At 38.4% G+C, this 278285-nt stretch overlaps 10 protein-coding genes, 1 long non-coding RNA gene and 1 other non-coding gene across 16 annotated transcripts; 6 read left to right on the top strand and 6 right to left on the bottom strand.

The window, feature by feature from the left end:
- Positions 1-10097: 10097 nt before the first annotated feature.
- Positions 10098-18677, bottom strand: LOC105398508. Its single transcript, XM_048622463.1, has 11 exons — positions 18478-18677; positions 18267-18378; positions 17706-17837; positions 17427-17485; positions 16867-17023; positions 16206-16374; positions 15585-15767; positions 13925-14072; positions 12922-13482; positions 12317-12413; positions 10098-11215 (listed from the first exon to the last, which is right to left on the bottom strand). Exons 1-11 carry the CDS (start codon positions 18503-18505, stop codon positions 11011-11013), a joined length of 1851 nt encoding a protein of 616 aa, XP_048478420.1. The 5' UTR covers positions 18506-18677; the 3' UTR covers positions 10098-11010.
- A 1868-nt stretch (positions 18678-20545) lies between these two features.
- On the bottom strand, positions 20546-40285 carry LOC105398507. Its single transcript, XM_048622483.1, has 13 exons — positions 39974-40285; positions 37667-37825; positions 36643-36764; positions 36108-36252; positions 35035-35259; positions 25200-25341; positions 24802-24920; positions 24121-24321; positions 22563-22749; positions 22080-22195; positions 21579-21758; positions 21023-21127; positions 20546-20784 (listed from the first exon to the last, which is right to left on the bottom strand). The coding sequence occupies exons 1-13, from the start codon at positions 40040-40042 to the stop codon at positions 20686-20688; spliced, it is 1869 nt and encodes a 622-aa protein (XP_048478440.1). The 5' UTR covers positions 40043-40285; the 3' UTR covers positions 20546-20685.
- Positions 40286-44459: 4174 nt separating this feature from the next.
- LOC105398506 (arginine-glutamic acid dipeptide repeats protein) lies at positions 44460-50249 on the bottom strand. Its single transcript, XM_038114917.2, has one exon. It carries the CDS (start codon positions 49861-49863, stop codon positions 44593-44595), a length of 5271 nt encoding a protein of 1756 aa, XP_037970845.2. The 5' UTR covers positions 49864-50249; the 3' UTR covers positions 44460-44592.
- A 2092-nt stretch (positions 50250-52341) lies between these two features.
- On the top strand, positions 52342-59622 carry LOC105398414 (zinc finger protein 761). Of its 2 annotated transcripts, none has more exons than XM_038115228.2 (10): positions 52342-52838; positions 52907-54179; positions 54347-54571; positions 54897-55075; positions 55948-56107; positions 56621-56814; positions 57035-57135; positions 57603-57710; positions 58158-58312; positions 58907-59622. In XM_038115228.2, the coding sequence occupies exons 1-10, from the start codon at positions 52504-52506 to the stop codon at positions 59390-59392; spliced, it is 3216 nt and encodes a 1071-aa protein (XP_037971156.2). In that variant the 5' UTR covers positions 52342-52503; the 3' UTR covers positions 59393-59622. The 2 variants fall into 2 exon arrangements, with proteins under 2 accessions (XP_037971156.2, XP_037971155.2); XM_038115227.2 differs by having other exon boundaries at positions 57588-57710.
- Positions 59623-60719: 1097 nt separating this feature from the next.
- On the top strand, positions 60720-95305 carry LOC105393939 (von Willebrand factor A domain-containing protein 8). The gene is made up of 22 exons (XM_048622479.1): positions 60720-61066; positions 61173-61296; positions 61684-61819; positions 62147-62314; positions 62710-62874; positions 76054-76212; positions 79370-79709; positions 80061-80307; positions 80958-81098; positions 83646-83784; positions 84025-84928; positions 85166-85371; positions 85775-85962; positions 86388-86547; positions 87052-87207; positions 87491-87599; positions 88141-88261; positions 88561-88650; positions 88827-88917; positions 89297-89442; positions 93573-93674; positions 94296-95305. The coding sequence occupies exons 1-22, from the start codon at positions 60883-60885 to the stop codon at positions 94408-94410; spliced, it is 4191 nt and encodes a 1396-aa protein (XP_048478436.1). The 5' UTR covers positions 60720-60882; the 3' UTR covers positions 94411-95305.
- Positions 64611-68115, bottom strand: LOC125488849. The gene is made up of 2 exons (XM_048622470.1): positions 67975-68115; positions 64611-65737 (listed from the first exon to the last, which is right to left on the bottom strand). Exon 2 carries the CDS (start codon positions 65617-65619, stop codon positions 64630-64632), a length of 990 nt encoding a protein of 329 aa, XP_048478427.1. The 5' UTR covers positions 65620-65737; positions 67975-68115; the 3' UTR covers positions 64611-64629.
- Positions 95306-112824: 17519 nt separating the features above from the next.
- Positions 112825-117304, top strand: LOC125488852. The gene is made up of 2 exons (XM_048622478.1): positions 112825-113780; positions 116529-117304. The coding sequence occupies exons 1-2, from the start codon at positions 112985-112987 to the stop codon at positions 116540-116542; spliced, it is 810 nt and encodes a 269-aa protein (XP_048478435.1). The 5' UTR covers positions 112825-112984; the 3' UTR covers positions 116543-117304.
- A 4892-nt stretch (positions 117305-122196) lies between these two features.
- LOC105393289 (calmodulin-A) lies at positions 122197-275901 on the top strand. 4 transcript variants are annotated; one of them, XM_048622474.1, is made up of 9 exons: positions 227703-227924; positions 233230-233271; positions 257411-257477; positions 261198-261367; positions 268236-268269; positions 269696-269797; positions 272500-272635; positions 273197-273345; positions 274277-275901. In XM_048622474.1, exons 1-9 carry the CDS (start codon positions 227835-227837, stop codon positions 274306-274308), a joined length of 822 nt encoding a protein of 273 aa, XP_048478431.1. In that variant the 5' UTR covers positions 227703-227834; the 3' UTR covers positions 274309-275901. The 4 variants fall into 4 exon arrangements, with proteins under 4 accessions (XP_048478433.1, XP_048478431.1, XP_048478432.1 ...); XM_048622476.1 differs by lacking the exons at positions 227703-227924; positions 233230-233271 and adding an exon at positions 122197-122501; XM_048622475.1 differs by lacking the exon at positions 233230-233271 and having other exon boundaries at positions 227704-227924.
- On the top strand, positions 174134-174752 carry LOC125488854. The gene is made up of 2 exons (XR_007266537.1): positions 174134-174388; positions 174621-174752. It is a non-coding gene; the product is annotated as an uncharacterized LOC125488854 (long non-coding RNA).
- LOC105393288 (troponin C) lies at positions 238215-252326 on the bottom strand. The gene is made up of 6 exons (XM_011565020.3): positions 252200-252326; positions 252078-252108; positions 250036-250179; positions 242616-242732; positions 238901-239032; positions 238215-238356 (listed from the first exon to the last, which is right to left on the bottom strand). Exons 1-6 carry the CDS (start codon positions 252200-252202, stop codon positions 238328-238330), a joined length of 456 nt encoding a protein of 151 aa, XP_011563322.1. The 5' UTR covers positions 252203-252326; the 3' UTR covers positions 238215-238327.
- On the top strand, positions 245158-247081 carry LOC119691668. The gene is made up of 2 exons (XM_048622466.1): positions 245158-246131; positions 246168-247081. The coding sequence occupies exons 1-2, from the start codon at positions 245594-245596 to the stop codon at positions 246809-246811; spliced, it is 1182 nt and encodes a 393-aa protein (XP_048478423.1). The 5' UTR covers positions 245158-245593; the 3' UTR covers positions 246812-247081.
- Positions 271030-271103, bottom strand: Trnat-agu. The gene has a single exon. It is a non-coding gene; the product is annotated as a tRNA-Thr (tRNA).
- Positions 275902-278285: the final 2384 nt, after the last annotated feature.

Raw genomic sequence — 278285 nt, 5'->3', positions numbered from 1 at the left:
ATGACTTCAATTTACTTGTTCTGCCTGTCATACCTATAAAATGTTTATAAATAAAGATGATAAAGATCTAATTTGATTGATATTTATAGCAATCATACTTGCAAGTGAGAATACTAATATCTTATTATTTATATGAATTAAGAGTACCTACCTACTACACTAATGAGCAATGAAAAAGTTCCAGTGATGATAACTCCTGAACGGAAAAGACTAGCTTAATGATGCCGTCGGCAATATTAAAGTACATTTAACAGCGCATCAAAATATTATTATAACCAACTAAAAACGTAAATTTTGATCAAATTCTAAATTAAATGTTTAAAAAAAATGGGGTCATTTGGTGTTGACTTTTTGCTCCTTGGACTTGCCCGTGAAGGTACTACAGTAGTAGTAGGTTAGGTTAGGAAGGTATTACAGACATATTTTTCATCAAGTTTTCAATTCACCGTAATTGTCTTTTATGAATTGTTCTACACCGTCATCTGAGATAATTTTTACTATTTACAACGGTTCTACAGATTAATTTACTTTTCAACTGTACGATGTAAACAAAAAACACGTTACGAAAACAATGCCAAGTGCGGAATGATGATACAATGTTTAGAAAACAATAGACTTATTACTATTTTGCATGAAAGAAAGAGAGAGCAACAATTAAAAATGGCTACCTGGTAACTAATCAAGTATAGTTTCAAGTGCTCGCATTGCCGCTTGGCACTTGAAAATATACACGATTATTACGCAGTGGTAACTGCTGCAGTATATTTTCAAGCCATAATTTTGGCCCAACTTACTTGAAAATATACGCGATTAGTGCGTAATGGCCTTGTATACTTTCAAGTTAATCATGGCACTATTTTAATTTGAAAATATACGCGAGCAGTCCCAACCTCTGCGTTCTGGCCTTGTATAGTTTCAAAACACGCCACACCGTGCGACAGTTCAACCACGCAGCCGAAAGAGTGAAGCTACATCCGCCTCTCCCTCTATCCTGTGTTGTATGGGAATGCTCCCGCTAGCGCTCATAAAGTACCGCAATAACATCCCTACTAACGCACCCAAAACAACTCCATACTTCATGCATTCACACCGTCCCATAAAGTATCGGATTCCCCGACGCCATTTCGCTAGACGGTTAATTCAAAACTTTATGCACGCAGTCTACCGTAAACGAAAGGTGAGTATTAAGTGTAGAGTTTTTTGAAGCGGTTTCCGTGTGCAGGAATTGTGGTACTTTATAGACGAGGGTGTCCTTTAATTCTCACGATGTGTGGGAATGTATGAAAGGTGTAAGGGTTCAGAGGACCGTGTAAAAGTATGTTTTTTATGAGGGGCGCTCGGAGGCGCTTTGTGTAGAACTTGTAGCGTGGATTGGCATATTTTTTTCTGGTTTGCACTTTTTTTCTTGAGGCGATTTTTGAGGTGCTACATTTAGGTCAGCGTGAAAAAAGTGTTTAAGGTGGTTTCGGTTAGTTTGAAAAGGTATGCGTAATGAAGAAAAAGAATGAAATGAAGGGTGAAATTTGGAAATTAAATTCTACGTCCGTGGGAATGGTTATTCACGTAGATAGATAAGTATTTATAGATTTTAATTTAACGTCATTAATTTCTAAGATAAAATTGTAAATAATACAGGTCTTCCTATATTATTCCAAAAGTAATAAAACTATAAATGCATTCAAAAATGGTAGGTCTGCTAGTTCTTATAGGCAACAGACAAAGGCATCCTATATTATTATTAAGTAGCACTGTATCACCCAATCTCTTATCTTGAAGCCAGCAATCCAATACTAACCATAATCCTTATCTTTAAGTTCAAAACTTTCACCCCTCTAACTAAACAGTATAAAATACCGGCACATTTCATTACACAAGCACGTCATTTATTTATCAATAACCTCCTTAGATTAACAATATAAATAAATAAATAAATAAATAAATAAATATGTGGGGACATCTCACACACGGCCATCCGACCCCAAGCTAGGCAGAACCTGTGTTATGGGTGTCGGACAGCTGATATATCTACACAAATACATAGATAGATACTATAGATAGATACTAAATATAAATATCAACACCCAAGACCCGAGTACAAATATCTGTCTTTAAACAAATATCTGCCCCAGCCGGGAATCGAACCCGGGACCTTCGGCTCAGTAGTCAGGGTCACTAACCACTACGCCATTCAGTCGTCAAGTCAAACAAGACGGAGTGTCAGTGCAAAAGAAATGTATCGACAATAACATTAAGCTCTTATTTTGTTCGGTTAGAAGATTTGTGACTTGTGACCTTATTTATTGATTCAATGGTTGTCATTAGGTTGAACTTAAAACGGTATACGACAGTAAACAAAATGCGGACCATTTCTTGCTTTGTTTTTGACTTTTTGTATGTGACACACTATCTAGTTCGTATATCGTTTATCTAAGATACCCTCCTATACGCGACCCTCCGAGTCAATGGCAGTTAGGGCCAGGTGTGCTGACCTTTCCCTGTCCCCAGTCCCCGCATACCTACAGACTGTGGTGCGTTTGATAAATATTTAATTACCCCTAGAGGGCGCTTTCCCACGGTCCACCTTTCTACGTAGGCTGGAGTGCTGGTGGTGGGTTTTTTAACTGGTGTATAAGAGAGTAGGTATAGATTCTTATTTACTTAGAATGACGTGTACCTACTTTGAAAAAAAGATAATGATGCTGTACAATTTAATACCAGTTACATAAGGGTGGGCTGGTATAACTTTCAGATGGACCTAATGGGATGCCAATGGCATCATGCCAGATTAGTTTTACCCGCGACCCTGTTCCGTCGCGGGTGTGTGTTATCATCACAGTCATGACAGCCTTAACACAGCCCACACACATCTCCTAATTCGTGAAAGAGACTAAAATACTCCTACCAGGCTTTCACTAACAAAAATTCCCATGGTAGGACCCTACCTATCTAATAATTATTAACCTAATTACCATGTCACAAAATTCACAGGCATATTACTGGACATGCAATTTGAATTAATTTTACAACTACCAACACCGAATGATTTTCTACCTTAATTCGTTTATCCTAAAGGGTCAGTTTGTCTCGGCCAGTGTTGGTTAAGTGATCCATAAAGCTTGGGGACGGAGGACATTGCGTGATGACGTGATGATGAAGCTAAATGAGTGAAGTATCGTGTGATGACATGTGGCACTGTGTGAGAACTATTCTCTTTTATGTCTGCTTAGTTCGTTAGCACCGGTAAGTACCGTATGGCTTTTGGTAAATTTTTAACTGACTTGGAAAAAGGAGGAGGAACGAGGTTTTCAATTCGTCTCTGTGCGTATGTTTTTCTATATGTACATATGTTCGCCGATATCTCCGTCAGCTATGGACCAATTTTATGGGCACGGGTCTGCTTCCAATGTAGGAAGGGTTTTAGTTTAGGCCTTAGCCCACCTCGCTGGCCTAGTGCGGGTTGGTGGACCATATCATAATTTGTTTTTTTCGTATCAAAGCCCAGGGTGTAATGTTATTTATTATTTCTAAAACTTCTTATTTAGTTAAATATTCTCCCTCACCCATTATTAAGTCCATCTGCCTGAGTATAATAAATTTCAGACTATTGATTCCTTAAAGACTTCCCAGATGTGTCTCTTATTAATGCAACAATTTCAATATTCCCACGATCCTTTTTCAAAAATCCTCTATCCAAGGAAGGACTAGGACAGAGGCGTGCGAGATTATGTGAACTTTATACTGCAACAGTTCTTCCCCAGGCGAATATGGCCTTTATTCCCATAGCCGTACAGTTGCTGTTGTCCCTCGAGTAAAGTTGTTAACGGGACAGCTTCCTTCCTTGCGGGATCGAGGATGTAATTTATTATTGTAATAAAAAGTCGAGATGTGTGTTTGTGTGCAACGGAGGGGGCCTTTGTGGGGAACCGGTCATCCTAATCGTCGGAAGGTGATAATTTGTTTTATATTATATTAGTTTCATAAGGAATACAGGAAGTTATTGAAAGAGAATCTTGGGAAAGTTATGTTTAGAAAAAACGTGTTGGTAATGAATTAAGATGATGTAGTTAGTTAGGTACTTACTTATAAGTAGGTACTTATAGGAAAATTGGTATTTTGCCTCTGAAATACTTAGATTGAATAAGTAGTTGTGAAGGTAACTAACTAAGGCCAAAAGTCATGAATTATAGTTCATTACTTTATAGCTAGTAGGTAGGTAGGTACTTCCTTTTTATGTTTAATTCCATATTTTCGTACTCCCTACCCTACACTGTAGGTATGCCTATCTGCCTACACAATAATCTACATATAAAAGAACCATAAAAGTATTAGATCGGTAGGACACTATCACAATTTATCATAGAACACTCCATATCGTCGTGTATCCTTCTAAAATCCCAATCAATCAAATCAAAAGTTCCCACAACACAGCATCCGCCTTCCGACCGCGTTTTTTTGCTCCTGAAGTTCATAAATAAAAAACCATCATTTGACTTTTTTGACCAAAACCTCTGATTTCCCATGGAGACAGGTGTCGACAAAAAACCGAGGGTCCCTTTCAGTCATATTCGAATAAGAGCAAAGAAAAAAAATACACGTATCCGGCCCAACCATTTCCGGGTCATCAAAAAAAGTTTCATTCAATAATTCCCAGAGAGTTGTTGGTAGATAAACATTTATAAACACTCGTGTCTTGAACTTCATGCGTGGTTCCGTGGTTTGGATATTTGTTTATCTTTCGGAAAAAACTTCCGAGGTAGATTGTAAGCTTTAAAATATTGGCAAGTATGTACTTATGTAGCTAGTACTAGTACCGTAGTTCTTAATATGGTTAAATAAATGAACATCCAGGATAATGCAACCTCACTATTACTTAAGTAAGTGATTTTTTCGCTGTGCTCATTTTCCATGTGCTTATGGATTATAATATAATATAAAAGTAGGTTACATACTTAAGCATATCGTAAACACAAAAACGGAGTGCAATCCCTAGATGATATAGATCTAAAAACATTACCTAAACTTACACACTACCTCTATGTATTTAACTATATATATGAGTGATAGGTAGGTACATACATAGTTACTGTTAAATATGTTTTTTTTAAATGAATCACTACATCCAGAGATATCATCTACATACTACTACATCATAAAGCTGAGCAGAATAACATTACAAACAACTGAAGTTCCTACCCTCACTATCACCTCACTAGCCAATCATATTTATCCCGATAAAATAAGAAGTCTGCTAATCGGAAGTCTGGACATGGTTGATCTTCCGTCTCATTCATACGTCATACTCAAAACTCCCAGGAAAGGACCAGCCCTACCGTATACAGGGTGTTTGTAATATTACAGTAGTGGTTTGTAATGCCTCATAGAACTGTGGGTTGACTGGTAGAAAATGCTTGTAGCATTAAGTCCACCCTTTGTACACTTATTTTTATATTTGTGCAATAAAGGATTACTTAAATAAATAAATAAACATTCCAGGGGTTTATAATACGTGTGTTTTTAGATTTTCCGGGTTTATGTGAGGAGGTTGGTTTAGTTTAAATAACCGCAGCAACCTTTGTTTGTATTGTTTGTTCTATATGTAAGAGAATATGATTGTCTCTTTATTTTGTTGTTGTTTCTTTTTCTGTCTTTATTGTTCTGTTTCAGTGTGTCAAATCTATGTTTCTTTCTTTCTAATAGTTCTTAGTTCTTTATTCTGTAAACAATTAACTTATTGTATTTGAATTTAACATTAGAAATAACATAAATATCTATCATTAATAAATAAATTATACTTACTTGATGATACTACCAACATGGTAGGCTCCTACGTGTAGATTTTCTAGACTACTTAGCTACAAATGCAACGTACTTGCAACACTTAATAATTATTTGCCCTCAAATAAAAGTTCATAGTTCCTAGTTACACAATTCCAGACACCCTGTATAGCGTCCCCGCGCCTCCTTCCGGCCTCAGCGAGATTCCCACGAGCAGGCGACAGGTGTGCGCCTGCGCAACTCTAGTTAACATCCCAATCGCAACCTTACCGCCTTAGACATAAAAACGGTTTTGTAAATAAACAGGACTTCAGGATCAATTTGCAAACTGGGTCTTTGACATTAGGGTGCTAAGGAGAAAGGTCAGTGGTTTGTGTTTAAAAGGTTGCGGTGATATTGCTTAGGAATTAAAATGGCTTTCCTTTAGGTCGCTATTAACTAATTATTAAGTCAACCATCAGATAGCTTGACTTTATGTAGAGCCTTCTAAAAACCTACATAGTTGAATCGTAATTTTACCGTCCACTGCTGGGCCTTAGATATACCTACTTAATTAAGTAGGTAGTAGGATACCTATTCAATTTTATTCTTACAATCCAATAACATATTTTATATCATGTCGTATGGGTTACTTAAAACTGCGATTAAAAATAATCCTTTTGTAAGTATCCCTTTACTTATTGTTGGCAAGTCACAAAGGGTGCGGAGGATGGCGTCAAGGTGCTTGGTTTGTGACAAAAGACTATCGATCGCTTGACAGGAATGGCTTGAGAAATTCGCGAGCGAATATTTCCCACAGGTGCCGGGATTCGAACCCGACACCTTCATTGTTCAATTGCCAAGGACAATGGCTGACTACTGTCCTATTAGCACAGTTTACGTGACGGTAGATAGGGAATTTAATGGGTTATCTGAAAGGGAAAATTTGAAGTTGTTATTTTTCTTTCCCGTTACTACACCCGAAGAGTGTGGGGCTGAAAGTTGTTAGTTTAGGTATATGATTAGGTAAGTAGTTAGGTAATAATCGACATTAGCTTCGGTTAATTTAAAATAATATTGATGAACATTTTTGTGTATTTTTACTTTTTGTTAAAACGGTTGCTAAAATGTTGAAAACGTAATAAGATGCAATAAATTGCTTTTCAACAGTAGGGTATGGTACTACACATACAATTTTCTTCAAAACCTTCCCAACTTATGCATTCTGTCTACCCTGCCGCAGATAAAATATCTTTCAATTAAAATAAAGCCACCGATGGTCAGTCTCGATGATTCGCATGAAACGTCGAATTCATTGAAACATGTTTTTTTCTCCGCTCGCCTTTCTTTGTACAAGCCCCGTAATCTCACCCACAATAGGGCTCCAAGGTGCTCCGCAGACAAAGCCCCGACGCACGACTGAGAAGTACCTTGGCCAATATTTCCCACCAGATATACTTATAGCCAGTTTTTTTATTATATTAGCTGCTTTTGTGTGGGCGGGAAGGGTGAGGTCAGGGCAAAAAGTTTGTAAGTTTGTTATTTGGTAAGTTATTAACTACTTTATATGGAAATTGTTTCACTGTTAAAGTCTGCGCGCACTGCAGTTTTTAATAGGGCGAATTTTCGTGACACGGTTTTTAAGTCTTATAATTTCCTCGCGATTTTTTATCGCGAAGTGTTCAAAAACTCATGGGTGACAAAAAATGTCGCGCTATAAAAATAAGCGCAACCTTAATATTTAGTTGAGTAAGAGAAAAAATATATATCTTATAGAGAATTACTTTATTTAAATTCAAGATAAATGCATACCATAACAATAAAATTATAATTATAATTACTAAAATAACTACAAAATAAAAATCTGTGCAAACCTTCTGCTGTGTTATTTTTTAAGTTAACGCAGAATACAGATTGTTTGGGAACAAAAATACTGAAGTATAAAAATTACATAAACTATGAACAATTAAATGCCATTAATCTAAAACATATTGGATAAATGAGTAATTAAAATTATTTTATTTAGAAATTATTTGATATATTTCTACATACATGTCAAAATGGGCGATACAATACCCTACAGTTTTATTGCACAACCATTATAGTAAATTTTGTCTTATCTTTAAAACATCTTATAGCTAACTCAATAAATGCACAGTTAAATGCTTCGAACTACATTAAAACTAAACTAGAATTTAAAAGTTTACACACGGATAGGTGCTATTGCTATGTATTGATCAATTAATTCTTGCAATCATATAAATTCATTTTATATATTAGAAATAATGTGGTTCGTTATTCATTAAAACGAAATAGGGTTGTCAACTTCTAAAATCTAAAATCACATAAAAAATATTCCCGGTTGTGAACTTCCGTGTGCAATAAACAAACTTATCCCTTATGTTAAAGTATAATTTCAGATTTCTTTCTTATTAGTAGAGGAACTCAGTTTTAATCAAAAGTAATTACATTTTACAAACCCTAGTATTTGGTAAAGTCCTATTTTGAGACACAGATTTTTTTAAACTCTTGAAAGTTTTTTCATTAATTTACATTCTAATATACTGGCACTGATTTATCACAGCATTGGTAAGATTCTTGCTTGTATAGAGAAGATGATTGGCAACTACATACAATTCGCAGCTAAAACCAAAGATAACATTAAAAGTAGTAAGCTTACAAAACAATTGAAAGGGTTAAAATTAAACTGTTTTATAATATTAAAATAAAAACGCCTAACGCCTAACTAAAAACGGCACAGACCTACAAGAGCCCACCAGCATGGATAACGACAGCATTCTTCTGGATATACCAACAGCGCCACCCTCTTTCGAAGAAGTAGTTGCGGCTGTGAAGTCACTGAAGCCGGGGAAGGCGCCAGGTATCGACAATATCCATGTAGATATGCTGAGGGCTGATGCTCCAATGTCTGCTACTTTACTGTTCCCCCTTTTGACCCGTATTTGGGAAGCCGGACAAGTACCCGCTGAGTGGAAACAAGGACTCCTGGTGAAAGTTCCAAAAAAGGGGGACCCATCGCGATGCGACAACTGGCGCGGCATCACGCTACTGCCCGCTGCCGCCAAAGTCTTAGCTAAGATCCTGCTAAACCGCATCGCGCCGAAAGTAGCAGTGACCCTCAGAGATGAGCAGGCTGGCTTTCGCCCTGGACGCTCCTGCACTGACCACACCAACACCCTACGGGTCCTTATTGAGCAATGTGTCGAATGGCAGTCGGAGCTATTTCTGGCCTTTGTAGACTTCGAAAAAGCCTTCGACACCGTGAAGTGGACCGCGTTGTGGTCAAGTCTACAACGCAGAGGCATACCAGCCTGCATCATCCAAGTGATACGCTCGCTATACGAGGGCAGTACATGTAGGGTCGTACACGAAAAAGAGCTTGGGGCCCCAATACGCATTTCAGCTGGCGTCAAGCAGGGATGTCTCCTGTCACCGCTCCTATTTGTTATTCTCCTTGACGATGTGATGAGGAACGTGGTTGCTATCCCGAGAGGTATAAACTGGGCTTCAGGTGTCCTAGAGGACCTAGACTACGCGGACGACATCGTGCTGATTTCGCCATCTCTCGACCTATTACAAGAGAAACTCGCACACCTGCAGGAGGAAGCCAGAGTAATGGGTCTGCGAATAAACCGACGCAAAACAGTCGATATGCGTATCAAGGCTAAAACCTCGGACGCCTTAACACTCGATGACCAACGCTTGGACTCGGTCGATGCATTTACTTACCTCGGAAGCACGGTCACCCGTCAGGGAGGAGCAGATGAGGATATAGAGAGCAGGATCAAGAAGGCGAAGGCTGCGTTTGCCCAGCTCAAACCTGTTTGGGACTCGAATGTGCTCACAAGGCGGATAAAAATCTCCCTCTTCGACTCCATCGTGAAGTCCGTATTGCTCTTTGGTTGCGAAACGTGGAGAGTTACGAAAGGGCTGACGAACAAACTGCAAGTGTTCGTCAATAAGTCCCTCAGGTCGATCCTACGCGTTTTCTGGCCGAAGACAATACGTAACGAAGATCTGTGGAAGCTGTGCCGACAATCTCCCATCGGCAAGGAAATTGCGAAGCGAAAGTGGAGATGGATTGGGCACACTGTACGGAGAGGAGCTACGAATGCCGCAACTATAGCCTTTGACTGGAGGCCACCAAATGGCAAGCGCTCCCGGGGACGCCCTGTCCAAACATGGCGCCGAAGCGTCGAAAACGAGCTGCGAGCCGCTGGACTAAGCTGGAGTGAGGCCAAAAGTACAGCCGAAGATAGGCGGAAGTGGCGGACGTTAGTGGAGACCCTCTGCACCTCTGGGGTGCCATAGGACTGCAAGGAGCAGTCAAAGATAAAAAGAATAAAACATGCAGATAATAATAATAAGATTCGGATAGGTACTGAAAAGCATATTAAAATTACTTTATTTCAAAAAACCAAGTTAACTGTGCTAAATTGCAACAACTGTTCTGAGTTCTGAGCAAATTATTATTTGAATTCGATAAATTATTACCAAAATATTGGTTCATCAGACCTTTAGGGATACATACAATCTACAAAGATTACTTTGTAACACAAAGTATGCAAGATTGTTCAAATTCAATTAGACTTAGCTTTTTTCAATATAACATTTTAATTTAACAACCTTGTACATAGTTAGGTATTGTTGCATGAATTTGATCTTAACTAGTCAAATAGATAGTTAGATACAATGTTTTACACATAAAGGGAGATTTTCCCATCAATACACCTTACACAATATTGAATCCAGCCTAATCCAGTACAACAATAAAATTATCTTACCAAAAAGAGTGATCAACACTTTACTTTGAGAGAAAAACCACACACTTTGTTCTGAAGATGCAGTCACAGATGTCATGTCATTTTCTTCAACTTTTTGAAGGCACATGCCTCCATAATCGTTTTTATAGTTATCTCGAGAAGCTCCGTAGTCAGTGGTTTACTAAGTGAACCTGTAAGTTACTAGCACAATGCACTGTTGCCAGTCGCACTCCTTAATAAAAACTATAGTAGAGATGAGCTGCCATGTTACTGCTACATGAAACTGAACGCTTCTGAACCCTGCTGCCGCTACACAAGTTCGTCATCGACGTAGATAAACGTCACTATTTCGTGTTTCGCCATAAATACCGTGCTCTGTTTAATGGAACGCGCATTAACGACTTAGTCGACGTCGATAACGAACCCGTCTACCAGCATCTGACTACCCCTAACCAAAACCTCCAACCTAACCTTACATAGGCACTTCGCCCACATACTCTATCCTGAAGACATAATCAAACAAGTCATGCACGTTGAGCCACCGCCATGGCACCGCCGGCGCCTCGCGGATGCAGCGCCGCGCCGCGTAGTGGTAGTTGGACACGTTGTACAGGATCATCAGGGCGGATAGGAGACAGAGGGATGCGAAGAGAGTGAAGAGCGATTTGATTGGCTCCCTGCAACAAGAGAGGATTGTTGGGGTAGGGTGTTATACAAATACAGATTAGTTTTCGTACGTACCTAGTAATAATCTTTTCAAACGTGTTCTATAGGAATTAGTAAGAGAAGATCGAGAAGATGTTCGTTGGCCTGCGACATAACCATACACCGATAGCCTATAAAGAAGTCTGATAAAGAATTGGAGTAGTAAAGGCCCGTGATGAAGGTACGCGTCAATTCACACGTACCACAACCACACCACGTCGCAGCGACATAATGTGGTCAAGCTGTGGTTACGTGTGAATAGTGTGACAGCTGCTTTTTGCAGTTGCGTTGTGGCAGCGACAAAATGTCGATGTGGTTGCGTTGTCGCTGTCATTGCGATGTGGTAACCACGTCGTCGTGTGCAGTTAATACGGAGAACAGGTTGCCGCGGTGCCGCCGCTGCGTGGCGGCGTTGCCGTTGCGATGTGGTTGCGTTGTGGTTGCGATGTGGTTGCGATGTGGTTGCGATGTGGTTGCGATGTGGTCGTATTACACAGGTGGTCGATAACAACGGCAAAATGTGGCACGTGTGAATTGGATTATTCATTGTCAATACAAAATATACGCCCGACCACACGGCGTGGTTGTGGCTGTGGTGTGGTTGTGGTACGTCTGAATTGACCCTAAGAATGATAGTAGTGAAATGGCTATAATATGTATAAAATAGAGTAAGTACATACGGAGTTAAACGCACTCTGTTTCAGAGTCGAAGCCGTCGTCAGTGGTGAGCGGCTGCCACGACCACACTACGTCAAAGCTGACGGAAAAATCATACTCAATACCGTCACTTACGGAGTATCAACTCCTAGATAGGTAGTGTTTTATTTTGTATACAAATAAAGCTAAAATATATATCCATTCCCATCTAGAAACCACTAGGGCCTGATTTTTCAATAGTCAGATAAAAGTTATCTGAGTAATAATTCTGATGCTGTCGCGACTGAATGTTCGTATGAGACTGTGACAGCAACAAAATTATTCCACAGATAACGTTTATCTGACCATTGAAAAATCAGCCCTAAGGTGTTTCATCGTTACATTAGGTAGATTAATCCAAGGTTAGTTTTTCTTACCAAATGTAGCGTCGCCAAGTGGCAGCCGGTGCTGAGTCGGTGCGCTTTTCACATGCCACGCACGGCACGTCCGCTTGCGTCGACACAGAGAACACTTCTGAAAATATAAGCACAATTTAGTTTTTGATTATACTTGCCGCTCGTCTGCGCTACCATCGATAGAATAAAGATTGATATTTATACATACTACGGTGCCACAGTATTACTTTACCAAGACATATTTAGTGACAGTGAATAAAAATTTTAATTTCATGCTCACTATCTTACTAACTACACCAATAGAAGTAACTAAATGAGGACGACTATTATACACATTTATTTCTATAAATATTTAGTAATTTGTAAGAGCAGAGTAAGAGTGGTAGCAAGGTTCATTAGTCCCAAAATCCTCCGTGGCGCTAGCTGTGCTTCTTTTGTATACAACTACTAATTATCTACTATACCCAACACCACCAAAGCACAAATCTACACACAAACACTACACATATAAAGTGCCCTTATCCCACTAGCGATTTGAGAACACAACGCACAACAAACCCCAAATAAGTCTTCCAAATCGCAAGTGAAACAAGTTAGCAATAGAAACAAGAAAGCAAAGCAATTACCACTATGCGTCTGTGACTGTGCGTGTGACTTCACACAGTCTAGACCACTGAGCTTAGCTTTCTGCTCCTTACACGCTGCTTCTAGCGCCACCAACTTGGCATTCAACTGATCTGCAGTCGCTTGCAGCAGTCTATTCGCCACATTACCATCATCCACATACTTCTGTAAAACTTGTAAGTTATCTTCGTACTTATTCAAGTCAGATTTCAACTCTGTCGCATTCATTTGGGATTTTTTCAAGTCGCTTTTTAACTGGCTTGCGTATTCTTTGTTCTTTTCACAGTCTAGGCAAGCTGTTTGACATACGCAATTGCTGCAAGGGATCCCACTGTTATTGTTCTCAATGTTACTGTCATCGGGTGGGTCAGTTTGTGTGTGGCAATTCGCTCTGTCTATCTCTTCGTTACATCGATAGCAGTAGGGCTCTTTAGGGTCTAAGTCTAGCCGTGATATGTTGCCAAAGCTCATGCGAATTTCGTCGAATAAGGACACGTTGGTGGCGCGCCCCTGGTCCTCTTTTAGTGCGTTTACGAAAGATTCTTCGTCTAACAGATGGTTCTCTAGAGACAAATGGAAGATGTTATGTGCGGTGCAGGGTTAGTTTGCAGGGAAAGGGTTAGTAACGGTAAAGCATAGATGTGAAAACAGATTGTGCAGGTAATAATATATGTATTGTTTATAATGTACCTACTAAGATCAATTTTGCATACATCACAAGAAAGGTAAAGGTTGTATGATAGCGAAAGTTGGACGATACATAATATCAATGAATATCCGCCTTCACTGACGCTGGTCTATTCCACCGTATTTTATGACCATGAAATCGTGTTTATTTAAAAGAAGGCGACGTCACACATACGATCCATTCATTCATGCGGTGGCATTCTATCTGCGATTTAGGTACACCATTCTGCCACGGCAGTAAGCGTAATCTGCCTGGCTAATCTTTTCACCATAGTCCAGCTCTAGTACCTCCGAAACAGCACAACAAAGACTACATACCAGGAGAGAAGCGACTATCAGCATTCAGACTATCAAGAGCGGTCAGCATCTGCTCCTCCGTGTAGCTCACGTCGACAGAGCGCGGCGGCGGCGGCGCGGGGACCGTCGAGCGGTTGAGGAGGTCCTTGAGCTCTGTCTCGAGGAGGACCTGTGGAGGTTGGGGTAGGTAAGGTTTGGTGGTGGGCTTTGAGTGTATTGGGGTAATGAATGTTTGGGTTGAATAGAGTGGATATGACGGGCTATGAATATAGGATGCACTCCTTTGATTAGAGAGAGTTTGTACTCGTTTATGGTTAATTTGTAACTTCCGATGAGGGATAGATGCCTCTACAACCCTATAACCGTTCAAACCGTTTCGTGTGCTAATCATAACATGCAAAAGGCACCCCGGTGGACATTTGAAAGGTACCAGTAACCAATAGCAGCTCTGATGAGAAAGGCTGAGAAAAGAAGCAGAAGTCAGCAGTAGACCATGGTTGGTGATAATGAGGATTCTACCTTCTCGCTGACCACCAGTGCCACGGCGCGGTGGTGCTGGCGGGCGCGCGCGCTCAGCTAGGCGCACGCGGCCTGCAGCGCCTCGTGCTGCTGCAGCAGAGCCGCCTGACGGGACAAGTAGAGGTCGTTGACGTTACACGCAGCAACGAATGGACCAATAGCGAGCGGGTGGTATAAAGGGGACCAATAGACGAATAGGAACCGAGCGACATACCAATGGCATCGCTCGTCAAAGCGGCATAATACACTAATGGCGTCGCCCTTCCATGCTGTATTAAATGAATAACGAGCGAGCGCTACAACGCGCACCAATAGCATCGCTCGTTCATGACGCACACCTTCAAAGGGACCTAAAAATGTCTTCTTCTTAGTTAAGCTACTATAACAGCTCGCACTAATAGCGTTGCTCGATTTTCAGCCGACCGCGCCTGTAATAGCCCAAATATCCCTTCTACATAATGATAGTCTATATCCTCCTGACACCTGGCGTGCTATGAGTAGGACATTGAAAAAAAATATAATATATAGTTTAAAAATACCTATATTAAAAGTTTTATGGAGTATCCCTGTTATTCCTTTAAAGTTTTATAAAGTACCTATCCCTTAAACAATTTGTTCTTTGACAAAGTGACAAAACAGTTCAGTAGTTAAAATTTTAATTTTTAATCTCGGGGTCAGGAGGATATAATACCTTCTCACTCATCACGAGTGCCATGGCGCGGTGGTGCTGGCGGGCGCGCGCGCTCAGCTCGGCGCACGCGGCCGCAGCGCCTCGTGCTGCTCCAGCAGCCGCCTGACGCGACGAGTAGAGGCCGCGCGTGGTACACGGTGGAATGGACCAATATCCAGCGAGCGGCATGACGCGCACCAATAGAGGAAGAGTAACCGAGCGGTATAGAGCGCGCCAATGGCGTGCGTAGTCGATGGAGCTATAGACGGATGGCTTCGTCCTTCCATGCTGCAATAAACCGACTGGCATAGTGCGCACGAATAGCGTCCCTATACTGTCTATATTGATGCGCCCGCACCTTTAATAACCCAAATATCCCTTCTACACAATAAAGTTACTAGAACATTCTATCAATAGCGTCGCTCTTTCTCGACCCATACCTCCACAAGGACCTAAAAATGCCTCCTTCTCATTTAAGTTACTATAACATACCTTTTCGCTCATTACTAGTGCCATGGCGCGGTCGTGGTGGCGGGCGCGCGCGCTCAGCTCGGCGCACGCCGCCTCTAGCGACTCGTGCTGCTCCAGCAGAGCCGCCTGACGCGACGAGTAGAGGTCGTTGATGCGGTGGCATTCTTCTTTGGAGCGGCTTAGCTGCTCTTGGAGGGTTAGCTTCTGGAATGTGGGGAAAATACATGATTTAGTGAAAAAAAAACTTAGATTAGGTTCTTCAGGTGTAAAGCTGCGTACAGACTGGCCAATCGAACGCCAACGAACGGGTCTCGTTGAACTTCGTTGCTGCAATCTGCCCTGTATTATGTATGATAAATATCCATCGTTGGGCGTTCGTTGGGCCGGTCTGTACGCAGCTTAAGTCATACAATAGATTGCTTTTTTAAACAAGCAACGTGCAGCTCATATGTAATAGAGCAGCTGGGTCTATTGCCATTTTCCTGGCACACCTATCCATAACCCAAGAGCAAATATCTGTTACGGCCAGTAATGAAACCTGGCACCATCGACACTACCTTGGCATCCGAGTTGCTTGGTTCAAATTATCTACACAATTTCATGGAGTCCTATAACAAAAACATGTCAAAATAAACAACTCACGTCATTCTCCAGCGTGCTAACTTGCTCATGCAGCACCCTGGCCCTTCTCCGCAACGCTTCATACTCTCGCTTAGTGTCGTCCAGTGCTGTCTCACTCGCACACAGGCGCTCGCACGCCTCGTCGTAGTCCTTGCGCAGGTGCGAAAGAGACAGGTTCTCTTCGCGCAGTCTGCGGGTGGGAGAGGTGGATATATGAATGGGAAGACAGTTGGTTAAAGATTGATGCTTGGTGTTTCAGGCTATGTATGTGGCTAGGCAGCAATGAAAAGGATAGATAAGTTAAAATGCTGCTGCTGCATTGGTCATTGATGGTTTCTTAACTGTTTGTGGACCCAGTAGAATGGGTTCAGTAGATAGTAATAGGTTACTATTACCGTAAACTAGGTTTTACGGTACTTACAGTTTAGTAGTAGGTTTAAGTACATAGTACAATGTCAAAGATAGAGACACAAAGTTGTGGTACAGATAACCCTATCTATCTATCTATTTACTAAGTGTATTTTTCATACGCTGAGTTGCAGAAAGGAACTTTACACTGATGTCAACCTTAAATGTGTTGCTGGCTTGCTTTGACAGGATACGGACAGAAAGGGACAGGCAAAGATTTAATGTCATTATCATTTTAAGCATCTTAAAGAACAGGAAGGCCACATATACTAACATGTTAACATGTGCCCGCAGCGAGTCCCGCTCAGCCGTCAACGCTGCCAGCGCCTCCTCGTGCTGGCGGTCGGTGAACTCCAGCTGCCCGCGCAGCTGCTGCGCCAGGTGGGACTTCTCACGCAGCTCTGTCTGTAGCTCTTCCAGGATTTGGTAGCCTGAAAATGAGGTGAGGGTGTGTTAGTAATTGGCATAACATTGTAGTAGTTAGTAGATAATAAGAATGTAAAGAGGACATCATTACAAATTAAATTGTATAAATGGTGTTCTTATTATTTATTACTAAAAGTCAGAAATTGAAGATATAAAAAAATCGTATGTAATAGATAAGGGTTTATTCTGAAATATGTGACATATGGTAGGTACGCAATATAAAAATAAGTGCTTTCTCAACAATGCAGTCTCAATATTTCATAAAAAATTACATAATGAAGTATAGTATTTTGTAATTTCCTGAAATCATAGAAGATGTAATGTAGATAAGTTAATAAAGCTAATACAGTTTGCTATGTGAGTGACTAAATTAGGTATTATTCCTAATGATTTAGTCATTAGGCTTACCATCTGTAGATATGCCAGAGTCAGAATCTTGAGGAACCAGCCCACTTCTCAAATTAAAACTGAAACAATAAATTATATTCTTTAGTAAACAGAACATAAATACACAGTTCTGAAAATACCACAAGATATCCAAGTCACACTGGCCTCTTGCAATATTTTTTTTTGGTAGTTTGTTTCTCAGTCACAGGAAAACAGCTGGACATTTCGTGTGAAATTAGCCATATAGCAAGCTGGAACCATGGATTAACAGATAGGCTACATGCATCAAGTCAGTCTCACCTCTCATCCAGGTCAATCTTAGTCTTCTGCTCCTCGCTGTATCTGCTAAGAGCCGTGGCCAGCTCTGTCACATTGATGGCCGGGTTGCTCTTGTTTGGATCTAGGAACGACTTCAAGCATTTGTATTCAGCTCTGGAACAATGAATAACACAATAATACCTATATTATATTGATTTAAACTTGGGTTAGTGGTTCAAATATTGAAAGCAGGTTAGGTTATCTTATGACTGGCAAATAGTCAGAACAGGCTTGGTGATTCTATCAGAGGCAGTATGTGGTAAAAATAATAATAATAATAATATGTGGGGACATCTCACACACGGCCATCCGACCCCAAGCTAGGTAGAACCTGTGTTATGGGTGTCGGACAGCTGATATATCTACACAAATACATAGATAGATAGATACTAAATATAAATATCAACACCCAAGACCCGAGAACAAATATCTGTGTTTAAACAAATATCTGCCCCAGCCGGGAATCGAACCCGGGACCTTCGGCTCAGTAGTCAGGGTCACTAACCACTACGCCATTCGGTCGTTAAAATAAATATAACTTACTTCTTAGTTTTCACGAATGGAGCGAATGTATCCATCATGGAATCCACACGCAGTGTGCCGGCACTATCAACACCACAGTAGTCAAATATGTGTAGAGCAGTCACGAAATACTCTGGAAAATATTTATAGTCAGCAGAAATCCTAGGACATCAAGAAACCAACGCAAAGATACAAAAATAGTTCATTATTTACATTAAAATTTATAACCCACCGTCGGTTCTTGATGAGTCCAAATCCATTGTGTCAATAGTTATATTTCCTGAAACTTAAGTTTCTAGAGTCTTTCAATATTTCTTCAGGTGTTTTATTTAATTAACACACGCCTATAACGGCCACAAATGTTTGTTTTATTCATTAACAAAATAAATACGTTAGGATTATGACAAATTACAAAAATAGTTGCTCACAGAGTAGTTGCTCATTAAAAAATAAACGATTAGATCAAACAGTGATGGTCCAAACCCGATAAAAAATATTGTCGATATCGACTTAAAGCAAGTAAACTCGCAGCGCCCATGAGTGACCGATATCACATTCACATTAAGATAAAAAGTAAATGTTAATTATTATTAAGAAATGGCATAATTGTCTCTAAAATTAATTTACCATGAAATGGTACTGTAAAAGAAATAAAAAGTTGGTAAGTTACAGTCCCTTGGGAATCTTGGGATAGTCATAGGTTTAACCCGCCAGTGGTGACGTAAATGTCTGTGAGACCGGGTGGTTCGAAAAAGTCGAATAACTTTCTCACTAGCCATCGATTTTTGTTGTGATTTCGGGTAGCTGCCTCATTTCCCATCCCCCATCGTCAGTTCACCCCGCGACGGTGACTCGTGCGCAGGTTTCGGAGTTTTGGCGCCAACCCGGTGCGTGAGACCGGGGTCACCGACTATGTAAGTCAAATTTAAAGATGTTTTTTAAATTTTTCATACATTTTTTTTATTTTTCTTGACTGTATTTTTGTTTTGTGATTGTAAATTTCATGATTGAACTATTTTTAATAGATAGTTGTAGGTATTTATACAAATATAAGTACTTAATAGATTTCAATAAGTTTTTACAGTAATATCAGCTAGTTTCAGCATGTCCTTGAAAATGACGACGGAGATAGCTGGACCTTCAAAAAATTGTCTATTTTATGAATGTGGATAGCGAAAATAACAGAAAAAATTAATATATTTGTCACAAAATGTAAGAATTATATGTGTTACGACCATGTAAGTGCCGTCTTGCAGAGACTGTTTGGCTGTGGAGAAACCATGACTTTTAGTGTATTATTATTATTATTTTTTTGGTAGAAGTATATAAATTTTTGTTTTTTCTTATGAAGTTCGTAGTGTTAAAAATTATAAAAGGTGGAGTTAGTTATAAAAAATTACATCATTTTTGTATTTTTTTAATTTTTAAGATGATAGGTGAAAAATTATGTAAATATTAAGTGTTCTAAGTACCATGGTAAAAGGACTAATAAACGAGCCGTGATTTATGATAATGCTTTGTTTTATTGTCAAACAAATACTTATCTTTAAAATTAAATTAATTTTAAGTAGCATGTGTAGTTAATTAAGTAAAAAAAATAAGTTTGAAAATCCCGGTGCGTGAGACCGGCGTCACCAACGATGTAAGTCAAATTCACGTCACCACTGGCGGGTTAAAAATATTTTAGGTAGTTCGTTTTGCTTCACGGGTGCGGCATCGGCAGAAAATACATAAATCCGTTCGACTTCAACTTATCGATAAAATATTACCTTTTTACATCACTATATCAATAGCGTTCAGAAATTTCATAAAACCACAGAACAAAGGAATCTTTAAAAAATCTCAGAATAATTATAGTTTAATGTTTTTATTTTTTAACACGAAAAATACATCATAGGCACCTTTGATCATATAGGCACTAATAGGGCATCAGCGTGCCATTAGTAGAAGTAAGTAAACTAAAACATTATTGTTACACCCGAGCATGCGTTGTTCTATGTTAGCGTTGTATAAGTTGCGAAAAAACTCAGAATAAGGTAGTCAAGTAAAACTATTATTGAGACTTGCAAAGTACCGTAGCATCATTGCATCGTAGCAACCTGCTTCGGCCGAGGCTGGCACAAGCTGTTCAACTAAACATTATATTTTCTACAGTCAGTTGTAGGTACTTGGATATGCAAGCTTGGTCGGTAGGTATGTGTTGTCCCAGCCCCGGCTAGTAGAACAATGCGGACTCGGGTAATTCTAGGCAAACTGAAGAGTTCAAATGAAACACATCTACTTAATAAGTAGCTAGGTACTTTGTTTAATATGAACAATATAAAACCCTTAGAACTATTTTTGACACCGTGTTGAGAAGATTACACCGTTAACTAACTTACTAAGGTTGGGAATATTTGAGATGTAAAAGACAAATGAACTGAAACTTGCGGATAAAAAGTTATCGTGTTCTTATTATATTTAGAACTTCAGCCAGCCCACTGTGAACTTTCAGTAGAGTCATTTTTGTCTCCAACATTGAGAAATCACTCAGTTCCATCTGCAAATAAAGAATAATATTAGGTAAGTACCACTAAATATTATGTACGAGCAAGTTAAATTCAGGATTTCTAAACGACTAACTTCCGGGTTTCATAAATATAAACATAGACAAAATGGCTGTACAGGAAATGCCAGTTATTGTAACTTTTTTTGAACTAACGAGAAGGTTTGAAAGAACATAATTTGCCAGTCTCATGTGCCTATCTACAAAAATAGTTTAAAATACTTTTGTTTACCCCTTCTGGTGGATCTTTCTCCCGTGGCGGGAAGCGGCCGTAGACCCGCTCGCACACTGCGCACAGCCCGCACCATGTTCGATACTTCAATGTTTTCACCTCTGACTGGAAAAAAATGAAATCATCATAGTTAATTTTATTATTTTAGCGAATAGGTAGGTAATTAATCGAGTAACTATACCTATATATCACCAGTAGGCAGGCCTACTTCCTATTCCTACCACGACTACACCTCTATGATGAGCAATGTTTATAGGTAAAGTTTCGTCAGATATAACATATAGAGACACGGTCTACGAATAAAAGTTACCTAAGTATAATGTATTCATTTTTATTTGGCGAAAAAGGTAAACAATCTTTGTGTGTCTTTTTAATTAAAATACTATTAAACAATAAACTACGGCCAAAATAAATGGTTTAATTACGAAATCAATCATTTTTGCTTGTAAGTATTTCATTTGTCATTATGTTTTATTTTATAACTTAGTTTTTAAATTGATTCGAATAAAAAGACACCCCAAGATTGCTCGAAACAACAACAATTTCCATCCCTCACCTCAGCCGTATCTCCAGCATCATTCAACCGCCGCGCATGGTCCAGGATGGTCAGCTTGATGTCATCAGAGAAGTGCTCCGGTTCCTCATACCGCTGCCACTCCATGGTGGCGCTGAACTGGCGAGCTTGATCCGAGGAGAGGATCCCGCCCATCATCAGGATTAGGCCTTCTTCTATGTTCTGTGGAGAAGGGGCTTGTGAAACTTTGTATTGTCATGGAGTTCAGTGATTTGTAGGTAGAACTAGGCAGATGCTCAAACAAGTAGGGTGAATGAAAAATGCCTTTCCAAGTGACAAAATATCATCTGTGCCAATATCTAATAAATACATTTTAACTTTAGCCAATTTATTCACCTCAGTGTGCGCGGTGACAAAAACCCTAGACGTGCAACATCGTTTAAAACTAGACCGTTTCACGAAATTCTGCGGCTATGTTTACGTGTAGGTAAACACTTATTCGGACTTTAATAAAGTTCAGGAATTTAATGAATTAAAACTCACCTCTACTGGCATCAAATATCCTTCAGGGCGAAACTTCCTGAGCACAGTTAAATACAGCAACTGTTTGGATTTCTTCAGTGTGACATACTTGGCCGCGTATTGCATCGGTGACATAGCTGTGAAATAAGTAATTTTATTGAATTGAATATTCATTACTTTTTACTCGGCCTTCATTATAAATTCACAGTCGAAATGTTGTAATAGTTATGTGAATTCGTTACCGCCGTAAGTTACTTAAAAAAACTTTTCATATTTTTGTCAAAAGATGGCTCCACACAACGAAATAGTTATACGTCAATTGGCTCCACAATACTTACCTACAACATTTTTACACCATTGGGCTTGAAATCGAATCCTAAACTATGTTAAAATAGCAGACTACGATGTCTTCGTTTCCTAAATAGGTACTTAACATTTTCAGTTAGGTACTAAAAAAAACAATTTAGTTTGCTAAATTAAATTTAAGTTGTTTATAACACTCACTTTCCAGCGTATTAGCATCAATCGGCAACGCAAACTGCGCGTTCTTCCTAGAGAACACCCGGGGCACGTGCAGCCAGTCGCCCAGGCTGACCGCGGGCACCTTCAGCTCCCTGACTAGTGACTGGAGCTCCGGGCCAGGGGGGCGGTCCGGCCGCGTGCGGAGCGCTTCTTGGAGGACGTAACGACGCTGGAATTGAGGTTTTGTTAAATGGTAGTTTGGGTTTACTGCAAAAGGAGCATTCTGCTGCTACTGTGTTGGTTGAGGTGGGGGTCAGCAATATGGCTACATTAGCTTCCACGATTAGCGACTGCAGCTCCGGACCCGGGCGCTCCGACCGCAACGCCTCTTCTAGGACGCATCGACGTTGGAATGTAGAGGAGGTTAGGGCTCGCACACACGATATGATACGACACTCGCCATCATAAAACAAACAGCACTCAGAAGACCCAGATGAACCGCAATAGTGTTCAATGAGAGCTAGAGAGTGGTACGACGCGACGTCGTATAGTGTTTATGCAGCCAGTCGCCCAGGCTGACCGCGGGCACCTTCAGCTCCCGGACCGGGGTCAGTAGCTCCGGGCCGAGGGGGTGGTCGGGCCGCGTGCGGAGGGCTTCTTGTAGGACGTAGCGACGCTGGAATGTAGAGAGTTAGGGGGGTTTGTTAAATGGTAAGGTAATACGCTCGCTCTACGCTCTTCTAGGACGTAGCGACGCTGAAGTTAGTGCTCCCACACTTTGCGACGCTGGAATAGACGTAAGAATAGGGCTTTGTTAAATAGTAGCTTTGAGATGAGACAGTAGCGCCTCCCAGCTACAAAGGGACCATTATACCGCGACTGTGTTGGAAGTTGTGGGGGGGTCACCAATTATATGGCATCTTTAGCTTCCAAGATTAGCGACTACAGCTCCGGCCCCGGGCGCCCCAGCCGCAGCGAGCGCCTCTTCTAGGATGTATCGACGCTAGAATGGAGAGGTTATTATAGGACTCTCGCACATTAACTAACACGACATGATACGACACTCGCAATCCTAAAACAAATAGCAAACAACGGACTCAAGTGTGTTTAGTGGGAGAGCGCTAGAGAGTGGCACAACGCGACGTCGTATAGTGTTTATGCAGCCAGTCGCCCAGGCTGACCGCGGGCACCTTTAGCTCCCGGACCAGGGTCTGGAGCTCCGGCCCGGGGGGGCGGTCCGGCCGCGTGCGGAGCGCTTCTTGGAGGACGTAGCGACGCTGGAATAGAGGCATTATATGGGCACCAGAGAAATTCTGAAGGTGTGAGTAGGAAGCTTATTTAAGTATTTTATTTAAATAATAAATAATAATCCACTCATCTCCATCTCCACTGCAAATAGAGGATTCTGCTGCTGCTGGTCCGGATTGCGATCTTCAGGTCGTGTTCGATAAGATGTTGCCACTGCACTCCATAAGTGCTCTAAACAAGCTAAACCGGTTTACTAGGTCAGAGGGTCCTCTCCAACATTAATAAATGAAAGTAAGCTCATTTACAAAATTATGCAGTTTCGAACCTACATTAATATAAAACTATAACCAACCTTAGCATCAAACTCAGTCTGTATAGCGTCCTCATCCACCTCCCTATGCAGGTACTTCAGCAACTCTTCGTCCAGGAACGAGTCGGTCTGCCGGGCGGGCGCGCGGCTGATGACGGGCAGCACCACGCTGGACGCGGCCGAGGAAGGTGCGAGCGAGCCGCGCGAGCTGGGGTTGTGGGAGTCGTCGCCTATGCCTGCCACCTGGGGACAAGGGATGTTTATTGCTAGGGTAATTTTTGTCTACCATTAGGCACAGGTTACTGGCAAGGTTTTAGCAGCTGTGTCATTTTTTTTTACTTCAGCCACCGGATGGACCAAGGGTTAAGTCCCAGGCTAGTGAATTATTATATTTATTCGCAAGAATTTGATTTAATCATCATCATCATCCCGTAATGGTCCACAGCTGGACGTAGGATCTTTCTAAGGAGCGCCACAACTCTGTACTTCATCCCGCCCCGGCCACTAATACCGTCTAGCCTCATCGGAGGGCTACCCAAGCTTCGGTTGCATTGTGGTCTCTAATCGCGTTTGCCCCACCGATAAAATATTGGCTACTGGTTCACTGCCAACTTCAGCTTGCAGCTTATTCTAGTATTTTGGAATACCTAATTTACTCCCGGTTTTAGCAATAACAGTTTGAATTAACATAATATAAATACTGTAAGATACTTCAGTGCTTACCTGAGTCTCTGGATCCTGTTGAGCCTGCGCAGTGAGCCCCGCGGAGGTGAGCCGGTCGCTGCCGCCCAGCCGCCCCTTGCGGCGCCGCTTGCCGCGCCTCTTCATCTCACCACCACCACCTGTTTCATTAGAATAAGAATATCGTCTTTCACCATAGCATACTCATTTTCTTAAAGTCTAAAGAGGAAGAATGAAGTCGCCAAAGACCTGAAAGAGCTGGAAGTGTCCGACTGGTCAGGTTTGGCACAAAATACTTAGACACATGGCACATGTCCATAAGATTGGCGCACTTTAATGTCGGTAACCAAGATCCACTTCGGGTTTCGGCTGAGCCAGAAAGGTAAGTTATTGATTCTGAAGAGGAGAATGCATATACCTACATATGTAGTTATAGCTACCTTCATCATCATCCATTTGTGTCAAGTCATTCTCAGCGCCATCGTTGAGATCTTTATCGCCTTTTGATCGATGTGTTCCTGATCCGTCACCCTTGCTCTTGCCCTTCATCGACTTGCCCAAATTCAGGGCTTTCAGCTGATTCTGAATAAACAAAAACAAATCTTAAACTCTAAGCATTAAACCTTTAACATTAAGAGGGTCTAATGATGCCATTACCTCAAGCTTCTTAAAAAACTCTTCACTATTATGAGTCAAAGACTCCTTTTTATTCACCTTCTTAGGCAAGTGGATGCTTCTTAGCCTTATCCTTTTCAGATCACCACTTGTCCCTAAGGAAGTTCTAGACATGGCTATGGTGGAAGCCAATCTCTTGCGACTCTTGGGAGCATATCTGATGATGACCCGGGTCAGATGTTTCAGATGGCAGTCACAAGGCACGGGAGGCACAAGAGGGGGTAGTTTGAAAGGTTTCCGCTTAGCTTTCGGCTTTAATGCTGGCAGGTTGTCACCGGTTACATAAAAACTCTTTTCTTTTTTCGATTTATCTTTTGTTTGGCTTTTATCCTTCTTCATTGGGAGGAGTTTCGTCTTGCAGATTAAAAATGGCAACATTTTGGAAACAACACCGCGGTTAGAGCGGCAAAGTAACTGAACGAGGATATATGAATGTAGTTTCTGCGTCATAAGCTTTATCGATTTCAATATTATCATGAACAGTAAGTAGGTGCACGATAAATGATAGTTCAGCTTTAGTAACCATTCAACAAGTTTATTTATTGACGTTTTATGGCCTTTATCGTGTAATAGGTACGTCACTATAGTTTAGCATGGTTTAGGCTTACCCACATAGAATACCACATATAATATACAAACTAAGTAATCCTATTTTCATCTAAGCCATTCAAAGCTATGTAGGTAGGTATTGACTCATGGAGCATGATCAAGGGTCCGAGAAAATTTCCCGTCACATAAGTAGTTAGTTAAGGAAAAGTCAAAAGTTATATATATAGTTAAAAGTAGGCAAATTCTAAGCTGTGAAATAAATGCAAAAACTGCGAATATAATGGTTGTAGACACAACTGTTAGGATTCGTATAGAGAGGCATTAGATACGGATAGAGGAATACAGATGGTAGGATTCATGTGTATTCGTCAGTGTTGTCATAATCCTTCACGCTTATTTGTTCCTACATTGCGATTAGGCAAATGATTCTGACATAGTTAAGTAGCTGTAAATGGTTGGAACTTAACAAAGCAGTGACTAGATAATCTAGGTATATACCTATTCTATTCTATTCTATTCTATTCTATGTGGGGGTGTAGGTACCTGCACCTGGCTCTCTCGAGTGGAACCTTTGTGCATATCCCCAAGCTCTAAACTGCCTTCCTAAGCTTGGACCATTTCCCACCACGCTGGTCCACTGCGGGTTGGTGGGTTCACATATCTAGATGTGCTAGATCTAGATATAAATAAATAAATAATAATAAAAAGAATCTTTATTGCACAAAAAACAGTTTAGGTACATACATTTTCCGTTAGGTACATTAATATTACACTATAATTTGCACATGTCTTATTTAAGTTATCTTAGTTAATAAAGTGGTCCCCAAACTAGGCTTTGCCCGTATCTTGGGGTACCATAATTTATGTAATTAAAAATAGTTTAAAATAAGAAGTTTCAAATAGAAATAGAAATGGGTGCATCTCTAAAACAATTTAAACTAAAACATTTTAACAAAAATAAAAATAAATTATCTCTCTCAAAGAACAACATAACAATATCTTAATCTAAAATACTTTCTGTGATGAAATAATCTAACTGTAGGAGACAATCTTTTAATTTAATTTTAGCCTCACGAACAGACATATCTTTCATATTGCAGTAGTGTAACATACCATTATATATATGTGATCTTATATAAGCTCCAAACCTTTGACCAAAGGAAGTGTTAACGTAAAGAGATGGCATTTTGAACACACGTTTTTTGCATAATTGATCGTAGAGATCAGAAGTTAGTAATTTTTTGTGGATGGAGAGACAGAGCCTGAGAATGAATAGTTGGCGGATGGTTAGGACTTTAGCTTCTTTGTAAAGAGTTTGGGTAGGGAATCCGATTTTTTTCTTGTGCATAACTTTTAAAACACAGATATGCAGGTTTCTTCACGATGTTTTCCTTCACCGTAAGAGCGATGGTTGAGAGGGATTAGGGATAATTCCTATTCAGTGAAAATGCTCGATTTCTTCAGTTGTTGCTGCGTGGGCGGCTGGAGTCGAAGTGAGGTGCCGCTTACGGCGTACCACCCATTTATATGCTAGCGCGGCAGCGCGCCCCCGCACCATAGTTTATTGAGTTAAAAAGCTTAACATAATATTACATAGTTCTTCTTAAAACTAAACATTCCTTTTAATAAAATATAAAACAGTAGGTAACAATCGTAACAATAACATAAAGAATTCTTTCATAACATAAACTCAAAATAATACTTCTTTATTATACATATATTTATTTTCAGTACCTAAACGTTTATTACAACAATAATGGTAGGTAAACTGAGTCAATAATCAATAAAATATAACTAACAAATCAAAACTTAATACCTAACTTATTTACCTAACTTATATACCTATCTTAAAACTAAGTATCCGTAACAGTTCTCCCCCTCGTGCGAAGATGAGTACTGAGCACCACACGTATGAGACGGTACTTCCTTTTCAGGTGATCTTCACGAGTCTTGTTATGGGTCTTCTCAGCGTTCCAGCAACTGTTCGGACATCTACGATTCTCGTCCTGCCATCTGGGCCTGGGTGTATAGTCATTATTTCGCCTCTAGGCCAGACTCCTCTTGGTAAGTTCGAGTCGACTATCAACACAATGTCACCGGGTTTCAGGTTTTCAGGATGGTTTTCAGTGTTCGGCCTCGGTGACAGTGTAGGTAAGTATTCTTTCAGCCAGCGGTTCCAGAACGTGTCAGTTAGGTATTGCACTGTTCTCCACGTGGGTGTACCTATCAAGGTGTTTTCATCGAAATCGCCGATGCGTGGACAACCGTTCGATCGGCCAATTAAAAAGTGGTTAGGCGTTAAGCTCTCTTCTTCATTTGGATCTAGGCTTGGTGGTGTTAGTGGTCGTGAGTTAACCAGATGTTCAGCCTCTAATAACAGTGTGTGTAACACTTCTTCACGTGGTTGTCTTTCTTTCAGGGTCGCGTACAGTGCGGTTTTTACTGTGCGGACCAATCGTTCCCACGTACCGCCCATATGAGGAGCTCCGGGCGGTATGAATTTCCACTTTATGCCTTTTTCGCCAGCTAGGTCTTTCAGTTTCTCGAATTCAGTTTTCAGTTCTGAGTTTGCACGTACGAAGTTTCCGCCGTTATCACTGTAGAGTACAGAGCACATGCCTCGCCTCGCCGCGAATCTTCTTAGTGTGAGTATCATGTCGTTGGCGGTCAATGAGGTGGCTATTTCCAAGTGTACAGCGCGTGTTGTCATGCACGTGTATAGAGCTACCCAGCGTTTTTCAGTCTTTCGGCCCACTGTAATGGTTAGCGGACCGAAGTAGTCGACGGCCGTGTATGTGAACGGCGGCTGGTATGGGGTTAACCTTTCAGCGGGTAAATCACCGATTGGTGCCGTTAGTGGCGCAGTTTTGTGGGTTCTGCACCATTGGCACTCTCGAGCGGTGGTCTTGACTATAGCTCTGAGCGAAGTTATGTAATACTTTTGGCGAATCTCATTCATTATGGTGTGAATGTTGCCATGATTGAACTTGCTGTGGTAATGAGCGACGAGCAACTTTGTTATTCTGTGTCTTCCGTCTAGCACTACGGGGTGTTTATATGTGTCACTTATGCAGTTGGCGGCACATATTCTCGTGTCCAGTTTCAGGATATCTTCAGCGATTTTCAGTGATAATCGCTTCAAGCGAGAGTCTTTTTCTAGTGGTTTGTTATTTGTTATGCACTTTATTTCGTTGTTGAAGCTTTCTCTTTGCACTGTTTTTATGAGCAGATTTTCAGCCGATTGTAGGTATTCAGGCTGAATAGGTAGGTAGGTACGGTGGGTTAACGCGGGCGCGGTGAGCGGTGACGGGCGTGATTGTTTCTTCTTATCGTATTTTCGCCACGTACTGTCTTTCACGGTGCGCTTGATTGCGGTGACCTTTTCACGTTTCAGGAGTTGCTTGAACACGTCGACACACTGTAATAGGCGTGCAGTGGCTCTCAGTAAGCGTGTCCATTTGGAGAATCTCTGTGGGTTAGGTATTTCTGTATGTACGACTTTTATCGCTGCGACAGTCTTTTTATTTTCTTCCGCTGGGACGGGCGAGGGCTCGCTCCGGTCCACTGGCCACTTAGTCGGTGGGTTTTTCAGGAAGGCTGGGCCGTTGAACCAACGGTGATTGGGGTCGAATTCTCGAGGCGCTCGTCGTGTGGCGTCATCGGCTACGTTTTCGTTAGTCGGCACCCATCTCCATTCGGTGGTTTTGCTTAGCTCTTCGATTTCCGCCAGTCTGTGTGCCACGAACGGTTTGAAAGTGCGCGGGTCTGATTTTATCCACGCTAACACTGTTCGTGAGTCGGACCAATAGTATTTCCTCGTGACTTTTGCTGAATTTTCGTTCTCTACGTTGGATGCTAGTCGGCAGCCCAGTAGCGCGGCTTGCAATTCTAGTCTCGGTATTGAAGTTATTTTCAGTGGCGCTACGCGTGCTTTTGCGGCGACCAGTCTCACGGTAGGTATTCCATCTTGAGTCGTCCTCCAGTAGGTAGCCGCAGCATATGTAGTTTCGCTGGCGTCTACGAATGTGTGCATCTCCCCCTCGTCACAAGAAAATGTGCAACGAGGGATGTGAAGGCTCTGCAGCTGTTCTAGGCCTTGTATCCATTCTTTCCAGTCGGCTATGTATCGTTCGGGTATCTCTTCATCCCAGCTAATTCCTTCACGCCACAAGTGTTGATTTAACTTCTTGCCTTGTATGAGGACGGGCGTGGCTATGTTTAGCGGGTCGAACACTGACATGACGGCGCTCGTAACTTGACGCTTCGTAGGCGGGCGTGTGCCATCGATGACGTCACGGGGCGTGTTTCTCAAGTTCAGTGTGTATTGAAGTGTATCTTTACCGATGTTCCATAACATTCCGAGTGTTTTCTCTGTTTGTCCGTCTTGACCGATTTTAACCTGTTCTTCGGGTTTAACCGTCTGTAATTGTTGTATAACGGTTGATCGGTTGCTTGCCCAGCCGCGTAACTCGAAACCGCCGTGTTTGTGGATCTGATCTACGTCTTGAGCGGTTTTTTGTGCCTCCGCGCCTCCGCTTCGGTTTTGAAACTCTGTAGGTAGTCATCCATATAGTGGCATCGTTCAATGGCGCGTACGGCTTCTGGGTGCGTGTTTTCGAACTCTTTCGCGTTCTTATTTTTCACATATATCGCCGAGCAGGGGGACGATGACGCGCCGAATATGAGTGCTTTCATACGGTACTCTCGTGGCTCTTCCGTCTCTTTCTCGCGCCATAAAAAGCGTAGACTATCGCGGTCCTCTTCTCGCATGGCCACTCTGAGGAACATTTCTTTTATGTCGGCTGCGACGGCTATAGGTCCCTCTCTGAAGCGTATCAAGACGCCAAATAAGGACTGTAGCAAGTCTGGCCCACTTAATAATGCGTCGTTCAGGCTCTTGCCGTGTGATCGGTCGGCTGCATCGAATACCAGTCGCATCTTGCCCTTCTGTGGGTGTACTACGGCGAAATGTGGTAAATACCAAGCTCTCGACGTAGTGGGTGCGCTTGTGACCGGTTCGGCGTATCCGCTTGCTAGTAAGTTGTCTATTTGTTTTTTGTAGCTTATTTTGAATGCTTCATCCTTTTTCATTTTACGTTCGATGCCTTTCAGTCGGCGTAGTGCGCTCTCCTTGTTGTTTGGCATGATTTCGTCATCTTTGCGCCATAGCAGCCCGCATTCGAACCTTCCCTCAGGTAGACGTTTCGTAGTTTTGTCTAACAACATAAGTGCTCGTTGCTCGGGGTCGCTGGCCGGTCGTTTAGGCGAGATGCCTAACGAATCGAGACTGAAATGCTCCTTTATCAACGTTTCGATTTTTTTCTTCGCTCTGACTGTGTATGTGGTTCACGAACTTGACCGGTTTCGCTTCATGGCTATGACACCCGTGTAGCACCCACCCTAGCTTGGTAAGTGAGGCTACAGGTTTCGTCGTTTTTCCTGCCTTTAATTCGCGAGACACGATTAAGTGCCAGTTGTCCTGTCCTATTAATAGACTAGGCCGCTCTCGGTCGTATGTCAGCTGATCCGCTATACATGCCAAGTGTGGGCAGTTTTCTAAGTCTTCTTTATAGACGGCTTGTGTGGCGAGGTTCAGTTGTCCGATCGTCAGGGTGTCCATATCGTGATATTCGCGTGTGAACTGGCCTTTTATGCGTAATTTTAAACGCATTGAATCGGTGCTTTTCATGCGGTGGCCGCCCACTCCTTCGATAGATAGCTCTTCGGTGGGTCCTTGCGCTCCGATTTTATCAGCGACTTCGTTTAATAAGAGGGTTACGGTTGATCCTTCATCCATCAGTGCGGTGACTCTCGTGGTGCCCTGTGGTCCAGATATCTCCACTGGAACTATCTTTAGGTATGCACGCGTCGCGCTTATGTGGTTCACGGATACGATCTTGTTGGCGTCATCTTTTTCGACAGGTTTCGGTTTGTCACGGTGCAGTGTCACGTGGTGTCGTCCCGGACAGTTGTCTTTGCCGCATGGCTTGGCCCGGCAGGTCGGGCTACGATGATTTTGTCTCAGGCAGCGGAAACATACTTTGATTCTCTTCACTATTTCCCATCTTTCTTGAGTGCTTGCTTTCTCATACTGAGGGCATTTAATTAACGTGTGCCCGTCTTTTCCGCATAGTTTGCACTTCAGTGTCTCGTGGGTGGCAGTAGCTACTATCTCTGTTTCGCTGTCTTCTTCTTCCTCGCTGTATGAGTAGGTAGATGATTCGTCGCCGCTGTATTCGCTTTCTTCCCGAGTTGCGTGTACCATATTACGTCGTGGTTTTCCTTTGAATGCTTCCCTCGGTTGAAATGACTTGTAGGTAGTCGGCGTGCAATCATATGCTTCGAATTGGTCCGCTATTCTATTTAAGAATGCCGATAGCGCCAATAAAATAGGTTGCTGATCATTTAATGACCAGTATTCGTACCATCGGAATTTAACCATCATATTCATTTTGTCGATTATTCTCTCGGACACGTCGTTCGAGTATAGGTAGTCCGTTCTATTCAGTTGTTTGATAGTGTTCACGCTGTTGGCCACGGTACTCGCAAACACGCCAATGCCCTTGATGTCGGCAGTCATAGGCGGTATTCTGTTGATCGCCGCTATCTCACTTTTAATAAGATGCAGTGGCTTTCCAAATCGTCGCTCTAATGACTTGAGTATCTCTTGAGGCGGTGCGTTCGTGTATAATAGTGACTTCACGGCGTCTCGTGCTTGACCGAACAGGGATTTTCTTAATCTAGCGATATTTTCTGATTCGCTGAAGTATTTTTCGGTATCTTCGTATGTGGCGCGGAACGGAATCCATTCGCCGGGGTTTCCGTCGAAACGGTGTAGTTCGTTTATGTATCGTGGCGCTGTAGTCGGCGCCGATCGAGTCACGCTTTTCATTGCGTCTGCGATAGCGCTCGCAAGGACGGCGGCGTCGCTCTGCCGCTCCTTCCTCCGTGGCTCGAAGTAGTCTTCATGATGATTCGTGCGTACTGCCTCGGAGACCGGCTTGGACTGAATGGACTTGTGCACCCACTGAGAAACTAGGTCATCGTTGCCCTCTATGTCGCTCAGGTCGCTTGAGTCTCGCTCTTCCAGTTCTATCAGCTCCATTCTCGTTCTGGCTAGTGCCGCGGCGGCCTCTGCTTTTTCTTTCTCTCGCTTCTCCAACTCGAGACGCGCCTCGAGAAAGGCACGCTTCTTGCTAGATGACGAAGATGCTCGGGAGCCCGGCTTCTTATTAACCGCACGGTTAACCACCGTACCTAATGAAGAATCTCTCTGTCTCACTTCGTGCATATTAGTGCTATTCGCTTTCTCTCTCGCACTCCTTGCTTGAGTGCTCGGTTTCGTGCTCGCTGTTCGCTCGGTGCTAGACGTGTGCTTGGTGCTCGCAGATTGCTCTGTACTTGCTGTTCGCTCTGTACTTGTTGTCTGCTCTGTACTTGTCGTCCGCTCCGTGCTTGAAGTTTGCTCGGTACTTGTCGAGCCTTTGGTCGCTTGTGACCTTGCACATTCAACGTGAGTATTGTTCTTATTCTCTCTCACTTGTGCGTTTATTATGCTTCTTTCTTCGGCCGCTTGTGGCCTTAATCTTCCTGCGCTTTCAACGTCAGTATTTTTCTCATTCTCTCTGACTTGCGCTTTTCTTCTTGTTTCACGTGTAGTACTCATCTTGCAGTCGGGGGAGTCTTCGGATTTTCGCTCTTCCAGCCCTAACGGTCCCTAACACCCTAGCAGCTCCGTTCGAGGGTTACTCTAGCGGAGAATGGATCGTGCGGGATAGGTAAAGGTAAGGTACCGACCGTGAGAGGGTGATACGCCTAGTCGGAGTGCTAATTACGGGGGGAATGTCCCGCAATGTCAGCTGTGCCTACTGAGAGGGCCTCCGCTAGGATTCGCACACCTTGACAGGCTCGGCCGAACTGTACAGTCGCCTTGAAAAAGGCAACTGGTAACGTCGTCCGTACGTCACTCCCGCCCGAAGGCGTTTACTCACGAGTCGTTTAACACCGCAAGGTGACAACGCGAGCCGCGACTAGCGCGTGTAGAAACAAAAATCGTTTGTAAGTGTTGTTGAGCTTCACTGGTCCCCCCTGGTGTCTTCAAAAGGCCGCAGCTCGCTGAAGGCTGACCCAATGGTCCGCACAGCCTCCAACAGTCGCCCTGGGACCCCCAAGGTGCCGTGCTCGTTGACCCCTCTTCGTTCGGGAACAGTAGGTAAAACCAGCCACCCACGCTTAGGCAGCAATTTTCTTTCTTCACAGGTTCCTTTTTCAACAGGATCCGACGTCGTAGGACCATTAACTGAGAGGGATTAGGGATAATTCCTATTCAGTGAAAATGCTCGATTTCTTCAGTTGTTGCTGCGTGGGCGGCTGGAGTCGAAGTGAGGTGCCGCTTACGGCGTACCACCCATTTATATGCTAGCGCGGCAGCGCGCCCCCGCACCATAGTTTATTGAGTTAAAAAGCTTAACATAATATTACATAGTTCTTCTTAAAACTAAACATTCCTTTTAATAAAATATAAAACAGTAGGTAACAATCGTAACAATAACATAAAGAATTCTTTCATAACATAAACTCAAAATAATACTTCTTTATTATACATATATTTATTTTCAGTACCTAAACGTTTATTACAACAATAATGGTAGGTAAACTGAGTCAATAATCAATAAAATATAACTAACAAATCAAAACTTAATACCTAACTTATTTACCTAACTTATATACCTATCTTAAAACTAAGTATCCGTAACAATGGTATACATTGTACTTAAGTTAAAAGAACTCATTGGTACATGTCAGCGCCGGGATTCGAACCCGCATCTCTGGCGTGAGAAGCGGGTGCTTACCCGACCGAGCTACCACCGCTCCACCAATACCTACCATCAATAAAAAAATGTACTTACTTATTTAATGATATTTTTTGTTTGAATTAGGTTATGGGTAGGTCCTTTCATAAGTACCTACTTAGTTAGGACTTAATTTTACTTGTATTTTTTGTAAGTAAGTAACTAAGAATTAATAAGTATTTGCATTCCAAATTCCCACCTTTCTAACAGCCTTCAAAGCAGCGGCTTCCTTCGGCGGCAAGTTCCTCTTGGACAGCACCAGCGGGGAGGCCAACGGGGGCAGTTGCTCGCACTGCGCCTTGCCCAGCCTATCTTTGCCCCCCTCCGAGAGGTTCAGGGAGGGCAGCGTAGACCTCTCTATGGTGGTGCTAGTGTGGCCCGCCGTCAGGTCGGAGGTCGCGTAGCCGTGGTAGTAGAGGGTTTCCTGTAGAAGGTATATGGTATGGTATAGTGATTCGATTGTGAATAAAGGCAGATAACTTTTGAGATCATCATCAGCATCGTCGTCCACTGCTGGACATAGCTAGGCGTCTTCCAAGGACTGCCACAACGATTTATCCTCGGCCTTCCTAATTTTTAGATAACTATGATCTTCCATAGTTTCACCGTATAATAGTTAAGCCCATGCAGTGGTAATTAATTTTAGGTACAATAAAATATGATTTCTTTCTAAATTTGAACAGAGTTATTAAATCCTACTGTATGAGGGTTGCTCTAACGCTAAGCGATAACCAGCATAGCACGACAGCTATCGCTTATTCTCAATCTACAACCGTCCACTAACCTGGCTATGGCTCCTCCGCAGGTCCACGACGATGGTGGGGGCTGGTGTCAGCGGCCGGGGAGTCTCTGTCTCCGCGTATCTATCGTTTATTTATTTATTTATTCTTCATTGCACAATATACAAAAAGTAATTATGTACAATTAGGTGGACTTAATGCTAAAAGCATTTTCTACCAGTCAACCTACAGGAGGTACAGGGAGTAAATCGTTCTCTATCTACCGTGTACTAACCTGGCTCCTCTCGCTTATTATCCATCTACAACAGTGTATTGGCTATGGTTCCTCTCGCTTATTCTCCATCTATGTACAACAGTGTGCTAACCTGGCTAAGGCTCCTCCGCAGGTCCACGACGATGGTGGTCCGCTGGAGCGTCTGGTCCGGGGTCAGGCAGCGCCGGGAGCCGCGCGACTTGGTCACAGTCTGCTATCCACTAACCTGGCTATGGCCCCCCTCGCTTATTCTCCATCTATGTACAACAGTGAACTAACCTGGCTGTGGCTCCTCCGCAGGTCCACGACGATGGTGGTGCGCTGCAGCGTCTGGTCAGGGGTCAGGCAGCGCCGGGAGCCGCGCGACTTGCCGCTGGCCAGGGTCGGCGCCGGCGTCAGCGGCCGGGAGTCTGTCTCCGCGTATCTAAATAGGGTTATAGTGAACAGTTTTAGCTTCTCCTTACCGTGTCGATAAGAAACAAAAGGGCTGTAAAATGTGGGTGTAATCAAAATAAATTCATGAAAAGATTGGCAAGTCAAATTAGCTTGAGTCTGACTACCTAACAGGATGCGCCGGGCATACATATGGATGGAATAGATGAACTCGAGGACACTCACTTAGTTTAGCTGAAGGTAGTTAACGTTAATGGTAATTAAGTACTTACCTACTTAATTATCTAAAAAACTTTCAAAATTTTCATAAATCGGTACAGCATGTGACTGCATGTGGCAAATAAACCTGACCCCTTTCAGAGAGATAATGCTACCTAGGGGTCAGGCCTTCCTAGACTTGTACCTTTTCTTGATGCCATACCTCCGAAACATATCTTCAGTGACGAGGTCATGTGGGGTCCTGATCTTATCCTTGTCTCCGCCATAGAGGTCGTGGAACTTCGACAGATCCTCGTTGAAGTGATGAGCTTTGACGTCGTGACCCTGAATGCGTTGAATTAGTAGGTAACTAGGTAGGTACAGTAGAATTCATGAAATTTGACCATTGCGTAGAACCGAAGAAGTCATTGGGTGGTGGAGGTGTGGGTGGAACGTGTCAAATCAAAGTGACGCGGTGAAGCCGTTATTTCTATATTTCGTTCATAAATGCAGCATCATCTAACTATGCTATGTAACTTCACCTAATCATCTCTATGAAGCCTCTAAGTAGGTATAACGGATTAAATATCACTATCATAAATATTTACCGTGTTAATTAATATCTCTATCTTAATTTTCTGATCTATCATAAAGCTATTAGGTTTGAGTGGAATATTTGAATTCTGACCTCAAATAAGCATAAACTTAATAGCTTTATTACGATGGAACATAAGTGGTCAGGCCATATTAATATCTAGAAAATTAAAATGGCCATTAGTTTTATTGGTGCCTATACTAATATAATGGTTAATTTAGTGTTATACCGTATGGATTTTAGGCGTAGGAGCATAGATATATCTAGGTAGACTGATAATCGGATAGGTAATATAAAGGGTGTTGCAAAAATGCTTAAGTTCAGATGGACCTGTAATTGTAAATTTAATCTTCTAGTCAAAATGGCTCAGTAAAGCTAGAAACTATATTGGGATCTTATTCACTTCCTTACCTACAGTTTTCGTACATAGAGTCCGACAATGCTTACTTTGCTTTAACGGATAAACGATGGGTAGCCCTAACATCAATGAAAACACGCCAGTCATATTGTTACACTTTGAGGTTGGCACTTGATTCTGTTGCAAGTAACTGTGTCGGACCCTACCTATGTAGACGAACTATTCAGGCAACTTTATATATAGACCATACTTAGGAGCCCTCTACCACTCCCTAGGCCCTAGATATTTGCTTACCCAAGTATCCTTAACCTTCTTGACAAACTCCTTGGCGTCAGTGTCAGCTGGATGGTTGCAGAGCACGGAGCATGCGTGGGAGAATGGGTTGTAGAGACCAGCATACGGGCGGAGGGTGAAGGGGGCTGGGGTCACCTCGCAGCGCAGGTCTAGGGACACCTGGTTACAAGCAATAGCAAAGAATAATAACTAAGTAGGTAAGTATGGTAGCTATAGTAGCAATAGATGGCGCTCTATGTTGCGTGTAAGTGGGTGCTCCATCGGAAAGAGGATTTATTATAGTGTTTTATCTCAAAAATATACTGTTGTAAACTATACAGGTTGTTGCAAAAAGGGTATAGCCGAAACCTACATGTGCAGCTTAGTATACCATTTCTGCAACACCCTGTAAATATGCGCATTAATTGGCATGGGTGGGAAAATGGGTTGTAGAGACCAGCATACGGGCGGAGGGTGAAGGGGGCTGGGGTCACCTCGCAGCGCAGGTCTAAGGACACCTGTTTACAGAGAATTGACGATAGATGGCGCTATATGTTGCTGATACAGTCATTATTTTAGGTATAACGGTACCTAACTAAACTACATTCGTAAGTGGATTTCCTACATAGTTTCTCCAGCACCAGCCCGTATTTGTCCACTGGTGGAAATAGACCTTCAGCTAACAGCGTCTCCCATGGAGTGCCAGCGAGAGTCTAGCCACTAACTTTTACTACTACTGTAAGTATATTGTCTTGTACATTTTTAGCAGGTGTAAACAGTGGATAAAGTCTACTCAATGGCCGAGCAGTGATAAAATTTCACCCGGACTGTAAGCATGCGTATGAAGTAGGCATAGTTTGGCGACATAAATAAAACACAGTGTAACGTAGTATCGCGGTTCTATGAAATATTAACGACATGACAAAGTGACTTCCGCAATAAAAGTGCCGGCTTCGCTTCAACTATTAACATTTTACGATGCGTCGATGTTTAGTTGAAGAGGACTGCCATCTTTTAGACGTCTTGTCCCACTTTGTGGCATGGGAATATCTCTACTACTTCTGGGATTTGAATGTTAAGACTAGGTCTATAGACTATAGCTTGAATATGGTCACTCTACTAAATTATTGTGGGAAGTCACTGGAGTCGAGATTGTATTTAAGTAGTTGAGGTTGCTCTAACTAAGTATAACTAGTTACGATGTAGGTATGTATATATGTATACTTAGATATGGACAATATGGACATAGAGGTACATATGATGAATGTAAACAAACCTTCGCTTAGCTTACATAGGTAATTTAGTAAGTAGGTACAGTGAAACTATAAAGTCCTGAAATTAAATGAGGGCACTGCTATCTTTCATGTAGCAACCCTATATAGCGAAACATAACTGACTTTGATACTTGAAATTTTGCCTGTTAACTTCCTACCTATTTATGTATTTATAAACAACTTACCATCCACAAAAAAGCTCTTATACAAGCTAGAAGGTGTTAATATGAAGGCTAATAGTGAAACCAATAAATATTTATTTAGATAACGTTATTACAACTGTATAAAAAAACTGGATCTGTTGACGAAGGGCACACATAGTAAAGACATCAATTTTTCTTTTTGGACGGCCAGTTCTGTTTCTTCCTGGAGTTAGAAATATTCCATATTTTGCCCTCTTTGGCACGCTGGTCCGATATAACTATAAAATAAAAAAATATTTTTGAGTTACACAATGCCCCCCAAATTCACACAATGGTAAGGATTTAGTAAGTAAACAAACATATATCTTCAAGTATCAAAATGTTAAGGTTTGACTCAACTGAAACCAGATGAAACATACAATCAGTGGTATGTAAACAATGTTCGACTTGGGCTCTAAACCTAGGTTTATCGATAAATGAAGCGTTGGTACTAATAAAAATGAGTTATTACAATTTGTACAATGCTACATACCCGTCATAGACGCTGTACGAGCGTAAATATCCTCCAAATTCGACAAAATGTGTCCAGCTTGATGTTCCGCTAAACATTGTATTAAAACTCGATAAATAACTTCACTAGCTTGACTACGAATATTTTTCTTCATCTTCCTAATTGCAACCAAGCGTAAATTGTTGTTTTTATCTAGATTATCCTTATAATTAATAAGAAAATTCAAAAAAACAGCCAACCGCCTATTGACATAAACAATTGTTATGACTTTTATGTTTCTTTTCTAATGGTGCCAGGCTCCTGAAAATTTTAGTTCCTCAAACATTAATTTCAGGACTTTATAGTTTCACTGTAGGTAGTTAGATAGTACATCTACCTAATATAGGTGAATGACACTTACCTTTTCTCTCACAGGTGACCTAGAAGCCTGAGGAGCCGGTAAAAGCCCAGTGTTACTAGTTAACCCCATGATTCACTTAACACACAATGAAAATAAATGGTATGAAATTACGACGTCAGTCAATTTAGTATATTGTTTCTGAATCGTTGTCCAGACAGCATGGATCAAACACGGTTGCTAACGACTGCTATTGGAAGTTTGAAGTCAATGGACTGCTGGACATAGGCCCATCTTAATGGACACTAGTTAGAATCATATGCGCTTTGGAAAGACCTAGGTAGGTATACATAGAGGGTGGAATTTTATCATTGAACTTACTTAGAGCAGGTCAATGTACAGTCAGGTGCAGAAAAACCTGACCCCCTGCATTTCAAATAGAAATTCAAACTTCGCAAAGCCAATTTGTCGGTGTGACGTATGTTGCGGTAGTGCTCGTGTCTATAGACAGATATAGAACTATTTTACTATACTCCTATTTATATCCATCATTTAGATAATATCCATCATTTACACAAACTAACGAATTCATAGAACAATAATATTATGAAATACAAAATTTAAATTCTTTTTGCTTTTCATCTGGGCTCGAACCCACGCCGCAATTATCGGCAAACCAACCATTTGCCCGCTACGCCACGAAGCTTGTTAAACTCGTTTGCAAAATAGTGATATATTGCGGTTCATTAGCAAAAGTATAGTCTATGTAGTGATAATTGTTTACAATATGAAATATTATAAGCGCAGAGGGTATTTTGAATTTATTTCTCAATTGAAATTGTAGACTTGAAGAGAATGTTTTGTTGCATTGAGATGGGTTTTGTTAATTCCATCTGATTTATATTTACCTATAATACACATTATTAATTTGTTATCAACATTATTAATTTGTAACGATGACAAACGAATTTATTAACAAGGTTATTGTTAATTGAGTTAAGTGCCAGAACAACATTGGGTTCGTATTTTCTCTTTATAATTTTATTGGTTACTTTATATAAGTATTATTGGTTTTCATTTATTTTACTTATAGATTATCATAATATACTTTTTACGCTATAGTAATAATGTCACAATTATTATATTCATTAAGGCATGATCAAATTATTGTTTTTAAAGGTTACCGAAGATGGATGTCCTATAATGGGCCCGGAAGAGCTGTTATAAAATAGCTAAACGCATGACAAGAATCAATTTGAGAATTTTAAAGATGATGTTATGGTTGCTGTTTGCATTGCGTGAGAAATATCTTCTACACGATAACAGCACAACTCGCATTGAAGAAATGGAACATTATAACTATGTTATTATACGTTTAGTAGGTATTTAACGGGTCCCCAGTTTAAGTATGAGTAAAATTTATTAAGTAACTAGTAAGATAATTGTTCATACTCTTAAAATAATTGATTACCTATTTATAAGTAATTAGTAATAAAATTGTTGCTTATTTATAATTTAATTGTAGAAAACAACAAGAGATGTAAATTGTGAAATTTAGTAACATGTTGGTTCTCTTTGTTGTAATTCTACAATTTTTGAATTTGTTTACTTTTGTTCATAATTATTCTGCATACAGACTAACAATATTTACTTGTTTAGTGAAATAAAGCTTTTTTTTCTTATATATTATGTTTTTATTTTATTTCCTGTTCATATTGATAAAGATAGTCTAAAATAACCTATCTATAATGATTAACAAAGAAAAACATAAAAATAAATGTTAAAAGTCACTCCTCCCAGGGATTTGAACTCTGAACCTCCATATTGAGAGCCGAATACCTTAACGATTAGACCACACCGTCAAGTAGTTAAATCGGTGAAAAATGCAATCACTTCGTATCACACTGAGCTGGCTTATAATAGCAATAGTTAAAAGTGAACAACACAGGTTTTAACATTCTGGCATGAACTTTATGAAGCTAGTTCCAATATTTGATTTGAGATGGCGCTAAAATTAATAAAAGTCTATATTTAGCGCCATCTTTTAACACACACACTAGGAGTCTTAGTAACGAAACAAGGTTTATGTAGTTCAAGGTTATTTTATATAGGTGGCGCCTAAGTGGGAGGGTTGTAGTTATAGCTATATAGGGGAGTCAGGAGATCTTGACCCTCACTGTACTTACCCAATGTAACGTTAATTACCTACTCAGAAACTTTCATTATGAAATAGTTACTTAACTCAAATTTTGTAAAATCGCGAAGAAAAAAATACAGCTGTAGGTAACTCTAGGTAGTTAATTATTTGTGTAGATAACTTTAGACTTTATAGTATGAAACTTGCTCAGTACTTACAAGTAAATCGGTTAGGTATGGGATAAGTATTATCTTCCATCGGGACACCGAATTGATGACTCATATAAAATTTTATCATGTAGGTACCTAGGTAAGTATATAAAACTTATACTTAAGTAAAATACCTAAACTACAACAGGTTGAGGACACACTCATATCCCTCATTAGTATATATATAAGTGAGTTAAATCATTAGTATATAGGTGAGTAATAAATATCTACTTAATGTGAAAGTTCGTTATTAATATAATTTCCTACTTCAAACAAATCCATAATAACTATACTTAGTTATTTTAATAAATTTGAGTGAAACACAAATAACTCAGATGCAGTATGGTTCGTATCTACTTATCGCTATTAATAGTGCTATAAAACGCGTTTTATGACCATTGGTAACTGCTACGTGAATACAGTACATAATTTAACTGGTATAAACTGATATAGTAGTTATAGTGCCCACATTTGCCTACTGTGACTTCGAATAGGAAAATTTAGACAGTAGTAACTACAGTGTTTAGTTAATACACTTATTAAGCGTTGAACTAAACTTATAGATATAAGTACAGTACATAATTTAACTGGTTAAAACTGATATACTTTAGTTATTATAATAGTACCCACATACCTACTGTGACTTCGAATTGGATTTTTTTTACAGTGTTTAGTTAATACACCTATTGAGCGTTGAACTAAACTTAGAGGTATTTATTTACTTACTTGTTGTAAGCTTTGCTAAAGTTCAATGAAACTGCGAAGCAAGGAATAATGATATTATTACTACCTAGTAACTATTGAAGAAAAAAACTGTATGAATTTTCTCACATATATTATTCAAAAAAATTACACAAAAGCACTAAGACATCCATTTAACCTTATTGTCTATGTAAATGAAGTTTAAACCGACACGCAACTCTTAATAATTAAGAATATATTCTTCTGCCTCTAAAAATAATACTCAATCTCTTTAAATATAAGAATGTAACTATAGCTCTTTACAAAACGAAAGATCTACTAAGCGACACGAGAAATGTAAATCTATAGAATATCCTATATAATTCTCATTTTATATCTAACATGATCTATTAACAATTTAATTTATATTACATGAATGTGCAGAACCACTGAAACGTGAAAATTACAAAAGTCCAATCATTTGGACAGATCTATATACGATATCGTCATTATCATTATGAGACCATCATTTACTTTTGCATGTGCACTATTTACTGGCAAATTATTACGGAAGCTACATTATTCAACTTTGAACACAAATATTGTTTCAGAATATAACATTAGGTGGCTATTTTAAAACATCGTCTTAATTTTTATTACAATTATATAGGTTTGTTAAAGAGTTAAGAGACAAATTATTTGTACTTTTTTAAATTCACCAGACTTGGCTAATGGAGTATGTTATCAAATGGTTTGAAATCTATGACTGTACATTGTACAATACGAATCAATGCCTCCGAAATGATTGCCGACAAACCTACCATTATCACATTTTATAACAAACAATTTCAGTATTTAAATAGAAGCATCTTGTTACAATTTTACATAGCTAACATATTAAGTCATAATTATAAAATTATTGCAAAGATCATTATCATTACGAAGGCAACATTTATAAAAACGTTAACCCCTAAGAAACTGATATGTAAACCCGAACTGGCTGGCTTATATACAAGACGGAGGTTAGATTCAAACTTACAAACGGACGACTACATTACATTGTGTAAAATATAAATATGTCAACATAATCCCTAACCTGAGAGTCCACTAGACGACCAATCAATACGTATGAATTCAGGGTTCACATATTACAGAAGGCAAGGGTGGAAGATGAAAGAAGGTCCCTACTTGTTCGTAACAAGCCTTATAACTACCGATAACTTAGAAAATCTAAGTCCTTTACGAACTTCTCTACTAACTTTACAGTTATGAACAATCTTACAAGTATTTATAAATAACTGGGCATGTCATGAACATAAAAATATGTCGAAATACGGCATCCAGTGTGCGGCGCTGCCGACGCCAGACTACTAATCTCTTAATTAAGTAAATACATAGAATTAATAATTTAAACTAAAATTTAATCATGTATAACGTGTCACTCGCTATCACCTCATAACGCACGATTTAAAATTTTAATTATGACTAGGAGTTATTAAAAAAATTTGAGCATGGAAAATAAACATACTACAACCATGCGACGATAAAAACCATTACAAAAGAACTTAAATACGTAAGTTGTAATAAATATGGTTTGGGCCCGGGCGCGCTCAGTCGCTGAGTAGCACGGGCGGGGCGGGCGCGGGCGCGGCGGCCTAGGGGCGCGAGGCGCGCGCCGCCTCCTCCAGCGCGCGCACCTTCAGCTCGCGCTCGCGCTGCTGGCGCATGAGCTCGTCGTGCGCGGGGTGCGCGGGGTGGGCGGGGTGCCCCGGGTGCGCGGGGTGGCCCGGGTGCAGGAAGCCGCGCTCGCGCTCCATGAGCAGCTGGCGCTGCAGCTGGTCGTGCGCCGCCGCCTGCTGCGCCAGCTGCTCGGCGTAGGGCCGGCCCAGCAGCTCGGGGTGCAGCGGGCGGTAGGGGCCCAGCGCCTGCAGCGCCTCCTGCTGCGCCTGCGCCGCCTGCTGGCCCGGGTGCAGGTGCAGGTGCGTGTGCGAGTGCGCGTGCGTGTGCGCGTGCGTGTGCGCGTGGTACTCGGGCGAGATGCCGGCCATCTGCAGGCGCACCATGGGGTCGGCGGCCAGGGCCAGGCGCTCGGCAGCCTCGAGCTGCGCGTGGTGGTGGTGCGGCGGCGGCGGCGCGGCGCCCGGGATGCCGAGCCGCTCCAGGCGCTCGCGCTCCAGCTGCGACAGCGCGGCGGGCGCGTGGCCGGGCGGGAACAGGCCGAACTGCACGGGCACGGCGCCGGGCGGCGGCGGCGGCACCCCGTAGCGCCGGTGCATCTCCAGCCAGTGCGGGTCCACGCGCCCGCCCGCGTTGCTCTTCATGAGCTCCTCCTTGAGGCGGTCGTTGAGCTCGCGCTCGCGCAGCTCGCGGATCTCGCGGTCGCGCTTCTCCCGCTCCAGGTGCTCGAGCTCGAGGCGCTCGCGCGCGCCGGCGCCGTACATGGAGGACAGCTGATACTGCAGCACGGGGTCCATGCAGTGGCGCGGCAGCGAGCCGGGGCTGAAGGTGGCGTGCGGGCGCGCGTACTCCGACAGCTGGCGCAGCGCCGGCGTGTCCGGGTAGCCGGGCGGGCGCGGGAAGCGCTCGTAGGGCGAGGCGGGCGGCTCGGCGCGCGGCGGCTTGCCCTCGGGCTTGTCGGGCGTGGCGGCCTTGCGCGTGGCGGCGGCCAGCTTGTCCCGCTCGTCGCGCTCGCGCTCCGCCTGCTTGCGCAGCCGCTCCTCGCGCTTGCGCGCCAGCTTGCTCTCCGGCACGGGCTTGAACACGAGGTCGGTGCGCGTGCACGAGTTGTAGTCGCCGCGGTTCCAGTGGCGCAGGAAGATGGCGGACTGCGAGCGGTGGCACTCCGTGTCCTCGATCTTGGGCTCGGGACTGGGCCCGGGCGGCGCGCGCGCGGGGCTGGGCGCCTCGTCGTCCTCGGGCGGCGGCTCCGGCTTGAGCTCGGGCTCGTCGGGCGCGCGGCGCGGCGGCACGTGCGGCGAGGGCGCGCGCGGCAGGCCGGCGGCGGCCGCGTGCATGCGCAGCGACTCCAGCGAGCTGGGCGGCGGCGGCAGGCCCAGCAGCCCGTGGCCCATGCCGCTCGGCTGGATCATGAGGTGGCTCGGGTTGGGCGGCATGAGCTTGGGGTGGTGGCGCAGCAGCATGGGGTCGGCGGGCGACAGGCGCTCGTGGTGCTGCAGGTGGTGGTGGTGCAGGTGCGCCGGGGCCGGCTTGGCGCCGCCGCCGCTCATCTTGTGGTGGATGGACTGGCTGGAGGAGCTGCTGGTGGAGTGCGAGATGGACAGCGTGTGGTTGGCGGGCCCGGCGTGGCTGGGCTTGTCGCTGGTGGCGTGCAGCTGCGAGTGGTGGCTGGTGGAGTGGTGGTGCGTGAGCGTGGTCTCGTGCAGGCGCGGCTCCTCGCCGTCCTCGCGCAGGCGCGTGGTGACGGAGGAGCTGGTGCTGTGGTGCGAGGAGCTCAGCATGGTGGTGGCCTCGAGCGGCTTGTCGTGGCGCAGCGGCGGCACGGCGTGCGGCAGGGGCCCGTAGTAGCCGTAGGGCACGGCGTAGGGCCCGTGCGGGTGCGCGTGCCCGTAGTACGGGTGCATGGCGTGCGCGGCGGCCGACAGCTGGAAGATGGAGGGGTGCAGCAGCGGGTGGTGCGCGTGGTGCAGCGGCGAGGCGAAGGGGTGCTGCGGGTGCGCGCCGGCCATGGTGGCGGGGATGGACAGCGGCGCCGAGTTCATGAGGTTGAGCGCCGAGTGCGAGACGGGCGGGTGGCCGGGCGACGCGGACACCTGGCGGTGCGAGGGGCTGGCCAGGTGGCGCGAGAAGGGCGACGTGGCGGAGTGGTTGACGGAGCCGTGGCCGGCGGGCGGCGCCTTGCCCGGCGTGGGCGTGTGCGGGCTCTTGACGGGCGCGAGCGGCTCGGGCGCGGCGGCCGGCAGGTGCGGCTGGTGCAGGAACTCGGGCTCCTTCTTGATGCTGTCGACGCGCGGGCCGAGGAAGGCGCTGGGCGGCCCCGGCGCGTCGGCGGGCTGACTCGGCGGCCGGCTGTTGTTCTCCATGCTGGAGATGGACTCGCGGTCTCGCTCGCGGTCGCGCTCGCGGTCGCGGTCCCTCTCCCGGTCTCGCTCGCGGTGGTCGCGCTCCCGCTCCCGCTCTGCGCTGTGGTGCTGCGATATTGAACTGCCGAGCGGGTATCCTGGCACCTTCACTTCCTTTAGTGATTGCAGGGGATCTGCATTACCCTGTGTGGATAAGTTGGCTGGCATATTATCTGGGATTTCTTGCTTTATCTTTAGATCCTGGGGCATTGAATCATTCTGATTTGATGGTGGTGGGATCATGCTGCCAGGGTGAACTCCGTGCGTAGGAGGCAACTGCTGAATAAGTGGTGGCATGGCCCCGGGAGGCATTGAGCCTGGCTTATCCATGCCTGGGTGTCCAGGGTGAGCACCGGGGTGCCCGTACATCGATGAAGGCATAAATCCATAGGGTCCTATGTTGGCGCCACTGCCTACAGATATGAGTGGTCCTGGCGGCATGAGGCCGCTCATTGACGGCGGCTGGCTGTGTAGAGGCGGGGGCATGCTCTGTGACGACACAGGTATAGGGGATGGCTCAGTGGACCGTACTCCTAGGTTCTCAGGTCGCACTGGAGGTGGGAACAGCGGAGGTCTCAGTGAAGGGCCAGTATTCTCCATCTTGGGCATGGGTTGGGTTTTCAGGTCAGTTGGCTGTTTGTCTTCAGCCTCAGTCTCTTTGTTTTCTTGTGCATGGGCTGGAGATATTGGTTCTGTGTTGGTGTTGGTGGGGTGTTCCATCGGTGGTGGAGACCCACGGACATTTGTAGGTGATGGGCTTATTCTTTGCAGAGTTTCCATCCTTGGAGTGTTAGTTGCATCCATTTTATTCCCTGTAGATATGGTTGCAGTGAATATTTCAGGTGCATTCTGACTCTTCAATTCTGCAGCCTCATCTCTTGGTTCCAGTTTTATGACAGTTTTCAGTGGGTTCATCAGGTTGTGTTTGTTAGGATCACTAGGTGCAAATCCCATGTTTGGTGGATATGGAAAAGATGGCAATCCTGGTGAGAAATCTTTAGCACTTCTTATAATAGAGCTTTCCTTGGGCATGTTGACAGGGTTGAATATATTGCTAGGTACACCTTCAATTTTAATATTATGGCTGATTTTGGGATTGTAAATGTGAGAGTCTTTGACAAAAAAGTTTGTATGCTGCTCTAAATTGAGTGGCTTTGGCTGATTCATTGGATGTCCAGGGAAATTGTGTGAAAGGGGATCTTTCTGGAACTCCTCTTTCTGAAGATTAAGAGAATGTTCTTCTGTGTCAATTTCTTCTTTGATTTTAATCTTCTCCATAGGTTCAACAGACATAGGTGTTACCTTAGGTATAATAAGTTCAGTTTTAGGATATACAGCACTTGGCATATTCCCTTGGTTGTGTGGTAGTGGTCTAGGTTGATTGGCTGGTTCAATAACTTCTGGCTCCTTGGGTGTGACAGGATCAGGCACAGTTTTCAGATCCAGTGCATTTCTGTCATCTTTCTCAGTTGCAGCTTTGAATGGTGGTGGAGGCACTGGATCTTTCTCAACTTTAATAAGAGGTTCTGGATTAGTTTCTACTTTAGGAGTGGGAGGCTCTGGAGGCTTAGGTGGTTCAGCTTCAGCCTCTTTGTTAGGTTGTGCAGGAGGTTCTTTTACAGTCTTTGCCATACTAAAGTCACATGCTCCAGTCTCTGGTTCTGGAGGTTCACTCTCATCCATTGCAGGGAAGCTGTCATTGGTCAGGCTCTCTGACGGGCTTTCAGGTGGATTATCTGCCCTTTTCTTCTTCATTTGTACATCACCATCCATTATCCCTTCAATTTTACCATCATCTGGCAGGCGTTTCTTAACTTTAGAAACATCTACTACCTTACCATTTGCCACCTTTGCTGGTTTCTTTACCTCTTTACTCACTGGTGAAGGTGGAGGTGCCTTTTCTGTGACATTATTATTTGTACTTGGTGCCACTTGTGGCTTTGTTTTAATTTTGGGTTTAGAGTCTGTATCACTTTCCTCTTGTGGTTTCTTGCCATTCGGTGTAGTCTGTTCCTTTGATTTGTTTCTAGTCCTCATCCTGCTTGGTGAATCCTCGGGATTTTCAGGTCTAGTCTCAGGTTTAGGCGGTTCACCAGCATCTCTGGAATCACTGTCATCCTCAGAGTTTTCATCTTCTGTGACTGAACTAGTCTCACCTGCTTCTTTAGCATTTGGAGACGGGCGTGAGCCATTTGTCTCTGGCACTGTGGGGGTAGCTTCAGGTGTTTGCTCTTTAGGGGTCCCTGCCCTTGAATTCCTGGTATTCCTCACTCTTCTTAGAGACGCTTGCCTTCTTCTCCTATGTGGCCTGTTACTACTAGCACCGGGAGTCTTTTTCCATAGATAATAGAATTCCACTAACTCTGCAGTGTCCTTATGAGGCAACAAGTCTTTCTTAATCTTAAAGAAGTTTTTACCAAACTGTCGGATACCTTTAACAAACCGTTTTGTTTCCTCCTCCGACCACTTCTTCTCAATACCCTTAGGTACTGGGCACTTCACTAGGGCTTGTAGAGCGCGTCCAGGGTCGTAGCCCGAGTCGTGGAGTACGTCTAGCGCGTTGATGGTGGTGTCGTCGCGGCTGGCGGCCACGCAGCCGTCGTCCGGGGAGCCGCCGTCGCACATGCCTGCGAAGGCTGCCATGGAGCGCGCGGCGCGCAGGTACATGACCAGGTCGCGGTCGTTGGCCTGCGCGGGCAGCCACCTCAGCTCCTCGCCTCCAGGACACGGCTCGTCAGGACCGAGAGGGCCGTTTGTGCGAATATCGGGCAATAGAGCATATATATCCTTATCCTTGACGGGTTGGTTCGGCGTGCCCACTTGAACCTCACCCTGATTCTGGGCCATGGCTCGGAGGCGACGGGCTATTTACACTGGACACAGGTTGTTCACACATAAATAACTTTTAGCACTCAGTTTACATAGCGAACAGTCAGAAATAACTTGACACAGCGGAAAGTCTCTTCTCAGTTTGGTTGTTGAGGATTCGTAAAGCAATAAGAATGCCAATATACATAATTATTGCTGCTAATGGCCACCATTACACGATGCATTGAGCTTCATTTTGAGAACTTAAACTGTACACATACATTGTAAACGATATTGTCACTTATTTAATTAATAAAAACAAGTCTTTTCGGTCAGAATTTATACATATTTTACTATTATTTTAGTAAATGCTATCTACATGCTACCCTTTTGTTTAGCTTCGCCTTTCTTTAGCTGAGACCATAGACAAATATTTTCTATAAAATGGCTGCCACGAGATATATTACAAACGTTTCGTTACTGTTTATTTTGGAAATTTACTTATTCGATTCATCACTCGTTGAATAGGTACTGAAATGGGAACACCCAAATATTCCGAAAAACTTTTTTCCGAATTTGATAACACCGAATATGTAATTTACGAAATATTGCAATACCGATTTTTAAAAATATCGAATTATAAAAATTACGATAATTATAATTTCGAATATTATAATCACGAATATTGTTATTACGATTGTTAAATATACGAACGTTAAAAAATACGAATACTTTAATATACGAAAAATAAAATACCTATTTATTAAAATCACGAAAAATTAAAATCCCGATCGGAAATATGATAATTCGTGATTTTGACAAAAAATCATCATATAATATGCCATTTATTTCCAAACTAAAGTGACTTAAGTATTAATTTTATATAGTTTTACAATTTAACATTCTATATCAAAATTTTATCAATTATCTTAAATTCATTATGATGCATTATTAATTATTAACTTTACTAAATTGATTACATTTCTATAACTAAGTATACATTATTTATTAATTTAACCAATTAATATCAGTACTTACTCTATTTTTATTACATTATTAATTTAAATTAAGATAATTTCATTATTAATTTTACTAAATTGATTACATTTGACAAAAATACATAAACGTCTTTAAAACTTCAGAACCAAAACCAAAAGATAGGTGCGACGACGAGCAAAGCGAGGAGGAGCGTGTTAGGTGCACATAGATATCGAAAATCAAAGCGGAGCGCAGCGAAGCGGAGCGGAGCGTTTCAAATATAGAGTAAATTTTTTGTTATACAGTAAAATATTTGTAGTATTTGTTGTTAAGTTACAGAACAAAGCCAACATAATATAATACAATTGCTCGGATTTTTACGGTGGTTAACCTTAAAAAGCTTAGGACCCAAACCTAAAGATAGGTGCGACGACGAGCAAAGCGAGGAGGAGCGTGTTAGGTGCACATAGATATTGAAAAACAAAGCGGAGCGCAGCGAAGCGGAGCGGAGCGCAGCGAAGCGGAGCGGAGCGTTTCATATAATACAGCTTAAAAAATATTTGTTTGTATACGGATTATGCTGTTAATAAACATACTCGTACTATTCCTAATATATGAATATTTCTTGTTCACTAAAAACATTCGGGAATTTGTATTTTCGGAATATAAAAAATTCGGAATTCGTAATTTTAACAATTCGATATAATAAATAATCGTACTTTTGAAACATCGAAATTATAATATTCGGAAATATGACTTTCGTCATTTTAATTAATCTGTGGTATGAAATTTCGTTTATTATACTATTCGTGATTTTCGCTATTCGGAAACTTAAAATTCGGGATTGTGAATTATTCGGAACTATGAAATTCGTAATTATGAAAATCGTTATTTTCATATTCGTAAAAAAGTAATTCGAAATTCTGTAGTGTACCCGTACTGAAATGCATTAGCTTATTTTTACATGTAATTAAGTGCTAATAAAATCTGTTTAGATAAACTTTTCATGTCCTGGGTTCGATATTTCATCAAGGATGGAGTGCAAACCCAGAATAATAACGGTCTCGCTTAGTGCATAGCATAGATAAGTTTTGTTATTTGTTTTGCTTCTTTGCCAAAACTCAAATGTGTAGTAGTAATATTCACTTTATTACACAGCTTTATTGAGATATTCACCTATTTTGCAAATAATATCATGGAAGTAATAAGTACTTTGGCGCATCAAATCATTACTTCGCCAGTGTAAGTCCATCAAATGCGCATAGCTGTCATTTTGTTCTGTGTACTGTGTACTGCTATAGTAATGTATAGTGCTGTTCAAAAGTCGTTCGTCTACCAATCGATATTTCGTTTATTGAAATATTGTTGGTAATGCATTATGATAAAAAGCCAAACCATTTACCTTATTCCATAAATAAGTAGGCTTTTATAATATTACTTTGATAAGGGTTAGAAATCTTTACGATTTTAATAGTTTCGCAACTATCGATAAAGTAGACTGACAGAGGAGGAGCACGGAGTACATCACTATTTCTCTATTTACCCAACAGCAACGCCCGATCTTTTGCAAAAATGTGTTTTAACTATAAACTTTAGCTAGCTATTTGTGTAAAAATTAAATTGGCGGAAAGCTGTACTATATATTTTCCATACGGAATAAAAACTTGGACGTGAACGCGCCAGAATCGACTATAATTCGTGATGTCTTCAGACGACTCCGAAGATGAGCCACTTTCAGTTCTAGCGGCTAACAAGAAACTCATCCCAGAACCACCTGAATCAGAGGAAAACAACAGCGATGAGGAAATCGACAACGATATCATTCCTCGGAAGAAAAATAAACCTGGCCCAAAACGTAAAAAACTCTTCACAACTCCATTAGCTGAGAGGCCTATGGATGTGTGGCTGTATCTCAAAGATTTTAACCTCACGGGTCCATTTAGCTGTCTCTTGTGCCCCGAGTGGTTCATTAACAGAGCCAAAGTTGTTACACATTATATTTTAAACCACAAAAAGGATTTCTGTGGAATTTGCAGGTAGTTTGACTTCTTTAAACACTTTTTTATTTCAAGGCGTTAGTTTTCAACAAGTTTTCTTTTTCCAGATATTTTGTGCCAGACAGAGAAGCCTGGAATACTCACCAGTTATTCCATGTACCGTGGCAATGTTCACAGTGCATCCAGAATTTTGACACAGAATGTGATCTCCGCCAACATTTGAGCACCGAACACCACCTGGTGTACTGTAGACTCTGCTTCTTCCGGACGCCGGACAATGACCAGTACAACTGCCACTTGTTTGAGAAGCACAATGTGTCAAATATCACCAGTAAAAATGCGGAAGTCCTCTGGGAATTGGAATATGATGGATGCACCAAGTTTCTGTGTCTCCTGTGCTCAAACTCAAACATCCAGCACACAGACTTCTTCAACCATTACATGAGTTTCCATAGACTGACTCTGAAATGTTTCACCGCATTGCTATCAGGCAAAGATCCCCCATTCACCATAGTTGGGGCTAACTTAAGTCTGGAGTTTGTGAATAATTTAAACCTGCAGACCAGATGTGGGTATGTAGACTTTGATAATAAACCACTTGAAGACCCTGAACCTGAAAACTTTGATGATAACTTCATGCAAGCTCTGATACCTGAAGTGAAACAGGAAGTCAGCAGTGATCATGAGGTGGCTGATAAAGATGCTAGCAAAGATGAAACAAAATCAGTAAAACGAAAATGCTACTCCGATGATGATGATGAAAATGCTCTTTGGAAAACATACTTTGGTGATGAAGACTTTGATGTAACATCCACTGAAGTGATTGTGCTGCAAAAATGCTACTTTGAGTATGTGAACAAAACACTGATGGATATCAATTCTAATATTGTACCAGAAATCTCAGAGATAAACTATGAAAGTACTAAAGCTGATTTCATAATGGATATTGACTGTCCTTTGTGTAAGAGTAAATTTGAAACGGCACCTGATTTTACAGCTCACATAGCAAAGATGCATAATGTGAGAGCTTTGCCGGTCTACTCTTGCCGGGTGTGTGCCACCACTTTTGACACGGAGAGTGAGTTAACAGTCCATTGCATAGGAGAGCTAGGAGACTTTGAAGACTTGTGGATTTGTCAGTTTTGTGAGAAAGAGTTTGACTCCAGAGACGCCACTCGCAAGCACTTGACTGAGCACTGGAGCAGTCTGGATGCAGACAATTGCTTTAGCCCCCATTTAGGTTTCAAGTGCAAATACTGCCCTTGCTTGTTCTGGAATGAGACTGAAAGGGAAGCACATCAGAAGAAGAACCATTTTGACACAAAACATAAAGAGGAGTTCTACAAGTGTGAATCTTGCTCTGAGCTATTCAGTGATAAGGTAAATGTTTTAAACATAATCATCAATAAAATAAAAAAGTCTCTCATGCATTACAGCCCATGTATCCTATATAAAGCTTTTTGTGTGTGTCAATGAAGCCAAATAGTGATGGACCATTGCAAATATCATGAATGTTGATTAATTATTACTTATGTACTTACTTTCAGGTATGGTTCATATACCATTACTTGGAGCATCACCACAATGAAGACACGGAGCTGCCTCAGTACCTGATCAAGTGCTGCTTCTGCTGCATAGTCCTGGGCAGTGTGGACGACATGCGGATACACTTTGGGGCGGAACACAAGGATGCTACGAAGATCTTCTGCTCAATAGAGCCGTGTAGCTATAAGCCCTTGGCTCAGAGGAAGTCTTTCAAGTTCCATTTGAGGGTGAGTTTTGTCAATTATACCAACATAATAAGAATGGACACAATATACCTACCAATTATGGAAATGAATTTACACTATACATCTTCACAATCTTGTCCGTTACATAGCCACATCCCTTATTTTTGTTTTTGATGAACTGTGACCGATAAGAAACTAACATACCACTACCACTTGTAACTTGTTAAAAACTGTGTTTCTTTTCCACATTTTATTTTATTTTATTTATTATATATGTATATCTGAAGCTTACCTATGTATTTAGATATATTACATTGTATGTTGCGCTTGTAAATTGTTTAAAAAACGCTATTTCTCCCTCCCCCAGTCCATGCACCGGCCGCCCGACTTACACCCCTCCAGGCGCATATTCTGCCCGCAATGTGCCCGTGAGTTCAGCACGCACAAGGCGCTCACTGCGCACGCGCGCCGCGTGCACGCCGGCGCCGGCGCGGGCAAGTTCAAGTGTAAGCTGTGCCCGGCCGCGCTGGCTACTAATGACGAGAGGTTCGTGTTTTTTTTATTACCGATCTATGTGTCTTGTTCCGTTTATGACAAGCGTTAGCATTTTAAAGGTTTGACAAATCAAACAGAAGGCCTTAGAACGCTAAGGCAAAGACGCTAATGCGCTAAAACGCGCGTTTTAGTAAAGCGCGCGGAGTAAAATGGATGGTAAAATACCGTCAAACAGAGCGTCGGCGCTAGCGATGCGTTGCGTACTGCTTGACAAACCCTTTAAAATTTACAATCGCTAGTCATAAATGGAACAAGATACCTACATAAAGTTAGTTAGATACATATAGTTACTAAGATACATAGATTTCTATCCGGGGACTTGTTATATGACACAAGTAGCGGTGCGTCTACTGCAGTGCGCGTGAGTTTAGCACTCACAAGGCGCTCACTGCGCACGCGCGCCGCGTCCACGCCGGCGCCGGCGCGGGCAAGTTCAAGTGCAAGCTGTGCCCGGCAGCTCTGACTACTAATGATGAGAGGTTAGAGTGTAGTTCTCATTATCAGTATACCGTCACTATACTTCAAAAAGCAATTGGCTTGATATTTTGCTCAAAACTTTGTTTTCAAGCTCTTTATTTACGAAAACTATATCTATGTGATGTTACCTAGCGGTAGCCAATAAAATCTTATAATTACATGTTATTTTATCAACATGACAAATGATGAGTGTTTAGAAAACCCAAGAATACTTAGCTCTGAGCTGCCGATATTTTCAGTTCACTAAATTTTCATTATAATCTATTTTTCATTTCACTAAATATTAATTTCTGGAAATGCCTTCCTGTATCACCTATTTAATTTAAAGGAATACATGGACTTAGCAATCACCCTGCATACACATTAACATTAGCATTTTATTCCAGAAAACTCCACTACCTTCTCCGCCACCCGGGCCGCAACCCATTCGAGTGTGATGTTTGCCACAAAACATTCAAATACAAGTCTTCAATGTACACACACAAGGCCACACACAAGACCAACCAGTGCACGTATACTTGCTCGTATTGCAACAAGACTTTCTCGGTAAGTTTAGAATTTAATTTACCATCGATAAATAGTTGTTTAGTTGTAGAAAGAGAAGGTTCTACTTTCAGAATAGATCAAGTGGCCTATTCTGGAATATAGTGTCAAATGGATTTAGCATTTAGCAGCACTAGCGCCACGGAAGTCGATAGAACTACATTAGTTAGGTAGGTAGTTTTTTTGGAATTTCAGAGTGTAGTTCAATGCATCACAAACATTTTGCACAGGCTTTTAGTAACTTTAGAATATAGAATCAGACTTAGTTATATCTGCCAATAGGCGCCAGGCAACGAATGTAAATCCCACTCGTTCAGTACTTACTTTGTACTTCATAAATCATACCAACAATGCAGGCAATTTAGTCCTTGGAGATATGCACAAAGGTTCCACTCGAGAAAGCCAGGGTACCTACCCCTGGCTTTCTCACAGAGATAGGATAGAATGCAAACAATTGAGCTTATTCACCACTAAACTTCACACAAATTACAATTAAATTCCTTCCATCACTGACAGAAGCGCGACTCCTACCGCGAGCACGTCCAGATCCACGAGGGTCCGCGCCACGCGTGCTCCTACTGCCCCATGCGCTTCGTGCAGCGCTCCAACATGCTGCGCCACGAGAGACGGCATACGGGCGAGAAGCCGTACACGTGTCATCATTGTTCTAGAACGTTCTCGGATAAGGGCGCTTGTAGTAGCCATATGAGGTGAATGTGGACTTTATATCCTAGTTGTTAAGGTACATAGTTTGACGAATAAAGAAACTGTTGTGTAGACAATAGGAGACATACGGATGAGAAGCCGTCGCATCATTGTTTTACAATGTAGTATTTGAACATTGAATTTGAACTTTATTTCATAGTTGCACCAGCTAAGTAATACTTTGACTATCTTTTTTTACTAATATTGTATTTTCTTTTGTTTCAGAACGCATGTGCGAGACAAAATATTTTCATGCATGTACTGCCCACAAACGTTCGTACAGAAATCTAAGCTCACCTACCACATCCGGAAACATACTGGAGAAAGTAAGTTGAGTCCCAAAGAGCCTGTTGCATGATTGTTTGTGATAGAGAGATTTTATGTTGTGAAAATGCAGATAAAATATATATTTATGTTTTTATTTTACTACTCTTTCATGCTGACTAATTCAGAACAAAACAATTTGTTCAAATAATTGATTATACACGGGTAAAAACAATTCCTAAGTAGTTTTATTTCATTCAGATCGCTCAATATTTTACGATAGCACTCATATGTTTGCACTGTTCATAAATAAAAATGGCTGCTAAAAGGCTAGACACCTTCACAGCTAACATTACATTCAAATGACACCCTTGTCTCTGAGGAACCAGTCCCTTGATGATAATCCAGGTCCGTTTCAGACTTGGATGCGTCCGTCTTTTGCGCCAAATATTGCAAGACTTTTACATTCAAAATAAATCTGACTATTTAAGAGCCCATCCCACAATGACAACAGGCGTGGTTGTTCCAGAGCTGGAGACGTGCGCGGTGTGCGCCAAGGTGTACACCAGCGCATGCGCACTGAGAGAGCACATGAAGTCGCACAACAAGAACGCGCAAGTGCCGTGCCCTATCTGTAGTGAGTAGCTATCATCATCTTCAGCTGGTAATACACATATGCCTCATCTATGTAACGCCTAAAGAGCATTAACTGCGAGGTTTGATGTAGATAAGGTTATGAGTGTGCTCGGGTATCATAAGAATAACAATAAATGAAAAAGAGTGTAAAAGACTACGTCATTTAAACTAAAACATAATAGGCGATGCTTTGCGTGGCACATGCCTCGGCAAGTATGGCCAAATGAGCATAGAAATCTATATCAACAACAAACAGAGGACCCGGATTTGATTCCTGAAATAGATAGTGATTTGTGTATGAAAATTGAAGAACGGTTATATTTATTTATAGTTTTATACTTTATTATTAAACGCACAAACCGTTTGTAAGCTTCGACTATGTTCACAAAATGAAATTTAAGTTTAAAAAGCCTTCTACACCCATTAAAGTCTGTCTTTTTACTTCCAGAGAAGCGCTACCGCGACCACCGCTACATGATCCGGCACCTGCGCACGACGCACCACCGCGCGCAGTACCCGTGCCCTCTCTGTCAGAAGCAACTAGCCAGTGCCGTGGCGTTGAGGAGCCATGTCGTCACACATTGCACGAGGAAGAATCTACAGGTACTTATGTCCTTCTTTCACTTCTCTGCTGTGCCAGAAGCAACTAGCCAGACACACATTGCACGAGGAAGAATCTACAGGTATCTCCTTCTCTCTCTCTCTCTCTCTCTCTCTTCTGTGTCTATCTCTCTCTCCCGTGCCACCGCTACATGATCCGGCACCTGCGCACCACGCACCACCGCGCGCAGTACCCGTGCCCTCTCTGTCAGAAGCAACTAGCTAGTGCCGTGGCGTTGAGGAGCCATGTCGTCACACATTGTACGAGGAAGAATCTGCAGGTATCTCTTCTTTCAAATGTCTATCTCTGTATCGTGTCCAAGGGTGGCAGAAGCAGCTGGCAAGCGCCGTGGCGTTGCGGAGCCATGTAACTTGACCAAATGTCAATCGGAGCGGAGTTTTCATATCATCACGTTTTACACGCAAATGTATATCATCGTCCCTACTTGACGTTTCACTATTGTTTTTATGAATTTAAACAACAATTTACTTGCGCTTCTTTCTTTATCATAAGCCTGTGATCCGACCAACCCATGCCCCATTTAAAAAACTACATTATTTACCATTATATTATTAATAATCACTTATCTTTTCCAGTGCAAACTGTGCCCGAAGTCGTTTACAATCAAGAAGTCAATCCTGAGACACATACGCCGGCGCCACACGGCCAAATTGGCAGAATTTGGCGGCAACACCAAAGTGTTCATAGATGTAGTAGACGTAAGACGAAGCGTTGCCAAACTGGGCCTTGATGAGGAAATGATCACTCGCATCTTCGGCCCTCCCAAAGAACCTCAGCCAGAGACAATCACTGACCATTTTGTAAACATTCCCCCACCTGAAATGGTGGTTACCAAAGAAGAACCACTGAGTGAAGAGGAAAATCTTTCCGGTGATGATGATGATGATGACGATGACGTAGACGTTGAAGCCAAAAGTGACTCTGAATCTGCGAAAAGTACTGATAATAAGAATGCAGAGATTAAGAGTGAGCCGCATAGTCCTAAAAGCGAATCTGAGTTGGAGCCAACAGATTTTGTTAGTGTGAAAATTGAACCAATAGATATGGATGAAAATCCATAAAATGTTAACATATCTTGCTATGATCTGAAGCACATTTTAGCTACCTAATTAGTAGTTTCTTTAGGTGTGTTTGTGTCTTGTTATTTGTATCTTTGTTATGTGCAATTTATATATGTATTGTATAGACTATAGATGTTGATAGATACGTGTATCTAACTAAACGAGTAAATCTATCTACTTAAACATAATTATACTTCTTATTCCTACTATCCTACCTTATAAATAGAAAATAAACGTTATAAATTATGTAATTAATTTGTCTTTTTATTTGAATAAGTAGTGAACCTTTTAAAACAAGACTTACGGCTAAAAGAAGTAACATAAATATTGATATCAGTTCATGGATTTGAATAATATTTATTTTTATTTTATTATTTTATCCTTCGCTAAAGAAAACGATATTGTAAAAGAATGAGGCGTTTGTTAAAAAAAAAAAAGTTCCTTTTTGGAGAAATAGATGGCGTTGTCTGGGGTTGTACCAACTTTCAAACCCTCAGAACACACTCAGATCACAATATGTTATTCTGTGAGGCTAACGAAATGTGAAAGTGACGTAGGTAGGTAGAATTGTAGTATTATTTTCTCTATGATGTCGATGTCACTGTTGCTTCAGCGTTCAGTGCGATTGTGCGTACAGCCGTTCTTTTCAAGTTTTCTCAGTTTCCTTGTGTTTCTCCTGTATTAATTGAGTTGTAGTTGAGCTATCTGCTCCTCCTCCCTTGATACTGTATTGTTAGTGCACTTGAGATAGTGACTCTTTTGAGATAGTGACTCTTGTGAGATAGTGACTCTTGTGATAGTGACTGCTATACTGTAATAATGCCTAGGGACTATGGATCATGGTCCCTTGCCAATCTGAAGATAGAGTTACGAAAACGGAATGCCAAACTAACTGCCAATTTAGGATCATACAATAAATAAAAATAGAAAATCAGTTCTCGCACGCAGCACCCGTTCAAACGGCGCGCATAGAGATAAGAACACTACGTGACGGCGCGGGTAGAACTATTCACAGAATACTTAGCACTATCCCAAGCCACATGCAGTCTGAGCCTCGGAAGGATGGCTCGCGCTACCACCCGACATTTAATCACAACTAGTGAGTTCTTATTCTGAGTTTAGTACTCTTTGCTCTCTATGTAATTTTTGACAGTTGGTACACTGCGTTTTCACGCCATCTATCGGCTTAGCCAAAAGCTCAACTGACAGCTGTCAAGGAAAACGGCTCATTGGATTTTTATTAAACTGATTTTCCAGGCTGATTACAAGTTAAACCTGTGGCATAAAAAAAATTAAAAAATTTGATCAGCTGTAAAACGTCACTTTGACAGTTGACAGATTTTAGATTGTAGTAGACTTTGGACTTGATAAATATTGCAATAAAACGCGATTTTTACGCAATAAAAAACCTTTTACCTATCATAATGATACATTTTTGAAAGAAAATAATATATTCCATTGGTAACTAGACAGTTTTTATTTATAAAACCATGTATAAGCCAGCAGTGACCGTTCGTAGGATCGATGTTTTGATACGTATTTTGAGCGGCAGAAAAACGATAGTTTCCTCAAACTGCGTCCGTGGCTACTCCAGTGAGGGGAAAGTGACCATCGGGGACGTGACCAAGGAAATAGAGACACCTTCGAATGTTGAATATGTCCCCAGAAAATACTGTGAGTAAACTTGCTGTATTATAACCTCAAAATGTTTTGTTTGTTTTGCTCAAGACAAATAATAAATTGTATTAGATTTCATAATAATTTGTCAAATTTGTTTAAGTGAAAATAAACGATGGGGAGCTTAAAAATCTGTCGCAAAGTACACTAAGAAATTTACGCTGGATGATGCAGAAAGATTCTCTCGGCCAAGATATGTTCCTTCTTGGAAGACCAGGACCACACAGGTTTGTTTTAATTCATTTCTAATTTATAAGTCTTATACATCATGTGCAAGTAAGCCCTATCCTAAATGAGTAAAAATAAGTTTTTTTTAAATTCCATAATAATAAAACTTTATATTCCTCTTCTTCAATTGTGTAAATGCACTAAGCTATCTTCCTCCAGTGTTTTGCTACTCTTATTGCGAGATCATTGGCCTTCATCAGGTCTCCTTGACTGCACTTTGGGGCATTAGGACACTATAAGATGTGACATAGTCTGGAGGCTTCCGCAACTGCATAGAGTGCTGGCATTGGCTGGGAGCATATCCCATAACCAAACTTTATATTGAAAGTACTACATTACTTACATAAATATAACATAATATATTTATACTGTACCTGTTTTTGCAGGAGACAAGTAGCAATGCAATACTTGGAGTTGACAAAGAGAGAGATAGAGTATGTGGCCCTCACCCGAGACACAACTGAATCTGACTTGAAGCAGCGGAGAGAGATCCAGGACTCCACCGCAAAATACTTTGATCAGGTGTGTATTTTGTTACATAAGTTCAATAATACCCTAAACAAAGTATATTAACTATTATTGGATGCACAGCTATTAGTAAAATATAGATAGGTACATAGTGTATTGTTTGAATATATACAATCCTAGTGTATGGACTAGAGATAAGATGCATGTGTTAACTTTACTTTAGCACCAAATAAACGATTTGTATTTGTATTCAAATTTTGAACTTATTTCAAAAACCAATAATGTTGAGAAAATATAGTTTTAAACATGAAGTCAAACCCAACTTCCACATTTCCTAAACTTCCTGAGTGTGAAGTATTCAATATTTTTACCTCATTCCAGAGTGCAGTGAGAGCAGCAGTAGAGGGCCGAGTCCTCGTTCTCGAAGGCATAGAGAAGGCAGAGCGGAATGTGTTGCCAGTGCTAAATAACTTATTAGAAAACAGGGAAATGCACCTGGAAGATGGAAGGTTCTTGGTGCCTGCTGAGAGATACGACAAGTTGTTGAAGGTATTTTTATGCATATTCCTTAAGTAACTTTTTTGTTATTGTCACAGACACACTATTAAAAGTTAGTCTGTTATAATCTTCATAAATAAAAAAGAAATATCAAGGCGCCGACACACTAGCGGACGCGGCTTACGGACGCGGCGGTCAGCCACTAGACACTATTAGTCGCGGCTCATAGCCGCGTCCGTAAGCTGCCTCCGCTAGTGTGTCGGCGCCTTAAGTCAAACTTATAATCCATATAATGCCGATAAAATAATATGGAGTCTAAAAACAGGCATATTGACTGGATGAGGAAGGCCAGAGTGTTGTGGCGCTCCTTTGTAGAAGCCATGTCAGTGGACGATTACCAGCTGCGATCGTGAACTCCTGCTAATTAATTCCTCTCACTCATCCAGGAGCACGGCGAAGAAGAGTTACAAAAATGGCGTCTCGTTCGCGTTGATGAAAACTTCCGTGTGATAGCGCTGGGGCTGCCTGTGCCTCGGTACAGCGGACAGCCGCTGGACCCGCCGCTGCGCTCACGCTTCCAGGCCAGAGATGTCACTAGCATCGCCTTCGGGGTAAGCGTTTAACACCAGATAGTTCCATATCTCGACACTACATGGCGCTGTTAGGATTTTTGGCGTTATTGCTTGTAGCACTCAGTGATGTAGCATAGTTAGTCTACATTCTACAACACTATAGTCTCTGGTATAGGTATATAGAATATAACTTCCGTGTGATAGCGCTGGGGCTGCCGGTACCTCGGTACAGCGGACAGCCGCTGGACCCGCCGCTGCGCTCGCGCTTCCAGGCCAGAGATGTCACTAGCATCGCCTTCGGGGTAAGAGTTGAATACTAGATAGTTCCATTTCTCGACACTAGGTGGCGCTGTTAGGATTTTTGGCGTTATTGCTTGTAGCAATCAGTGGTGTATCATGGTTAGTCTACCTACACTATAGTCTCTGGTGTAGGTGTCTAGAATACAACTTCCGTGTGATAGCGCTGGGGCTACCGGTGCCTCGGTACAGCGGACAGCCGCTCGACCCGCCGCTGCGCTCGCGCTTCCAGGCCAGAGATGTCACTAGCATCGCCTTCGGGGTAAGAGCTAGTTCTATTTTTCAACACTAGATGGCGCTGTTGTGATTTTATCCCATAATATAATTGTCCCATAAAAAACCGGACACCCATGAATGCCCATGATTAACACTAGGCTTTTTATAGCAGTTTTCTACCTACATGCCAAATTTTATAAAAAATCTTCCACCCGTGAAAGAATCACAGGAATCTATCCACCCATACTTACATATTTTCAGGATTATAACACTATTACACAGTAGGATTTTTTATCCCAGTAACGTTATAAAATATATCAGCATCAGTATTAGTACATATTATCTCGAATACACGCTACACATAACACAAGTACAATTTATAGCAGTGAAAAGGGAAATCCTTTTTCGATCGGAAACTACTGGGGAATAATACATGACTCGACGAATACATGACTCGTGAGTTTAACTATGTAAAGTTGTATTATTATGTGATACATATGACATACTTGACTTTATATCAGACTACATTACACGACAGCATACAGTACCTACATACGGTACAGTACATACATACCTTTGACGGTCGAATGGCGTAGTGGTTAGTGGCCCTGACTGCTATGCCGGAGGTCCCGGGTTCGATTCCCGGCTGGGGCAGATATTTGTTTAAAGACAGATATTTGTACTCGGGTCTTGGGTGGTGATATTTATATTTAGTATCTATCTATCTATGTATTTGTGTAGATATATCAGCTGTCCGACACCCATAACACAGGTTCTGCCTAGCTTGGGGTCGGATGGCCGTGTGTGAGATGTCCCCACATATTTATTTATTTATTTATTTATACATTTGTACATACACTACACATTGATCCATTCAAAACAACCTTCAGTATTTGAAAGTTTACTAGACTTTGTAAAACCTCGGAAAGTCTCTATAGCGAAAATTCCACGAGATATTTAAGGCCGCTCATGCTAATGAATTGACTGAAAATTAACTGATTCATGAAATTTTACTACTGCAGCTATAAAGTTATGCCATAGAGCTGGGTTCTACGGGAAGGAACAAACTATTTTGGTGTTATGCTCCGTTTCTGATAGAAACTGGTCAGTATTTTAAGTTTGCAGAAAATATCCTTCAGTTGTTATCTATTTCATGACTGTGAATTCGATATATTATGAAATAGATAAGAAAACTGTTCTAACTAAAATCGAAATATGTGATAGACTGAAACACAGCTAAAAATTTAAATGATACATAAATTATTATTTATTAATTAGGCATTAAGAAGTTTGAGATATCAAGCTGTCCGTTTTCTTATTGACGGCCTCCGGAATAAAAATATGCACCTGCTTCTTCGGTTTGCCGAAATCAGGTAATATTTTTCTGCTAACTAAGTCCGCGTACTGCTTCTCCACGGCGTTTCTCTCCGATGCAATCTTTTGCCGGGTCTCCTGCACGTTCCGTCTTAGGTCTCTGGTTTTTGTTTTGACGTAGTCTCTGGGCTTGCGTGCGTCGCGTGGCGTGGCCCTGTCGGCTCGTGACAGCCGCGCGTAGGTCTCGATCGTGTTGGCGGCAGCTGGCACGTAAAACTCCTGGCGATCGATATCTCCTCTCTCGTACAGGACATTCGCCATCTCTTTCGGGGACTCCTTCGCTGAATCTTTCCTGACGTCCACGGCTGTCTTAGACTTGGTCAAGTGGTTTCGTTTCTGCACGTCGGGCCAGCTGTGCCTTGGCTGGGCCATGCGTGTGGCATCGTTCTCTGGGGCTAGTAAGTCCACTTTGCCGGCTAAGTCCAGCCATTGTAGCACTCTGTCTGACAGTTCCGTGCTCTCCTTCACCTCGGTCCTGCAAGTCCGGTTGCTCTTTAACGTTTTCATGTCGATGAAGCTGTCGTACTTGGGCCGGGCGCTTTCGAACTCGTTCAACTGCGCTGTTCTCGGCCTCAGCACGAACTTGTTTTCAGTCTCCTGCTCTATATCCTTCAAGTCAAGCCTCTCTACGCTAGGCTGCGCGGTGTTGGGTCGAGGGTGAATGGACTTGTCGCTGGTGACGACCAAGTTCAGTTTCCTCAACCCTTCAAACTCTTTGCTGAGGCGGGAGTCGCAGTTTCTGTGTTGCCTGTAGCTGATGGAGGACTGTGGTCGCCTCTTCGCTTTCAGGATCTGGAAGTAGGGGTCGTCGGTGTTGAGGATGGCGTGTCGGAAGCCGTCTACCCAGACGGTCCTCACGTACATAGGCTGTTTTGAAGACTGCCAAATCACTGGCATATTACACGGCCGGCTAGGCGCTATGTGGCTCAGTCACGCGAGGGTCTAAGCTCAACTTTGAGTGTTTGATCTTCATAATTGATAGCGCGCCACTCTGGAGGCAGTTCGAGCGAGCGTTCTGAAACAAAATAAAGTGGTTTATTAATAAATATTGTTGGAGTTCCAAACTTACAAGGTTCTTGTGGTGGCGGCTTTTTTCAGCATTGGTATGGATATGTAAGGTATGTGTTACGATAAAGTTTCAGCTTTGATTTATGCTTGGTGCAAAGCATTTGTTAATAAAGTTTTGTAGTACGCATAACCGAGTACATCCCGCAATGTTTAGTTGTAAGTTGCAGTGTAATTATAATATATGTATTTGCTTGCTTATATGTACCTACCTGTTCACTTACTGCTGTGATGTTTGAAAGCTACACCATAGTCGGAATATTAATAGTATATGACTATATACACTAACCAAACGTAAGAGCCAAACACAGGAAAGAGAAAAGTCCTATGTTATATTTTACTTCAATATACCCGTAAAAATTTGCTAAAACATTGTTACAACTCCCTACAAAAGTTCGTACTATCTTTAATGAACCTGTTGCACTTATTTGGTAAATCGTTTTTTCAATCGTTAATTTATTACAAGGCGTGGCGGCTCTATTTAACAGTGATTGATTACAAGCCTTTGTTGGGAAGCTATTCTATACTGTAGTCATTAAATAACCTGGCGTGGTATACCGTGAAATCACTATCTTCAGCCCGTATTATTCTGACTTTCTTTCAAAAAGCATTGTCTTGAATGGGCAGACACGAAAATATGTATATAAATACATATAAGTATAACAACACATACCACTTTCATCTTCCACATAGATAGCCATGCCTGGGATGATACAGATGGGTGATTTAGATTGCACTTTTGAAAGCATTTAGGAATTCAGGCATTTCACAGGATAAAGCCGAATACATAACAAAAGTGGAACGTATGGTTGACCTAGACTTCAGTGACATGCCGTCGTAGGTACTCGTACCTAACCTATGTGGAGATGTAAATTCTACAATAATTTCAAGGGTATCATGGTATTTTCAAGGGTATTTGTATTACTTAGGCCTGCATCCTGGAAGATTGTTAACTGTGTTAACAATATATTAGCGCCATCTATAAATTAGAAGGTTTAACTACTTAGTTTCCTATGTAAACACAGCGTTATCTCGCAGGCTACTTGCATAGATCGATTATTAAGCATTACTACACTATTAAGTTCCTATACATCCTGCTAGATGGCGCAGTGTCGGGGGTGGTGGTAGCATATAAGCCGCTACAGGCGGAGTCTCGGCCTCTTTTCCACGGGACCTCGCTGTACAAGCAACAATAAACTAGTATCCAGTATTACCAACACGCGGTTTCCTTCACATCCACGAGTCATCCCCTTCAAAGATACACGAGTGGAAAAAACGGCGAAAAGTTTACCTGGTTTGATTTAAAAAAATATTGATTTGTAATATTGTACAATGTTATTCACTATAATTTGATGTCTCAAAAGGTATTTTCTGTGTGATTTTTGTAGCATAATAATAAAGATGAAATTATGGAACGTCAAAGAAATTGATGCCGTCCTACCTCGCAAAGTAACACTGCCGGGCAATGAAAAAGTTCCACTCACAAAATGCCGACAGCAAACAACCCCAATTTTTTGGAAGATTTAATTTGAAATTGGAACAAAATAATACCGATTCTTATTTGGTAAGATCCTGATGCTCTGTTAAATGTACTTCAATGTTGCAGAAGACGGTATTAAGCTAGCCTTTTCCGTTTAGAAGTAATTTGGTGCTTTTCTCAGTGGAACCTTTTCATTGCCCGTGAGTGTATTAAACGTTTTCCCTACATATGGTTCGACATGCAATTTTAAGAAAGATAGATAGATAGATAGAATATTCTTTATTTGTACACAAGAATAGATTATATAAAGCCTTATAAAGCAACATATTTAGCAAAATTGACGTACCTATTCTTTGTGTAGAAAGAAAAAAGCTACCGGTAAAACAATCACAAATCGCATGACGAGTTCACTTACAAATAAAAACAAAACCATTGATAGTCTGTATTGAAGTCGTTGCCCTATTTAGACATTATACACTTGTATGGTTTTTGGATACCAGGAAATATTATTAATTATCCACTCCTACGATCAACAACACCTCCCATATGTTGTATAAAAGCTTTATTTTACCTTCTTTCATTACTTGTCAACGTCCATTACTCTATACTTTACACAACCAAAACAAAATTTAATGTAGGTAATGTATATGGGTACGAGTATTTTGTTATCTGATTAATAACAATTTAAAGGTAACGTAGGTACTTACATTAATCCAATCTGTTTCTATTTATCAATAATCGTAACATTTTCGTATCTGCTACAGTGTGCTACGATTTTCGTAGTCACTGCTACGAGATTTCGTAGCCAATGCTACGAAAATTCGTAGCCAAACCCATTAACGCTTTGAAAAAAAATTATTTCTTGATCTCAATGTTTTTAAAATAAACGAATACTTCGCGCGTTATGAAATAAACAAATTATATAATATAAGGGCTGAGGTTGTCAGCAGTGCTCGCGGTAGCGCCGGTGGCGGTACACTGGTGAACTGTCCCGAAGCAGGTTTCGACAAGCATGTTAACTCGGTATTCAGACATCCGTGTTTATTGACCAGGCGAATGCGTGTCTCGGGAGTTCAATGACGCTTTTAAATCTTCGACTGCAAAAAAAGTAATTAGTAAGAAGTTATAACTTAGCATTTACGATAAGCCCATTAGAAAGTATTAAAATTATATAGGTAGGTACTGTTCGTTTCAAAAATATTAGGTATATTAAAAGTTGTGTTAATCTAGCAGAAATATTCTTGTACAGTTCCCCAAAATTGATAATGCACATAGAAATCTTCGTCATTGTTCGGCAACGGTCATATTCCCGAGCGTTAGAAAACTATTATGTATTTAGAGTGGTTAAGTGCATTTTCTTCATGAAATTTTAGTAGAATTATGTAATTGGTGCTAAAAGAGATAATTGATTTATCAGTAACGAAATTTGATTCGATAATTCATAATATTCCATAATATTAAAATTTACTTCGAAAATGTTACAGTAGGTAGGTACTTTTCAAGTGTCTTACTGAAGCTGATGTAAAGATGGATGAAAGAAGGTTTGAATAACACAAGGTTTATATTATAAGGAGAAATGGATTTCAAACACAGGTTTATATTAATTTTTTTAAATCTCAGTTGAAAAGTATTTACAGCACTGATTATTTCACATTAATAAAAATGTTTACATTAAAATCTCAGTTCAAAAGTATTTACAAACTTACAATTACAAACTTGGTCTTTTGGGTGTGGCTTTATTGGCAAAGTGAAGTCTATCAATGTGACGTATATTTTATTCTTAAATGTGCCTCATAATATGGCATCGTCAAAAATAATTAAAGTTGAAATTAAATTCACATTTGAAAAAAATAACAAGAACGATGTGTAATTGCAGCTCTTTATACTTCCACAAAAGTAATATTGATCTTGACCTTGAGAGCCTTGACTGATCGGTGACAGCCACCGACCGCCCAAATTGTTTTCGATTATGTGTCACATGATATTGACTACTATTTCTTTCGAACAAGGATCAAAATGCAAGTGCTTTGTTTAAGAAATGATTCGGGTGTTTAAGGGAATACGACAGTTTGCGAAGATTTGCATGCGCATTATTAATATGGGAGAACTGTATATCGGTTGATTTGTCTTCGGCTGTGTGTTTCTCATGAGACACCCCTAACATTACATTATGACTTTCAGCACTATAAAATTGTGGGGAGAAGGATATGCCCCTGAAATGTAGCAAGCGGTCTACAAAACTGTGCTTCAATGAAGTAGACTATTTAAGTCGGGACGGATTTTCTTTTGGTTCACTTATTCCTTCGTATTTCACGGCAGCGGTGGCGGTGATCGGAGGTATATTGGTATTGTAGGTGTTGTTGGTATGTTGATAATACACAATGCACTCGAACTTCTGGTACTCTGAAACAAATGTATAATAAACTCAATAGCAATAAAATACACTTACAAAATATCAACACCAAATGACCGCAACTTTTTAAAAATTTATTTAGAATAAAAAAAAAAAGTTTTTTTTTGGTAATATTCTAATGTTAAATGTACTTCAATATTGCAGACGGCGTCATTAAGCTAGCCATTTCCGTTTAAGAGTAATTAGGTGATATAAATTGTCACTGGAATTCATTCATTTCTTGTGAGTGTATACCTAGGTAACGTAAAAATCATAAATGCGTAAAACTTAGAACAAAACTTGATCAGTAAGTAGTTGTTTTGGCATTGTCCGAGAAAACTACAACAAATTCTAATCCTGTTATTTGAACTTGTTAGTGTAAAAATATGCATTAGTTTATTACATACGAGTATAAGCTTTTTTAATGGTATAAATGCAGATATGTTACATGTCTAAGTATGAATATAAAGAAACCGCAACCACAAGGCATATACTATACATCAACCTATGAAACCCAAATTTACCTTTTACAACCAAAAATATTCCTTATACTACTACTGTTAAGGTCACAAATTTCGTCGATGGTAGATACGTGAAGTCTGTTCTATTCCTGGTGGTTTTACAGGTAATAATTTACGGTAACGTGATCGAAGTGTATCGTAACATAGTCATTACTTTTTTTTAGAATCTGTGTAAAAATAGAACGATTTCCACGAGTCAATGAACGGTGAAATTGGTTGTAGTTCAATTTTGGTGCGCCAATTTAATTTTACCATTATAGTATGCAAATTTGTTCGTAATTTCGCAAAGTAAATTGAGTTTTTAACATAATATTGAATACAGTAACAAGTTCATAGAATAGAAATAGAGTACTTCTTTATCCAACAAAAGTATGACATACATATTGAAAGAGAAATGAGACAATTTAACTATACATCGTACGTAGTAAGTTAGAGTCCACCTATCAGTAATAAAAAGACGGATTTTCATAAATGTATGGAGAACTCACTTGTCTGAATTTATATACAAAGAAAACTGAATGCGTTTCGTTCGTTGAGTACGATGGCGAAAGGTGTACTCTTACCTTTAAGGGGATAGTTTAAACTTTAAAATATAGCATGAGTACTCTGCTGTCATTATAATTTGTAGTCTTAGTTATCATGAAATCAGACTGGAACTCCTGAAATATGAGTGCCGTTTCGCGACATCTTATGCAAATGCACGTAAATGACAGGAATTAACTACAATCCTGAAACAATTTAAATGCGAGGAAGCTCGACTTTACAACGGTTTTGCATAATTTCTGTTCCATATTTGAAATTGTCCGTTCGCACGAACTTACTAGTTTTATGGCTGAAAATTAGTAGTTTCCGAAACTTCACTATTAATTTTGAGTGATAAAATCTTTGTTGCGATTTCACTGTCTGAATGTTTTGGCAGTTTTCCTTGGGAATACAAGAAACCTGTATTATTATACAGATAGACAATGGATATTTTATGAAAGCATTAAAAGAGCGTGATCGTAATTTTGAAAAACACAGTAACTTAAAAATGAAAAGTTATTATTATTATCTGTGTATGTGAGTCGGCTATATAAATTATGTTTGTCTAATAATAACACTCAGGATGTGCAAGTATTATGTATATAACCAACCCTTATACAAAAGTGGTATATTTGGCAGAATAGGAGTGACTCAGAGGGTCTACGACCCTTGGAAGTTCATAAAAATTCCCTTAAAGGCTTAAACCAACACCCTGTACAGTACCTATCTACATTACATCCTTTTTGCATAGCCCGTCGGCCCTCGTTCTCAGAATAAGTAACAGATTGCGATGGCGTGCGGAGTCGCGCCGGTGCCGGCAGCGGTCGGAATAGTTGCCGCCGAGTCAACTGGCAACTCGTGCATACTTGGATAGTTGACAACTTGACACGCCGAGTTGTTAGTTGCTTGCACCGATTTGTCTTGGCGGGCAGGTAAAGATAGACGAGCGTTGTTACTGAATTTGACATAATCGGAATTAAGTTTAGTGCCACTGAAGCTGACATAAAGCACATACATAGTTATATCGCTTTCAGGGTTCAGTGTGCATGGGCATACCTACATTCTGCTCCTTGCACCTCGTGCAGATTGACTGGTAGAAAATGCTTTCATCAAGTCCACCCGATTGTACATAATTAATGTTGTATACAGTACAATAAAAAAAAACGCGCCATCGATGAAGGATTAGCTACGTAGGTGCGATAAACGCTGCATCGATTTTTTTAACTGGAATTTCGATATAATGGATGGATATTGCCACGCTTTGTTTGCAAGCGCAAAATTTACAAATATCTGGTTGATTCAAAATTGCTTTATAATCTGTTTCCATCTAACGTGTGAGTAAATAAAAATAATAATCTGATCTATAGAGACAAACTAACAATAAATAGTTCGATTCAGACTAACTAAAAACCTCAAGGCACGATTATACGAGAAGCTTTAGCGCTAAATATAAAAGCTGAACTCTTTATTCAGTTTCAATTAACTCCAGTCTAACTAATGAGTTGTTGGCATAAACGCGGGTGAGTAATAGGGGTGAAATTGTTTCCGTGTCCGTGTGTTCATACCGCAAATGAGTTAATGGGCCCCCGACACGCCATGTGCACGTATTTAGACGTCTTTGAGCAATTACAGTCTTGCCATGATCGCTTTGTTTGGACTTGTAATTGATACGGCTAACGTGATTTGTTAGCTGAAGAATGTAGCAATTGCTATGGACGTGTATGTATGTATATGTGGGGTAAATTAATTTAATTTACTGTTCACAAAAAACATTTAAAACTATGGTGTGAGTTTATCAGTCTGACGTTAAATAGTATGAGTGGTTAATGCCCAATTTCGCCATACTCAGTGAGATCATAACCAGGGTTTATAAATGTCGCAGGCATCTGGTTTAATCTCCTGTTTGATTGAACCGCTAGCCCGTTCATTGGATGACGCTATTCAGTTGTATGACTAGGCCGAACGTTGATTGTACAAGCGTCACAAAACGTCCAACTAGTTAGCGGACTTAAAATCAGTCAGGTGGTGAATAAAACAAATATGGCGTCTAACAGCGAACAGCTGACACAAAAATCACTTGTATTGTTATTGTTTGCAAATAAATTAGCTTTAAAGGGATTTTCCTATTGTTACACCGCCGCCGCATAGTTTCAAAGAAAAAAATGTGCTGAAACTGGATAATTATGAACAACAATATCAAGGTACGTTTATTGTTATTGTTTAGTTAATTTGTGAGATGAGAGCTTTGTAACATAGTCTTTTTGTTGACTCTTGTCTGGTCATGCATGTTCATCCTAACCAGACATTATAAAGTCGCTATACTATATCCCATTTAACGACTTCGCTGAATAACGTTCAGTCAAGACGTTGGACGTTACAGTCAACCACTTGACGAGTTGTTCTTTAGTCATTCAACTGAGTAGCGTCATCCAATGAACGGGCTAGCGGTTCAATCAAACAGGAGATTAAACCAGATGCCTGCGACATAAATATTATTAGTTCATCAAATATAGGGGAACCCGGGGTAAGACGGGGTCGCTAAGGGAAAAAAAAACAACAGGTATTTATAACTACAACGTTATCAATTTGTTATGGCTCATAAGGAACTTAATGACGAACACTTTGGCACAGCTTTTGCCAAAAAAGTATTCATTAAAATTGACTTATTTTAAAAAATGGGAAATAAACCATCTTGCCCCATGTACGGGGTAATATGGGGTAAGTATACTATGTGGGGCAAAAAACATACAAATAACACTTCTTCTGTAATTTTATCGTCAACACTAGCACCTGCAGTGTGAGCCCAACGCCTGCACCTTTGACATCCGACCCAGTTTTCCTTAGATTTAAAGTAGGACTATTGATATCCTCACAGTAGAGGTAGACACAGTCATCGTCTTTGTTATTCTTTTTCGTAGGCAGTATCTGCTTTGTCTTTTTAGCCTACTTCCCTGTAGTCCTTTTAGAGCCCTTCTACAATGTCAAATATCGGGTCAGAGAAAAATAAAACTTGACCAAGCAGGATCTATCTTGCCCCTCCAAAAATACCCCGTCTTGCCCCACGTTATATTTTTTATAAAAATAATTCATTTAAAAAATACTTTCAATGTTAAAGTGATTTTGCACATATTTAAACAAAGCGTACCAAACCTTAAATAAAAACACACAATTACCAAAAATACCACTGTTTTACTTACTGTGTTGTGACGTTGCTTCTACCGGTCAAAAATAACATGGACACTACGCAAAAACAAACCATTGAGCTTACACAAAAAACGCATGCGCTCACACCTGCTGTCACTGGCGCACTAAAGGTTAATCATTTAAGCCTTTCTATTGGCTCATTAATCAGATTCCTAAGATGTATAGTTTTATTTATTTATTTATTTTATTTAATTTTACTTTTATTGCACAATATACAGAAGTAAATATGTACAATCAGGTGGACTTAATGCTAGAAGCATTTTCTACCAGTCAACCTGCAGGAGGTACCGGTGTTTTGCATATATATGTGGGTGGTCCCATCTTACCCCGCGACCCCGTCTTACCCCGGGTTCCCCTACGTCATCTTATTAAATTCTTGACAGATGTGTCAAAAGTCAACAACTAATTCCTGGTTATGATCTAACCGAGTGTGGCTAAATTACATTTGGCGGGAAAGTACATTTCGTGTGTAAACGTAAGACTCGATATCTCAGTATTTTTGTATTTTGCGACTGCATTTCCTATCCCGCTTTGTAACTTCGATGAATGCATGCTATACCGTGATTTAGTAGCCTGGTGACAATATGTGAAACATTTATAGAAAATGTCTGCCATTTCTAGAACAAGAACACCGCCATAAATAAACATCGACATTGGTGACAATAAATTCACAGCCATAAACTGTAGCGCCAGCCAAAAATATTCCAATATCTCTTCGATATTTGGCGAAAATGGCTGACACGCAAGGAATATCTGTTTTGCTGTATTAAAATTCGGCTGTTTACGAGGTAGGCTTGTGGTGCTATGCTCCTAAACCATATTTGATCACTATCCCTTACTAATAATAAAGTAATAGTCCAGTCAATAAATGACTCAAAATGAGGTGTAGAGTGCGTGAGCAGGTAACTAAGCGATTCCTTCAGAAACTTGTTCAGGGGGCTTAGGTTGTTAACATACCAAAAGTCCTGACTCCTAGGTGATGAGCGTGGGGGAGGAGGGGGGGCGGGTAAAGGTTTTTAGCTTATATCTCGAAAACGGTGCATCGGAGAGAAATATTTTCAACTAATGAAATAGAGCTCTTAAAATTATCTAAAACTTTTATATCATATGTTTTTTTGTAATTCCTAAGCGTTTTAGCTATTACCCTCGGAAAAAGTTGAAATTTACAAGAAAAATGTATTATATGTATTATATAAAAGTTTTAGATAATTTTAAGAGCTCCATTTCATTAGTTGAAAATATTTCTCTCCGATGCACCGTTTTCGAGATATAAGCTAAAAACCAAAAAATCGTACCTTTACCCCCCCCTCCTCCCCCCCGCTCATCACCTAGGAGTCAGGACTTTTGGTATGTTAACAACCTAAGCCCCCTGAACAAGTTTCTCAAGGAACCTCTTAGTTACCTGCTCACGCACTCTACACCTCATTCCTTGACTGGACTATAATGACGTCTGAGTTTGCATGAAAAAAGAATAAATATTTCTTTGCATTTTAATTCAGTCATCAATTATTTAATACAATATATACGTAAATAAATAGTTTCCTATCAAATCAGTACATCTTTTATTTCTATTTACGGTCATTTTAAATTTAGTAACTCAGAAACAGAACAGAACCCTAAAAATTGTGACTCTTTGCGCCATAACTTAACTTTTTGTAAAACTTTTGTCAGTTTTGGTAATTTTAAAGTTTGTCCGCAAAACGTGCATGCTGTAACGGATATCAAAGACTATTCTAGTTTACGTAGCAACTTTTAATTGTTCAACTTTTGCACTGAAATTTCGTAGCATTGTAGCATTTCCGGGTGTGTCATTAAACTTTCTTACAACTTTTAGCTTTGTTAAGAATATTCGTTAAATTTTTGAACATTCAAAATTATTTAACTTCTGGAATAATAATTTAAAAAAGTCGGTCGTAAGTTGTGTCTCGTGTTGCTTGCATATGCACGTAGAACAACGCGGACTCGGGTGTACCCTTACAATCACAATATATGTATTCATTAAAACATTGGTATTGTTAGTTTTTACTACCTACTATATTTTTATGAAGCTTACCGCACCATGTCTAAATAAGAAACAAAAATAAAAACGTATGTTGTATGTAATGTAAACCGTAATCCAAACCAACCTAACCTCCCCTTTCTCCCAGGAATGCCTGTCCACCCTCTCCGCGTTGTCCCCGGGAGCGCCCCCGGCCCGCCTGGAGCAGCTGGTGGCGGTGGCGTACGCCCTGACCTCCCCCGAGCTGCAGCAGGTCAGCCTGCCCGACTTCCCCTTGGAGAATCTGCAAGCGGCTGCTGGGATACTGGTGAGTAGTTAACGTTATAAATAGATGTAGGTGTATCTTCAACGAAAAAAAATAACTTTTGGACCTTAGTGTCTAATGGTCATGGATGGAGCCAACTCTCTGAGGGAATGGCTCGAGACACAGTGTGATCAGCTCGAGGCGAATCGATTCAGCTTGATCCGCAACGACTCAAAATGGGTAAGCAGCTTCAGAGAGAAAAGATTTTTTTTCGTTCGAGCTGATCACATCGTGCCCCGAGCTTTAGTAGTTCCTATTTTCAAATCTGGAAATAAGTCAACACCCGGTGATTACCGTCCAGTGTCAGTTTTACCCATGCCATCTAAAATCTTAGAAAGGGTTTTATATAATCGTCTGGAATCACATCTTATTAAAATTAACTTCCTGTCTAACAAACAATACGGTTTCAGACCAAAATCTAATACCCTTTCTGCTACAGTAGACCTCGTCACGGAAATAAAACTTAATATAGATAATAAAAAAATTGCACTGGGTGTTTTTATCGATCTAAAAAAGGCATTCGATACGGTAAGCCACTCAATTTTACTACAAAAACTAAACAGTATTGGCATAGTTGGCAACGCCCATAAAATATTCGAATCATACCTAAATAATCGGCAACAATTAGTTAAATTTGGTTCTGTTGAGAGTGCTTCCCAGCCGGTTGATTTCGGTGTGCCACAGGGATCCATACTGGGACCCTTGTTATTCCTGATATACGTAAATAATATAAACACAATAGGATTACATGGTAAGATCGCCCTATACGCAGACGACACATGCTTATTCTACTTTGGCCACAGCATCCAACAATTAATAACTCAGGCTCAGGAAGACTTAGACAAACTTAATATGTGGTTTCAATACAACCTGCTTACTATTAACGCCTCAAAAACCTGTTACATAATCTTTTCAGCTAAAAACAAAAAAATTCAGGAACATGACGATTTAAAAATTAATGGTGAAATTATTCACAAATCCAATGAGGAAAAATACCTTGGCTTAATACTCGACTCCAAATTAACTTGGAAAACACACATCGATAAGATTAGGAAAAAACTTATTTCACTCATGGGCGCTATGCGTGGAATAGTCGGATGTCTGCCTAAACAAGTAAGGTACACAATTTACAATTCCCTAGTCAAACCGCACCTTGAATATTTGATAGAAATATGGGGCTCAGCATGCAAAACATACCTGAAACAAATACAAATAGCACAAAATAAAATCATTAAAGTCCTATTTCACTACGATTATTTAGAATCAACCTCAAAAATCTACAAGGAAACTAAGCTTATGCACATTAATCAAATATTTACATTTAAAACATGTGTATTAATATATAAAATCTTAAACAAAAGTATTCATTCAAACTTAACCTTAAAAAAACGACAACATAAGTATAACACAAGAAGTGCAAACTTGTTAACCCTAATCAAAACCCGAACCAACTACGGGACAAAAAGTCTGGTCTTTCAGGGAGCGCAGATGTACAATAAACTACCCAAAATAATTAAAGAATCCAAGTCTTTACCTATTTTCAAGAAGCTATTGAAACAACATATTATAACACAAATTAAAACAATCATTAAATAGTAATAGAAAAAAATAGTAATAACATATTAATACGATATACCTACCTACTTAATTTACAAGGAACAAACAAGGAAAATAATACTACTCATATGGGTAAATAATAATAACAAAAACAACATAAATAATAATAATAATTAAAAAAAAAAACATGAACAATACGTATTTTTAATCATCATCATTATAATCAGCCAAATAAAAATTATCTCGTATCCCAACATATACTATCCTAAAATGTGCCATAAAAAATCACTAAACGGAGCAGATCACAAATATACTTCACGAACTTAGCCAGCAGTCGGAATCTTTGCTTACTTAATAATAGCCCTTAACACCAAGTATTTAACGAGCAAAATAATTAGTTTTAAAACAAACTACCCACAACCATTGGCCTATTATAACAACTTTTAAAATTATACCTTTTTATATTATTGTATACTAACATATGTATATAAGTACTTATATACTACTAGTTTTAGCTTAACTATAAATAGTAGATAGTACCTAGGTACCTACTTACCAAAATTTGTGGCTTCATTACTTTGAATAGATTATTACGATGTTTTAATTATCTGAAGTTGCATTGTATATCGGCATGATTCCGTCAGCCTGTGGGGAATCCATTGGTCGCGTTTTTTAGTAATAAGTATAATTTACTACAGTCAAACTATAAAGTCCTGATATCAAAGAGTGCGATTTTGCTAAGACTTTTTATGATCATCAGTTATTTACTTACTTTTACATACATTTTAAAAATAAAATATGGATTGATTATGGATTTTAACAGATAGTCCTTTAATAAATACCTATAACAGATCGATTAAATACGATCTTAAACGATTAGTTAGGATCCACTTCCGTTTTCACAACTTTGTAGTTGGACTGTAAGTAACAATAAGTATTTAGAATTTTAAGTTCTCATTTTGAGTGAATGTTTTTTATAATGTTCTTATGAGAAATAAAGTACCTTAAACCTTAAACCTTAGCTTTTCCCTCAGAGAGAGCAGCCTCAGACTGAATCTGTTAGCTTCAAGTCGAATTTGCCTCTAGGCAAACTCAGATCGAGCAGCTTCTAGTGATAGTGGATACGAAGCTATACAGTGTGATGTATTTTATTCTGCTGTCACGTTGCTTTCGTCTTGTTGATTTCAGTGACAAAATACCATGACCAAGACAGATGTTTGATTTCTTACCAGAATTTTAATGGCAAAAATTTTACTCGGAGGTCACAATAATTTATTTTGTGACTTTGATATAACTTTGGCTTATTGACAATGTTTTAATGATTTTCAAGACACGCAAAACTGTCATCTGCTGTAAATTTCAGGGTCAAGGTTCGGTAGCTTTTAAATCATAATTACGCTTTTTCATGAATATGAAAAATCTTTTACTATACTAATGAGGCAAACAACATTCTATTATTGGAGAAGATGGAATAAAATGTACCTTAGGTATTCTACATTTTATAATTTTAAGTTTACACATTTAAGCAAGCCATGTAAATTTACTATAAGAAGTATAAGTATAAATAAATAAATAAGTAGTAATTTTATCTATTCTCTTTCAGGAACGCATACCCGACATCCCAACCCACAAGCTAGCCTACCTCCTCTACCCATACAACACATTCCTAACCAAAGAACTAGTGCGAAACGTGGACGCCGTTCTACACAACTTGAAAGTTAACACTAAACCGAAATGTCACATGTCCCTAGCGGGTATCAAGTACGAGGGAGAAAAAGCCCTAGTGACTATGGATGTAAATGGGCAGAAGAGTGAGTTTCCTGTCGCCACTGGGGATAGGAAGCCGGGAGGGTTTGCGCAGAAGGTGGTAAAAACGGCGTACCAGAGTGAGCTGCTGAATGAGCTGCTGATCAGTCATAGTGTTGCTGACTTTTGTGTTGTGGGTAAGTTTACATACATACGATACGTCTATAAGGTAAGAGCTATACTAGCCATTTAGCATTTTAAAGTCAATTTCCCTTGCTATTATAGTTTGCTTGTTCAAACGTATTACTGTCGTCGACGAAAAGTTCCTAAATGAAGAAAAAGGCGAGCTTAACCTGATCTTGACTGAAGGGCATACACCATAGAATATTTATTTGTTTATATGGCTAATCAAGTAACTTTAGCTTTTGTGGCATGCCACAATAACATACAGAGCCATACATAATATAACATACATACCCTATGCAATACTAACATTAAAATTGACAAATTAAACATAAAATCATATATTCCATTCCTCCCCCCACCAGGACCAAAAGGCTGCGGCAAGAGCCTGCTAATCTCGCAACTAGCCTCCCTCCTCGGCTACACAATCGAGCCAATAGTCGTGTACCAAGACATGACGGGGCGGGAGTTGACTCAGCAGAGGAGCACTTTAGACAACGGGGACACAGTCTGGAGGAACAGTGCGTTAGTGGAAGCGGCCCTGCATGGAAGGATGGCGGTGCTGGATGGGCTGCATAGACTGCACGCGTCTACTATTGCGCAGCTGCATAGGTGAGTGTGTTGATGGAACAACTGTAGGTAATTAAAAAAGTTTTAGAAAAGGCTGAGTTTCGGAATTAACTGCAAATTCCGTACTCTTCAACCCATTTAAAAGAATACATTACCAACCATCAAATACATCAATAAAGAATCACCCTGTATATTTTTTACAGATAGACTGTATTTGCTTGTGGACTGCTATCATGTCATTGTGTTTGTGACCTATTTGTTTGCGAAAGGTGGCTGGATGCGGAAAGCTATAGATCGCATCCAGTGACGTACTTTCTGAGAGGCCTACGTCTATCAGTGTACTGCTATTGGCCGATGATGATGATGATGATGATGATGTGTGTGTCACCGGCATGATAAGAAAATTAAGCTCGATTCTGCTCGGTATGGCTGATCATCATCATCATCAGCCAATAATCATCCACTGCTGGACATAGGAATCTCCCAAGGAGCGCCACAACACTCGGTCCTCGGCCTTCCTCATCCAACCACTACCCGCCACCCGCCTAAGGTCGTCAGTCCAGCGGGCAGGAGGGCGTCCCACGCTGCTTTTGCCTGTTCGTGGTCTTCACTCGAGAACTCGGTTGATGGCTGATGGTTTATGTTTAAATTCACAGATTATGATAAGAACCTTTTATATTATTATTCCCCAGACTAGTCCACGACAGGGAGCTCCAACTCCACGACGGCACCCGTCTGCTTCGTCACGACCGATACGATGAACTCGTAGCCAGCGGGATCTCAGAACAACGACTAGAAGAGAGCGGCGTCAAGAGAATACATCCCGCTTTCAGGTTAGTGTCGTGGGTTGTGGCCACTAGATGGCGTTAAAAGTAACTTCTGGCTCTCTCTAGATAGAAAACTGAACTTTTCCTGTAGTAAGGCATTCGCCTGCTGAGACACGATCGCTACGATGAGCTGGTAGCTAGTGGGATCTCAGAACAACGACTAGAAGAGAGCGGTGTGAAGAGAATACATCCCGCTTTCAGGTTAGTGTTGTGGCCACTAGATGGCGTTAAAAGTAAGTTGTGGCTCCCTCTACATGGCAAACATATTGAACTATAAGATAAGCTGTTGTAAGGCACCCGCCTGCTGCGCCACGACCGATACGATGAGCTAGTAGCCACTGGGATCTCAGAACAACGTCTAGAAGAGAGCGGCGTCAAGAGAATACATCCTGCTTTCAGGTTCGTGTTGTGGCCAAAAGATGGCGTTAAAAGTGAATTGAGGCTCTCTCTACATAGTAAACATACTTTAGATAAGTTCTAACTGTAGTAAGGCACTTGTCTACTGTGACACGACCGCTACGATGAGCTGGTAGCTAGTGGGATCTCAGAACAACGACTGGAAGAGAGCGGCGCGGCGTGAAGAGAATACATCCCGCATTTAGGTTAATGAGATGGCGTTAAAAGAGAATTGAGGCTCCCTACATAGAAAACTGAACTTTTCCCGTGGTAAGGCTCCCGTCTACTGTGACACGACCGATACGACGAGCTAGTAGCTAGCGGGATCTCGGAAGAACGTCTGGAAGAGAGCGGCGTCAAGAGAATACATTCTGCTTTCAGGTTAGTGTTGTGGCCAAAAGATGGCGCTAAAAGAGACTTCTGACTCACTCCACATAGAAAACTGAACTTTTCCTGCAGGGCGATCACGAAAAATATAGAATCGAATGCGAGTGTCAACTTGACACTTTTGAACACTTTTTACCATGGAAGTAATAATACAACAGGAATGCGCACTCACCAAAATGATGCAAACAAAAATAGACCTAACGAATTCACCTTAAGATTTATATTTGAAGTGAAAGAGGCCGCGAGCCGATAGAGAGGGTTACCACAGAGCCCTTCCTCTCTTTCTAACAATTGCCAGGATTTAGTTGTGTAAACTTTAGTAGATTTTGTACGAAGAGAGCTATGCAAAAAATATATTAAATTAACTCATAGACTACTGTATATCATATCATTTTCAAAAACAAATTTATAATAAATCATTATAAACATGTAATTTTAATGAAATATTTGGTATTTGTATGAATAATAATTTCATAAAAAATATTGGTAGTTTTTCTAAATACTTTACGACAAGACCGAAGTTGTCAAGATGACGGATGACGTTTATACTGTTGTGAGAGACGTTATGGTTAGGGTGACCATTCATTCGTACTTTTGAACTACTTTCCATTAATTAGGACCGGCTTCATTCAACTTTTTGTTTTATTTTATACCTAAGTATCATTAGGTATTATTGTGGCTGTTTTTTATCTTATAAGGCTGGTAAAGAGTTATGAGCTGTTGATTTTTGGTGATAGATACAAAAAAAAAACACGCACTCACGCCTTGTACTAATGTACTCCCTTGCGGGGTAGGCAGAGGTGCATTGCTGCACCCACTTTTCGCCAGAGTGTTATGTTAGTCCCAATGTAATAGGGGGCGGGCCTATGATTTGTGATATGTTTGGTGATAGATATGAGTATTATAAGATAATTTATCCAGCTAAAAACCGGCGGAAGCACTTAGGTTGAGATATTTTTTTGAAATCTTATGATTTTCATCAACTAGATTACTAGACTATGTAAACGGAACACCCACAGAGTAAACACGTTTTAGGTACATAGTTGCGTTTAATGTTAACATGTTTTGACACTTTCTTGTCAACACTACACCCAACTTAATTTTATTTACTTAAAATTATATTTTCCCAAATTTCAGCTTTCCTTCCAATGAAGAAACATAGCAAAGGTGGTTTCAAGTAATTCCCACAAATTTTCATCATTTTAAACCCGATGATAAATCCCGATTCATCACAAGTGTTTATTATCGTTACAGTCGAACTATAAAGTCCTGACAATAAAGAATGCGATTTTGCTAAGACTTTTTATCATTGTCAGTTATTTACTTACCTGTACATCTAATTGTTCGAATAATAGGTGACTTTGAGACCATCGACACCTTTTCGCGACATGATAGATTAGAAGTGATGTCTCATGAATTACCTAAAATTATGGTCACCAAAAATAGAAAGAGATGGAGGGCTCCGTGCTGACTATCTCTGTCGGCTCGTTTTTTTGGTGCAGTGCGCATTCCTGTTGTATTATTACTTCCATGCTTTTTACCTATAAAATTGACAGTTGTCGCACTCGCATTCGATTCTATACGTTAGCTCTGTTTTTTTGCCAAAAAATTTCGTCAAAAGTTTTATTTTAGTTCCGCCAAAGGTGAGAGGCGCCACTTTCTTTGCAAGGAAACGAAATATTTAGCATCTACAGAATCTAGCATTTAACAGTATTAGGATGGACATTTTTCGTGATCACATACACTAAACTTGTGTTTTATTTCGTACAGGATAGTGGCGCTAGCAGAGCCGCCTACATTTGGCGGTCGCGGGCTGCAGTGGCTGTCCCCTGAGATACTCAGCCTCTTCGTCTTCCACGAGATGAGGAACCTGAGCAAGGAGGAGGAGATCTTCATTATTAATGGATTGGTGAGTAAGAGGGAGGCTGTAGGTGGAGTGTGAGGTGATTTGGTGATGGTTGGGCGAATCTGACTGGCAAGTACTTACATTCACTCAGATGCATTGTTACTATGGTCAGGTTTCTCTGCCCCTAACCGTACATTAGTAATCATTGGCCATAATCCAAACTTTTATAAAATTATCTCATCACAGAGCTTGAATACAAATGATTAATTCCTTCAGGCTTATTTATTCCGCTTACCTTTCCAGTACGGAGACATATCAGCGCCTCTGCACTCCATCATCAACCTGGCAGACGAGCTACGCAGCTCTGAAGACGCCACCCTGAAGAACCTCTCATCTTCTCTCTCCACCAGACAACTACTCCGTATCGCCAGCAGAATGTCCAAGTACCCCGCAGACTCTGCCTACGAAACCGTCCAAAGGACTTTCCTGGCCAAATTCCTACCCAATTTGGCACGAAGAGCTCTTGACGGCGCCAGCAAAAGACTAAAAATCGAACCGCCCACTCGCTTCGGTATCTTCGGAGGAAAACCTACCGAAGCAAAGATCGCATGCTCCACCCAAAATGGCGTCCTAACCATAGGCAATACCAGCACCGAAGTATACAAAACCGACGCGCTAACCAAAGTACCTGACATCCTATTTTACGATGTCCCTCAACACATGAGACTGCTAGAATGGTTATTACAAGACTTCCTTCTTGGAAACCATTTGCTTCTCGTCGGCAACCAAGGGGTAGGGAAGAATAAAATCGCCGATAGATTACTACAACTGTTAAACCGACCTAGAGAGTATATTCAGTTGCACAGAGACACGACCGTCCAATCTTTGACCGTCCAACCGACAGTACAAGACGGCATTGTTGTCTATGAAGATTCGCCTTTAGTTAAAGCTGTCAAACACGGGCACGTATTAGTCGTAGACGAAGCGGATAAAGCACCAACACACGTCACGTGTATCCTCAAGACGTTGGTAGAGAATGGGGAGATGATTCTCAGTGATGGGAGGAGGATTGTTCCGAAGAATCTTCTGGAAAGTTCCGCGGGGGATGTGTCTACGTTCATTCCCGTGCACGATGACTTCAGAATGATTGTGTTGGCAAACAGACCTGGCTTCCCGTTCTTGGGGAATGACTTCTTTGCGTCTTTAGGTAAGTAGCAAGTAAATAATAAGAGTAGTTTCGTAAATTATATCAGCTGTAGCAGACAAAAATTGTTGCCACAACACTCTGTTCCGATATTTCTTATCCAACCACTACCAGCTAATGTCTAAGTTACCACGATGCGAAAATGCGTTGCACTCTTTGTATACTCAATAATAGTATGTATGCATAGGTACATATCTGCCCGGATTAAACTAATCAACATCACCCATCTCTTTCCCCCAGGCGACCTGTTCTCCTGCCACGCAGTAGACAACCCCTCAGTGCAGAGTGAGATGGCGCTAGTCCGCTCGTACGGGCCCGACGTCCCTCACAATACACTGGAGAAGCTTGTGAATACCTTCGCGACACTGAGAGACATGGCGGATGGAGGGAGACTGGCGTACCCGTATTCTACGAGGGAGCTAGTTAATATTGTCACGCATTTACAGGTGAGTAATTTAATTACAAGGTATTTGTATTTACGTAAAAACAAAATATTGGTACATTGCCAACTATAATTGAATCATGTCACGTAAGATAACATATTTTTGTTATGCCAGTGTTTTCATATTATATGGAATGACATAATAATATGCCGTGTGGATAAAGAAGCAATACGAAAATGGCGGCCATTTCATAAGTATTAAGGAAGGGGTAAAGTTAGAGCGAAATAGCCCGCAATCTGTAATATTATTTTTTACGTTTTTCGATTTTCGTTTTTCGTGCTCGTCATCATCATCATTATAATCACTCCTATGGACGGAGAAATGAATCAAAAGTGACATACATGCATTGAAAGCAAAGCGATATAGCGTTTTCTTTTCATGCTAACATAAAATTCTTGTTCCACAGAAATTCCCCCACGAAGACCTAGCGTCAGCAATAAGCAACGTGTTCGACTTCGACCGCTACAGCAAAGACGTACAAGACACACTGCTCGAGGTGCTACACACTAACGGCCTGCCCACTGAAGGGGTGTTGGAGGGACGGTCTGAGGAAGCGCTGAAGAGGCTGCAACTCACTGTTGAGAGCAAAAGTGGGTATGTATCTTTTTTATTTTACATAATATGTCTAATTGAAGGTTAATACTTCGATTGTTGGGATTGTGATGTAAATGGATTCATGAAGTTCAACCAAACCGTGTTCCAGTGGGGTAGGCTCAATTTTGGAATTATGTAAAAACAAAAAATACCCAAAATAATTGTATAAACGATGGTCTGCACGTCTGCACACTGCACAGCTTACAATGATTTTATATCAATATATTGATAGGTACTCGGTTCTATTGATTGTCATCAACAAATCCATACTTAGGAGATGTATGTAGGTATACTGTCTAATATCTGTCATATGAAGACACACAATGAAGATGTCCCATCTTCTAAACAGAACAAAGATTAGGAAACCCATTCGTTATGGCTATAATGACTCGATGATCACACTCCAAACCCCCCTTCTCCCACAGTAAAGACGTGTCATCCCCCAAACACGGCAAGGAGGACCCCAAGAACGAGCCTCACGTGGGCGGAAACACTTGGGCGGGCGGCACGGGCGGGCGGGACACGGCCGGGCTGGGCGGGAAGGGCGGCCCCTACCGACTGGACAAGGGACATGATGTGCATCAGGTAGGATTTACATTATAATGAACCAAATTGGTTAAACCAATATGATGGATGAAAGGTGTTGGAATTAGGATGAATATGGAATAAGGACAAGGACTACAGCGAGATAGCAAAAGTTTTTACAATATTACCCAAAACTCTCCAGCTGTAAGATAACAGTGTACAGTATAAAGAAGGATTTTCATACCCTTCCAAGTAGTAATATAAGTAGTTCTACATTGACTTCATGACAATTTGGAACAAGAGTTTTCACCATAATCATCCATTGCAGGACATAGGCCTGTTGTGAGAAAAAAGATAACAAAGTACGCTCGATAGGAGCCTTCCTGAATTATTATGTGTATACGTTACGTCTGGCGTATCCTGGGCAGCCAGCAACAGACTCTAACCTGACTGGCTACCTTCCTTTCACCACGGTAACAAACTGTGAGCTATAGCTGGTATTTGTCACCGAATCGCTATAAAGAAAAGAAGTATAATAAGTACATAAATCTCTTTGGCTTTCAGCTTTCAGACGCTGAGAAAGATGACATTCCAGAGCACGTGAAGAAGGCGGCTCGAGACATGAACCGGAAGGCTTTCGAGGAACGCCTGAAGGAGATCAACATGAGCGAGTACGACGCCAAACTGTACGAGCAGTTCTACAAGGCTGTGCAGCCACAGGTATTGTATTTTGCTATTTTCCTGCCGTATTATAAGATGATGTAAAGCGAAATGGGGTCACGGACGTCAATAGTAAATCCGCAAAAAAAAAAACCATAATATTTTTTTAATTACATTAACATTTCGAGACAGTTGTCAGTAACAATAAGTCACACGTGATAGTAATACATATTTTTTAAATATAATTTTTAGTAATATTTATTTTTTAGTTTGTTATCAATTCAAAAGGATTTTTGTTCTATGCACCTGTTCCATTTTTATTTTATCATATTTCACGCTACAGATCGCAGCGCTCCGCGGCGTGTTGGCGGAACTACAAGCCAAGAAGAAAGAGCGGCAATGGAGCAGGAACCAGACTAGCGGGGAACTGGACGATGGCAAGATTATTGAAGGTAACACATTATTATCATCCTACGTCTGAACAACACTACTAACTAAGGGTACTTACTACTAAATAATTTATTTAGGCCTGATAAACTGTGTCGTAGATAACCTTTTTCTTCGTGAACGTGACCTAATGCGATGAATACGAGCTTGTTAGACATGCTACAGTATAACAGTTGTGGGACATGTTGGAAAAAAAAACGTATTTTGTAACAGTGTGACAGACATAAGTGGTTGTGGTTACACTTACCGGGAACAAAGGGCTTTTAGAGTTCGCGCAGAACTAACTTTTGCCGCGTGTTCCTTTTATATTGTAGTTCTCGCTTTTGCCGTAAGACTTCAATGGTGGCAGGCACTCTAGTGCAACAGAACCCACCAACCTCCGGCATCTAGGTCTTATGGGCCGAATCATGGAGGAGAGCACCGCTGTCATGCCAAGTCGGCGGCGGTGCTCCTTCTTGACTTCCTACAATTTTCTACAACCTTAGCAACTCTAGTATGCAACAGTCGCAACGTATAACACTTCATCAATATCATTAATATCTGCAGGTCTAACAGGCGAGCACAACATCTACCGGCGGCGCACGGAGCAGGAGCCGCCGCCCGGCTCGCCGCTAGACAAGCCCAAACGACTCAGACTGGTCGTGGATGTGTCTGGGAGCATGTACAGGTAACACACACATATAGTGAAACTAGTGCAGCAATAAGTATTGGTAGGGCGTAGCCTAGTGGTTAGTGTCCCCGAAAACAATGGAAGTCTAACGGACGATGCCAGAATTCGCTTAACATGTTTCGCGACGTCACACAAGGCTATTGAAGTGTGCTTCACAGTAGACAAGAAATCAGGCGACCGCATGCGATGGCGCCCGTTGTCTTGCCCTATATACACTAGTCTTAGCTGGTTCTCGGTTATACACAACATATAAAACCCCAAATTTTCAATCATTAACTGTCATTACTTTTCACCAGGTTCAACTCGTATGACGGTCGTCTCGAGCGCTCGATGGAAGCGGCCGTGCTGCTGATGGAAGCGCTGCAGGGCTACTCTTCACGATTACGGTACGATTAGGACATACGGATATCCAACTGCATGGAAAATGTCTTAATTTTACTCTTACCACAATTTTACAATAAATTAGAAACATTCCATGGCATGGATAACTTGTTTAAAGTAGTTAGATATCTTGAATATTATTATCCAGATACTAATCTCACCATGTAACTGCATCCCCTAGATACGACATCTCCGGTCACTCGGGCGAGGAGTCGGCCCTGGAGCTGGTGCGAGTGGACCGCGAGCCGCGCGACGAGCGGGAGAGGCTGCAGGTGAGGACAACTTATTATAACGATAGCGGCCAGCGTAATCTTACGGTGGTTTTTGCCATTTTTAGGTATACCATGGCGTTTATAGCGCCAGCTAACGGTTTCGCCAGGAACTATTGTCCGAGACGTAAGAAGCGGGAGATGGCAAGGAAAGCTGGTTATAGCACCATCTAGCGGTACGAGTCGGTACCACTGGAGAGGCTGCAGGTGGTGAAAACTTACTATAGCGCCATCTAGCGGCACGGATCGAAACTCGTATAGAGAGGAAACGTACATAAAGTACAGTTTATACGTTACTCAGAGGGACTCCTTTCGTGCAACCCTTTCTTTAGCAATACCTCATATTATAATCATAATTCTATCTCTCTCTCTCTCCCACCAGGTGATCCGCACGATGCACGCGCACGCGCAGTTCTGCTGGTCGGGGGACAACACGCTGGCGGGAACCAAACACGCTATAGACGAGCTGGCGAAAGAAGATGCGGATGACTCGCTGGTGCTGGTACTGTCTGACGCTAATTTGAGAAGGTAATTGTTGGTTCTCTCTCTCTCTCTCTCTCTCTCTCCAAGTGATACGTACGACAACACGCTGGCGGGAACTAAACACGCTATAGACGAGCTGGCGAAAGAAGATGCGGATGACTCGCTGGTGCTGGTGCTGTCTGATGCTAATTTGAGACGGTAATTATTGGTTCTCTCTCTCTCTCCCTCTCTCTCTCCCTCTCTCTCTCTCCCTCTCTCTCTCTCTCCAGGTGATAAGTACTAAAGACGCCATCGTTGAGCTCGCCAAAGAAGACGCCGATGACTGGTGACTGGTGCTGGTGCTGTCTGATGCTAATTTGAGACGGTAATTGTTGGTTTTTTCTCTCTCTCTCTCTCTCACGCGCAGTTCTGCTGGTCCGGAGACAACACAATGGTGGGGACTAAACACGCCATCGACGAGCTGGCGAAAGAAGACGCCGATGACTCACTGGTGTTGGTGCTGTCTGATGCTAATTTGAGACGGTAAGATTGTTGGTTAATATGGTTGTTGGTTTATATGCCTATACGAGTAAGAAGGGGTCAAGCTTAGTTTATTGAAAAACTTTTTCGCAAATGAATAAACGTTTTTGTATTTGTATTTTTTTGTATGCCAAAGAAACGATTGGGTAAAGTAGTTCCCGAGTGGAAAACACAAAGCATATCATGGGATGGCGTCCGATTCGCTAGACTGACGACGTAAGGCAGGTGGAAGGTAGGGGGTGGATGAAGAGGATTGAAAATAGAGTGACCTTTGTACATTATTATTAGCCATTGACCAACCTTAAGCAGGGCTGCAATCTGACATAATTTTGTTGATGGTAGCAGTAACAAAAGAAAGCAAAGCTCGTCGGAAAAAGCAAGCAACACAAGAGCCGTATAAATTTTTCCCAGTCACGGCATTATAACCAGATTGGTTTCCTATAACTTTTTGATAAGATACAAGAATCCTATCCAGCTTTCAATGGAACTTTCACACTTTATAAAAACATATTATAAATCCACTGTAATTATTGTAAATATTTTGCAAAGCCAGTTTTTAAATGAAAATAAACTTAATAATATGTTACAAATTCTATGTCAAAATTCAATAAATTGCAAATATGTAAACATTAAGAAATTCTTCAAAAATAGGCACACTTATTTAAAAGATTTGAGTCATGAATTAAATATTATGATTGACACAATCGACTATAACGAAAAGTTTCTGTGCAATGAACTAGAAAAACACTTGCCAAAAGCAAATCCTCTCAAAAAGGGCACCATTCCGTATTATTTTCATAACATGGTAGCTACACGTCAAAAACGGCACGAGGAAAACCTTGAAATATCAGAAAATTTTCAAAACAGTACAGTGAACACAAATATAAATTCCTTTCGTATGTAAAAAACAAAATAAGATAAGTTTGTTCCATCAAAATATTGCCGGCTTTTTATCAAAAAAAGATGAAATAGCTGTTTGTCTTGATAATCTATATGATGATAATATATTTGTTGATGTGGTTTGCCTATCGGAGACATTCGTAGTAAAAGGAGAAGAGGCAAACCTACATTTTAACGATTATAAATTGGCAGATTTTTTTTGTAGGGAAATTAAAAATGATAAAAAGAGAGGTGGAGTATGTATCTTTGTTAAAGAAAACATTGAATACAGAACTCTTTCAGAGCTGCAAAGTTACTGCCAGGAAAAAACCTTTGAATGTTGTGGTATCGAACTTATACACCAAAATTTTACCTTGTTATGTATCTACAGAACACCAGACTCGAATGTTAATGTATTTTTTGATAATATTAATAAATTGCTTCACAATTTAGTTATAAAATCTAACAAAAGAGTTATTCTAACTGGTGACTTCAATATAGACACCATCAAGTCAAACGAAAAAAACTCAAAAATATTCAAGTCGATTCTTTTGAATTTTAACATGGTATCTCATATCACATCCGCAACCAGACAAGCAGCCTGTCTGGATCTCTTTGTAAGCAATATCACGGACAGCACAGGTACGGTAATCGAATTGGGTTTGTCAGACCACAATACAGGACAGATTCTAGATGTTCCACAAAAAATCGAAAAACCCAAAACATATAACTATATTTACAAAAGAGATTTAAATAATGATAACATTGTAAAGTTTAGAGAATGCTTAAGTAGCCTTACTTGGAGTGAATCATACCAAGCGGATAACTTAGATGAGGCTTTTGATCATTTTCATTCCTTGTTCGTATTATTTTATCAACTATGTTTTCCAAAAGTCAGAGTAAAGGTATCAAATGTAATGGATCGTAGAGTGTGGATTACCAAGGGAATAAAAAAATCATGTATAACAAAAAGACGATTGCGTTCTCAGTATTATAGATTTAATTCTTCAGACAATAAAACAAACTTTAACGCCTATTCCAAACTTTTAAAAAAATGTATTCATGTATCGCAGAGAAATATTAATAACTTACAAATAAAACAATCAAAAAATAAATGTAAAAAATCTTGGCAAATTATAAATAGATATACAAATGGAACAACATCAGTAAAACGCGACATAAAAGAAATTAAATTAAATGATAAATCAATCAAGGATCCAAAGGAGATGGCTGAATGTTTTAATGATTTTTTTATAGATGGTATAACGGAAAACGTATCACTTGATCGCAATAAGGTTAAATTAGAACAATTAAACAACAGCATGTATCTTCATCCCTGCGATCCAGCAGAGGTTTTCAAAACTATAATATCATTAAAAAATACAAACTCGGTTGGTCCAGATGAGGTATCGACCAAAATTTTAAAATTTACGGCCGATTTAGTATCGTCAATTATCAGTTACATTATTAATGTGTCGTTTGAACAAGGTATATTTCCAAACACACTAAAACTATTTATGGTAAAACCTTTACATAAGAAAGGATCTAAATCTTCCATGGATAAGTATAGACCGGTTGCACTTTTATCCGTAATGTCAAAAATATTTGAAAAAATCTTCCAAAAAAGACTAGTACGATTTCTGAACAAATTTAATATAATAAAAGATCAACAATTTGGTTTTCAAAAAAATAAATCCACTACTATGGCGGTTTATACACTGGTCAAACACGTCACCAGCCTCATTGACAACCGGCAACCTGCGGTGGTAATCTTCTTTGACATGACCAAGGCGTTCGACTTCGTTGATCACCAAACTCTATTAAATAAATGTCAAAATTATGGAATTAGAGGCCCAGCTCAGGACTGGATCAAAAGCTATTTGGATAGGAGAAAACAGTTTGTGCGACTCGAAAAAAATATTGACACAGCAATTGAGTCATTCGATTCTTCTACAAGAGAGGTTAGGTTCGGTGTACCACAAGGAAGTGTCCTGGGACCACTCTTGTTTCTGTTGTACATCAATGATTTGACACAGATAACTTCCTACCAAACAACGTTATTTGCTGATGATATATCAATAATCGTTTCAAACAATAAAGACTCCATAGAAAAGGAAGTCAATGTAACTATTAAATCAGTAGTAGACTGGCTTTCAATTAATAATCTCAATGTTAACATAGATAAAACTACATACGTACAGTTTCAAAACTATAACAATGATAGAATACATATTGAAGCAAAACATGAAGATGTAACAATTAAAGAGTCAGATAATGTAAAATTTCTAGGTATCGCTCTTGACAGACACTGTAATTGGAAATGCCAAATAGATATTATCTGTAACAAATTAAATAGGTTTGTGTATGTACTATATAAACTTAACAAGATCTCTGGCCTACAAGTAGCGCTCACAGCATACCATGGCTATGTGTCATCTATCTTAAGTTACGGTATTTTAATATGGGGAAATTGCACGGACATAAATAAAGACATTTGCAATTAAATTATATTATTATTATTATTTTATAGGTATAATGTATCAAAATGTTCTAATTATAATGTGATTTTGTAATATTGTGTAAATTTTTGCTTAATTATTATTTAATGTGAGCATGAGAATGTATGCATGCATCTGTAAATTTGCATACCGAACATTCGGTGAAACTTGCCAGACACTATTTTATTTTTTAAGATCTCATGTAACCATGTTTCTAGCAAATAAATGTATCTGAATCTGAATCTGAATAATAAACTTATTTGTATTTGTATTTTGTAGATACGGCATACCTCCTGAAGCGCTGGGCACAATCCTCACGTCCAACCCGAAGGTGCAGGCCCATGTCATCTTCATTGGAGGCCTCGGAGATGAAGCTAACGAGTAAGTCCTTCTTCTTTACCTTCTAGTGCCATAGAATAAGTAGCCTATATGCTAATACATCCAAAATGGCTCGGTTATTTGATATAACTTCCACACTCGGGAACTACTACTGGAGGGTCACTTTAGCTATAAAATGTATAATTTCCATAAAACTAACGAATGCAAGCTGTCATTCCATCGGCTCGTTTGAAATACAACCGGACAATCTCGTAGTGACCGCAGCGGAGCTCTGAAACTATTTTTTCTGATATCCTACTTGCACCTACTGAGTAGAGTGGCGATCCAGTATCCTCGGCCGATACTTGATCAATCAACGTCTAGTAATTGACCGAGTGCTCGGCATGTCTTGGCCACTATACTCGGTAAGTGTGATCAGAGTTACGCTAGAGTGACCGCCTCGCAGTTGCAGCACCTCTTCTGTGTACAATAGACCTCTTAAGCCCTTAATAACGTTCGGGAATGCTCCGCCTTGCGTCACCTCTATTCTATTCTACTATCTGTGGGGTGGGGGTGTTCTCGAATGGAACCTTTGCGCACATCCCCAAGGTCTAAACTGCCTTCCTAAGCTTTGACCACCTCTTTTCTGTCAAATGTAATTCTCATCCCACAAAAACCTTCCAGAATGCTCCGTCGCCTGCCGGTGGGCCACGCGCACGTGTGCATGGACGTGGCCGAGCTGCCGCGCATCATGCAGCAGATCTTCACCTCCTCGCTCATGGCGGAAACTGACGCGTAACAGATAGTTCCAGACATTGCCGCTAGATGGCGCTAAATAACATTTTAGAATAGTACGAAGACACTCCAACAGATAGTTCAAGTTGTTTGCGCTAGATGGCGCTGAAACCATTTTATTATAGCTCTGCGAGAATAACACAAAGACGCCCTAACATATATTTCTAGCAACCTGCGCTAAATAGCGCTAAACCATTTTGTTACAGCTCTTAAAGAATAGCTAAAAATAACAAAAAACAAATTAAGTCTTATTCTAATGATACGTAGGCGCTACCGTGACTTATTCCGCAGTTTATACTAGTAGACAGCTCCATCTATCGGTGGTAATATGCCGGTAAGAATGCTCCGTCGCCTGCCGGTGGGCCACGCGCACGTGTGCATGGACGTGGCCGAGCTGCCGCGCATCATGCAGCAGATCTTCACCTCCTCGCTCATGGCAGAGAATAACTCGTAAAGTGAACCACGATGGTTTGTGCGCCGCTTCATCAGATAGTTCAAGTCGCTTGCGCTAGATGACGCTAAAACCATTTTTCGTTGCTCTTGAAATAAAACAGAATGGAAACTAAACTTATGATGATGCGGAAACGTTTATCTGATAGCGGTAAGAATAAATGTTGATAAGAAATTAGGAAAATATACATTTCAATTTCGAGATAGATAGATAATTAAACACATTATTTTTTGAGTATTTTCAATACGGTTTTTAATAATGTGAATATAATATAATATGTATAATTTATATACGAATTATTAGCTACTGCCTCTAAACAATAGCCTGTGATTTGTATAAATGAGATTGTTACCTGTTGTATTATTATTTTTATACATTTTATACATTACAAATAGCGTTGTAAATAATTGTTATGTTGTTAATAAATGGGACCTATTAAATAAACTAATACTGTGTTTATGTATTCCATCTAGGTACTTATACATTTAATACGTCATTTTTAAATACATATAAGTAATATAGGTAGAGTAAGTATTATTTCTACACCAAGAAATAAATAACAATTTAGTCATATCATTTTGTACATACGTACTATGCTTGTGAAGTTTAATAGGCAGATCGGAAACAGTCTGATTACTGACCCTGTGCCAAACTTGCAGTTACACGGAATTCACAGCACTGAAAATATTAATTTATTCCGTCCCACGGGCACCCTTGCATACCAACAAGTAAGTTATCCGCCACAGGGGGCCTACTCTTGCTTTTACTGAAACATAAACTTTCGCAATCGATATTTCATGAGATATTTATTTGTAGTAGTGATAAGTGTTGCACCGATTCTAAACTACTTATAGAGCTTCCACTATATTATTGTATTTCTGACGTTTCCTTATGTCTGGTAAGTAAAGTTGGTTTTCCTTTGCAGTCATCGAATATGTATGAGATTTCGAATGTCAAGAAACCAATAATAAGATGGACAGAGTACAGGTACCTACTATACATACGGTCAGCTTCATTATTAGCTATAAGTACACTTTTGTATCTTGTCAATCAATCAAAACGTTAAAATTTGAATTGAATAAATCAATAGGCAGTGTGTGAGTAAGACAAAGTATAAAAGCTACTATTACTCTACTACTAATGAAGTTAACTTTACATAACTAATTGGTCAAACTGGAGTAGCCCCGCAGTCCCCATCGTGCATGACAACTGATGCATTTGCATACCGAGATAGGACCTTCATACTTCGTGTCACGGTCTAGTTCTATTTGATACTAAGCTAAATACAGGGTGTTTCAAAAAGGGTATAGTAAGCCGAAACCTACATGTGCACGGTATCTGTAAGCCCGAAAATGAAATCTGAATTTCTGCACATGTAGGTTTCGGCTTAGTATACCCTTTTTGCAACAGCCTGTATAATATTTTCTACATAGTTAGTACGCTAATAATATTATACACAGTACGGTCAGCTACTTATGAATAGGCGCAGTTATTAAGTTTGGCAAGGTATAAAAGTGTTAAGGTGCTTATTAAGCTGACTTTCCAATAATCTCTCTAATCTCTGGTAAGATGGACCCATAAAATGTGGACACAGGTACTCGGCTTTCCCTATCTTGCCACTACCGGCTACCTATCTGAGGTCGGCAGTGCACCTATGTGTCTAGTTTATGTTCCTGTTCCGAAAACGCTACGGCAACGGTTATCGGTTTCCCGGTAGATATGACCGGCCAAATGCAACACGTAAAGTTGCTGATCGACCGTCATAATATTTATGATATGGCGTTAGTTCTGATACGAATCACGCTTCCTAAAACTGGGGCCACGTTTATTTGTATCATTAAGATTTTATTATTTGTTTATTTTATGTCACTAACAACTATTTATTACTATATAGGTAGGTAGCCATTATTAAAGAAACAGCCAATCATTTATTATGTAGTCTGAGCCTATCTGAAACCTAGTTAAACATTGTGAGATATGGCGTTTCGACTTTCTCCGTGTTCGGCATCATAAGGGTCACAGTGACAGTTAAATAAAGTCCATTTTTCTCTACACCTTTAATTTGCAAGGTGCGGGTGCCTATATAAATAGAGTGAGTCGCCCGCGCGCCTCAGATGGTTTTTGATTTTTGAAGTGAACACTTCGGCAAAATGGCTTAATGTAGCCACGGTTCTCGTCGGCTTCGCTCCGACGGGGAAAAATATAATATTGAATTTGCGGAGTCCTCGCTGCCGGGAGCTGTAGCGTGATGCGGACCAGGCGGCGCGGGGCCTGCCGGCTGCTGCGCACGCAGCCATTGCTGAGGATTTCGCAACGAAGGTTTGAGTTGATAAGCCGTGAGTAAAATGCTATTATTTACTGCTTTTAAAAGCTCAGCCACTGGTCATAATGCTCCGGCGCTTGGGGTTTTTATCCCACGCAGTAGGGTCCGATTCAATAGTCGTGGTGATGATTGATCACATATTCCGGTCCTACTAGTGGCGCTTGAGCTAGATACTTACATTAATGACCGCTTTAAGTAAAGCATATGTTAATTTTATACAGGAAAAAATAATAAAAATATATTTTTCTACCCTCAATTTCTAATATTTTTAGAAAACAGTTGATAAAAATTTTGCTATTACAATAATGCACTTGATTATAGCTTATGTAAGGCTTTACAAACAGGAGCTTTCCAGGACCGTCATAGGATTTTTTACAGGAAGCACGTGGCTCCGAGTTTCAGTATGTTGGGACATTGTGGCATGTGCGGCGAGTAATGTGATCCGCCGGTACCTACCCGCTGAGGGTAGGCAGGCCGATTCGGTGAAATTGAAGTTTCGTGTAACCTGCACCCGGCCCTGTGCTCCTGCGCTGGCCGCCGTCTTGTGGCACCTGCATCGCAGCGTACACCCGGCCCTGCGCTCCTGCCCTGGCCACCGGTTCGTGCCACCTGCATCGCAGCATACACCCGGCCCTGTGCTCCTGCGCTGGCCGCCGTCTCGTGCCACCTGCATCGCAGCGTACACCCGGTCCTGGCCCTGGCCATCGGTTTGTGGTACCTGCATCGCTGCATAGACCCAGCCATGCACTCCTGCCCTGGCGGCTGTACACCCGGTCCTGGCCCTGGCCATCGGTTTGTGCTACCTGCATCGCTGCATAGACCCAGCCATGCACTCCTGCCCTGGCGGCTGTGTTGTCCCACCTGCATCGCTGCGCACACCTGGCACTCCTGTTCTGGTTGCCAGATCCAAACGCCCCCTGTCTGGTAAGAGATTTTATGCTCAGCGGAACCGCCTGCACTATTGCTAGCACGGTCATCATCATCATCAGCCATCATTATGAGTGACTTATTTAGAAGGTATCGAGTAACGTGCGCTATTCATCAGTGATTTTGGCATATGCAGACGAACGTTTACTGCCAAGGTTGGTCATGTTAGCCATACAAGGGCACACCAAGGAAGCCTGAGTAACCACCTGCAGTCGCCGTAGCCGCATCGGCATGGATGACGACAAATCGGGTAACGTGCACCGCTTCTAAAAGTGTTATAGCACTTCAATTTGATGCCTCCGCTGAGGTAGGGTATTCTATTAAAGCAGCTTTCTTCTGAACTGCCCAAAGTGACCTGTAGACTGCCCCTGGGGATAGTTGTGCAATCAAATTTTTTATTTCGATGTCTCTGCTGAAGAAACTGTCTAATGCAGCTTTTGTTCTAAACTGCCTTAAGATCATTGGACTGCTCATGGGAATGGTGAAGCACGGTAAGTACAAGAGCGTTACTCTATACTGATGAGAAACGAACGAACGAGAGCTGTCGTGCCATCGGCACGTTTAATACATACAAACAGATAGAGCGGCTCGCGCCGCTGTGCACTGAAAGTTCGTTTTTCGTCATATAAAGTGACCCCCCAGACACTATCTTAAGTGTCATGACACATCGGCAGATTCCAGCTTTGAGTCTTTTCTTTTCTCGGCTGTGAGCAAAGTGAATCCCACCGGCGAGTGTTCAACCTAAAAGCACTGAGCTAATTCCTGATTTCGTGAAAGTCGCTGTTGCTATACCATACCGCTTCACAAGTTACCGAATTTATTATGATCCTACTGTCGGGTGATCATGATCGGAGTGTCATCGCGGTTTCTGAGTGGCACCATATTAGCTGTCTTCCTTATGTCCCAGTGGATTGTGAGTGTGTATCCGAGCTCTTTGTTGAAAAATGCGTGAACCTCCTACGCAGCAGAGCTGTCTACTAGTTGTGTATCGAATAAATCGAGTAACGGTGCTCTTGCACGAGACGACTACCTTTTGGTAAAATTATAACTTCCACTATTCTGGGAACATGCATATACCTACTGTGTACTGAGTATCACATCACGTGTAGCCGCAGCCCTACTCAATGTACGGGGCTAGATAATAAACAATGGCAGTCGTCATTAAATTTCTATGAATTTCGAAGGTCATCATTTGGAGCACAATCCAAAGGGTGAAAGTACTTATTCATGCCTAAACAGCTTCTCTAATGAAAATGTATTTTTAATTCGATTCTGGCGCAAACGTTTCATAACTATTTTTCAACACTGTATCTGCTGAAACTACTTAGACTGACTGGTTAAGATGCAGACGTGCCGTTTTCACAATTCCATTTTGAGTAATCCTCAACTGTTTTATGGATCTTTCAGTTAGTTACGTAACTAGTTACCAAGTAAAAAAAAAAAAAAAATACTTGTGTCATGCTCGTACTCTCATCTCATTTAGGAGCTCTCTGGCCTCTAGCTAAAACTGGTATATATATCTACTAAGCTAGTACAGAGTTATAACCGGGCAGCGGTGACATGGTAGCTGCTTGATTTATTAGAGTTTGCTGAAAACTTTCTAAATAAGTAATAATTATTAGTCATAATATTAACTCTTCGCAGTTCTTTCAGAATGCAATACCAGGTCGCTGAAGTAGGTAACCTTCCTTAGCTGGACAACAACAAGCCTTTTTGTTTTAAAGAGTGTCACAGTTATTCGCCGTTCCACTGTCATATCGATGTCCAAGGACCTTTTCTTGGGTATAGCTAACTACCTAAGTTTACCTATAGATAGCCGCAAGCTATCTGCTGTTGGCGAACTGTCAGTTCTGATTGATAAGTCAGGCTCGAGGTGGCTCGTCCAACTGTCCATGTTCCCGCCACCATGATAGTTGCTTCCACAGATTAGAGAGTCTATGTTGGCTGGCGTTGCATCAGGTCTGATCAGGTACAACTAACATCTTTACGTACCATCTTTATTTAATCGAGCTGTTTTATTTTGTTTTATCTAGGTTGACTTAATGGTTTCATAATCGAACCTACAACAATGTAAGTAGGTACCTACCTACGTACCTTTGAAGTTGCAACAAGGCGAAGCCTTAAGGTTTTGGCCGAGACCTGCCCTTAGTGTTGACGAACATACCTAAAGGTGTCCTTGCTAATGTTTTTCATATGAAGTACTGAACATTTTACTTATCCTGGTGGCATGACTGATCATTTACTTACCCAGCTAAGACATGTTAGCCGGGTTTCATTTATGAACTATTACAATTGTTAGTGTTGTGTTAATCAATCTTTATTAATTGATGTCATCTACCAAGGAATGCTGCCAGAGCTCATAATATTCACACATGATGATACAGAATGATAGTAGCCCACAAAATCGGTGCAAAGGCTTATAAAATAACTTTCCTTCCTAGTAGGACTGCACAGGAACTCGTTAACCGCCGAGTTAGTTAGAATACAAAATTAGACTGTGTGTTACTTGTCAATCTAGAATAGGAATATAGTGACCTGCATCATGTTTTGAAAAACTGAATACTTAGTTATCCGCCAGTGTCACAGCCTTCATCTAATCTTTTCCAGTAGCTGATGAGGCTGAGATATTTAGTAAAATTATCTTCCCTTCAAGCACCACTCCTCGTTCCAAGGACTAGATGCCGCGCCAGGTGTTGCAGGCCGTGTCGTCGTACAGGGCTGACTGAGCAGGTCCACGAGGCTCCAGGGTCGGCTGCTGCATTTCTGAGGTCAGTCCAGAATTACATACCCTAGTCAGCATGTGCTGACCTGAGCCCCAGCGGCCTGGATCGATATTCTACATTTTACAGCTTTTAAATATTGTTGCAAAGTATTTCACTGGTTCCATCCATTCGGCTAGTGTATGTTAAAAATATTGCCTTGACAATAACAAGATTTTGATCAATAATTACTTATAAGTATTGCTTTCGAAGAGGCACTGTGTGTATCCATATGTATAAATACCTACCCATATGTATAGGTACATACCTTCCATAACTTTCTGACAAGTCAGGAATAATAAGGAAGTACTTAAGTCTTATGTATACTTATACCTTTCTTTTTAGTATATCTATTACCTAGAAATCTATGCATTATAAATTTATAGATTCAAATATTTATCTACTGATATACTCATCAGTAGCTTATGGGTCACAGTTGGTTTTCTCTCCACCATGCGATAATAAACACATCTCACAATGTTTAACTAGGTTTCAGATAGGCTCAGACTACATAATAGACGCATTTTTCCTGAAATAAAAATGACATATTATGTATCTAGCCTATCTGAAACCTAGTCATTTCTGCATGGTGATATTACAACTGAGGCGCGCGGGCGACTCACTCTATTTATATAGGCACCCGCACCTTGCAAATTAAAGGTGTAGAGAAAAATGGACTTTATTTAACTGTCACTGTGACCCTTATGATGCCGAACACGGAGAAAGTCGAAACGCCATATCTCACAATGTTTAACTAGGTTTCAGATAGGCTAGATACATAATATGTCATTTTTATTTCAGGAAAAATGCGTCTATAAGTAGAAATAAAAACTAAATAAATCGTAAGCTCCATCGAAAATATTACCTACTGTAGGTCAACTACCGATTATGACATCATCATACGGAGCTACGATACGACTTGATACGAGGAAATGATACAAAATACCTATGGACTCAGAAAACCAAAGTGTGTTTTTACAAGATAAACTTTCCCTAGATATTTATTGAAACACACGCGTGTCTGGGGGGTCACTCTACATATAAGGAATAGCATAATGGAGCATGCTGGAATCATTAGATAGACTATAGTTTAGGTTTAATTTCTTAATTTAAGTTATATTTTTAAGTTAACTACCAAAAGACAAGCCAAGATCTTTGTGTTTTACTACAATAACTTCAATATAAAAATCAACGAACGAACAAACAAGACTTATTACAACTTCGAGGAAGTAAATCTGCAGCGCTAACCAGAACTCTATCTCATTGTGTTAAGCTGCGTAGGGACCGGCCCAACGAACGCCCAACGATGGATACTGACAGTTAGCGTCAATTCACACGTACCACAACCACACCACGTCGCAGCGACATAATGTGGTCAAGCTGTGGTTACGTGTGAATAGTGTGACAGCGACTTTTTGCAGTTGCGTTGTGGCAGCGACAAAATGTCGATGTGGTTGTGTTGTCGCTGTCGTTGCGATGTGGTAACCTCGTGGTCGTATGCATTTAATAGGGAGAGGAGGTGGCTGCGGTGCCGCTGCCGCCGCCGCGTGGCGGCGTTGCCGACGCGATGTGGTTGCGATGTGGTCGTATTACACAGGTGGTCGATGACAACGGCAAAATGTGGCACGTGTGAATTGGATTATTCATTTTCAATACAAAATATACGCCCGACCACACGGCGTGGTTGTGGTGTGGTTGGGGCTGTGGTGTGGTTGTGGTACGTCTGAATTGACCCTTACTCTCATACTATTTTGACACATTTGAACTTACAACCTGACAAAATCGTACGAAAATAACTGTCACCTATCGATAGATAGAGTTATTGAAACTGGCAATTATAGAGCTTCCACTATGTTACTGTATTTTTGACGTTTCCTTATGTCTGGTATGTAAAGTTGGTTTTCCTTTGCAGTCGTCAAATATGTATGGGATTTCGAATGTCAAAAAACCAATAATATAATGGACAGAGTATAGAGAGTAACCCCTTCCTGTTCTGAAATAGTTCAAATGGATTATGGATAATGCCGCGGCATTACAATGTAATGCGGTGTGTTCGTGAACTCGCATATTGATGCCTGGTTGTTATTCTGAGGGAAAATCTCCCTAATGGGAACATATATGTATGTTTCAGTCGTTGTGAACCGTGAAGAATGTATGAATATATACGTATTTTACAAGTCTCTACTGAAAAGTAGCTACCTGCCTGAAAATAAAACAGTTTTTATAGGGTTCGAGGTTGGTACTTTTCTGTTATCAATTTGTCAGCTAGGTACATAGGATGATAGATTTATCATTTTTAATTATTCAAATTCGAGAGTCGACGCAGGTTTTTTTAAAGGCTTTTATTTAGTTAATTAAAGTTATGGCTAGACATAAAATTCCTATGATACTAGGTATATACTAGCTAGATCAAAAGACATAATATTAAGTTAGTCAAAGCACCGGATTAAATTAAAGTTACTTATCAAGTTTAAAAGCACTCGCCGGCTCATAAATTTAACTCCAAATCTTTACGTAAGTACCCGTTTTAAGTTAATTTCAAATATTGGACATTTCTGCGCAAATAAATCAAAGTTATAATCGTAGACTAATTCAAGCTGAAGCCTCTTGGAGCTTACCTCGGTAATTAAGATCTTAATTGACTTTGCACGTTGTTCGGCGTGTGAAGACGTAAATCTAGAATTCTGGGACATTGCGTCGAAATATCCTCCAAATTGCTGGCCAACAGTCGCTCGACATAATCTTCCCATTTAGTCAAATGCGATAGATATTTTTGCATTCGAATACAGGTTTGTTAGATTGGTAGATAGATTGCCGGAAACTATAAAAGTTTACGTTTTCTCGTATACAAAGTGGCGCCTCTAGCGGAAACTATCATGCTACTTTTGACAGATAATGTATGCAGATGACAGAAGAAAACGTAAACTTTCATAGTTTTCAAAAATTGCACAACCTGTACTAGACGTGCAGTGATCAAGATCCAAGGTACATAAATTCACGTGTTTTAATTTCAATTCCATGTTAAATTCATACAATACTTTGACAAATACCATCACAGTTAGAAAATTGTCATATGAGCTGTAAGTACCTAGACAATAGCTAAAACTAAATCTAAAAACCGGATTTCGGGTTAGAATAGCTTAATACATAAGGCCATAAGTACATATTAGCGCCACAGTCGGGAACAGAAGGAATGTTTCCAATGGAATCTTCTAGCTAGACTCGCTTCTCAGTTCTTAGCGCGACAAAAAGCGCTTCTATTTCAATGGGAAAAGATTGATTTTCCAGTGTTAACTGTAGCAGGTAGGTATAGGTCGTAATAAGTCCCTCGGTAATTCTCAAGATGGCGAAGTTGGCTGTACTTTGGTAACGTTTATTTAATTTCGGCGCCATTAACCTATTTTTGGTTCAATCCATCCACATTTTTCCGGAAAGATTAACCATTTTCATTACAGCAATGACTTGGTATGTTTCTTTAGCCATATCTATTATCCATCTTTGATAGGTCATTCATAGGTATAAGTATTAGCCAGCTAGCCAGTATGAGAATAATTAAGCCTGTTTCCCAATTTTCAGTCTCAAAGTTCGTTCGTTACAGCTATTCGGGTGTGACGTTGTCTTGAACTTGTAACATAACCATAATAATTCATAAGTAGCTTACATACATTTCTCACCGTGGAAGTCGAGTCACGAACAAGTGGGAAGTGTACGACTATAAGACCAAGAGTATGATATATCGCACCCTTAGTAGGTGATATAGGGGCACAACTCCAAAATATGAGGTTTAGAGATTCGAGGACTATATCAGCAGTAGGGCATGCAATACCGGTAATATTTTCAATACCGGTATTGAGTTTCGGTATTAGAACTCAATACCGGGATCCCGGTATTAATACTGGTATTAGACTTCATTGTTATAAATGGATATATATAATATTTTGTTTAAAGGTCGTATAGGGCAAAATACAACAAGAAAAAGCAATCAAATTCTGTATTATGTAATATTTTTTACGAGAATTGAGTATTAGAGTTAAAATTTTAGAACTCATGGACAACAAGTAGGTTTCCAAAGTCCAAAAACCGCATGTAACGGTTGAAAACAAGTGCACTTTCATAGTATGTAGGAGCAAAAGGCTAACTATATATTAATCGCTTGATTTATAGCCTTAAAAATGTCCGGTTCCGGTATTACTTCAATACCGGTATTAACTTTCAATACCGGTATTGAAAAAAGCGTGGATTTTGTCCGGGATCCCGGTATTACGCAATACCGGTATTGCGGTATTGCATGCCCTAATCAACAGTATACATATACCTACAGTTATTGTTGGTTTTGTGGGTGTTTTTAATAAAAAGTCTCAGAATTTTTGTGTTGTGCCTTTACATCTACAACTTTAGCTACTTGTGATGTGATATTCTATAGTAATGTTATCACTAAAATCAACCTATTCCAGGCAATTTTTTATTCTATTATACCTATATAATATTTATATTATAAATAAAATCTACCTAAAAACGGTCAAAACTAGACTCTTATTGGCGTAATTACAACATGCTCTCTCGCCACCTTTGAAAACAACATTACAACAAGACAACAACAATTCAAACAAAATTACAACAAGACACCCATTTGTTGACACAAACAGTTCTTACACTGAATATAACGACCCTCCAGGCCCCTGTTACTCAGTGTAAAAGTTAAACTTTGGGTTCCGCTCATCTGGCATAATCTTTATTGACCAAAATTCATTTCGCATAACTCGTATGGTCTAAACTTTTTTGGCCGAACCATCACTTTGCCAAGACTTATGTGGCATAAGGCTCGTTTCGTCTAAAACTCTTTAGGCACAATCTTTAAACACCTAAGTTTCGTTTGCTCAAATTTATGTTCGTCTATACCTATGTATAATCTTGTTTATCCTAATGTTATCTTAATAAATAATATATTAAGAATGTAGTAAATGTACAAATTGTGGTATTTTTCTCCTACATCCCGAAAATCACGATATTGTATGATCAAAAAATCGAAAGTTAACGACCAATATAATTATTACAAACCCCATGAGATCGAAACCTAAAAATAGGTACGACGACGAGCAAAGCGAGGAGGAGCGTGTTAGGTGCACATGTTCATCAAAACCATAGCGGAGCGCAGCGAAGCGGAGCGGATCGTTTTCCAAACAGCGGAAACAATACAAGGCACCAGTTTGCGCTATGTAGGGAGACGCTCCGTCAAAGTTAAAGCCAAACGAATGTTATTACTTTGTATAAACCTATGCCATAGCATTATTAGGCTATTCAAGATTTGGCCATACCATTATTAGGCTAAACAATGTTATGCGAAATAACTTTTTACTAAACGAGATTTATGCCATACGATTTTCGGCGTAACGAGACTTTGACCAAACGTTACTATGCAATACGAGATTAGGCAAAAAAATCTTATGCCAAAAAAGGTAGAACCGAGACGGGTTCCGCTCATCTGGCATAATCTTTATTGATCAAAACTCATTTCGCATAACTCGTATGGTCTAAACTTTTTTGGCCGAACCATCACTTTGCCAAGACTTATGTGGCATAAGGCTCGTTTCGTCTAAAACTCTTTAGGCACAATCTTTAAACACCTAAGTTTCGTTTGCTCAAATTTATGTTCGTCTATACCTATGTATAATCTTGTTTCCCTAATGTTATTTTAATAAATAATATATTAAGTATGTAGTAAATGTACAAATTGTGGTATTTTTCTCCTAGTTACATCCCAAAAATCACGATATTGTATGATCAAAAAATCGAAAGTTAACGACCAATATAATTATTACAAACCCCATGAGATCGAAACCTAAAAATAGGTGCGACGACGAGCAAAGCGAGGAGGAGCGTGTTAGGTGCACATGTTCATCAAAACCAAAGCGGAGCGCAGCGAAGCGGAGCGGAGCGTTTTCCAAACAGCGGAAACAATACAAGGCACCAGTTTGCGCTATGTAGGGAGACGCTCCGTCAAAGTTAAAGCCAAACGAATATTATTACTTTGTATAAACCTATGCCATAGCATTATTAGGCTATTCAAGATTTGGCCATACCATTATTAGGCTAAACAATGTTATGCGAAATAACTTTTTACTAAACGAGATTTATGCCATACGATTTTCGGCGTAACGAGACTTTGACCAAACGTTACTATGCAATACGAGATTAGGCAAAAAAATCTTATACCAAAAAAGGTAGAACCGTCAGAGACACATCCAACATATAGAGAGCTCATTACAACAATAGCCGCCGCTATTACATATAAATAGTGTTACTATAATACTTACTAAAAATAGAGGCATATTTACAAGAGGCATTCTTATTAAAAATAAAGGCATATTTACAAGGGCAAGCATTTTTTTCTGAATATTATATTAAAAATTTACTTGTGATTGATTTCAGAAAGGCACGGTCGAAATAGAAATGGATGAATCCGCCACTGTACAAAAACGTTTGTAATTTCCATGGGATTTGATGGCCCTTGAGTAATGTATACTTGTATAGGTACTTATAGATGTCTTGTGCAATGGGCCATTTGCTAGAAATTAAAACAAAACGATAATAATTATTTTATTATTTCTGAATGCCGTTATCGTCGTCTCATCATCTAGGGGACATACGAGATGATCAGAATAATCTGTGCTCAGCCTTCGTCTTAAGTAACTACATGCGTAGTTTTTATAGTCTTAATAATAACAATACTATCCTAGACAGATAGAACTAAAGATTTACTCCGCTATCACATTATTTTGCTAGTATTCCTTATGGACTTGTAGTATTATTTATTTGTTTGCAAGTTGTGATTGTGCTCGCAGCGAAGAGATAACAAATTAAAGAATGCCGTTTGTCTTCTCTAGGAATTCCTCAGAGGACAAAAATTTGTTCTAACACTAATAAATATTGCAAAGATTTTTTTTTAAATATTTAAGTAGAAAATACATATATTTTGAACGTTATTTCAAGAATAATGTATGTAGGTAGTTAAGCACTTAAACGATAGAAAGTAATATAAATAAATGTATAAGTGTGGCTAATTAATAGCACTCGGCCTTTTAACTTTAAAAGTAAGATGTTAATAATAATAATAATAAAGCGGCAGGGCAGCTTGTGGCGAGCTGTTGGGCATTAGCGACCCCACCCACCCGATGCCGGGGAGAACCCCTGTTCCTCATCTCTGGCTTGCCTTTATTGGTTGTCCAGAGTGAACACTGACGAGGAACAGGATCTCCCACCTCTTGCTTGCCTTCATTGGCTGGCTTGAGTGGTGTACCGCTAGAGCAGAAATGCTCGGAGGAAGGAAGTATATCCAATCCAGTAAGTGCTTGTAGGGGTCTTGACCGGCATCCGCGATTGCTCTGAGAGCCTTGGTATACCTCTCCACCCTCAGCACCTCATGCCATGTTGCCCCCTTGTTGCTACGTCACTGTAATGTGTTAGCGACTGTTTTGGGGGGCCCATTTAATGTGTGTGCGAGTCACCCCCTGCCTTTTTATCCGTATGTGAAACATATAGGTCCAGGCAGGGGCCATAGTCCTTCCATAGTCCCAGATACCCAGTCCATTTAGCACCCCATTCCATAACCCTATATTCGTTTTCTCCATATCCTACAATAGTCCTGCACTCACCGGGGATTTTCCTTGGGTTTACTTCTATAGTCTAAACAGGGAAAATCGTCGGTTGGTGTCACATTTCATATAGATTAATGTTGTCAAACGGGCCTCTACATGTTGGCTTCGGCCCCATGCACGCCTTCCAAATGGCCGGGACCCCATGGTCCCGAGATGGTAAAGACACAACATAATAATAATAAATATTTATTTTCAGACCACATAGTCCATAGTAAGTGTTAGTAATAATGAATCTTAATACTAGGTTAGGCTAAATACAAACACATTAAAATATATTTATTTACACACCCTATTTTGAAACACTGAGTACTGATCCTACCCTGTTCCAGTTAAGTACTTGGACCCAGTGTCTCAAGATAGGGCCATCCACCCTCTCGGCAATCACCCTCAGGAGGCTGTTGTCGCTGGCCCGCACTCTGCCCAGCAGAGACGCTGTTCGCTTCCGGATAATGGCGTAAAAGTCATCCGTGCGCTCGGCTGCGAACATGCCTGACGCGCTGCAGTAGCGGGGCAGCCCCATCATCATCCTGAAGGTGTTATTATATTGAACGCGCAGGGCGCTGAAAGCCTTCTGAGTATAGTTAGTCCAGAGGCTGCTTGTATACACTGATTGACAATAAGCTTTGAATAAGGTAACCTTCACCTGCTTAGAGCAATACGCAAACCTTCGGAAACCTTAATGGCCCTAAATGATAGGGTTCTCTGAGTGCTGTTAACCACAGAGGAAAATACATAGTTAGCTTGAATAATGTTGCTAACTAGTTTTTAAATGTAGGTAGGTATATTCTACAAAGTTACTTAGGGCTGATTTTCCAATAGTCACATAAAAGTTATCTGAGGAATAATTCTGATGCTGTCACATTTTAATGTTTGTATTAGACAGTGACAGCAACAATTTTATTCCTCAGATAACATTTATCTGACCATTGAAAAATCAGCCCCTACATTTTAATTAGATAGAATGTCAAACAAGAAGTAAAACCATCCACTTATAATAAATTCCACTAAAACCAAATTACAATCTAAATAAAATCCATATTCAGTTGAATTGATTATGGTTTTACGAATGTATGATATGATTACAAATTTATTATAACAGCCACTCCAGGTACTATATAAGTATAATGTATAAAATATACATTGTTCCCAGATAGAATAATAGGCTTAAGGGCTCAATTAAATCAGCAATATCATTATTATTATGAGAGTAAATGTATTATTTTGAAGTGATCGTTGTAAGAGGATCTGTTTTCGTCATTTCAAGCCCCTGAATTCCAGTCTGGGAACATTTTCAGCAGAAGATTTTCAATTTATTTTGGTATCATGGGTATTCCCTTGTGATTGGACCTTCCTCGGATATAGAAATATAAGCTTGTGAAATATAATATCTAAAAAAGTTGGTATTTTTTGGTATTTTTGTTATAACTTATTAGTTCACATACAGTGTCTGAATATAAAATAGTGTTAAGATCGGTGTAACCTAAGTCTATGGGTGTAATACGCACAGTTATGGTCGAAGCACGCACAGTACAATATATCTATGGGTTTGTCTATGAGTAAATATATAAAAAAATATGAACTTACATTTCAATATTCATGACATCTTTTTTTTGTGGAACTAGATTATTTTGAAGTGAGTTTGTCAATTATTTTATAGCCTGCTTTTGAAAGATACAGCTTTTCCGTACTCAGCTGGATTTGACATAAAGCATGTATACATTTATAAAAAAATGAATTTTCCTCACAGGATAAACTGCGCCGAAAGATAAGAGGAAGAAAATAATTTATGATCCACGAGCCTTGTTGGACATAGCCCTTGGGACAACTTTACAGGCCATATGATATATTGGGAGACCGAAATATCTATTAAGAGACAGTAAAACGATATGAACAGCTTTCATAAAGAAGACTCGATGCCATGTAGTATCATGAAAATGAAAAATATAATATTATTATTATGATGTGCTATGATGCTACGATACTATACTGCTACGAACGGCTACGAAAATGCTACGAACTTTTACTACGCCAACACATATTTAATATGGCTACTAACTTGCGAAACATTGATACATTGATTTAAAAAAATCCACTATCTCATTCATAACAGAACACAAAATATAATATTATTATAAACAACATAGATACAGCGATAACCTTTGATAGATTTAATCATAATGATGTTATTGTATAGGTACCTATAGTTAAGTACCTTCATTTTATGAATAAGCATCTTTTAAGACTTACTTAAAATCTGCTTAGTTTAGTCCCGCTTGTGCAAAAAATTACCAGCCCTAAAAGGGAGTGCCAAAAAACCGATACGTTACTTATTTAGGGAGTCAGACAATGACTTCCGCAATCTGTCTTCATAAAGAGAGTTCTCTGAGACATATATAAACATCGTTTCGTAAATATAATAAGCACCTAGTAAATTGATGCCACAAAGTAGGTGGTGGTAGGGAGGTGGTGCTGTATTGGTAAATAAGTACCTACATAATAGTTAGGGGTTTTGGTATTATAACTTACTAGCTGTTCCCGCGCGCTTCGCTTCGCCTTAAAAAAAATTCCCGTGGGAATTCCGGGATAAAAAGTAGCCTATCTTCTTTCCCAGGGTCTAGACCATATGTATACCAAATATCATTCAAATCCGTTCTGTAGTTTTCGCATGAAAGAGTAACAGACAGACAGACAGACAGAAACAGTTACTTTCGCATTTATAATATTAGTTAGGATTAGGATTATAAGCCCTTAAATTAATAAGAATTTATCGGTTTCAAAGTAACAAATATGAGGGTAATAAGTACAACTTTGATAAGTAATAGTAACCTACATTTACGCTTAACCTAATGCTGTAATTGAGAGACCTCTTGCCAAATGTTACGCAACTTGTATGGATCTGACACATGTCTGACAGGCGAGCGACGCAGCTTATGTCTCAGTGGTGGTACAGTGCCACAAACTTATCTGTTCCGGTGACAGCTCACGTAAATATGTAATATTTCTTCATTCTATAAGATTTTAAGTTTACCAGTAGTGGTAATTCGCTCTTGTAGTTTCAATAAACCCATCTAATCTATATCAATATATAATTCATTACTAAATAATGAGATATGGATCAATTTAGTTCGCTCTCACCGGAACAGATAAGTTTGTGGCACTGTATGGTAGCTGGACTTGATATTTCGTCAAGCAATAGGGTGAGTAGGCCCACTACTGTCACTAAAATAAAAGTTGCTGACATACTCGTATTATGCTGACTATCGCTGACGGTCAGGGAGACTATCTGGCGGAGGTACCTTATTGGAACGTCGACCCTGCTCAAGTGGGGTCGCGATCGTTTGATCCATCGGGGTGTTATTTAGGTTACGTAAGTGTTTTTTTCCGGATTACACGTTGTTTGATAGGTGTTAGGAAATAAGTATGATATTTTCCATCTTTTTTTTACTTAATTACTGGAATGAACCTTTTGCGTCCCGTAGTCGAGATATCACGCAAAACATAAAAGAAAATCTATTTTGTACATGGATTTCAATTCAACCGGTTAAGGCGTCTAACTTTCGCATTTAACTTAATAATTAAAGTAAATAATCCTGTAATAAGTAGTAGGTAGTAAGTGCATTACAAGTTAGGTATAAATCCAGAAATTTGTTAATGTTCTTTTTTTTTTTATTAATTAGTCTATAGTGCGACAAACTTATCTGTTCCGGTGACAGTTAACTAAAAAGATCCATATCTCATTATTTACAAATAATTTATACATTGTTATAGATTACATGGGTTTATTAAAACCGCAAGAGCAAATTACCACTATACCATTTTCCAGGAGCAAAGACATGGGTGACACTTTAAAATTTTCCATTTAACGCATGAATACTATTGCAAAATCTGTCATTTTATTGACAATGACCACGGATAATATATATTTCTAGAGTACGCACTTTGGTAAAATGGAACGTACTAGAGATGCGACACATCAAAGTCGACATTCTGAAATCGATTAAAATTTATACAAAATTAGAATTTTTACAACATTGTATTATACAGGTTTTCCGAAAAGTCAACGTTATCCGTTAAATGGCTGATAGGCCAGCTCAGGAGTGGCAGGATATCGTAATATGACCTTAGTAAAAATTCGATAGTTTTCGAGATACTGACACTTTTATAAAAGAGAATGGCCAAATCTGACCCGCTTTGCAGCCACTAACCAAATCTAATTTTCAGTGATAAAAGTGTTCTAAATGAGGGAAAAAGATTTTAAATATATAACAACATTTTATGAGGGAAAATCTAGTACAGTACTGATATGTATATGATAAGGTTGTATGCGTGCTGCGCCACGCATGTGTGTGTGACCATGAATAAAGATCGCCAGTGCGTCTATAGCAGTGTCGTGTTTCACTTGTCTGTCCCGTACTTATCAGTGGCACCGAGGATTAAAAACTACCCGCGTCTTCAGAATAAAAATGGCGAATTTTATTCTTGGACCAATTTCTACATTCGACCACCACGTGCAGGATTGGGCTACTTTCAAAAGCAAGTTCGACCAGTGGCTGATTGCCAATGGTGTGGAAGAACAGACAGACAAGACGGGCGCGAAGCGTCGCGCCATACTGCTCAGCGCACTCAGCGACAGCACGTACCAGTTGGCAAACAACCTCGTGCTTCCGAAAGACCTCGTCACAGCACCGTTCGAGGATATCGTCAAGGTATTAGACGTGCATTTCACGCCGAAGCGGTGCGGGTTTGCAGAACGCCACTACTTCTATTCGGCAGCGCAGCAGGCGGGCGAGTCGCACGCGCAGTGGGCCGCGCGGCTCAGGGGACTCGCAGCACACTGCAACTTCAAGGAGTTGGAAGAGGCGTTGCGAGACAAGTTCGTGATGGGGCTGCAGTCAGGACCGGAGAGGGAGAAGCTGTTCGCCATGGAGATCAGCGAGCTGACGCTGGCGAAGGCCGTGGACGTGGCGGAGAGCGTGCGGTGCGCGCGCGCGGCCGCCGCCAGCACGGCGCCCGGCGCCCGCGGCTCCTCCTCCGGGGACTCCGTGTTCAAGATGCAGCAGCGGGAGCCGCGCGGCGCCGCCGGCCCCGGCAAGGAGCAGTGCACCGTGTGTGGGCGACGTAGCCATAAGGCAAGCGAGTGCCGGTTCGCTTCATTTAAGTGTACAAAGTGCAAGGCCAAAGGTCATTTACGCCGGATGTGCAAATACGTAAACTTTGTAGGAACGGAGGAAACGTGCGAGGGCGATGATGATGATGATGGTAAGTTGCTCAGTATTCGTTGTAGTAACGGGGCGCCGATGGTCGAAACAGTTCGGTTTAATAATGTCGAATTAAAATGTGAGATAGACAGCGGTTCCTCAGTCACAGCAATTTCAGAAAAAAACCTATCATTCACATTTCGCCGACGTACCGCTCCGAGTAACAACAAAGAATCTTTTAAGTTATAACGGAACAAAGATAAAAAGTTTAGGTTTTATTCAGTTATCAGTTGAGTACTTGGGGAAAAATGAATATCTCGATGTTTACGTCATAGTGCAGGGCGGCTCGCCGCTACTCGGGCGAGACTTCATTTGTAAATTCCAATTGGAGCTTACTCCGACTATTAACTTTTGCCACTCCGACACTAATGAAGATTTAGAGTTAAACCAGTTAATTGCTCGGTTTCCGGACGTGTTTTGTGATAAACTCGGCTGTTTTAATAAATATAAAGTTAAACTTAGATTAAAAGACAATGCAAAACCAATATTCATGAAAGCGAGGCCCGTAGCGTTTGCTCTGAAACAAAAAATTGATAAGGAGATAAATAGATTGTTATCATTAGACGTGATAGCGCCGGTGGAGCAGTCGGAGTACGCGTCCCCCGTGGTGCCCGTGCTGAAGCGCGACGGCGAGGTGCGGCTGTGCGCCGACTACTCGCGCACCCTCAACCAGCAGCTGTTCATCGACAAGTACCCGCTGCCCATGGTGCAGGAGCTGTTCATGAACCTGCACGGCGGGGAACAGTTCTCCAAGCTGGATATGTCTTCCGCTTATGCGCAATTTCAAATTACAGACGATAATAATATCACGTCTATCAACACTCATAGAGGTCTATTTAAATACAAACGTCTTATTTTTGGACTCGCATCTGCTCCGGCTATTTTCCAAAGAGCATTAGAAAGTATTTTAGGTATTGATGGGGTCCTATGCTTCTTAGATGACATTCTTATCACCGGCAAGGACAGAGCCGAGCACATGAAACGGTTAGAAACAGTGTTACTCAGGTTCCAAGATGCTGGGTTAACTCTTCGACCGGACAAGTGTGAGTTTTTCCGGGACGAAATAACTTATCTAGGTCACGTAATAAGTAAGAACGGCATAAAAAAATCTAAAGATAAGGTTGAAGCTATTGCGAATGCACCGAAACCAACCAATGTAAATGAGTTACAGTCTTTTATTGGTTTGGTAAACTATTACCGTTGTTTCGTGCCCAATACTTCCGCTATATTAGCGCCATTATATGACCTACTTAAAAAAGAAGTAAAATGGTCGTGGTCATCGGAACAGGACAAGGCGTTTAACGAAATCAAAGCTAAACTTGCTTCAGAAAACGTGTTGGCTCATTTTCACCCAAACGCGAAAATAATATTAACGGTGGACGCGTCACCGAAAGGGTTAGGTGCTATTTTGTCACAAATTAGTACAGATGGGTATGAAAGGCCGATTTCTTATGCTTCGCGGACATTGAATTCAGCGGAGAAAAATTACTCCCAGATTCAGAAAGAGGCTACGGCCATCATATTTGGCGTACGCAAGTTCCATCAGTATTTATACGCCAGAGCCGAACCTTTTATTCTCCGTACCGATCACAAGCCGTTGGTATCGATATTCGGTTCGCGACACGGAGTGCCGGAAGTGTCCGCCAACAGGCTGCAACGATACGCATTGTTTTTGTCGTCCTACAATTACACTATTGAATACGTTCGAAGTGCAGACAACTGCGCGGACTTCTTAACTCGGGCGGTCAGTGACGTCACCGACAGTAAGGCTCCCAGTCGCGCGGACACCGCCGCGTATGTGAACTTCGTGGTAGATGGCTCGTTACCGATTACCCGCGATCAGCTGGCCGTAGAAACGCAAAACGACAGCTTATTAAAAAAGGTTATGCAATTTGTGCTTAACGGGTGGCCGCCGAAAGTAAATAACAGCGATATGAAACCATATTTTTTATGTAGGTTACAATTGGCTATTGAAAATGGTTGCTTACTCCGAGGTCATAAAGTTGTTATTCCTTCGTCGTTGCAGCAAAGAGTACTTAATGAGTTGCATGGCTCGCACTTAGGTATAGTTAAGTCGAAAGCCGAGGCAAGGTCAAAGTTTTGGTTCCCGGGAATAGATGCGGCCATTGAAAGGATGAGTAATAGTTGCAGGGTTTGTCTGAGTTCACCGCTGGTGTCGTGGCCATACCCAGACGGACCACTCAGTAGAATTCATCTTGATTTCTTGGGGCCAATATACGGTGATATGTACCTAGTTATTGTTGACGCATTTTCAAAGTGGGTGGAGTGCATTAATATGAAAAATAACATTACATCGGCAATGTTGATAAGCAAAATGAATGAGTACATGTCTAGGTTCGGGGTGCCAACCACCATCGTTACGGATAATGCAACTTCGTTTACTTCAGAACAGTTTGCTACGTTCTGTAGGCTTAATGGTATTCGTCATATCACGTCGCCGGCTTATCACCCCGCAAGTAATGGTCAGGCGGAAAGCAGTGTTAAAATTGTCAAGAAAGGGATAAAGTGTGCACTGCAGTTAGGTAGTAGTACAGGTAATGTGAATGATAGGCTACTTAAGTACTTATTCGACTACCGTAACTCCGTTCATTCGACCACGGGCCAGAGCCCCGCGAGCCTCATGCTGGGCCGGCCGCTCCGGTCGCGCCTCGACCTGCTGGCGCCGCCGCCGCAGCCATCGCCATCGTCACCGCCCTCCGCGCTCACTCACAAGGTGCTCGACACCCAGTGCTTACAGGCTAGACATTATGGAGGTATTGTAAGAAAAGACTTAGTAGTAAATGATAAAGTTTTATATAAGGTGTATTCAACCAATCAAAAATTTTGTTGGAAAAAAGGAACTATAGTTAGAAAAATTGGAAATATTTTGTTTATAATTAAAGACTCTGAGACCGGAAGTGAGGTGAAAAGACATAAAAATCAGATCATTATATTCAAAGGAAATCCAGAGGGTCATAACCATGAGATACTTGAATTAGAGAATGTCGGAAACAGGAGGGGAGAGGAAGGAAGCGGAGAGCAGCCTGATGAGACAGTGGCCGCCACCCCCGAGTCACCGGCCAGCCCGGCCCGCGGCGACGAGACACCGGCCAGCCCGGCCCGCAGCGCCGAGACACCGCCGGCCAGCCCGGCCCGCAGCGCCGAGACTCCGCCGGCCAGCCCGGCCCGCAGCGCGCCCGCGCCCGGCCCGGCCACGAGCGCGCCGCCTGGCGACGCCGCGCAGCCCGACACTACACCCACTGACGACCAGCAGAGTTACACCCGGTCACACAACTCTCCGCAGTCTCACCAAACAAGAATGAACCTTAGGGACATTCCTAAAGTAAATTATAGGAGGTTTTTCTAGTTAGTTAGTTGTTCTCGTATGTAAGTTAACTTGAAAGTATTTACTATACTTCCTGTAATATTGGTGGAGGGATGATATGTATATGATAAGGTTGTATGCGTGCTGCGCCACGCATGTGTGTGTGACCATGAATAAAGATCGCCAGTGCGTCTATAGCAGTGTCGTGTTTCACTTGTCTGTCCCGTACTTATCAAGTACAAACACTTGGTCTTTCAGCATCTATATCTTCGTTCTCCCATGCCTGTATACGAATAATTTCATATTTATATTAATCTATGGAGTATATACAAATCGATAGGTTCAAGTCGATAGGATTTCACTCTCGGACATCTCTAGAACTGTCAAACTCAAAACGTCCCACACATCATAAGCTCTGGAAAATGGTATACGGGCAAACTTAAAATCTTATAGAATTAAGAAATATTAGACATTTATGTGAGCTGTCACCGGAACAGATAAGTTTGTGGCACTATATGTGTTTTCCCATTGCTGGGCAAAGACCTCCCCTTTAATTTTCCACTCATCCCGATCCAATGTTCTTAGTATACAGAATTTTCTACTGTGGGTTTTTTAATTTAATCTACCCGTGAATAGTGTTTAGTTTAGTAAATTATTACCTTAATTTCTTATGTAGCGCCCCAAATTAAATTAATTGACAAATGAAGGTCACTTTACTACCTTCACTACCTTGTAAGGGAAATTTTCCCTTTTATTAGCATGGGAGTAATATATGTCCATTTCAGTGAATATTTTTTCAGTTCTACATGATATATTCACGATCAACCGATGTGGGTTCTCCCAATGGACCGGTGACAACATCGGTAGTCACGGAAGATATGGGTGTCCAACTATAAAAGAAAGAATAATAATTTTCAGATATGGCACACTTCTATTATTCTATTCTATTCTCTGTGGGGTAAAGTTAAAGTTTAGAGTCAGGAGTCAGTAAACTAGTCAAACGCCTTATAAATATGTTAAATTAAACACCCGTTAATAGTGTTTTAATTTTCTTATGGCGACACCATTATAAATCGGCAGGTATCTATAAAAAATAATTCCTCTACCTCTAGAGTACTTAATGGTAATTTAGCTTGGATTATGCACTAAACGGAACAGAATCCTGGTCGCCCTCAGGGCGCCCGGCGACGTGACCCGCATTCCTCATCTCATCACTCCTGCAACCTTCCACTGACCTTCAGACTCATGTAGCATCCACGAGCATGTACGAGGAACTCAGTTGTTTTAGACTTTTATTGCCGTGGAGACTACTGTAATTCACAAAGGAACTTTAAGATAATGTCGGCATTAAATGTATTGCTGCCTTGTTTTGACAGTATCCGAACAGAAAGAGACATACATAGATTTACTGCCGTCATTTTCCGGCACTCGGCAAAAGACAGGCACACAGTCAATTCATACTTTAAAAAAATTGCCTATTGATGGCAACTTAACCATTTCAAAGCCATAGCTGAAATGAATTCAAATTCCTGTAAATATACAGAAGATTATACCAATTGAGTGATAGCGTTTCTACAGCCGCTCCTTAACTTTGCAAAGGACAAACTATTCATTTGCGAGACAAACACTAAGGACATTAAATAGTTATTGTCCATAAACAGCGAGGGCGGTGTCACACGGGCTGAATTCGATTTACACCTCGAGGCACTCTAGCTTTACGAAGTACGAAGTTTTGGAGCCGGTGGAGGCGCGGGCACTCTAAGCTTCGCAATACGAGATTTCGAAGCGATGGTGGACTAACCTATAATCTAATAACTCTATCTCGTAATAACCTGAATAACTTTCTCCAATAAACATATACCTCATTTTTTTCCCAGAGCCAATTTGCTAATGCTAAGAAAACGATATTAAATACGAATACTGGTTGATTCTTTAAAAAGAAGTATTTCAAGACACACTGAGAGTGTAACATAAACTCCCCCGTGTGTCGCGACAGTATGAAGTCACTGGGTGCGGCTACTCTTCATATTAATTACAATTAGCAAACTAAACAATACTCGACCCAGATGCCGCGCAACAAAGCTTCAATTTAAACAATGGCGTGCGGCAATTTGTCCACAATTCCTGGAAAAGTCAATTTCTTACTTGAAGTTATGAAATGAAACATTTTCATTACCACAAAGAGTTTAAAAGGAGTCGCAATGGAATTGTAAGAATGTCAAGAATATACCTTAGGTATTCTCTCAGGAATATAGGTAGGTACTAGAAATTCCTAGCGTCTAAAGCATTTACTAATAGCATTGTTGATTGAAGCTTAGTGCTTCTAGGAAACGGGGCTTTATGTTTAAACTAAATGGTTTAAGGTAATGGATGTAGTTGGTCTATTTCGTAGAGGAAATGGCTAACGTATAGTTGGTCGCCCTGAGGCTTTCCTTTGGGCAGTTATAAATGATTATGACCATGTAATGTTTCACCAACACCAAAAATAAAGAAAAAGATTTCCAACTTTTATTCGCGCATAGGATAGTGGAATAGGATTAAAGGACTTGTTTGGTATTCACTAAATTAATGTCTGTGGTTTTCATGTACATATAGCTGTCTCGCTCTATTGCTCTCTCTCTCTCTCACACATCGTCTGTGTCAACGTAACATTAAGCTCCACATAAATTAATTAATTAAAAATAGAAAGACATCAACTAAAGTTCTCCTAACTACATTTTATGTACCAGTGCAATATCAGTAACGTGTGCAAATAAACGATAAATCCATAAAAAGCTGTTTCAATCATATACAGGACTTATTAAGCAAGGTAGGAAACCTATATCTTTGGAAAGTGATTAAATTGATTGGATATTATAGGTACTAACTAGAATTATTAGGGTAAAACAGACTTAAACCTATAAAAGAAAAGATCTATGCAAATCTTTTTGAGTGCTTAATAAGTTTTGTCATACATACATTTACAGAGTGACTTCCAAGGTCGCAACCGCTTGTTAGTCTATCTACAGGGTGAGATAACTCTATCTACAGGGTGAGAATTTATCCGTGCCCTATAATAAAAAAAATGCGGTATACTTTGCCTCTCGTAGGACCCTTTGAAAGGGTCCAGCCAGACTCGTCCCATTCCACACTCGACCCGGCCACACTCGACCCGAATTTCATTATTTCGATAAGGTTCATTTTTGTTTGTATTTTTTTTCTTATCGCAAAGTACAGTCGGCAGAAAATGTTTATGGATTTCTTAATTGATTGCATATAAAGTGATTATCACTTAAATTTAAGAAATATGTTGACTAAACTAGCCTAAGTTTGACCTCAGTAACAGAGAGAGGTAGTTTACCCTTCTCATTGTTTTAGCCTGAAATAAACGGGTTATCGATAACAATGGTCAAGATTTGGATGGCCTGCATCCATCTCTTTCGCGCACTTACTTGTATTGTAATTTATACATTTGATAAGCAAGGGCTACTGCGAAGTAATTATAATTTTATAAACAGCAAACGGATTTTATAAAAAGGATTTTATACATATTTCATTGAAAAGATATTTTGTGTAACTGTGATTTTAGCACACATAATTATTAATAGTTACTTATTTTGTTAATATTTATTATTACTTATTACGTTTATAATTCAAAACATGTGTTACCTACTAATAAGGTTTATAGAAAATGATAAATAAATGATTAAAAGTACAAATTATTACTTTTCTTTGAATTAATCAGCACATAAAACACCTAACTATAATTTCAGTAAAAAAACTCTTGTGGCTGACAGTACATTTCATACATTTCAACAAAAGTACCTAGACCTTATCGTATTTTAGAAATTCGGGTCGAGTTTGGCCGGGTCGAGTGTGGAATGGGACGAGTCTGGCTGGACCCGTTTGAAACACTTGATAAATACGGCACTCAAACATACAGTGACGCGACGTAAGTACCCTTGTATTTTGAAATATTTATTTTATTTTATTTGGTGTTGCCAACAGTTTAGTTTATTTCAGTTGTCTATCTTTTCGCATTCATTTATAAATTTTTCCACTGTCTAACGTCTATCTAGAATTCTAGATACTATGCTTGATCCTAAGGGCACTTTCAAAATTTACATAAAGTCTCAAGTAAAATCTCATTTTTCTATTTCGTCTGGGTCCTTAGGCAACATGATATACTAAAATGAAGATTAAATCTTAAACAGAATTATTAAACTACACTGAACTATCCTTCTTGACCTATTGCACTGGAGATTTGATGTATGCCATAAAACGATGCAGATGAACCATAATTAATTAGGTATTTATTAGTAAAACTAAGTCAGAAAATAACTATCATAACAACATAAATTAAGTACAAACCTATTACATTAAAACAAAGATTAGCTGTGGCTTGTTTCAGATGTTTTATTTAGTGAAAAGCTCCCTAACTATCACTTTCTTATTGAATACTCTGAAAGTGAAAGTCTCATGCCAGCGAAAGATTAATTTATGTTTCTGCAAGTAAGCATTTATTCGCAATCATTGGCATATGCGAACTTTTCCGACCCCCCCGTCAATGTCTGCCAATTCGTACGAAATTGTCCTTTCCAGCGTCCGCCCGACAACTTCTATACGACTAATGGCTACTATCGGCCGTGTACTAATGCCCACGGCTTCCACACAACCTTGCCAACGACTTTGCCTGGTACCACAACTGACGAACCGAAAAAAAACGACTGCTTACTCTCAGATAGCGTACAATACGTTATCACCGCAGTCGTGGAAATGTGAACGAGAGCAAAAGCAGCAATGAAGGCCGATGTATGTAAAGAAACGGTTTGTAAACGAATGCCCGCGACTTTATCGGTAGAAGAACAAATTCAATTCATCCTGAATCCATCTCCCGTGCGAGCCAACCAGACTTGAGAACGAAAGGGATAGATAGACATCGTACAAAATGTTAACAAAGCATTAACTGCAATTTGTTTCTTATTCGTATCAGGCTGAAGACAGGTTTTAGGGGGTGGGTTTCTGCGCATAAGTCCTTTCAGCCCGCGCACCCAATTTGTCCTTACCGCCCTGGAGTTCCACCGATACGGGGTCCCTATCAGTTGCGAATGTACCGTCCGAAGCACCGCGCGCCTCTCACACACATCACCAAACATCACATTTATACACAACACATTATATACACATATTTGCAAACGCCAACTCTACACTACTAAACAAAACATTTACGAATTTGTATCATCAACAAAAGTGCAAAAACATTCTGTCCCAGTTTCAGTGCTAATAAACATTTTGATACTAAAACATTACCTTGGTGTCTGCCTGCCTATTGAAGGCAGTTTTTATTTTTGAAGTGCAAGTTTAGGCCCGAAAATCAACATGAAAACTTCGTCGTTTTCCCTCCGAGTGATGAGAAGGGTGAGTTTTTTTTCAATCTTGTGAAACCAGCCAGTGTGCCTGGAGGTTGTGTGAAACGAGGTGGGATGGAAGTGATGGGAGTGTAACAGGTTGCATTCTGAAGCAGTAGGCTCCCCGCTCCACAGGTAGCGTGATGTTCACGCTGTATTGACTGACGACTGCCCGTTTTAGCCACACCCTTGCACTGTTATTTTTTATAATTTTGGCTAGTTTTTGCGACTGATTAAGGTTATGTTATGACTCGGTCTAGTGATTTATTTCTTAGTTTATCACTCATTTTGTTATCTTACTAACAGATTCGGTAAAGTATTAAGTAGTAAGTAAATGAAATGTTTTCTAGTGGTTGATATGACAAATATTGATGGCACGTTGCCTTTCAACATAAAATATGAAATGTCTGAAAATCTTTAGATATATTATACGAATACAGTATCAATATTAGACTATAGTATATTGTAAAAAGGTATGGTTAACATGTAAATTTTCATAATTTGTGTAAATAGTCTAGTTTAAAGAATAGTTGAGTCAGGTCTATGTAGGTTGCACTCAATGTGCCCGACCCTGACACATATTCAGGACCCTTTGACATTAATAGTAAATAGGTAACAGGTAACGGAATTTACTAAAATTAGTTTATATGTTATTTGTCATGGTTCTTAATAAAAAATATGTAATAATCTTGTTTAATTGTCTGATTTAAATGAGATTTACTGCGGGTTTCACAACTCTCACTACTCGTACTTACATCAGCAGAACAGAACTTAAGCATGGAATGCTGTGCTGTTATTTGGCTGATTTGTCATTAAATAATTAAAAACAATTTGTGATTTTCCTAACTCATTTTATTGGTTTTAAAAGTCCTACTTATATCTCATAAACCACGAGCGCTGCAACAACCATCTATATAGATGCTGTGGCCAATGATGATAACTTATATCTAGTTCTTAGCTTCAGACTGAAGCCTAGATGTCAGGGTCAAGGTCAGATCGCGGTCACCTGTAACACCCTGTAGATCCTAAAGGGTGTCAAAGTTCTGACAGAGACAGATTGCCGACCGAAAACTGCCGATTCAGTGGTGCGAAACAATCATAACGCGAATTTACACATTTTCTTTGTCGAAAGCTTAGATTAACAATATTATAAGAAGTTGTTCTTGGATCCTCAGAGTAGTATTTCCTGTGTTTTTGTATCTGACACACCATCTAATTCATATATTGATAATCTAAGGTCGAAAGAGACGGTTTTATTTTTGCCGTAAAGAAACATAATTTCGGTACGTCAAGATAATAACCCACCTACTAGTGAGTAACTAGTCGTTATTACACATGTTATTCTCATTAAAATACAGGGTGTTAGTTCCAGCGTTTGTTATGTACATGTGTCATTTTACACCTTTGAAGACGAGGGTCCTTTGTGCTCTCGTCACCTCAAATACAGAGCCTTCTGTTTGCGTCAACCACGGTGTCGGGACGTCACACTTGTTATGTAAACAAGGTGTTATTATTTATACGTCATTGCGATGTGGTAACCACGTCGTCGTGTGCAGTTAATACGGAGAACAGGTTGCCGCGGTGCCGCCGCCGCGTGGCGGCGTTGCCGTTGCGATGTGGTTGCGTTGTGGTTGCGATGTGGTTGCGTTGTGGTTGCGTTGTGGTTGCGATGTGGTTGCGATGTGGTTGCGATGTGGTCGTATTACACAGGTGGTCGATAACAACGGCAAAATGTGGCACGTGTGAATTGGATTATTCATTGTCAATACAAAATATACGCCCGACCACATCGCGTGGTTGTGGTGTGGTTGTGGCTGTGGTGTGGTTGTGGTACGTCTGAATTGACCCTTATTTTTCATTTTAATTTCACGCCTAAATTAAACCAAGGTACTAGGTACTTTGATGAATATCTTCGTAGGATTGAGTATAACTTAATTCAGAACGTCGTGACACTCATGCAACTCATGTTTGCAACTTGCAATCTGTGTCATAGTTGGAGGGCCTGTATTGAGTTTGGCTTGCTACTCGTGCTTGCAGTGGTGTAAATGTCGCAGCCGGATCGTATAATCCGCCGTATTACATTACGGCTGGCCGCATTACAACACAGGGCCGCTTTGTAATGCGGCGTATCAACGTTTAGCCGGATTGTCATTTCAATACGTTCTTCAATACGGCGGCCCACGTTTAGCCGCATCGTACTTCTACTGAATTGTAGGGTAACCATGTCCATACTAAGCATGACATTACAGGTGAAGGAATTTTGTAATCATAATAGAGTAAATATATCATATGGACTTCCAAGTATCAAAATACTGTTCATGGGTACTACTCGGATTGTAGGATCTTCGGAATTATTATTCTTCATCATCAACATCACTTCTGGACGTAGGCCTCTCCCAAAGCACGCCACTGGATGCGATCTACAGCTTTCCACATCCAATCATAACCAGCCACCTTTCGCAAGTCGTCACCCCATCTAGCCTGAGGGCGTCCCACACTACGTTTGCCTCGTCGCAGTCTCTTCAAGATCAAAAAACCTTTGCCGGCCACATTTATATTTTTTGACCCAGTAGTATTATCTGGAAATCCGCCGACCAGCAAAATCCATGGTCACTTTAGCTGATTGATGTGCGTTATAACTTTTGTACGTTTTTCACTGTACCGCATTGATCGGAATATTTCTATTGAAATTATTTAATTTCACGTGAAAATTGTTCTTGAAGTACTGTTTACTAGCATATTTAACACGATTTCTTCGTTTTAATCATCATCAAATATCTGTATCCAACGCCATTATTGTTGTTATGTCAAGCAGCGCCACGAGTGTTAAAAATCAAAACTAAAATCTTTCAATGCGGCGGCTAATCTCTCGCCGTATTACATAACGGCCAGCCGTATTGAATGACGTATGATGTCGAATACAATCCGGCGCATTTTCATTCAGCCGTATTCAATACGGCTAAACGTTGATCCGCCGCATTACAAAGCGGCCCTGTCTTGTAATGCGGCTAGGCGTGATGTAATACGGCGGGTTATACGATCCGGCTACGACATAAACATATAAATAGTAATTAATACACATGACTAATTAATACTCACGCTCATGATTCGTAAGTAATATTTATATATGCACCCTTTTGTATACAAATGTTCCAAAAGTGGTATAGTTAGACGAAAAGAAAAAAAAACTCAATTGAAACTATGATGGTCACGTAACTTTTTTTTACCTACTAGGCATAAACAATTGCAAAAAAAAATATGTTATTTTCCAAACGTCGTAAAACAAAAATTGTTCAGATTGACCCCCTGAACAAGGCCTCGAATCACCCCGTTTCGGCTTATACCACTTTTGCCTCATATTTACATAATAATATGTTTCATCATTTACCCATTTAGCGTTACCAGACGTAGTACCTACCTACATTTTATTTTATTGCTCTCAAGTTCTCATATTCTTTGATAACTTCGCAATGTACTTACATTACCTGAAGAGAACGTAATGAATAATTTATTTCTGACGACGGGCAGCTTTTTCCTGATATAAAAGTAATATTTTGAGGCTCTTAGACTTTAGGTAAATTTACTAGGTTTAAATTAAAATACACCGGTGTTATGCATGCAAAAACTACGCCAGTGGTTCCAGCTGAGCAGTGACGGCACTTGTAGAAAAATAAGGTGTTATCGAGGGGCGTTTGTTTGCCTCACACGGTACAGTGGGCTAAACCAATATTGATGGCGAATGATAGATTGTTTCAATTGATTTCATGATTAGTTATTGTATAACATAGTTACTTTAATAAAAATAATATGCATTATGGTACGCGGTACGTCGACCCTCTGTTTTACAGTGAAACAAAGTGATGTAACCCAAAGGGTATAAACTACCTAAATAACGTGTAGCTAAATTAATAGTCATATTTAAAATTTCAACCTAAATTATATTTCCTTCATCATTCTGTAAGCTATATAGTAGTATAGTAGTAGTATATAGTATAGGCAGATAATAAAATATGGTATTGTGGTCCTTGATATACTATTATAGGGGTATACTACTTTTCTTCCCCTTCAGTAAGTTTTCAGTCGATATCACAATATTCTTTCGTAGCTATTTCGCTAATGGGTAGTGCTGCCGAATAATCGATAGTTTTGAAATCGGTTGTCGAACGCCAAAAACATGAATGTTTTTTTTATTTGTCTTACAAGGTTGTAACCTACCTTGTAAGACAAATAAACAAAATCAAATTGGTTCTTATACACACACTATAACTAAAAGGCACACTAAGATAATTTATCTTAGTGTGCCTTTTAGTTATAGTGTATGTATAAGAACCAATGAAATACTTACTAGCAAAAAATATTACGAAAGCAATGAAACCACTTAGGTTGTAGTTTAATTTGTTAAAACTCACACTAGACGTGCTGAAATCTGAAATACTATCGTCGTCAATCAATACTATCGATAAAATTCGATCATAAAGTTATCGTATCAAATGTGGATACCTACAAATGAAATAGCACAACTATCGATTAAATATCGATATTGCCCTATCGGGCAGCCACACTTACTAATGGGTCCATTAATCTTGTAGTAGAACTGTAATTTTTAGCTAACTCAGACTCGTTTGGTGCCCTAAGGACTAATTAGGGTTTTACAGTCACGATTTAATTAGTAATTAAAATGCCTGACTTTGTAGTAGTAAAGTAGGAATAATTTTAATGCTATTAAGATTGTTTTCTACCGTGAAGAGAGGTGAATTGAATAAAAATTTGTGTAGAAAGCTCTTGATTTCCATACTAAATCCAAAAATCCTCGACTTTCCTCGCCAGTGGAAAACAAATGATTTATAGAACATTATGTATTTTCTAGAGCGAATACGGATGATGTTCACCATGAAATATACAGGGTGTTGCCAAAAGGGTATACTAAGCTAAGGGTTTTTCGCAAATTTCCAAATTCTGATTTCAGTTTTGGGCTTAGATATAACATGCTGCACATATAGGATTCGGCTTAGTATACCAATTTTGCAACACCCTGTATAATAGCGCCCTTGAAACATTTATCTCGGTTTGACAGTAAACAAACTGTTATTATGCTTTGCTTTTACTTGTATGCGATACTACATCTTCTTCGTATATTGTTTATCAAAGCATAATAACCTATGAACGTAAAAAACTCTCGTCATTAAACAGTAAAAGTCGCATTACTTTTGAACTGCTGAACCAATTTTCATGAAACATGGCAAGAACAAAACGAAAATCAGTTCAACTGTTTGGGAGCTACACTACCACAGACAGATACATACACACAGGTACATGTTAAACATATAACATCCCTCTTTTTTCAGTCGGGGTTTAAAAACAACAATAGGTACGATAATTATTTCGCTACCACAATGCGGCCGATAATTTATTTTTCGTTATGATTTTAACGGAACGTTGTTGATTAGGTCACGTACAGTAACGTGCGTTGAAAGCTAAGTAGTAAAAACGAATCTAAAATTCTATGATTAAAAATATTCTGATAAATACTTTTTTAATTAATTATTAATTAATGTGATAAAAAACGCATGATTTAAATTATACATAATGTACCTATCTATACTATTAATGTTTGATGCGATCAATGAAAAAGTACACTCACAAAATGACGACACCAAATGGCTCCAATTTTATAAATTATTTAATTTAAAATTTGAACAAAATATTTAAGTTTTTGTTGGTAGTTTTCTGATCTAAATTCTATTTAACCAAAGCTGCGAAGTATCAAATCTCTTTAATCCGAATTCCAAAAATCTATTTACTACCTATGTTCTCCGTAGCTCTGTTCCGTGGAACTAACTCGTATAAAGGTTGTATAAAGGTTCCCGCAATAGCTCCGTAGCGCTCGGCACAAAGCGCTCGGCATCAGGTGCAACAATGCACTTCGTTTGTACCCGTACCCGCGCTGTCCGGGTAAAGTGGCACTGTCCTGACTGATCATTCTGTCCCAACTGATCATTCTGTCCCAACTGATCATTCTGCCCAAACTGGTAAGTGTTAGTAATTTTTTATGTTTGCTATTTTGTAGCCAAATTTTATAAGTTGTAAGTTGTTAAAGTTTTATTGTTGGCGTACAAAAATTGATGGTGACTCGCCCCTAATTTAATTTTCCATAACCATTAATCAGCACAGTGAAAAAAAAGCCATAACTACCTAATTTCAATTATATCTATCCATACCATACTAACTTGGTAACTGCCTGAATAAAAAGGTGTTAAAATTAAAAGCGACGACGGTAGTCTGACTTCAAAGGGAAAAAAACACCGAAAAATACTTGATTTAATTTACATTCCGGTCTCGTGGAGGTAAAACGAGAAACCACCTCTTACAATTATTTACAATTCCAAGGAACATTCTTTCATTATTCATTTAGACCTTTTTGACCCTTTTAGAGGTGTAGGGGAATACACATATCTATAATAAGATGGAGAAACTTCGTTCTTTCGTGACTGACGATAGTCTGAATAGCAAATCCTTTTACCACGGTGGCAAACCCTAGTCCTTTCAGAACAAGCTATACGTTTCCTTAAAAAAACAGTTCCCAAAAAAACAGTTCCCAATAGGGTCTAGCCAGGGATAGTTTAGCAGTTAGCTCAATAAAGTTGTTAGTTTATTTACTTCTATGGTCTCACAATAAGAATACATAACAACATAGTATAAAAATAAAAAACTAGCACCAGTACCTAGGTATTTTGAGTTCCGATTTTTTGATTGGCCACCTAAACGTAACACAGGGTTTTTTATCCTATAAGGAAGTCTTAAGTGATGTCCCCGGAAAGTGCCTCGGAATCGTAAAAGAAAAGCGACGTGTACCTACTAGTTTACGATCAGTGGGTAGTTCGTCCGTAGGTAATTCCGTAAACCTTTTAGTTTGGTCTGGTTTCTTGATAGTTTTTACTTCCCATTAGTTTCGGTTATTTGGTAAATCTGCTGGCTTAAGAGGTGACGTGATAATTTTTTTACTTGAGCTATTAAAAAAAACGCACAACCCTTAATAATCATTGCAGGACATGAGCCTTCTCCAACTTGAGGGTTATTGCCATAATCTTTTGAGACATTATTATCTTATCAAAATAGGTTATTTTTTCAAAAGCTTTGACCGATAACAACTAGAGTTTATCACTTATCACTGGACCCTAATGAGCTCCATTTTACTCTGTCCTCGGAATTCCTCATAATACCTGGTTATAGGATGTCTAGCTAGCCGTGAATATAAAAACTGATAATTATGCAAATCGGGTAATTGGCCAAGCACTAATAAATTTCACCCTCAATACAGATAATTGAATCAACTTCCAGTCGCAATGAGAGATGATGGTGAGCCTCCTTCAAAGGCTATCTTGATACCCTTGGAGAGGATAACGGCTTTGATATTCGATGATAAGCTCGGATTCCAGATTCCAATAACTAGACCCGATCACAGTAACTACACAGGATGGGATTTTATGAGTGATAGTGGCTGAATTTTATTTGTTTTTTTTTTCACTAGAGCCGCTGGTAGTTACGAATTTTGCAAGTTACGAAAACTGACACTTACATGACTTACATTATCTGTCAAATCTTCATTACATTTTCCGCTAGACTTTGTATGCTAGAAACTTGCAAGAAAGCGTTAACTTTTATTTTGTATTTGTTTCTCCCAGTGGACGGCGGCCGTTAGCAGGTGCATACCCGTGATACTAGGCAACTATAACTATGGAAAAACTAGGAAACCGCGAAAAAATACAGCTAATTCATAATAACGTTAAATACCTATCTATTCTCAACAACATTCACTTTCCAACGGGAAGGTCAATGATAAAATTTTACCTTGTGTTGCAGTCTCTAGTGTCTCTCACTCATTCTCGAGCCTCTGTGATTGAGATTGCAGTAAATTTTACTCAATTGCAATTATCATTTTGATGATCCACTTTAACAACTTTTAGGGATAATGTGATGTTATAACCTAATAAGGTTATTCCGAATTTCGACTTATTTCGATTTTTGCCGATTTCTTCCAAACACAGCCATACTTTGAACCGTGGAACCATTCACCATTCCATTCCATTCCATTTCCATTAAAAACCCTAGCTCAATTTTTTTTTAAATATTTTCCGGAATTAGCCGACTACATTGTATTATGAAATTGTGTGGATCGGCTAAGTCCGAATTAGAAATAACATATAAATGTGTATGAGTACTTCTGGGCAATTATAGGCAACATTTCGAAATGAGTTTTTGCGAGGTTATAGCTGGTCGAAAAATACATATGGTCCTTTAGCTTATATTAACTAAAACTCATTTTAAATGTCATTCGGAATAACCCGCATTCATTCGGAATTACCCTCGTGAAAAGAAAAAATATCAGCTTTTGAAACTAAAATATACACGCATTCCGTGGGTATTTAGAGAAGTCAGTTAAACAGTATTCAAGTATACAAAGCGTCCTTACATGAATCAAAATGACCCAACCAGTCCTCATAGATTGACAAAATACGAACATGTATCCAACTCACCCAAAAACCTTTCGGAATAACCCACCTGCACCTTTGCCAATTTAAATCAAATTTTAAATACATTTTGTACCGGCAGACGTTCGACAAGCGACTAAATAAGTTTAACATTATATTAAATTCCACCTTATTGAGGATGCGTAATATTTTACATCCTTACTAAGCCATTATTAAAAAATACCACACCACATTTTAATATGATACTTAATATGAAGTAGGTATCTACTACTTACTTAAACTCAACAAATTTACAAAGTCGCTCATTTATTGTTTCGTATATTAGCTAGGTTAAACATAAAAGGTTTTATTGTACACATTCCCAAAGACTTTTTTATTATTTGATACCGGATTATAGCCCAAGGCTATTACATGTTTCGTTAGGAATTGTTTTTTGCAGTAAATATCGCAATACTCCTATGTTTTGTAGTGGTGACATAATAATATTTATTACTATCATAGTAACTAAGTACTTACTTAAGTAAAGTAAAAAGTATTTAAGTAGTTAGAATTTATGTTATTTATAGCTGCAGCTGGTCTCATACCATCAACTTTTGTCCCACGTCTTGCAGAAATTAGTAAAAATAAACTTCTGAAAGTGTATTAAAAAATTCAACAGAGTTTATCAGCAAATATTTTTAAAATGAAATATTTCAGTTCACAATAGAATATACTTATAAAAAAATCCGTGGAAAATCGTGCAGATTCTTCATAGAAACCCTCAGTTATCTATCAATCATCAATGCCCATTAACAATAATGTAAGTAATTATGCATCATCAATCAAAGTTCGATCAATAACTGCTATCAACATGAAAAAAACCGATTCATATAAGTTATAAGTATTGTCACATCCAACTGCCAATATACAGACATCTATTTACCTCCTTGTATTAATGATATACGAACCAGATGGTATGCGACCGTACCAAAACAAAGCCAAAAACTGTCCACATTTTGACTACTGTCAAACCGTTTTAAGTTCAAGCTAATGACAACCATTGTACCAATGAGTAAAGTCGCAAATGTACTGACACTTCTGACCGAACTAATTCAAAATAAGAGCTCAGTGATATAAGAGTGGGATGTTATTGATAGAGACGTTTTTTTTGCTGATGTTCCATCTAGTTCGTAGTAAAATATTGATGTTTACCTCCCTTGGCATCTATTTATCATATAGATTGAACTCCGATACGTCAACGTGTTCTGTTTTGGTTCCAATCAAAGTTGACGCTCATGAACAGAAAGTTATTGGTTTCATGTCTTCAACAAATGTTGATGAGAAATAACATATTTTGCTGAAACAAACCGATATAGACCGTGTGAATAAATCCTTCAATAAGATCGATTTTCACCAAATGTTAAAAGTGGGTACACTACATAATTCCGAATTATTTTTTTACGAATATGAAAATAACGATTTTTATTATTACGAATTTCAAAGTTCCGAATAATTCACAATCCCGAATTTCAAGTTTCCGAATAATGACAATCACGAATAGTTGATAAAACGAAATTTCAAACAACAGATTTATTAAAATGACGAAAGTCAAATTTCCGAATATTATAATTTCAATGTTTTAAATGTACGATTTTGTATTATATCGAATTGTTAAAATTACGAATCCCGAAGTTTTAATATTCCGAAAATACAAATCCCCAAATGTAATTTAGTTGACAAGAAATAAGTAGTTATATATTATACACATGTATTTTTAAGCTATATTATGTGAAACGCTCCGCTTCGTTTTTCAATATCTATGTGCACCTAACACGCTCCTCCTCGCTTTGCTCGTCGTCGCACCTATCTTTAGGTTTAGGTCCCAAGGTTTTTAAGGTTAAACACAGTAAACATCCGAGCAGTTGTATTGCTTTCTTGTGTTACTTAACAACAAATGCTACAAATAGTTTTCTATTTAACAATTGTTTTGCTCTATATTTGAAACGCTCCGCTCCGCTTCGCTGCGCTCCGCTTTGTTTTTCGATATCTATGTGCACCTAACACGCTCCTCCTCGCTTTGCTCGTCGTCGCACCTATCTTTTGGTTTTGGTTCTAAGGTTTAAAAAACATTTATGTTTTTTTGACAAAATCACGAATTATCATATTTCCGATCGGGATTTGAATTTTTCGTGATTATAATAAATCGGTATTTTATTTTTCGTATATTAAAGTAATCGTACTTTTTTACGTTCGTATATTTAACAATCGTAATAACAAATCTTCGTGATTATAATATTCGAAATTATAATTTTCGTGATTTTTATAATTCGGTATTTTAAAAAATCGGTATTGGAATATTTCGTAAATTACATATTCGGTGTTATCAAATTCGGAAAAAAGTTTTTCGGAATATTTGGGTGTTCCCGTTAAAAGTATTGTAAGCCTGTCAAACGGAGAGCCTGACTTTTCAGAGCAATATAATTAACACGTTTAAATGTTTAGTGCAAGCAGTGCCAGTCCCCCTAGTATGTTTTCATAAATAAAATTCATATACCTCAATATTTTATTCTTTAACACTTTCTCGCACAGGTTTCCGGTACTGGCTGGATAAAGAAAACAAGAAGTGGACAATTACGGGCTGATGATAATAACTAAAAGTTGTAAATCTAGTTTAGCCTAAATCTAATTCATGGAAATATAATATTATTAATTCATACACAAAATACATAGGTACATTAATTCGATCAAAACTATCACAATGATCGTTACGTTATTACTTTATTTCGGCTGATTACCTCATAAGCATATTTAATATTATTACTATAATGCATGTGTATTTTTATAAGTTGCACTCTTTATTGTAATGTAAGTAAGTATATTAAACACGTATAACAATTATCACAAGGCTATTTAAATAATTAAAGCTTAACTAATAAGTTAAAAGTATAAAATATAAAAATGCATATTTTATCAAAGTTACGCAATCTTATGATTGCGTTATACTTACATAAAATATTTCAATTAATTACTTTTTAATAAAATTGATAGACACGCAAAAGTATTATTTCTAAAGAGATTTAGTTAGAGTGAAAGTGAAAGTGAAATTTGTAGCACGTCTTAGAAAACAAACTTTTATTAACATTTACCGTCTAGTTGATAAAACTTTTTACATTTTAAAGTTTAATCACTTGATCTTTTGCTTATACAATTTAATAAACCCCTTTTTTTAAAGAAAGGTTAAGAAAACTGCTGGTAAGTTAGTAGTAATAGTAGGTATTAATATTATATTACTTACCTAATTAATATTGAAAAAAATAGACTATAGGCTCTATATGTACTATAACATTACCTGTGCTTTATGACTATGAATATATCCGTTTTATGTTAGTAGGTACATTAAGTTCTGATGAAACATTTCAAAAGAAATAAATACTGTAAAAATTCAGTCAAGATCGAATGTAACACCTGAAGCAATCATTAAAGTGTACTCCACCGTTTTATTACATTTCCAGATTCCCCAGTTACATGTCGGAAATGTGAAACGGTTACATTGACGTAATAATGTACATGTGTAGGTATGTATATTATCTAAGGACAGTCATTAGCAAAAGTTCAGGAAATTTATAAAAAAAAAAATTATGTTTAATATATTTAATATTTTACAATAACAATAACAATACCCTTTATTTGCACCAAGACCAAAATTAACAAAACAAAAAACTTAAAAATAAATCAGTACTAAGGGAGTCTAGTTTTAATTTCGTAAAAATAGAAATAATAAAAATATAATGGGGGCAAGTTAGTAAAGCTAGGTCATGGCTCTGGACAATGGGCTCCGATTAGGATCCAAGCCGTAATAAGCATTTCATTTTATGTGTTAGGAGGACCCCAGACCTACAATAATAATATATTTGGATTGTGCAATAAGATTGAATGGCGTTTTGAATCCAAATGACGTTTGCGCAATCTTCAATATTAACCCTAGACGATGAATTATATTGCACAATTTTCAATATTGCGCAATATAATTGATCGTCTATGGGCCACTTTAGAGACTAGAAACAATGGAAGACATCATCAAAGTACTGCCAAGCATGAAGATTATGACAGAAACTTTTCTTTTTCTCTCATATTTTTGTTAGATTTTTTATTCAGAGGGGAATATTATCATCATCTTGAACTTTTGTTGTGGATTGTACCATATCATTCGCTCGTTGCGAGCACTCCTTGGTGCGTGTAATGGCCGCCAGAGGGCGCTAGGCACCTTTTTAATATCGGCATCGCACTTGCGTTACTTATACAGGGTGTTGCAAAATTGGTAAAAAATTCGCGAAAAAAAAAACTCTTTCTATGAAAAATCAATATTTTTTTTCGCGAATTTTGAAATTCTGATTTCAGTTTCGGGCTTAGATATACCATGCTGCACATGTAGGTTTCGGCTTAGTATACCCTTTTTGCAACACCCTGTATTTATGTACAGTCAGCTAAAATATTATTATCTCCATCCGTCTTATCTATGTCTATCTATCACTATTATATAGGACTCGAATAAAAGTTGAATTTCTAATTTTCACCATTTGTGACTCTTACGATCTTAACTTTTCGTATATTTGTTTCATACCGCCAAAATGTTATCTTATCTGCTTTAAGCCATAAATGAATATGGATTGACGTTTCTTAAATCGAGATTAGACACCTAATTGAGATTTAAGATGTTGGTGCAAGTCACCCTTAGATTATGATACTATATGCCATCTCTAAAAGTCTAGAGACAGAGGCTCGTTGGAACCGACTAACGTTGGAGTAGCTTGGACATTGCATTGTTGTATAATGATGTTGTTACAATGATTCCATCAATATTATTTTCTGTAGCTATAGGGGTAAGGATTTGTACCCTGTATAAGGTGATTATGTAGATTTATTGGTCCACTGGGCCGCGGAAGTGTGACAGTTGCCATCGACACGACAAGAAGAAGAATATTTATTAGATTAATATCGAATAATGTACAGATACTTATAGATACAAATTGACATTTCCACTCAGTATAATCAGGACATAGCATAAAAAAGTTCTCCGTAACGTGAGGTCACTCACTCTATAATACTCTATATGACGAAAAACTAAGTTTTATTAACCGTATCGATTGCATGATAGCACTCGCTCGTTCGTTTTTCGACAGTATACAGGGTGTTGCAAAATTGGGATACTAAGCCGAAACCTACATGTGCAGCATGGTATATCTAAGCCTAAAACTGAAATCAGAAATTAGCGATTTTTTTTTATTTTTCCACAGTGAGTAAAATGTCACGTTACCAACAAACTTTTCTATGGAAAATGAATTTTTTTTTTCGCGAATTTCAAATTCTCATTTCAGTTTCAGGCTTAGATATACCATGCTGCACATGCAGGTTTCGGCTTAGTATACCCTTTTTGCAACACCCTGTAGAGTAACCCCCTTGACGTGACTTGAACAAAATCGACAAAGCCTAGAGTCTAGCGAGTGGGTCACGTATCCAATAAAGTGTGTGTACAAATAATTGGCTGCAAAGAACCTTCGAGAAGAAATAGGTGAAAAAAAAACGAAGTCTGTGATAAATAATGTGTTTAAAACGTGATGAAATTTGCATTGACATTGTGATTGAGGCAAACAAGCCGTGAGTGATGCCCTCCAGGCACCGTAGCATACAGTGCCTCGAGGGCGAGTTTTTTCACCTATCGAGAAGTGAAATCGAAAACGCAGATTTGTATGGCGCGGAGCTAGTACAGCTACTTGCCGCTAGGTGGCGTGTCTGCGCCATACAAATTTGCGTTTCGATTTCACTTCTCGATAGGTGAAAAAACTGGCACTCGAGGCCCAGTTACGATTTAATATATTTGGATTGTGATACGAGTGCGGGAAGTGGATGTAAGGCTATGAGACTAATGATCGTCCGATGAGAATACCAGAACAAAAGTTACTCAGAATGACCTCCGGAGTGACCTCCTTTATTTATTTATTCTTTTATTGCACAATATACAGAAGTAATTATGTACATCATCATCATCATCACGACCCATAACGTCCCCACTGCTGGGGCACGGGTCTCCTTCCAATGAAGGAAGGGTTTAGGCCTAGTCCACAATTATGTACAATCAGGTGGAATCTATGCTAAAAGCATTTTCTACCAGTCAACTTGCAGGAGGTATAGGGGGCAAATTGTATGGCAGTGCAAAAACAAACTTTTCACTTTTGGAACTCCCTGTACATATTGTTTGACAAAATAGAACATTTTGTTAGTTGTTGTTGTAGTGTTAATAATTGAGATACTTGGGCAGTTCTTCTTTTTAACCTACATAATGAGTAAAAAATTATCCCAAATTCGAAAAAAAAAACTATAGCTTTTTGGTGAACTCTTATCATTTTTATGATAGCTTCATGTCTATTCTATCGAAAAAGGTGGTTGGCCGCGTAGTTTACCAATTTTTTCAATATTTTTAGGACATAATACGTGGATAAGGCACAAAAAATTACACCTTCGTCACATTATCTTTTATTTTTTTTAACGAGATAGTCTTCGTCGTTTGAAATGAAAATTTTTTGATACGCTAATAAACAAAATACCATTTTAGAAAACATATGAAGGAATGGATTTTTAGTAATAACAAAATATTTATTAAGTAGTTATTACCACTCTGTCACAATTTCAGCTAAAATGAAGCTTGTTTTTGTTATAAATATTTTTTCGCTGCTAATTACAGTAAAAAATTTACAGCATAGACGTTAACATCAATGACTAAATTTAATATGATTTTTCCAAAGTTGTACTATTTATAACATAACATATAAGCGACCAAAAATAAGTTGACTACCAGGAGACACCAATCGTTACAAAGTGGTAAACGATGTGACAGAGTTGTTTCTATAAAATATTAGGCAGGGTTTTGGAATAAAACAGTTTTATTTAATAAGAATAATTTAGTAACTTACATATAAATCATTATGGTTTCAATTTAGTCAAAGAATTAACTGGAGACATCTTTATAATTAGTATAACTAATTAAAATCACACTTGAGAACCTCTGGAGACTGAAATATCCGTATTTCAGGAACTTAAAGGACAAATTTGTTCCAACTACATAAATTAATGTTTATCTGCACAAATAATATTTTCGACAAACTAAAATTAAAGTAATATAACGAAAAATTACGTAATTTCTTAAAGTTTTAATCAGCCATATTTCGAAAGTACAGAAGTGGCTCTTAGAACTTGAAAAACTATTTTTTTTCCTTTTTTAATTACCTTAGAAGCTGGAAGGACTTTAATGTAATCATCAAACATCCGATAAATCAATCTCCACCATATTAAACAGTCTACCACATTCATCGTCTGTTCTTGAGAACAATAGCACGAAATCACCTTTTTCACTAACGAAACTTTTTATTACTGCAGCGCAAGTGTATTGGACGTTCCTTTCGCTTCGTACTTTAACCAAAACGTGTAGTTTCTCTTCAATTTTTCGTTGATGAATATTCTTAGGTTGGAGTGTTTGGTAAGAATGTGACAGATTTGTCGTGTGACAGAGGGGTAAAATGTATTGCAAAGTCGAATAGTATTTAAACAGTAACATAAAATGTATTATTCACATGTTGATTGCAAAGTAATCGTTATTACCAATGGCGACCGAATGGCGTAGTGGTTAGTGACCTGACTACTGAGCCGATGGTCCCGGGTTCGATTCCCGGCTGGGGCAGATATTTGTTTAAACACAGATATTTGCTCTCGGGTCTTGGATGTGCCCGTAAAATGGCAATAGGCCCGCCCCCTATTACATTGGGACTAACATAACACTCTGGCGAAAAGTGGGTGCAGCAATGCACCTCTGCCTACCCCGCAAGGGAGTACATTAGTACAAGGCGTGAGTGCGTGTTTTTTTTTTTTTTTTTTTTTTTTTAAATAACAAAATAATAATTTAAATATATTTTATTTTAACAATTACCTACGTGACGAAGCTGTCGCCGAATAAACACACGCACCTCCTGTCACACTTTGCGGGTGGCCGATACGCGGTGTCTGGATCTCTAAGGGGAAATCTTACCAAGGGGGAAAAGGAGATTTTAAACTCTGATCGATGGCAATAAGGACGAGTGGCTCAAACAAATATTTTAAATGGCAACCTACGTGACAGAGTGTAACTACTAAAACATTGGGTAGTGAGAGACAATTTTTCAACAATTTTTTTAAATATTTCAGAAATATTTTAAAAATATATATTTTGTTTTACTAAATAAGTAATATCTTCTGGAGTTTAAATAAAATTTTATATTTTATCTCGTCATATATTTTTTTTCTAACATTATGAAATATACGCAGGATGAAGTGGCAGGAGACAGCCAAGATTCGTATGTAATACACCTCTGTCACGCGGATTTACCGCTCTGTAACGTAATTTTAAATACAAAAATATAAATTTATATTTTTGTAAACGTTCACAGCCGTTGTGTTTTTAGTACAATGCACGTTGAAATATAAATAAATAAATAAATATTTGTAAAACTCATGATATTTTCCTCACAACTGGTGGAGACACAGTTATGTAGGTTAAAAAGAAGAACTGCCCACTTACAACTTGGGACGTCATATTGCTAAAACGATTTGTTTACGTAATGAGAGTAATTCACAATTAATTATTCTCACGTTAAGCATCTCACGTGCTCGTGGAGTATTTTGTGAACATCATTATTTTATAATTGCCTACGTAAAATGGTGTTAGGGTACTTTTAACTTCAAGTTTACAAGTAAGTTTTTTTGTCTACAAGTAAGGCCATTCCTCTCAATCGAGAGTGGCCTGTACCAATTAATTCTTTCAATTGTGTTTCCAATTAAGGAGTTTAAGTACAATAATACCACGTGCTCTTACGGTGATGGAAAACATCGTGAGGAAACCTGCACATCTAGATTCTGGATGTGTATCCGAAAACGGCGATATAGTGTGCATATGTATGTATGTATGTATGTATGTATGTATGCATGTATGTATGTATGTATGTATGTATGTATGTATGTATGTATGTAAAATGGTGTTCGAGTAGATACTTTTTACTTCACTTTTACTTTCTACTTCAGTGTCAGTTTACAAGTATTATTTTTTTCTATTGATAAATACTTTATATTTCTAGGGAGTAGGCATAGAGCTCAGCGCCCTTCTATAATGTCAGGATTGATCTATACCACAGCTATACAGTGTATGCAGCTTACTGTTCAGAACAGAACCATAGAGAAGTAATTATTACTGGCAACACTGTATAAAACCTTAGGAATGGATGGACTTCCAGTCGCCACCGCGCCGTGCGTCCACGTACTGTGTATCTTTATTAAGTTAATATTAGTTTGTGCTCAATACAATCTATATACAGTCCACTAAACCGATCTCTGTGTGTTCTCGGTCACAACACTAACAAACATTAAAAATCAAAATAAAAACAGGAAAACTCACATAACTTTGGCAAGTTAACAATTACCAATCACCATAAAAAAACGTAAATCGGTTCAGCCGTTTGGGAGCTACGGTACCACATACAGATACACAGACACGTTAAACTTACAACACCCCTCGTTTTACCACATGGGTTAAAAATACGTCACAGGAAAAGTTCTTTTGTTGCTCCCATGAAATCGATTTAGCCTGTGGCTAAAAGCACAGTTTGGAAAGGCTATCATAATCTTAAACGAAAAACAATTTCATAAAGGCAGTCGCCCGAAAAAGGTGTTTCTGCGATAAAACCAGTGTCACTCAATGTTTTTAAAAGTTTTTCACTTACGGTAGAAAAATATGGTAAGTACTTATTATAAGTAACGCTATTGTATATTCGCTTATGATGGCATCGTAACTCTGAAATGAGTTGGTGGACACTATTAATTTATAAGAAAGTAGATAGAACAGTATACAATATTATATAACACCGTTTACAAATATCAATCTGATTTAATTGATGTGTCTGGATAACTGACAGGGTTCTAAGAACGGGTTTCACAATGTATGAATAAAAGTTATCTCTCTCGTCACGTAAATTATTAGTTTTTGTATGGGGAAACATTTTTTTGTGTTATCCTAAGGTCATCATAACAAAAGTTGATCAGAATCTCTGTGACCTACTTTCGGATGTGCATCTTCGAAAGACTCACCCTGTATATTTATCAACAGAGCGACACGACAAGTTTGGGAAGCGCTTGCTGGGCGATTATGAACCATGTTACTAGCACGTACGACGTATAATGTAATGCTCCTGCCATATGTTTAGTAACGCATAACATTTTATGTACCATCCACTTGAGAATGTTCCGTTTTATAAACCTTTTTAACCTTATACGAAAAAGATGGCTAGTATAAGTTGTATGTGTGTAAAGTGTGTATGTATGCGTAATTCCATGGGACTGATAAAATGCTGTTTTTTTTTAAATTATGTCTGAAGTCACGTCACGTTGTTTTATACAATCCAATAGTTATGACTTTTTTAAGGATGAGCATGAGTGAAAGTTTGTGAGTGTGTGTGTATGTTAGTTGATATTTCACGGGTTAACGGCTGAACCGACTATGATGAAATTTGGTATGTATAAAGCTTTTACCCTGGATTAACGCCATACGCTACTATTTACCCAGCAACTGCTTCAATATTATAAAATAAACGCCACTTCGTCACCACCCAACGCCACCGCTTTAAGTAAATTACTTTCATTTCAAATAACATTACGTACTTAATACCTTTTCAGCTACAGATTCTGAAAGGATCGTGACAATACAGTCCTATCTCCATATCCTAGCGCCATTACGGATTTAGGACTGCGATTTAATTAGAGTCCCATCGCTTCATCCGCTTGCCTAATTGATTTTATTCGGCACGGGATTAGGGTTAATGTGTTTAATTAAAACCATGTTACATTACTTCAAATTGGCGTAGAATTGAATGGCATTGAATTCTGCTTTCCGTAAAGATAATAATGAATTATTTAATTTATGTTTCACTAGCTGTTCCCGCGAGCTTCGCTTCGCCTTAAAAGGTTCTTAAAAATTTCAGTCAAATCCGTTCAGTACTTATGGCGTGAAAGAGTAACAGACAGACAGACAGACAGACACAGTTACTTTCGCATTTATCATATTAGTTAGGATTGTTGTCTCGTCGGTCAAGAAACTTAACTGGAACTAAGATACCGAATCTAAAAAAGACTTAAAGAAATCGAAATAAAATAAAAAGTAAGACACTTAAAATTAATTTAAGACCGATTCTATGCGACAGTAAAAAAATTACCAAAGCATGACTGTACTTAATAATTTTGTACCATGTTTTTGAAGTCGGTTTTTTAAATAATTTTAATGCATTAATACGAACATTGCCATTTGAGAACTCGCCAATAACTTCGAAAAATCATAGATACAAAATATTGAAAAACAGACTGTCTACCAAATTATGATAATGTGGGGGCTCCTTGTATAATGTAGTCCTCAACTCCGCATCGATCAGTGTCTTAGATTGACAATATTCAATCAAGATGGTGATGCGTGACATATGAAAACAAAACAAAAAACTGACCGCATTTGGTTCGGTGTCAAATCGTGCAACCTAACGACAACCATTGCAAAGTGGTGGAAGTGGGGTGTTATTTGTCGAGACGTTTCTTTTGCAGTGGCACTCCATCTAGTTGGAAGTAAATTATCGTTGATCAGTGTACTATTGTCAGTTGGTTGAAGGAACCTCAATGGAATATGAACATCTGTGGCTGCCGGCTGCCGGGATCTCAAATCTGCAGATTATTCTGTGTTTATTTGTATAAGTATTCGTCGATACGATTGTACAGTGCCACAAACTTTTCTGTTCCTGTGACAGTTCACATAAATGTCGTATATTTCTTAATTTTATAAGATTTTAAGTTTGCTCGTATTGTTAATTCGCTCTTGCGGTGTTAATAAACCTATCTAATCTTTTACAATATACAATTCATTAGTAAGTAATGAGATATGGATCAATTTAGTTCGCTCTCACCGGAAAATAAAAGTTTGTCGCACTGTTCATGTATTACATGGATTACTATTATTGAGCTTCCTGAAGACAGATCAATGTACCCTTCTTCACAGCTTTGATGATAGAAACTTTGAAAATTAAAAAAAAAACATATGTTCCATAGTAAAGTTATGTTATGCTAAAGCCTCGTATTCACTAGGCGACAAATTGTCGCAGAACCTGTCTAGGCACATGTCGTCTACGTGTCGCCGCGACGTCGCGCTCTGTTCTGCGACGTCGCACGCGACTATACAGCGACATCTACGTGTCGCAGAACAGGTTCCGTGTTTTGGCTCGCGAGACAGAACTTCCTGCGACATCAGTCTAGCAGTCTAATTCGAGGCTTTAAGCCTCGAATTCACTAGGGCACAAGTTCTGAGACTGTTACAGAACATCTACGGTGCGTGTTCTCAGAACATTTTGGTAACATGTCGTGATACAGAAGTCGCGCACGCGTCCACACTCTGCAACAGCGGTCACTAGACCTAGTAAAAAAAATATACTCTATGCGCTAGCTAGACTGATGTCGTAGGAAGTTCTGTCTCGCGAGCCAAAACACGGAACCTGTTCTGCGACATGTAGATGTCGCTGTATAGTCGCGTGCGACGTCGCAGAACAGAGCGCGACGTCGCGGCGACACGTAGACGACATGTGCCTAGACAGGTTCTGCGACAATTTGTCGCCTAGTGAATACGAGGCTTAATACTCAAGCAAAATGCATAGCATATCATTTGATTTTAGAATAAAGCCTCGAATTCACTAGGGCACAAGTTCTGAGACTGTTACAGAACATCTACGGTGCGTGTTCTCAGAACATTTTGGTAACATGTCGTGATACATGTTGCTTGTCCACACCAGCAGTCTCCGCCGAGATGTCGCCCGAGGAAGTCAATAAGTTTTTTCTACGGGCATGTTGATGCTAGAAGTCGCGCACGCGTCCACACTCTGCAACAGCGGTCGCTAGACACAAATTACTCTGTGCGCTAGACTGATGTCGCAGGAAGTTCTGTCTCGCGAGTCAAAACACGGAACCTGTTCTGCGACACGTAGATGTCGCTATATTGTCGCGTGCGACGTCGCAGAACAGAGCGCGACGTCGCGGCGACTCGTAGACGACATGTGCCTAGACAGGTTCTGCGACAATTTGTGGCCTAGTGAATACGAGGCTTAAGTCGTCGCTGTGAGACATAATTTTCTCCTACCCTTGAGGGTTAAGTATACATATATTAAGGTCTATAAAACTTTATAAAGTCTGTAGAATAATAAAAATTCTACCGGTATTCATGTATTCTTGAACAGAGCGGCTTTAGCCAGCGTGTCGGCTGCACTACACTCCACTGATCCGAACTAGAAGCAAGACCTACGTAATTTGTAATCTTCTTTCCCGCAAGTTCAGAGGAGAGGCTGTGGCCATGAAATAAGGGATTATTACCAGTTAACTTGACCTTGAAGCACGCTGCCCTCTCGAACTCTGAATCCTTTTTTTTTTGGAGTTACTGCAGAATTTATGGTAAAAATTCACTTAATATACGCAAACTCAAATGATTTTATAATCGTACAAATCTTAGATGATAATGATCAAGATATAGTTTGGTATAAAATACTCAACCTTAATGATTAAAGTGTAAATGAACAGAGCTCACGAGCAATACAAAAGTTCGAGTAAGTCCGGACGCCGAAAAACGTAGAAAATATTATGTATCTTTTTAATTAAATGTATAAAAAATGGGATTTTTAGTGGCGGCATTTTGTAAGTGGAATCTTATCATTGCTCGTGAGTGTATATAAGATTAATCGTAGAGTGTGCTGTACCCGTATCACGAAAATTCGAGCTAACGAATAGAATCGAATGCGAGTGCGACTATTGTCAACTTGACAGCACTTTCGAACACTTTTTACCTGTACATAATATTATTCTGACAATGACCTATGGAATGATAGCTGTCAAACTTTCGCAAATCTGTACACCGCCATTTTGTTGTTGACAGGTTGACAGCACTTTCGAATAGACTATCGAATAGAATGTGCTGCGTTTTTTCCGGATCGCTCTACTGAAGAGCTTTACACCGCGCTGGCTCTGTCGGTACTCTGCCATCGTGGGCATTCGCCCGCACGCCGCTAGTTCCGTGGCAGCAGCCCCAGTGTTAGTTGTGTGAGAGTTTCCACCGAGTTACTGACTTCGGATCACGGCCCTGTCCAAACCGTGGCATGGACGGATTAAAATATACACAAACTCTTCTAGGCAAGAGAGTGTAACGAATCAGTCATAGTTGCGAATATCAAGGATAGGTTAGGATATACAAGTCCGTAGTCCATTTATTTATTTATACTTTTATTGCACAATTTACAAAAGTAGATGTACAATCAGGTGGACATAATGCTAAGAGCATTCTCTACCAGTCAACCTGCAGAAGGTTCAGGAGCAGAACGAAGGGAAGTGCAAAAAAAATAACAATTCATAACTATCTATGGGGTTTTCCTTGGATTTGGCATCAAGAAGAGAGGGCAAATGCTTGTTGACTTGCTAGAAAGGCATGAAAAGTAGGTATCTGCGCAAAGTATAGCCACAGATGCAGGTACTGACCGAAATCGGGGGTTAAAAATATTCACGATACAGATATAGTTAAGATATTCTTTATTTCTACACATATATCACGGACATAGTTACAAAAAACTTAATCTAACATATGTACAATGGCGGTCTTATCGCCTAAAGCGATTTCTGCCAGACAGCCTTTAGGCGGAAGGATATTTCGATGAAAACGGTATGTGGCTCGGTGTGGGAACAAGCCGAATCTATACGCCGAACATTCTTTCACGGCGCGCTGCTGAATATTTCATACAAAGTTCAGGGAAAATAAACTTAGAGGGAAACCCGTGACTTTTAGTAGGTTACTCCGAAGTCATGACCAAGTCAAAGGTCTTCTAATACACTTTACAGAACTTTTGGGAAAGTTGTGAAGGCTTCATTTGGAAATATTCAATAATACCTAAAGACATATTTGTTCAATGTGTCGTTACCGTGGTATTCATTCCTAAGTATTTAGTGTATGAAATTCATATTCATCCAAATTAACAGGTTGGTTGGAAGAAATTGCTTCTTGGCAATAAGCCCGCTGTTCAATTATCAAGTAGTATTTACGTAATTACATAGATGTCACTATCCCGCAAACTACATCGCGGTATTAAGTTATCTTTCATGTAAATAACCTTTCTTATGTACCAATAAACATTGCTTCTACTACCAGCGATCCGAACTTAAGGCTACCAAGCCTTTTCATGGTCCTTCGAGCCGGATCCAGGTGGATGTGGTCACTGACCACACCACCCTAGTAGTAGCCACTTTTTGATCAGGCGCTAGAAATCAGAGACGCATCGTCTCTGAAGGCGTCAACCGGGCGATCCGAGGATCGTCCTGGTAGGGATGGCTGCATCAGCAGTCAAGCTCCAGTGTGCCCAGTGATGGGTGCTAGCAGTGGCGCCGCGAGCTGCGCCACCGCGCCTATCACTTAGCGGCACCAGGACAACACATCAAGGCGCGCTTAACCGGAGTCAGCGGCCCCAGCAACAGCGGTCCAGTGCACCCGGTGACAGGATGCCAGCGGTGACACTCACGAGCGGGGCGTCATCGTGTCTATCACCTGCCACTTCAGCGGTGCCAGAGACAAAGCAGACATCAGCAGCGGTCCAGTGCACCCGGTGACAGGATGCCAGCGGCGACACTCACGAGCGGAGCGTCGTCGTGTCTATCGCCTGCCACTTCAGCGGTGCCAGTGACAACAGCAACAGCGAAGACGGAAGACCCATCAAAATTACATTGTGAATGAGCACTTATCAAAATTATATCGTAAAAATTTATGTAAATAACTGTATATACCAGTCACATCTTAAAGCACACAAGATGCATGTAGGTCCTTATCAGCTTGCTATCAAGTCCATGCATCTTGTGGAGTTACCCCCTTCACCTCATGGTGAGGGTGGTAATGAAGAACGTACGTTCTTCGTGGGCGGTATGTTCAATTATCAAGTAGTATTTACGTAATTACATAGATGTCACTATCCCGCAAACTACATCGCGGTATTAAGTTATCTTTCATGTAAATAACCTTTCTTATGTACCAATAAACATTGCTACTACTACCAGCGATCCGAACATAAGGCTACCAAGCCTTTTCACCCGCCTTTGTATACAATACTTTTAAGTCAATTTTCGTAAGTGTATTTTTAGTATACAATGAAGTGTTTATAAATAAATAAAAATAACAGTAGCTATGTTGACGCTTGTTGTACATAATTTGTGGTGTCGAGTTTGAATCCGGACAGATAAGAATTAAAAAGAGTGTAATGTGCCCACAATAGTGCCTGCTCTAAGCTGTTACTGATATATCTACTGTAATTTATACAATAATCTTCAAACCAACTTACCGCCACCTTTTTAAAACAGAATTACAAATTAAATGGAAGAACACCCCTTTTTCGTCCAGTGTAAAAAAAGTATATTTTTGTGTAACGCGGGAAATATTTCATTTTTTGCTCGCGCCGCGCCGGGTTTCACGTAATTGAAAGAAAAATTGCACCTTGAATCCTTCAGAGCCATCTTGCGGGCGGCCTAACGCGCTTCTACGACGGTAGGGTTAGCAAAGAAACTCTTTAAAGTTTTACTTTCTTGTACTTAAAGATAAAGATAAAGTACTCTTTATTGCACACAAACATAAAAAAGAAATATGTAGTACAATCGGCGGCCTTATTACTAAAAGTAATCTCTTCCAGACAACCACATAGATAGGAAATAGACAATATGAAAATGGGTAACGTGTGAAAACAAGAGATATACAAGTATTTAGGACTTTTATAAAAAAAAAGTTGTTTAAATATTGTATTACTTATACTGGAAGCAAAATCCATATTCTACATTGTATTTGGCCTTTATCTGTATTAAACACAGGGTGTTGGGCATATGGATCGGCCAGAGTAGGTCATGAGTAGGTAAGTATATTTTTGTTCTTTGAGACATACTTGTGACAAAAACCCAAACTTTACTTTATTGCCGAACTTTAATTTGTATTAAGTATTTCAATTTAATCGTCACAAATTACTTTTCCATTATGAAATTCTACATTATTTGTGAGCTATTAAATCTCTTTGCGATATAATTGCTTCTACAAATGCCTGCTTGTTTATAAATAAGTTTTACTGTCAGACACAACATTTTAATAAACCACAATAAGCACAATATTCAGAACAAAATGAATTTCATAATTCAGCTGAACAAACTCTAAGGTGTATCTAGACTAAACTGAGTATCTATTCTCCTTAAAACTACAGTCCCAAACGAATCACCAACTGTGCGACAAACTTATCTGTTCCGGTGAGAGCGAACTAAATTGATCCATATCTCATTACTTACTAATGAATTGTATATTGTAAATGATTAGATGGGTTTATTAACACCGCAAGAGCGAATTAGCAATACGAGCAAACTTAAAATCTTATAGAATTAAGAAATATTAGTCATTTATGTGAGCTGTCACCGGAACAGATAAGTTTGTGGCACTGTAATTTTACTTGTAGACCATCGAACGTGACGTTTTCGAGGGTCTGTTAACGTTTAGAGGTACAGTCTCCAACTATAAAGTCATGACAATAAAGAGTGCGATTTTGCAAAGATTTTTTATCATGATCAGTTATTTACATACATTTTAAAAATACAATACCGTTTGGTTATGCCTTTTTAACGGATTTGTCTTTTAATAAACATAATCCTAATCCTAACTAATATTATAAATGCGAAAGTAACTGTGTCTGTCTGTCTGTCTGTCTGTCTGTTACTCTTTCACGCCAAAACTACTGAACGGATTTGAATGAAATTTGGTATACATGCGCTCTAGACCCTGGGAAAGAACATAGGCTACTTTTTATCCCGGAATTCCAACGGGAAAACTTTTTAAGGCGAAGCGAAGCGCGCGGGAACAGCTAGTAATACTATAAATGCGAGAGTAACTGTGTCTGTCTGTCTGTTACTCTTTACCACGTGTATACGAAATTTAATTCAAATCCGTCCAGTAGTTTTGGCGTAAAAGAGTAACAGACAGACAGACACAGTTACTCTCGCATTTATAGTATTACTAGCTGTCCCCGCGAGCTTCGCTTCGCCTTAAAAAGTTTTTCCGTGGGATTATCGGGATAAAAAGTAGCCTATGTTCTTTCTCAGGTACTAGACCATATCTATACCGATTTCATTCAAATCCGTTCAGTAGTTTTTGCGTGAAAGAGTAACAGACAGACAGACATACAGACTCAGTTACTTTCGCATTTATAATATTATATTATATTATATTAATATTATTATATTAATATTATATGTTAGGATGTTAGGATTTGCTATATTATAATATAACGTGAGCTTTAATAAATGTTTCTGAGACCTTCGTGGAAATGATTACAGTGTTACGGACATACACACTAAAAAAGAAACAAATTTATAGAAAAAAATAGGTACAATAAGGGCAGATTTTTCAACGGTCAGACAAGCGTCATCTGAAGAATAAAATTATCTACAACTATTAACGTATACAGGATGGATTTTTGTCTGTGTTGCATCGGAACTCGGAAGGTCAATTATACAATATTTGTCATAGTGAGTAACTTTATTTATTTGATACTTTTATTGCTCAAATGTGACATAAAGATCAAATCACAAACAATCTCTGATAAACGTTACCTTCCGAACGGAGCGTTGTCTATGAATAAAATGTGTAATACCTATTTGTTACGAAGAAAACCCAGGAAGAGATCGCTTTTAGCGATAAGGCCGCCCTTATTGTATTATAGATTTTAAGTCTTAAATGTTATTTTAAGTGTTTTATATCCTAATCCTAACTAATATTATAAATGCGAAAGTAACTGTGTGTGTCTGTCTGTCTGTCTGTCTGTCTGTTACTCTTTCACGCCAAAACTACTGAACGGATTTGAATGAAAATTGGTATAGATATGGTCTAGACCCTGAGAAAGAACATGGGCTACTTTTTATCCCGGAATTCCCACGGGAAAACTTTTTAAGGCGAAGCGAAGCTCGCGGGAACAGCTAGTGTACAGTAAAGTTATACTACTACTGCAACCCCTTGAATTTGTTTTCATTTTGGTCTCAGTGTGGGTGAACCCTCTAAAGTTAGTTCATTAATGTGACTACAACCACTGCTGGTTAGTTTCAATATATTTAATGAGTTTCGCACAATACAGCTTCAACTCAGAGTTTCTAAATGTACAGTTCCAAGGACATGCGAATTCTATTCTATTCTACAGGGTGTTGCAAAAAGGGTATACTAAGCCGAAACTTAGGTAAATACATGTACAGCATCTCTAAGCCCGAAAATGAAATAAGAATTTCAAAATTCGCGAAAAATTTCTTCATTGTAAAAAGTCACGTGACCAACAAAGTTTCTATGGAAAATGTTTTTTTTCGCGAATTTTGACATTCTGATTTTATTTTCGGATATACATATACTCATGAGCAATGAAAACGTTCCAGTGGCATTGGCAAAAGCACCAAATTACTCCTAAACCTAAAAGGCTACCTTAATGACGCAGTCCGCAATATTGAAGTACATTTCAGAATATTACCAACTAAAAACGTAAAGATTTTCAGCAATACCTAATTTAAATGTTTTAATTGGTCATTTAGTTGCGAGACTTATTGAGTAGAAGAGGAAGGAGTACACGTATTGCATTTAAATACTAGTGATATTTTTTATGTTTTAATAATAAATACTTAGATACATACATACAAATATAATAGATACTTATATATATACATACATACCATATACTTATATAAAGATTTATACGTAGGTAGGTACTATTAAATGATGGACAGATAATATTCCTTACTTGTCTTTTGAAAGCAAAAGCTGATACTCAATAAGTCTCTCATTCACCCAAAGGTTGCCTGGAAGAGATCGCTTTTAGCGATAAGGCCGCCTATTGTGCTTACTCCTTTTGTAATTTAATGTATGTTGTGTGTTTTGTTCAATAAAGTTATATTGTATTGTATTGTATTGTCATTTAGTTGCGATATTTTGTAAGTGGAACTTTTTCATTGCTCGCGAGTCTTATTTTTTCTAATGTCCAAACTTTTTTTTCTGACCCTCCCAACCATTGTCCAAACGCTCTTGACATTTAAAAAACCCATATCCAGTCTAGAATCCAGTACTGCTACTCTTGATACGCAAGACGGTTATTCATATTGCGTTAATATTGTGCTCGAGTCAGAACCAATTTCAATTTAGATTTGGTACTCTTGACGTCTATTTGGTTACAATTCGGTTTCACTTAAAATTTGGTTACGATTGTTTGAAACTTTTTTTACGACTTTGTGAAAGAATGAATGAAAAGGAAAAAATAACAAAAACTGTCGTGAATAGTGTCAAGTTGACACTATCGAAGCGTCTGTAGTCGAGCGGGCTTCAGTGATCGTAACTGATCACTGAGGTTAAGCAACAACTGGCACGGTCAGCCATTGGATGGGTGACTAATTTCAAGTGGTTCTTTTCTGGACGCTTCCGTGCTTCGGACGGCACGTTAAGCCGTGGGGCCCGGTTGCTGCTTCGGCAGCAGTCCTTAACCCTAGTCAGAGGCCTGTACTGTATTTTATTTATGTAGCCCTGATGTATGTAACAAGTGTATCATTTGTTGGTCTTCAAATAAATAAATAAACTCTTTCAGCACAAGCTTGCTTGTGTTGGGGTCCACCAACCCGCACTAGGCCAGCGTGGTGGACTAGGCCTAAACCTTTCCTTCACGAAGGGCTCTATGTCTCCACATAGTTCATCAAGAAGTTCTTTTGTGAGGCGGTAATTATCGACGAACTCCGCCTGTCCCATTTCCACTGCTTCTTCCAAATATCTCACCATTCGCCGCTGATTTTTGCGCCTCCGGATATCTCTTCGCTGCGCATTGCGCAAAATCGCTATTCGTAGTGCTAAATAAGCCATAACACAGCATCTTTAGTCTCAAATACCAGTACCACACAAAACCACACAAAATCGCCACTCACAAGTACAAATACAAGTAATAAAGTTACTTTTTTCTTCTTGCCTTAGCGATTGCGTATATCCAGTATGTTCAATATTGACAACTGTCAAAATGGCCGTCAAGAGTACCAACTTGCGTTCGTAACCGAATTTAGACTAGTTCACCCGAAAACCACCAAATACGGTAGGCAAGGTAGCGCCACCATCGTGTTCCAGAGTGCCAAATGACTCGAAGGCAAGCGTGACACAATCGATTGCGCGTCGAGAGTACCACTACAGAACGGTTGGGGGGAAAAGGGGGAACAGATTACTTTTAACCTTTTAAAATGTTGATCACCAAAAGTGGGATTTGTTTACGGAAGGAATTTACACGGTGCTTCTGAATAAGAATAGTGTATTTTTTATAGGTATTTCTAGTAGTAGAGCCTCGTTAATCCGAAACACCAAAACATAGTCCTGTTCGGACTCACAAAGCGTTCGGATTATACCTAGTACGAAAAAAAATGGCCATATATTTTTAACCGACTTCAAAAAAAGGAGGAGGTTCTCAATTCGTCGGGATCTTTTTTTTTTTTTTTTTTATTTTTTTTTTATGTATGTTCACCGATTACTCCGCCGTTTATGGACCGATTTTGAAAATTCATTTTTTTTTGTATTGCATTGAGCTCCCAGGTGGTCCCATTTTTTTTCAGAATTTTAGTTCACCCCCAAGGGTGGGTAAAGGGGTAAAAACAGGGTATGAATTTCCATTTTGGGCACCTAGTAACGGAAATTTAGAACGTAAATGTAGTTCTTATAACAAAAAAATATGATGGTGACCTTGAGCTGATCTGATGATGGAAACGGAAGGCAGTCAGGGGAACTCCTCAACGGTATATAGCAACTACTTCGTGTTTAGGCTTGAATGATTCGTATTGATTAGTAGGACTTTTTGGTATCATTTGCACCTTACTTTTGATTGTAAATTTTTGCAAATAAACTAAAAACTATAAAATAAAATAATAATTAAAAAAATTAAAAAACCGACTTCAAAAAACCACTAAAATGTAAGAAATAATTTAAGGTTTACACAAATTCTAAACGTATGTGACAGTACAAATATACCTAAGCAGGAACTGTTATTTTTTGAAGTTGGTGCCATATTTCTTCAGATTACTTTGTCACCGCACCAACATCAAAAAATAACAGTTCCTGCTTAGGTATATTTGTACTGTCACATACGTTTAGAATTTGTGTAAACCTTAAATTATTTCTTACATTTTAGTGGTTTTTTGAAGTCGGTTTTTTTATTAGAATATAATTATGTATTGAGGTTTACCAAGATACATATTTAAACAATTTTTTACACAAGTTACTTATTAATAAAGTGGTCAATTTTAGTCTGGCGGTTTCTGACCAAACAATGTCATTGTCCCTCAAATTACCGAGCACCATATTTTCGGGTAAGCACAAGTTGTTTTCATCAGCCAAACCCAGCATTGCGATTCAGTAAAATCAGACATCTCACTTCGATCTTCATTCTCCCTTCACCTTTCACTGTGTATATGTCATCTCATACATTATTTGTCAAAATCTCAAAATTCGATGTGTCAATTTGAAAACTCACTCCGGATTCAGAATCGAGTTTTGAAAATTAACTTTATAGAATCGCAAGGCAGTCCGGATTACAGCGGCGTTCGGATAAGCCTGGGTACGGATTATCGAGGCTCTGTATCTTAATATATTAGTAGAAAAACAACGACGCCCTCCCGCCCGCTGGACGACGAGGCACTAACTATTCAATTTGGGCCTTCTAAATCAATATAATTTCAAATGGACTGAAGTGTTTATATGTCTTTCATTAAACTCTTCGTCATAAATGGTGAACACCAACCAGCAAAAGATTCATAATAATATTATTATGTAAATATTGGACCGGGTGTGCTATTGGAAAGTCTCGGTAGGTACACTCAGAGCGTTTGCCCACCGCCGCCGCCGCACCGAAAGCGAGATTATATCAGGCCGAGTATACAGGGTGTTGCGAAAAAGGTATTCTGAACAACTTTTGTTCTACGAGTTTTGGAAATTCACGAAAATAAAAATTCCTTTCCCATAGAAACTTTGTTTTTACTATGTCACGTGAGTTTTTACGATTTTTTTTTTGCGAATTTCGAAAACTCGTAGACTAAAAGTTGCTCAGAATGACCCCCTGAGTCACCCTATTTTCGGCTTTGTATACCCTTTTTGCAGCACCCTGTATAATACGACTTGACGGCGACGTGACAGATGTGCGGTGGAAACGCGGTTAAGATGTATGTACCGCTACTTCGGCACAGTCATCTAGATCTCGGTGACGTGACCGTGACGACAGCGGTGGACAAACGCTCCCAGGGCCCCGTTTCATACTATTATTATTATAGCGATACAATTGACAACATTTCAAAATTTTATACAGTTGAAATTCGAAAACCATTTAGAGATATGGCTCTAATATTCACAAAAAAAAATGTTTCCGATTTTTCTTTTGATTTATTTCAGAGAAAAACATAAAAATCTAAATTATCATTCGTGACACCACGATGTGGCATAATAATTAAACGGGCTTTTACTTCTAAAACATAAACAACAAAAAAACATGTTATGTCACTTTGACAATGACAAACATCACTCAAATGTCTGTCACTTTTATGTGTCCTTGTCAATGACGGAAGTACGTGATTGGTCCTTGCCACAAAATAAAGTTGAAGTTGAAGCTGATTGGTCCTTGTTCATGTCAAGTTAATGTCATCCAACTTTTTTTTTTTAGGTTAGGCAGGCAACGAAAATATTTTTATCCCAAGCCTCGACGTGACGTCACTCATACTAAAAATATTTTGAACTTTGAAATCAAAAAAATATATTAAAACATAGAAATATTAAGAAATAAAAAAATACGGGTCATCTAAATTTGTGATATCTCGTCGAAAATAAAATAAAATCGGTGAGCATTTTATTTGAAATGTTGTCAATTTATTCATGTAGGTACTTCAAAAGTCTGTACTTCAAATTGAAAGCATAATGAGGAGCGGAACAGAACCTTCACACTTCAGCACGGGCCTGCCTAGTGAAGTGTGCAGACAACTTACTGCGATCTTATGATCCTACAAAATTGTACTTTCATTGTATCCTAACTAATATTATAAATGTGAAAGTAACTGTGTCTGTCTGTCTGTCTGACTGTCTGTCTGTTACTCTTTCACGCCAAAACTACTCAACGGATTTGAATGAAATTTGGTATGCATATGGTCTAGACCAGGGATGCACAGACTTATCAAGCCTAGGGGCCACTCGAACAATCTATGAACTGATGGCGGGCCGCCAGAAGTAGGTATAGGTAATTAAAGGCAATAAAGAATCGTTAATAATATTAAAAATGAAATAGATTTGTTTTATTTTAAGGCGTGGCACTGTTTAGTGCTTACAAACTTTTTTTATTTATTTTGCTAACATTCGTTTGCAAGGCAGTTTCGTATTTTTTGTCGATTTAGTATTGAAAAGGTTTGTTCACATAATATAGGTACAACCAAATAAGCTGGCACATTTTCAGAGCAGAATTTATACGCAACTCTTTGTACGTATTGTAATCAATGCAGCGGTAAAAGTTCAGCAATTTTCTTTCGTTGAATTAGTTGCGTAAATCTTGGTCGTTTTTAATGTCGATAATTTCTAACTGCATTGATGAGCATTTTTAAGTTCCTGGACATTCCTTTGCTTTTCTGCCAGAAAAATTGCATTTTCTTCTTGGTACTTATTAAATTAAGATATCGTTCCAGTGTCAATACACGACTTAGCCACCTTATTTCTGTATACATATTCGATTTCGATGTCATCATGGATTTTTTTGAATTGCCTGTGATTGAGTACTTTTTGAACATATTTTTTTAGAATCAAATAGTTTTAATGTACGAGAGTATTATTTTTGCTGTCGGCGGGCCACTAGTATTCGACCCGGCGGGCCGCATGCGGCCCGCGGGCCGCGGTCTGTACATCCATGGTCTAGACCCTGAGAAAGAACATAGGCTACTTTTTATCCCGGAATTCCCACGGGAAAACTTTTTAAGGCGAAGCGAAGCTCGCGGGAACAGCTAGTCTTTCTATGCCAGACAAAGCAAACTAAATTCAGCGAATGACCTTTTCAGTAACCTGATTGTTTCAGGAAGATTACAGTAATAAGCTTTACGATTTAATACTAGTATTATATTACTGACTCACTCAGTATCCTTACTAATATTATAAATGCGAAAGTAACTGTGTCTGTCTGTCTGTTACTCTTTCACGCCAAAACTACTGAACGGATTTGAATGAAATTTGGTATACACACGGTCTAGACCCTGGGAAAAAACATAGGCTACTTTTTATCCCGGAATTCCCACGGGAAAACTTTTTAAGGCGAAGCGAAGCGCGCGGGAACAGCTAGTCTTTCTATAAATAAAAAAACAATTATAATGACACGTGTTTCCGACTGACTTTGAGGTATAAGCATCCACCTTTCGGCATCGTATGCAACGTACGGTGGCCTGCGCCTAAAAGTATACAGGCGGAGTTTTTAAAATAGCGATCTCAAGCTCACATGCTGCTCAAGCACATCCACATAAACACCACTGCTACACACATCAAACACAACACGACCCCGGATTTATATATAACAGATGTAGCTGGTCCCTTCATCATCAGGGATCGCTATTTTAAAAACTCCGCCTGTATATTTTTAGGCGCAGGCCACCGTACGTATCGCATTTAGTAAAATATTAAAAACTATAACGTAAATATTGTAGTAGGTACATCGTATTGAAGCTATCTGGCATTTCGTAAGTGGAACTTTATATCTCTCTTTAATCAAACATCTTTGACATGTTTTACTAATTTACTATGGATGATATACCTAATATCTGGAAATAAATGTTTAATAAAAAAGTCTCTTTCTAATCAAATGACGGAAAATAATTTCACAACAATTGGAAGCAAATACCAATAGAGCGTGGGTGGCGTACTTCGCTCAAAGCTCTCCGTTATGTTACCTAAGCCCTTTAAACATACAGGATGATCCAAAAATATCACATAGATACTCGTTTTTTTTGTTAGCTGGTTTAAAACCTTTTTAGCATTTAGTTCATCTCTTGTGAACTTATTACCTATGTATGCTAAGCATAATGTTAAAATGTTTAGTGTAAATATGACTTACTCCGCTGGCTAGGGACTAGCGAACCCAAGTGGATCTTGGCCTCCACTGGTTGGCCTCCTCTCTCTATCCTGAGATTCCTGCGCGGTCGCTCTCCTGTCACTTGCCTGTAGTTCGCACTGGCCCTTGCCGACTTCATCGTTCTAGCGGTATTTAGGAATAAATATTCGTGCCCACTATTAGCGATTGTAAGATAGACAAGTCTGATGTGTTTGAATCTCTCATGGGTCTGGATGTCTGTAAAGGTGCAGGGCCGGACTCGATACCGCCTTTGTTTCTAAAAAGATGCGCAAAAAATCTAGCTTTACCGCTTACAATAATATACAATCAGTCCTTAAAAAGTGGAATTTTTCCATTGATATGGAAATTAGCATATATTTCCCCAATACACAAGAAAGACGAGTTAGACGATGTTTCTCACTACCGGCCTATATCACTTCTGTCTATTCCTGGAAAGATTCTAGAATCACTAGTTCAAGCAAGAATATACTGGCAAGTTAAACACTTAATTCATCCAAGCCAACATGGATTTCTGCCTAACAAGTCAACAACATCCAATTTACTAGAATATGTTATGGATATATCTGAAGCACTTGATTCCAAACAAGAAACACATGCAATCTATACGGACTTTAGCAAAGCATTTGACTTGGTTAACCATAGTCTCCTTCTCTACAAATTGTCAATATTTGGAATACACGGTAGCTTGTTGCAATGGTGTAGGTCTTATCTCGAAAACAGAACTCAGTTGGTATTGATTCGAGGATTTAAATCTGACCCAAGAGAGGTTCCGTCGGGAGTTCCACAGGGCTCTCATTTAGGACCTCTCTTCTTCGTCATGTTCATAAACGATCTGGTTGTTGGGCTTAGGTCTAAATTCAAACTGTTTGCTGATGATGTCAAACTATATCGGGCTGTCAGGAATCACGAGGATACACAACTTCTGCAAGCTGATATTAACTTGGTCCAGGAATGGTGTCATCGTAATCACATGACATTAAATGCTTCAAAATGCTTTCACATTTCATTTACACGTAAGAAAATCCCTCTTACAGCTAAGTATAGGATAAACAACACACCGTTAGAAGAAGTTGAGACCATTCGTGACCTTGGAATTATTATGGACAAAACATTAAGTTTTCGTGACCATATCGATGTTACCATAAAAAAAGCGTCCAAGCTTGCAGGCTTTGTTACTAGACAAACAAAAATATTTAGGGACTCTAGTCTAGCTATTACCATGTTCAACAGTTTGGTTCGTAGTATCCTGGAATATAGTAGCCCCGTTTGGAATCCTAGCTATAAAATTCATGTGAACAGGTTGGAACGGGTTCAGAAACGTTTCCTATATCACCTAGCCTACACAGAGAATAAATGCCGTAGCCTTGAATCGTACAGCGACCGCAGGAAGCATTACAAACTTCAATCACTTGAGGCTCGGAGAAGGTGTAACGACATAATATTCCTGACCAAAACTGTTCAAGGAAAGGTGGATTCTCCAGAAATTTTGGGAAAAATTAAATTAAACATACCACGCTCAGGCAGCCGACTCCAAAACAGAAAAACCTTTTATCTTCCGACATGCACCACACTACACGCTCTACACTCCCCTTTATACAGACTCTTAGCGACATACAATAGCGTCCAGGACTCGATTGATATTTTTGGATCCACTGTCTCATCAATTAAGTACCAGTTGAAAAGTTTTATTATGTAATGTATTTGTTTTCGCGTCTACGGGTTGTTTTAGTTAATTAAGTAGGTATTGCAATAACAGCACACAAATATTGTTGTGGTACTGATATTCTTATTTATACTGTAGTATGTAAGCTTGTAAATAATTTGTTTAAGTAAGTAGCATAAGTTGTTCACTTATTAAGTTATTGGAATAGCACTAAGTTCATTTTTGTAAAAATTTAATTCTTATTTTTTATGCATGTTGTGCTCACTTCTAGTAGGGCTTATTCATTGTAAGGTAGTTAGGCAACTGTTTTTGAAAGCTGTAAGAACTAAGCTCAGTTTAGTGAGCCAAATAAAAAAAAAAAAAAAAAAAAAAAAAAAATATATGACTAGGCACCAAAATAATAATAAAAAATTTATATATTATATTAAATTAGTTAATATATAAACTACTGTCCGCTGCAAGTTCTTCACTTCAGCTGAAAAAAAACACACATTTAGTTTACTTCATAACTAAGCTTCTTTAAAAGACAGTCTTTTACGAAGCACCCTGTACATATCATCATGTCTTTACTCTTTACGAGTGTGGAACGAGACAAATAAACTGAGTCGGATAATGCAAAGCTATTTCTGTGCTAAGAATTTGTACGAATAATGTTGTAAGAGTAAAACCCTTGTCGTAATGCTTAAATCCGTTTTTATTTTTTTCCCTTTCTTGAAGGGATTTTGTCACAGTGTGGGTTGAATATTACTTCGTTTGCTCTGATATTACTTAGAATATAGGTATATAAAAATTGTATATAAAGTATTTATCCAAAAGTCTGTAACCTATGTCTTAGAAAACACATAGGTACCTACTTACATGTAACAGATTCAATTTAAACGGGACGGAGGTTGACTGAGCTGAACTAAACTAACCTATTTATACTTTGCCGAAATAAATTTTCACATTTACAAATGAGTTGGCCAGTCCCATAACAATAATTTTCTGGTGGGCTGGCTGACGACCGAATGGCGTAGTGGTTAGTGACCCTGACTACTGAGCCGATGGTCCCGGGTTCGATTCCCGGCTGGGGCAGATATTTGTTTAAACACAGATATTTGTTCTCGGGTCTTGGATGTGCCCGTAAAATGGCAATAGGCCCGCCCCCTATTACATTGGGACTAACATAACACTCTGGCGAAAAGTGGGTGCAGCAATGCACCTCTGCCTACCCCGCAAGGGAGAACATTAGTACAAGGCGTGAGTGCGTGTTTTTTTTTAATTTTTTTTGGTGGGCTGGCTCTTACCTCGCACAAAGGCTAAGCATCGCACTACATCGAGGTAACGCGGCCAACGTCTTGGGCACCCTACCCGACAGCGGCAGCGATCTGGTTAGCATTTTTTTCTAGTTTAGTATTTATTATTTAGTTATAGTTATACATCTATTAAGAATGATGTCATTTAGTTTTTGAAAATGTGTCGAAATACAAGTATTATTTATTTATTTATTTAAAACTTTATTGCACAAACATAACATAAGTGTACAAAAGGTGGACTTAATGGTAAAAGCATTTTCTACCAGCCAACCTGCAGGAGGTACAAGAAAACAAGTAGAAAGGTGCAAAAAATAAATAAAATTGAAACACAAAGAACTAAATATAGTATTACTACTTACTTAAAAATTACTTGTTAGTACTTACTTAAAAAAACATTTTCTACCAACAGTTTCATTACAGTTCTTAGGTAAAGTGATTCCCTAGTAAACCGATAACTGGATTGAATCAAATAACCTGATCTAAACTCAACAGGGTGTTTCATAATCGCATAGACGTAATGCGATGAGCCGTATAACTCACTGACCTCCCCCCACCCCTTCCCTCCCCCTAGCGTGTGGGTTGTCCCCTACTGTCACCCAGGGGATCATTGATAACCTACTTACCCCACTAGTCAAGTGGACAGTGCCACCCACTTAGATTAACAATATAATATTAAGATGGAGTGCAAAAGAAACGTCTCGACAAAATTATTTTTTATTTATTTTATTATTTCCCAAAAAATACACAATCAATTTTACATAGTAAATCTCCCAAACTAAAATATAGTTTAGCGGGAGAGGACTCGCTAGGTATTGTATACATTATGCATAATCTTAAGTATGTATTTAACTTACACTAAATTACTTATATTTCTAATGTAGGTAACATGCCACTAGGTAAGTATTTTTTCAAAGTTTAGATATTTATGGTATTATAGACAAAAAAAAGATTTAGACAAACAACACCCCCACTTCTACCACAAAGCTCTGCTCTTATGGTTAATGAGTTCGGTAAGAAGATTTGTTACTTTATTCATTGGTTGTCATTAGGTTGAACTAAAAAAGGTTTGACAGTAAACTAAATACGTACAGTGCTCCAAAATTGATAATGCGCATAGAAATATTTGACAGATCGGTTGTTTTCGATTATGTGACACATGATATTGACTCCTATTTCTTTCGAACAAGGTGCAAAATGCAAGTGTTTTTTTAAGGCTCTTACGATTTCGTGATTCGGGTGTGAAGATCTGCATGTGCATTATTAATTTTGGACAAGTGTACGGAGTTTTTTGCTATGTTTTTTATTTGACATGTGACACACCATCTTGTTCGTAAATAATAATGATAATAAATATGTGGGGACATCTCACACACGGCCATCTGACCCCAAGCTAGGCAGAGCCTGTGTTATGGGTTATGACGATATACAAATATCTCGTCGCAGTCGTAGAACAGTGACGGATCTGATTTTTTTCGATTTTCGGATTATTGCAGATTCTTCTTTAAAATTTCATTATTTACCTATACAACAAAAGTTTTTTTTAAAAATCTTTTATAATAAGCGAAATACAGAGTCGAACACTGACGGTTTTGATTTTTTCGCGTAGAACATAGGCGCTTGTGCCGTCCCGTCGATGTTCCGCGGTCACCCTCACCCCCCGCGACCCGCTCCCGCGCGACGGTTTGTTTGTTCTGTCATTGTTCTCTGTAGGAGCACATGGAACACGTAATGAGTACTTAAAATGTTTTTTTGCTATAATTATTATTTAAAAATTTCTGTTTTCCAAGTAAATATTTTATATAATACTTCTCCCATAGAACAAAGACGGTCTCTTAAATCCGTCGTTATTCTTGGAACTTTGTTTTAAAAAACTGAAAGCCCTAGTTTTCGCTAAAATCATTGAGAAGTTAGTTATAATTAGGTACGGTGTATTAAAAAAACAATATTGTTTGTTTGTTAAATTTAGTGACGGTTTTTCAAATGCGACTATGTTCTTTGTCCTAACTATTGGTGTTTTGTATATACCGTCATTGTTCTATGGATAAGTGGTAGACGTGTGTAGATAACCGTCGTTATTCTTTGGAATTATTTTAGGATACGTCGTTGTTCTTTCATAATATTACGTATTTTCAATGGAAAATAAATAAATTTATGATTTTTCAGTATATTTTTGCTAATTTATTATGTTTTTAAAACTATGTGCTAAAAAACAATGTAAATAAGTTATGTACTTAAGTACTTTTTTTGTTCATCAACTCTACTGCCAGAGGCAGGTGACGATGGGAGCACGGTACCATGCGGGTAGGTTTGGAATTATGTTTTTCCAGCCATTTGCATGAGTTACCAAACATACAAACCAAGTCAGCCGCAGAATCCAAATCAAACATTAAATTTCTACCGTTACATCAACTGCAAAGGGAAAGTCCTAGCATCAACCGAATGCTGGTGATTGTCAAACAGCTGAGGATAATGACCATCGCGAAGCAGTTTGAGAGGATCCTTACATGGCTACGGATAAGACGACAGCAATTTCCTTCATTGACTGACCACAGTCAGTAAATTCTCTAGTTCTAGGGGTGAATGGCATCGCGGGGGAGTCAACGTGATCGGACAGCAGTGAATTTACTGTTTGCGGGCAGTAAATAATTAAGGAAATTGGTATCATCTTATCCGTAGCTATGAAAGGATCATCTTGAACTGCTTGGGGATAATAATTTTCCTCAGCTGTTTCACAATCACCAGCATTTGATTGATACTGGGGCTTTTCCTCTTAAAAATATGTGAGCCCACTTTATTCACGTATTAATTTCAGGAAAAATTCCCTGTAAATTCTGTAATTCTCACATTATACTTACTTCTCCATAAAAAGGGTGAGAAATCCGACCTCCGAAACTATAGACCCGTTAGCTTGACATCACACATGTATAAATAATTCACAATGACATCCGTTCTCTGCTGAACTAACATCAACCACAAGAACAAGCCGGTTTCCGACCTAGTTATTCTACCGCGAACCCTCTAAACACGCTCAATCAGATTATTTAAAAGTTCATAGAGCTTAACACACCACTTTACCATGTATTTATTGACTATACAAAAGGTTTCGACAGTATCTACCATCAAGCAATACTTTTCGCCCTTAACACCACAAAATTCATCCAACCTACATCGAACTCGTTGGTACTATCTACATAAACAGCTCAGCCAACGTGAAATTGGAAAAAACTGGTACTGGTCCAACGTTTCCGATTGAAAAGGGTGTCATACAAGGCGACCCTCGCTGTACACGCTTTACAATTTTCCTCAAAGAGGTCTTCAAGAAGTTGACACAGTCCTTGGAGGACAAGGACATCAATTTCGGAAGTAAAAAATAGTCAAACTTCGGTTTTGCGGACTATATTGCCCTATTCTCCCACTCAACGCCCGAGCTTCAACAAATGTTGCGAGAGCTATCCACGGCAAGCCAAGTTGGACTAAAGGTGAACCGTTCGAAGACAACAGACATGACCAACAGTACGAAACGTAGGGTTGAGGTAGATAGGCAGCAAATACAATATGTCAATGAGTAATTTATTTGGGCGAGATAGCGTCCTTCGTCGTGGGTGCTAAGACCGCCAAACTGAAGTGAGACTGGGCGGCACACGTCTGTCGTATGCAGCCAGATAGGTAGGGTAAAAATGCTACCAAATGGGTAGCCGATAACGGCCGCCGGCACAGGGGCAGACCCAGAAGAAGATAACGGGATAACCTAGACGTGTTTAGTAGGAACTGGAATGAGGAGGCCATGAACAGGGATAGCTGGAAGACCCAGGAAGAGACCTTTGCCCAGCAAAGGGTCACAAATTTCACAATTGAGTTGGGAAACTCCGTTACATATTCTCCTCGGCCATCCCTGATCAGAGAAGAAGACTTTTATCATTAGAGCCTGAAGACAAAAGTCTTCTTAAACCAGTGCATCTTGCTAGTGATGACGTATGGGGCAGATAGGTGGGCACTGACGGTAGTACTGGTCCACCGATTTAAAGTCGCTCAGCGTGCTATGCTTGGGGTTTCTCTGATGGATCATATCAGAAATGAGGGTATCCGTCAGAGGACTAAGGTTACTGACATAGCTGTCAAAATGTGCAAGCTGAAGTGGCAGTGGGCTGGCTATATCTGACGAAGAACCGATAACCGTTGGGGTCGACGATTTCTCGAGTTACAAATAAGGACAACCGTAGGGTTGGTAGCCAGTAGTGGCTGGATGAGGAAGCCCGAGGACCGAGTGTTGTGGAGCTCCTTGGGAGGAGCCTATGTTTAGCATTGGATGATTATTGACTGATGCTTGGACACAATGGGGTCTTCAAAAAATATTTAATAAAATAATTGTATTTTGTAAAAAAATTAGGACCTAAACAAAAAATAATATAGCGCAATCAGCACCCTCCTAAATGGGTTATTTAAAGATCCGTCTTTGATTTTTTCCATGTATTCCCTAAAACAACGACGAAAAGTATAATACGCCATTAGATACGCAATAAAAGTCCGTAAAAAAACGACGTATCATATAATGCGACATAGTAGGATACATAGAACAATGACCTATCTGATTTTTCAGGAAACCTAGACTTATTACAGACTAATTATACAGGCTATATTGCAAAAGTCCATTCGTATAATAATGTGACCAAATTTCAAATGAATTGCTTCAGCCGTTTTCATTTTATCGAACAAAACGTTGTTTAAAAACTTTAACTGGCTCTCCTGTAAAGTTGCTGTTTTGCAGATCCGTCATTGTTCTACGACTGCGACGATCTGTCTTTAATCAAATGTCCCCAGCCGGGAATAGAACCCGGGACCTTTGGCTCAGCAGTCAGGGCCACTAACTACTTCACCAGTCGGCCGTCATTGTTCGTATATTGTTAATCTAAGTTGGCATAGGTAGGTACTTCTTTTGCTGACTGTAGATAGAATGTATAGATTCCTAATAATAAGTATTCATAAATACACATTTATGCTTGCACATCATGTATTTAGATTTTCCAACGGTTTTCATATTTGCATAACAAATAAACTCTTGTTTACGGTTCTGCTTCAGACAGGCATATAATATGTACATAAGTAAATACATAAATATACGTATGTATGTATACAAGTTAACAGGCATAGATTAGTAGATAGGTATATGTACCTACTTATACAATATTTTATATTTAGAATTGACTTTGAATATAAAGAATCGTTTAGATTTAAGCAAATCTTGACTACACTTTAATTTGTTTAATTGTTTTGCTTTGCTACCGGGACTTATATATTTTTTTAAAAGAGCCTACTGAAAATATCACGTCTAATTACGAAAATTAGTCCATAACTAGAGAAACCGTTAACATACATAAAAAATACATACTTACTGAAGAATTGAAAACCTCCTTCTTTTTCGAAGTCGGTTAATAAATTGAAGCAGAAAGACCCGCTAGCAAAATGGGTACCTCGTTTTACTCTCAGCGAAGGTCTTAGGATGATAAAATTAGACTAAATTCTTGCTAAAACATAAGGAATCCCATTACAGGGGTCGTACTCCCGTTTTACGAATACCGTTTTATGTCTATGCCACGCTCACTCGACTCTAACTGTGCTACCACAAAAAACTTTAAACACTGTTTAAATAGTGTTTAAAACGAAATTTGACATATTTTGTAGGCGTTTGACAACGCTAAACACCTGTTAAATAGTGTCTAAGTTTTTATGGTAAGGCCCTAAGTGTCGCCGGGCACGGGCCACCGGCCACAGCCACAAACGCCGCCACGAGAAGCTTTTGTATGGCAATGATTTGAAGCATGTGGCCGCCACCGGCTTCAACCGTGTGCGGCGAGTCCATAATATAAAATGTACGAAAATTACAGGAAATATGCAAGTGGCGGCGTTTTGTGGTTGTGGCCGGTGGCCCGTGTGCGGGAGCCCTTATGCTAGGGTAGAGTTGGTATGACAATGGCTTAGGTCTTCGGTATACGTAATATACAGAGTGTTCCAGAAGTGGAACCGTAAGCCAAAAGAAGGTAACCCAGGTATCACGAGTACTGTCGACTTCAGTCGATATTATTTCGATAGGCGGATTTTGTGAGTTTTATTAGTTACTAACGTTACCGATAGGAGCTAATCAAGATGTCATACAAATTGCTATCGACTTGAGTTGACAATACTTGTAATTCGCACACTAAAGAACTTTTGGAAATTCGTGAACGACTATTTTAGACACAGTAAAAAGTTGTATAAAAAAAATGACCCCCTGAGTCACTCTAATTCGGAGAAACCCCCTAAGGCCCTTGAATTACGCTTAACTTAACTTTATTTTGAAGGCACGGTTTTTAACAGTACTCCTACCCCTTTTAGGACTTTATTACGTATATACCTAAACACTCGAGTTTTTGTACAGCAAAGAACCCACCTAACGCGAGATTTAGTTTTATTTGACGGTAGGTTTAAAAATTTAGGTGACCTAGGACATCTAGCTGAAAATATATGATAGTCTCTGGTAGGAAACCTAAAATTACTTTATTTAAACAAAATTAAAACTACATTCGAATCCTAAAGTTCATTAGGTATTTACCTTATCAAGTAAACCTAAGTATTTTTTATTTCGTTCTTCTAAATAATTTTAAACAATATATTATAAAAATGGTTTGTGTGTTGATTTTCCACAAAAAATAACGATATAAAATAATAAAATTACAATAGTTGTAATAAAATTTACCACCATTTGATTTAAAATTAAAAATATAAGAAACGCCATCTAGCGGTGCCAAATGATACTATGAAAGAGGGGAAAGCGTAGAGCGGAAAGCCTGCACATTGGTGGTGGTGTTTAGTTAAGTAATGTGTGCACCCTTTCATAGAGGGCGCTAGCTACCAGTTTGATGAAAATATTTTAACACAAAGCGTTCCAGGTAAGCGTAGTCCGGTTACGTGTAACCTTGAAACTTTGGCTTGTCCATAGAAACCTCACGTGACTTTTTTGAGGTAGATTTGTTTCTGTAAATTTTTCAAAAATCCTAGAACCATAATATTATGACTTGTTAGTCACACCTTTCGGCTCACTAAAACACTTTTGTACACCCGAGTCCGCGTTGTTCTATGACATATGACACTTTGTTTGTTATATGATATTTGTATGTTATATGACACTTTTACAACATTATGTACTACTACTATTCCACTAGGCCCTGGGGCCTATATGTATCTATAGTCCATGGGTCATTTTCAAAATTGGCAATTGGCAAAAATTTCCAATTTCATAGAACAAAAAAGCTCTTCACAATTAGGAGTTATGTCACTATAAGTAATATATATTTTTTAATATAATTAATTTAATATATTTCGGAAGAGCACCTTGTAGGTATACATATATAAAAATAAGAATTGTACGTAATTATAAATATTTCTCTATGTTCCAGGTATGTCTTCATCATCTTCTACCTATTTTGATAAGAATATTTGCAGATGGTTAAAATTGTCTACGTGGTAAGTGTGGTGTTAAACTTATCTGTATTTTTTTATACCTATGTGATATTAATATTGCGAAGTATTTTGAAATTTATTTATTCCTTTATCATGCCCATAAAGTACAAAATTTATGTAACTCGTATACAAGTTATACTCTGTCCATCTTATTATTGGTTTTTTGACGAAATCTTATACATATTATGTATTTGATGCTGCAAAAGAAAACCAACTTTACTTACCAGACGAACGAAACGTCAAAAATGCAATAATATAATATTTAAAACCTTTAAACCCATTTTCCATTATTTTTATGTTTCGGTCCCTTGTTGTTAATAAAAGTATTTCCTAAGAAAATACTGGCAGGTTTTAGAAATTCAAAGTCTTTGAGCTTTATGCATTAGAATAAAAATATGTATTAATGGTCAGGGCCTAGGTATATCTAGTAAAGGATGGAACACTGGTGATAGATATAGTGTATACTCGTATGAGATTGAGTAGGCTTTCTTCTAGTACGGGTTTTTCAATTTACAAAAACGAATGAATAAGCATTCTTCTGCCATCTGCATATATTACTTGTCAAAAGTTTCATAATAGTCTCTGCTAGAGGCACCAATTTGTATGCAAAACTTTTACTTTTTTAGAAAGTAAATAGGTACATTTCTATGAATCTATAAAAAATAAAAAAATAAACTTTAGGCACTCAAACTTTCAAATCCTACCAAATCAATTAAAAAAGGTATACTCTAACTCTAACTAATATATAGCATAAGAAACAGTATTTAAAAAAAAATTGCCCTATTTATACTATTGCCTGAGGTAACAGCCCTGTGACCTTGGCCAGGGCACACCCTCGGGGCTACAGCACATTGTGATGCTATACTAATGTAATGGGAAGCAACTGAACGAATTAAGTTAAGTGTTTGCTAAATATTTGTACAGGCATGTATTGTTTTTTTGTTGGACTAAATTATTTGTATGATAGTAGGTTTTGCCCGTGTAAGCTTTACTTTGTCTTTAGATATGCTACAGGGTGTCCCAAAAGTCAATGTTATGCTTTGGAGGGCCTGAATAATCTGATGACTGCTGAGCATAAGATTATTCAATATCTGCTTACAACTTAGAAAACTACTTATGCAACAATTCGTGTAGTTAGAAGTTTATCTGTTATCTATTTTTACAGCTCAATGTAGATTTGTTACTACATTGCACCCAGACAAGAAAACCTATTTGTTTTTATTTATTTATTACATTTCTATGGTTATTCATAATATTTGGTTTTATAAAAAAATTAAGAAGTTTGATGATTTTATAACCCTACTCATAAACTTTTACTCGCCTCAATAGGTACGCCTAAAATAACCAAATCAAAGTTAGTTTCTACTTTTCGTGGTTTTCCTCTTTTTCGCGCAAAAAAAGGTAAAAGTTCTCTAAGAACTTTTTTGAAGAAAGTATCCTTTGGAAATTTATTATTCCATTCTGTATAGACCGTTAGTTCTTGTCTCCGGTAGATATTTAATCTAAATGTAATTTCCCGAGTGCTTCTCCGTATAAAATATTACTTTTTCCACTTGTGACGGCGTCCGCCAAAAAGTATTTAGACCCACTCAATTATTAAACACGCTGAAAGGTTTCCAAGTGACTCGGTGACAATGTTTTAAGGAACTCTAAGAAATTCAATCTCAAACCAATTTTGGACCTTCCAAGAATATTAAGCACTAGCTTTTGCCCGCGAGTTTCACTTCGCCTTAAAGGTGTGATCTTGTTTTCTCGTGGGATTATATTATATAGATTCTTCCTTTCATTAGAACATTATGCTCCAAGTAACAAACATAACTTTTTTCTGAAATCGTTTATAAAGAGATTATTTTCAGATCTACAGATATACAACTTATTTACTGATAAGGCCCGTTGTTACAAACCACATCGAGTATCATTTGAATACAAAAGCCCACCATTCTTCAATACCGGACATGAGTATAAAAAAAACAATTATAAGCGGCCGGCCCACCGGAACCGCAATCAAATCGAGCCGGCACTCATTCAGCCATTCAACCACAAACAATTATAAGGCTAGCGGCCGCAAAAACGACGATGAACAGTGGGCCTAATAAACTTCTCATCGTCCAATCGTGACCTCCGATGGTATAATTGCCGCTAGTACAATAGGTAGCGAGGATTCGAAATTCGAACCTTACACCTACGGAATGGAATCGACGCAGATTGGTCGCTGGCGGCGTGCGCGCGCAGCACGCTGCTCACTCCGCCGGCAGTGGCCAGCCGGGCGCCCGCTTCCCTCTTCCATGTAAACTGTCCCCCGAAAACAAAACACGACCGCCCTGGCTGGTGCGTGCTTCTTAAAAAACAAAAGCTACTTCTTCTCTCGCGTTTTCAAATTTAGAACTGTCCGTTTCCATCTGTAAATTCTCTTCAGTGTTGTTTGGAATTGAATCGAAAAGCAATAATCGTTGTGTTTTTATAGTTTTAAGTGTAATTTGAAGGTAAAATTTGTTGTTGATGGTTTTTCCACGTTCCGTTCGCGGGGAGTAGGTGCAGCGTGCGTGAGTATGTAGAATGGAGCGGTTAAGATAAGGCAGAGTTGGCTTACGTAAGGAGCTGGATTCTGTAATCTCGGCAATAAATTTGTAGCTTAATGTCCTTGAGGAATATTAACGGTTTTTCAGCTTACACTTTCTCATTCATAATCATGATATAGTGTTTTAAATAATCTTAAAGGAACAGTGTCTTATAAATTTGATTCCAATGCCTATGAACCTCCTTAATATTTAAATGCATTTATTAAACATTATCTGGCGACAATTATATAAATTCAAGGTATGGATGGAATATAATGATATGGTGTATATTGATAAAAATGCTTCTAAAATTATTTCAGGTTTAGTATAATGCCTAATATAAGACCTGAGTCCGCGAAATACTATTGGAAGCTGCGATGCTTACATCGATGTAAAAGGTCGATTAAATCGAAATAAATAAAAATGGAGGTTATATCATACATAAATAAGCATCTAGCACCCTTTTTAATCAGATAGTGCAACGGTTTTGCCTCCGTCATCGGAAATATATATATTATTTCTAGAGAGGCACTAAAAACATTCAAAGGCGAACTTAATCAAACCTAAAAAAATATTATTATGTCGGTCGATATACTTACCTATTTTTCATCAGACTCAGTAGATACCAACCTATAGTATAACATTTAATTACTAATAATAAATAAAAAAAAACTAAAAAAAACAATCACCGTATCTCTCTCACGTAATAACACTTAAAAGGTGTAAATGACAGTGTAATTAAAGTGTCGATCTGCCTTGAATAAGTGATTCTGGACGCGCCTAAACAAACGTTCGTCGACGAATTATTTATAAGAAAACGCGAGCTGCGTGTGCGGGCAACTTAATTATGTAGTTTAGGGCCCCCACACACTCGAGTTCTTAATTACTTAGCTATTTAGTTAAACTACCCGCATTTACCTGTGAGGAATGTACTTATGTACGTTCTTAATGTACTTGTTAGTGTTCCACCATGGGCACTTTAGCAATAAACAATCCTCAATCAGCATAATTTATGTATCAAAATCTGTTGATCCATACAAGTTATGTCAGATTGGATTGATTCATCGAAAGCTATTGAGATATAGGCGATATAAAATAAAGTATTCTGCATGGTTGTACAATGTACATGCTAAGGAAATGTTAAAACGTCCTAATCTAAATAGTGATTATATTAATTATAGTTCTTTTCATCCTTAAGTATACCCGTAATTTATTTCATGATAATAAATTCCTGCTTAGTACTCCTAGGATGCTTCCTCAAACATATTATAATTATTATTATTATATTATTATTCTGCAACATTGAAGTACATTATATCAGGATGTTACCAATTTAAAACAGTCATATTTTGATCAAAAATTAAGTGTCGTTATTTTGTGAGTGGAACTATTTCATTGCCCGTGAGTGTATAAGAAACCAGTAGCAAAGACAGATTCAACATTCTTCGTTCGCAACCAGCTCCTAATAAAGCCAACTGAATACCGCTATGTGTGCGCCACGCCTTATGGCGATCGTTGGCTCTAATGCTGTGTTTGAGGAGGCTAATTAGCTCATTAGTAGTGTCTGTTGTAATTTCCACTATAATAGGATTTTCTGGTCTAGTTCAATCTGTCTTAGAATCGATAGCGTCTAAGCCTAAAGATATATTGAAGTGTTGGTTCTTCAAGAGGGCATACATAGGATCTGGCCACGTATTAAGAATAAGTATTTTTAATATAGGTGCTAAAAATTATAATAATTTTTGCTGTAATCAAAATAATTACTGCTACGCAGTGCTACGGCGTAGGCTATGGCGTAGGCTAGATGGCTACGACCGCTACGCGGCTTAAGATGGCTACATCATAAGGGGAAAACGGTTACATCATGAGATTCATAAGATAAACGGATTAGCTACCGTATATCCCAGCATAGGTATGTAGTCTAGGCCTAGTCTACAGGGTGTTACAAAAGTAAGTAAGCGATAGGAGCTTGCTCAGGGAGTCATCCTAACTAATATCCTAATCCTAACTAATATTATAAATGCAAAAGTAACTTTATCCGTCTGTCTGTCTGTTACTCTTTTACAGCTAAACTACAGGACGGATTTGAATGAAATTTGGTATAGATATGGTCTAGACCCTGAGAAAGAACATAGGCTATTTTTTATCCCGGACTTCCCACGGGAAATCTTTTTAAGGCGAAGCGGAGCTCGCGGGAACAGTTACTTATAAATAATGATTGTTCTACGACTTTTCAAAATTTGTGAACCTCTCTTTTTCGAACCTACTTAAACAGTTTTGATAGGCGAGTTTGTCTAATGGTGCCCATCGAGATTATACAAATGAGGGGTTCGCCTCTAATTTAATGTAATGGCTTCTCATTTATCCACGTCCGCGACTAAACTTAACAGATTAGTCAGAAAACTGACTTATCTTCGGTCATTAGGGTTTAGATTGCAGTTTGGAATTATTTAACTTGTATAGTACTTCTTGTTATTATTATTGACAATGAAACAAAAATATTGCGTTAAAACAATTATTACAAAATTAGGTTTTTGTTTCTGTAAGTTAAGATTAATTAGTTATAAGTAAAAATTTTCTTCTCAATTTGTATTTTGTCTGTGTATGTTATTTTTTAAGTATGCAATAAAGTGTCTATAAATAAATAAATAAATAAAATCTGTTACATTGAAATACTAAAATAAATTATAAATCAAATCGGGCCGAATGGAATTATGTGTGTTTGATGGAACAAGGCAGGAATAGGTGGAAAAAGTGAGTTTGATGATAAATAATAATAATAATAATAAATATGTGGGGACATCTCACACACGGCCATCCGACCCCAAGCTAGGCAGAGCCTGTGTTATGGGTATCGGACAGCTGATATATCTACACAAATACATAGATAGATACATATTAAATATAAATATCAACACCGAAGACCCGAGTACAAATATCTGTCTTTAAACAAATATCTGCCCCAGCCGGGAATCGAACCCGGGACCTTCGGCTCAGCAGTCAGGGTCACTAACCACTACACTAATCGGCCGTTGGTGATGATAGTAGTTAAGTAATCAACCAGAGCAAAGTTAACAGTCTACTCCATACTTCAACATTATTTTATTGCGGCCATAAACTTTACAGGTTTTGAAAATATATTAGGTATTTCTGTTAGTACAATTAACTTTTTTACTTTTACGTTCAAACTTAACGATCTAATATCAAAAGCAAGCTTCTCATTGAGAAAACTATCCTAACCCATTAAAACTTCTGCTAAGGATATAGTTTTAACCAAGTATCGAACTTTACCAGTATCGTTTTATCTCCTCTGCTGTCGAGATAAAGTTTGGAGCAAGATTTTTCCCCGAGGTCAAGATTATACAAAGAAAACAAATGAAATACACCCTTGTCAAAGAAATTAAGTGATTGCGGAACGACAGGGGGCTCTTGATAGACACCAACTGTAGTTTATTTTGACACCCCAATTTATCCGTATTATCTGCATCTATTGACTAGAATTGATGCTGTGTTGATTTTGATTAACGGGATGAGTTTCTTCCTATTTACCCACACTGTCCACAAGATTGTTAAATATGTGGATAAAGTCAGTGTTCACAACTTCGAACAACCGGCCAATTCAGTTTTTGGAGAGAGGCTGCGGTAACTAGCTCACGCTAACACCATGAGTCTATCTGCACGGCTAGTATGGCCATAATAAGACAACATGTGAAGTGACTGATTAAATTGAGTCACTTTTTGATATCAGTCTTAAATGTTAGCATAGGGTGTACATGGGACTCATTTTAGTTGTGTGATTGGATATAAGCCACAGTGACACTGAAACTTTTCTGCTCTGTGGAAATATGTATTTCATTCGTTCTTTTTTTTGAAAATCCCCCGACCAAGCACGATCAGATTCCTTGGGAGTTCTTCGGCAGACGATTTCTATGCACCGGCTCCATGAGACGAAGAACAAAACAGCATGCCACCTGACTGATGACCCACCCACCGTTTACCCGGCCCCAGGAGCTAGAAGGCCTTGAGACAAAAGCTCGGGCAGGATTCTGATGGGCGCAACAGAATATCATCTACGATGCTTGTCCCACGGCCTGACTGAATAATATTTGTATAATCAATGGAAGGAAAAAACAGTAGGTAAGTGCCAGTACCAGTCACATGTTATTATAATTGGGCACATGCACACAAAACAACTCAAAAAACTTTTTTCACTTGGCAGTACTTGGTCAACTAGGCCATTCATTGAAAGGAAACCCGTACCCCAGCAGTGAGGACGTGATGGGCTATGATGATGAAGATGACAATAGGAGTCATAATCTTAGTTCATAAGTATAACTAAAATCTAATGAAACATTTTTGTTTGTTACAGAACATTGAAATTGGCTCGTAGGCAAGACGGAAGATGGTCAAAACCGGTCAGAAAATGATGGCCTAGACACGGTTGGAGAGCTCTTGTTGGCAGAAACCACCTGAAGATGGTCAGATGACATCAGCAACCTTGTGGTGATACAATGAACCGGAGCGGCACCGAACTGAAAAAGTTGAAAAACTTGGCATACATACTATGAGACCTATTTGATGACTAATATAAGCCAAGTTCAGAGTGATTATTGTGATAGTTGATAACTAAGAATACCTAATATGCTTTTATGGTGTGTGAAATAGTATACTTTTTATAATTTATTAAATAAAAGTTTAATAAATGTTTTACTTACCTAAAGAAAATATTATATTTTTATAACCATTTAATTTAGTTGTACATGCTAGCATATCCACTTATTTTTTTATAGTTAGTGTGTTGTTGATAAATAATAAAGCCTGACTAGGGTTTGTCGCTGTGGAGAAAGGATTAGCATCAGTCGCTGACTGCCCGGTGTGCCGGACTTATTAAATGTACAGTTTATATTATGATTTACATTTCTTGAACTCCACATTTAACATTCAAACTATTCAATTAGCCACTTCATTTTAGTTAGTGTGTTGTTGATAAATAATAAAGCCTAACTAGGGTTTGTCGCTGTGGTGAAAGGACAACCAGTGATCATAGCATCAGTCGCTGACTGCCCGGTGTGCCGGACCTATTCAATGTATATGATTTACATTTCGTGAACTCCACATTTAGCATTCAAACTATTCAATTAGCCACTTCATTACCTACATACTTTGGCGTGAATAGGCAAACTTAAAGTATATGGGAGACAACTGAAAATCAGTGGTTTGTTCCTAAGGGCAAACATATGCACTGAGTTGCTTCCAAACAAACAAATGTCTATCTATCTAACTTCTTAGCACATGTGAGCGACAGGTTTTGAATCCACATTTCTTCCGTGCGGGGCGGGCGCTTACCCGTCTGAGCTAACACCGCTACATATAAGTAATATACTTAATGTATAATTTTAGTCAAATAAAAAAGGGGATGTGTGTTTTGACAAATGTTGTTTTTAAAGCATTTTCAACGGGTTATTAGAGTCCCGGATCATCCTCCCTATAAGTATTATAGTAATTTTCCTTTCCTGCATCTCTTCTTGTAGAGCAGTGTTTTTCAACCTTTTTCATGACGCGACCCCCCTGGTATAAAAAAATATTTCGCGACCCCCTTGACCCTTTCGGTTTTTTATCACGTATGTATGTGTATGTTACAGTATTCCCAATATTCATTCCATACGACGTATTTATGGTCTCCATGATTAGGATTGGAAGTAGTACATACTTATCGGATTTAAAAATACATTTTTTTACAATTAGGTACAATACACCGGATACGTGTCGCCATACGGTACATGTACCTACATACGACTAATGCTATTGCGACCCGGAATTTATTTTTCGAAATTAGCTTTTTCTTTCTGACTTTTTGAGCATTTAAATATATTGATTAAAAGTTTTCAAGGGTGAATTGAAAATAAAAAGCCCTGGCTTTACAAAAAAATAAATACTTGTGTCGTCTTTGAACCAGGCAGGAAGCCTCCCACGCTACGTTTGTCTATTCGTGGTCTATACTCGAGAACTCGTTTACCCCAATGGTTATCGGTTCTTCAGCAGATATGACCAGCACACTACCACTTCAGCTTGCATATTTTGACAGCTATGTCAGTAATCTTAATCCTCTGACTGACGGAAAACCTCATTTCTGATACGATTTATCAGAGAAACCCCAAGCATGACTCTCTCCATAGCATGCTGAGCGGCTTTAAATCGGTGGACTAGTCCTACCGTCAGTGCCCACGTCTCTGCACCATACGTCATCACTGGCAGGACGCACTGGTTGAAATCTTTAGTCTTCAGGCTCTCAGGGATGGCCAAGGAGAATATGTGCTGACGAAGTTTTCCGAATGCAGCCCAACCCAGTTGGATGCGCCTTGCAGCCTCCTTGTTGAAGTTGCTTCTGCCTAGCCGAATAGTCTGCCCGAGGTAGACATATTCTTGCACAACTTCGATTGTTGCCTCACCAACGATCACCGGCTCCGATTCGATGTGAGCATTGTACATGACTTTCGTCTTGTCCAAATTTATACCCCAATGCCTACACGCTGGGAAGCAGCATTTAGACCTCTTCCATCATTCAGCTGAATTCCTGCAAAGATTCTGCCATAATAACGATGTCGTCCGCGAAGCAGAGAGGTGTGACATGTACTCGCCATTTATACATATGCCATGTCCATTGTCCAGCGGCATCGTACAGACTCCTCAACTCCTCGATATAGCGCCAGTCGATTTGAAATCTCTGCAACGCTCTAAAATTCCCCATGTCTCGATGGAGTTGAAGGCGTTTTCTTAGTCCACAAAGGCTAGATACAGAGGCTAATTATACTCTTCGGTCTTCTGTGTATTCTGCCTTACTGTGTGGATGTGGTCTATTGTACTAGAGATGCCACGAATATTCGGCAACTATTCGGTATTCGGCCTATTCGGCCAGTTTTTTCAGTATTCGGTATTCGGCCGAATAGTAAGTAGTATTCGGCCGAATACCGAATACTTAAAAAAGTAGCAAATATCTTACAAAAAGGAATAAAAAAATCAATTTAATCGAAACATTTAACTATCAAACAATAATTAATTGCGAAAACCTCAATACAACATCGCGTTTACGACAGTTGCGCTTTTCTTCATAAAATATACAATACCTGCTACTGAGACACAGGTATTTTTTAACAAAATATATAAGGTTTGGCTACTGATTCGAGTTGGTACAACTGGTGGTCAACCAGTTATACGGATCTGCCGTAAGATTAAGAAGAACACTTTTTAAATAAAACTTTAACTTATTGAATTATACTGGATCACCTGCCGAATATTCGGTGGCCGAATATTCGGTATTCGGCAGAGAGCGCCGGCCGAATATTCGGTATTCGGTATTCGGCCAAATCACTATTCGTGGCAACACTATATTGTACTAAATCAGATCCACGAAGAGATATTAAGAAAATTTTCAGTAAAAGTTTTATTTAAAGTAAGAGTCTTTCTTAATAAATTAATACTAATTGTCTTTATTGTTTTTTTTTACTAAAGTTCCCAGTTTTTTCGCCCTTTGGCGACCCCCCTACAGAAGCTTCGCGACCCCCCAGGGGGTCGCGACCCACAGGTTGAAAAACACTGTTGTAGAGCAAGGATGAAATTAACAAAAACTAAACAAATAATTATTTGTGTCACATGTTATCACCACCTTCGAACTTGAGTGATATAATGCTACCTAAACAAATGTCAAACTGAGACATGTGTGGATAAATTGGTACACCCATGTTAGGAAATAAGACAAATCTTCCAATCTCGCTGTCAAAATTGTAACTCACATCTTGTAGTGATTATTTCGTGTTGGCCATGTTAGCGTTTGTGAGGACAACTGGTATCACACAATTTGTTGCAAGTAGCTGTCATTTATATCTTGTCACCGCCATACTGTGCTACGCGTGCTGGCCCTGTAGCACGGGGCGCTATTAAGTCGTGACAAAGATTCTCTGTCAGCACGATGCAAAACTTTCGTCTTGTCTTAAATGCGCCCCGTATTAGCCCCTCTGGTCGCATTAAACGTACCAATTTGTGACAGTTCTCCTAGAGTTCGTTTAGAGTCAAGCAAGACCAGCCGCCAGGCTAGTCAAGATTTACTTTCTAAGTAGGTTTTAAAAACAAGGTCTCCGCTTCTTCTTCCTTATCGTAGAATTATACAGGGCGTTGTTGGTTTCGGCTTAGTATAAATACCCTTTTTGCAGCACCCTGTATTGCTTACATTTATTTTAACATACACTTTTTGCGGCAAATCTACCCTGTGATCTTAAAATACAAGTTCCAATAACATATAGGAAAAATTTCAGGTGGAACTTTTCATTGCTTGTGGGTGAAGTTAGCTGCAGGTTTAGAAATGGGAAAACAATGAAAATGACATTATAATGCCATGCTGTCTCAAGAATTACCACCCAGATCGATCGTTACTGAATAAATCAGTGGATTTAGGTGTCCTGTAACGAGGTTATAGTGTTACTGTAGAAGAAAAAATAATTGAAAAGAAACTAATCGAATGACGTATGACATTATATATATACCTTCGAGTGTCGTTATTACCTGTTCTTTCTGTATATGTACAGTAGGGCGATCCGGAAAAACAGAGCTAACTTATAGAATCGAATGCGAGTGCGACTATTGTCAACTCGACAGCACTTTCGAACACTTTTTACCCATTGAGTATGAATGGTCTGGAGACGAAATAGGCAGACGTTCCCCTCTGGCGGGGTGGTAGGCCAGAAAGGCCCACCGATTTATAAAAACTAGTTGCAGTCTCAATTTTCACTAGACTCAATCTAGATGGCAAAGCGTTCGTTTCATAGAAAATGATTTGTTTACATACTAAAATGACAGCTTCAATTCATAGAATATCCGGATTCCGGATTTGATCACAGGTTTGGTCATGGTTTATTGTTATTAGCTGTTTCCTAGCAACCAATGTCAAAAAAATGCAATAGTGATGTACCGGTATGTAGATATGTATTAATCGACAAAAAAGGTCATAGTTGGGAAGCGTCCGTAGTCGAATTGGCTTCAGTAATCGTAACTGATCACTGAGGTTAAGCAACAACTGACACGGTCAGCCATTGGTAGGTACAGCATGAGTTACCGATTTCAAATTGTTCTTTTTTGGACGCTTCCGTGCTTCGGACGGGACGTTAAGCCGTGGGTCCCGGTTGCTGCTTCGGCAGCAGTCGTTAAGCCTAGTCAGAGGCCGCCCGAAGGGGCGGCTTGAAAGCAACTGACCGTCGGGTTGCCCACTTATTCGACAACTTCAGTGCATTGTACTCATTCAAAAACGGCGATACGGCTCGCGACCTATCACGTGAGTATAAATGTACAGCGAAAAGCGGGTGACTTCGTTTATTAATCATTTCTAGTTAAATTTAACTATACCTAATTAATTTGAAATTAGTATTTCTAACCCATGTTCTCGAATTCATCGATAACACTTATCGATAATTGTTACATCCAGTGGCAAGAAAAATGAAGACACTGTGTTCATTATTAAATGTCACTTCACGTAACCCTTATTGCTGGGAATTAAAACTCATAATGATATGTCCCATGAGACATAATCATGGTAAACGGTAAAATTTCCCCCCGCAAAAATTGGCAGACTTTTTTGTATCAAGAAAGATCGCTATGGCGCTTCCCGAGGGTACACCCGAGTCCGCGTTGTTCTATGTTTTTACCTATCGAATAGAATGACCACAGAGTACATAATATTATTCTGAGAATGACCTATGGAATGATAGCTGTCAAACTTTCGCAAATCTATACATCGCCATTATGTTGTTGACAGGTTGACAGCACTTTCGAATAGTCGCACTCGCATTCGATTCTACAGGGTGTTGCAAAATTGGTATACTAAGCCGAAACCTACATGTGCAGCATGGTATATCTAAGCCCGAATCTGAAATCAGAATTTGGAAATTCGCGAAAAAAAAAAAATTCCCATACTAAAAAGTCACGTGACCAACAAAGTTTCTATGGAAAATGAAAATTTTTTTTCGCGAATTTTCAAATTCTGATTTCAGTTTCAGGCTTAGATATACTATGCTGCACATGTAGGTTTCGGCTTAGCATACCCTTTTTGCAACACCCTGTATACGTTAGCTCTGTTTTTCCGGATCGCCCTACAGTTATCAAAGCAGATGTGCATACCACTCCAGCGCAAACCCTTAATTTTATGTTCCACTGACGTGACATGAAAAATACTTAACCTATAATAAATCCTAATCCTAATCCTAATCCTACCTAATATTATAAATTCGAAAGTAACTGTGTCTGTCTGTCTGTCTGTCTGTCTGTCTGTTACTCTTTCACGCCAAAACTACTGAACGGATTTGAATGAAATTTGGTATACATATGGTCTAGACCCTGAGAAAGAACATAGGCTACTTTTTATCCCGAAATTCCCACGGGAAAACTTTTTAAGGCGAAGCGAAGCTCGCGGGAACAGCTAGTAAACAATAAAGTAAACTCTAGTGTAGTAGGTACCTACCGAGTAGGTCAGTAACATATTTCAGGGAAAAATACAAAAAACATTTTCAAACACGAAAAGGTTGGCATCTTAATTAAAACATAAAATCACACCTCTTCAAAAAATAAATTAAAGGAAAAATGACATAGACTTTTAATTAAATTTATAAAACGATTCCTGTTCAATAATTTCGTGAAAAGTTGCGCAGTGTGAAATTCTATATTTTATTAATATCGGCCGCTGCCTCTCCGGGCATTATTAAAAAAAGATTTCATCTTTTATTTTCGTATTTGAAGATTTATTTAATATTATCTTTGTTTATTTTGATACTTTATTTATGGTATTATTTAACTTAGAAACTCTAAAATATGTACTTATGTAGTTACTATTTGTAAAGTCCGTAAACTAGGCATTCTAATGCCTACATTTACGTATTCTTTGGATTGGCATTCTTTTGTTTTAATTACTACGTATTACAGTCACTCAAATATGATATTACAATGACGAGCAATGAAAAAGTTCCAAAAAATTACAAAAGCACCTAATTACTCCTAAACGGATAAGGCTAATGACGCCGCATGCATTTTTAAAGTACGTTATAAGCTGCGTACAGACCGGGCCAATGAACGCCAACGGTTATCCATACATAATACAGGGCAGATTGCAGCAACGCATGCCAACGAAACCCGTTCGTTGGCCTTCGTTGGGCCGGTCTGTACGCAGCTTTAAACAGCGCATCAGAATATTACCAACTCAAACCAGTGAGTGTGTATCATCATCTAAGTAAAATTCCTAAGCCTTCTTCTTCTTTCTACCACCCGCCCCCTTTTTACACCTCCCTCACCCCCGCGCAGTTACATTACAGTATCACGACTATAAATATTAATTTCACTTTCTCATTATTTCTCCTTGTTGTAAGAAGAATAACAGCAAGACGAGGCACGCATAACTCATGCTGATTACATTGCCTCCGAGACCGTTCGTCTTGGGCCGTGGAGAGGAGGCATTAGGGTCTTAGATAAATAATATACTAACAAGATAACATTTACATTCAAAAACAAAATAAAACTGTGCGTATTTTGTTTACTGTCAAACTTTTAAGTTCAACCTAATGATAATCAATGAATAAAATTACTAATCTTTAAACGGAAGTAATTCAAAATAGGAGCCCTGTGGTAGATCATCATTAGCCTATAGCAGTCTACTGCTGGACGTAGGCCTCTCCTAAAGTACGCCACTGGATGCGATCTTTAGCTTTCCGCATCCATCAGACATTTTATGACATGTAATGAATATGGATTAATTAATAACCAGCCACCTTTCGCAAGTCGTCACCCCATCTAGCCGGAGGGCGTCCCACACTACGTTACTGTGGTAGATGTAGGGTGCTGTTTGGCGAGAAATTTCGTTTGCTCCGTCTTGTTCGTATATTGTTAATCTAAGCATTAGGCACATACAGATTAGTACAATCTAGAAGTGTCGGCTTGCGGTTTGCTTAGTAAGATACGAGTTGCGAGTTTATACTTAGGTACATTTAAAGTTGAGTATTTTTTTGTATGTATTTACTACTAGCTGTTCCCGCGAGCTTAGCTTCGCCTTAAAAAGTTTTCCCGTGGGAATTCCGGAATAAAAAATAGCCTTTGTTCTTTCTCAGGGTCAAGACCATAGGTATACCAAATTTCATTCAAATTCGTTCAGTAGTTTGGGCGTAAAAGAGTAACAGACAGACAGACACAGTAACTTTCGCATTTATATTAGCATTAGGATTCACTATCTTTTTATGTAAGGGATTTGGTTATAATAGGTGCATTAAAATGTCTCGGTTAATGTTTTTAATAGTAAATAAAACAATTTTTTTTTTTTTTTTTTTTTTTTAAACAAATTGAGCTACAAGAAACAAAACAAGTAAATGCCCGGGATTTTTCAGAAATTACGTTTTAGCAAACCAGTTTACCGGACGCATGTATTGAAACATAAGTATTGTGTAAAATTCAATCAATGATAAAGCTATAATTTATAAAGCCATTGCCATTTTTTTGAGTGAAAGTTCAACCTCGTACAGCCGTGTAGTGATCCTAACTAATATTATAAAAACGAAAGTAACTGTGTCTGTCTGTCTGTTACTCTTTCACGCTAAAGCTACTGAACGGAATTTAATGAAATTTGGTATACATATGGTCTAGACTGTGAGAGAGAACAAAGGCTACTTTTTATCCCGGAATTCCCATGGGGCAACTTTTCAAGGCGAAGCGAAGCTCGCGGGAAAAGCTAGTCAATGATAAAGCCATAATTTAATAAGCCATTGCCATTTTTTTTTGTGAAAGTTCAACCCCGTACAGCCGCGCGCGAACTAAATAATAAATACAGATCATTTCATTTAATTCGTGCCCGTACCGAAGTGGAGGCCTATTCTATATTTAATGCGATTCTATTCGAAAGGGAAAGTGAGGTCAGGATCAAATATAGAGTTAGTGTGAAAGTGCTCCACCGTTTATTTATAAACAACAATTGGCCGCGAGCTTCGCTTTTCACCTTTTAAAGGTTAACTTTGTCTTGTGAGCGTAGAATACGAAGGTATTTTGTTAGTCAATTGAAGAAGTATTGTTACAGTGGCATCTTTATTGACCATGTTTATTGCAGCTGCCTTTTGTTTGGAAAATACTCTGTATACAGGATGTTGCAAAAACGGTATATTAAGCCGAAACCTACATGTGCAGCATGGTATTCTTATTTCAGTTTCGGGCTTAGATATACCATGCTGCACATGTGGGTTTCGGCTTAGTATACCCGTTTTGCAACACCCTGAATACCTGGTTTTAGCTAATATTAATCCTGAGACAGGTCAACATTTTCTGAATTACGCACAAACGCTATTGGAAATTCTATGTCTACTTATCTACATTTAATTGGTTGCGACTCATGATGATGATGATGTCCTCTTCGTCGTATCCGACAACAGCAACTCTCGCTACTTTCTGGTATGTGCTCTTATGTGGCTGGCAAATCCGAACTTTTAAAAGTCTCGACTTCAAGACCTTGACGTGAAACGCCACTCTCAGGTGACACGCTCTAAGCCCTCCTACAACTATACAAACAACAGAATGGGACAGCTCTACTGTGCTCATGCGATTCATAATGATAAGTCGATAGACAAAATAGATAGAATTTCAATATGGGATGTTTTTTAAAACCGTAATACTCTGTGTAGTCAGGCCCCATATCGCGAAATTAATTGAATTTGACACTTAATTACTTCGTAAAAGTTATTTCGTTTTGGCTTCGCGCTAAGGCCCCAGTGTCATCGTGGCGTCATAATACGTCAAAGAGGTATAGCATGGTATAACTGTGGTATAACTACTATAATAGGCCGCGGTTCGAAGACGAAACTCGTTTGTCAACCGAGTGTCCGCCCGACTTCCTTCTCATGTACAGATAGCAAAACTAGAAAAATCATTCGATTTTATCCAGTTTTGACAGGCCTCTCACAAAATTGCTACTCTGAAGCATTCAAGGTAGGATATTTAATGTCCTCTTCTCAATCATTGTGAATTACATATTCATAATAATTATCTACGAAAAGGACGTACTTTCAGATTCATCGATGCGTATTTGATAAGGTTATAGAATTTATAAAATTAAAGCCAAATGCTGTATCTTTTACTTACGTAATGTAAATGCTTTATCTTTTACATAACAGCACCAATCTCCTACATACCTACTAGCATACCACAGTATATTAAATTGGCTTTTCATATTCAGGATTAATTTAATGGAATTCTCGTTTGCGAAGATGCGTACATAAATACAATAATACCGAGGTCGCGATTCAGAAATGTGGAATTCTGATTAGGCGGGTCTTATTACATCGTAAAATTCAAAATGGCGGCTTCGACGCCCGCCTGTCTGTCTTGCGGTCGCGAGCTTCGCAATCTGGCGGTGGTTTTACGTTAATTTAATTGGGAGGGTAAATTTGCGTATTAGCCTAGCGACCCCAGGTATTGGGACCGTCATGAAAATTTGCGAATATAATATTTAGGCCCTGTTTCACAATGTCTGGTTAGTGGCTACCTGTGAGATAAAATACGTGCTGTCACTCTCGGTTATTATTTTTTTGACAGTGACAACATGTATTTTATCTCACAGGTAGCCACTAACCGGACATTGTGAAACAAGGCCTTAATCTTTTGAGAATCATGATATTTAATGAACATACGAATGCAGGATGTATGACAATGTAGCTATTTAATGTTATTAATTGAATATCCACATTGAATAACATTTCTGTTTTTAAACTATCGTATTCAAAGTATAGCAAATCAAACAAATCAAAAATCACGTTTTTTTAAATTTAAAAGTAGCAACCAGCATTTTTTTTATTTTGCTATCGGTATTCTATTTCGGTAGTTCGCAGCGAGGTGCATATCTGGCCGCCCACGCCTCCGCCTCGACTGCAGTTTTCAGTTTTCAGCTCCTCGTATGAAACCCCTGCTGCGCTCACTGCGATGAATCTCCACATAAACAATTCGTATTATGTTATCTTTTAGTTGTAGAAGTTGTAATCATTTATAGGTTTTATTTTTAAGCTAAGGTAGAGTAAGGCATGGTGATTTTATTTTTACTCGTACAGGTCTTGTGTACCTACTGGATATTATAGAGCAGGCTTCTTGTTTTCCTAATACCTAGTTTAAAGTATTTCAGTTTGTCGATTAAAGATAATAAATACTCGTTATCGTGATCATGAACGTGTAGTAGACAGACGTGAATAAACTTTAAAAATGGATGTTTAATATTATTAGAGTTGCAGGTAGTTATGTAGCTGCATCTCACAAATAAAAATAACATGCTAAAAATATATCTACTTACATAATACTAAAGTTTTCATGTACCTATTTGTTTGCCCCAGACTCCGACAAACTCCAAGATTTAAACAAGTCGTCTTGGGAAGTGTTTAGCACGCTATAAATCCAGCTAACTCACATGCAAAGAACTTTGCCCTGGAGTAAGTTAAATCTCTTTGATACCGGGGCTTGCCGTGGCTGGGTATGTGGCTGGCTTGGATTAAAAATAAATGATTAAATTTTTGCCTTTATCCTGGAGATGTTGTTAAAAATATATGTATCACATGTTTTAGTTTTCACTTTATTCAGAAAGAAGAAGAATGATGCATTTTTTTTCTGTCTGTAGATAAGTATAATGTTTTTGGCAACAATGTTTATATAATAGTTTGTATATAAGTAGTTGATATTATGTATATAGTTGAAAAATAAGTATATAGTTACAAAAGTAAATGTTCAAAAGTTACTTTGTAAAACTACTATTGAGTTACTAAATAGCCCGTGGGAAAACAAACTAGCTAGATTATTTATTCTAAACGAGGTACAAACATACATGTAAATAAGAATATAGTTATTTCAGTTATAGTTGCAGTTCCCAGCCAGCAGACAACATTCCCGACAGTAGTTGAGCTAAGTTGTCTCTAGGGAGGCACCGTGCTCCATACAAAGGGATGCAGATTGTACAGCGGTGAAACGAATAACAAAATAACCTAACCAACGTTAAAAACCCCCGAATCTAGCACTAAAAGTCGCTTAACTTTTAGTGCTAGACTCGAACGGCTTAATTAATTTTGATAAAATATAGCTAAGAATAGTCGGGGTGACATTACCTATCAACCAAAAAAAAACAATCGGTATAACCGTTTGGGAGCTACGCATCCGCAGACACACACACCTCTTTTTCGTCGAGGGTTAAAAATGCGTTTTACAGTTTTTCGGGTGGAAATAAGATGCTCCTAAGAATTAATCTACATGATTGTTTGTTAAGAACAAAAATTCTATAAAATATATAAATTCTATGCACACTGATAGTAATGAAAAAGTTGTAGTGACAAAAGCACCAAATTACGAGTATCTATCTATCTATCTATCATGGCGAGCTGATTTTCCGCATTTAGCCTCCAAGGTGGGCCATTATGCGTGAAATACCTATGGGGTGACTAGCTATTAAGCCACCCAAGCTCACGCCAGAAAGCCAGTAGACGACCTAGGTTGCTCATGACTTCCCGGAGGGACCCCGGAGATCCGAGGATTTTTGATCGTAGTGTCTCCACGCCTTTGCAATGTAACAAGACATGGGAAGCTGTTTCATCTTCCTCCATGCAACTTCTGCAAAGAGGAGTGGTGGAGATTTTCATGCGATATAGGTGTTTATTTAACCGGCAGTGGCCTGTTATGGTACTTATCACGACACGTAAGTTTGCTCTGTCCAAGCATAATAATTTGCGTGTTAGTTTAGTATTAATTAGTGGTACAAAAGCTTTTTTAGTTTGTTTGCACTCGGCACTGTTACTCCAGAGATTGGTGTGGCATTCTGTCGTTCGGGAACGCAACCAAGAGCGAATTTGGTTGAAAGGGATCGGTACTATCGGCTCTGGGCCTATTGGTGCAGTGTCAGATCCCTTTCGTGCAAGTTCATCAGCAGCGTCGTTCCCCAGCGACCCGCTGTGCCCTTTTATCCACTGGAGGGTTATGGTATTGTTTTGTGAGGCAAGCGATTCTAGAGCTGAGTGACACTCTAGTACTAGCCCCGAAGTTATAGTTTTGCTAGACAAAGCTAGCAGAACTGCAGCACTATCAGATAGGATACGAATACGTTGATTCGTAACCTTTCTAGATTTGACTGCGTTAGCGGCCCGTGTAATAGCAACACATTCAGCCTGAAAGATTGTGTTGTATTTGCCTAGTGCCAGTGAAAAATGAATGTTTAGGTCATCCGAGTGAACACCAGCACCCGTACCTGACGTTTTTTTGGATCCATCAGTGTATATTCTCAGTTCATATATACTGGACTGATCTCTTGGTTCTTCATGCAATTGTATGTTGTAGTGCCTATTAAATATATGGATAAGCGGTATTCGATCACCAATGGCTGCCATCATTGGTTGATGTTTTATGGCTTCCAAGATAATGGATGTGTGTGACGCTGTTGAGTTATTTGCCCAGAGGCCAGCTGCTCTTAGTCTAAAAGCGGCGGCAGCTGCTTCCTGTTTCACCACGAGATGTAATGGTGGAAGGTCGAGAAGTACCTCGAGTGCGGCCGTGGGTGTTGATTTCATGCATCCTGTGATGGCTACACATGCAAGCCTTTGTAGCTTTTGCAGCTTGTTTTTTACTGAGCTAAGTTCTGTTCTGGGCCACCAGACTACAGAACCGTAAGTTATGGTAGGTCGTATGACAGCTTTGTACAGCCATAATGTTAATTTTGGTTTAAGGCCCCAGGTTTTTCCTAACATTCGCTTACACTGCCAGAAAGCGATCGTAGCCTGTTTTATTTTGTTATCGAGATATTTATTCCAATTCAACTTGTTATCTAGCGTTATGCCAAGATATTTCACTTCAGTTGAAAGTGTTAGTTGAGTACCAAATAATGTAGGCAAGCTCATGTTATTGAGTTTTCTCTTGTTAGTGAATAGGACTAATTCTGTTTTACTGGGATTGACTTTTAGTCGAAATTACGAGTAGTAAACGGAAAAGGGTATCTTGATGATACCATGTGCAATATTGAAGTATTAGGTACATCACAATATTACCAACCAACTAAAAACTGAATTATTGTGTTCAAGTTTGAAGTTGAGGCCATTTTGTAAGTGGAACTTTTTCATTGCTTGCGAGTGAAGTTTAGGTAACATAATATTCCTGTTTATGGATCGCATCACTATGTTGGCTGTGGGGGGTACGATTTATGCTCCCCCCGAAGCGGGTAGGAAGTCTGTAAACTTTTCAGTCTCAAATCGTTGCTTGCATGTATTGAGTTTTGGCCAGCGAATCTTTTGTGCCGTTTCAGCAAGTTTTGTACAGTTTTCAAAGCAAGTATTATTTATATGAGAAATTATAATAAAATTCGCGAATTATTAAAAGTCGTAAAAAAAATTAAAAAATTGTTTTCCCTTACCCCCTGAGTCACACCTTTCGGTGTAACAAACCACCTTTTGAAATATCCTGTAGGTATAATTAAGGTAAAAGGCAATATGAGGTCCGGTACATAAAAAAACATAGTTTCTTGAAATTTGTGTTAAGGATGATGGTCAATTTTATGTTGCTTTTGCCTGTTTATGAGTATTTAGCTTTGCATTATAGTTCGTAAGTATAAGCTACACAAACTAGTTAGTAGGTATAATTAAAATACCAACCGCTGTAGAAACTTTGACTACGTATTTAACTTTAGTTGTTACCTATTTTAAGTAAATGAGTTAAGTTTCGAATAAAAAAAACGGTAAAAAAATATCACCCTGTTTTGAAGTTTGTTTTCAAAACAAACAAAACGAAGAAAACAAAACTAGTCAAGTATTGTCAAAGTTTTTGACGACTTCATTCATTAGAAATGAATTTGCTAAGTTCGTTCTTCAGGTTTGGGACGTTTCGGAACTTTAATGCTTTACAAAGTGATATTTAGAAATTTATATTGACGACCGAGTGGCGTAGTGGTTAGTGACCCTGACTACTGAGCCGAAGGTCCCGGGTTCGATTCCCGGCTGGGGCAGATATTTGTTTAAACACAGATATTTGTACTCGGGTCTTGGGTGTTGATATTTATATTTAGTATCTATCTATCTATGTATTTGTGTAGATACATCAGCTGTCCGACACCCATAACACAGGTTCTGCCTAGCTTGGGGTCGGATGGCCGTGTGTGAGATGTCCCCACATATTATTATTATTATTTTACTACGTATTTAACTTTAGTTGTTACCTATTTTAAGTAAATGAGTTAAGTTTCGATTAAAAAAAAACAGTAAAAAAATATCACCCTGTTTTGAAGTTTGTTTTCAAAACAAACAAAACGAAGAAAACAAAACTAATCAAGTATTGTCAAAGTTTTTGACGACTTTATTCATTAAAAATGAATTTGCTAAGTTCGTTCTTCAGGTTTGGGACGTTTCGGAACTTTAATACTTTACGAAGTGATATTTAGACATTTATATAATTTATTTTCTGTTCAAAAACATATTGAGTACTCAGCTACAACACTGTTATTTAAAAGGCAAACTTAGAATTTTCTAATATTAGATTTTTTAAAGGTTATTACGAGTACAAGTACCAATAACCATACAGAGAACCCAATTTATCTTAATACCCAAGTCTGAGTGGATACTTACATTATATCATAACACCGGTGTGTAGGTACTCGAGATGTGGCGACACGTGGCGAGCGGCCAAATTATTATGTTACCGTGGACGGTGGGTCACTCTACCTTGCGGAAAAACCTAACGAGAACAGTCATGCAATCTGTATCCAAACTAATATTATAAATGCAAAAGTAACTGTGTCTGTCTGTCTGTCTGTAAGTTACGCTTTCACGCCAAAACTAATGAATGGATTCGAATGAAATTTGGTATACAGATCTAGACGGACATACAGTTCTAGACCTGGGAAAGAACATATATAGGCTGTTTATTATCCGGGAATTCCCACGGAAAAACTTTTTAGTGTTTAATAAATGAGATTCGTTTAATAAATGAGAGTCGTGGTTAGTGTAGCATTAACCCCAACCTTATTTTCTGTTAGCTGTAGTGACCGCCAGAGCGAACTGGGGTTCAACTCTTTTGTTCTTTCGCAGCAGTTTTCTAAAGAGCATTTCATAAGTTACTAGCTGTTCCCGCGCGCTTCGCTTCGCCTTAAAAAGTTTTCCCGTGGGAATTCCGGGATAAAAAGTAGCCTATGTTCTTTCCCAGGGTCTAAACCGTATTTATACCAAATTTCATTCAAATCGGTTCAGTAGTTTTGGCTTGAAAGAGTAACAGACAGACAGACAGACAGACACAGTTACTTTCGAATTTATAATATTAGTTAGGATTAGGATTAGGATTAGGATTTGCCGAAAATGAAACATTAAATGATAATAATATTATAATTTAATGTATTGTAGGTATTTGTTGATCGCAGTAGAGGGGGACGCTGATCATATTATCAGCAAGTAATATTACTTACTTCATTATTTATCTTGGAATGCAGATGGTCACCGACTTCATAACATAATACACTTTACGAGCAATGAAAAAGTTCCGCTTGCAAAATTTACCTAACCTAATTTCAAAAAATAAAATAACTTAAAATTTGATAATATATTTAAGTTTTAAGTTAGTACTATTCTGATGCGCTGTTAAATGTACATTAATATTGCAGGCGGCGTCATTAAGCTAGACTTTTCCATTTGCAAAATAGCTACTGTAGGTATATAATTAAATAAATAATTAAGCTCAGCATTAACAATTAAACCTTCAGTAAACACCTTAACATATAAATTCCACTTCCAAGCTTGACCTTTCTAGAAAATACTGGAACTAAAGTTTTTACCCAAATTCTTGCTCTCAACATTTTTGGGCACGCACCAACAATATTAAATGCTACTCACAAGTAATTATACAAAAATAATTAATTGTTTTACGTGGGTATAACGAAAATTCCATAATTTTTGTTTGCAAGTATGTGCTGCAGGCAATGGCGTGATGTCGGCCTGTTTAGTAAAATGCTGGGTTTTGTTTAAATACTGGGAAATCTCAGTTACGACGATAATTTATGTTTCACCGCGACACCGAGCGCGCCTGTTTAATGTTTTATTTCGCTTTGAAAATAACAAGCAAATTGCGTTTTCACGTGACCGATAAGATTACGATTTCATTTGGAAAGTTTTGCGTTCTCTTTTGTTATTATTGTATGTATTTGACTCTGATTCAAAAGAAGGCTTTATAACTTTTTAAATAACGACTATTGGGATGATATTAGTGGGCGGTAGGAGTGTTGAAGGTGAAAATCCAGATATTTCACATATTTCAGAGGCAAAATTAGCCTTCTAAGCATTAAATGTATACTCGTAAATACCTAAGAAAATTCATGCTGAGGTCCATTTGATTTCAAACAGTGACATCAGACGAATTAAACACGTTAAATAAGGCAAAAAAATCGTGTGATATTTTGAAAAATTTTGCTTTCTGCAAAGTATTGCCTCTAGACTACCTTGTTACAATGTTTTATTGCTCTCATCCGTCACCTTAAGGTCGAATGCAATTGGAAAAATGCCAAAAGTTTTACAGAACCACTTTGAGCAGACCTTTCACCCACGCTGGGCAGTTTCCGAAAATGAAGTGAGTTGGTCGCTGCCATAGGTCACAGTATTCCGGTAGAGATAAGTTGTAAATGTAGCACTTTTTTGAATATACGATGTGTTTCCCGTCTTTGCTCCGTTTTGGGACGGAAGGCCCTGTTTTAAAATTCAGATGTAAGATCTTACGATAGGTCTATTGTATAAGTACAATTCACCTATATTAAATAGCTATACATAGCCTATTCTTACCAGTTTATGCTGATTCATAACTGTTTAGGAACTGGAACGGTCGTATCCTTGTTTGATACGGCTGGGTACACATTTGTAACATTTTCCTGTATCAGATCTTTATACATCGTAGGCTCAGAGCGAATATAGAGGTAGAAAGAAAAAAATTATAGAAATCTGAACAAAGCTTAATACTTCGACTAAATTTGTAGGTCGAAGAGTATATTTCAATTGATAAAAGTCCATAGGTAAGAATCACCTCTACAGCTTCTTCAAAACATCATAAATATACGTTTTATTATTCCATAAGCGAAGCGAACAAAAATTGGCAATTTCGTCACGAGAGGCGCAATCGCGAGATCATCGTGAGTTCTTCCGAAAACGCCATTTGTCACAGAGGGCGTCTCTCGGAACTCAAGTCAATCGAGAAGTTCTATCCTTAGAATAAAGGCTGGAGAGATAATAACGCGCTACTGGCTAATATTTAGGGCGTACTCACACGACCGACTTTTTGTAGCACAAATTTAAACGGGCCAATGTTTCTTTCTTCTGACTCTTTGAAGGACGTGTGCGTTGCACGATTGCATTCATTTTCATTACTTGATATTTTCCTCCTACAAAAGTCACAGATGGTTGTGTGCAACTGCGTGGCACTCTTACGAAAAACAATTATTAGGTATTTGGAGGTCGCGGGTGTATTAAGTTTTATTTTAAATACAAAAACAAATAGTCACTAATTTAATACATATAATTAGCTTATCTATCTTAGCTAAATTAGAGTAATTCATAATTGAATTAATTACTTAACTCGTGTCTGGAGCTCAAATTATGAAGTAAGTTGAATTTATAAATTATGCAAAAGGGTTTGAATTTTATATGTGGTGACATTCCCGTTGCCAGTACGTCTAGTACGGGTTTTACAGTTTACGTAAACAAAAATAGTTTACGTTTTCTTGTGTCATCTACATACATTTATCTGTGCAAAAAAATATACATAATTGTTTCCACCAGCCACCGCCATTTTGTATGCGAGAAAACGTAAACTTTCATAGTTTTTGTCAATCTAGCAAAGCTGTACTACGTACAGCCGTCTAGTACAGATTTTTAAATTTTCGAAAACTATAAAAGTTTACGTTTTTTTCTGTCATCTGCATACATTATTTGTCAAAAGTTGCATTATAGTTTCCGCTAGAGGCGCCACTTTGTATGCTAGAAAATGTTAACTTTTATAGTTTCCGATAATCTAACAAACCTGTACCTCAGGTCCATTTAGACGATATTGCCTTAGTGTCACTCGAGGAAGCAACTTTGGTAAAAATAGTAGAATTCTACCTATAGATATAGATACTTAATGGGTGTTTAGAATTCGTGCGAAACTATAATTAACAATAGTATGCAGTGCGGCGAAACTGTAAACATAACGATATCACGCCATTATAGATCTATGGAATCACGATCGGCCAAGGGCGTTATTATTTATTAAATTATAGGGCAATTTAATACTGTAAATCATGCTAAATGTATAGAATATAAAAGTACAAAATATTCTCACTAGGTAGGTAAGAATTTTCATTTTGTTTTAAAGAAGCGTGCCTGCTACATAGCTTTTAACATGAATGGCACATTCAACGTTGCCAAAAGAATTTGTAAAACCTCAACTCAGTTTATACGGTAATTTTTCTCTTTACCCGAAATTCCGCAGTTGCTGTACCATAGCCCTCGCCTATCCCAGTTTATTTGGGTTCCACCATCACATACTTAAATGTTATTAGCATTAGTTCGTTAAAGTAATTAAAAGTATTGAGAAGGTCCACTTTTTAAAATATTCTTAGCAAGCTAGTTGAATGCTTATGGAATCACTCAACAAAGGCATTAAAAAAAAAACAAAAAATCTGAGAACAAAAATAGCATTTTTCTAATTTAACTGGACCAGTTACTTAAGCTTACGTCGGAGTTTCCTCCTGCCTGCGGCATGCTGCAGTCACCGTTGGTTTCTCAAATTCTCGGAAAGTGGCAAGGTGACCTAATTTTTCACTCAAGTGATTTCTTTCACATTGCACTCTGCGTCAAGGTAAATAAATATGTAAATAAATAAATATGTGGGGACATCTCACACACGGCCATCCGACCCCAAGCTAGGCAGAACCTGTGTTATGGGTGTCGGACAGCTGATATATTTACACAAATACATAGATAGATAGATACTACATATAAAATATCAACAACCAAGACCCGAGAACAAATATCTGTGTTTAAACAAATATCTGCCCCAGCCGAGAATCGAACCCGGGACCTTCGGCTCAGTAGTCAGGGTCACTAACCACTACGCCATTCGGTCGTCACATACCTTGAAAGCTGTAAATTAGAGACGTATTGTGTTTCATTCCATCATGGTAAACGTTAGGGTGCGAATTGGCACTATGGTCCCTGTGGCCGTGTCACCAATCAATCCCTTAAACCATTGAAACCAGGTCTAATAAGTTTTTTGTTAGTATATAGTTAATAATTATGCACAGCGAATATTTAACATACCCTTTCGCTTTACTCTTCATCTTTTGAAAACTCCTGTATAATTTAAGATTTATAAATATATTGTGAAGGTACCATGTACCTACTTACATGCGTTGTGAAAACACACAAAATGAAACATCAAACCATATCAAATCTTCGTCATCGATTTCGGAAACGCTTAGCCGAAAATATTCGGCGAAGCAATATTTTTCCACAATTTACGTAAAACCTTCAGATAAATAAATAAAAGTATTCGTGAATATTTCAGATATTGTATTGAAATAAACACTCAAGGCTCCACCGCCTAATTTCGGTTGGATTCAGGTAGTAAATATTGGGTTTGCGAAACCCTCTCTGGCTGCGAAATCGTTTCAATATCGCACAGGTCAGCTCTTTTTGTTTGTATAAAGGTGGCATTTGGCAGCTGACGACATGAGGTTGCGACAGAAGATGTGTTGAAACGACACTACTAGTTTCTATTTATTTCACATTTCGCTGGTTGCCAAAAGAATCCCGTTAGAAATATAAAACCAGTAGTAACGATGTGACTGTGAGGAGCGTCAAAGAACAATCGTGTGTACTCGTAAATACTACCTATGCAATTATGTGTGTACTTTAGTTAATAAATGTAACTTTAAAAGGCTGAACCTAATGTAATTGTAAAATTTACTTTAATTTTTATCAAACACCTTTAAGATTCAACGTTATTTTGAGTGATCCATTTCCTTTAAATTCGTAGTACGGCTATGCGGCGTAGCATTTAATATGCAGCGTAGCATGTACGAAGAAAGTGTACTACACGGCGTAGCATGTACTACGCGGCGTAGCAAGTAATGCGCGCATAACAACATCAATGTACATTCAAATTAAAAAACCTAAATAATTATACCAGCGAGATTGACAAAGTACAAACACTCACATAAAAGTATGAAAAGTATCATAGATTCTTCAGTCTTATACGGTAGATATTGCAAATTATGTAATAAAACCTGTAAAAGTCCACGCTATAATCTGAAAAAGAAAAAAAAGCATTGAGAAAATAAAGCGATTCTTCTTAAATATGTGATTTTTGCTGTATTTACTGTACGATTCTGTCGTGCTACATTAAACTGGATGTGTTTCAGCGACAAAAATACAAAAACCGCACGAATATACTCAAGTTGGCAAAAAATGTTCGCTGTAGCAGACTACAAAATGTCAACTGGCTTTTTGGAAATAAAAAATGAATCCAGATAAACTACACCCGCGTCCGCGTTGTTCTATAGAGAGATAAACGTATATACCTACAGTAAATAAATAATAAATAAATAATAAATATGTGGGGACATCTCACACACGGCCATCCGACCCCAAGCTAGGCAGAGCCTGTGTTATGGGTGTCGGACAGCTGATATATCTACACAAATACATAGATAGATAGATACTAAATATAAATATCAACACCCAAGACCCGAGAACAAATATCTGTCTTTAAACAAATATCTGCCCCAGCCGGGAATCGAACCCGGGACCTTCGGTATAGCAGTCAGGGCCACTAACCACTGCGCCATTCGACCGTCTTATACAGTAATATATACGAGTATGTCAATGGTATACTTACACATTGTTATCATTACGTGTTTGATGGAATAACATTTTACTCTTCTGGTGGGACGTATTTTTTAGTCTTTTCTATAATTTACCTACCACCGAACATTGCGTCGCTCGTTTGTCAAATCTGACGTAATTTATATGAATCTGACAGATGTTTGACAGTCGAGCGACACTGTTTAAGAGAATTGTCGGTGGTGGTACGGTAGCTATTCGTATTAATGAATCCAAATTCCGTCGGAATGTTGGCTGACACATTGTTATAGTTACAATGGAGAATGATGTTATTAATTTGATAAACAACGTGTTTGTGTGTAGCCCCGTGGGGTGCTCAGCGGGGTAGCGGGGGGTGGGGCGCTGGTAGGACAGCTCTATTGTTTATATATTAAACCCTTAGGGAATGGAAATATCCAATTGAAAATTAGGTATCATTGCTCCGCAGCACAGAATTACCATTTTGGTGTTCAATATTTTTTATTAAATTTATTAAATTATTGACAATCATATATAATTATCTTGTACAAAATATTACAAACATAGCTGACCAACTTTTGCAGTTTTCATTCACTGCAATATTAATATCGCAATTAATAAAATGCAACATCTTGGATTTTACTTAGATTAGATGTTACCTATTTGATTTTGCCATTTTCGATCAGTGTTTCAACCATAGCATGTATTCTTTTATGTGTTTAATTTGTAACTAGTTTTAAGTCATTCGTTCACTTTTTTTAAAGAAACTTAGCATGCTGTCAACACACCATTAGGGTGCATTACTAGTTTTAAGCTTGAACTTATATATTTTTATTGCACGTTGTGTAATGTACCTGTTGTGTGATGCCAATAAATAAATAAATAAATAAATAAATATAACCCTTTGGAAAGGTCCAGGTTTTTAGATCTTCTCAACATGTCGAGAAAAACTCACTCAAAAACCCACAGGACAATCTCTTCCTTTCCAACAGAAAGGCTCCTAAATCTGAAAATAACTTTGACAAAAAAGACAACTTAATACGCCTCAAGGCTCGTCACAGTCGGGTTCTTGCGGACGGGACTGCCTTAGATTAAAGATATGCGAACTAGATGGTGTATCACCGACAAAAGCAAAGCAAAAAAAACGCATTTTGTTTACTTTCAAACCATTTTATGTTCAACCTAATTACAACCATTGTACCAATGAAAAAAGTCACAAATCTTCTAACCGAACTAATTCAGAATAAGAGCTCAGTGGTATAAATGCGGTGTTATTTGTCGATACGATTCTTTTGCACTGACACTCCATCTAGTTCGTTTTAAAACATCGTCGGGTGCGGCCTACTTAGTCTACTTACAGACATTTCATACAATCCGCCAAGGAAGGCCGGGGGAAGATACACAAAGGTTCCTTCCTTGTCGTTTTTGTGCCCCGTTCCACACAGATAAGCCTTTCTGACTCGTTCTCTCATTTAAATACAATACAAGTAAATGTATATATGTATACAATACAATACACGTAAATGAAGCGCCAGTGTCTACGGAAAAACCAGCCACGTCATTCAGACAAAAATGACCATAATTGTGGGTTCGGGATGCCGTAAGTAGACATGTCGGAATCAGGGTGGAATCAGCAAAAAATAATCTGTCACAGAAATAATAATTAATTTAATATAATGTACCTATTAAGTATATAAAAATACGTTATGTTGCTACACTCAGTTGGTAAAATTACATTTATTCTACTAAGATAATAGATCAATTTTTATATCACATCTTACATGTACCTATTCCACGGCATGGCATAATAACAAACGAAAACAAATATTTATCTTTAAATTATTATTATTATTTTTTATTAATATCATTGTGTACTTACTTACTTTTTCAATGTTCATATTGCTTCTGTGTTGTTATAAAGTGTGTATAAATAAATATTCTCGACCTTAGTAGGGTTATGTATTTGTCATTGTTGTAATTTTTGTCACCGAATAGGACGACTTGATTGCCGCAGGGCCCAAAACTTTTCCAATTAGGGGGCATATGTGGCGAGGGTATCGTAGAAACAAATTGTCCTTTGGTTAGTAAAAAGCAAAAAGTAAATAAGCCTTTTTCGGCTTTTCTGACAAAGTTATCACGGTCAACGGTTTAAAACTTTAGGGTAACGAGTTGGTAATCTGGGACGTTATGGCATGGATTCAATATAATTAAGTGTATTGATGAAAAAAGGCCACAATAATCTTACTCACAGCGAGCGGTGGTAGCTCAGTCGGGTAAGCGCCCGCTTCTCACGACAGAGATGCGGGTTCGAATCCCAGCGCTGACATGTACCAATGAGTTCTTTTAACTTAAGTACAATGTATACCATCGCTCTTACGTTGAAGGAAAACATCGTGAGAAAACCTGCATATCTAGATCTAGCACATCTAGATATGTGAACCCACCAGCCCGCAGTGGACCAGCGTGGTGGGAAATGGTCCAAGCTTAGGAAGGCAGTTTAGACCTTGGGGATATGCACAAAGGTTCCACTCGAGAGAGCCAGGTGCAGGTACTTACACCCCCACTGAGAATAGAATAGAATAGAATAGATCTTACTCACATAATGATATCTTAGCATATTATATTTTTTGTATAATAATGTAATAGTCAAATCAACTGAAAATTGGTAGGACCTTCCTGAGCTAAGAACCAAGAAAAGAACGAAGGATACTTTCCATACCAGAATTACCACGGATTTTATTGAAGCGAAGCGTATCTTGTAGGTATAAAATAATTATATCTTCTTCTTCTAACTTTAACGTATCAAGTTACCCTGCTGTCGATTTCTTTATCAATTCCATAGTGACATCATCACTTTCAATCTGCCGTCCGCCGGTCCCACAGTCCTCCTAGCCCATAGCCATTGCCATAAAAACTTCACAAGCTGATAGTAGATATGGGGCAAAGTAACGAAGTAGGTGAACGTTTCGTTTCAGTTATAGTAAACACGTAGATATTGTTTATCTTGTCTTCCTACCCAAAGGTTCTCTGACTATCCTAGGAATTATGGACAAAAAGAGGTCAAAATCAAAAATCAAAAAATCAAAAATGTATTTATTGTTACAAACAAATCATTAACAAAAATGGCAAGGGCCCTTGTACTAGGTGGTAACCTGTATTACTAGGTACCCCGCTCTTTCACCACGACAATAATTATTTTAAAAGTAGCAGTATATTAAAACAAACACTGTACGCTATTAATTTAAGTTTTAGAATTGTAGGTATATATATTATTATAACTATCCGAGGTGGCGAAAACGGGTACACTACAGAATTCCGAATTACTTTTTTACGAATATGAAAATAACGATTTTCATAATTACGAATTTCATAGTTCCGAATAATTGACAATCCCGAATTTTTTGTTTCCGAATAGCGAAAATCACGAATAGTATAATAAACGAAATTTCAAACAACAGATTTATTAAAATAACGAAAGTCAATTTTCCGAATATTACTATTTCGATGTTTCCAAAGTACGATTTTTTATTATATCGAATTGTTAAAATTACGAATTCCGAAGTTTTAGTATTCCGAAAATACAAATTCCGCAATGTTTCTTAGTGAATAGTCAGTGTTTATTAACAGCATAATCCGTATACAAACAAAAATAAATAAGCTATATTATACGAAACGCTCCGCTCCGCTTCGCTGCGCTCCGCTTTGTTTTTCGATATCTATGTGCACCTAACACGCTCCTCCTCGCTTTGCTCGTCGTCGCATCTATCTTTAGGTTTAGGTCCTAAGCTTTTTAAGATGAAACACCGTAAAAATCCGAGCAATTGTATTGCTTTGTTCTGTAACTTAACAACAAGTACTAAAAATAGTTTACTATTTAACAAAACTTGACAAACTTTGTTTACTCTATATTTGAAACGCTCCGCTCCGCTTCGCTGCGCTCCGCTTTGTTTTTCGATATCTATGTGCACCTAACACGCTCCTCCTCGCTTTGCTCGTCGTCGCACCTATCTTTAGGTTTAGGTTCTAGCGTTTTTAAAGTGCGTATGATTTGCTTTGATTTGTTGTGAAACTTAACAACAAATAGTTTTCTATTTAACAATATGTCTTTTAAGCCGTATGTTAAACGTTCCGCTTTGTTTTTAGACATCTTTGTGCACCTAACACGCTCCTCCTCGCTTTGCTCGTCGTCGCACCAATTTTTTGGTTTAGGTTCTAAAGTTTTAAAGACGTTTATGCGTTTTTGTCAAAATCACGAATTATCATATTTCCGATCGGGATTTTAAATTTTCGTGATTATAATAAATCGGTATTTTATTTTTCGTATATTAAAGTAATCGTATTTTTTAACGTTCGTATATTTAACAATCGTAATAATAAATATTCGTGATTTTAATATTCGAAATTATAATTTTCGTGATTTTTATAATTCGGTATTTAAAAAAATCGGTATTGCAATATTTCGTAAATTACATATTCGGTGTTATCAAATTCGGAAAAAAGTTTTTCGGAATATTTGGGTGTTCCCGGCGAAAGGGTACACTACAGAATTCCGAATTACTTTTTTACGAATATGAAAATAACGATTTTCATAATTACGAATTTCATAGTTCCGAATAATTGACAATCCCGAATTTTTTGTTTCCGAATAGCGAAAATCACGAATAGTATAATAAACGAAATTTCAAACAACAGATTTATTAAAATAACGAAAGTCAATTTTCCGAATATTACTATTTCGATGTTTCCAAAGTACGATTTTTTATTATATCGAATTGTTAAAATTACGAATTCCGAAGTTTTAGTATTCCGAAAATACAAATTCCGCAATGTTTCTTAGTGAATAGTCAGTGTTTATTAACAGCATAATCCGTATACAAACAAAAATAAATAAGCTATATTATACGAAACGCTCCGCTCCGCTTCGCTGCGCTCCGCTTTGTTTTTCGATATCTATGTGCACCTAACACGCTCCTCCTCGCTTTGCTCGTCGTCGCATCTATCTTTAGGTTTAGGTCCTAAGCTTTTTAAGATGAAACACCGTAAAAATCCGAGCAATTGTATTGCTTTGTTCTGTAACTTAACAACAAGTACTAAAAATAGTTTACTATTTAACAAAACTTGACAAACTTTGTTTACTCTATATTTGAAACGCTCCGCTCCGCTTCGCTGCGCTCCGCTTTGTTTTTCGATATCTATGTGCACCTAACACGCTCCTCCTCGCTTTGCTCGTCGTCGCACCTATCTTTAGGTTTAGGTTCTAGCGTTTTTAAAGTGCGTATGATTTGCTTTGATTTGTTGTGAAACTTAACAACAAATAGTTTTCTATTTAACAATATGTCTTTTAAGCCGTATGTTAAACGTTCCGCTTTGTTTTTAGACATCTTTGTGCACCTAACTATTGCCGACACAAACATACGCAGGTCTTAAACGTATAGCACCGCTCCGTTTTCACGAAGGATTATAATAATCGAAGATGAATAAATTCATGGGATTAGGTGGACCTTGGACTAGTATTTGCTCAGCAACAGTGAATTTTTTGTCCTTGATCCACATAGGGAGATCGCCTGAGTGAATTGTTCTGGCAGAAAGCCAAATTTATTAAGCTGGTAGTTTGGACTGTGTCATTTTAGCATCCTCCTTTTATTCGTAATTTAGCATAAATGTCCTTTTAGTTAATGGAATGCGTTGTTTTGCGTATAACGGCCTGTTTTAGGTAGTTATTTTTGGCATTTTATAACTAAATTGATGCTGTGATAAATAGATACCATAAAATTTTAAAATAGTAGTAAAAGTAGTAAAAGATTGCTACGTCTTAAAAAACCCAAATAAACAGAATTTAATTTAATTAGTAAATAAGAACCATATGAGCACGTGGTGTAATTGTACTTAAATTCCTTATTTCTAAAAAATATATTCGTACATGGCAGGATTCGAACCCACGGCCTCACAAATGAGCGCCAAGATCTTATCCGTTACGCCACTACGACTCTGTAAATATGTAAGTACGTATTAGCATACGTAAAGGTGGATTAAACTAAATGGTTGTAATAATAGCTAGTTACCAAAGACATGTTTGATTGTAAGTAATTTCTTTTTGCTTTGTACTTATGTTAGAATTCCGCATACCTTTTCGCGAAGGTTTTTAGTAGCACACTCATTAGTTTAACGGGAACCCCGTTTAAGTACATTTCAACTGTAGACACTGGAACAAACTATATTGAACGTAACTTCTACCAATTTCCTCTTAACACCGGTGTGCTTATTCTGGTGTATGCCACGAGATCTGTAACCAACTGATTAAGCTGGTTTTCATAGGGCCATTTTTTTTGTCTCACACTTACTTTACCAAAAGATAGATAGAATATTCTTTATTTGTACACACACATAAAATAAACTTACATTACTTACTTAAATACTAAGAAATATGTACAAAAATGGCGGTCTTATCGCTAAAAGCGATTTTTTCAAGACAATGTTATTGTGGAAGGATATTTTTATCACGTCCATGTACGTCTTTTAATAAAAACTTCCCCAAACTTGATCCATTCCATACTAAAATGTGTATATTTAAAAAATACCTAATGAATACCTTTTGTGAATAGGTTTATAAGGATTATTATATTGAGCCTTGTAGTATCTTAAATTTTGCATAGTTTCTGTGACCTTTGTAATTTTTCTGTTAATTTTGTAGTAAAATTGCTCTGTGTAACCATGTTTTTGTGTGTGTTAAGTTTTTAGTGTGTATTGTGGATTTTTAAAACTAAAATGTCTTTAAATATTAATGGAAACTTTATTGGAAAAAGTACTACTTATGTATTTAACTTTAATGCATCCATCTGCTCTGTATGTTTCCTTAACAATAATAAAATAAAATAAAATAAAAAAATAAAAAGAGGGGTCAACTGTGCTTAATAATTCTAAAGGAATAATTAAAATAATGATTTTGTGATTATATAAGTCCCTACAAACTAACCCCCTTATTCAAAAGAATAATAGGTATGTATACTTCGCGCGACTTCAAGAGCGAGTGCGACAGAAAACATTTGTTACTTGACGTATCTTGCGCACCGTGCTAGGCCTTCAGGTTTAAAGGAAAAACTTAAGAATATCTTTCACAATTATACCGCTTCTCTCAAAATTTCCCAATTTTATTATTCATCATCATCATCATCATTAGCCTATAGCAGTTCACTGCTGGACGTAGGCCTCTCCCAAAGCACGCCACTGGTTGCGATCTTTAGCTTTCCGCATCCAATCAAAACCAGCCACCTTTCGCAAGTCATCACCCCATCTAGCCGGAGGGCGTCCCACACTACGTTTGCCTAGTCGCGGCCTCCACTCCATTTTATTATTACTTAATAGGAATTTAAAATAGCACAGAATAGTTTCGCAGGTTCCCCGAATTCCGGGTAACGAATGGTGGTATCAGACCTGAAACTTTATTATGAATGCGATTAACTTTACCAACATTTTAACTATTTTAGAACATTTGCTCGTTAGATTTCGTACACTTTTGTTGGAATCTGGTATTTAATGGTTGGTAATACTTTGTGCTTTTAAATTTAGTAGATATCTCTTATTCTCATGACGAAGACAGTCTTTGGGCATTTCAGATCTCTAGCTATTACAAATAATTAGAAATATAAACCTGAAAAACGGGTATACAATGGATGGACAAGCAGATTAGGCTTATTAATAATACGTTTTACACTCTGAGGGTACAAAACCTTTAAACCATAGAGGAAATAGAGTCAAAATTGTGAATGAAACTTGTGCTGGCCAGGATCCAACAAACCACCATTCACTTGTAAAATGCATCCAATAGTAGCCAGCGTGTAGTAGAGTATACAATTTTATTCCCTCTCCCATTGAGGTTAGAATACCTTGTGATAGTGGAGGAGCTAGGGTGGGTTTCCGACCGACTTAACGCCGTTAAGGAACGCGTTGCGTTGTGCATTCGTGGATACATTTTTGTTATATTCTTACAGCAAGGACAATCGCACAGACTTTTTGGCGTCTCCCACGATTCTATATCAGAAGTTTTTCTACTGGCATCCTTTTTACACCATCTGTTTTTTGGACCTTTCTTTAGTTTTTTTTTCGATTGCTGGGTGTTAACCAGGTCCTTATAGTTATCTTAAAGGAGGTGACTCGGGTCTCATGTGAATATGTTTTGAAAATTTGCTACAACTTTGTATAGTGCCACAATCTTATCTGTTCCGGTGGCGACGTCGCTGTGATCTAATCCAGTGTTGCTTTCGATTAAATTTTGAATATTTCTGGCTAAAAAGAAAATACATTTCTGCTATTACCTATTGTTATAATTAGGTACATTCATAAGTATAGATAAATCTAAATATAGGGTCGATGAAAGAGGATATAATATATCAAACAACATTTGTTGTATGGAAAATTTATCCACGGCGAACAGAAACAAAATTAGTTCTGATTATGTTCTGATATAAGAGATTAAATCTAGATTACAATGATATCGGTAATATATGTGGGTCGTGGGAATAACGAGATAGATAGACTTAAAAAGTAAGTATTAGTTATTATTTTTGAACACTTTATTTTACATTTTCTAAAGTAACAAGAAACAAGAGCATACAATTAAAATAAATTCAGACAGTGTGCAAAGGCTAATTCATCATCATCATCATCACGACCCATCACGTCCCCACTGCTGGGGCACGGGTCTCCTTCCAAAGGCTAATTGCCAAAAAGCTATTTCTTTCAGCCAACTCTTGATAGGTTCGGAAAACAATGACATGTCATAAATCATCATTATTTCGTCTAAAATCACTGCGCGAAATTCTTCTTGGTATACTGCCTAAGATTTAAAGTATCATGTCAAGTCCTCACACCTGTAATCAAAGAAAAATAAAGATAATACTTTTCATCACGAGTATCACGAGTATCAGTGAGTATCACGCCCCATCCCGTCCCCACTGCTGGGGCACGGGCCTCTCGGGAAAATCTTTAATAAAATTACATGGAGTGTATGGGTAAAATTATTCGTCATATTTGGCAACACTAACCTGTAGCCGCTGCAACTCGTTCTTCCAATTTTTTCAAACGGAATTAAAGACGCCTGAATACGTTATTCTTCCTGCATAAAAGCCAATATATATAGTACTACGTTTCTTGCATCACATTACAGCGCTTTTGGCATTATTTCACCCAGAAAATGACAAAACAAATTAAATAACGTAGCGTCAGCCTCTTCGCAGAAATTGACAACTCAAATAACGCACAGAGTATGAAATGAAGTTTGACAATGACGTCTCGTTAGTTGCACATTTTGACCACCGGAACAGATAAGATTGTGGCACTATAATAACCTGTGTATTATACACTCACGAAACATCAAACAGTGACGTATTTTCAGGATGACATTTATAGAGAAAAAACTTTACTTTTAAAGGAAAAAAAACTGGCTTAAAAACATACACTATACAGCGCATCAGAATATTTATGTAGTTGGTAACTAAAAATATTATGTAAAAAAAAATATTCTATGTTTGAAAACATTGGGTGCATTTTTTCATAACCTATCATAGTATGAATAAAACATAATAATTGCGAATGGTAAATGCTCTTGACTGAGTTTACTTATTCAGACAGAGTGCTATAAAGCAAGTAAGTATAACCTCCATCTGCCCATTTCACTTCAGCGCGTTCAAAGGTAAAGTTTACAGGTTAGCATTACTGCCCTCTTGGGGCATGTCGGGTAAACCCATTGCGCTGATTTAAGCTGTGTGTTTTGAGGAAATCTGTTTGAAACGAGCTCGTTAGAGTGTTTAATGTGAAATTAAGCTTTATGCATTTATCAAACAGCAATAACTTAATACATTTTTTTTCATTAAATATTTTATACAAAAAAACACAGCTTCTGTTTAAAAAGCTTTTTTTCCAAAAGTGTTAGTGCAATATGTATGGTAATCCCATTTTTTTTAAACTAGAAGTTAGCATTAAACACGAAAATATCCGTTTAATTTTTTTTTTATCGGAATCGAAATCATCTTTTCCTTTTTAAAAAAAAAAAAAAAAAAAAAAAAACACGCACTCACGCCTTGTACTAATGTACTCCCTTGCGGGGTAGGCAGAGGTGCATTACTGCACCCACTTTTCGCCAGAGTGTTATGTTAGTCCCAATGTAATAGGGGGCGGGCCTATTGCCATTTTACGGGCACATCCAAGACCTGAGAACAAATATCTGTGTTTAAACAAATATCTGCCCCAGCCGGGAATCGAACCCGGGACCATCGGCTCAGTAGTCAGGGTCACTAACCACTACGCCATTCGGCCGTCTTTTCCTTTTTAATCGAATTTAAACATGCATCACCGAGTAACCTAACTAGTACTTAATACCCAATGTTCTTTGCCCTCGGCATAATCCCACTTGTAGGTATAGCTAAAATTCTCCATGCATTAAAGTTAAATTACAAATTATCAAAGTATAGTCAAGCAATTTGCATTTAACAAGTATAATTTTATGTTGGAGCTCAACTTCGTAAGAAGCTTTCCTCAAGTTGGCAAAGTTATTTGATTAAAAAGTTACACCTGCTAAAGAACATTGCATGTTATATTTTTATTACAAGCTGTTATATCTTTTCACATTTGCATGTGTAATGGAGAAGATTTGAAACCAAATGTAAATAGCGCTGTAGCTTTAAATAGTTCACACGTACTGAGCGAAAGAATCAGTGCAGGGGGGTTATTCTTCACAACAAACTAACAAACGAGAGCTGTTGTGCTATCGGTAGAGCGATCCGGAAAAAACGCAGCACATTCTATTCGATAGTCTATTCGAAAGTGCTGTCAACCTGTCAACAACAAAATGGCGGTGTATAGATTTGCGAAAGTTTGACAGCTATCATTCCATAGGTCATTGTCAGAATAATATTACCTATGTACTCTGTGGTCATTCTTTTCGAAACTCATTCGAAAGGTAAAAAGTGTTCGAAAGTGCTGTCAAGTCGACACACTCGCATTCGATTCTATTCGTTAGCTCGAATTTTCGTGATACGGGTACTGCTGTGCTATCGGTACGTTTATTCCAACGAGAAAGAGTCGTGGTTATCGTAGCAGCGTTCCAAAACTAAAATTTCCGTGAGCTAGATTGGCCTCCCTCTGCAGTTACTAACAGTGTGTTTTCAACTTAATTACGTTGGAGTGTTCCTTTGGAGCGACTATTTGATTAAAAAGTGGAAAGTCAAACAGAGTGATGGCGACGTGACGGCTCTTACACTCCTAGCGGGGCACTGCCGGCACGCGTGTGAGGTTAAGCATCGGACGTATCGGACCAAACGGATTTTTAAAAAATGTATAGAGAAACGGAGCAATGCCGATTAAATCGAGGCATTTGTGTGTATTTCTATGCAAATAAAACTGAATGCGATGCGTCCGTTGGGTACGATGCCGAAAGTTGGACGCTTACCTTAAAGGTGCCAATTGGCGGCCGAAGACATGAGGCTGCAGCTGGCATCATGTGGAAAAGTCTCCACTGGTTTCTGTTTATTTCTATCAGTTTTATTTTCTGGCTATGGATATGGCGCAATATTTTTCGATGTATTTTTAATAGTTATATGTTTATTGCAACTAGGTAGGTTGTTCAAAATTAATAATGCACATGCAGATCTTCACACCCGATCATGTGTCACATAATCGAAAACAACCGATCTGTCAAAGATTTCTATGCGCATTATCAATTTTGGAGCACTGTATGTAAGTTTTACACTGATCTTAAAATTATGACTGTGTATTATTATAAATTATATTATACATGGACCTTAACATAGTGCGCTGCATTGCGATTCTGTAAAATCAGACATCTCACTTCGATCTTCATTCTCCCTACACCTTTCACTTCACGTTCGAACAGTTATGACATTATATTATGTCATCTCATATATTATTTGTCAAAATCTCGAAATTAAATGTGTCTACAGTGCCACAAACTTATCTGTTCCGGTGACAGCTCACATAAATGTCTAATATTTCATAATTTTATAAGATTTTAAGTTTGCTCGTATTGTTAATTCGCTCTTGCTGTGTTAATAAACCCATCTAATCTTTTACAATATACAATTCATTAGTAAGTAATGAGATATGGATCCATTTAGTTCGCTCTCACCGGAACAGATAAGTTTGGCACACAATACGGAAATTACAGAATGCCAATTTGAAAACTCACTCCGGATTCAGAATCGAGTTTTGACAATGAGCTTTATAGAATAGCAATGCTGTAGGGCATAGCAAGTTTAATCTAGGAAATAATATTCTAAGTAAGTAACGGAAGTTGTTACTCAAAAAGATTTGTATATAATTGGGATAGAAATTCTATCATACAATGAACATTTGCTTGTCTGATGTAAATCGACCTATTGCCGTGTTTCTTCAGAAGGGAGACAATTGAGTGCGTCTCAAATGTTTGCGCTGCTGGATTTGTGTGTGTTTCTCCGGGGTTCTACTGGTTCAGGAAATGTCCTGTTTCATTTACTTTACACGGCCCCTACACACACAGCCAAGAAAATACAATTAAGTACTTGAATGTAAGGCTTCCTGTAAAATATTTTCAAACAAAATTTTCCTTATACTTACATATATTTTTAATTTGCTGTTCTTTTGCAAATATAATTTTATATTTTTTTCTCTAAGTTAGCTTTGTTAGGAATAGATTTTTTTATAAATTAATTTAGCTTTGTTTTTTTAAAGATATAATAAATTTCCGTTCATTAATGACTTCTGTATTTTTTGTAAAAGACAATAAAGCTGATGCCAAAAGTAAAATATATTATGAAAATGAAAACCTAGGTACAGAAACATAAGTACTAGAACTTGGCACAGAGTTGAAAAAACCCAATTTGGGTTGCAAAATGTATCCTTGCTTTTATTTCTGCGGAACCTTTTTTTCTCATTACGGTGAGACTACACCTCTAGTACAGGATATTTCAATTTCTTTTAGCAGTAAAAAAACACCTTATAGTTGTTCCACTGCGATCCTCGTTGGTGTGAGAATATACACCTCACGAGCAATGAAAAAGTTCCACAAACTTACAAAAGGACGCCAATTTCATAAAAAAATAAATTTAGAATTTGATCAATAAGGCGGTCCATAGTCGATCAATTATATTGCGCAATATCTCAAATTGTGCAATATAATTAATCGTCTAGGGTTAATATTGACGATTGCGCAAACGTCATTTTGATTTAAATCTTATTGCATAATATTATTGTAGGTCTAGGGTCCGCCTAACGCATTTTTTACGTTAGTTGGTTAAATTAGAAATATTAATATGATTAATGCGCTGTTAATTGTACTTAATATTGCAGACGGCGTCTCTTACTCGTACTCATTTCCGTTTAGGAGTAATTTGGTGCTAATTGTTACCTATTTGGTGCACTTAATTTTTTTTGACTGCTCGTGAGTATACTATAATATATAAACCACTAGCTGTTCCCGCGCGCTTCGCTTCGCCTTAAAAAGTTTTCCCGTGGGATAAAAAGTAGCCTATGTTCTTTCCCAGGGTCTAGACCGTATGTATACCAAATTTCATTCAAATCCGTTCAGTAGTTTTGGCGTGAAAGAGTAACAGACAGACAGACAGACAGACAGACAGAAAGACAGACAGACACAGTTACTTTCGCATTTATAATATTAGTTAGGATTTCCATAGCAGTGCCAGTGATCCACCTTTAATAAGATGAGTCTTACCTTTTCAAGTAAGTGTAGCTAGTCACTAGCTCATAGCCACGTGTGACATTTTGTATATGAACATCCGTGAAGACGCCATTCATGCAACATCTTAGGCCCGGGTCTCCTATTTACGCCGTAGGTCGCGTCCAGCGTCACGCCGTAGGCCGCGTCACTTTGCTCACTATAGAAATGTACTGATGCGGTCTCCCTCACACGCCGACGTTGGCGCTTAGACGCCGTAGGTAGGCCATATGACGTTGATCAAAACGTTTACGTCAAAGTCGGACGCCGCATATAGCATAAAATAGGAGACCCAGGCCTTACTGTGACAGGAATATAATATCACTTATTTCGCTCACGTCGAGAGTAGGTATTGAAAAAAGAAATTCCTTACTGAGCAATTTTTGTACCATTTTTTGTTGTTCTGAGATTTATGAAAATATTTGCGAAAAAATATGTGCTCTTCTGTACTTATCTTGATAGTCGCAACACCCTGTATAGAGCTGTTTCATACTATGCGATGCGACCGTTGATGTGTAAACACTACATTTCGCTATTCAAGCCCATGCAAATAACATCCACCGCCACTCCAGAAGCTCATTTACATGTGTGAAGCGTTCATTATTCAGCTGTAAAGTAGAATAGTTCCTAATCTCATCCAGTAGATACAGTTTACCATACCATACCCTGTTTTATGGCAAACTATAAAGCAAGATAACAATCAGAGGCGGCCGTTAGCTGCTCTATGTATTGTCTAGCTATTGTTTAAAGATAGATTTGACTCTGTGATAGCCCGAGTTCCTACCGTAGGCGTAGATTTTGATACTTAGCTTGTCCCTTGCGGGGTAGGCAGGTGCAATTCTGTACCCAGTCTTTATGACAATCCATCAAAATATAGGTACCTATAAGGTAACAAAATTTAATAACAATAAAATACTGATAATGTTTTCCTAAGTTATATGTGTGTGATGTAAGTATATTTGATAGGAAACCAATTTGTACAACAATAATATTATTAGGATTCCTTTGCGCTGTCGCCCTTTATTCGCCTGACCTTCGTCATACCTACTGTCAGTGCAATGATCATTTAACGATAACATTGTCAAAATTTACGGATAAGACCTCATCCTCTCATTCGACAGGTCGCAGGTTCTATTAATCCTGGCTTGTATCTACTAAGGAATTATTATCAATAATTCCTTAGTCGCTTTCGCTCAAAATAGAAGCGAAGTGCCGGACATATATCAAAACTCACTGGGTAGTTTTAAAAATAAAATATCTAAATTTATTGACCATCCTAATTAATTTATTAATGTGTTTGAATGTATGTGATTATTAAAATTTTAAATTTTATGTATTAAAATTTAATTTATTGTAAGTTATTAGTGGTTGTGCTCTTTGCACTAACATGCTGTGTACACATTGTTTTGGTGTTAAGACTAGACTAGAATTTATGTAATTTACTTTATGTTATATTGTAAACGTCTTTAATACTGTTGTGTGTGCCAAATAAAATAAAATAAAATAATTAAGGACTTGCTTTGTGGTTGTCTGGAAGAGATTATTTTTAGTAATAAGGCCGCCAATTGTGCTATTTATCTGTTCTCTCGATGTGGAATCCTGTCTATGTTCAATAAAGAGTAAAATAAAATCTAGGCGACGTAGGCCTAATATTATGTTTGGATATACTCTCACGCTAGAGCAAGAGCTATACCTTGAATGAGGGTAGTTTTTGTTTGTATCAGATGACTTTCCCCGTGAAATGGAATATAGTAGCTAACAAAGGTGACAATACACGCGCCGCACTCGACAATGACCTTGCAACAGCACTGGAACTGAATTTCAGCAGTAAATTACAGCTCTAGCTAGCAATGTTATAGGACTTCAAATTAATATTATGTTCAAATCGATATACCTAACCCTTTCGGTTCAAAAACTGACTGATAAACAGTTTATAGTTAGGAATTAAATATGCTATAGCTCTAGGGGAGGTCACTCTAGTTTGAAACTAATGATCGAATCGTGGCACGTAGAGAACCATACTCTCTGCCTACCCCTCTGGGAGACAGGCGTAGGCGTGAGCATAATATAATATATGCATGTATGATTACCGTAGAAGCATTAATTTTTTTTTTCGTAATCTAGAGTGACCCGTGGTGCAAACCTAAGAATCGTAGCCTACTTTTAAATCCATCCTGACTTTTCGTGACTTGGCGCTAGTTTAGAGTATCTCTCCACCAGTACGGTGGTAAGCGGAGATGCACCACAAAAACCGCAACTTCTTCGCTTCCCTACAAGTACTTAGTTTCATTTGCCCCAGTTTCGCGATCGTATTAAAGTTTCCCCCTTTCAATGTTGTCAGTCACAAGAGTGGGTAATCGATATTATATTTATGTTGTGTGTGCAATCGTATTGGATTTCTGCAGCCATATCTTTTGATCTCGGGTCACTTTTGATTGACGAGGCCATGCAACGACTGTCATTTGCCACGTTTCTTCACAATCTTTCAATATATCTCTTTTACTGCCAGTTTCTATAACTCTATCTACCGATGACTGGCTTGTAGTTACTTTCATACGATTTTGACAGGTTGTAACTTTTAATGTGTCAAAATAGTATGAAAGCCTACTGCCTACCAGTCATCGGTAGATAGAGTTATTGAAACTGACAGTTATTTAGTGCATCCATCGAATGTTTGTCTGGAAGAGATCGCTATAAGTGGTAAGACCGCCTGAACCCTAGTTAAGCTGTCATTATATATATGAAATTGTTCATTATTTCTTGATGTACAAATAAAAAGTATTACCCTATATATCTATCTATCTATCTATGTGTAACCAATTTTACCCCGGAGGCGGTAATGCAATATCCTAAAATATTTTTTCGGAATTACTTCCATATTTGATATAACAGAATTATCTTGGCAGCTGAGCTCAGAGAATCATTAACAGAGAAATCCCTTATAATAATTTCCTAAGCTTAGAAGTAAAATGAAACATATTGAGGAATTATAATAATTATCTTACCAGCTTTCCCCATCTGCTTTGTTACTAGATTATTCATTTAAAAAAAAGTATAAAATGCTACCTTTATAATAGAAAATATTAGGTACCTCTATAATAGAAAATATTAGTAAGTACATACATACAAGTACAGTACAAGCATGGCACTAAAAGATAAAATGATTATATAAATAAACAAACCATTCGCAATTTGAGTCATTTTAGTTTTTAAAATCGTAACTAGACTTTTTTTTTGTGAATTTAACCCTTCCGTGCGCAGTTGGAACTCAGCAACGACGGGTCAGATTGACCCTTGCTCACTGTCATACTATAAATCTTTATTGATTACGGTCCGGTTACGGGTTAACGGGTCAGATTGGGAGAGGTTTTCCAAGGGATCTGGCCGTTTCTGTGTTAAGTTTTGTTAACTTTTGATTGAGCTTTACCGTTCTACTGGGACTTACCGCCGGTTTCACAACTGAGAATTGTCGAGTTAAAGGTATTTGACGCTTTGGTTAGCTAAGTTTCTCATTTGAATAATAGTGTACCTATCTTGTGTTGGTTAAAAATATTATGTTATCTGTATGTGTTTATTATTTCAATTCTGCCAAGCTGTATTTACGAAATGACTAGCTTTTCTTGAATCCTTTTAATAAATAGACATTAGGCTAGTTATTATCCGGGAATTCCCACGGGAAAACCCTTTTACGTAGCGAAGCTTGCAGGAAAAACTCCATCCTCCATCAGCAAAATACAAAAAAAAAACTTTAAAAACGACCCACCCCAGTAGGTACCTACTCATCCCATCTCATACTGAAGAATATTTGAGAGTGTTTGAGATAAAGGAGTTTTCAAATATTATTATTAAGGGTCTCGTGAAAATCTTTATTTCATTGTTATTCTTTATGGCACATTCAGTGGAAATATAAGCAGCGTTGCGGCGGGGTATTCCCAACTGGTTTTTTTTACCCGACTACGGCGAAGCAAAAAGGAGGGTTATGATTTTGACCGGTATTTTATATTTTATTAAATTACTCAGGTACTTTATTTTTTCCTAGGTACCTACCTATACAATAAAAATCTTCTTTTTAGCATGCCGATGACTATCATACAAATATATATATAACATTAATAATAAAAATTTAATATTTAATATGTTAAATACACAAAACATGCATGTTGTTAACTATTTACTTAACAATTAATGTATTTACAATGATACATTCCATTGTTACCAGAACTAAAAAAATTACTATTGTTGCGAGTCCATTTAGGAAATGCCTATCCTTACGATACAAAAGGTATATCCCATTCATAATTCATTGAAGTGGGTTGTTTTCCTCGGGTTGTCTGCCTATTTGAATTTGTACGTCTCTTGTAGAAATTCTGATTACCAACGGTAGAGTCTGCCTTTTTACATACACCGTGTGTTAGACCTTGGGGACATACAATACAATACTGATTTGCACCAAGAACAAAAATTACAAAAACAAAACAGTACAAAGAGGCGGCCTTATTGCTTATAACAATCTCTACCAGACAACCTTTGACAAGCACAAAGGTTCCATTCAAAAGAGCCAGGTGCAGGTACTTACATCCCCACAGAGAATGGAATATAATAGAATAGAGTCTACAGCTTAATTAAAGTTGTTCAGAATGACGATTCATTCCCGTAAATGCAGTTGACAAAAAAAAGTTACTTTCACAATCTCCCAGAAACACGGCCCCGCGTGTATTCTTAGTGGATTCCAAAGACACTCAAGGTTTCCAGCGTGAAAAATTTACTTACCGAAACAAGAAATTAATTTAAAACTCATTTTTGACATCTTTTCCCGTCGGGGGGCGTTCTTTGGCGGGGTGAAGTAATCTTTGTGTTGTGGGTGTTAGAGTTTGTTTTTGTCTAAAGCCTTGTTTCAGAAGTATCATTGTTCCGCGCCAAAGAGCTCTCATGCGGATGTTTATGAAGAATGCTCCACACTTTACGGACCCATGTTTGTTGTACAATTACAGAAAAGCATTTAGGTTTGCGTTTGTTTGGCCGTGATATCAATTTGTCTAAACGTTTCTGTACTTATTGTATAATTTAGTAAACAGGGTGTTATTAAGTTTATTTATGAACTACACAACAACACAACCACCAGCAACCTGCACTGTCCATGTAGTTGTGCTTAAGTCCTAATATCCCGATGCTAATTTTTTTTTACACACAATGTACCTATGAATGAACAAGATTGTTATAATAAAATACAAAGAATAGTGTTTTGTCTAATATATTGTGTCTGGGGGCAGAAAGCGACATTTTTATTATTACGATGCTGGCTTCATATTTTATTTATGTGGACCTTTCAGCATCTTTTATTAAATTTATGAATGTTTAAGTAAAGTAAATGTGATATTGGATAATACATTTTCGTAAAAAGCACAAAGTAAGAGCTTTCTACTTACTTACTAAGTATTATTTAATTAAGTTAACACTAAGTACTTTTATTATTTATAATATAGAGGTAAATTATGTAATATTTGTACAATAAAGAGTTAAATAAATAAAAAATAAATAAATAAATGGTATTAACTACGGTGCGCTATAAACGAGTATTTCGTTAGTTATCTATGATATTTTTGGTGCATTTGACTTCCAATCACCATTGTATGTAAGCTCTCTCTATTATATTCTGAGAGGGGGCGAAGTTCCTGTACTTGGCTCTCTCGAGTGGAACCTTTGTACATATCCCCTTGATTTCAGCTCAGCCAGCCTAACAGTAGCAAGTCTGGGTGTTGTAATAGCAGAGATAGGCGCTCTGTTGGTCCAAGAATAGATAATCTCGTTTCTGTAGTTGGTATTGTATATGTTCAACTGTCTCCACTTCCTTACATGTCCTACATAAGGGACTAATTGAGTACTTAACAATTAAGTTCGATAAGTATGTTAAAATGTATTAAGTTTATTTTTATTGCTTTTTCTTTGTAACAACGAAAGTACCAAATTATTTTTTGTGAAAACTTTACTGGTCTACATATGTACTATTCAATTGATAAGTAACATTATGTACTATACATGCTGTTTGTTTTCCAAGAAATAAATAAATAAACAAGTTTATTCATGAAAACTCGCATTCGTCCGTAAAGCTACAATAACCCTTCAGTGGCAGTTGAAACTCGATTGCTCAGATAGATCTAGTGCCATGTCTGGGTGGTCACTCTCTAATTCAACGAACGTAAGAACGTACATTTTATTGCCACTCAATGAGCACGCTTAAGTCTACAAGATAGAGGTAAAAAATGCTTGTCTGAAATTTTGTGAGTCTGATGGATAAATATGAGAACATTATTATTAACTAAGTATTATTATTATTGTGCCTCTATGTAGCGGTAAGGTTTTTCTTTTTAACTGTAATGCTATGTAGTGTGATGATGAATAAATAAATAAATAAACGGTTATCACTGCAAATTGGCCTTTACGAAGTTTCGGAGCGTTGCGCTAACTATGGCTCTATCTCATTTTATTAAGCGTACCTATTTCGTGATAATTCTTCGTCGTCGATGATATAGACACTATAGCTCGACAAGTTCGTGCGCGACCCTCCTTGCGGGGTGACAGACGCGGAGGGGACGAGGTACCCAAGACGACAGCGGGTAGCGGGTGAGGTAGCGGGGAAGGGCAACGCGTGCTATGCACGTCATTATTACGGCAGTCTCGGCCGAGCAGTCGAGGCGGCCACATGTGTTGTAAAATCTGTCATAATCTGAGTTCGACGCACATGAGACCACTGATCCTGAGACCATTAGTCTTAAGATGAGTGTTGAGGCCGGAGCCTCCACAATCGTTGGAATATTTCTTTAGGTATCTTTGTAATATTATCATTATATTATTATTAGGTATCTATAATTCGTCAACAAAATAACGTTAAAAACAACAAATCGTATAATTTCTCAAATTAAGGGGCTTCTTGTAGAACAGCGTACCGGATCAGTCCTGCTACGCGGCTAAGACAGTGCGTCAGTTGTCAGTTCTTGTAACAGGGAAAGCGACCAAAATTGAAGGTGGAAGATGATAATCTTCTTCATTAAAGAAAATGGAAGTCACTAATAATTACTGAATGATTCTGGTGAAATCGAAGTTGTGGAACACAAAAAGACATTGTTCGATAGTGTAATAATCTCTGCAAATAAAATATACACATGTGAAGAGAATCAGAAAGTATACACGAATAATAAAGACATAAGCTTCGCCGAAAATAGTGCTGAAATTGATAGAAACATTCCATGGTAGGAAGGATGGAGGGAGAGCATGACCAAACAGCTACTGCGACTCGGAAGTGGTGGCCAACAAGGACGGCTTCCTATCGACCCGTTGGACCAGCCAGATGAAGTTGCGATATTCCACATCGTAAGGATTCCGGAAGTGATTCCCGAAGCCTACAATGAGTTCCCTGAAAAGTGACATGCAGCAGTGGCTAGAACGCCGGGGTGTTCAGCATGATAGCTTTATGCGTAAATGTGATTTAATGAAAGTAATTGATGAGCAAAACACAGAGAAAAAATACAAAATTGATGAAATTTTGAAAGAAAATGGTCATATCGTGCTTCGCCTACCCCCATACCACCCGGATTTAAATCCTATTGAACTTGTGTGGGGGTACGTGAAAGGCGAGCTTGCAAGAACGTCGATTGACTCTAACTTAGATAAAAAGATAAAAGACTTAGAGTTGCTTTTCTCTAATTATTCGCCTGAAAAGTGGAGAAATTGTGACGACCATGTCATAAAAAATGAAGACGAATATTATAAATCTGATAGAGTACTTGACGATGTATTGGACAGGTATGTTATTGTTTATTTATAATTTAATGTAAATTAAACATGAAATATTATAGTTAGGTATACACTGAACTAATATGACTGGCGTACTCTAGTACATTATACTTCAAAGTAGGTATAATGTTTTTGTTTTAGATTTATAATTGAAGTTAATGAAAACGATAATGAAGATGAGGATGACGACGACGATGAACAAGTTCAAACAGAGAGTGAACATGAAAGTGACATGGAAATTGATTTATAAAATAAAACACTTTAACATAAATAAATTCAAATTAGTAGATATTCTGAAGGTAGACATCCTAATTTTAATGCTGTCAAACTATAAATTTTAAGCTAAATATGACATTTACGGGAACACTCATAGAATAAAATTTTACTTACTCTTACATTACGTCAGAAATAGTTACAAGCTATCGCGATATTAATCCGGGCACACTTTTCTACGTGTGTAGCATGTCGTGCTACCTCGCCCCCGCCACGTCTCTCACCCCGCAAGGAGGGTCGCGCACGAAGTTGTCAAGCTATAGAGTCACCCCCACAGACCTGTATTTGAGTAGACAACGCAAGTGCATGTACTTCGCGTGTAAAAAGGGAGTGAAATTATCTTCCTTTAGCGCAGTGTCATTAGGGACGTTCCTAAACTAAATCGTTCAAGTGACGTGACTGACGTGACAGTAGGTATAAAAATAATGGCACGCTTGGTTTCTATACAAGGAATGAGACAAGCGTTGTCTATTCAAATACAGGTCTGTGGTCACCCCCCAGCACCATCATTACCGCTTGTCAACGGCAGTGGACGGCTTACGGAAGCTTTACAGCGCTGTACCGGTTTTACAGAGGCTATTTAAAGGTGGTGACTGTTATTAAATTCGCCCGATGTCAGCACGTTACAAGTTGAATATTCGGCATGTCAGTAGTCGGTTCTCGCTGTAATGAAATGCCGAATATTGAATGCCAGTGTCGGTTACATCCTCGTTAACCATTTTACCTACCAGTAGTGATCGATATATGGCTACCACCAATGAAATATTTTTTAAGTACTTTTCTACTTTCTATTTTTTAAAATTGGACGGCCATCAAACCACTTAGGGTGAAGAAGAGAAAATGCTAATATGTTTTAATAAAATATAATCATAATAATATACCTACTTGAAAATGCTAAGGTATCCCGAATAGGCTTCATCCCGGGATTGCGTCGGCCGTCTCCAGGGCATTGTCCCAGCCGTAGATTAGTTTCCATTGAAGGTGCTCCCAGCCCGGGCCGGCCCAGCCAGATACTGTCTATCAGGCAACACCCCATTGTACCTACCACGGGCAGAGAGAACGATGATTCCGGAAGTTGATTGAAATAAATAAATGAATTGGTTTTTCTGACTTTTTGGGTGAATTAAATATTAATCGGTTTTGTTTTAAAGAATAAACGTACAGAAACCTTTTATTTGAAATACAATATGGTTTACCACCAAAATTCATGGAATTAAAAAGTACTTACTACTTCCATGCCAAAATGAGATTAGAAGAAAAAACGTCGTCATGGAGTGACCGGACTGAAAACCCTCATAGAATTTCGCTTAGGATATTGAAATTATTGATTAATAAACTAAACGTACGGTCTTGATAATGTTTCCAATTACATAAGCAAACTAATCGATTTGTCCATTTGTGTTAGAAGCACGTATCTACGTACCGTAGTGTGCCGAGGTAAACATTAGTTTAATTAAGCTGTCTGGTATTCCGTAAAATTGTAGAAAAGCTGAAAGTGCTAGGTAGTAACAGCCAAATTGCTTATTGGTAAACATAAACCCTCTTATTACAAAAATTAGACGAAACATAAAAAAAAATCTGCTTTATAACATGCTTTAGGAAAATAATATAATCCCCGAAGGGATAGTGAGAGGTGACTGCAATGATAACTTTAATAAAATAATCAATAATGAAAAATATACAAACTAAACAGCGATATCACTAATTACCAAACTGTACTATATACATAATTATGTCATTGTTCTTAGAAGTAGCAGTTATCTGCTTAAATACGGCCTATACCCTATTCTTCCATATATTAGTTGTCCCTATTGTACACTTACAAAAAAAGTGTACAAATTCACTTTCGCACACACTCGCTCTTGCTGTCATGAATATGGCGAGTTGTGTCATTGATTGACTGCTGGTCACTGTTTCAATTTGGGATTACCTGGCTAGTGGCTATCTATCTACGTCCTAGGTGACTGGGTCTATGTGTAGCTTTAATATTGGCACTACATCCTAACCTATTTATTAGATTTTACTGCAGCCCTAGCCAAAAACCTAACTTTAGTAAATCTAACTGTGCTTTCTATATGAGGTATAACTGTAAACTAATTTTGTATTGAAACATACTACGTTGATTGAAACACAATGGTATATGGGATGTGGTAAGGCATGTGGTTTCCCAAATTTAATTAACACATTCATCCCTTAGCGTGAACTACGTAAAAACGATAGAATGAAACAGCAATGTGGTCTGAAAATTAGCAACCATTGTTATTTCTGATTATGCTGATACTACGCAATAAACTTAAAAAAATACATTGCTGTTGAGGTAACAAGTAACAAAAAACTCAGAAAGTGGATATTTTTGTACAAGTTGGTAGGAGCCAGTACGTCTAGATTTGATCTAGATCTGCTGACCGACAAAAAGAAAAGACCGAATCCCCTTCTAGTGTTTTTCCCCTAATCTTTTTAGCTGGCGTCTCCTATCTAAAGATCTAAAATAAAGTTTTCTCTACAGAGCGAGTAGTGTATCATAAATAAATTATCACCAATACTAAAAATATAGTATTTATGGAATTTATAAATATTATCTTCTAAGTTCTAGGACCGATTATAAAATATACTTTGTGGGGTTAATTTAAATACATTTAGTACCGCCGTCGAAACTGATAAGGTAGCTTTTTTAAAGTGATTACAATACATAAAAGTATCTGCAAGTTGCTTCCTGGAGGCTAGTATGTCTGGTTTTATGTAGACATCAAAAGTATCTTTATTTAAAAAAAGCCTACTAATACTAAATATTTTACTAGTTTACTAACAGTAGCTTGCTATCCTAACTTGATAAACCTCGTGTAACCCAGGCATTATAATTCAGTGTTTGAAATTATAGGGACAAAGCCCGGCATAAATTGCACCAATTTAGGTAAGTCAAAACGTCACTAGGTAGGCACTAGAAATGTTGAATTGCTGAATCAAATCGCTTGTGCTCTGCAAATTGGGCCCTCAACCGTTGCACTACGTAACGGGACTGAAAAATAGAGTTTTCAGCCCTTATTCTAAAATGAATAGCACCGAATTTTGCTTGAAAATTTTAATGGCAGTGCTATCGTTTTCAAACTTAACGATAAGGATAAAATGGTGAACATATTTGGCCATAGAACTTTACTTGTGGTAGATATTTTGAAGCCAATGTTTACCTAAATGTTTAATAATTTTGTACATTAGCTTTTAAAATTACATATACCTATAATACGGTTTTTAAAATGCAAGGTGATTTTAACAGAAGTTTTAAGGACATATGACCCCATATTATTATTACCCGCACAAGTTCGCGTTGTTCTTTGTACATAGCTTACGCTACTCTCAGTTGTATTGTACATAATAATCCTATAGCTATATAGGTAGGTACTTACAACATATTGGGCCGTTATGCTCAGCTGTGCCGCACCGCATACACGTCGAAAACAAATAAACGGTTCAGCAACACAGATGGAGTCCGATAGTTTTTTGTTTACGCAAATTTTAATATAGACAGAGAAATTATTTCTACGGGTTGTTGCAAAGTGACAACTTTTCAGATATTTGGGACTATTATACCCTACCAATTTTTTTGGTTACGTGTTGAGGTTACTTGTTAATGATGGGTTTGATCCTAGGGGAATAAAACACCTTCCATACTCGGTTTGGTTATGCTCTAACCGACTATGGAGAAATTGGCACTTAAGGTGTTTTGGTTAATTTCAACCAGGGAGTAGTGGTTAACTTCTGACACATCTGTCATGAATTTTATATGGAGATGACGTTTAATTTATAAATCAATCCCTGTCGGTTAGATAACCGACAATGGAGAAATTGGCATTAAGTATGATAAAGTTTCAGATTTAGTGTCAAATCTCGATTTAAAAAACGTCAGTCCATATAAATTTATGGCATCAATCGAAATTTAACACTAAATCTAGATTTAATAATATGTTTGTGCAAGTGGCCCTAAAGGTCAAGGTGTCAGGTCCTAGGTACTAATAAGTACTTCAGTTCCCGCTTTTGACGTTAGACTTCTGTGATGGCGCGAACTACCATAAAAGGTGTACTATTGAAATTAACTAACCTGCCAATTAATAATTTCCGACGAAATCTCGAAAAACTGAAGCTGAAACACAGGCCTTGTGAATATGTCAGTCACAAAAGCCGATAGCTTTTCCAATATCCTATCAAAGTAGCGCAGACTCTATACGACTTTTTTTACTGGCGGGAGTGTTTCAAAGCTCGCAAAATATGATTTAAGCCTTCCATTTGTCACTAGGAAAGACGGTTTCACGAGACTACGCTGTTATAAAATGTATGAGGGGTTTCCCTGTAATTGGACTAGTATTTTGAACTTAGAAAACGTGGACAGAATACTAGGTCACGTTTTGTAAAACTATGCTTTAAATGAGATGGCTTGAAATATTGATGTTCAGTACAAAACTAATAAACTCAGTACTGGGTGCGTCGAAATAATTAGAAACCGAAGTCTGCTAATTGTCAGAAAAAATAATCATGCATCATTAACGAGCCATTGCGATTGAACTTCAATCGTCACTTCTATGACACCCGAGTCATAGAAGGAGCGGTGGTAGCTCAGTCGGGTGAGCGCCCGCTTCTCAATCAAGAGATGCGGGTCCGAATCCTGGCGCTGACATGTACCTACCAATGAGTTCTTTTAACTTAAGTATAATGTATACCATCGCTCTTACGGTGAAGGAAAACATCGTGAGGAAACCTGCATATCTAGATCTAGCACATCTAGATATGTGAACCCACCAACCCGCAGTGGACCAGCGTGGTTGGAAATGGTCCAAGCTTAGGAAGGCAGTTTAGACCTTGGGGATATGCACAAAGGTTTCTCTCGAGAGAGCCAGGTGCAGGTACTTACACCCCCACAGAAAATAGAATAGAATAGAATAGACACCCGAGTCCGCGTTGTTCTATGCTTCTATGTATATTAATAACTGTCAAATATGTTTCAACCCTGCAAATGCTATTGACACCTACAACAGTCAGCAGCCGTCTGCTGCAACCTCATGTCGTCCGCCGCCAAAACTTTATTTAAGCTGCGTACACACCGGGCCAACGAAGGCCCAACGAACGCCAACGGTTATCCCAACGATGGATATTTATCATGCATAATACAGGGCAGATTGCAGCAACGAAGGCCAACGTAACCCGTTCGTTGGCCTTCGTTGGCCCGGTGTGTACGCAGCTTTAGAAACTAGAAGTGAGCACAATATGCACACAAATTAAGTACCTAGTTACATTACAAAAGTGAAGTTAATGCAATCCCAATAACTTAATATCTAAATAACTTATGCTACTTACTTAAACAAATTCTCTATAATTATTACAGGTACAGTACATATTTTATGAGTATGTAGTATGTACCTACTTAATCACCTAAAATAATCTGTAGACGCGAAAACAAATACATAATATTAAACACTTTTCAATTGGTAGTTAATACAAACGTTAAATTTCAACCCTCTAACGTAAATTTTTTCTCAGGGGTAATAATGGAAACCCAACTGGTTATTAAATTGATAGTAAACAAACTTCGTCCCACTACCGTGTGGAAGTTAGTTTGAATACCCGACTAAGTTAATGAACTGGTCTGATCCCGGCTGTAAATCATCGTGAAGGAATATTGCTGAGTCACCGTTTCACCTATCGACGAATATTTTGTTCTTATACAGGATGTTGCTTATGTGGTACATGGTGCTGTATAAGTAAACCTAAACGGCATGATTCGGGTGGTCGTTCTGATTAGCTTTTACAATATGAATTTTGGAAATTAATGATTAGAAATCACGAACTGAGTTACCCATTTTTTATTTATTATACCAGTTTCGCTACACCCTGTATGCTTATAAGGCTTCCACGCAGATACCCCCAAGTATTTCATACAGGCAGGAGAAAAGTTTCAGAACTTTGTTAATAAAACTGTGGAGTCCACATCTTTCGTCCCTTTTTTCTACAGATAATATAATATGTTACTTTTTGTGATTTTACTGAATCATATATGTACCATATGTATTATATAACTACTAAATCACAGTACCTACCGATAAATATGGAATACAGACTATCATGTTTACTTACAAAACAATATTACTAGCCCTTTAGTGCCAATTTCTCCATTCTCGGTTAGAGCATAACCAGGGAGTAGTGGTTATCTTTTGACACATCTGTCATGAATTTTATATGGAGATGACGTTTAATTTATATATCAATCCCTGTCGGTTAGATAACTGACAATGGAGAAATTGGCACTTAAGATATGAAATTACTTCCCACAACCCCACATGCCTACAGCTTTATGAAAGAGGATCGTAAAGCCAGAGTGATTGGCTGAATGCGACTAGAGGCCGCACACATTAGTGATGACCGGTTTGAATTAATACCGGTATAAAATATATTTACAAAATATACCGTAAGATTTCTTTACCGATTTTACTGCTACTGTAATTTTTATAGGTTTTTTGCGAAGTAATAATAGGATAGAATATTACTTTATTGATACCAAATAAAAAAAAAAAATTACACAGAAATACTTTTTAGATTTTAGATTAACGAATTTAACTAATCTACCGGCAAGTCATGTTTAGACAAAAAATACATGGCCATGAGATATATAGGTACATATAAGTAATTATTCTTAAAATTTTCACTCGATCTTGACGCCTTTCCGAGATAATAGGTCTTGAGAACACACGGACATACAGACGAGCAACAAAATGAGCCTTTAAGGGTCCGTTTTGTATAGAATATACATAAATACCTACACATTTACTTATAAAACACCCCGATCAACGGGAAGGCATATCCTAATCCTAATTCTAACTAATATTATAAATGCGAAAGTAACTGTGTCTGTCTGTATGTTACTCTTTCACGCCAAAACTACTGAACGGATTTGAATGAAATTTGGTATACATACGGTCTAGACCCTGGGAAAGAACATAGGCTACTTTTTATCCCGGAATTCCCACGGGAGAACTTTTTTAAGGCGAAGCGAAGCGCGCGGGAACAGCTAGTAATAAATATGATCGTATCGTTATAATACCGGTACTTGGATGGATACCAGTAAAACGATAAGATAAAAAGATTCGACGCAGATTGCTGAGTCATCGCGTTTTCATCAGTTATTTACGGAGTTGAGTTAGCGGCGGCAGCGCGTGTAAGCGAAAAGGTTGTTAGTTTATGCACTAACGCCCTTATTTACGACTTATATAGGTACTTGTTTTGTTTGACGCTATAATAGGCTACTTGTCTTTGTTTTTTTTCGTTATTAAATTTAAGGTTTTACAGTATGTTTCATAAATAACTTTTTATGCAAATCTGTCATCCATTTGAACATAACCCAACAACTTTAAAAAGTCAGTATGCTCTATATAACACACTATATTATAATACAAATATTCTCATATAAGTAAGTATAGATGTTGTACATAAACGGCATATACCTACAGGAGACCGAAAATCGCTCAAAGCTTTCTATATTCCGGTGCCACAAACCACTTTATTTTGTCTAATTTACATAATGGCGTGCTCCTGCATAATGACTTCCTGGGGGGTCACTCTGACTTTACGATCATCGATCGATCATGAAAGCGGCTGCGTCAAAGACCACTCTATCGCACTTCTTTGGGGAATACCCACGTAACGCCCTCCGCTAAAGATCTATGCAAACATTACCAGTTCTAACCGGTCCACAACCGGCCGACAGCTCTCGCTCGTCTTGTTAAGACGAGCGAGAGCAGGGTGGTTGCTGAGAACAGCACGTGAGGCCACACTCGCGTGAAGGCCCTCTGTACCAACAACAGATATTTAAATAACAAAACAAATAATATAATAAACACTCACAACCCTCACCTATACAAGGAAATTGCGACACGGCTCATCGACGCCTCCGGCGACCAAAGGGCTGGCACATACCTTGGACAAAGGATAAGCCTCGCCATTCAGCGGGGCAATGCGGCCAGCCTCTTGGGAACCTTGCCAAACGACGGCGGTGACCTAGAAAATATTTTTTACCTATTAAGGTAGGTAGTGCCCTATGGCCTACTTATTTAATTTATTAAAATATATAGTAGGTAGTTTAGTATAAGTAGATAAGGTACCTTCCAATACTTATGTATGTTTAGTAAATAAAGTTTAACACTCACACCTTGTACTAATGTACTCCCTTGCGGGGTAGGCAGAGGCAAAAGGCCCGCCCCCTTTTACATTGGGACTAACATAACACTGGCAAAAAGTGGGTGCAGAAATGCAGAAATATTTAAATTTCGCACAATGTGGCAATCTCAGAGTGGTCGCCTTTAATCGATGGCGTGCATTGGTTGGTATTGACAAAGTGCACGTAGTACGACGTATTCTAGCCTATGTATTGTGTTGTCTATGGGTGAAACATCGTTCTCATTATAACTCCTGCACAAGTTATTATATTCGTAATTAAATGTTAAAAGAGAAAGATCATTTGTAATTTTGGGTCATTTGTCAAATGTCTTGGTGAAACGAGGTCATTCCTTTTGGGTAAGCCCTTCTTGATGAGCGAAAAACCAAAGCTCTTTTATCAAAATAAATAACGCTGTTTGTAAATCTTTTTTTACTTATTTCAAAACGCATTTTGTATACATAAAATAGGTACTACAGAAAGTGACGGAGAAAAGACATGTAGGTATCCTGTAAAAAACCGAAGCACGAGCAAAACTAGGTATATTATGCTCTATAATTCCGTGTATTCCTCAAGGATATAAAGCCTAGATTGCACTAAAATTGTTTCAACGTTTCAGTTCAGTTTACCAACTTTGGTATTTCAGGAAAACTCGGCGTCCAATTCTTCCGGGACTCGGTAGAATAACATTCGCGACACGAAATCTGAAATAGCTTTTATTTCAACGCATGGAACATTGGATGGGAATACTGCCGTATCTTTTCTATAAGACTGTGATAGGAAGCTACAGTCGTCGAAATATAATAGGCCCGTTTGGACAGCTACACAAATTTGCTATTTACTCTTGATTTACTTGATTAAATACATAAAAAGACACATAATCTGGCTTATTATTTAACGGCCGAAAAAAGAACTTTTAAAGCACCAAAAGTTACTTATTGTTTAGATTTTTCATGATTTAGGTTTGACACCAGCTGTCATCCCATACATTTTAGAGGTGTCCAAACGGGCTTATTATATTTCGACGACTGTAGTTTATCACTGCCAGGCCACTTGTCAAGCAAGTCATCATGCATGATGAAATTTTGTTGGTTTTTAATAATTTTAACGAATTATTAATATAACTACGGATCAAAAAACTGGTCCTCAGAGTATCACGAAACGTAGAGTGACAGTTCGTTCTATGAATTTTGGGTATAACATATATAGTATAGAACATCATGCCGAATGTAGGGTAAAGCGTGGAAAAAACATCGACGATTTTCTAAAGTTTTCCTTGTGATAGTAGATATAGTGATTTCCAGTAGTGATAAGTATTACTCGTATACGTGATAAATTGATGAATTGTTAATGTTAAAATTATCGTCGCAACGAGAAGGCAATAAAAATTGTTAAGTTTTTCGTTTTAAAAACGTAAATATTAAAATGTGTGTTAAATATAATTAACAAATAAAATATAGTACCAATTAAATGATTCAATTACATAAAAAGTGAACAATTAAGTAGTCAATTTTAATGAAGCCCTGTGATTAAAATATAAATAGACTTTAGATATAATTTTAACAGTTGTGAGTGCAATTAATTCGGTTCTACGACTTTTCGTGCCTGGGAAAGTGACTTTACTTAGGGGCAAAGTGACTTTGAGTGCGGGGCAAAGTGACTTTGTGTGCTGGGTAAAGTGACTTTGTGACCTGGTTGGTTCGTGAGCCATTCAACATGGCGTTCGCTGCAGCTCGTATGATACTGAAGGACAAGCGCAGGAAGGCTTCGAAGGAAGATTTCAGGGACCCCAGAAATAGGAGCAAGGTAACGTATATAAGTTTTTGTTATAAAATTAAAAAAAAATACGTTTTTTTTTAATTTTTGTGTACTTTGAATTATTAAATTTTGAATATTGAGATCCCTATTTAATCCAATTATCTCCGATTTATATTGCTATCTTGACCAACACCATATTTTCAGTTATTCTAGGAAGTAAGTAAGTATCTGTCGAAAATAATAATAATGTTGCTATGGATATATATATATATATATATATATATATATATATATATATATATATATATATATATATATATATATATATATATATATATATATATATATAAATGAAACATTCGAATCGGCCATCAATTTTGCACTAAATTGATTATTAATTTCCGATTTTATAAAACTTAGTAAAGTTTTGATACTGTACCTTCTTCACACCCTTAAATCAGTGCTAGCACTTCTGCAGCGTTTAATGAGCAATTTCCTCAAGCGAAGCGAAGATATTTGATCACTAAAGTTTGACCTAAAATGGTTAAATTATGCCCCTTGAAATTTAAAATGAAAGGTTAAAACACACTTCTCATTCATATGTTTTAAAGGTAAGGGGAAGAATAGTTTTCAAAAATTTAATATTAATGTTACAAACGTATACAGAATAAACCATGTTGTCGATTTGGTAATTATTTATTATTACAAAAGATACAATAAACATCAATGATGACCGCTTCCGTACCACCACCGTAATAAAAAATCCATAAGCAGCGTCGCTCTCCTGTCAAACATGCGTAAGATCCATACAATTTATGTCAAATTTGACAAGCGAGCCACGCAGCTTAAGCCCCAGTTTCACCATACTCTGTTAGATCACAACAAGGGATTAGTTGTTGACTTTTGATTTTGACACATCTATCAAGAATTTAATATGGAGATGACGTATAATTGATGACATTACTATGTAACTGGGGAGTTAATGATGTAACAGACTATGGTGATTGGTAATTGATAATTGTTAATGGTTGGTGGCGGTAGCCCCACTGGTGTCTCTAGGCGTATCTTTTATATATCTTCCGTAAAATTACAGAAAGATTACTCTAGCTCGACAAAATGAGTGCTGTCGCTCAATATAGAGAAGAGTTGTGAGCGCAGCAACGCTCCAAAACTTAGTTCTTCTTAAGCTAGAGTACCTACCTGCCGAAGAGGTATCTAAGAGATTTCTGCCGAAGAACCGATAACCGTTGGGGTAGACGAGTTCTCGAGTGGAGACCACGAACAGGCAAACGCAGCGTGGAACGCCCTCCTGCCCGCTGGACTGACGACCTTAGGCGGGTAGCCGGTAGTGCCTGGATGAGGAAGGCCGAGGACCGAGTTTTGTGACGCTCCTTGGGAGAGGCCTATGTCTAGCAGTGGATGATTATTGGCTGATGATAAGTTAGAGTGGGCCCTTAGCCTTGGCTCACGGATACGAATCGTGAAGAATCTCATATAAATTCAAATTAAAAAACAGTCCAGTAGTCGAGGCAAGCAAAAATAATCAAATTCAACTTTACTTAATAGAAAAAAGATTTATGGAACCAAAACTACATAACCATTTTTACAGTCTTACTCATTAGACAAAAAAATATTTAATTAATTTATTATTTGGACCTTAACTTCATGGCAAAAAAGTTAAAAATATGGTGGCAATATCTCGGTTCCTGTAAAAGGGTTAATCATGTACCTATCGAAAAAAATAAAATTACAAAATAAATGTGTGCGGTTTTGAAATAAAAAAACAGCAGTACCTATTTTCCTCTACATAGCGCAGAGTCTTAAAAACGAAACCTCAAAAGCTCTAGCGAGCTTATAAAAGTCCACTTAAAAGTTCAGTTTTCTTGATGTTTACGACGTTGAGGTTAAAGAAAAAAGTGAGGGAATAGTTCAGATAAAAGAAAATGGCGGTGACGTACTCAACACAATTATATTCTGTAAATTTCTCACTGAAAATAATAGTAATATAGCATATGAACTTTTTTTTGTTTGTTTTGCATTTACATACAGTAGGCCTTGTAGCACGGGACGCTATTAAGACGTGACAAAAGTCCTCCGTCGCGCTCGCTCTTGAGGCTGCGCGGTGTGAGTGAGCGCAATGCAAAACTCATGTCACGTCTTAAATGCGCCCCGTACTAGCCCTTTAGCTTTGCATAAAATGTAGAGCACTTTTTAAAATAATCAGTAGAACCTAATTATGTAGTTATTACTCCAACAATATTGTTCTCCCTCCTAACAGTAATACTATTTGTCAAAACCCCATTTACACTACAACTTAACGTAGAGCAAGAGCTCAGGCGAACAATAATCGGAATCGCTTCGCACTCGATTCCCGCGATTACTATAAAAATAATCGGACAGCTCTCGAGTATCGATTCTACTTCGGCCAATATCCGCCAGGGGGCGCCTGTTTCCTGCTCGCGGCTGCTACAACGTGTACAGGCGGATCCATTATCAATATACTTTTTTTGTTTTTTTTTTTTTGTGCGAAAGAGGTGGTGGTAAGTTTTTGCTGTCGATTTTTGCTCTAAGTAACTTTGTTCCTTTTACTAACCGTTGTTGTTAAAACTTAACATAATATTCATATTGATGTTGATTCTGAAGGCATACTTATTGAATTTTAGTACCTAACGTCAAATAAAATAAAATAGAAATTACCTTCATTTACGGATAAACTCATTCAAAATGACGTGGCTCTAACTAAATATTTATATAAAAAAAGTTTCAGATAATATAAAAAGATCAAATCACTTCAGTAGGTAAAATCTGGCTGGTTTGATCATGTGTTCGACTGTACAGCTCGAAATTATGTTTATTTTGCCCGGATTTCCTTTAATACTACATTTATGAGAGGGAATGACCCAGTTTTTGACAGGCGTAATATAATTTTATGGATAGTAGAAGAATAGTGGGAATAGGGTAGGCGCGTTCGATAGTAGGTAATACTATAATGAAATAAGACTAGTATACTTATAATAAAAATATATAATAAGACTAAAATAAAGTGTGTTTAATAGTTTAGCATTTAGTTTTCCCATAAAGTAAATAATGAAGCGTTTGTTGTAATACACCTTACCTACCTTTAAGACTAAACGAATGTCAAATTTCGATGTTCTTAAAGGACCCGATATTCAACGATTGAATTTGGTTTAAACTTTCTTAATTACTTAAAATGTCAAATTATCAATTAATGTTACGTAATATTCTATATTATTCAGCCATAATGTAATTCAAAATGATTTCGAATTATGAATGAATTGCCCTGTCAAACCAATGAAGTCTTTTCAGTAATGAAATTGGCCTTACATTTTCACTTTATTTTAAAAAGTTCACTGATAAAAAATATGTAGGTAGGTACTTGAGAATACTAACTCTTATTTTAGTATTTTTTTAGTAAAAGTGATTATGATCATAATAAATATTCGTCATAATTGTTGATATTTTTTTCTTCCAGGTACTATAAACTGTTGTTTAAATTGTTTAAAGAAAGTTTATAATGTTTTTATTCCACAGGCTGTTTTTTCTAAGTGTAACTCTACATGTACACTGACATATTTCTCTCTACAAACTGCTGCCTAACTTCATCTATAATTAAGGTGGCTACTGACTTTGAATATTTACTCGATGAGAGCACGAATACGACGTACGAATATTCGTTCGAGAGTACAAACTTAGTTGTTAAGCCTAGTCAGAGGCCTTCGGGCAGCTTGAAAACATCTGACAGTCGGGTTGCCCACTTACCCGATAACTCTCTCAGCACAAGCTTGCTTGTGTTGGGGTCCACCAACCCGCACTAGGGCAGCGTGGTGGACTAGGCCTAAATCCTTCCTTCACTGGAAGGACACGCGAGCCCCAGCAGACGTCCCCGCTGGACGTGATTTGTTGTGAATAGTTGTGATGATGACGAACGCGAGCAATATTCGAATTGTACCGTGCATACATCGAGCGAATATTCAATGTCAGTTGCGACCTTTATATTATGTTGTATATTATCGGTGTTGCTAGATGTATTGGAAAACGCTTTTACTGTCACTTATTTTAAGGCCTCTTTACTTCTCGAGTATTCATGAATGAGTAAATCTAAAATCAAAGTGTTTGTAAAAAGTAGCTGGACTATTTTTCGATACTTATATTATATCAGCCACTTTTTATTAATAATACCTACTGATACTGATATTTCGATACCTAATACATACTTTTAATTCAAAGATCCAAACGTAAAGAGCGCTTTAAATTATTGCAATCTCTATCTTGCTTTACTGGATATGTTTCGATGTAACTTCACTGACTTCGAGTTCTATCTCACACCAATAAAACTACAGCTTGTCTTATTATACTGTATTTTGTTCTTATCAGAATTCCATTTGGCATAAAGCTTTATCTTTAAACTGAAACGTTAAAATCGGTGAAAACTTTGACAGCTGTCAGATAATTTCGGCGCACCGCGGGCTGCGTTGCCAAATGGAATTTTGAATCTCTGTGCAACGAACTGTTCTGTATAACCCGACCAATAAGATTACATACAGCACAAACTTTTCTATCTTACTTCCTTATTTCCTAATTGCCTTGGCACGATGCACTGTCGACAGCTATTTAGAAGGAAATTGACTATTTTCTTTGTACTTTCGAGAGACTGCCAAGACTTTCTTAATAGCTTATTCAAATATAAGGCACTTAAGGAGGATGTTTTAAATTTGAGCTTAGACTGAGAACAACATGGACGGCAATAAGAATAAGAAGTCGCAGAAAAGCCTTAAATATTTACTAAATTACTCGTCTAGTTGATGACCAGCGGTAGTCAGCATTCAGGTAGTTCAGCGGTTTGCAATGCTGACATTACTGCCATAATTATAGTATTGTTTATCCAAATAGCTCCATTAGATAGAGGGTAATTTTTGAGAATCATGTCTAATAATTTACTACCTTACTGCTATCGTACCACTACCGACACATTAGCAATCAAAATTCCCTAATCAACATTCACACAAGTTAGCTCAGATTTGACATCTAAGCAATGCTGTCGATTGCTTACCTATGTTCGGGGTGGTAACCCCGATGCATTAACTGACCCCTTTTTGTATGAAAATATTTCAATTTCACGTCACGCTCACGATGAAAATCATGCTAAGGGGTCTGGTGACAGAAAAGTAAGTGAATGTCCAACCGTTATCAATCCAAGCTCAAATTTCGAACACCGTTTTTTGACGTCTGGCAACATTCCATTATCGTTTAACCGGCTGGTTGGCAATCTTTTTGGTCGTGTACGAATGTTGTGTGTGTGGTTGTATTGGAACGAGTGTTTTTTGTTTTTCAGGCCCGCTCCGCCAGTACAAGTAGCTTTAGGAGTGTGAGTCAGGTACGGACATCGCCTAGAGTCATGCCTGTTCACGGAACATTATGTTTCAGTTAAAGTTTAGAGCAGTTTGGCAATGGTTTTTTATTTTTAAAAAATACGTGCATAACAGATGAATTGAGAACTTTCTCATTTTTTCGAAGTCGGTTAAAACATAATTTGAACTGTATATACTGAGTATAATATTATGTAAATAACTTATTTCCGGAAAATCTGTCTGCACGATTTCCTTGTCAAACAATACTTACCAAAAAAAAAAAAAATTTTTTTTCGAAATACATTTTTTAAACCTTTTTCGATTTCCCATACAAATTATAATAACTAAAAACGAGTAACTAATTACTAGAGGAGAAGAAAATTCATTTCCAAGAGCAACTGTCTTGGGGAAAGTGGTTAAGTTTTTTTTTATGAACAATGTGGTGTAATTATACGCAGCATGTCATATTTACATCCGAACTATCCGAAGTTATAAATCAAAGTCAAAGTCAAATGTTTTTATTCATCGTATAAATATTTTTTTTTCTGATGAACGTCAATTTTTACAAACAACTCTCCGTTCGGATAAGGGGGGCTCTTTCTGTCTTAGGAGAAGAACGGAGGCAAGAAAATCCTGAGCTATCTTTTCAAGAAAAGACTTAAAACTAGTTGGTATACAATACCTATAAGCTTAATAATAAAATAATATAATAAAACTTACAGTATGGTACACAAGTTGATTTGATTAGTGAAAACAAATTAATAATCTCCTTCAACTAATATCTGGTGATAGATTATCCGCCCGCTGTCTGTGTCACTTCCGGAAGCCATCTTGGATTCGCCTCAGCTGCAATCAAATGGGGCAGGAAATGATATTTGCAACTTCGCAAGTTAATTTAGATACGGTTAGCAGTATTCACATTAGTGCCAATTTCTCCATAGTCGGTTATCTAACACACACTGATTTAAAAATTAAACGTCATGTCCATATAAAATTCATGACAGATGTGTCAAAAGTTAACCACTACTCCCTTGTTATGCTCTAACCGAGAATGGAGAAATTGGCACTTAGTGAACCATTGGAACTATAATTAAAAATACTTGTTGTAATTATATTGTAATTTGCTATTAAATAATACAAAATGTCGTTTTCTATTAAATGAACATCAGCAACGTTTAATAATGGAAAGATATTTACTTACCATTATTACTATAAAAATGGGAAAAGATACTTACCTACAGTTTAAATTCATAGCAAAAAAAAGTACGAATTAGGTACTTCTTAGGGTTAAACCATTGCCAAACGATAGCCGAAATGATTGATACTAACAGTTCACCAAAGAGATACCTATGCAAGTATCCTGACCTAGTGCGAATAATTTGAATCTTAAGCGGTTTTTGTACCTTATGAAAGTTTTGAAATAACAATATTTTTTTCGAATACATATTTACCAATTTTATTATTGAAACCACATATCAAACTATTGCGCTGGGCAGGCATACTTGTAAATGAATTTTATGACTAGTTAAATCCATGTACCATAATAGGATATTATGTTCTTAGCGGTAGAGTTGGATTTAGTGGTAGACTCATACTGCTGCCCCGAAATGGTAAGTACCATTTTATGTTATTGCATGAACCTATCCAAGTCAGCACACCTTACTTCCACCTACTTCCTTACAATTCATTCTTCCTCTTTTACTTGACAAGGAAACACAACAGCTGGACCAGAGGAGACATCTTCAGGGATTTTTCATCAGCATACCTATCACGGGGCGCAATACCCGCACGTCAAGACGTTACAAAAGTTCTCCGTCGCGCTCGCTATCGAAGCCGCGCATTGCGATAGCGCGCTGCAAAACTTTTATCACGCCTTGATGTGATAAAATTTTTGCATTTCAAAAGTTTGAAGCAACGACGGCACTGCTGATCTGAGGTGGACGCTCTTGTGTAACTTTTTATACATAAATAATACTACAATTCTTTTGATCCGATACTTAAGATCCCGAAATGAGGCCTCGAAGTCGACATAGCAAACTTGTAGGTATTTTTATGTTCCTAGAAGATCTGGTCAATCGGGTAAAAACTATAACTCAATAATATTAGTAACGGTCTTACGTAAATATATTGGGTTATTTTTTGTTACAAAAAACCTTTTTCATCCACATGCGCGGCCGAGTGGTCTTGGCTGCCTATTCTAGGTATGATCTCGCGAACGATTGAACGTACAAAGATTTTTTAAAACTAAGTAGGCATTTTCTGATTCTAGGTCATAAATTGAATAAACATGTTTATTAGTATGCAGTGAACTTGGTACTTAATTGCAATTTAGAATAAAAAAGTCTAATCTGCATACAATATAGGTAACATAATGGGAGAAAACGAAAACTTTTATAAATAGTTTTCGACAAACTATGAAACCTGTACTAGAAGCACCTGAGTTGCAGGTTCTGCAGCCACTTGTGTCATGTTTTTTTAAACCATTAAAAATCTCTTAAATTACTCTTGAGCTGGCTTCCAGAATACTTTCCTTACTTGGTCGCGTTTTTCCAAACCCCTTGGGTTTCCATTTTCCATGCCGTGATTTATTCTTCAAATATCCAGGGACATTCGGAACATTGGTTGCGGACGTGGGTGGCTTTTGTTATACTGCAAATGGTTTAAGATAGCATCCGTGCGTTCGTTATCGTTCTCGTGACCTTTGGCTAAATAGGTGGCTAACGTGAATCGGAAAAGATTGTATGATTAATAAGAAGAAGGGTGAAGACCCATTAGTGAGTTGCGTAGCGTTGCAACTCGTTTCAAAAAAACGGTTACAAAAATTATAGTGAATTTTCATAACTAGAAGAACAAAAGTTGTTCAGGATGACCCCCTGAGTCACTCCCTTTAGGCTTAGCATACCCTTTTTGTAACACCCTGTATATGGCAGTGACGCTGTGATGACGTTACTCACGCAACACATCAATTATTTTTATTAAATGTAGTAGGTACCTAGTTACTGGCAGTGTTTGATATAAACTGTGTCATCGGTCGTCGTGTCGACCGATGACACAGTTGCAGGTCGTAAAAGGTGCAGGGAATGGACAACATTTCAAAAAACTTAAGCTGCTATAAATCGAAAACCATTTCGAGATTTAGCTCTAAAGGCCACAAAAAAAATTTATTTATTTTTTGGATGTATCATTTTCGAGAAAATCATAAAATAGTAAAAAAGTGCTGATGACGTCATGCATCAGGTGCGATGCATTTTGATGATCAAAGCCTGTAGATTTAAAAACAAAGTAACTGTCACTTTCATTTTTGATCGGCGTTGACGTTTTATCGAGTCGTTGTTGTTTATTTGGGTCATTTTCATAAATTCTGTTCTGACACTTTCTGACAATTTTTTTAATTTAGGTATCATATAAAATGGTTAGTACTTATTAAGAGATGACCTCTATTTAATATGTCCCAGAGCATGCCACCGCCTACACAGCTGAAAAAATGCTTCTGTTTATTGTTTTACATGATAAGTACCTACTTTGTATCATTAGAAATATCAATGTCATTTGAAAATGACCCATTTGTTGGTTGGCATGTAAACAAAGTTTAAATGTCACTTGTCAGTGTCATTTATGTTTTTTTTCGAGACTAAGGCAATAGACAAAAATAAAAATTGAGCCTAATATGTGATGTCACTTCCGGTTTTAAAATAATTAACTTTAAAGTTAAAAATAACATGCAAAAATTAATGTATATACAAAATAAAAAAATATGGGTCCTCTAATTTTTTATAAACTTTCCGAATAGCTAATAAAAATATAGGGTAAAGAAAATGAAATGTTGTCCATTATGTCTCATTTACAATGTCCAGTTCCCGCCTCGCCTGCACTAAGCTATATAAATTTCAAAAAGATTTGTGTTGCATAAAAAATATACATTGTTTTTTTTGTCAATTTGTCACTAAGTTGATTCCAATTTATAACCGGTTTCTAACGACCAAAAAGTTTCAAAACACAGGGGCAGTTCGATTATTCACGGAGTCCAATCTTTTCCTGTCAAAGACACACCTCCGGCAATTGGGGCAGGCTTTCATGTAAATCGCTCCTGTGACCCACAAACCTGGTTAGAATGGACCTATAGCTAGGTAGTTAGGTACTAGGTAGGTACAATCAGCAAAAGAAATATGTGTGCAACCCTAGCGCAAACAGTTTGATCCTGAGATACCTAGATTAAGAAATCAAAGAATACTTTATCGATACAATACGAGTACAAACAATCTCTATAACTTAAGTATTTTTTTGCATTTTCATAGCTGAGTAATTAAGCTAATTACACCATAATGTCTAAGTTCGTTAGGATTATCTTCATTTAGTTCTAAAAACTTTTTCAGTTAAATTATGAAGTGAAGCGCTTTTTCAGTGAAAAAATAGGCATCATTTACCATTTTACTTTTTGATGTCAGCGAAGGGGAATGCTAAAATGACTTTTACCTTTAAATAAGGCAGGTTTTTCAATGAGATAAATGAATCAAAGCGTTTGTTATGCAAAAAGCCTTTTTATTCAAAGCTGACGGAAATTACGTTCATTTATTATCTAGGAGTATCAGCTGTATAGGGAGTGCGAGTTTTTACTGCTGCTCCGCGCCATACAAATTTGAGTCAATTTTCACTGCTCGATCGGTTACAAAAACCTATACTTGGCCTTCTTAGAAACGTTATTATTAGTGTTTAAATAATAATTTCCACCACCGAAAATTAAAAACTGAAAATAATGTAATGAGTAGATATTACTAAAATGTAAAAGAGACTATACTAATGAGTAGATATTAATAAAATGTAATCATTACTATTCTTATGTTGTGTCTTTTCTATCTTGGACCATATGCCATGAAGACGATGAAACACGAGGCATACATAGCGCTGAAGCCAGTATTAGGTACTCCTGTAAAATAGCAGGATATTGGTAATAAAACAACAATTAGCTTAATAAATAACAATAATTTAATAATTGATTCATGCAAAACTCCTTAGTAAATTATTAAGAAAACGAATAACATTCTGAAATACGTTGGTAGGTATAGTCATAAGGTTTCCGTTATTTCAATCGCCAGTCATCATTTCCATAAATTCTGGAAACGAAAAGAAAACGTATGTTAATAGGTTATCATGTAGCAATACTTTTTTGTACTAGAGATGAAACTCGTATGGTAAATTTACAATGGCCGATCTAGACAATGAAAAATCGTCTATAATAGACGGCCAGCGTGTGTTTTAGTGTTCATCTGTGGCATACCCTTTAAAACGGATCTGATTAGGTATATAATTATTTTACTATTACCTACAATAGTTAACTTTAGGTTAAAGAGTTCTTAATATCCGGTTAAAATTATTTTACCTAAAACCTTTAATTACAAGCATATATATACGGTTCGCCATAACACCATAAGACGAAGTAAAAAGTACTTATCTCATAATTTTGTTATTACTCCTTGGAGTTCAAATAAAGTGTACATTTATACAGGGGCGTGACCAACAAAGTTTCTATGGAAAATGATTATTTTCACGGATTTTGGCATTCTGATTTAATTTCCTTAGATATAACATACAGCACATGTAGAGTAAATTTGGGCTCAGTTATACCCTTTTTGCAACAATCTGTCTTATTTATCTTACCATCAAAGTCAACGGTGCCAGAAGCGTCGGTGTCGATCTCGGCGATCATCTCGTTGAGCTGGTCCGGGGTCAGCTGGTCGTCTAGCGCGGCCAGGATCTCCCTCAGGCTGGAGGTTGGGATGTAGCCGTGGCCTGGGAAAAGGGGGGAATAGTCATTATGAGTTTATTGTAAAGTTTACGGTATTTAGAAGGCCTCATGGTGCGCAAAATGTGTCATTTTTTGCGTTGCACTCACTCACAGGCTTTGAGAGCGAGTGTGACGGAAAACTTTTGTCACGTCTTGCGCCCCGTGCTAGGCTTCAGGAAGAGGCTAAACTAAAATGAATGAACAGAGGGGTCACTCTTTATGACGAAAAACTAAGCGCTGATGTCCGAGCCACGACTCTATCTCGTTGTATTTAAACGTGCGGATTGTACCGCAGCTCTCGTGCAATAGTTTTTTGTCCGTTTATAGAGTAACCCTCCAGACCTGAATATTTTTTTGAATATCGATGAATGTGTTTAAAGTTATGAATACCTATTTGGTTTTAAATGGTGAATTTAGTTAGATTATGGTTTAAAAAAGTCCTTCGTAAATGATTCGTTATGTTTCGGCATTTCGTTATGACAAACGATTCCCGTTTTGTAAATAAAGAAAAAACGCGCATAAATTCAAAATGCACAATAATATATTTCATGTGCATCGTTTTAATATTTCACTGGAAATCGCTTGAACTTGTCCGAATACAAAAGCAATTCGGATCGAAGCCCATAATTTTAAGCCGAAATGCAACCGACGAGTATCCTGCCTCGATTACGTAACCCCCCGATAGGTATATCCGAAATGCAATCGAAAACAATGAATTTACGAAGATAATCGTCCTCCATAAATGTTTGGCAGAATAAAATTGATTCTCTGGCTCCGTGCCAGAACTGCACTACTACTGGTCATATATTGGCACAGTGATTTCGAAAATGGAATGCAGCTGGAATAGCCGGTGCGTGTTGCTATCACGTGACTTATTTTGGGTAACCATTATGCGGTCCACCAACCCGCACTAGGCCAGCGTGGTAGACTAGGCCTAAAACCGTACCCAGTGCCCCAGTAGTGGGGACGTGATGGGTTGTGATGATGGTTATGCATTGAGAAAGAAGCTTTCTTTAGCTTTTCTGCTCACCGTTTAAGAAATCTAACGAACTTTGATATACGTACCACACTAAACTGATTTTCCAAAACATTTATGCTTTACGAAACGCCAAAAGTGCAAAACAGGGTGGTCCAAGCGCAATTAAAACTGTTTCGTAAACAATACGTCAGTTGAGTAAAGTTTTTAGTACGGCACGGGGCGAGTACGGGGCAGAGACGGCACGAGTCCGTACTGCTGACGTGGCGGTGAAAGGTCAAACAAAGTGTTCACTGTACTTTTCTGCGCTTTATGCGGGCTAAGTGCCAATTTATCCATAGTCGTTTAGAGCATAACCAGGTATTAGTGGTTGACTTTTGACACATCAGTCATGAATTTTATACGGAGATGAAGTATAATTGATTAACCAATCCCTGTCGGTTAGATAACCGACTATGGAGAAATTGGTACTAAAGGTAAGCGTTCACCTTTCGGCATCGTATGCAACGGACGCATCGAATTATGTATTATTTGTATAGAAATTCACACAAGTGCGTCTAAACTTTATTGGCGACGCCATTTCTCCATAATTAAGTAAGTATATTAATGAAAATCTGATTGACCCGATACCTACGATTACGATAGGTGGCTGCTTACCTTAATCACAGCCTTAATTGGGAGCAAATTTGAAGAGACCAGCAATGCCATTAGTAGAATTTTCTTTCAAGAGCCAATTTATGATATGTATTGAAATGTTAATTCATTAATAATAATAATAATCGAACCGAAATTTAGAAAAAAAACTTAACCAAGATCAGCAAAATTCTATTAAATAACAGAGCTTTGTTGTATAATTCCCTCATCATATTGGTGAAAAATGAGCCTTTGAGATAAACAGACAGACACACAACGGCTATAGACAATGGAGTACAAAGCTTTTGTTGTTTTTCCCGCCTCTGCTTTTATATCTCTGAAAAGCTTTGAATTCCACTGAAAATGCATTTGTACATTAAAACAAATACAGACCAGTCTTGTAAAGTATTACGTTTTAAATATTATTTAATGCCATTTTCCGCAAGCATCGCGTTATATAGGAGGATTTTCCGGTGGAAATAAGTTCCATCCCATTATGACTACTTGAAGAAACCCAAAATAGGTTAATAATTATTATGAACTAGCTGTTCCCGCGAGCTTCGCTTCGCCTTAAAAAGTTTTCCCATGGGAATTCTGGGATAAAAAGTAGCCTATGTTCTTTCTCAGGATCTAGACCATCTCTCTCTCTCTCTCTCTCTCAGCCTTCCGTAGTCCACTGTTGGACATAGGCCTCTCCTAACGATCGCCACCCCAAACGGTCACCTGCCATCTGCATCCAGCGGCTTCCCGCTACCTTCCGCAGATCATCAGACCAACGGGTTGGGGGGCGACCGACACGCCGTTTGCCGACACGGGGTCTCCACTCCAGAACCTTTCTACTCCAGCGGTCGTCGGCTCTGCGGGCTACGTGGCCAGCCCATTGCCACTTCAGCGTGCTAATCCTTTTGGCTATGTCGGTAACTTTAGTTCTCCTGCGGATTTCTTCATTACGAATCCTATCTCGCAGTGACACGCCTAACATAGCCCTTTCCATAGCACGCTGAGCAACTCTGAGCTTGTGGATAAGCCCTTTGGTGAAGCACCACGTCTCGGCTCCGTAAGTCATCACTGGCAACACGCACTGATTGAAAACTTTTGTTTTCAGACACTGAGGTATGTTTTCAGTGAAGATGTGTCGTAATTTCCCGAACGCTGCCCATCCGAGTTGGATTCTACGAGCTACCTCTTTATCGAAGTTGGATTTACCTAATCGGATCACTTGTCCTAGGTAGGGATACTGATCAACAACTTCGATGGTGACACCTCCTACAGTTACGGGCGATGATGAAACATGTTCGTTCGACATGACCTTTGTCTTGTCCATGTTCATTTTCAGCCCAACTTGTTTAGAGGCATCATTGAGGTCTGTGAGCATTTCGCCCAACTCCTCCAGCGTTTCCGCCATAATAACTATGTCATCAGCAAATCGTAGATGAGAGATATATTCGCCATTGACGTTAATGCCCAGTCTTTTCCACTCTACAAGCTTAAAAACATCTTCCAGTGCACAGGTGAACAGTTTCGGAGAAATAACATCTCCCTGTCTCACGCCCCTTTGCAACTGGATCGGTTTTGTGCTATGTTCGTGTAATCGAACTGACATTGTGGCAGCATTGTACATACATCTCAACACCTCGATATAGCGATAGTCTATATGGTACCGCTGAAGGGATTGAAGCATCGCCCAGAGCTCAATAGAATCAAAGGCTTTCTCATAGTCCACAAACGCTAGACATAAAGGTAGATTATACTCCATACGTATACCAAATTTCATTTAAATCCGTTCATTAGTTTTAGCTTGAAAGAGTAACAGATAGACAGACAGACAGACACAGAATACTTTCGCATTTATAATATTAGTTAGGATGGTAAAAAACGAGCTATACATGGCGATGACCAATGCTTTTTCGCACCATTTAAGCCTACTATACCACGTTTTCAACCGCTGCATTTGATCAGTAGTAACAACTAGTTCTCACCTTCTTTATCGTACAGCCTGAAGGCTTCTTTCAGCTCCTTCTGAAGAGCCTCGTCGTCTTCATCCAGGAAATGCGTAGCCACACGAACGAACGAGTCGAAGTTCAGTTTGCCACTTTCTGAAAGTTAAACAAAGGAGCGATTTTCAGTAGTATTTTCAAACGTGGAAACATACGGTGGGACTGGTTCACAAACTGAAGGTCACTCAGCGAGCTACGGAAAGAGCTATGCTTGGAGTCTCTCTGAAAGATCGAATCCGGAACGAAGTAATCCGACAGAGAACTAAAGTCACCGACATAGCTCACCGAGTTAGTAAGCTTGAGTGGCAGTGGGCTGGTCACATCTGTCGAAGAACCGATGACCGATGGGGTAAACGTGTTCTGGAGTGGAGGCCGCGACTAGGCAAACGTAGTGTGGGACGCCCTCCGGCTAGATGAGGTGACGACTTGCGAAAGGTGGCTGGTTATGATTGGGTGCGGAAAGCTAAAGATCGCATCCAGTGGCGTGCTTTGGGAGAGGCCTACGTCCAGCAGTGGACTGCTATTATAAGCTAATGATGATGATGATGTGATTTTCAGTGTGAAATTTGGAATAAAAATTAACCCAGAAGGAAGTCTGAAAAGTTATTTGAATCTTAAGGGGGCGATTTAATAGAGTAAAGAGTAGTAAAGCGTTATAGAGTGAATGTTATGTAGGACAAGTGAACCCAAGGGTGATTTGTAGGGCATGGAATGTTACAGCAAAAACTTAATTAAATTATGGACTTCTTTAAGTCGTCCAAAAACATACATACAGACGCATTGAGAAGCCCCTCCATTCTTGGTTAAAAGTTTCGTTTGTCGGTTAAAACTGAGCACGGTCCATCTATACGACATACTCTCTACATTATTTTGTACAAACTGGCTGTAGAGATAAAGTTTTATTCAGCTATAGTGTTAAAACTAGTGGGACTCCAAGTAGACTAACGAACGCTTCATACAACGGTACGTAAATACAATGAGATAGAGTCGAGGTTAGCGTTGCAGTTTTGTTTTTCCGAAGCTTGGAAGCGCTGCGCGAACCACGGTCCTATTTCCTTGTATTAAGCGAGCCGATTGTGTGAACGCTTTTGTTTGTTCGTTCGTTGATAGAGTGAACCCCCAGGCCATAAAGTCCGGGAGCCCATTGTAGTAAACGACTAAACGACAGGGGGCGGTAAAATTTAAGCGACCAACCGATTTCAACGTACGTTAATACGTAGTTCGTTTACTTAATACAATGTATGTTGCTATGTTTGTATGACTGACACTGCAGCTGAGTTGTAGAAAGGAACTTTATGCTTATATCGACCTTAAATGTATTGCTGCCTTGCTGTGACATTATAAGGACAGAAACAGGCATAGGTACATACATTAAAATGCAATGCAGTAGTGAATAAATGTTTATAATAAGCATATTTTCTTGTCTATAAGACAACTAAAATTAACATTGAAACTAATTAGGTATCTTTGGAGGCTTCGACGCATCACTGTTTCCGTGGTTAAATATAAATGTAATACATAGGTAATAAGTAAAGTAAAGTAAAGTAAAGTAAAGTAAAAATGTTTATTTCCTTTAAAAATATACAAGAGATGGTAAATGTACTGACCCCCACACTAGGCAATGCCTGTCCCGTGGAGGATAGAGATAATAATTAACCCATTTAAATACGGCTTTACAAGAACATAAAACTTATACAGTGCAATCTTGGATAAATTTGATATATGTTAGAAAATAAAATAAAAAAAAGTGTGTTTGTGTGTATGTGTGTGTGTGTGTGTGTGTGTGTTTGTGTTAATATTTTATTATTTGAAACTAAAAAAAACACTTACACGTCTAAGCCTTGGGAACCTATATTTTTTTACTGAATCTACTGGAAAATAATTCTTACATAAATTATATAACCTTTTAAAGCTTTCGGCAGGGCTGTAAAGTACAACCCTTTAGGGTAAACAAAAGGCTCTTACGCACACACCCTTTACGACACTTTTCACACCTGTGTCGTAATCGGCAAGACTAACATACTAGAGGTAGGCTTTCGCTTTTCTGTGTAAACGTTTTATTTACCGTGTGTCAAGTGTGAGTTTGGATCGTTAGATACGATTTTTTGATTTACGATAGAGAAGCTTTCTATTTCACTAAATATGCTTGTTATTAGATTAATTTGAGTTAAAAAAAACAGTAATATTTTTTTAAATCTGAAAATGAAATTTATTTATTTATTGACGGGAAAACCAACAGCTTATATCTAGGTACATTTGTGCTTATAGTAGGGGTTACATAACATAGCCAATTACAGGTTTCCACGTATAAAAAATAAACAGTAAAGAAGCTTAAAGTCCTTAATCATCGTCTTTCTAGAGGACATAGTTAAATATAAAGGTTATAAATATGAAGAGAACAAAGAATACATATAAGTAATATAACAACGACTTACATAATTAAGTAACAATAGTTAAAGTAGTATGTAGTTCCCAGAAGCAACATAAAGTACCAACAAAAAATAATATATATATATATGTAGGATTTATAATATTTCAATGATATTTCAGAACGAATTATAGAATTATTACTTGTCTATGATGTTAACTTTTTTATGGGTTCTCTTGAAAATATGGCGCTTAGGACGAAAGATTGTTTTTCATTTCATGGGTTTTATAAATAAAATAAAGATTGTTTAAGTGCATCGGCGGCTTTAATTTTCATCCCACAACTTTTGGGGGCTCGTCCGGGATGGAAATAGGCCAAAGGTGCTGAAGATGTATATTATAAAGGTGTAAATAGTGTAAATAAGGGGGCGTGTTCGTGAAGCGATTCTCACACGTAAAAGATGGCGGCGCGCACTAAAGCGAAATTATGGTGAAAATTCAAAATTAATAAAGGTGAACAAATAGAAGGTGATAATGATGTAAATACGGTGAAGGTGAAAAACAAAGGGTGTAAAATTTATTACTAAGACGATATGATGATGACGGCGGCCCAACCCTCGTTGGTCAGCATTGAGGCGACAATCCCACGGTTCTCGGGAGCGGACCCGACGTACCCGGCGGCAAGGTGGGTGGAGGAGATCAGTGACAATGCGGAGGTATTCGGCTGGTCACCTTCACAAAAGCTGCTGATGGCGCGACGGGCATTGACTGGTGTGGCAGGTCTGTGGCTCCGCACGGAGAATACATTCAAGAGCTTCGACGAGCTGCAGCGGGCTCTGCTGGAGGAGTTTCCCTACGATGCCAACCCGAAGGTGATCCACGAGCTCATGACTAACCGCAAGAAGAAGCGCGACGAGAGCTGCTATGAGTACATGCTGGTGATGAAGGAGCTGGGGAAGCGCGGTGGATTTGAAGACTACGTGGCCATACAATATATAGTCGATGGTATCGAAGACTGTGTGATACACAAAGCCATGCTGTATGGTATCACCACATATCCGGACCTGAAGGAAAAGCTGAAAATTTACGAATATATGAAAAGAAAGATGGAGATGAGTGCACGAACGAGAAGAGAAAGCCCGGCTAGATGGTGTTACAGCTGCACAGGAGGCGAACGACCGATAGACGACGTGTCGGTAAAGCAGGACCCTGAACAGCAACAGAGAAACGGATGCGGCGACAAGTCGGCGGTGTCGGTAAAACAGCACTGGTTTGAAGTCGGGATGGACGAGGCCAACAAACGGAGTAATGATTATTCGAAGGAAAAGAAAGTGACAGCCATAAACACGAAGGAGAACGAAACGATAGCCATAGAAACAAAGACGAACGAAGTGACATCCATGAAACGTAAACCGGAAGTTGTAAATGTTGTAAATAAACAAGTTTTAGAAAATAAAAAGGAGGAACTTGGCAAAGAGGCGCCAATCGAGCGCATATGTATTAAGGAGGAAAATATTCGTAAACAAAAAGTTGAAAAGGTGGTTGGAAAAGAGAGTTGTCCAGGTGAATTTGCTAAGAAGAAGGATGGCACAAAAAGGAGATATATCGATAATAAGAGGGCGTTTAAAAGAAGATGTGTAGAAAAAGATACACAGTACCAAGATGGTTTGATGGAGAATGAAATATGTTACAAAATAAATAAGGAGAAAACTATGGAGAAAGAAATCGTGAAGAGGGTATACAAGGATGGTAATTTCTCTGAGAGGATTATAAAAGAAGAAAGGAAGAAAGATTACCATGTACTACGCTGAGTACATGAAGCCATTGCCTAGATGGGACACTGAGGAAGGTGTAGGTGATTTTTATAAGTTTTTATTTGTGTGATGATGAATGAGTGACAAAGAATGAGTGTGTTTTTAATTGAGTAGGCAGGGTTAATTTTATGTTTTTTTTGTATGTTAAATGTACAGGATGATGTTTATTGTTTATTGATGCTTATTGTATATTGATGAAATGTTTACCTAAATATTCCATGGTTGTATTAAGAATTTTGGTTCTGAAGTTTATATTGTGTCAATAATTAAGTGTAATTTTCTGAAAGTTGCAGATTTAATATTTTTATGTTACAGTTCAAAATGTTGTTTAAATGTAGATTCAGTAAAGATTTATGTCGATTGTTTTTTATATGTTTTTCATAGTCTGAGGGCAGACTATCTGCAGGATGGCCGAGCTGTAGGATTTATAATATTTCAATGATATTTCAGAACGAATTATAGAATTATTACTTGTCTATGATGTTAACTTTTTTATGGGTTCTCTTGAAAATATGGCGCTTAGGACGAAAGATTGTTTTTCATTTCATGGGTTTTATAAATAAAATAAAGATTGTTTAAGTGCATCGGCGGCTTTAATTTTCATCCCACATATATAAGTTTTAGGATGTTTAGGTTTGATGAGAACGGCGTATAGAATTGAGATAAGTATATACTTATCATATCCATCGCACAGTAAATAAATAGTAGTAGATTGTGTAAGCTGAGGCGCGGGCCTTTTCGGTGCTGGACAACTCACGCAATTATATATTTTTTTAATTATTCTAATGTTCTTCTTAACGAACACAACTAGAGTCCCCGGTGGCCACTAGATGGCGATAGTAACCATCGCTAAGTACCCCTTAAACCGTAGTTAAGCTTAACTACCGGCTCAGTTGAATTTAACAAATAATTATGTTGGCAGTTTGTGGTTTCAGTTTTTGCTGGTTGAAAAGAAACATGAAAATTTTGGTATTTTGTATGTTGTCAGCTGTTTAATACAATATTTGATCTTAATTTTGGACTATAAAGGAAAAAAAGTAGGTATAAACGCGCACAATAATTGATTGACAAAACGATGAAACACACAAAAATATGGACAACAATACAAAACTTAATCTAACACATATGTACAAATGGCGGTCTTATCGCTTAAAGCGATTTCTTCCAGACAACCTTTGGGTGGAAGGATATTTAGATGTAAAGAAGGGTAAAGTGTACTAGGAATAAAGAATATACCATATATGCATTAAGTATGCAATAATAATAATATATTTAAGATTTATTAGATAGTGGTGTTGCAAGGGATTTTTTTGAAATTTAGAATATATACAAGGTTTGTGTGATCAGAGCGGTGGTAGCTCAGTCGGGTAAGCGCCCGCTTCCACGCCAGAGATGCGGGTTTGGATCCCGGCGCTGACATGTACCAATGAGTTCTTTTAACGTAATACCATCGCTCTTACGGTGAAGGAAAACATCGTGAGGAAACCTGCATATCTAGATTTATCACATCTAGATATGTGAATGTGAACCCACCAACCTGCAGTGGACCAACGTGGTGGGTCATGGTCCAAGCTTAGAAAGGCGTTTAGACCTTGGGGATATGCACAAAGGTTCCACTCGAGAGAGCCAGGTGCAGGTATTACACCCCCACAGAGAATAGAATAGAATATAATCTTTGTGTGAGTGTGTCACTTTGGGAGCTATCATACATACCGGGAAATGTACCTACTACGCTGATAATCAGCAAATTATCATAATACAGGGATTTTCTAAAACCTTGCCTGATGCTGGATTATAGTAGTAACTATAACTACAAATGTGGCCCAAGGGTAACATGATTTCACCACTAATCTAACACCCTCCTAAACTGTTTACATGTTAGGTTGTTCACTAATGTTCATATTAGTGAACAACCGTGGTTTTATAAAATGTTATAGTTTCAAAAGGTCGCGATTTTTACAAAGCTTTCAAAGAATTTTTCGTGGCCAAACATGTACGAATATACCTGTAAGTAGTTTACAGGATTTGCACTTACATAGAATATGGGCTCCGTAGTTTTTGAATTGATCTGTTACAAATATACACACAAATCTCTTCACTTTAAAATATTAATACAAACACTGAAACAATAATACGTCCTTGGATTTTCCTGTATAGGTACTTACATAAAATCGATTTCCAAATTTACGCAATCTGTCACCTGCTTCCAAAATAAATGCACGTGGCTGGGCTATTTCACGACCAAAATATTAGTTTTGTAACGGAATTAGTTTTATTATCATTCAAAACATAAACTGAGGCGGGCAACTCATTTATCTTTCAATCGGACTTTATTATTCTTGATGAAATCAAACCCAAGAGATTGAAACATTTATAAGCAAGGCTACCCACCGTTTTGGCTAAGGTTGAAAGCATTATTAATAGTAGTATTACTTCATAATTTAATAACATAAAAAATACAAATAAAAAGTATCAAAAATATACCAAAGAACTTAAATTCGAACTAATTTCCAATGTTCAAAAATATTCTATATTCGATAAATATTCGAAAAAGTTCTACTTACGAAAGTTGGTACTATTGTCACTGGATCTTTTTCATTGCTTGTGAGTGTTCTATTATTATATTCTATTCTCTGTGGGGGTGTAATGTAGGACTGTAGGTGTCTGTACGTGGCTCTATCAAATGGAATAATTTAAAACCTAAAAAAATAAGGTTAGACCATTTTCCCACCACGTTGGTCCACTGCGGGTTTGTGGGTTGACATAATATCTAGATATGCTAAATCTAGATATATGCAGTTTTCCTTCACCGTAAGAGCAAAGGTGTACTTTGTAAGTAATTAAATTCAAAGAAGTCATTGGTACATGTCAGCGCCGGGATTCGAACCCGCATCTCTGGCGTGAGAAGCGGGCGCTTACCCGACTGAGCGAGCATGCGTGTATAAAGCTGCAAAATAAAATTGACCAAATATATTTTAACACGAACTAGATAGAGTGTCAGTGCAAAAGAATCGTCTCGACATATTATACCCCACTTTTTCATACCACTGATCTTTTATTTTGTATTAGATCGGTGAGAAGATTTACGATTTTCTTGATTGGTTAACATTACGTTGAACGCAAAACGGTTTGACAGTTTACAAAATGCGGACATATTTTTGCTTTGGTTTTTGAATGTCTCACACCATCTGGTGCGTATATTATTAATCTAAGCAACTGACCGTCAGCATCCTCGGCGTCCAGCATCTGGTCGAGCTCGTGGTCGTCGTAGCTGTGCACCATGGTGTTGAGAATCGTGCGCACCTTCTCCTTCTCTATCCGTCCTTGTTTGCTGCTGTCGAACATGCTGAATGCCCGCTGCAGCACTGGCGGGGGAAAGAGATGGAAAGATTATGTGGGGACGTCTCACACACAGCCATCCGACCCCAAGCTAGGCACTGATATATGGGTATCGGACAGCTGATAAGTCTACACAGATGCATAGATAGATACATATTACCACCCAAGACCCGAGTACAAATATCTGCCTCGGCAGGGATCGAACCCGGGACCTTTATGGAATAGCATTATTAGCAGTCAGGGTCACTAACTACTGCACCATTCGGTTGTCTGAGAGAAAGATGAGGGTTCGTTACCAACTTAGTTTATTCAATGGTTTTCATGGTGGGGCTCTGGTTAGTGAATAACCTGAATCTAAAAGTCCTGTATTCAGCTTCAGCCAAAGAACATAACATTTCAGCCATAAACATACATTAAGGTAATGTATATGTATGTAATCGTCGAATAATAATCATGTGATTTTACCTACATTGTGTTTACACAGACGTATTTTTGAAATCGTTACATAAAAAATAGTTTAGGATTGATGCATTCACTACTTTTGAGTTTGAAAATGACGGCTATATTCAAGAAATGTAGCCTTATTTACTTCAGGATAATATCTTTCACATCCTTTAAAAATACTGGTCGTTTTTTCGGAGTAACCCCGCGACAACAAAATGAAACGCCAAATGACGACCGAATGGCGTAGTGGTTAGTGGCCCTGACTACTGAGCCGAAGGTCCCGGGTTCGATTCCTGGCTGGGGCAGATATTTGTTTAAACACAGATATTTGTACTCGGGTCTTGGGTGTTGATATATTTATATTTAGTATCTATCTATCTATGTATTTGTGTAGATATATCAGCTGTCCGACACCCATAACACAGGTTCTGCCTAGCTTGGGGTCGGATGGCCGTGTGTGAGATGTCCCCACATATTTATTTATTATTATTTAACTTTTCAAAGATGGTGAGCTGACCGCAGCTCTGACTGTCATTAAACTATTTCTAGTGTGAAAAGAGATGAAATTAAAGTTTTTTTCGCTGCTGTCATTAAAACAGTTGTTTGTTGTTCCGTCCTCGACTCCGCAGTAACAATATCAAAGGGAAACAGACATTAAAAAGTGTTAATCCGAAAGCAAGGTTGTTTCGGATTAACACTTTTTAATGGAAGTAGAACATTGTTTAGCTACCTACGTTGTATTGAAACTTTCATAAAAATATTTGGTACATATCGCATTTTCTTTCGTTTTTACGGTATGCATTATTTAAAACTACCGTAGGTAAGGTAGTTTTAATTACGATGAATAACTGTTGCTGTACCTATCTTAAATTTTAAATAAAGGTAGGTATATAATTCTATATTAAAATGATATAAAAAAAACTTTTCAAACTTAGTTTATATATTGAATTCAAATTTTATTTTTAAGTACAAATCTCTCCGCATCTTGGGCGCTAGCGGGAGGTACAAGTTTCGCTATTAAAAGTTGTTTTGAATGCAGAACAATTATATCTTTGCAATAAACTGCTACGAGTAAGTACCTATATCATAGCTTATATACCTACTCATAGACTACATACATAATTATATATACTTGTGTTTTTCTTATAACTTGTACTTTAAACTGTGTAATTTTTATATACATACAATAAAGTGTTTAAATAAATAGACAAAATAACAAGTAAAGCACCTGTATTTCATATCATCCAATGAACAGTGCAAAGTTATAAGAAAGGGTTAATACAATCGAGTCTGGAATTAAAATTTTAGAAACCTACCATTGGCTATTTCACTCAGAAATTAAGGTGATTGAATAATAATATTAAAGTTAGCATAAAAAATAATAATTACCTACCCACACAACTAGATACGACACCACTTACCCGTAAACAAGGAATTCGTTCACTATGATTGCTAAATAAGGGTCACATGTCATACTTACTAGCAATTTGCTCATCATCCAGTTGAGTTGTCTAAAACAATAAAAAACACAATAAATCAAACCATCCAGCACATAATACTTTTAAAAAAGGAAGTAAAAACATTCAGTTAAAAGAAACGCACCATTTTCAAAAATCGAACGTAACCGGATTGGTTGGGAACGGTGGAGCCTGCGCCCGCGCTGCGTCCGAGCTCAGAACTGGAGAGCGGTTCCAAATTTGAAAACAGCTGGAAAAGTTAACGGGCGAGCGTCAAATCTTAAACAATAAAGGTAAGCGTCTACCTTTCGGCTTCGTACGCAACGGACGAATTGCATTCAGTATTCTTTGTGTAGAAATTCGAGCAAGTGCGTCCACTTTATAGGCATTGCCGACGCCGTTTCTCCATACATCTATGATAATCCATTTGTATAATCCAAACGTACGATACCGGAAGATCTGACCCTGTTATTGTGTTGGTACCTGGTTTGGTCCTAGTGTAGTCACCATTAAAACCATCGATGACATGTATCTAGAATCAAATGTATGATCTAAGAGTTGAAGATATCTAACGATGCCTGTAATTTTACCTTCTTACATATGAACCACTAACGACACATTAGCAATTAACAATCCATAAGCAGCGTTACTCGCCTGTCAAACATCAGTCAGATCCTTACAAGGTACGTCCGATTTGACGGCGGTGGGGTTACCCACTATGTTCACCGTGTCCACTGATAAATTTCTCACTAAAACTATAGTTGGTTGCCGTGTATGTCTGCCGTGTAAAGCTGTTAACACATTCGCTGGGCCGTAACGTTTAAAATGTAATTCGTTTTAGTTATTTAAAATAGTTGAACAAGAGTTGAACGTTATTTTCGTGCTCTTTCACTCATTAACCTACGCATTATGATATGTTTTATGATTATGACACCATTTTAACTAAATTTTCTCGTAGGTACCTTTTGAAACATTATTTATATTATAAATATGTAGTTTCTTAATTGCTCACCAACTAAAGATTGATTATCGATAATTATAAAGTCTTTTATCTACAAAAACCTAGTAATATAGGAACTCAGGAAAATGGTTAATCAGTTTTGGACTGATTTTTCAATGGTCATATAAACGTTATCTTAGGAATAATTTTGATGCTGTCTCATCTGAATATTTGTATTAGACAGTGATAGCAATAATTTTATTCCTCAGATAACGTTTATCGGACCATTGAAAAATAAGCCCTTTATAAAATTAAAGGCCATGATCATGCTGATGATCAAGTCAAAATATACTCCGTTATAAAACTTCAACAAAGACTATTTATAGCTGAACACAAAAGAGTAGAGATTAATGTTTATGGAACTAAACAGATTTAAAGCTGGCAATAAAAAAAAACTTGTGATTTGTGGTCTGTTTCTATGGTTTGAATGTCAAACTCGCCCTATTCCTGTATAAACAAATCGAATTTTGCTTAATTTTGGAGTTTTGTGGATTGTTGAGTTTGTTCACGAGGTGAAAATGAATAAAACCATTCGCAGCGAAGCTAGACTGATGATTTACAGCGTTTACCTACGATGTTTGGCGGAGAATGAGGCTGGAGAAGTATTAGTCAATATATACGATGTTTATGAAAGAGCAGCGTTTTATACTGGTGAGTAGGTACTTAATTTCTAACCATTAACATACATTGCTTATATTTCTTGTAAAAAAGTACTATTTTGATGTAATAGAATGCCTTTCAATGTGTATTTGTTATTCTTATAGAGGTTAGAAAATACTAGTGTCAAACGTTACATGACATCAGGGTCTGGATGCTAATGTTGTTAAAACATCAGGTCTAGATACTTTTTTACTAACCCCCGACTCAAAAAGGGTATCGATAAGTTTTACAGCTGTAGGTGTCTATGTGTGTCGGTCTCTCCGTGTTAGAGTACCTATTGTAAAAATATGTGTAAGAATTTAAGAGTCGGTATAAATTCCCCAGACATAATAATTTGCAAGTCACTGCTTTTCTGACCAATTAAATAATTTGTTGCAGGAAAATCGGTAAACACAGTTTTAGAAGAATTGCCGGGGCACATTTGAACTTTTTCCTGAGCAAGAAAAAACTGTAATAAAATATCGATGTGTGATACTATCACTTTTCTCCTATAGTAATTACATAATGGGATAACCAACACGTGTTTCAGTGCAAAAAAACATTATGAAATACACAATGAAATAAAAGTTACAGTTGATTTGATTTAATGAAATTCATTCAAGACTGCCCCCCTCTCCCCTACTAATTTCTTCTCTTAACATAAACCTCCCCAAAAAGTGGCATTTTATAATTAGTAAATATTTGAAAATTTTGGCCTTTGCCGTAAGGCACACCGAAATCAGAGACATTCTGTAACCGCATGCTTGTAAATAGTAGTGTAAGTTTTTTTAAATAGTAGTTATAAGATTTGTAAGATTTTATTTTGTTACTAATTGTAAGTTTTCGGAAATAAAAGGCTATATTATTATTATTATTATTATAAATATTTGAAACATTTCTCGTTTTGATTTTTTCTGCTAAAGTATCGTGATACTTTTGTCCGTTTTCTATACTATAATAGTGTGGCCACTTTCTTAGATTGCCACGCCCTCAATTATTCTCTACTCTTTTATGTTCAGCTATACGTCAAAGCCCCTAACGACAAGGTTTGACAACCTTTCAGTATGAAATTACCGAAGAAAAATTGCTACGGCACTCAATATTTAAAACTGAAAGAGTACAGTCGACTACATCAGACTTTAGAAACGATCCGAATAAAGAATGTTACGTTTTACTACGGTTCAATTTAAATTTGGTGCATAAATTACATTTTGGAAGCCGTACAATAACAATAGGTATACGAACAAGATGGTGTGTAATCCGGCTCGAAGGACCATGAAAAGGCTTGGTAGCCTTATGTTCGGATCGCTGGTAGTAGAAGCAATGTTTATTGGGTTATAACAGAGGGTCATTGACATATAAGATAACTTAATACCGCGATGTAGTTTGCGGGATAGTGACATCTATGTATATACGTAAATACTACTTGATAACTGAACAATGTGTATTCAAAAACAAAGCAATAAAGTCACAAATGTTCAAAATAAGAGCTCAGTGGTAGAAGAGGGGTGTTATTTTTTTAGACGTTTCTTTTGCACACTCCGTCTAGTTCGTATTAAAATGTTACTGGTGAAAGAAAACGATCATAACAATAAATTACGTGACAACGACCGAATGGCGTAGTGGTTAGTGACCCTGACTACTGAGCCGATGGTCCCGGGTTCGATTCCCGGCTGAGGCAGATATTTGTTTAAAGACAGATATTTGTACTCGGGTCTTGGGTGTTGATATTTATATTTAGTATCTATCTATCTATGTATTTGTGTAGATATATCAGCTGTCCGACACCCATAACACAGGTTCTGCCTAGCTTGGGGTCGGATGGCCGTGTGTGAGATGTCCCCACATATTTATTTATTTATTTACATATTTATATTTATTTTTTTAGACGTTTCTTTTGCACACTCCGTCTAGTCCGTATTAAAATGTTACTGGTGAAAGAAAACGATCATAACAATAAATTACGTGACAATCTCGTTCAGTTAATCACGATCAAGCACATTTATCTTTTTACTAGCTGTTCCCGCGCGCTTCGCTTCGCCTTAAAAAGTTTTCCCGTGGGAATTCCGGGATAAAAAGTAGCCTATGTTCTTTCCCAGGGTCTAGACCGTATGTGTACCAAGTTTCATTCAAATCCGTTCAGTAGTTTTGGCGTGAAAGAGTAACAGACAGACAGACAGACAGACAGACACAGTTACTTTCGCATTTATAATATTAGTTAGGATAAAAGAAGCTGTAAACTTGAATAGATAATTACGTTGATAATAAACGAATATTGGGTAAGGTTCAAAAGTTAATGCATATTAATGAAGTGGATTGTACCACACCAGCAGAGTTTTAAGCTTTTATAATGAAGCAATTTCATGGTTCTACAGCGATAATGTCACTATCAGGAACGTTTAATAATATCTTACCTAAATTTAGAGTATAAAGATGGGTTATAATATTATTTAAAACGAAAAACTGGGCCACTCATCAACTTTTTAGAACTTATTTAAAATTAAATAAATAATAAAATTAACTTCTTCTAGACATAATACATCTAGTAATATGTAATTAAATATGTAATTGGCCTTACTGTTATGATTTTACCTTGTATCTGTACCATTGTAACGCTGTTGATTTCCTAAATAAATAAATAAAATGTAATTTAATTGATAGGAATTTTGAATAAATCCATTATAGATACTTTTAAAGTAACAAAGCTGTTCTAACAAAACTAGTAATAAAATCCAAGCTACATTCTAAGCCTCTATATTAAGTAATTTAGGTACAATCATATTCCAAATACGTGCGACAGAGTGAATTATTTCAGATGAATAATATGTAAGATAAAACCCAGATTTCGCGTAATCAAAATTTCAAACGAAAATCCACCTCATTTCACTGAAAAGCCGGATTTTCTTCACAGAAAAACCGACTTCATTTGCACAGACTCAGATTTTATTATTCCGCTGAAAAGATGTCTAATTTTATAATAATAGATGTATTTTTATGCGGCCAACTTTACGGCTCAATCTTTTAGCAATTTTATAGTTGCTTTTATTGTCCGAGGTGTCATATTTGAAATAAGTAGGCACTTACTTATATTTTTATAAAGATTGGCTAATTCATATAAGATAATATAATTCGTTTTATACTTGAATCGTTATACCCACGCTCTCTGTGAAAGTGGTATCCAACGGTCGATTTCACACCTGATAACGTCAAGTTAAACAAAACTTAAATATGACATACAGCAGTGCGATCGGCTGACTTTCATTATTGTTTTTGATGCTACCGTGCGTTTTTTTTAATTCGCCAATTCAGTTTTACAAGAAAAAACTTATTCTGAATGTTGCCTTCCACTCTAAAATACAATGACGCACATTATTTTGGATTTCTGCCACACAGTTTTGACCTCTAAATCTAATATGAACTAGGTGACAGAAAAGTATTAGGAAATTACGATTAAAATAATAATTAGATTAATTTATTTTTAATTTAAGAATTTCCCGCAAACTTTGCTTCGCTTTTAAAATTTTCGGTTTGTCAGCTTCCTACATTTATAAAATTTATTAAAATTACGCTGATTCGTTTTTGCGTGAAAGAATAAAAAAACATCAAACCATCCATCCATCCTTCTCCATGTATAATATTATTAGTAGAATAGTATATCATACAGTATGCTCCGTATGATGATGATAATGATATAAATGTTATTTATTTTTGTTCTAGGCGCGGAACAAACCGGCCGACGGGAGCGGACATGTGAATCAAAAAAACGCAGCCGGACAGAAATCAGGCAAGTACCAATTACAGTCTAACTATAAAGTCATGACATTAAGGGTCGGCAATAGGGAATCGAGGGTTGGCATTGTCATAGAATTATGTGGTAAATGATGCTCTACAGCCTTGAAAAAAATCACACAGGTAGCCGAAGAGTCTAGCTAGGTGCTGAATGATTCGAATTCAAGTAAATGATTATGGATAACTGTAAATAAAATTCAGAATATGACGAAAAACCAGAAAATCACACTCCCGTATTGTAACAACTGTGTCGTAATTATTAAGAATTTTCATATGATTTTTATCATATTATAAAGTTAAAGGCTTGGACTAGGCGCTAAATACCTTGTTTTTTAATAAACACACACTTATTTTGTGTAAATTAATCCCAAACTTGAGCAATTTTTTTCCCTCAAATCTTCATACAAATATCTATGGCGGCTTTCTGTGTTATAAAATCATAAACACAAGTGACGTTTGACTCAGTTGGCCGCTGGCCTCCAAAGAAGGGTCACGTCGGTTTAGGCAGCACTGACAGCTCGCGATCTTATCGTGTACAGATACAAAATCACTGCACATTGGTTGTCATTGCACTTTTTCAACTTTTATGACACCAACATAATTTGATTTGAAATTGAGGAAGCATAATTCTTCCAGTATATTCAATACATTAAATTAAATAAGATAGTGTGCAATATTCTCGTGACATTACAGTCTCGTAAAGGTCTGATGAGGAGCAGGAATATAGCGAATGGATCTAAGTGATGACAATACGCACGAACATTAGGTTAGGGATCAAAAATACAGTCTCTTGGTGCTGGTTGAGGTATGGTCTCGTGAGGATCTGATGAGGGCAGTAACACGGTGGTGGCTCAATTTTATTTCAAAGATGTTAATAGCTAAAAGCATCGAGTTTAGGCTATTAAGTATGTTTTTCAGAGAGAGAGAAAGAGATTTTATTTTTCCTCTGGATGTGTTAGGTTTACTGGGTTTACTAAGTTTATTCTGTTAATGGCATCAAGTTGTTATGTGTTCATAAGTAATTATTATTTATTAACGAAATGCTGTTGATTCTACACGAAAATGTAAAAATAAAAATAAAATAAATAAAAATAAATTCGTAACGTAAAATTGTCAATGACGGAATTTCTTCTATAGACAGTAGCCACAAAAAAAACAAACGATAGATGGCGTGATTTGAAGATAAAGATACATTTATTCGACACATAGACAGCAACAACAAAAAAAATACAGATTTAAAGAAAAGAAACACATACTTATACAAAACAACAAAGAAAAAAAAGGATACACATCAAAATAACTGGAAAAAATATAAGCCCCAATTTACTTGTGTGGACAGGGAGAACCATAATATTTTTTTTGGGGTACTCCCCATCTATGCGAAATATCAGCTTGATATCTTTACCCGTTTCTGAGAAAAAGGGCGGTGACAGACAGTCAGTCAGACAGACGGACAACAAAGAGATCCTATAACGGTTGCTTTTTTTCTTTTGACGTTCGAAACCCTAAAATTAAGTAAAAATATTATGCTGCTACCAAAAAATGTACTTACAGGTATTGAAAAAGCCGTATATAGTACTGAACAAATTATAAACAAACAAAAATCCAACTGCACGCTAAAAAGATGAAAACAAGTCCCAATGTTAATGGAAATGTATCGTAGGTAACCTAACAGCAGAGGGTTCACCATTTAGCTGAATGTTACTTAGAAAACGGCCTTGAGTGGCGGTCAAGTTGGTCCCCGCCTGCTATACTTTCCATTAACATTGGGACTGGTTTTCATGTTTTTAGCGTACAGTCGGGTTTTTCGTTTTGTTTATAATTGTATTTTTTTATTTGTAACTTTTTAGTTGTTTTTATTTTATGACATTTTACGTCAGTAGTTCATGATCATTTTTTATTTCAATAATTTTGGTGTTGTTATTTAAATACCTTCAATATGCATATTTTTGTAATGTGAAAATCAAGCCCTTTCATTTTATACCTTACACGGCAAAGTTGAATTATTATTTTTTCGATCATCACGTTATGTCCTCTAGAGGGCGCTATGTACATTTTAATGGAACGTCACATAGCCTATAACCATCGCGCCATCAATACGCTTCTAACAATACCTCATACATCAAAATCTATCAAGCCGTTTAGGCTACAGGAGGGAACAAAGAAACAGACAAACATACATACATACAATCAAAAAATATTACCCTCCTCCTTCGGCAGTCGGGTAAAAAGGAGTAAGACAGGGGGTCATTCTGAACTTTTGCTCTACGAGTTTTGGAAATTAACAAAAAAAAAACTTTTTCATAGAAACTTTGTTGGACATGGGACTTTTTACCATGGAAAACGAATATTTTTTTTCGCGAATTTGCAAATCGCGTAGAACAAAAGTTGTTCAGAATGACCACTTGAGTCATCCCCTTTTGGCTTAGTATAGCCCTTTTGCGAAACTATGTATTTACGTTGCTTTGTCGTCGGGGTTCAGTTGGCTGGAGGATGCCCGAAACTTATTATCTACACTTTAATACTTGTAGTTACCTTTCTACAAGTAAATACCACATTTGTTTGAGAAAGCTAATCGGGTTCCGAGTATAGAGTAAAGTGGCACCCCTATTAATTTCTACTCTTTCCTGGTGCCTACCAGGATATACCTATATATATATGCCTACCATAATTCTTACTTACCAGTGTAAGTAAGAATTATACTTACTTACCCTAAAATCACCCAAAATGTACTTGAACATAATTGTCAATAAAGTTGGCGAGTAAAAGTTTATCGACCCACTGTGCAAACTTACATGTGTGCGTGTCACTGCGTGTGCTGTGTGAAGAGCATTGAAAACCCAAAATTGGCGCGGCACGTCACCCTGTACGGGCCCTTAAAGAGTGCGATTTTGTAAAGACTTTTCCTTATCGGTTATTTACTTACACTTACATACATTTTAAAAAGAAAATACCGTTTGGTTATGGCTTTTTAACCTGTCCTTTTTAATTTGTCCTTTAATAAATATAATACATCGATTAAATACGGTCTGTAGCAATTAGTTAGGATCCACTTCCGTTTTCAGGACTTTATAGTTTTACTGTACCTAACTCACTAGCTCTTGATGGCTCGATGACCCGTAGATCTTGGCCTCCGCTACCAAAAGACGCCACTTCTCTCTGTTCTGCGCAAGTTCTCGCCAGTTGTCCGCTTTGAGCTCGCGCAGATCCTTCTCCACCTCATCTCTCCAGCGATACTTGGGGCGACCGACTGGCCTACGCCCAACGGGTCGCGCTTCGTATGCCATCCTACTCATCTATTCTATTCTTCACACTCTTTCTGTTGGTCCCATATTTACGGGACACCCTGTATACGTTACCAAACGTGGAATAATTAGCTAATTATTAGCCGATTCCAAAAATGAATGTAAGTAGAATTCATCGAAAAAAATAATGTCGCTTAGTAATTTTTGCCATTCCAGCGTACATCATCAGCCAATAATCATCCACTGCTAGATATATAGAGACCTCTCCCAAGGAGCGCCACAACACTCGGTCCTCAGCCATCCTCATCCAACCACTACCGGCTAGTCGCCTAAGGTCTTCGATCCAGCGGGCAGGAGGGCGTCCTTATATTCTTAATTTAAGCTCAACCATCCTACCTTCAGCTAACCTAAATCAGTAGGTCGGTATAAGTAACCTTACCCCTCTTACCTTACCTCTGATCTTACCCCAGGTACAGCGCAGAAGGGGGGACCAAAGACGCCGGTAAAGCCATCAGCCCAGAAGGGGTCAGTGAAAACCGCCCCTCCGAAGCAGGCCGCGGCCGCCGCCAAGACTCCCCAGGGGAAGAAGAAGAAGGGACACAAGCACCAGCAGTATGAACTCATCGTTACTATTAATTTGGTGAGTTAATAATTGTTTAGGAATTCTTGAGTAAAATTTTATGGTCCTCCTTTATACCCTGATTACACCTACCGAGTAGAGTAGTCAAGACAGTGGGAACACCCAAATATTCCGAAAAACTTTTTTCCGAATTTGATAACCCCGAATATGTAATTTACGAAATATTGCAATACCGATTTTTTAAAATACCGAATTATAATAATCACGAAAATTATAATTTCGAATATTATAATCACGAATATTGTTATTACGATTGTTAAATATACGAATTTTAAAAAATACGATTACTTAAATATACGAAAAATAAAATACCGATTTATTATAATCACGAAAAAGTCAAATCCCGATCGGAAATATGATAATTCGTGATTTTGACAAAAAAACATAAACGTCTTTAAAACTTTAGAACCAAAACCAAAAGATAGGTGCGAGGACGAGCAAAGCGAGGAGGAGCGTGTTAGGTGCACATAGATATCGAAAAACAAAGCGGAGCGCAGCGAAGCGGAGCGGAGCGTTTCAAATATAGAGCAAAACAATTGTTAGGATTTTTATGGTGTTTAAACTTAAAAACCTTAGGACCTAAACCTAAAGATAGGTGCGACGACGAGCAAAGCGAGGAGGAGCGTGTTAGGTGCACATAGATATCGAAAAACAAAGCGGAGCGCAGCGAAGCGGAGCGGAGCGTTTCAAATATAGAGCAAAACAATTGCTAGGATTTTTATGGTGTTTAAACTTAAAAACCTTAGGACCTAAACCTAAAGATAGGTGCGACGACGAGCAAAGCGAGGAGGAGCTTGTTAGGTGCACATAGATATCGAAAAACAAAGCGGAGCGCAGCGAAGCGGAGCGGAGCGTTTCAAATATAGAGCAAAACAATTGCTAGGATTTTTATGGTGTTTAAACTTAAAAACCTTAGGACTTAAACCTAAAGATAGGTGCGACGACGAGCAAAGCGAGGAGGAGCGTGTTAGGTGCACATTGATATCGAAAAACAAAGCGGAGCGCAGCGAAGCGGAGCGGAGCGTTTCACATAATATAGCTTAAAAAATATTGTTTTTATACGCATTATGCTGCATTATTCATAATAGATAACCATTTCTTGTTAACTAAGAAACATTCGGGAATTTGTATTTTCGGAATATTAAAACTTCGGGATTCGTAATTTAAATAATTCGATATAATAAAAATCGTACTTTTGAAACATCGAAATAATAATATTCGGAAAATTGACTTTCGTCATTTTAATAAATGTGTTGTTTGAAATTTCGTTTATAAACTATTCGTGATTTTCGTTATTCGGAAACTTAAAATTCGGGATTGTGAATTATTCGGAACTATGAAATTCGAAATTTAAAAAATCGTTATTTTCATATTCGTAAAAAAGTAATTCGGAATAATGTAGTGTACCCCAAGACAGTTTCTCCGGCCGAGCACTGGTCAAATGCTAGCCGTCCATTAGCTGAGGACCGGCGGAGGATACTGTCTCGATCACCACTCTACTCGGTAGGTGTAACAAGGGTATAAAGGCACCCTGCCTTTCCACCAGAAATGTGTTATACAGGCGATTAGGTATGTGAATAAAATCTGTTCCCACCAGTGCTATGCTATGTGGACCAAGGAATTTGATTGGTAGCTATATCAAAAGCATCCATAACAACCTAGAAAGTAGAAAATGCTTTTAGCATTAAAGTCCACCTTTTGTACACTTACGTTATATTTGTACAATAAAGTATTAAATAAATAAATAAATAAATATAATAGCACATCTCTGATGGACACCCTTAGGATGCTATGTGACTTAAGTATACTCACGATTGATCTTTACAGTTTAATCTCAATTGATACAGTTGGTTCGATTCCCAGCATTCCGTCAAATTCTTTAAATGCGTTTTTAATAACCCAACATGACCATTTCCATGATGGAATCTCCAATATTGTATGGAGGATGGAAGGTCTAAAATCTAATACCATTATAAATAATCTAATAACTACACACACGGGCAACGAAAAGATTCCACTGAATAAAGCAACAAATTACTTCTAAACGGAAAAGACTAGCTTAATATCGCCTTCTGCAACACTGAAGTATATTTAACAGAGCATCAGGATATTACAAACTAAAAACCGTAATATTATGTTCAAATTTAAAATTAAATATTTGTAATAAAATGGGGTAGTTTGGTGTCGGCATTTTGTGTGTGGAACTTTTTCATTGCCCGTGAGAGTATCTTCCATAATCGTAATTTCCATGCGAAAACGTCACATCGCCGAAACAACTAATAAATCTTCCTTGATGTGATCCCACCGTCGGGTCTGATTCTATTAAACTCGTACAAAGATCCTGTAAATAATCTTGACTGGAGCATCAAAACACAGCACTTCATGTCTCCAATCTAAGTCTTAATGCTCTCGTAATAAGGTGTACAATATGCAGCTGTTACTCGCGTACCGCAAATCGATTTTTAACGTCCTCACCATACGATGTATGAAATCGTTCTTTAAGTTTTAATAATGTGGGGAAGAATTATGGTATGTTTACAGTCTACGGAGAAAAAACTACTTTTATAAGTTTATTGTATATCTGTCTGAGGCCATGTAATAATGTAATGGTGCATGTAATCTCCAAAACTTGTAGGTTTTCTGAATTTCGCGAATTTTGAAATTCTGATTTCAGTTTCGGGCTTAGATATAACATGCTGCACATGTAGGTTTCGGCTTAGTATACTTACCTTTTTGCAACACCCTGTATAACTTGGTTACTTGGGTCAAACCAATAAAAATAAAGCCCCAATTGATGGTTCCGTGTAGTTTCTACTGTAATACAGATGTCGCAAACACGCAATTAGGACCCGAGAGAGATTTATTTCTGCAATCAGGATTCCATACACAAGGAACGGGAGTCCGGCTGATGGATGGACAGATACAGGGTGTCCGGTAAAGTTTGGAGGATCAAAGAAAAGGTAACTCAAGGAAGGGTTATTTTGTGTGCATTTTTGTTGTAAGGCCTTTTGAAATTAGTAAAATAATTAATTTACTCCCCTTGCTTATAAAATTGTACAGATATGTTCTACGGAGAAGCTAAAATAAATATAATAATATGTGAATTATAAAGAGTTTTAGAACTACAGTTGGTCAGAAAGGGCCCGGCGATAGGTTTCGCGACCTATCACTTGAGTACAATAATATACAGCGAAAGTGGGTGGCTCACTTGCGAGTCACCTGACTACCCCTTCCGGGATTACAGTCGAGAGCATAATACAGAGTGAATGCATGTACGAAAGTTTCACCATGTATATGTATGTAAAGAACCCCTGAGTCACCCCATTCTGTTTTTATCCATACTTACAGGGACGCCCTGTATAATGGCAATTATGTAATGTTCATCCTTCAGTAATCAAATACAATTATAGCATCTTCAGAATTATTATGTATGTGTATATCTGTATCCTAAAGTAATCTCTGATGATTGGTTTCTACGTAACGAAGGGAAATGTTTTTTTCTGAGGGGTTCAGTTATTTTGGTGTTTGTTTTATTTTCTTGTGTCATCTAGGTACATACGAGAAAACGTAAACTTTTATAGTTTTCGACAAACTATCAAACCTGGGCATCTTGTACGAGATTTGTTATTTTTGAAAAATAAAAAAGTTTCCTTTTTCTCCTGTCATCTGCATACATTATCTGTCAAAAGTTTCATGATAGTTTCCGCAAGAGGCGCCATTTAGTATGCGAGAAATTTCGACAAACTATCAAACCTGCACTAGACGTGACCCTCCCGAACCTACATAAACCTAAGGCCCGGGTCTCCTATTACGCGCCGTAGGTCGCGTCCAGCGTCACGCCGTAGGCCGCGTCACGATGCTCACTACGTCTACGCGCCGGGTTCCGCTCATCTCGCATAATCTTTATTGACCAAAACTCATTTCGCATAACTCGTATGGTCTAAACTTTTTTGGCCGAACCATCACTTTGCCAAGACTTATGTGGCATAGGGCTCGTTTCGTCTAAAACTCTTTAGGCACAATCTTTAAACACCTAAGTTTCGTTTGCTCAAATTTATGTTCGTCTATACCTATATATAATCTTGTTTCTCCTAATGCTATCTTAATAAATAATATATTAAGTATGTAGTAAATGTACAAATTGTGGTATTTTTCTCCTACATCCCGAAAATCACGATATTGTATGATAAAAAAATCGAAAGTTAACGACCAATATAATTATTACAAACCCCATGAGATCGAAACCTAAAAATAGGTGCGACGACGAGCAAAGCGAGGAGGAGCGTGTTAGGTGCACATGTTCATCAAAACCAAAGCGGAGCGCAGCGAAGCGGAGCGGAGCGTTTTCCAAACAGCGGAAACAATACAAGGCACCAGTTTGCGCTATGTAGGGAGACCCTCCGTCAAAGTTAAAGCCAAACGAATATTATTACTTTGTATAAACCTATGCCATAGCATTATTAGGCTATTCAAGATTTGGCCATACCATTATTAGGCTAAACAATGTTATGCGAAATAACTTTTTACTAAACGAGATTTATGCCATACGATTTTCGGCGTAACGAGACTTTGACCAAACGTTACTATGCAATACGAGATTAGGCAAATAAATCTTATGCCAAAAAAGGTAGAACCCTACGCGCCAACGTCGGCGTGTGAGGGAGACCGCATCAGTACATTTCTATAGTGAGCAATGTGACGCGGCCTACGGCGTGACGCTGGTCGCGACCCACTGCGTAAATAGGAGACCCAGGCCTAATACGTCTCTCTCAATAAAATATCTTTACGACATTTCTTACGTATCTAACGCAATCCCCACGTTTATACAAATCCCAGAGGAGAAGTAAACCCGTCACCCGTGCGTCCATTGTGAAATATGGGACGTGAAACGTTTTTTTACGTTTCATCTCACATTTTATACAGGGTGTTACTATACGGTATACTAAACCGAAAGGGGGTGACTCAAGTTTTGGATCACCATAGTAAAAAGTCACGTGACCAACAAAGTTTCTATGTACCTATTTTTTATTTTCATGAATTTTCAAAACTCGTAGAACAAAAGTGGTTCAGAATGACCCCTTGAGTTACCCCCTTTCAGCTTAGTATACCCTTTTTGCAACACCCTGTATAAAACGTGAGATGAAACGTAAAAAAAAAACGTTTCACTATATACTGTATACGAATTCATATTATACATATACATATATGAAGCCATCCTGCCGTGAAACGGGAGAAAACTCCTTTGGTTTTCACGCAACTTTTGCATTTTCACTTTCTAATTTCGATTTTCTTTCTAAAATTTTGCATACTTACGTCTTTTTAGGTGCGTTTGTTTAAATGTTCATATTATAATAAATATAGGTAGGTACTTACTAAAAAATATCATTATGAGAAAGAAAAAAAAGGATCAGCAAAGTCTTATACATTTCAGTCTGAAACCAAAAACTATTTACGTTTGTTGTTAGAATAGAAAACGGCTGCAAAATTCTTACATTCTGGGTTTTATTTGACGCGTGTGGGCAGTAAAGACAATAATACAGAATCAAATTAAACAACTGTTAGCAATTACAATTTTAATGTCCGTCATTTTATAATTTGACTACGAGACGTTTAAATCTCGTAAACTTTATAGCTAAAAATAAAGGGATAATTGATAATTACTTAATTTCTATCCGGGTTTATCTGGAGTTAGATGCAATTTAAATGATGCTTAAGCATAATACTGTAAAATTATTTTTATATAAGTACCTACATCATAAAACAGAGAGAATGAGTAATAATTTACTCAAGCGATCGTATTGTTGTGTAAGTAATAGCCATATTTTTGCATTACACCCCAATATCAATGTCCGGTCGACATGATTATTGATGTGAAATATTTCTGCAATATGCTGAATATTTCTGATGACTCGATAACTTTTCCCGCCAAATTTTGAGATCGCCAAATTATGTCGCGTTGCCAACTTTCCGGGAACAGAGAGCAGAGCCGCTCTACAATGACTGCATTTGTAAAATACAATTAAATTAAAAATTAATACATGTTATAATTTTTTTATTACTAACTAAAAAATCATATTATACTAATGCTGGCCAGATGTTAATAAACTATGGAAATAGCAATGAAGAGATAAAATATGGTATGAATGGTGGTTTAGATTGTAAAGTAAACAGTGGGCAATCTTTTTCACTATTTTTCAGTTAGGTAACTGAAATATTTAAGTTTTTAAAATATGCATTTACATTGCAATCATACATTTTCATGAAATACCTATATACTTAATAAATGAAAGGATATCTTATGAATAGCAGCACTAACACCTGTTCAGTTACATAAATAATGAGCCGTCAAAGTATGATTTATAGATATTCTTGGCACATTGTAGAGCGGACCTTCATATAGCTTACAAACATCTAATTTAAATATAGAAGTTCTATATCGGAGCTGACAATGTCGTGTCGCGCGTTGCGGGATTAAACGTTCTTATTTCAAAAAAAGTGCGAAAAAAATAAATAAAACCTTCTTCGAGTTAAAAGTACTGGCTGATTATCGTTGATAAAAAAAGAAAAAACGTTCCAAATGAAAAAGTTTTTCGTGTTTTGTGGCAAACTTGGAAAGAGTTTTCACACAAGTTTGGCGAGATAAATCGTTTTATCTGCAGTGCATTTTGTTATCTTTTTTAAAGTGATGGCTTCTAAAGACGAAATTTATAACAAAGAGTACAAGCGGCTGAGAAGGTTAACAAAAGATTTAGCTCTTAGACAAGTTTCAGTACGTTTTAAATGTAAAATATATTATTTCAATATTTTATATATACCTTATGAGTATTTTAATTGTGGTCTGTTTCTAACTATTTATGTGTCTTTTCAGTCGGAATATGGCCTTTCAGAGGAACAAGTTGCCGGTACGTATTTTATTATGTTTATATTGGTTAATCCACAATCGACAATTGACCACAATTTATTAGACCATACTAAGTAGTCAAATAGCACCCACATTACAACTTAATCATAGACTAATATTGTTTGTACAACTTAATGATTTGGCTGGCAGTATATCAATGAGCTGACTGTATTGACTGTATGCCAATTTTAACTGCATGTCACTTTAAAACTGACAGCAGCTGTCAGACCGATGGTTTGTCAAATAAAAGGAGTCTTCCATCGGTACATTAATACAGTGCGACAAACTTATCTGTTCCGGTGAGAGCGAACTAAATTGATCCATATCTCATTATTTACTAATGAATAATATCAATATATTAGATGGGTTTATTGTAAACCACAAGAGCGAAATACCACTACTGGCTAACCTAAAATCTTATAGAATGAAGAATTATTACACATTTACGTGAACTGTCACCGGAACAGTGCTGCGAGCACAGGATTCGATACTATTTTCGAATCTACACGAAGGGTCACTTATACCAAACGCTAAACGTATTTAAATTAAATTTTAAATACATTTTGTACTAACTGACAGACGTATGACAGGCTACTAAATACGTTAGCGTTTGGTGAAATTCCACCTAACATATAGTGCCCCAAACTTATCTGTTCCGGTGAGAGCGAACTAAATTGGTCCATATAATCTATGTCAATATGAAATTCATTAGTAAGTAATGAGGTAAGTATGGACCAATTTAGTTCGCTCTCACCGGAACAGATAAGTTTGTGGCACTATATGGAAAAAACAAATGTCACTTTTGGAACTAACTTTGCCTTACATTTTGACAGTGACAGTTGACGATACGCAACGATAACGGAGGTTCGAAACTTGTGCTAGCAACTCAGATAAGTTTGTGGCACTGTACACCGGTATAGAGTCAAGTGTTCGCTGGTTCCAGTAACTCGGAAACTTAGTTTTCGCAATCTTTAGTGACCTGCGTATAGTCCACTTTTATGGTGTTCTATTCACTATGAGGATATAAAAGTACCTTCACCTGGCTCTTGGACCATTTCCCAGCACGCTGCGAGTCGTTGGGTTCACACATCTAGGTGTGCTATATCCAGGTTTCCTCACGATGTTTTCCTTCGCCGTAAGAGCGATGGTATACATTTTAGTTCAAAGAGCTCTTTATTGGTACATGTCAGCTCTTGGATTCTAAGCCCCTTCCACCCTTTCACTACGACTCTCAAGCGACGCGACTGCAACGCAACCCTTGGTCGCATGTATTTGACAAATCAACGACGCGTCAAAAACCCGTTTTTATAGGCGATCATGGTTTGCGTGCAGTCGCGTGGCTTAAGAGTCGCGTAGTGGGAGAAGGGGATAACTCTGACTCGACTGACCTACCACCTCTTTCATAATGGTTTCCCCCTGGTTCCCAGAGTTCAAGGAGGCGTTCATGCTGTTCGACAAGGACGAGGACGGCACCATCACCATGGCCGAGCTGGGCGTCGTCATGCGGTCGCTGGGGCAGCGGCCTTCAGGTATGGGAGGCCTTCAGGCCTTCATAATAATAATAATAAGGCGGCAGGACAGCTTGTGGCGAGCTGTTGGGCATTAGCGACCCCACCCACCAGATGTAATACCTCTCCATCCTTAACACCTCATGCCATGTTGCCCTCTCCGACCGGGAATCGAACCGGGTCATTACAACAAGCATCATTTATTTAATCAGTTATTAAACTTCAAATAATAATTAATTATTATGAATACCTATATGCATCTAATTTTAATACTTTGCAGACACTATAATAATTATGCATGTAGCTACCAGTAGCTACCAATGGATGATTGTAAAACAATGCATGGATCGAAGCATCCTTATTATTAAAGTAACCACACTGGCCGTGAGAAACATAATATTTTTGTATCAGTTACATTCATATAAGCAGATACTTGTGGTCACCATTGAACAGACACTGAACGCTACACCTAACTATATACTGATCAAACACATAACCCCTCTTTTTTACACAAGCTACAGATATACTTAGTTTAAATCCGTATAGTAGTCGTAGAAATCACGTATTATACAAGTAAACAAGTTGTCTCTGCCAAATTACATCGTAAAGACAAATATTTACGTCCAAAAATAACATCTTTCTACAAACTTCAAATGATAGTGTTTTGTTTTCGGTTTCATTCATTGTCGCTTATTATTTTAAGATTCTATCAATTTCGCGCTGTTCTGTGCATTCTAAAGTTGCCCCTCCGCTTCTAAATAAAAATATGAGTTGTTCAGTGCAGCAAATAATACAGGGTGTTGCAAAATTGGTTTACTAAGCCGAAACCTACATGTGCAGCATGGTATATGTAAGCCCGAATCTGAAATCAGAATTTGGAAATTCGCGAAAAAAAAATTATTTTCCCATAGTAAAAAGTCACGTGACCAACAAAGTTTCTATGGAAAATGAAAAAAAAAATCGCAAATTTTAAAAATTCTGATTTCAGTTTCAGGCTTAGATATACCATGCTGCACATGTAGGTTTCGGCTTAGTATACCCTTTTTTCAACACCCTGTATATAAACTCCAACAAGGCTAACTTTTAAACGGGTAAAAGATGGGAGATGGCCTTCTAGGTCTAATATTTTGGTCTTATCGTATAATCCTCACTATAGTAGGTCATGACTGGTTCCGTGTAAGGTTTGTAACTAAGTATACCAAGCTAAGAAGAACTACATAAGTACTTAGAAAAAAAAGTAACTATGTAGTAGTAGGCCCCGGCGAGATTCGAACTCACGATCTCCTGTTTACTAGACAGGCGCTTTAACCAACTAAGCCACGGCGCCGACGGCACGTTTTATTAAAAGTCAATACTATAGTTACAAAATATTCTAAATCCTACTTAATTTACCAATTTATAGCATAGCTATAGATAACATTTAACAGATCATTAATTCATGAGCCTTACTTTATCAGAGTATCATGAATTCGGTCAATAAAGATGATAAAAGTTGATAAACATCCAAAAATTATCCAATGCCTATAGGTACATTAAGCCCCTGTTTCACAATGTCTGGTTAGGCCTTGGTCTCCTATTTACGCCGTAGGTCGCGTCCAGCGTCACGCCGTAGGCCGCGTCACGATGCTCACTATAGAAATGTACTGATGCGGTCTCCCTCACACGCCGACGTTGGCGCGTAGACGCCGTAGGTAGCCCGTAGGACGTTGATCAAAACGTTTATAAATGTCAAAGTCGGACGCCGCATATAGCATAAAATAGGAGACCCAGGCCTTAGTCGCTACCTGTCGGATAAAATACATGCTGTCACTGTCTAAAAAATAATAACAGAGAGTGACAGCATGTATTTTATCCGTCAGGTAGCCACTAACCAGACATTGTGAAACAGACCCTAAGTCTAAGGTTTCAGAAAGACATTATTCAATCATTAAAAATAACAGGATTATTGCTCAAATTCTCATTCAAAACTTTTTTTCTCAATTATAGAGATAGTGATAGATACCTATTCAGTACCTACTACGTATATTTTAGAATTTTACGTATGATGCATAGTACCTTAAAGATAGTATCAAATATCCTGATTTTGTAGACAAACCTGGGATTTACCGTATTTTTATATTATTTTTACCTTCGCACCGAAATAAAAATAGAGAGGTGCACAGGTTTTATGTCAACAAACGTAGCCTACAAAAAATACTATACTTACTTATAGGATGAACTATAAGAAAGTAGAATAGTGATATTCTGATTAAAGTTTTCCCTTGAAAGATTAAGAAAACTTTATCCATACTTACCTACAAACTTTCATGGGTATAAAATTCGTACTATATTTGTAGGATTATGAAAATTATGACACAGCTGAAGACATTTAATTAAACTCATAGGTACAGGGCAATGGTAAGAATCAAAAGTTAGACCGACGCTAAACGATTATTCGTTGCGAACGTTGTCAGTTAGATATCAAACGCCTTCAGGCCTAGTTTCACCATAGCCTCTTATATCGTTAACACCCACTGTTACATTGTAAGTGTCCATCTTAAATTCTTGACAGATAATTCAAAAAGTCAACAAGTAATCCCTTGTTATGATGTAACATTGGTATTAATGATCTAAGGGAGTATGATAAAACTAGACCTAAAATGTGTTAAATTTGGATTTAATCATCGATTAAATAAGTTTTTGTTTATAGTAATAGTAACACAGATAAACTCCTCAACTTCCAGAGACGGAGCTGCGCGACATGGTGAAGGAGGTGGACCAGGACGGCAACGGCACCATCGAGTTCAACGAGTTCCTGCAAATGATGAGCAAGAAGATGAGGGGCGCCGACGGCGAGCACGAGCTTAGAGAGGCTTTCAGGTATTTAAAAGCAAACTTCCAAAACTCGTAGAACAAAAGTGGTTCCAAATGACCACTTTTTTTCCTGTGTCACCCCCTTCCGGCTTAGTATACCTTTTTTGCAACACCCTGTAGATATTTGGATTCATGCATAATGTCATACCGTACAAGACATGAATAATTGCCTGACGATGATGACGATGAAACCTAAGTTGAGCTATGTTAGTTTCACAATTACAGTAAATACATTTTCGCCATCGTATATAATATAACAGGCAAACATTACGTGATTGAATCATGTTGCCCATAAGGACTGGGTGAGCATGATGTTGGAAATACTGTTATATAATAACTCTCTATAATCCTGTCAGCGGAGGACTACGCTGCGGATGATGATATTCTAAACTTTTCCTACTAAACAGTGGTCTCCTTGTTCTTCTCCGTCTTTGCTCTTCTAGAACCACAGGGTTTTGCACCGTCTCAATCCAATAATATAAAATATTTTACGCATACTCGGCTTCAACATACAAACCTACCTCATATTCTCCCTCCACTCACCAAACCACTACTCCCTCATTCCAGGGTATTCGACAAGAACAACGACGGTCTGATATCGTCAGTGGAGCTGCGGCACGTGATGACGAACCTGGGCGAGCGGCTCAGCGAGGAGGAGGTGGACGACATGATCCGCGAGGCCGACCTGGACGGCGACGGCATGGTCAACTACGACGGTGGGTAGACCATACAGAGTTTATGCCACTGCTTTAAAACCAAAGAGCCACAGCTTTACAGTACGGGGAGTTTTGGACATGGAGCAAAAATAGTTTTCGGTCTACTTCCTAGAGGAGGTAAGCAATTCTTAGCCAGTTTTGTTCCTGGAGAATATGAAAAGTTTCTTAGAATGAGACGTCCTCAACAATCAGGTTTGATGCTCCAATTAAAGCTAGGCTGGCTGAGCTGAAATAAGGAAGAAATGCACAAAGGTTCCTCTCGAGAGAGCCAGGAGCTTCAACCCCCTTAATAATAGAATAGAATAGAGACGACGGGCTGATATCATCAGTGGAGCTGCGGCACGTGATGACGAACCTGGGCGAGCGGCTCAGCGAGGAGGAGGTGGACGACATGATCCGCGAGGCCGACCTGGACGGGGACGGCATGGTCAACTACGACGGTCGGTACATTATACAAGGTGTTGATACGTACATCGTACAATGACTCTCTAAGGTCATTGCTGTTGTTAGCTGTTAAGCATCCAAGCACACGCTAGAAAACTATTAAACCACGGAATTAGGTTGCTTAGTATATGTATACTATATCTGAACGTACTTTAGGTTGTAAAAGTCTGTGCCTATATGGATGCAAAGCTGTACCTACTGCTGATCATGATGTAGGTAGGTACCTACCTAGGTCATCATCAGCCTGCAATAATCTTCTGATCGATTTAGGTTTCGGCCTTTCACATTCAGCCACTACCGCGGTCGCTTGTCTAAGGACGTCGGTCTAGTAGCCGGAGGGCGTCCCACGCTAAGCTTGCGAGTGTGGGTTTCTCTTGAATAGATCTTTCTAAAAAGTAGCAAAAATCTCCTTGATTTAGGACTTCCATAAACCTTTTTCACTAGAGGCCAATTCACCACTAACCATGGATTAATTTCCCAATTCCAGAGTTCGTGACAATACTGACATCGAAGAACTAGTATGCAGAGACCCCGCCTGCGCGTGTGAGGGAGAGCGCCGAGCCCCCCCCTGCCCCCTCCCAGTGTCGATACGAAGACATCCACAAGTTAGGCGGAAAAGAAACACTTATATAGAAATAGAAGTAACGAAAGAGACAGACAGATTTCCACCTGTCCGTGTCCATTTTTAAGTTCAAGTGTTAATTGTTTCGCCGTTAGAGTGTGCTTGGTGGCTGTGTATACGTACTTAATGTGTTTTTTTTTTAATTAAATTGGCATTTCTCAATTATTGATCCTAAAATTTGCGATTACTGGAGAAATATTTTGATGAAATAGTTTCAATTTGGTTTTGCTTTAGAGAATTTATTAGTAGAAGTGAAATGTTAAAATTACTATGTACTTAATAAACCCATGTGATGCTAAGACAGATGTGACGATGATCTATAGTCTGGCAACTTCGTGGATTGCCTGTTAGGGGGTGATGAGATGATCAACAAAAAATTATACGATTGATGAGTGCAGGTGAAAAGTAGTTCATAACTGAATTAGTATGATTTATTCAAAAAACTCATTAGAATAAGCTACTCAATCCATGACAATCCATGTATAATCTACGTAGGTTGCCCGACTGTATATCTATTCTGTCTCACATTGTGGTTGATTTTTACTGTAATAGAATCCATCTATACATAGAAGTGGTTAAATTGTAAACTAGTCATAAATATTAGTATCTATGCAATTGATAAAAAAAAAGTTATTTTAATAATACAATGAGTCTTGCATTTTCTGAAAAACACAGTACTATACCTACCTACTTACTTAATTGTTGTAACAACGATGATAAAATATACTTAGGGCCGGTGTTATGATCCCTTGTTAACTCAGCAATTGGTCACTGTCAAGCATGACAGCTGCATGGGTTTTGTTAGCTTTTAACTGATGGTTACAATTTTTGATCAATGGTTAAGCTATCTTCGGATCAAATAACTGCTGGCGCTTATAGAGAAGGTTGTGGCCACAACATTTTATAATGAGATATCTAAATAAATATTAGTATACCCTAGTATTAGTACTACTGTTTTTCTTGTAGGTACGTATACACGAATGAAAGGTCGTTTATTCGTAAAAATAATGTATAAAGGCAAGTGGAATCACAAATTGGGGGTTTACCGGGCAATATGACCATGTTTTAAACAATACACGTTGGTAAAAACCATTATGTTGAGGTAAATTTAAGTGACTGTGTTAATGTATTTTGGATTTTAAAATATTGAACAAGATTATCACCGTTTACGAAAATAAATTCCCTTGCAAAGAAAGAGAGTTTACTTTGCCCACTTGACCAATGCCCACTTGGTCACTTTGCCCGCGTGACCCTGCAATCGTTGAAATGGCTATAAGTCTTCCATAGCAAGAAGGATGACTGACATATGTTGAGCCAAGCGGTAGTTCATTAATGTAAAAGCGAAAAAAATATTATACTTACATACAGTGCCGTATTGAAATTAATACATACGATTTCACAGCAAAGTAACTATAAGCAATTGGTTCGATTTTTTTAGATTGCTTCTAATTTCTTTTGAGTTTTATTATTATTTTTAATCAGATATTATTATTATTTCCTCTTATATTCTATTTCACGGGGAAAGTCATCTGAAACAAACAAAACTTATTCGAATGTAATAAGGTTTCTGTCTGATGTCTTTCCCCGTGAAACAAGGTATAAACTTAGAGGAAATAACTATATTTTTTTACGAATTATCATTTTCTTCGGGACTATAAGTACCTACATATTTTAAATATTGTACGTCTAAGCTGTTTTAAAAAAATCTCTCCGCTTGACTTTATTATTCGATGCTATTATTGATGGACTGAATATTATTAATTTCAATATAGCACCGTAAACTAATTTAATTTACCGACAAAACTTTAAGGAGGAATTTTAATATTTTATAAACAAAAAAATACTATATTAAAAAGGGTAAATATTAGTGAATTACTTATAAAATTTCTACGGTTTGCTAAGGTCTTAAAAGTTGTATGTGTTTATAAAGAAGAATTATTGTGTTTGAAATTGCTATAATGTGTTTCTAATTATTAAATAAATAATTTAATCATAGAAAAGTAAGTTACTGCTTTGTTCAACAGATAAAATAATCACCGATTTTTATGTGTATTTATTTCGAAGTTAAATTAACTATGCAGAGGTAAGTAGATAATTTTGTCGCTGTTGTAGAATTCGACAAACAGGACATTTTGTATACATTACTAACTTCATCACCTTTTTATTTTTGTCTTCAACATGCATTTATCACTACGGAAATTATGTACTCGTTACGATCATGTAATAATTCTATCACATATACCTAACCAAATTCTTCCATCACTGTTTGAGCACGATAAAATGAGATATTATAGCAAATAAAAATAATTATATTCTTACTTTAATGCGTAAATGTCAATAGTAGCACAGTGATTAAATTTTATAAACAGGGGAGTACTTGTTAAAAAGGAGTGTTTTAATAAACATAGATTTAGGTATTAAAAGGGTGAAAATGGCTCGGGAAAAAACGATCTGCTTTTATCTTTCAGCTTGCTATGTTAATAACACGTATTTTTTAACTACAATACAACACCTTGTATATCGTGTTATATGTTATTTAGTGCAGTATATACGATATTTATTTAGATAGTTGATTTAAATTAATTAATTTGCTTGGAGAAAAAGAAAAGACAATAAATTTCAAGTACCTACTAACTTACTATGCAGTCAAAATATCTAGTCAATGAATACATTTTAAAAGAAATGAAAATATTAATGTATTTATTTTAATAGAAAGCCTATCATATTTTCATATTCAACATTACTTAATTAGTATAAGTTGTACCTTCGCATATCATAATTAGCCATTAAAAAATTCTCCTCCCATTTGTTTTAAACTTTAGTAATAGACGCATTTTTCCTGAAATAAAAATGACATATTATGTATCTAGCCTATCTGAAACCTAGTTAAACATTGGGAGATATGGCGTTTCGACTTTCTCCGTGTTCGGCATCATAAGGGTCACAGTGACAGTTAAATAGAGTCCATTTTTCTCTCCACCTTTAATTTGCAAGGTGCGGGTGCCTATATAAATAGAGTGAGTCGCCCGCGCGCCTCAGTTGTAATATCACCATGCAGAAATGACTAGGTTTCAGATAGGCTAGATACATAATATGTCATTTTTATTTCAGGAAAAATGCGTCTATTATGTAGTCTGAGCCTATCTGAAACCTAGTTAAACATTGTGAGATGTGTTTATTATCGCATGGTGGAGAGAAAACCAACTGTGACCCATAAGCTACTGATGAGTATATCAGTAGATAAATATTTGAATCTATAAATTTATAATGCATAGATTTCTAGGTAATAGATATACTAAAAAGAAAGGTATAAGTATACATAAGACTTAAGTACTTCCTTATTATTCCTGACTTGTCAGAAAGTTATGGAAGGTATGTACCTATACATATAGGTAGGTATTTATACATATGGACACACACAGTGCCTCTTCGAAAGCAATACTTATAAGTAATTATTGATCAAAATCTTGTTATTGTCAAGGCAATATTTTTAACATACACTAGCCGAATGGATGGAACCAGTGAAATACTTTGCAACAATATTTAAAAGCTGTAAAATGTAGAATATCGATCCAGGCCGCTGGGGCTCAGGTCAGCACATGCTGACTAGGGTATGTAATTCTGGACTGACCTCAGAAATGCAGCAGCCGAGCCTGGAGCCTCGAGGACCTGCTCAGTCAGCCCCGTACGACGACACGGCCTGCAACACCTGGCGCGGCATCTAGTCCTTGGAACGAGGAGTGGTGCTTGAAGGGAAGATAATTTTACTAAATATCTCAGCCTCATCAGCTACTGGAAAAGATTAGATGAAGGCTGTGACACTGGCGGATAACTAAGTATTCAGTTTTTCAAAACATGATGCAGGTCAATATAT

The sequence above is a fragment of the Plutella xylostella genome, chromosome 8, assembly GCF_932276165.1.
Source record: "Plutella xylostella chromosome 8, ilPluXylo3.1, whole genome shotgun sequence".
Classification (NCBI taxonomy): Eukaryota; Metazoa; Arthropoda; class Insecta; order Lepidoptera; family Plutellidae; genus Plutella; species Plutella xylostella.
The sequence above is the reverse complement of the archived record's forward strand: the minus strand, read 5'-3'. Positions and strand labels throughout refer to the sequence as shown.

Excerpts from the sequence above, each read along its gene's own strand:
- LOC105398508 (XM_048622463.1), bottom strand. The coding sequence starts at position 18,505 with ATGGATTTGGACTCATCAAGAACCGACG. Across the intron at positions 17,024-17,426 it reads CTCTGGCATATCTACAGATG|GCTACCAAATCCTGGAAGAG; the intron begins GTAAGCCTAATG and ends CCTCATTTTCAG. Across the intron at positions 12,414-12,921 it reads ACAGTCACAGACGCATAGTG|AAGTGTTCTCTGTGTCGACG; the intron begins GTAATTGCTTTG and ends TTATATTTTCAG.
- LOC105398507 (XM_048622483.1), bottom strand. The coding sequence starts at position 40,042 with ATGGGGTTAACTAGTAACACTGGGCTTTTACCGGCTCCTCAGGCTTCT. Across the intron at positions 22,196-22,562 it reads TGATGCTAATACGCTGGAAA|CTATGTCACCGATGCAATAC; the intron begins GTGAGTGTTATA and ends CTTATTTCACAG. Across the intron at positions 21,759-22,079 it reads GATATTTGATGCCAGTAGAG|AACATAGAAGAAGGCCTAAT; the intron begins GTGAGTTTTAAT and ends CCTTCTCCACAG.
- LOC105398506 (XM_038114917.2), bottom strand. The coding sequence starts at position 49,863 with ATGGCCCAGAATCAGGGTGAGGTTCAAGTGGGCACGCCGAACCAACCC.
- LOC105398414 (XM_038115227.2), top strand. The coding sequence starts at position 52,504 with ATGTCTTCAGACGACTCCGAAGATGAGCCACTTTCAGTTCTAGCGGCT. Across the intron at positions 57,136-57,587 it reads CCGGAAACATACTGGAGAAA|GCGTGGTTGTTCCAGAGCTG; the intron begins GTAAGTTGAGTC and ends CAATGACAACAG. Across the intron at positions 57,711-58,157 it reads AGTGCCGTGCCCTATCTGTA|AGAAGCGCTACCGCGACCAC; the intron begins GTGAGTAGCTAT and ends TTTTACTTCCAG.
- LOC105393939 (XM_048622479.1), top strand. The coding sequence starts at position 60,883 with ATGTATAAGCCAGCAGTGACCGTTCGTAGGATCGATGTTTTGATACGT. Across the intron at positions 61,820-62,146 it reads CCGCAAAATACTTTGATCAG|AGTGCAGTGAGAGCAGCAGT; the intron begins GTGTGTATTTTG and ends ACCTCATTCCAG. Across the intron at positions 86,548-87,051 it reads AGGGACATGATGTGCATCAG|CTTTCAGACGCTGAGAAAGA; the intron begins GTAGGATTTACA and ends TTTGGCTTTCAG.
- LOC125488849 (XM_048622470.1), bottom strand. The coding sequence starts at position 65,619 with ATGCCAGTGATTTGGCAGTCTTCAAAACAGCCTATGTACGTGAGGACC.
- LOC125488852 (XM_048622478.1), top strand. The coding sequence starts at position 112,985 with ATGGCGAATTTTATTCTTGGACCAATTTCTACATTCGACCACCACGTG.
- LOC105393289 (XM_048622474.1), top strand. The coding sequence starts at position 227,835 with ATGGCGTTCGCTGCAGCTCGTATGATACTGAAGGACAAGCGCAGGAAG. Across the intron at positions 227,925-233,229 it reads ACCCCAGAAATAGGAGCAAG|GCCCGCTCCGCCAGTACAAG; the intron begins GTAACGTATATA and ends TTTGTTTTTCAG. Across the intron at positions 269,798-272,499 it reads GCTGGGGCAGCGGCCTTCAG|AGACGGAGCTGCGCGACATG; the intron begins GTATGGGAGGCC and ends CTCAACTTCCAG.
- LOC119691668 (XM_048622466.1), top strand. The coding sequence starts at position 245,594 with ATGATGATGACGGCGGCCCAACCCTCGTTGGTCAGCATTGAGGCGACA. Across the intron at positions 246,132-246,167 it reads GATGAGTGCACGAACGAGAA|GAGGCGAACGACCGATAGAC; the intron begins GAGAAAGCCCGG and ends ACAGCTGCACAG.
- LOC105393288 (XM_011565020.3), bottom strand. Across the intron at positions 250,180-252,077 it reads GGATGATGAGCAAATTGCTA|TGCTGCAGCGGGCATTCAGC; the intron begins GTAAGTATGACA and ends TTCCCCCGCCAG. Across the intron at positions 238,357-238,900 it reads TGGCACCGTTGACTTTGATG|AATTTATGGAAATGATGACT; the intron begins GTAAGATAAATA and ends TTTCGTTTCCAG.